The sequence below is a fragment of the Myotis daubentonii genome, chromosome 3 (assembly GCF_963259705.1).
Source record: "Myotis daubentonii chromosome 3, mMyoDau2.1, whole genome shotgun sequence".
In the NCBI taxonomy this organism is placed as follows: domain Eukaryota; kingdom Metazoa; phylum Chordata; class Mammalia; order Chiroptera; family Vespertilionidae; genus Myotis; species Myotis daubentonii.
In genome coordinates this window covers 41,457,846-41,746,203 of record NC_081842.1, presented here as the reverse complement: position 1 = coordinate 41,746,203, position 288,358 = coordinate 41,457,846, and the positions used below count along the sequence as shown (strand labels likewise).

At 40.1% G+C, this 288,358-nt stretch overlaps 1 pseudogene; it reads right to left on the bottom strand.

The window, feature by feature from the left end:
* Positions 1-173,225: 173,225 nt before the first annotated feature.
* On the bottom strand, positions 173,226-173,775 carry LOC132229588 (large ribosomal subunit protein eL18-like; annotated as a pseudogene).
* Positions 173,776-288,358: the final 114,583 nt, after the last annotated feature.

The following is a 288,358-nucleotide window of genomic DNA, read 5'->3' as shown; positions in this document are numbered from 1 at the left end:
TTCATTAGATTCTGGGATCTAGTTTATTATTGTTAATTATTATTACTACTTTGACTTAATCAGGATCCAGTTCTGTTACCTGCAACCAAATAATCTTGACAGATACACACATCTTTGTGGGTGGGCATGTGGGCTGCCAGGAGCTTATATTGTAACCATGGTAGATGATTCTGAAAATTTTTTGCATGATGACATGACAAGTTCTTTTAGAGAAGATTTCAGTCAGTAACAGGGTTTGGGGAAAATGTGTGCCCTTTTTATTAACAAAAGAGATTTTGTTGTTTTTTTGTGGGTTTTCTTTTTGAGGCACATTTAGTTTTTCTGCTGATTTTATGTATTTATAGGTATTCTCAGAGCTATTTATTTTATGTGAAAAAGATAGATTACTCATAATTTGTCATTTTCAAAAAGAGAGAACATAAGACTTTCTTTGAGGGAACTGTTTGCAGTGTTTACCACTCCGTCCCCAATGTTATCTGAGGTTGTATATCCTGTATATACAACAAAACTACCCAGCCTCTGTCTTCATAAGGGAGAAAGCCAGAGGTACTTTCAGGTTGTTTTCTTTGATGTCTTGGTATGGAGATTTGCTCACAGACAATGACAATGGCTTCAGGCCATCCAGTGTTTGAACTTGTTTGAGTTGAACTATATGACTCCTACCAGCCAGGGTGCTGTGTTTTCTCCATCTGTGAAGTGCTATTCTCATTTCCTGTGTTCGATAAATGATAATGACTGACCTTGAAATGTACTGGGCTAAAATACTAGGTAAATAGTAAATAATAGCAGTGAATCCATGAGATCACAGTCTAAATTGGGCGCCCTCTGCATTCTTCAGCACTTTACTGTTGGTTCAGTTATTGGTTTTCAAATTGCCTGACGCAATCCTTGGATCATGTGAAGTAAGCCTTTCCAAATCATAGGTTCAATAGCACCTATCATTTGTTGAGTACAATGTGCCAGGCATTGTATCAGGTGGTTTGTAAAATGCGTGTTCTATTTTCACCAATGTGCTGAATAAATATTGTTATCACCACTTGGAGACAAGGGAACTGTGTTTCAAAGTTTTGTGATTTGATAAAGGTTTCCCTGCTCTACTTTTTTGACATTTATTCAAATAAAAGATATTTTAGTCCTGGACATTTGTACAGAGATTTCACATAAGACTTGATAAATAATGGGATTAAGGAAGACCTGTGCATATATAGCCCTTGTTTCAACCATTTTCAAATCTCAAACTCTTTGCCCCCAATCTTTTATCACATCCAGCATCCAACACCTTTTCCAAGTCAGAAATCTGAAAGTCATCCTGAACTTTCCTTTTTAAAAATCTCTTTTTGTCAATCAGTTATCAAGCCTTGTCAAAAATATAATTTGAATATGACGATTTTTCTTCCTATTGCCATTGCTATAGTTCAATTCACCATTATCTCCTCCTCTCAATGATGGGGTTATGGCAAACAATATTCTAGCTGTACCTCAAAGGAAATATTTCAGTAATCTACGCTCATCTAGGCCTTTTGGAGCCATGCATTTTGGGGAATGACATATAGTTTTAGGGGAATCTAGAGCAGAGTGGGGTTGAGAGATAATGGGTGGTCACAGACCTGGATGGGGGAAAAGTACAGATGGGGGTGGTTCATTTTAGTGGCAGTCTAAAAATCATTATGGAACCCTTTGAAACAAGGGTGAGAAATTAAATTATTAATCAGGAAATGGAGCTGGCGTTGGATTCTGGGCTTCATAGATTAGTGTGTCACACTGCAAAGGCTAGGTAAGGTATTAGGAGAACAATGAGAGATCAGCAATATATGAGGAGAAAAGAAGAAAATTTGGAGAGATAAGATGATCATTTTCCTAACATTTACCAAGTTCTAAGTAAGACATGTTTGCTGGTATGTGTAAAGGCCATATTCTCCCTTATATGGTATCAAGGTCTTTCCAGGTTGAGGGTAGACTCAAAGTGACTGGGCCAATATAGACCTTTAGGAGCCAAGAGCTTGAAGCCCGAGTATCTGTGAGTTTTTAGTAATGTTATTTGGTCAGACTTTTTCCTTAGCAAGAAATTTGAAAGGGACCAATATTGTGCCTAAATAAGTTGGGTTATCCTATTTTGGATTGTCTAAAGCAGTGGTTCTCAACCTTCCTAATGCCGCGACCCTTTAATATAGTTCCTCATGTTGTGGTGACCCCCAATTTCATTGTTACAAATTGAACATAATTAAAGCATAGTGATTAATCACAAAAACAATATTATATATGTGTTTTCCGATGGTCTTAGGCGACCCCTGTGAAAGGGTCGTTCGACCCCCAAAGGGATCGAGCCCACAGGTTGAGAACAGCTGGTCTAAAGACAGAATAAAAGATAAGTAATGGAGTTATAGATAGCCAGATTAGGTTAGATTTTTAAAAAGATAAAACAAAAGAAGGCTGGTTTACATTAAAAAGATCTTAGAAGCTGAGGGATTGGTCACTGTCAGTGAAACAATGTTTAGATAGAATCCACAAGGCTCAGGCTGATGGTTTTTGCTAACTCACTATGGATTTTATTTACCCAGAGTACTAGTTTATTGTGTAGTAGATAGAGTCTTGGGGGACAAGTACAAACAGTGGATTCCCTATCAAATGGCACACTCAGCCTGGGAGAGAAACATTATGGGTCTCTCAGCCAGAATGAAACAGTATTTCATTGAAAACGTTCTCACTCTAAACTTACAGGGATCCTGATTTCTAAATTGGTTTCAATTAAATATATTTTTTTCCCTTCTAAGAAAACAATATACATCTATAATCTCTTCTAACTCTTGGCAGATCTGTGATGCTATAGCACTCCACACCTTCCCAGTGGCTGCAATTACACACATCAAATTTCAGGATGGACGACAAGGTAAGATTCTGGAGGTAAAAGGCTACCACTTATGGTCCCCATTTTGCTCTCATGTATCACAGCCTTTTATTGTCAGGAATTATTTAGAGAAACAGTCATCAGCTAACAAAACCATCTGTTAGTTAACAACAGCAAAGTATGAGGCTATTTCAAAATGGCATGGGGCATTTCAAGTTAAGGGCAGACGGGTGCCAACTATTTTTTTCCCCTCCAGTCTTTCCTTGTTGAAAAAGAATGCATTTGTTATCAAAGCCAGTTTGGCTAATGTGCTTTCACCTCATCGTATCTAGAAATCAAAGCTCCCTAGAAAGTTATTTGAGGGTATGTTCTCCCTCTGGAGCCCATCTTGCTCCAGCCATGCTAATAGGAATTTCATGTGTGTGTCAAGAAGACAATATAGCCTTTATGCCGTTCAACCACCACGTCCTACTCAGAACATGGTAAATGTTGGGAAAACGGAGACATGGACAGACTTAGGAAAATTCTTCACCTTTGTGCTTTCCTACACTACTCCATTACTTTTTCCAGCTGGGGGAGGAGGGGTGGTAGATGAGGAATCTCTGTACTCCTCCCTTCCCCTCAGCCAGATAGTTTCCCAAATCAGCTAAATATAACTCCATTTATTGTCATGCTAAAACGTTCTATTTAGCTGTGTTTAACTGGATATCATGATTCCATGGGCTGACCTTTCGCTCCTGGGAAGTCGTTTTAAATTCAATCCCGGCAAAGGAAAATCCTTCCCATTCGTTGGCTGTGAAAGGTCACAAGTGAAATGTGTTTTGATGGTATCTGCCTATGGTTTAATTCTCAGTAAACTTGAGCACTAACTGGGCCTCAATTGTGCTTTGTCTTGGGAATCTGAGTTCTAAGAAGCCTGGGAGAGCTGAGGGGGAGACGTGGGGCAGAGTTGCTGGCATCAGCCAGGGGTACACAAAGGTACCAGCTGAAAGGTGAGGTATATGGTGCTAAGTTAGGTCAATGCTGCCTCCTTTCTGAGTTGATGGGGGATTCAGACTAAAATATATAGTTTCTCTCCCTGTTTCATTCGATCTCTCTGAGAGGGACATTTCCCACTTTCTGGGAGGCAGAGAGGGCTTAGGGTGAGATAGGGAAGGAACTAGAAGTGTGTGAACCAGTCAAGAGGAAATTGGAGTATCCTGAAAATTTAGCCATTTCAGGGTCCAAAGTATAGACTCAATGTTCCAAGTTTGAATATTTCCCTTTTATGACCCCTTTCTCTTTACAGTTCAGTAGCACTTCAGTCTCTTGTGAGTTCCTCCCCATTATCGTTATGCTAATTTTTAACTGAATAAAATACTTGATTAAGTTCTATCAAAGAATACCCTCTTTTAAAAAATCCTATTTTACTAAGCAATATTTAGAATTTATGAGATTTATGAAGAGTTCAGTGGATGGGATATTGGGGTGAAGTTTCTGGATTCTTGTTTGGTTTGGTTTTTACTCTGTTTCAACTTTTTAGTGACCCTATGCCATAATCTTTCAATCAAGTGTTGTAATACCTGGCTTCTTTCTAACTGAGGAAGAAGCCCAGAGAACAGCCTGTCCTCCCCACCACCCCATTCCTCTATTCCACAACACTATACTCTCCTCATCTAGTATTCAATGTTCCCTGAACACGGCTTGCAAGTCTGCACTTCTGCGCCTCTGTCTATGTTGCTTCCTCTTCCTGGGATGTCTTCATTTTTACCATCAAAGTTCTATTCATACATAAAGACCAAAATGTCACTTCTTTCTGGAAAGCTTTGCTCTTCCCACCTATGGAGAAGGCAAGGATGGCTTCCATAACACTTTGTATTGGTTATAATTTTTTCCACTGGGGTACATCTGTGTGTCTCCCACTCAATCCAGCTCCCTGAGGGCAGAAGCCGGGTCTTTATCTTTATGCCCCAGTGCCTACCTCAGGGATTACTCCAGGAAGAGGAGCCTTTAGCCTTCCTATCACAGAATGATGTACAGTTAGGCTTTTGATATTCAGGTGAAGAAATGAAATTGTTTCTTATATCAAATGTATCTTGAGAGTTTATAGAAGCCACAGGAATAAGTAGGAAGCAAAACACACATTCTCTAAAAGCAGTAAGGGCAGTTTTCTAGTAATGAATGAGAAAAATCTACTTGCCTTCTTTTTGTTGCTCCTCCCCTTTTTTTTAAAATACCTGGTTATAGGGAAAGCCCTTAGAATGTTAGTAGAGTTCAGGTGGGAGGAAATGGGGATGCCTCTGAAAGGTAGGGTGGAGGCCGTTACACTTGGCCTCATTTCCCCAGTTTCTGATTTTCTTCTCCCTTCCTAGGTCTTTCACCCAGCAAACTGTAGGCCAGCTCTGATTCCTGAGTACTCTTGAGAGGAGAAAACAGTAGGCAATATGTAAACCCCTGAATTAAGCCATGTTTTATAGAAAGAGTATTTGGTAATCCAAGTACAGGTGTTAGAACAACTGTATTCTCTTCTCTTTTCCCATCAATGAGATCTGGCATTTAGTGACTCAGGTGTTGGTCCTGGGTGTCCATGCAACTCCCAAATCCATCCTCAGGGTTGAGATATTGGTATAACTCATTGAATCTATCAGTATTGTTGGTTTATAGAATCCAGGTTAAGTTAAGCAGAAAAACTCCCCAATTTCCTGGTGGGTCAGAAACTCTGGCTTGAATACTATACAACTAGAAACAATGGCTAACTATGCTACAAAAATCTTTGCTGGCAAAAGTATGACTCCTGTCATTTCATGCCTCAACTCCATTGCGCAACAAACACAGGGCAGCTATCAGCAGTGACAGAAGGGACTAGACACCAGAAACTTTGCCCTTCTGCTCTCTAAGACTTGGACAGATTAGCCACATGTTCTCTAGAATAGAAATTTCACAGGTCTTCTTCTTCACATTATTTACTTTTGAATACAAGTATTATATGGCGACACTTGATTGGTGGATCCTGGGTCTTATGGGTCCATCTTAGCAGCTAAGGAGTTGAGGATACTTGTTTTCTGGTTTCTAACGTGAGAACTTGACATTTATAAGGCAGAAAGTTTTTCAAACATTACATGGGCTCTCAAAAGGCTGTAAGCAACTATAAAATGTGGCAAAAATCTATGAGGAGATTTTTGCCACATTTTATAGTAATGCCTGTAAGGCATTACTATTTTTATTTTAACCAGTATAAGACAATATATTATACTAATTTCCTCAGTCTGTCTGGTAATTTACTAGTATGTGAAACTTTTCTGGGGCTTGGGGCTGAGACCACCCTTCCCATCTCTGGCATATCTCTTTCCTAGTGAAGGACACTGCTGTATATTACCTTTCTCATATCATCTCATCTCTTAAATTTATTCTCTCACATATTGTGGGAAGTGTTGATGCATGGGACATGTCTTCTACTGGTTACTTCTAGCTGGGACTCTGCATACCATCCCCCATGGTCATGGTCTAGCCTTGAGATGGGACCTTCAGTTGCCAATAATTTTCTAAATGATGTCTTAGCTTGGGACGCTCTTTGAATAATATGTCCTTGATTCTCTGGGCTGCCCTTTAAGACCAACCACTATAGCAAAGTGAGTTCATCCTAGTCCTGGGCTTAAGTCTTTATAAGAGCATCTCTGCTCTGTTATAGCTTGGATTTTCTCCATGCTGACTCTGTCTTGACAAGGGTCAAAGTACCTTGCTTGTAAGAGGTAAGTGTAAAAATAGAGAGCTGCCAATGTAGATTTTTCAAATTAAAATAAATTCATGCTGCTGAATGATTTCAGATATGCTATGAGCTCCTCAAAGGCTAGGACCGTGTCTTATCATTAACCATCTCTGTATTCCTAGTGCTTAGTATTGCATCTGACATGCAGCAAACATACAATTCATTTTTGCTGAATAAATGAATTAGTGAATGAATGAGTGAATTCAGACTGGATAAAGGCCACCAGTGTATTTCAGCATCACAGATCACTCATTCATTCATTTAGCAAACCTTTTTTGAGATGTTGCTTTTATGTACAAAGTACTATACTAGATACCATAACCCTAATGAAATAAACCTAATGTTACTAGATATCATAACCCTAGCTGAAATAACCCTTATGTTACTAATAATTACAACCATAGTACAGTAGCCAACATTTACGATATACATACTAGTTGATAAGCACTAAGCAGTTTCATAAATATTTATTTAATTCTTACAACAACCCTGTGAGGCAAAACCACTATTATTATTATTTCCAGTTACAGAGGAAAGAACTGATTCTCAGAAAGGTTAAGTAAATGAAAACAAGTTGGGGATATGGTGTTTACACAGTAACGTTGGGAAGGTACACGAGCCATCTGGAATGTCTTAAATACCACAGGGCAACACATTTGTAGTACTCAAATTCCATTCAAAAAGTCCTTGAGTGCTAAATGGATACAGCCAGGGAATCAGAACTTACCTGATGACCTTTATGCAACCTGTATTTTAGCAGTAGGGAACTCTGCCTCATTCATCCATTCATTCCTTTAACAAATGTCAATGGCACACCTACTTTATGCCAGGAACTATACTTAGCATTGGGACAGGGTGGAGGAGATGAGATAGGAGAGACAAACATGTAAATAGAATATTGTAATTCATGATAAGAGATATAATAAAGGTAGGAAGATATTTCAAAGGAATATTTTTTTCAGGTTTGAATTTAATTTATTTTTAACTTTCCTTTTTCTTCTTTTTTTAAAATTTAAATTCTTTAATGTTTAAAGTATTACATAAGTCTCTTTTCCCCCCATTGACTTCTCCCCAGCCGCTCTCCCCGCCTCCCAGCACATGCCCTTACCCCACTACTGTCTCTGTCCATTGGTTATGCTCATATGCATGCATACAAGTCCTTTGGTTGATCTCTTACCACACCCCTTCCCTGCTTTCCCTCTTGGGTTGGACAGTTTGTTTGATGCTTCTATTATTCTGGCTCTATTTTTGTTCATCAGTTTATGTTGATCATTATATTCCACAAATGAGTGAGATCATGTGATATTTATTTTTCTCCAACTGGTTTATTTCACTTAGCACAATTCTCTCCAGGTCCATCCATGCTATTGCAAATAGTAAGAGTTCCTCCTTTTTTACAGCAGTGTAGTATTCCATTGTGTAGCTGTACCACCATTTTTTAATCTACTCATCTGCTGATGGGCACTTAGGCTATTTCCAAATCTTAGCTATTGTAAATTGTACTGCTAAGAACATAGGGATGTATATGTTCTTTCTGATTGGTGTTTCTGGTTTCTTAGAATATATTCCTAGAAGTGGGATTACTGGGTCAAATGGGAGTTCCATTTTTAATTTTTTGAGGAACCTCCATACCATTCTCCATAGTGGCTGTACCAGCCTGCATTCCCACTAGCAGTGCATGAGGGTTCCTTTTTCTCCATATCCTCACTAGCACTTGTCATTTGTTGATTTGTTGATGATAGCCATTCTGACAGGTGAGATGGTACCTCATTGTCGTTTTGATCTGCAACTCTCATATGATTAGTGACTTTGAGCATGTTTTCATATGTCTCTTGGCATTCTGTATGTCCTCTTTTTAAAAGTGTCTATTTAAGTTCTTTGCCCATTTTTTATTGAATTTTTATCTTCCTTTTGTTAAGTTGTATGAGTTCCCTCCAATGTTATCAGAGGTAACATTGGCAAATATGTTTTCCCATGCAGTGGGCTCTCTTGCTGTTTTGTTGATGGTTTCTATTGCTGTACAGAAGCTTTTTATTTTGATATAGTCCCATTAGTTTATTTTCTCCTTAGTTTCCATTGTCCTAGGAGCTGTATCTGTAAAGATATTGCTATGACATATGTCTGATATTTTGCTATCTATAGCTTCTTCTAAGCTATTTATGGTTTCCCGTCTTACATTTAAGTCCTGTATCCATTTTGAGTTTATTTTTGTGTATGGTGTAAGTTGGTGGTCTAGTTTCATTTTTTGCATGTATCTGTCCAATTTTCCCAACACCATTTATTGCAGAGACTGTCTTAACTCCATTGTATGCTCTTGCCTCCTTTGTCAAATATTAATTGAGCATAATGGCTTGGGTCAATTTTGGGGTTCTCTGTTCTGTTCCATTGGTCTATATGTCTGTTCTTGTGCCAGTATCAGGCGGTTTTGAGAACAGTGGCTTTGTAATATAACTTGATATCTAGTATTGTGATCCCTCCATCTTTGTTCTTTCTCAGGATTGCTGCGGCTATTCAGGGTCTTTTGTTATTCCATATAAATGTTTGAAGAGTTTGTTGTAGGTCTGTGAAATATGCTGTTGGTATCTTAATATGCAGTTGGGATTGCATTGAATCTATAGATTGCTTTGGGTAGTATGCACATTTTAATGATGTTGATTCTACCAATCCATGAACATGGGATATTCTTCCTCAAAGGAATATTTTCAACATTTCACCATTAAGTATGACATTTGCAGTCAATGCTTATGATTACCCTCTTTTAGGAAAGAAAAAACGCTAGTTTACTAAGGTTTTAAAAAAATTCATGAATAAATTTGCATTTATTTCAAAAGTTGTTTTATACATCATTCACATGACTTTTCTACATCTACAGAGATTTTTAATTTTTTTCTAATTAATATGACCATTATTTGTAATATTTTCTAATATTAAATCAACATTGCATTTTTAGGGTAAACATACCTTTATAGTTTTATAGACCTATTCAGATTTTCTTTTATTTTTAATTTTTAAAAATTCTCCATTTACTCTTGCTATAGTGTATATTTGTAGGATTTATCATTTCATCTAAGTTTTAAAATATATTAGCACTAGGGGCCCGGTGCACGAAATTCGTGCACTGGGTGTGTGTGTGGGGGGGAGTGTCCCTCAGCCCAGCCTGCCCCCTCTCACATACTGGGAGCCCTCAGGCGTTGACCCCCATCACCCGCTAATCGCAGGATCGGCCCCTTGCCCAGGCCTGACGCCTCTGTCAGAGGCGTCAGGCCTGGGCAGGGGACCCTCATTTCCCCCCATCACTGGTTCTGCCCCCAGCCCAGGCCTGATGCCTCTGGCCCAGGCATCAGGCCTGGGCAGGGGACCCCCAGACCCCTCCGATTGCTGGCTCTGCCCCTTGCCCAGGCCTGATGCCTCGGCCAGAGACGTAGACCCCCATCACCCTCCGATCGCCTGATCGGCCCCTTGCCCAGGCCTGACGCCTCCGCCAGAGGTGTCAGGCTTGGACAGGGGACCCCCATCTCCCCCCGATCACTGGCTCTGGCCCCCGCCCAGGCCTGAGGCCTCTGGCCCAGGAATCATGCCTGGGCAGGGAACCCCCAACTCCCTCTGATCGCTTGCTCCACCCCCCGCCCAAGCCTGACGCCTCTGACCCAGGCTTCAGGCCTGGGCAAGGGGACCATCATATCCCCCCAATCCCTGGCTCAGCCCCCCACCCAGGCCTGATGCCTCGGCCAGAGGAGTTGACCCTCATCACCCTCCGATCACCAATCACCGGATCGGCCCCTTGACCAGGCCTGAGGCCTCCGGCAGAGGTGTCAGGCCTGGGCAGGGGACCCCCAGCTCCCCGCGGTTGCAGGCTCCGCCCCTGCCCAGGCCTAACGCCTCTGGCCTAGGTGTCCGGCCCGGGCAGCGGGGACCTGCAGTAGCAACAGGGGGCGCCACGATCATGCGGGCTCCGCCCCTGCCCCTGCAGGACGCGTCCGGCCCAGGCAGCGGGGACCCGCAGCTGCAGCGGCCCCGCGATCGTGGGCTTCACTTTAGGCCCAGGCAAGGGACCCCTGGCTCCCGGGACTGCCAGCTTCAACCATGCCCAGCTCCCATCGCTGGCTCCACCCCTACTTCCTGCTATCACTGGCCAGGGCGGAAAAGGTGCCTGATTCTCCGATTATGGCTGGGGGGCAGAGCAAAGGCGGCCCCAGGGCAGCCGCCTTTGCCCTGTCCCCCAGCTCTTAGCTCCCCCCTGGGTTTCCGATCACTGTCAGTGGCAGGGGGCTTCTTCCTGCTTTCCCTTTCGCCTCCCTGCATTGTGCCTACATATGCAAATTAACCGCCATCTTGTTGGCAGTTAACTGCCGATCTTAGTTGGCAGTTAATTTGCATATAGCCCTGATTAGCCAATGAAAAGGGTTAGCGTCATACGCCAATTACCATTTTTCTCTTTTATTAGTGTAGATAGAATTATTCATACTATTAATTTATTATCTTTTAAATTTCTGTAGCATCTGAAGTTATAATCTCTTCATTAATATTGTTTACTTCTAATTTTTTTTCTTGATTTAACATTAGAAGAAAACGCCCAGTTTTATTAAGTCTTTTCATTGTCTCCACTTTGGCTTTACTTCTAAATATTTTCTAATCTTATGATATGTATTTTATTCATTAATTTTGAGCCCCTGTTTCTACTTTACACATTTAAATTTATGGTTCTATAAAAAAAATGCTTTAACTGAATCCCTCAAGTTTTGATATGTTGATTTTGCATATATAATTATTTATCTTTTTTTTTTCTTTTTAATTCTCACCTGAGGATATTTTTCCATTGATTTTTAGAGAGAGTGGAAGGGAGAAAGAGACAGAGAGAGAAGCATTAATGTGAGAAAGACACATCAATTGGTTGCCTTCACACACACCCCAGCCAACGCCTGCAACCCCTGGGGTGGGGCCTGCAACTGAGGTACATGCCCTTGACTGGAATTGAACCTGGGACCCTTCAGTCCCCAGGCCAACGCTCTTTCCACTGAGTCAAACCTGATGCATATATAATTATTTTGAAATATTATATAATAATATAATTTCCATTATTATTTTTGTCATGAATTATTTAAAATGTATTTTAAAATTTCCAAATGAAATAGATTTTTATTCAGCTCTTTTTGAGAAGTTATATTTATTACATTGTGGCCTGAGGATGTGGTGTATAGAGTCTTCAAATTTATTAGACTTGCTTAAAGCCTAATTCATGGTTTATTTTTGTAAATAACCCTTGTGAGTTCAACAAGTAGTTGGATACATAATTTGTTCTTTATTTGTGTTGTTCACATCAATATCCTTACTGTTCTTTGTTGGCTTGATCTGTCAATTATTGAGAGCAGTGTGTGAACAAAAATGTTCTCTTAACAGATATCTGAATTTTGTATTCATATATTTTTCAAGCTATAACACATGCCCAAGAGTTCAAAATTGTTATATGTTCCTTGTGAATTGAAGCTTTTATTATTGTGTAATGACCATTCTTATTTCTAGTAATTCTTTTTACCTTAAAGTCAATTTTGTGTGATAATACTACTACACTGGCTTTCTTTTGGTTAGTATTTGCTTGGAAGGGAATGATCCCAATGGTTAACAGTGGCTAAATGCTAGATGATGAGATGAAAGATAATTGTATTTTCTTTATGTGTTTTAATATTTTCCAAATTTTCTTTAATTACTATACATTACTTTCATAACTAGACAAATTATATTAGACAAATTTAATTTTAAAATGACAAAGAGTCAGGCTTAATGCTTTGGGGCCAGATTCTCAACTAGCTAACTTTGCATACAACTGAGTTTGTATGTCATACAAGCAGCTTTTAGCACTGAAATTTTTATGATGGATTACTTATCAAGAAAGAAAGCTGAATAGAGTGATAGTCTATTCTGCATACTAGGCTATTTATTTTCAGGGATGACAAAACATGAAGTCATACTTAACTCTTCCTGGCAGAGTTAGTTCCCCCTCTTCTGATTTTCATAGTACTCAAATTCACCACCCACCACTCTACCTTGGGCTTTAATTTGCTGGGCAGGAACCTCTCTCTTTCTGGATGCATCTAGGCTGTGAGCAAGCAAGGTCCACATACAGGAAGGGTGACTTGCTGGAAGCAAGATCCCAACTCAGGCTTTGGGATGTGTCTGGTTATGGGGCTGGGTTCCCAGGCTGAATTCAGTATTTTTAAGACCCAATGTTAGGGCACAATGAATGCTGACCAATGGAGTCAGGGCAAACCAGTATTTACTAAGATGTGCTTACTAACCTCTTCACAAACACCAATCCGTATGCATTGTTGTCCCTTGTGGCAAATTGTGTGGCTTTGCTTGCTCCATCTGTTCCAATTCCTTCTGGTGTGTCTTCCTAATCTACATAAGCTGTACAACTAAACATGGTGTTTCCCACACCCCCTTGCAGCTATAATTTTGGATTCAATTTGGAGTTTTTTTTTTTTTTAAGATTTTTTATTGAATGAAGAGCAGGGACCGTGTCTTGTCTTTATTTTATCTTTGTATGTTAACATCCAGTTTAGAACCTGACACACCAGGGTGCTTACTCATTTTAATTGGAAAAATAAAAAAGCTTTAGTATGTACACATGACCTACATTCATGAATACAAATTTTACTTCTTCTTTTCAGTGTCTTCACAACTGGAAACTTTGGCTTGTTCATCATTCACTTGCTATTATTCAACAAATATCTGTAGAGTAAGTTGATACAAAGATAGATAATAAACCTGTCATAGCTTCCATTTTAGCACAGGATCCAGCACATTATGTATCTTTAATACATTTTGAAAATAAATAAATGAATGAAGAAATGTTAAGTTTCTGGGGCTTGATATTACCTGCAAGAAAGACACTCAGCATTTTCAGGCAATAGGGTAATTTTAGCTACACTGCATAGATTGAGTGCATTGGACATCTTTCTACACAAGACGGTATTTCCTACATGGCATTTTCTCTGGCTGTTTCTTCTTTGGCTGATTGTGGAGAACAAGAATCTGCAACACCTTTGTCTCTGAGGGTTGCTGGTGGGCCTGAGCAATGTCTTTGACACCAATCAGAGAGCATAGGGACTGGCAGGCGAGAGTAGGGAAAAGGGGAATGAAAAACAAGAAGAAAAAAGAAAGGGAAATGAGAGAGGTCAGGTGATGAGTACAAGGGAAGGAATGGAGGAGAAATAATAATGCTAATGATGCCTACCAGTTATTGCATGCCTTTCATAGAGATTCCATGCTCTGTTCAACACATATATCATCTCTAATCTTCAAAACCAGCCAGCAAGGTCAGCCACATTATTTTCATTGTGTAGATGAGTAGACAGGCTCAGAGATGTTAATAAGTAACTTGCCCAGTCACACACTGCTAAGAGGTAAAGCCAGGATTTGCTCTCAGGAGTGTTTGGCTCAAAGCCATAGTATGTTCACCTGGTGAGGAATGACAAAGATCCACTACCAGGCATGCCTCCCTCGGGCATTTGGATTATAAATTGTCAACTTCCCACTCTAGGTGGGATATCTGGATATCAACACTTTAACATTGATGTCTGTTTATCTGTTCATTAACACATACACACAGATGTGCACGCACACACACACACACACACACACACACACAAGAAAAGATTGTTAATTTTTATGTGCACTATGACCAGAGGCTTTTGGAATACTTAACAGAAAAGAGGCATAATGGTTGACAAATGGGGCAACATTTTCAAATACCATAATTCCAGAAGTACCCCAAAACCCCTGACTCCAGCTTCACCCCCCACATGTAGCGGATAGAGTAAACAAAGCCACATAGACTAAAAAAGCAACAGGCAAATAATAAACAAATTGAGGGGCCATGTAAATACTTTCTGAATGTCCATTCCCCAAAGGGTTGAGGTCAGGCATGTGGTTCTATTCATCAGATTCTAAACAAAGGACTTGGGCTATTTTATGCCTTGATCATTATTGTTGGTTAAATTAAAGAACAATAAAAAAAAGTGTAATGCAATATTAATTTCAGTTACTGTAGCTAATTGAAAACATAGCAGGAGTCGTGACTATGGAAAATGGAGTGAGAACACTCAGATGCACGTCCAAGTCCAGCTTACCCTTTTCAAGTTGGTCAGTAGCATACTTTTGGGAAATGGCCATTATCCCTAGAGTCTATACTTCAGTGTATCAGGAGAAATACTTGGCCTGGGAAAAAAGAAAAGCAACTAACTCTCAGCTATCAAGAGACCTCAAACATTCAAATTCAATTTAAAAACTATCAATTAACCATGAATAGACTGATGACTTTCAGAGGGAAGGTGGGGGTGTGAAGTGTGTGTGTGTGTGTGTGGCGGGGAGAGATGAACTGGGTAACTTATATGCATAGCCCATGGATATAGACAATAGTGTGACAAAGGATTGGGAGGAGTGGGTGCAGGAGGAGGGGGTCAATGGGGAAAATAACAACAATAACAACAACAACAAAAACAAAGTGGGCATCTGTAATAATTTCAACAATAAAGGTCAATTTAAAAAAAACCTATCAATTGTTAATCTGTTCACATAAAAGACATTACAAAAATAAATAATCCATGCTAAGCCAAGCAAGGACTGTGTGGCTTTCATCTTGCTGTCCCCTGGTTTGAAGTCTGTATCCTGACATCTAGGGCATGGTCATCAATAATTGTGAGGTGAATGGGTGTAGGATTGTCAATGACCTTTGTTTACTCTAATAAATAAGAGGGATTTCTTTCTTAGACAACTGACCCTTGTCCTAAGTAAAAGATCAGATCAACAAGATTTGGGCGCAAGAAAACAGCTCTACTTTAGCTTGATCCACAAGTCAGAAAGATGAAGGATATAAGTAGGAATTTCTGTCTGTTTTGCTCATATCTGTATTTCCAGTGCCTGGAACAGCACCTGGCACATGTGAGGTACTCAATAAATAATTTTTAAATTAATGAATAAATGCTTAGTATGGGTTTGGATGGAGAATACGAGTTTAGCAAAGGAGGGAAGTGGAGAATTCAGAACTTGACAGTGTAGTTTTATTTCTCTGCTGAGTTACCAATGCTCAAACATCAGGCGGACTCTTATTTGAAATAAGGACAAGCATCTCCTCCTCAAATCAGTATAATCTGCCTTTTGGGATTAATCAGGTTTCTCTTTTTAACATGAGGCACTGGGATAATGCCTTTAAAAGCATCAGTTCTAGTAACTTACTGAAGGTTGTTCTCGAACCTCCTCAGATGCATAGGAGATGTATTAGGGAAATGCCGGTCGGTCATTCTCATGTTACAAGAGAATGGTATGTCCTTAAGGAGAATTGTATTAGGTTTCTGGGCTTTGTACTCTTAACCTGCATTACCTACTTACACATGTTGATTTTTTTTCCTAGAAGAGGCTTATTCTACTCATTTTTCTTTAAGCAAAGATACTTTACTGATTATCAAAGGCCAATGACGCAGAGGATATATGTAAAAGGCCATGTTTAAGTAGCTCTGAGAGAAATGTTCTTATGGAGAATGCTCCTAGGATGTGTCTTTAATCTGCACTTGTCAACATAATGGAAGGAAACACAGAGAAAAAACAAGCTGGGTGCACGTTAGCAGGGGTAATTTGTATGAGGTAGGGAAAAAATGTCATCAATATTCAATAGTTACCCTATATGGCATCTGACTTTTCTTCATAAAGCGACTGTGTGTGGTATTCTGTGCATGTGGGTGGCATTTTGGGGGGCTTTTTCAAACAAGTATGTATATGTTGTTTATTGTCTTCTCCTTTTGTTATACACTTAACCATCAATTTAAAGGGTGAAAAAAAGACTGTTGAAATATTTATTTTAATTTAGACAAGTACCATATTTTCTGACTCCATTTTGAATTAAGTTCAAGTGATGGCAAGTTGGTGAAATTTTGCATAGAACCACAAGTTTCAAAAGTTGTCACAAAATTTACTGTTCCCTTATTGTCTTATGATCATATATGGGAGCCAAAGTCATATACTTTTGAGCACATCTCTTTTGAATTGAATTCCCAGAACTGTGGTGCAAAGATGCAAGAAACTATTTTCACACAGTAAGGAAATGTTCAGTGGGCTTTTGCACTTTGACAAGTTGAATATAACTCTTTACATCAGTAGATGAAGTTCTCTGGTGTTAGTATACACAATCGGGCTCTCTTTAGCAACCAAGAGGAGGGGAAAAGTCATAAGAGGGAAAGCAATAAAGGCAAGGGGAACATGGTTTATGAATGCAAAACTTACAGTAGAACTTTAGACAAGAAAAAAGTTGACGATGCAAGTTAAAGCTGGCCCCAGGCAGCAATAACTTACTGAAGTGGCATTTATTTGGCTGATAACCCAAGGTCTTGCTGAACTTGCTAGTACAACAGAGATAATTTATATGGAAGAATGAATTACAACTGCAATTTGCAGTAACATTATTTGACCTTTCCCTCATGTAGAATGACCTTGTAAGTTCCTTCCACAGCTTGAAGTTTCTGGTATAACTTAGAGACTAAAATGGCAGTCCTCCTACCTATTCCAAAAGATTTTTTCAGTAGGCTTGCAGTCCGTCCTTGAAATAAGGACAAGCATCTCCTCCTCAAATCAGTATAATCTGCCTTTTGGGATTAATCAGATTTGATTTCATGATGCAACTGAACTGAAAGTAGATTGGGTAGGATATTTATATTATGAGAAATAAAATTACTTGCTCAAGGTCACATAGCCAATTGACCTGCTTCAGGTACCATGTCTGTAGCTATTATGTGGGAGCTAATTAAATATGCTTAGATCATGAAGTCTCAAGATAAAAAAAGATTATAAAAGAGGGTTATAAAAAAAAAGATCACACTGCTTCTTTGAGAAGCATGGGTATCATGCGACAAGAAAAATATTGAATTCAGAAAGGTGAGGTTTTCTATTTTTTTTTCTTCCCAAGTTAGGAAGGATATTAATGGACATTAAATAGTTTTATAGTTGAAAATTTGAAATTTATTTATAGCATACTAAGAATCTTCAATGCATAGGTACATGTTTGTTTAGAATATAGAGGGCTTTTGGGGAGGATGAAACTTAATCATTTTAACATATATGGAGTGTTTTATCTTTCAAGTAACACATGCTTTTCCTTATACACCCTCTGAATCCCAAGCAACATTCAATCTGGGTGGAGCAAACATGTGGTACCACACCTGGAGTAATAGTTGAATCATCCATAATTGCGGTTTAGGTATTTGGAGCTGGCTTGAGGCATAATGATGAGGCAGGGATTCTAAGTTTCATATCTACCTCCTCCCCTTCTAGGTCCTTCCTCCAACCTCAAAGCTCCAGTTTGGGGATATTTGGGATGAGGTGGAGAGAGAGATAAAGCTGGAAATAACAAACCAGTATCAGTCAGGGAGACTTTGGAAGCCTTTGTCTGTCCCAATTTACCTTTTTTTCTTATCACCATACCAACACAATCAAGACTCTCTAATTATCAAAAAGAAAGGCCCTATCTCTAGTCTATATTTTCCTTTAATGTCTTTTTCTCTTTCCCCTTCACGGTTTGAAGTCTCTTTCTTTCCCTTACATTGGTTCCTATATTCTTCAGCCTTGTGTGACCTGACTTTTGCCTCCACCTTGCCTCTAAAACTGCTGTCACTGAAATTCATTAATGACATAATTGCCAAATGCAATGTCATGTTAAAGTTCTTATCTTAGGCAACATAACTGTTCTTTGATACCATTGATTTCCCTATTATTCTTGAAACTCCTACTTGTCTCCCACAATTTCCTTCTTACCTACTGTCCTCTTATATCATGATTTTCTCTTTTCTTTCATGTTGGTGTTCTCCACTGGTCTCTGGGGATCCTCTTCTGCTCTTACTCTCCATACCCCCTGTCTTCTACTCATGTAGTTTCAAAAGCGATTTTCATGAGCTTTCTCCTGTATGCCTAGTTGCTTCATGGAAATCTTTCAGTCTGTACTGTAGACAACACAACTTCAGCACATCCTAAACTGAACCCATTGTTTCTTCTCCAAATCGGTTCTTTGCCTTGTATTTTTTATTCTACTTAAGACGGCCATCATACATCTGGTTCCCATGTCAGATATCCGGGGTTAATTCATAACTCTTTTACGCTTGCTACTTGTATAATTGTCATCACATTCCCAAGCCTGTCTTTTCCTCCTGCCTGCCTATCACTGCTACTGTAGCTGAATTACTCATAATTTTAAAATCCTAGCTGATTAACATCAGTCATAAAATTTTATAGGGAAAATATGAATAGTGTAATATAATATGATTTCTGGCACAATCTCTTTGATGAAGAGACATTTTGGACAAAGAGCCATCCTGGAATGATCTGCAGGAGGGAGTAGAAAGATCTAGGAGGAAGGAAGATAATACATAAAAAAACACAAACTTGCTTGGTTTGAGAAGCAGAAACAAGGCTAATTCATGGTGAGCCACAAAAGGGTATAGACTAGAGGTATGAGATCAGAGATTACTCAAAGAGTTTTAGGCCATGGAAAGGAGTTTGAATTTCATTATAAGTGTCATGACAATTTATTGGCTATGGAGAGAGAAGAAACACTCATGGCTCTGGGCCATTAATGACTAAATCTATTGAAATGAGGATGTAGAGAAGAAGGGGTAGTTTGGGGGCAGAGGATTTTAGTTTGAGGAAGTCATCAATAGTTCTGAAAATTAGAAATGTGAGTTTAGAGATTGAGGAATTAGCTGCTTAAAGATAAGAATGGATTTGATGAGATTGCCAAAGAAGACAGAAAAGACAGACTGTCAAAGAGAGAGAACTAGGGAAGAAGACCAAGGATAAAGCTTTCAAGCAGTATCAATTGTGGAGAGAGAGGCCTCAAAGGAAATTTGTAAAGATAAGGGAGCGATGGCCATGTTCTCAGGGACAGGGATGGGGCCATTGGCAGAAGAGATAGAAAATGCTGTTAAGAATCACGATGGATTTTAGATCAAAGTTAGCTGGGACCGCACAGTGACATAGAGAACTGTCAAGTCAGGGCTGCCTGATGAAGGTAGCATAGGTGGAGAGAGCTTAAGCCAGCTCCATGTGCTAACCCAGCCAAGGCAAGCCAGGCAGGTCAAGGCCCGGATCTAGTTTGGTCAAGGACTAGTGCAAGGAACTCATGCTGGCTGACCCTCTTCAGTGAAGCAGGCCAGACAGTCATCTCCCATGAGTCAGGTTAAGGTAAAGGAAGTCAAGGGGTGGGCCCTTAAGGATACAGAGTATTTCAAACAGCCACTATGGTTCCCTACAATAATTAGTCAACAAGGGGTGTGTAAAACCATTTCTGAGGATCAGTGAGTGCTCAGCTGAGGTTAGAAAGCATCGCTTTATGGTGGCCCAGTTTCCATGGTTTCTTTTCTCATGCAGCTTGAGAGAGGGAGCTGAGAAAACCAATTATTGTCTACAGCAAGTCTAGGGCAAGAAATAGTCATTTGATGTTAGAGGCTACTGCATATTTTTACCCCGGTGCCACATATTATATGAAAAGATTCTAAGTAAAATTAAAATTTGTTATTTTTCTATATTAAAATATTATATATGGTTCAGCCCAATTTCAAATATTGGCAATATGTAGAACCAAGGTTTACACTAGGAAGCCTACAATTATTTCTATTAACTCTGATTTTATAAGAAGTTTATTGGACTACTTGCTATAGTGATTTGGACTCTTATCTACCAAAGATGTTCTTTGGAGACTAAGAATATACAAATAAATAGTAATGGTATAACACAAATTTTACATTTTTTGAGTGACACATTAACAATGTGAAGTTTTCCACTGACTGATATTTAAATGTCACACCCCCAACAAACTGATAATTAAAGTTATTTTGGCATTTTCATCTCAAATCTCTGCTTTTGGGGGGTGGGCGGGTTATAATTCCATTTTTAAAATAAGCTTCCAGATACAATTTGACATAAAATACAAAGTCTTATCCTAGCAACAATTTCTCCTCCGCCCTTCCATCATGAAACAGAGGAATATGTAGCTTGTCAGTTTTAAATTTTATAAAGAAATTTTAAAAAGGAAATTGAACCTTCTTTGTTTGTTTGGATTTGTTGACCATAGTAAACTATTATGTGTGGGAAGTAAAGTCTTGCTATATAGTACAATTCACACAAAAATCAGAGGCCATTATAACATATAACAGATAGTTGTGGGAGAAGGTAATAGTCCCATTTACTATGTTTATTTTCTTTTAATAAGAGCATTAATTAATTTATATTTTTCTGTGATTTTTCCCAGGAAAAGAGTTTGAGTCTATAGCTGCACACTTGAAACAGCAAATGAGTAAGTTAGATCAATAGCATCAAAATAGAAAACAAACAAAGAAAAGTCAAAGTAATTGAAGGGGAATCATCTCTCCTTTTGTACATTGTTTCTTTCTCTTACTTAATCTATTTAGCACAGAAATTTTATATGGAATTCTCATGGTTTTCTTTCCCACTTATTTATTATACATAATATATATGTACTTCTGAAGGTATTTATTGTATATACATGCAATGCAAAATATGCATTTATTTGATATGTATCTATAATCAATCTATATACGTATGTATATATACCACCAGGGGATAAATCTTTTGAACGATCATTTGGGCCTATTCCCTCCTTGAATATGAATTCTGACCAAGGAAGGGGGAAGCTTTAGACACTTCTGAGGCTGAAGTGAAATTCTTCACTAGAATTCTGAAAGTACAAGAAAAGTTCTTGGGAAAAAATCTTAGGCTGGGGCGGGGGTCATACACAGGCCATTAAACTCTCGCATGAAGGTCACTGGGGCAGTGGGAGGGGTCATGGACTAAGGATCATTTGAAGAATGCAATCCTTTAAGTAGGTTTTAGGCATACATATCACTGGTTGGGAAACATCAATATGGTCTTTCTTACACAAACAATTCTTAGCAATGCCTCCCAAGATATTTTATAGCTAAGAGTGAGGGTGAAAACTAAACAACCACTATTTATTCACATTAGAATAAAGTCCTGATTCACACATAGAAATTCTTTCTGAAACTCTTGGTCGTTTTATGTGGGTGAGGGCTTTACTTTTCCTTAAGAGGGACATTTTTCTTATCTCTTTCTCCCTCTTCTCCCCAAACGTATGTACAAACTAATTTCCTAAATTAGTCCAAGCCTCAAATACTTCCAGAGATGATATAGCTCCTGCTTCAAATTTTAAAATTCTCTGGTGTCACCATAGCATATACAAATATGAAAGAAAGGGGTGGAATCAGGGACCACCATTGAGGTAAAGGCTGTGTTACTTAATGCAGTTCTTGATAAACCTGTGTGGCAAATTAGAGGTTTCCCATTTCCCCAGTCGGCTGGCTATAAGATGTTGGGAAGGTTTTATTGTGTGTGTGTGTGTGTGTGTGTGTGTGTGTATTTTTTTTTTTTTTTAAACATGAGGCTCTTAAGAGTTTGTAGCTATGTATCTTTAATACTGTCAATAAACGGCTTCCTCAAGACTCAGAGGGGCAATAATGGGAGCTGTTAACAAAGTGTGAAAAGCAACGGGCTAGCAAAGGTTAATCACATGGCTGCCCACTAATGACCTCTACAGCCCTCTGTTTAAACCCAACAGCACTTGTAAAGACCAATCACGTGAACAATTTCCTGTCTGAGGTAGCCTTTATGGTTCAGAATAAAAGCAGAGCTGATGGTGAATAGAAAGCCCCCAGCAGGGGAGGTGGTTATTATTTTTAAGCTGATCTAAACACCTGCGTTTCCCACTGGACCCTATTAAACTTTCTCCATTATGTCTAAATATTTCAATCATTTCTACAGCAGTTGTGAATTAGTGCCTTACTAAGGTAGGCAAGAACTAAAAGCGGGGGGGTGCAGATTGTCAAACGGCAAAGAACGCCTTCCTCAAGGTGATGATGGTCAGGTAGGGAGAATCCCAGGCTTTGGGAAAGGATTTGGAGGGGTCATCCTTTCCTCTGTAGCTCCCTGACCCCACCACTCCTCAAGGAAGACCACACGTAAAGCCATTCAGGACAAGAAATTTTTACTATTTTAAAGGCCTGTAGATGAGGAGATTCCTTAGCTTGCCCTGGTAACCCATTTCATTGTTTAACAGCCCACACTATTAGCCAACAGTTTTCCCATGTAAAGGACTTAAGTAATTTCTGCCATGGTTTAGACCCATTTTCCCTGGCCTGTTTTTGGATGGCTGTATTTTGCCGATGCTTCTCCATTTTATTATAGACTTGGTTAAACATTACTCCTCTCCCAATAAAATTGCTAAGTCTTTGAAGATTTTATTTTCTACCTCCAGCTTACAGATCTGAACATATTTAAGTAAGGAGCTTTGATTAAGGAGTTCTTATCTAGTAACAGTGACAGGTTCATGGTAAGGACAGGATTTAAAAGCAGTCATAGTGCTTCAAGATTCCCGTTGGGTCAGTTCATACTCAGTGCTTCCTCTTTCCTTGTTTGCATCAGCTCATGCCTCATTATATTATTTGTATAAATATCTCTTTTCTGAATTGTATTATAAGACCCCATAATGAACAGCATGTAGCAGAAGAATAAGAATGGGATATGCAGTCAGATTTATTTATTTATTTATTTATTTATTTTTTTTTTTATTTTATTTTATTTTTTTTTATTGCTTAAAGTATTACAAAGGGTATTACATATGTATCCATTTTATCCCCCCGCCCTAGACAGTCCCCTAGCCTCCCCTATCACCCAGTGTCTTATGTCCATTGGTTATGCTTATATGCATGCATACAAGTCCTTTAGTTGATCTCTTACCCCCCTACCTCCTGCCCCCCAACCCTCCCCGGCCTTCCCGCTGCAGCTCGACAATCTGTTTGAGGCAGCTCTGCCTCTGTATCTATTATTGTTCAAAAGTTTATAATGGTCTCTATTGTCCGCGAATGAGTGAGATCATGTGGTATTTTTCCTTTATTGACTGGCTTATTTCACTTAGCATAATGCTCTCCAGTTCCATCCATGACGTTGCAAATGGTAAGAGTTCCTTCCTTTTTATAGCAGCATAGTATTCCATCGTGTAGATGTACCACAGTTTTCTAATCCATTCATCTACTGATGGGCACTTAGGCTGTTTCCAGATCTTAGCTATGGTGAATTGTGCTGCTATGAACATAGGGGTGCATATATCCTTTCTGATTGGTGTTTCTGGTTTCTTGGGATATATTCCTAGAAGTGGGATCACAGGGTCAAATGGGAGTTCCATTTTCAGTTTTTTAAGGAAACTCCATACTGTCTTCCATAGTGGCTGGACCAGTCTGCATTCCCACCAGCAGTGCACAAGTGTTCCTTTTTCTCCACATCCTCTCCAGCACTTGTCGTTTGTTGATTTGTTGATGATAGCCAGTCTGACAGGTGTGAGATGGTACCTCATTGCTGTTTTGATTTGCATCTCTCGGATGATTAGTGACTTTGAGCATGTTTTCATATGTCTCTTGGCTTTCTGAATGTCCTCTTTTGAAAGGTGTCTATTTAGGTCCTTTGCCCATTTTTTGATTGGATTGTTTATCTTTCTTTTGTTAAGTTGTATGAGTTCCCTATAAATTTTGGAGATTAGGCCCTTATCAGATATGTCATTGGCAAATATGTTTTCCCACACAGTGGGTTTTCTCGTTGTTTTGTTGATGGTTTCTTTTGCTGTGCAGAAGCTTTTTATTTTGATGTAGTCCCATTTGTTCATTTTTTCTTTAGTTTCAAGTGCCCTAGGAGCTGTATCAGTGAAGAAATTGCTTCGGCATATGTCTGAGATTTTCTTGCCTTTGGATTCTTCTAGAATTTTTATGGTATCCTGTCGTACATTTAAGTCCTTTATCCATTTTGAGTTTATTTTTGTGTATGGTGTAAGTTGGTGGTCTAGTTTCATTTTCTTGCATATATCTGTCCAATTTTCCCAACACCATTTATTGAAGAGACTATCTTGGCTCCATTGTATGTTCTTGCCTCCTTTGTCAAATATTAATTGAGCATATTGGTTCGGGCCGATTTCTGGGCTCTCTATTCTATTCCATTGATCTATATGCCTATTCTTGTGCCAGTACCAGGCAGTTTTGAGAACAGTGGCTTTGTAATACAACTTGATATCTGGTATTGAGATCCCACCTACTTTGTTCTTTTTCAGGATTGCTGCAGCTATTCGGGGTCTTCTTTTATTCCAGATGAATTTTTGGAAAGTTCGTTCTAGATCTCTGAAGTATGCTGTTGGTACTTTAATGGGAAGTGCATTGAATTTATAGATTGTTTTGGGTAGTATGGACATTTTGATGATGTTGATTCTACCAATCCATGAACACGGTATGTTCTTCCATCTGTTTATGTCTTCCTCTATGTCTTTTTTCAACGTCCTGTAGTTTTCTGAGTAGAGGTCTTTTACCTCTTTAGTTAAGTTTATTCCTAGGTAGCTTAGTTTTTTCGGTGCAATGGTAAACGGGATTGTTTTTATAATCTCTCTTTCTGAAAGTTCACTATTGGTGTATAGAAATGCCTCAGATTTCTTGGGGTTAATTTTGTATCCTGCTACATTGCCAAATTCATGTATTAAGTCTAGTAGCTTTTTGATGGAATCTCTAGGGTTTTGTATGTATAATATCATGTCGTCTGCAAATAAGGACAGTTTTACTTCCTCTTTTCCAATTTGGATGCCTTTTATTTCTTCTTCTTGCCGAATTGCAATGGCTAACACTTCCAGTACTATGTTGAACAGGAGTGGTGAGAGGGGGCATCCCTGTCTTGTTCCTGTTCTTAGGGGAAATGGTGTTAGTTTTTGTCCGTTGAGTATGATGTTGGCTGTGGGCCTGTCATATATGGCTTTTATTATGTTGAGGTATGATCCTTCTACTCCCACCTTGCTGAGAGTTTTTATCAAAAATGGGTGTTGAATTTTGTCAAATGCTTTTTCTGCATCAATTGATATGACCATGTGGTTTTTTTCTTTCAATTTGTTTATGTGATGTATCACGTTTATTGATTTGCGGATATTGTACCATCCTTGCATCCCTGGGATAAATCCTACTTGGTCATGGTGTATGATCTTTCTGATGTACTGCTGGATCCGATTTGCTAAGATTTTGTTGAGGATTTTGGCATCTATGTTCATGAGGGATATTGGCCTGTAATTCTCTTTCATTGTGTTGTCTTTACCTGGTTTTGGTATTAGGGTGATGCTGGCTTCATAGAATGAGCTTGGAAGTGTTCCTTCCTCTTGAATTTTTTGTAGTAGTCTGAGGAGGATAGGTTTTAGTTCTTCCTTGAATGTTTGGTAAAACTCCCCTGTGAAGCCGTCTGGTCCTGGGCTTTTGTTTGATGGAAGCTTTTTGATGACTGCTTCAATTTCTTCCATAGTTATTGGCCTGTTGAGATTTTTAGATTCTTCCTGATTGAGTTTTGGAATGCTGTATTTTTCTAGGAATTTGTCCATTTCCTCCAGGTTGTCTAGTTTGTTGGAGTAAAGCTGTTCATAGTATTTTTTAACAATCATTTGTATTTCTGTGGGGTCTGTTGTTATTTCGCCTCTATCGTTTCTGATTTTATTTATTTGGGTCCTCTCTCTCTGCTTCTTGGTGAGTCTGGCTAGAGGTTTATCAATCTTGTTTATCCTTTCAAAGAACCAGCTCTTGGTTTCATTGATTTTCTGTATTGTTTTTTTGGTCTCTATGTCATTTATTTCTGCTCTAATCTTTATTATCTCCTTCCTTCTACTCACTCTGGGGTTTTCTTGTTGCTCTCTTTCTAATTCTTTGAGTTGTAGAGTTAGATGATTTACTACCGTTTTTTCTTGTTTTTTGAGATAGGCCTGTAGAGCTATAAACTTCCCTCTCAGGACTGCTTTCAATGTGTCCCATAGGTTTTGGATTGTTGTGTTTTCATTGTCGTTAGTTTCCAGGATGTTTTTAATTTCTTCTTTGATCTCATTGGTAACCCAATCAATATTTAATAGCATGCTATTCAGCTTCCAGGTGTTTGAGTATTTTGGGTTGTTTTTATTGTAGTTTATTTATGCAGTCAGATTTAAATTCAAACTTTGCCTCTGTGACTTCTTGTGAGAGTTTGAACAAATTACTCAACACATTAAAACCCAACTTCCTACAAGCAATAACTACTTCCTAGAGTATCTGTAAGGAAGAACTTAAATAATTTGCATGTAGTCCCTGAATTGCAGTAGACACTCAGTATATGTTAGTTCTTGTCCCTTTCTTCTTTATTAGTAACCCTAAATCCAGCATGGTGTGACTTATACTTGATAAAGAGCCACTGGAGGCATGCAAGAGTAGCATATTGGGGGATAATGTGGTTCCAAGTAGCAGACACACAACTTGTACTAACTTAGACAAAAGGGGGGTTATTTTCTATCGCACCTAGACAGTCAGCAGGAAAAGCTGTTCTGGCAGCTAGGTCTCAGAGATACCTAGACACAGGGACTCTCAGAATGGTCACCAGGATACTCTTCATCCTTCTTTTCTGCTCCACTCCTACCTTCTCAGCCTTATTTTCTTAAACTAACTTCTATTTGATTTGAAACATGCCCTTCGACTTCTCCCAGGCCCCATCTCCCATCTTTACCATTACAGAGGGGCCGATTCTCTTGGGGCTCCAGTTAGAAAACCATTGGGGTAGAATTCAGATTGGTCCAAATGGGTCATGTACCTATTCCCAAACTATCAGCTGAGATTGGGAGTTGGGAAGAAGAACTGTGATTGCTACTCTCTATTAAAGTAGTGTGGTCGAAACAGTGGTAGGGTTGATTCTCTAAAAGTTGAAGGGCTGTTTCTAGAGTAAGGGAGAGTGCTGGGCATTAGGACAAAATAAATACTCACTTCACTAGGAATCCTAAGGGACCCCTCTTCACCTCTGTCTTTACTGCCACGGGTGCTGTGTAGATTTTCATAACTGGGTGATCTTAGCAAAATATTTAAAAGAGGGTATTTTAAATTTGATATTCTGATTGGACATTGATAATGATGATGATAGTGATGATGAGAGCAGCCAGATTTTTAATTTTAATTAATTAATTTGTTATTAAAGTATAGTTGACATACAACATCATGTCAGTTTCAAGTGTACAGCACAGTGACTCAACACCTATATATATGCCTTATGAAGTGATCACCATGATAAGCCTCGTAACCATCTAGCACCATAAAAACATATTATAGTATCGACAATTTCCTGTGAATGATTTGTTTTATAACTAGAGGTTTATACTCTCAATCCCTTCAGCTTTTTTACCTTTCTCTCCAACCCTTTCCCTTTGAGAACCATCAGTTTGTTCTCTGCATCTATGAGTCTACTTCTGTTTTGTTTTGTTTCTGAGATTCCACATTTAAGTGAAATCATACAGTACTTGTCTTTCTTTGTCTGACTTATTTCACTTAGCAGATTCTTTATATTTGTACAATGCTTTAAAACTCTGCCAGGTTTTAATCATTCTAGAGCTACCCTACCTTGTCCAGAACCCTTGTAGTATAACTGGAGCAATCATATTTTTCTAGTAAACATTTGGGGCACATATGGTTGTTCTTTTGTTTTTCTTTGTGCCTCTCTGATCTTTTCAGAGTTACTACAATCAACATGCATTATTTTAATAATAAAACAAGTGTTGTTAGAAATAAATGGGACTTGTGGTCTTATGTGTGAGCTCTCCAAACTCATTCCCACCTCCAGACCTTTCACATGCTCTTACCATGGCCCAAGATTTTATATTCTTGTGGATGTTTCCTTCACTTTCCTTGGGGTTCCGCTGATATGTCATCTCCACAGAGAAGCCATGACTAGGGCAGGTTTTATGGGGCCTGAGGCTTGTATAATTTAGGAGTCTCTCTAAAAGGAATAAGAAATCACAAATATAAATGTATACTAAAAATGAATATTTATTTAAAATAAGAGGAGGCATCCTAAAGACTAATACATTTAAAAATGTAACTAGTACCATAAACACTGCTTTAATAGCCCCCCCCCCCCACTACATTCTCTGGCTACATATCTTTTTTTTAAAAAAATTAAGATATAATTGACATGACTACATATCTTTTGATTGTTCCTTCATATGATAATGGTATTATAATATTTTCCAAAGTGAGAATAAAAAAGATAATTTAGTTTTCCTCTAGCATAGTAATCAAATTTGCATTTTTAAAAAACTTTTTATTGATTGAGGTATTACAAATATGCCTTTATCCCCCCTTTGTCCCCTCACCCCCCCAGTCTTGCCCTCACCCTCACCCCCTGTTGTCTGCGTCCATCGCTTATGCCTATATGCATGTATACAAGTCCTTTGGTTGATCTCTCCCCCTTACCCCCACCCTCCCCTACCTTCCCTCTGAGGTTTGAGCATCTGATTGATGCTTATCTGTCTCTAAATCTGTTTTTGTTCATCGGTTTATGTTGTTCATTATAATCCACAAATGAGTGAGAGCATGTGATATTTATCTTTCTCTGACTGACTTATTTCACTTAGCATAATGCTCTCCAGCTCCATCCATGCTGTTGCAAATGGCAGGAGTTCCTTCCTTTCCATTGCGGCATAGTATTCCATTGCATAGATGTGCCAAAGTTTTTTAATCCACTCATCTGCTGATGCGCACTTAGGCTGATTCCAAATCTTAGCTATTGTAAATTGTGCCGCTATGAACATAGGGGTGCACATATCCTTTCTGATTGGTGTTTCTGGTTTCTTTGGATATATTCCTAGAAGTGGGATCACTGGGTCATATGGGAGTCCCATTTTTAGTTTTTTGAGGAAACTCCAAACTGTTCTCCACAGTGGCTGCACCAGTCTGCATTCCCACCAGCAGTGCACGAAGGTTCCTTTTTCTCTGCATCCTCACTAGCATTTGTCATTTGTAAATTTGTTGATGATAGCCATTCTGACGGATGTGAGATGGTACCTCATTGTCTTTTTGATTTGCATCTCTCGGATGATTAGTGACTTTGAGCATGTTTTCATATGTCTCTTGGCCTTCCTTATGTCTTCTTTCGAAAAGTATCTATTTAGATCCGTTGCCCATTTTTTGATTGGGTTGTTTGTCTTCCTTTTGTTAAGTTGTATGAGTTCCCTGTAAATGTTGGAGATTAAACCCTTATTGGAGAAATCATTGGCAAATTCGTTCTCCCATGCAGTGGGTTTTTGGTTGCTTTGTTGATGGTTTCTTTTGCTGTGCAGAAGCCTTTTATTTTGACAGTTTAAAAAGTATGTTAGCTTCACAACTTTTTTTATTAATAATGCTGTGCAAATGTTTAGTAGTGTTATTTTTCCACAGGGAAAATGCTCCATTTGCCCCTTGCACTTCAAACCTGGTTTCTCCCCCACTATGTTTCTACTTCTGGTGTTGGGCAATGAAGGACACAGTCATATTAGGGGACAACTCTAGGCCTGCGCCATTGTGTCATCTGCTGTGTGAGTTGGTAAAAAGGCCGGGAGGAATGTTCATGAAAACCTTTTTTAGACTGGTGATGCCTGCGGTAACTTAACTACACTTTGTAATATGTTCCCACCAAACTCAAGTGAAATGTACTTTTATCTCAATTTCCCTCGAACTAGATCCCTAAAATGCCTATGGCCATCCAGCTCCACATAACACAAGGGCAACTATGACAAGAAAAATAGAGTGGAAAGAGACAGTGGTCTTAACTGACTGCAGTTAAAATATCTTAGATTTGCAAATTTTACAAAAACCATATAGCCGCAGGAATACATTGCAGAGCTCCCCTATCTTCAGAGCCTTGGAAGGAACCCATGCAAATGAGAGGCTTTCAAGATTAAAGTTATTAATTCAAAGTGAATCCACTTTTACACTCAATCCAAGAGGTAGGGTCCTGTGCCCCATTATTTTCTCATAATTGATTGTTTTTCCTTTCAGCTCTCTCTTACTTTTAAAATTAAATATTAATCAGTATGCTTGTTTAAATATCTGTCTCACACATTAGGATTGTATGTTCCATAAAGGGAGATACTACATCTGCATTCACTCCATTATATTCCAAACTTGGCCTATTGCTAGCACATGTGCAGGACGCTATACACCTTGCTTGAAAACAACAATAACAAAAAGAATAATGAGCAGATTCCAGGGACAACAGGAGTGAATATTGACATTTGACTTCCATCATTATGATTCCTCCCTAGCTGCCCAGGGCCCAGGGCTCTAAGTAAGTCACTTCTCCCTAGTTTACCTTCTTTAGGCTGCACATTGTTCTAATCCCAAAGTGATGTGAGGCCCAAGATTAAAATCTTTTCAATTATGCTTTCCTATGGCCAAACTACATTCTTTGGGACCCAAAGCTGATCTGATAAATTATTCTGTGTTAATAATGATAATTTGCATAACATAAAGGCACATTCCCATGGATGATGCCAATATGCTAATGAGAAAAAGGCAATATGCTAATGAGAAAAGGTAGGCATTTTTGTAAAGGTTTTCTGAAAATGCCATATCCAGGCCACCCTTACCCACTCCTCAAATATACACACATATACATAAACTTACAAATGAAGAATTTCAGGCTAGTTTGGATGAAGGGAAAGATTTGTGGAAGAAAATTATTGAGAGGGTAGGATCTTGTAATTCTCTCTGTAAATCACATTCTGTGGGAAACCATCAACTTCATCTAGATCTGGCCCCTCCTTTAATCCCCTGATTCTGGGGCAGTTTAGGTTTGTTCTCTTTGGTTTGGAGGTCAGAATTTTGTGACATTATACTAGGGACACAAAATCTAAAGAAAGGTGAAGCTAACTGAATTAAAAAAATTTACTTCCACCATTGTCTTACTTCATTTTTATTGGCCTTACAGGGTCAGTAAAATGAATGAATTATGAATGTTTGCTTGAACTGCATAGCAGAGGCACCAGAGCTGCATAAGTCCACACTATGAAGCAAGCAGGAGACAATGTCAGAGTTAAGGCTGTCCTAGAGCCTGAGCAATTTGCTCTTTCCTGGCATCCTGTTATCTTTATAAATATGTCTCCGTCACTTATTTGAGGACTGACTTGCAGCAGAACATTATATATGCATGTACTCAATTCTATAAGCATTTATTCAGTGCCCACGGTGAGGTCACACTATCTTAGGCATGGGAGATTCTGAGATAAATAGGACAGGCTCCTGCCATCAAGTTTCTGATAGCCTAGGAGAGGAAACATAAACAAGTAAATTACGAGATGGTGTTTAATAAATATGATAGAATATTGAAACAGAGGTAGTGTGGGAAAGAGACTAATGAACTTGGGGAAGGGTGGGGGGAGTAGGAAAACCTCTAATGAGGAAGTGACATATAAATTTTATACGTGATGGGGTTGCCAAACACACTTGATGAGTCTCATGCTCCCACACAGTAGCAATACGATGATCCATATGGCAGTAATTCTTCACTAGTGATATGAGCCAGCGTTCACTGAGAAACTTCTATTGCAGACACTGTCAGGGTGTGACGTTTATGATCTCATTAAACCCTCACAGCTCTTTGAGGGCTAGTACTTTCCACTTTATAGAAGATGAACATGAAGCTTAGAGAGTGAAATCGCCTAAGGTCATACAGCTGCTAGGAGGCTGAAGCCAGATTCTAATTCAGGTTGGTCTGACTCTGGGCCCCGAGCTGTTGACCAAATAGCATACATAGTGAAGAGAGGCCTTGATACTGCACTTGGCACTTTAGACTTTCCACAGTGCTTTCACCTGGTTTGACTCATTTAAACCTCTTAAGCACCAAGAGGGTGACACTGGAAGGACATTATGATTCCATGTGAAGACAAGGAAAATGTCACATAGTTAGTAAGAGGTGTAGCTGGGCCAGGACTCGGGCTATTTGACTTCTGGTTTAGTGCTCTATTCACTACAGGATGAATGAGGTCTTCCACATGCATAGAAGCTATTGCTGTTTCCCAAACACCACCCCTCCCCTCCTCTGTCCCACCCTCCCAACACCAAGTTCCCTTACTTGATTTTAAAATTACAAAGAAAATTTGTCTGCACAGCTAGGTATGAATGGGGGAGGAGGAAGGATCTCTCTCGCTCATAAATTATCCTAATGAAAGGAAGAATGTAAGCGATTATGTCATGAATCTACCATGTCACTGGAGAAAGGGAGGTGGTGTTAAATTTTTATTTTAAAGGAGCAATCAGAGGCATGTCTATGTAGGCAACCCATTATGTTTACATATGTCTGAGAAGTGATAATAGTGTATTATAGAATCTCAATAATGCCGGGGTCCAGCCCCAGAAGGTCCAGGGGTCCCCAAAGGTGTGGACGGAGTCGGCGAAGAAGGAATGACACGGAGACAGCGTTCAGTTGATCAGCAGCCTAGCCAGGATCTCTATCCAGGATCTCTAGCCAAGTTCTGGTCTGGATCTCCAGCGAAGTTCTGGTTAGGATCTCCAGCCAGGTTCTGTGTCCATGTTCTCTTGCTAGGTTCTCCAGCCAGGTTCCCCAGGTTCTCTAGCCAGGTTCTCCAGCCAGGTTCTATCCAGGTTCTCCTGCCAAGTTCTGTTGCCATGTTCCCTCGCTAGGTTTTCCAGCCAGGTTCTGTCGCCAGGTTCTGTCCAGGTTCTCCTGCCAGGTTCTGTAGCCAGGTTCTGTCCAGGTTCTGTTGCCATGTTCTCTCGCTAGGTTTTCCAGCCAGTTTCTGTCCAGGTTCTCCAGCCAGGTTCAGTCACCAGGTTCTAGTCAGGTTCTCTTGCCAATTTCTGTAGTCAGGTTCAGTCCAGGATCTTTTGCCATGTTCTCTCCAGCGAAGTTCTTCTGTCTCTAGAGAATGTTCTGTGTAGGTTCTGTGCCTAGGTTCTGTCTCTCTAAGTTCTGTGTTCTAAGTTCTGTCTCTTGCTGTCTTGTTACATCTGTATTTATACCAGTTGATTCAATCCTATCAATCTCTATTACAAAGGTTAGGGCGTTTCTTATCTCCATTCCAGGGAGTAAAGATTATGTAGCTTAAGCATGATTGTTCGTAGTTAAAGTGATTAATTACCCGCCTGGCACTTAGTTGAGAGGTTTTATTCCCTCCCTAACTTCAGGGGAAAATCCCTACCTGGGGAAACAACCTTTCTCGGAGGGGTGACCTTGGTTAAAACACAGCGCCAAGAAGGTGAGCAAACATATTAAGAACAGTATGCCATATATGCCAGGTCCCTTGAAACAGCAAGCATGAACCAGCTCCCGGCACAAGAAGCCACAGGTTATTATCAAATGGCTTTGGATGGTCTGTGGTCAAAATGTGTTCTGTGAAGTATCTTACATGTAGGTTGAAAGATTAGGAACACCCACTAGCCAACAAGGTGAGCGTTGATCCTACCTTCAGTGTCAGTGTCTTTAAGGACTTAAAAATATATATATTTTTATTGATTTCAGAGAGGAAGGGAGAGGGATAGAAACATCAATGATGAGAGAGAATCATTGATTGGCTGCCTCCTGCATGCCCCCTACTGGGGTTGGGGGGATTGAGCCTGCAACCCCATTATGTGCCTGCGGCCAGAATCGAACCTGCGGCCCTTTAGTCTGAAAGTCGACGCTCTACCCACTGAGGCAAACCAGCTAGGGCTCTTTAAGGATTTTAATTGGGCTGAACTACCTTGTCTTTGTCAGGCTAGCCTCCTTGTAGGGCCAGGGTCTCTCTGTTGGTACTCCATTGAGGAATTCCAACTCAAACCTTTATTGTGAACAAATAAAAGTTCCTTTATGTGATTTGTGCTGCTCACAAGCCTTTCACATGTTTAAATCTCACTGTTTTGGAAATATTACCATACTCTTTCCTTGAGAATTTGATAGATATTGCATAATGAATTTTGCCCTTAGGAATTTATGAAAAAATACAAATACAGCAGGTCCAAACTTAATTTGCCTTTTGCTATCATCTGAGGTTGGGATAGAAGCATTTCACAGATAGGAAAAATATATGGGGAAATTCTAAAGGAAATGTACCTTCTTAGAAAGGCAAAGTAAAGTACAAATGAAGATATCTAATATATTGCAAGTGCTCAAGGGGATATGTAAAAGTAGGTATTTTACTAGCTTATGAGAAAAATTTTATAAATTGCAAGTCACTATGTATTTTATAAATACATAGTCACTAATTTGATAGGTCCCTCCCATCCTAACAAATTTTTTTTTCTTATTAATCCTTACCTGAGGATATTTTTCCCATTGCTTTTTAGAGAGAGTGGAAGGAAAGGAGAGAGACAGAGAGAAACATTGATGTGAGAGAGACACATCAGTTGGTTGCTTCCTGCTTGCCCCAGATCAAGCCTGCAACCTAGGTGCATGCCCTTGACAGGAATCAAACCCAGGACTCTTCATCTGAGGGCTGACGCTCTCTCATCTGAGCCAAACTGGCTAGGGCCCATCCTCACTTCTGATATCACCCATGGAGAAAAGTTTCTATTTTCCTGATCACTCTTCTCCCACCAGGTAGGTATTTCTCCATTGACATTCATATTATCCTGCACATATCACTGTCACTGTACTCATCACCTTTGGTATGATTAGCTGTTATATCTTCTCCACTGCACCGAGGGCCTGGGAATTACCCAGCTGATGGTTCCACACCTAGCCTGTCATGAAGCAGGTAATGGGTAAATATTTGTGCCATTGATGATCAAATAAATAAGTGAACTTTTTAATCTTAATACTTTTTTTTATACTCAGCTGAGGGTATGTTTATTGATTTTAGAGAGAAAAGAAGGTAGGAAGAGAGGGAGAGAAACATCAGTGTGAGAGAAACATCCATTGTTTGATTCCCTTATGCACCCCCACCGGGGATTGACCTACAACCTAGGTAAGTGTCCTGACCGGGAATCGAACCTGCAACCTTTTGGTATATGGGCACTGCTACAATCAACTGAGCCACTGGGCCAGGGCTGAATCTTAATTCTTTTTTTTTTTAATGTTTTTATTTATATATATATTTCAGAGAGAGGAAGGGAGAGGGAGAGAGAGATAGAAATAGCGATGATGAGAGAGAATCATTGATCGGCTGCTTCCTGCACACCCCCTGCTGAGGATTGGGACCGGAACCTGGGGATGTGCCCTGACTGGGAATCAAACTATGACCTGTTGATTCGTGGGTCGATGTCCAACCACTGAGCAACACCGGCTGGACTGAATCTTAATTCTTTTATTTTTATTATTTTTAAAAAATATTTTATTGATTTTTTACAGAGAGGAAGAGAGAGGGATAGAGAGTTAGAAACATCTATGAGAGAGAAACATTGATCAGCTGCCTCCTGCACACCTCCTACTGGGGATGTGCCTGCAACCAAGGTACATGCCCTTGACCAGAATCGAACCTGGGACCTTTCAGTCCTCAGGCTGACACTCTATCCACTGAACCAAACCGGTTAGGACTGAATCTTAATTCTTAAGTGAAACCCTGTTATAGAGATTGGACAATATTTTCTGATACAGGTCAAGTGCTATCTCTAGACCACTTGGAATGTCACAATGCACATCTGTTTATTAATTAATTGTTCTGGGACATTTTGCTATAAAATGTGTTCAACTTTGTTGAATGCAGCCTATATAGATTCTGACCATAGAAGCATATTGAGGGACACCGAAGTAGTATCATACTTGAGGAAACGCTGCTTTAAAAGTTAAATAAAAATAGGCGCTGTCAGAAGGCATAATTAATGTCAGATGAGTGCCAAACTCTCTATGGTACCAATTTGTAAAGAAGAAAGATTAATGTGAAATGGTCTGCAAAACCTTCTTGAAGAAAAGCAGAAGCTTGAAGGACAGATGAAATCTGACTGGGTGGGAGTGAGGTAGCACTATAGTGTTTCATCTTTCCCTCGTGGCACCCAAGACACACTCCCATTAATAGCAGTGTCTCACTGTAGGATGTGGATTGAATTTGTGAGTGGGATAAACAAGTATCCTCCTCTTTCTCCACTGAGATCCTGAACCCCCACCTCACCTGGGGCTTTAAAGATGAGTGAATGATCGGAACTTCCAGGAGCTCTATAGCTGACAATTTACTTTTATTCTGTTAGACTCATGTGAGATTACTCAGCCTAATTGAAGAGCTTCCATCGAAGCTGTGGGTTATTGGGGATTCAACTTTTGGAGGGTTTTAATTATGATAGGGGGAGAGAAAGAGAAATAGGCTTGTCTATTTCTCGGTGCAAAATATATTATTTGTCTTGTCTGTTTCTACCCACAGAACCACAGGGTTTTAGAACTGGATGACATTTCTGAGACTTACTAAGGATGCAACTCCCCCATTTCACAGATGAAAACACTGAGGTCAGAGAAAGCAAGTTATTACCTCAAGGGTACACTGAGTTAGGATTAAGACTCAGGATTCCTGCCTCCCAGGTTTAAATCCCTTCCTCATTTCCATTAGGGAAGAACTTGCCTTGAATCTGGCCTCATTCTACAGTGGGACACATTGTTCAGTGGGGAACTGATTAAAGGATGCTATGGACAGTCTCTACACTTTTCCACTTTCAAAGGTTACCACAAGTCCAGGCAATTACCACTTCTGTGATTAATAAACTTGTCCATCTTTTATTTCATACTAGAGGCATGGTGCATAAAATTTGTGCACGGGTAGGGTCCGTAGGCCTCGCCAGCGATCAGGGCCGATCTGTGAAGTGACTGGTGGGGCGATCAGGGGGTCCCTACTGGCACCTGCTTTGGCTGGCCTGGCGCTGCCCGCTTGCCAGCCCTGCCCCCGCTGCCGCAGGTTGCCTCCCTTGTGGGGTGATCGGAGGGTGGGCCTGCTGTCACCCACCTTGGCTGGCCTGGGGCCTGCAGGCTGGGGGCAGCTCCTGCATTGAGTGTCTGCCCCCTGGTGCTCAGTGTGCATCATAGCAACTGGTCATTCCACCAGTTGTTCTGCTGTTCAGTTGATTTGCATATTAGGCTTTTATTACATAGGATTTTACCTGAGGCTTAGAGGCTTGTAAAGGGGGCATATTTTCACTGGGACTAATGGGCATTCCAGTGACTCTGGTTTGAGTTCCTTTTGAACTCTGTTTTTTGACCCAATGTTGTATGCTTTCTAAAAAGTATAACTGCTGCCATGCTTTGAACCTCCCCAATTGCTCAAATGATTCTTTGAAAATATAAACATGCTGAGACATTTTGTATTCATGCTTCTACTCGTGACTTCTTACCTCCCTTTCTGTGATCCATTTATATGTTTAGGCTCTAAAGAATGGTTGAGTTAATTTTTATGTCTTATTAATTTGAAAATTTGTCTTTCTTGTTCTACTAAACAGTTTTTGCATTAACCACAGAGACTCATGTTGAGAAAAATGCTTATATTCCAAATAGACTTTATTTATATTTTGTCAGATAACAAATACATTTGGAGCGCCTCTCTCTCTCTCTCTCTCTCTCTCTCTCTCTCTCTCTCTCTCTCTCTCTCTCTCTCTCTGTGGTATAGCCTAGGAATTTTCAAAAACTTGTTTTTATTTCTCCAAATTTCTGCTTAGGTTGAAGGTAGGATAAATTTTCAATAAAAGAGAGAAGTGTTTCTAAAGAGTCCCAAGAGAGAGCCTCACAAACACTTTCCCACTCTTCAATATGAATTATTTTCTTTTGATTTTTTTTTTTAAAGCAAGCACAGGCTAGGCCAAGCTTATTTGGAAGTCAGTCTGAAAATAACTGAATTGGGATCTCTCTAACAACAAAAAAAGGCTTTTTTTCTGGGCCACTCAAGCACATCATTCACAGCTCACTGTGTGCAATTCTACAGCATGGATTACAAACATATATGCTAGATCATATGCTCAAAGACCACGTAATAATTGTGTGGTGAAATAATTTATCCCTGCCATAGAAATAGAAATCCTTGTAGGTAAAAATGTTTGGCAACTGAATTGTAGGTTGCACAATGACCTGATTTGAGACACAGGCTTTTATTCTTTTTCATGTGTGTGTATGTTTGTGTGTGTGTGTGTGTGTGTGTGTGTGAGCTGTGTTTTATTTTAATAAACTGTATAGTTTCCCTGTACTACTGTAAAAGGTCTGTGTATATGCATGTATTTGTGTGTATGTATATGTGTATGCGAATGTGTATGTGTATGTGTATGCGCATGCGTATGCGTATGTGTATGTGTATGTGTATGCGCATGCGTATGCGTATGTGTATGTGTGTGAAAAAGCCCCATGCAGACTCTTCTCACCTCTCTGGTAAAGGCCTGGTTGAATCAGCTTCCTATAGCCTTCTTGGTACGGAAGGAAACAACCTCCAGGCGGTGTTAGAGAGGATTTGTGAGTGTATTTTAGCAGCACACGCTTGCCACTCACTTTAGAATAAAGTGTAGTGCAAACACCTAATTTTTACAGAACCGCTTGTATTTGGAGTTCCTAATTAAAACTCCTCACGCCCTCCCTCCTTTTCCTGTTCCAGTCTGCACGGTTATTGAATCGAAGTCCTGTTTGGTGGGTGCAGATGCATGATGTGTTTGAATCATCCAGCAGCGTTAGTGTGTTTTGATTGTTGTGCGCGCCTCATTGCTATTCCCAGAATGTCGCGCTGAGCTTATGCTCCTCGGGAAGACTTAGCCGCCTGAAACAGTAAAAGAGTCCTTTCTTCTCCTCCCGCCCGCGCCCCCCATTTTCCTTGAAACTTTGCCAATATCAGATCCCGCTCCTCCGCCTGTAGCTGCATTAAAATGAAGTCATCCCCTCCCACTTGTCGCCCTCCTCCCACCCCTGCCTTTCCCCGCCTTTCCAACCCCACGATTGTCTGCCTAAGTCTGGAGCCCCTCTTGCTGTTATGGGCGAACTTTTTTAGTCTTATTTTTTCCTGCCTTTCTCTCTTCTCTATGTTTCTCCTCCCCTTCTTAGAGGTGGTTTTCGGATTGGGGGCTCTGAAATGAAAGAGAAGGGGCCTGTTTTCCTCTCGAGGTGAAAACAGCCTGGGACCCGGCAGGTGCACGGCCCCCAAGCAGCTGCTTGCGACTCGCAAGCTGAAGCTCTTACTTCCCCCTCCAAGCCAAGAGCACTTCATCTAATCCTTTCATGCCATTCACACTGTAATTGCAGAAACCCCAACTGCTAGGGCTCATCTTATAACTACTATTAGGATTATTATTTTGGTTGTTTTTCACCGATAACATCTTCTGCGAACGCGAACCTGTCACGTTCATTAGTTTTTTGTGTAAGATGAACTGCTTCTCCAGAAGCAAGATTTCTTTTTGTCTTGCTCTTAGCCCTGCTCCCCTGCTCCCCTGCGCCCCCTCCAGCCCTTACCCCCTTGAAGGCCACTCAGGGAGTAGCACATGTGGAACTTTTATGCGGTTCTATAGGGCCTTTTATTACCCTGTGGGCCTCATCCTCTTCTTAAGAAAGAGGCCAGCGGTTAGGTGCTGGCAATGAAAATTATTTTCTTGAACACCAGCTTGTTTTCTCAAGGTTCTGCTTATTTCTTTGGTAATTATGGGACTAAAGGATCCTTTTTATTCTTTCTCTCCCCTCTCCCCGCTTTGGTTGACCCATGAGTGCTATAGTCTATGTAACAACCATTTCATGGTTTTGAGAAAGAAAGGGTCAGGAATGAAAGTATGGGAGATTCTATGTTTTAGAAAATGCCCTTAAGAAATGCTTATAAAATTAATGAAACGCTTTTATTGCTGATTTAAAGAAAACCTGGCATTTTGAGTTTCAGAAAATATCTAAGCTATTATGGAGACCTAAGTCTAATTTGTAATTTTGATCTATAACTTTGGACTATTTTTTAATTGTTTACCAAAATTTAATGATTCATGACCATTGTCATGTTTTGTTTTGTTTTATCATGGCCACATTCTTCCTGTACCTACATCATTTTAAAAATAATATATTTTACATGGACTTACCTCTTAAATGTAATCCAGTTGCAAGGGAAACTATTTGCTATGAAAATATCACACTATGACTATGAAATAAATGGTAAACAAATTTGATATGCCATACAGAGAACATAATAAAGTAAACAAATGAAAACAATTGTTATTAAATGATTTTGTGTTAGAGGTGTTGTAAAGTTACAGAAATGTGTCAAAGATTAGCTGAGTCTTTGTTCTTACTCTAATCAGAAGGAGTGACAGAAAATGGAAAATAATTATGCCCACACCCACTTTGTGGACCACTGGTATTCAATGCCATGCCAGTGTGCCACCTGCATACCTATCATCTCCAGTGGCATGCCCATGGCTGGTGCATGTCCTACACTTGGGGAAATGCTAGCCATTGTATGGCTGAGGGCTCAGGGGTTCTAAAGTTCACCATGAAGGTTTGGTTCTAGAATGGCTATTTGTTTTTAATTTTGGCGCTTGGTGAATATGGAATATCTATTTCTAGTAAAACAGAGATTAAAACAATCTATTCTTTCAGGGGAAATATGGTCTAGTGGTAGAATTAGTCCAACACTGAATTTCAGGAAATAAAGTTCTGAAAAAATATCAAGGGGAAACTTGAGAAAAGCCGCATCCCAGGACCAATAATAGGAGCCAAAAATGGACACCAAAATAGGATCAAAAGTCTGGGGAAAGTGGAATGGCAACAAAGGCAAAAGTGAAGTGAGATGGGTGTTCCAGAAACAAGTGTTTGTGATTGGAGCTGAGATGTGCCTTTACTGGCATGTGATGTGCCAGAGGGTCTGGCTAGGTCAAACGCGGTAAAGTCAGGGTAGAAGGGTATATACAGAAAAGCTCTTAAATAATTAGTATGAGTGCTAAGACATAATGAAGAAAACTGCCCATCTTACCCCCACCCCCACAACACTACAGAGATACTTGGTTTGGAAAACCTTCCTCACTTTTCTTAATCATAAACAAAACATTTTAAAAAGATGGATGTCCCAAATTCTTCTATACAACCAATGAACACCTCAATCTATAAATCTTCCCTGTTTTTCCCTAATGGTTCTGTGCTCTCCCCTCGTGTTCTTTAGCCTCTAGGATGGAAGGGACAGCCTTGAAGATGCACAAATAAACTAGCAAATTTTTATTCAATAAAAATTCAGTAGCTCTTCCAGGATCCCTCTGCAATGTTCTCCAGGACAGTTTGGCAAGAAGGTGAGTGTTGATGTGTTTCATTAGGTCTATATCAACTTCTGTGGTTGGCTAATTAATGGCAGTTTCTAACATTGATGCAATTTATTAAAAATTATATATATATATATATGTGTGTGTATGTGTGTGTGTGTGTGTGTGTGTGTGTGTGTGTGTGTGTGTGTGTGATAATTTCAGAGAGAGGAAGGGAGAGGGAGAGATAGAAACATCAGCGATGAGAGAGAATCATTGATCGGCTGACTGCTGCATGCCCCTTACTGGGGATCAAGCCCTCAACCTGGAATTGAACTGTGACCTCCTGGATCATAGGCTGATGCTCAACCACTGAGCCACATCAGCCGGGCAAAAATGACTTTTATTATTAATATACATGTTTTAGGTTGGGCATCAAAGATGACTAAATGAAGATAGATATAAACTAAATCTATGTAACAAATATTTACTAAGGACTTAATATGGGAAAGGCTCTATGCTCCGGGCTCCAGGATGGGGGCATAGTGGTAAACCCACTGTTGCTGTCAGGGAATTTATTATTTGGAGTCAGAAAAATAAGCACATAGCCTATCACAATGATATTTGATAAAACTGACAAGGTAAGACTGGACTGTCATGGAACATAGGAACAGGTCCCTAATCAAATATTCCACAGTCCGGAAAGGTTCCCATACGTATACGCTGAGAACTTAAGGCCAAACAAAAATTAGCTATGGGGAGTCTGAAGGAGGAGATTCAAGGAGAGGGAGAAAGAGTATTCCAGGAAAAAGAGAGCCCCCAAAGGGGGAGCAGATGAATAATGGTGAGTTTTGAGAACTTTCAGTAGATTAACATGGCTGGAGGTTGGGTAGTGGGGTGGAGGGCAGAGAAGGAAATGAGGCTGAGAAAGAAAGGAGGGCCTGGAAGACCACATGAAGGAGTTTAGATTTGACACTGAATGAAATAGGGAGCTAATGAAGGGGCAAAGAGTGCCAAACTGAAATCTGGGAAGAAAGAGACTCCCCTGAGGGGAATGAGGCAGGGGACTTATAAGCGAGGTGAGGGTGAACCTGGACAGACTGAGCCTGAGGGTGCTGGTGGTGGGTCAGGCATGTCAGCCAGGACAGGAAGTAACCTCGTGATGATCCATAGGGACTGATTCTGAATGTGCAGGGGCCACACCAGTGGAAAGGACTGTCTATACAGGCTGAGCACCATGATAGTGGCATGGGGGAGGGGGAGGGTGGGGTCATGCAGAGGAGAAGAGTAGGAAGATGGAGGCTTTTTGTTTTTGGTCAAAGAAGGTATTTTTGGAAGGTAATTTGGACAACATTTGGCTAAGTGGTTTGGTTAATTTCCCTGTTATAGAATCTCTGGTATGCTCCACGTATCTATCTTAACTTGACAATGGGCCTTTAATGTTAAGGGAAACATCAATTCCCACCATCTAGTAATGGTATTAATAATTAATAATCAATAACATTAGCAGGGCACTTACCTTGGGCCAAACACTGAGCACTTGACTTACCTCATTTAATGCCCCCTCAACTCTATGTGGTATTATTATTATCCTTACAGAGGAGAGTACTGAGACTTAGGAAGGATGAATAAGTCTATAACTAAATGGTGGAGGTCGGATTCTGGAATCAGAGTTGATTCCAGAGCCTGAGCTTGAAACCAAAATGCCGTAGTTAAGGATGTGTGGTATGTTGGACACTGAGTCTCATGAATAACTGTGTACATAATTTAGCTGTTTTTAAATGAAGAAAAAAAAACTTGTCATAAAGACTTGGTTTCTTTCTGCATCTTCCTCTTGGAATTATGCTCAAAGAGAAAGATTTGACTAAAAAGGGGTTATCCAGTTAAACATAGTTATATGGAACAAGCAAAAACAAGAGGTAATACAAACAAGACATTTTTTCCCCCCAGGTTTTGATTTTTAAAGATTTTTGGGATTAAATGTGCCAAAACAGTAAGTAGGTTTTGTTTTTATACTAGAGGCCTAGTGCACTGGTGGGGTCCCTTGCACCGGTCCATGATCGGAGCAGGGGAGGGACCACTGGAGGGCTCCAGGGCATGTCCAGCCTGTCTCACCCAGTCCTGATTGGCTGGACTCCAGCAGCAAGCTAACCTACCCATCAAAGCGTCTGCCCCCTGGTGGCCAGTGCACGTCACAGTGACTGGTCCAATGGTCGAACGAATGGTCAGACACTTAGCATATTAGGCTTTCATTATATAGGATTTCACACATGGAGGTCATGTACTCTTAAAATCGTCTTATTAGAAAAGATTCACATAATTAATCTACATTAATCTCTTACTAATCATTCCTCTCCATTGAAAAAAACAAAATGTGTTACCTGAATTATTATAGCATACTAATAGTGAAAAGGCCTTAAAGATCAACACATCTAGTCTACCCCCCTCATTTTACACATGAGGGAGCCGAGGACCAAAGCAGCTAAGAAACTTAGGATCTGTAGCAGGCTTCACACCAGGGTCCTTTAGCTCAAACGAAGGCTTACTGATTGCAGCACCCTTTTACTCTGGATAACATATTCCGGAGGGATTAACATGGAGTATCAGTTTTACTCTAAGACTCAAAAGCAAGCAATGGAGCAAGCTAGCAAACTAAACTCTAATTTAAATTTTATATTACAATGAAGGTGGCTATATGGTGGAGTAAATCACAGAGAATTAATAAGTAAAACAGGAGACCTCAAAGAAATATCCCTTCTTGGAAAGGAAGGCAGGGGAGCCAGAAGAGGGGCTGCCTCAGCCTTTACTCCCAGATGTCTTGTGGTTCAAATGTATTCTTTCTGCCTTTAGAGATTTTTCAGAGGGAAAGTTTCTTGAGACACTGTGGGATCCCAGGTGTGTGATGGACAATAGTGAACTACCAATTAACAACACTTCGTAATTATGCTATTAAATGACACTGTGAGATGCCAGAAACATGCTTTGCAGTTTCCATGAATATATAATTTAAAATAGTCTAAATACATGTTAACAGATCCTCTAATGCAATATATTTTCGATTTTTATCTGAGCAATTTAAAATTTTAAAGCCACTTTCAATAGATAATGTACTTGATTAGTTAGAAATGTGTTACACGAATGAATGCATTTTGCTACAAAGGTTATCTTTGAAATGATGTGAATAATCTGTTTTATGCCCACAAGTGCTATGAATGCTAACACTTCATTCTTAACTCATCTAGTTGTCATTAGGTACAGCAGCCGATACAATCTTCCATTAGGCAGTCTCAGAACTGTGGGTGGTCTTGGAAACTATACCATATGAACTGTAATACACAATAGAGTGAGTTGGGGAGCTTTAATTCTGAATCTTACAGCTCCTATTGGTTGAAATCGAGGAAAAGAAGAAAAGGGACCTGGTTTTAGCCTCAGTGTGTATTGATGGGTTAGAGCAGAGCTCCTTATGTACCCCTCATTGATTAAAGAATTTAAATTTTACCACTCATTATTCTTTCTATTTAAGTTATTATTATTATTTTACCTAGCAAAAGGGGCTGAAATAGCTAGCAAATCAGGGGGGTGGGGAGGGGCACAGTTAGCTGTTTACATTAAAAAATCCCAATGGTCATAAAATAAGATACTGAAATAAAAAAAATACATTTTAGCTACACTTTTGATTGAACAAGTTTCAGTGGGACATTTTGGAAGGCACCACACAATTCACATCATACCAAATTGGCTGTTCTCACTGAGGTGTTCTCATAAAGGGCGTTGCTTCATAATGTTTGGAAAATTTATGCCACTTTCAAAGGTCTGAAACTTAACAGTGCTCTGTATTTTCTAGAAGTTTCTTTCTAAGAATGCTTTCAAGTGTCTTACGTATAATAAGCGCTCAATAAATAGCTATTGACTCGATTTCCATGAGAAGTTTTTATGGGAAGCCCAGAATGGAAAGCAAATGATAAATAAATTAATTTTGCACTCACTAGATGGGATGCAAGTGAGTGAGTGGTTTTAGCAATTCAAGAAGGAAATCTCACAGATCTCTACAAAAGTAATCATTTGTTAATCTCAAGAGAAACATTCTTTTTTTAAAACTAATCTTTGTGTGTATGTGGTTAAAGAGAAAAAATCTTTTAAAACACAATTAGAATGAGAGGCAAACTGTCTTTCATTTGTAGTAAATGAGCTACAAATGTATGCATTTACAGAAATTAAAAAATATATTCAAATGAGAAATCTGCAACCACAAAGAAGTTAAGACTGAAAAATGCTACTTTTTGTTTCCTGGCATCGATGGTCCCCCCTGTCTTTTCCACGATAGCCTAGAGTCCTCAATAAAGAAGCCACAAGCTATTCTCTGGGTAGAAGCATTTTAGCTCCCAACTTTAATATCACTTTTAGTCCAACAGGCAGTTTAAAAAGTTTTCCATCCCCCATCCTATATTGTTTTTTTTTTTTTAACAGGATATAATTATAAGGCTGTTCAGTTTTACCTCCCATAGCTACCTGCTAAGTTAGTTTTGGTTTTGCATGGTCTGGCCCTAATAATTCAAAGTTCAACTGCTCTTGCTTCTCTTTCTTTTTCTCCTCCCCTCCCCCCACCACTTTTTTCTTCTTTTCTTCCTTCCTTCTCCACTCCCTCCGGCCCCCTCCTCATCCCCGTCCCCTTTGGAAGCCCCTGGGATGACACTGTTCATTGATGCATCTCCCTCATTAGCATTGCTGCAGCTTGGCTCAGTGGTTTCAGAGGCAATCCGTCATGAGAAAACCGAAGAATGTGCCCCATTTGCATGATTCTGTGCCAGAATGCAACTTTTTCTCAGCTGTTCTTTGTGTAACTTCCCCTTGAGCGTTCAACTTTCCCATGAAGTCCTAGAAATCATATTATGAATTTCCAGCACAATTGAAATACTCCTCAGATTAATTTTACATACTTGCTTCCTTTCCCCAACAACTTCATAGTTCTTTGTAAACAGAGCAAATTAGTACATTAAAAAAAAAAAAAAGGTTTAGCTTTTTATTGTTTGGAAATGTAGGGCACATTAAATGAATAATTTTGCTTTGAAAGTGCAGGGGTACGTATTACATGTGCAAATGTGTATTTATTACACATGTCCAAATGAAGCCACAACGCTAATAAATACTTAGGCAATCTCTGCTTCCTACTCACTTAGTGCCACTGCAAACCACATTTTGTAACCCACTACAGAGAGACTAGAGCAGAAACAGCCAAAAGCTGAAGTGCTCACTGCTTAATAAAGAGAACTTCCCACCAAAGTCGAAGAGATCTGCTTTGCTGCTCTTGGGTGAGCACATTTTAACAAATACACGAATGGATTCATAGCAGCTAACTGACTGCTAATTAAATAAGTATCCTCACAACATCTTTTCTAGATAAAATTTGCTGACGATGTCAAGAATACTTGGACATACAACCCGTTACCAAGATTTCCATTTTCTAGAAAGTAAGGTAAATACTTTACACACATAACACCCCACATTCCAGAAGAGAAAACACTCCATTGAAACATGTTTATCACATTGCATTTGAATTAACAACAACAAAAACCAATTTACACACACACACAATCTTTAGCCCTTTTTAATGACATTATTCTTCACAGTGTCATTATATACAAATCAATATAGAGTCTTTTCATTCCCTCTTGCCTTTAAGGGGCAGTTAGGAGTAACAATAAATCACTTATTTTTATTATTTCTAGTCTAAAAACTGTAGAGTTATGTTTTTCATTATCCCTTGACTGTTGGTTGGAATGTATCCATTAAAGTAAGTATGTGAAGATATTCTAAAAGTGCTTTAGCTTTAACTACTTAAAATTTTAAGTTATGTCATAATCTTTTAATGGAAAAAATGAGTTTAGAATGAGAAGGCAGAAAATATCAAACTTAAACGTACTAAGTTTCAAACAGAATTAAAAATGACTTAAAGATAAGTCCCTGCACTAACAGAAGAAAATAAAGCTCTTAATACAAAAATTTGGTTGTTGGAGGACCGCTCGCACGATGATTAGAATTAGGTTGCAGTAGATTTCATTAATTATAGGTGACTGATTTTCCCTGGCCCCTCCAACAACCCCGCCCGCCCCAGCTCATCTCAAACTGTTGTCTAACCTTTCCCTTAATCCATCTCATCTTGAGCTGATGGGAACTGCTTTCATTCCACCTCTTGTGGAGGTAATGAAACAATCTTCTTATTCACTTGGTCCCTCTGAGCCGGTGACATGCAACAACAACAAAAAAAAGCAAGCGCCCTGATTAATGGCTGCTAATTAGCAATGTTAATGACCAGGTGTCCGAGAACACGGCCAGCTCCTCTCAGCATGGAGTGATCGCTCAATGAGGGCCCTGCAAATCCATTCCCAGTGACCCTTCCCCTCAGCTGCCAGTAATGAAGCCTGCTTGCTCGTTACTCCAGGGAGAGGCACAGGAGGAGACCCGGCCTGGGACCCAAACCCTTGCCTGGGTCTAGTGGATCTTCCATTAATTAAGGTTAGCATTTCTGGTCCCCCAAAAGCTCAAAGGTAAAGGAGTGAGCAACAGGGAAATACACGCAAACTCTCTTTTCTCCAGAGGAGATTCTTTCCTAAATGGAACCAGCAGTTAATTGGAACTATCTATATGTATCTCTATAATTTTGACTCTGTATTATATATATATAATCTTCTCAGATGCTATTATCACGAGGTAATTCCCATGATCATCTCATACTAGCTCTCAAATACAACTTTCAGTCTGGGAAGTCTAGGCTCTTTTTGCCATTCAGCAAAGATGGATGGCAGCAGAGACTCAGAGCCCCTAGATTTGGGCTTTACAAAAACCTTTAAAAAGATATTTTTCTGGTTAGGAAGTGGGTTAAGTGTGCAAGTGCTCTTAGCTCTCATACAGGAGTAAGGGAATTACGTTAACTTAAAAAAAAACAAAAAACACCACAACACAAAACAAAAGCAAGCTTTGCCAAGAGCTTTATAGAGAATCAGCTTTGTAAGAACCTGAGAAATTATTTTACTAATGAGAGTTGGTTCCTTTTTTAAAATGCTGACCAGAACATGGAAGAGTGACAAGACTGAAGTCTTTGACGACAATTAGCTATTAACTCTATTTGCCAGTTTGTGATAAGCTGAGTCTTTGAGTTTACACAATTATGTATTTTCTCCCCCCTGGTGAATGGCCTTGCGCTTTCTCCCAGAGGTGGAGAGGAAGGGCTGATTAAGTTTGGAAGAGACAGACTGAAAGGAAAGAAGGTATGCCCTGTCCTTGTGTTTGTTTTGGCAGACTGTTTTCACTGTATACTTCTCAAGCAAGGATAGTACCTGGGCTGACTTAGAAATCTACCATCCCCTTTAAAAATTTACTTGTTGAAAGTCCTTGTGTTTGATACCATTGTGATAAGTTTCTTTTGATGATGTTTGTGAAAAACATCTGTAATTTATTTCAGAGAATAAGTGCTATTATAGAAATTACCAACTATTGATAAGTGATGATATACGACCCATGGGCTACACCTAATAGCAGGGTTTAAAAATTTATGGTCAGTAGATTACTGCTGGTTAATAGGTCCAAGTGAAATTTGACAAGAAAACTTCAGGGCTTTATTCCAAGTATGGCAAGGCCAAATATCGTCATCACCTCATAAGTTACAAAATACCATCACCTCAGAAGTTACCTGGACAAGGAGGTGGCCTCCTCTGTTGCAGTAATATTTGATGTAGTCTTTGGGAGCAACAACATTTTTTCTTCCACTGATTAGAGAGTTCAAGAAATACTTTTATTGTAGAAAACATTAAAAAGTACACTCACACATGCATTCACACATGCACGACACCCGCAAGCCTACCCAGGGCTATCCATTGTCAACATGTTGCTATGTATTCTAGCCATATTTGTCTATGCAACAAAACTCTTTGTCTTAAAACTGTATTATACTGCATATGTTTTGTAAACTGATTTTTAAAATTTATAATCTAACAAATCTATTGTGAGATCTTCTTCTACAGTGGCATAATAAGCCTAAGATTCATAATTGTCTCAATCACCATTACAGCTAATGAAGATTTCTAGAGTGATGCTAGAACCACATTACTATGATGGTCCCAGTGCTAAGGAGAAAGGCATAGGCACCATCTTGCCCAGTCTCACCTACATAATGGACGTTGAAGATTTGTTGAGGGATGAGTTATATCCCCCCATTAGCTCAGATCTTACTTCTGTCTGTTCTCTATACAGCCCATAGGACACTGTTAAGTAGCCAAAGAGGGAGAATGAGTGAACCAGTTGTGCACTGTATACAATTAATTACTAGCAAAGAATGGGCCAAACTATGTGAAGAGAAGCTTCTTGAGAGCAGAGAAATTGTATATCTTTTCACCTATGTATCTGCAGGGCCTAGACTCATACCTCTCAAGTAGTATGTCCTCAATACATATTTTTGAATAAACAAATGAATAAACAATTCACTTATTATTATGATGGTCCCAATGGGAGAGGGAAGGGCACAGGCATTATTGTGGCCAGTCTCACCTATATAATGAACGTTGAGGTTTTGCTGAGGATTGAATAAGTAAATGAATAAACAATTATAAAATGTTTGACTCGATCCTAGTGTATTTGCTTATGAGATTCTGATATATTTTCTTGAGTGGCAAAAAAAGAGTAATGGATTTTTAGTTAGTTAGTGTCCCGGAAATTACCACAGGATGTAGCTCCTGGGGAACTCATCCTTCTTGCATGTTAAGGGTAGCCCTGGTAAAAATAAACATAAGCAAGGTCAGGTCTCTGTACCTCTAGCCAGGATTCATGAAAACCTGGAGATCTTTTGCCTGCTTCCATGTGTCCAGTCCTCCTCACCCCTCTATCTGGTTAAAACAATCGGGAAAAAAATTCATATGCTTGAATCCAAGACCTTTAGTTTGGACTTGAAATTAGCTTGCATTCTAAATTAAATCTGGTAGTTTAAAGATTTAAAATTTTGTGTATCTCTTTTGTCCTTCTTTTAGATTTATAAAAGTCCATTTATAGGCTGAATGTATGCTAGTAAATCAATAAATAAGTTACCAATGACAGGAATTAGTTGCACTTACTGTGACTCAAAGTTAAAAAGTGTGGGGTTAAAAAAAAGTATAGTGCTTATTAGTTTTCCCCCCCTCTTTTATAATTTAAAAAATACAAGTTATCCTAAGAAAATGACTAAGAAATAATAGAAAATGACCACCTTGCCTCAAAAGATGTTTTGCAGTAATTAGTGGAAGAAGAAGCTGTATCCACCGCAAGACACCCTTCTCTATTGTGTGCGGTAGGGACGGCTGTTCCTTGACCCTCTCACTCACCTACCTCTGCTGCTTTGTTCAGGGGGCAAGGGCAGAACGGGACCCCTTTGGTAAATTTAGTCTGTTGAAATAGCAAATGGAGAATGCTGTAATGCATTCACCCTTTCCTCTATCCATCCATCAATCGTTCTATTAATCAATCAATTGAAAAGCCCGTTTAAGCATCTCTCTACAGCCCATTATCCACAGTGAGTCAAAGAAACGTGGCTCCTACACTTTGCAGCTTGTAGTTTTAGAGAAAACAACAATGGAGGTAGGCGTAGAGGATAAATAGACAACAGGTAAAACACTGAACAAGTATGTGAAATGAAAAGAATGAATAATATTAACATTGTCAATCAATTAACAGGTATTTATGGTGTGCTAATTACATGCTCAGTGCTGGGCTTGGGTGCTCTACAAGGAAAGTGGCTAAAGATCAGGAAGAAGTTTTATAAATCACAGTCTTAAGTAATGAGAAACTAAAGAGGTTTACTTTCTATTCTGGATAAGACTTTGTGGAGGCAAGTGTACGGGGATGTGTGTGCATTCTCATTTGGGTACTTGTTGAAAAGAATAGAAGGACTCCGGTGGGAGGGGGAGGAAGTGATAGTTTGGAAAGTTCGATTTGATAAGTTTAAAATCACAACATTGCAGGGTTGAATTGGACCTGAAAAATCTTTTTTCTTCTTCTCAATTCTTTTCACTCTGTTTAATTCTATCTAAAACATTGAAGCTCACTCAGAGGTGAGTTTGTATAGTGAAGGAATAAGATGATGGTCAGGCAGGTATGAGAAAAGCTAGTCGCTCTCCTTGGGTCTAATAATATTTCTTATTCAAATGCAATCATAAGTCCTAGAAGAGATCAAAATTGATGTAGTTAAAACCCACGGTGAAAAACATGTCTTTGGTAACAATGATAAAATGCTATTCAGTGAAAAAGATATTGTACTAATTTAGGCAAATGGTGCCCAACGCCTATATTATGGATGCCTTATTCCTCTAATTCAGGGGTCCTCAAACTTTTTAAACAGGGGGCCAATTCACTGTCCCTCAGACCGTTGGAGGCCCGGACTATAATTTAAAAAAAAAATCACTATGAACAAATTCCTATGCACACTGCACATATATTATTTGGAAGTAAAAAAACAAAAGGGGAACTAATACAATATTTGTATTTGCATGTGCCCCTTGGGCTGTAGTTTGAGGACCCCTGCAGTCTAATTCATGCATTAAGGAAAAATCAAATCCTTGCTACCTGAACTTTATTTGAGGCCTAGGAGTACTAAATCTCAAAACTTTGGTATTTACTAAAATTAGTATCCTAGCTTAATACATGACGTTCATTTTTTGAAATCTGGTGAAAGATTAAATAAATACTTTTGATAGGCTATGCTAACAGTAGAAGCTAAATAGAAAGCTCATAATATCATTTAAAAATATCTAAGGAATGAAGAAGACAAATCTTTGTTGACTATCAATCCCATGGTAGTTATTGTGTTAAGCACTCTATACATTGTCTAGTTAATCCTTATACTCCTCGAAATAAACTAGTATTATCCTCATATTATAGACACTGACTGAGGCTTAAAAAAACCAAGTAACTGGACCCAAATCTCACAGTCACGGAATGATGAAGAGTGAGTCTGTGGCAACAAACCGCTGGTTTTGGTGCAGCAGCATGGTGTATCACATAATTTTGGCATCTTTTCTGGTGGGCTTCTCTCCCCTTTGAGTATCTATTACCTCAGAGTAGGATGAAATCAGTATTTCTCATCTATGCATCTCTCCTCCACTCTTCCCTCCCCCAATTTATCTGGCATACACGTTATAACGGTTGAATGGATATGCGGTCTTTCCTATTTTTGGATTATAATCATGATAGCTATTCATACAAAGTTGTGGATGTCCAGAAAGTCTTTATGTTCAGAAGCTGGTAAAGGACCGATTTGGCTAAAATTTTAAACCATCAAATACAAGGTTGATAGTAAAAGGTTATCTCACGAGAGAGGATAACTTCAGAAAAGAGCTGAGGCTGCTGACAAAGTATTTTGGACCCCATCCTGCCCTTCTGAAGTCAGGTCCCAATTTTAGGAATGCTGATCCTGCAATCTATACTTCCAAAGTTCTTCACTCTGCTAAGATATGCCCTGATGTCGTGTATCCCAGACCCTTATGAACATGGCCTCGAAGGGATTGAAAGAGACTGCACTTCTGTTTCATGAGGCGTGACAATTTCTTCTATCGCCTATTAGAAACGTACCGGTGAGGAATTTTCAATATAAGGAGGTTATCCTGGGAACTCCCAGCTACTTGAGATCATTTTTTGATGAAGTTACAGATGCCAGATCACAAGATTATTGGAACATTGGCCAACAGTGATTGTTTTTTTTTTTTTTAGATATATTTTTATTGATTTCAGAGAGAGAAAGAGGGAGAGAGAGATAGAAACATCCATGATGAGAGAGAATCACCCATTGACTGCCTCCTGCATGCCCCCTACTGGGGATTGAGCTTGCAACCCAGGCATGTGCCCTGATGGGGAATTGAATAGTGACCTCCTGGCTCATGGGTCAATGCTCAACATTGAGCCACACCAGCCGGGCAACAAGTGATTGCTTTTTGATAGAGGCAACAAGAGGCAGCCTGGATTGTGGTCCACCATCTAGGCAAGTACATCCAAATGGGCTCTCTATGACCACAGCCTGCTGGGGACCACATGCAGCTCTCTGAGTGTGAAAGGGTCCTGAAAGTTCTCTTAGTTTTGTGCCTTTTGAGAGACGCTCAGGCATTTCAAGGGTTTCTGTCAAACAGAACGTCACATTTTCATTTTGTTACTGACAGGTATAGTAATGGAAGTGAGAACATTGAGGGACTGGTGTTTTTCCTTTAGAAATATAGAAAGAGCTAAAAATGTCTCTCTGCTTTGTTTCTTCTTAGAGCTGTTCTGCCCAAATAATACCAATTTAGAGGAGGGTATCAGGAAAATGATATTTATAAAGTACAACATACCAGGCCCTTTACAAATATAATTACATTTATTTTAGGTGCTAGGTATTGCTCTTACTACTTTACATATTAAGAAACTATAGAGTAAAAGTCATACAGGTAGTAAGTTTCAGAGCCCTGCATTCAAATCTAGGCATAACTCCAAAATACTCTATAATGGTGCTAGCCAATATATTAGCCCTATTAGCCATCATGGCTCTTATAATTCTAATTCAAATAAAATATAATAACTACTACTTCTTATATGGTAATGCTATTCTAAATTTGTTTTATATATTTCTGTCCTCACAACTCTTTTCATCCTCACAACAATGAAATCGATGCCATTATTATCTCCATTTTATGGGTGAGGAGACTGAGGCACAGTGAGGTTAAGCAATTTTCTAAGGTTATCAGATAAGGAAAAGTAGAACTAGGATTGCAAGCATAGCCTGGCTTCAGATATTGGGTGTGTTACCATTATTCTGTTCAAGAATATTTCATAGGCTTACTTAGGAGAAAGTTTTGAGAATTAAGTTGCTGATTAAAAAGTGGAGGCACATGGACTGTAGACTCAATCCCCAGTAGGTGGTGTATAGGTGTGTAGAGATGATTCTCTCTCATCATTGATGTTTCTATCTCTCTCTCCCTCTCCCTTCCTCTCTCTGAAATTAATAAAAACATTAAAAAAATGGAGGCACAAAAAGCAGTACATTTTTTTTAAATAGCTTAAAAACCAAGCAATACTTCCTTTTCTCTGCTGTATATGTATGTGTGTATGTAAAATACATATTGTACATATATAAAATATATATTACAGACCCATATACACATATAAATTTTCACCTTTATGAGGCCAACAAGTCAGATGTGGTGTTGTTAATGGCAAGTAAATGATACAGAAAGGAGAAGATATTATAATTGGAAATGACAAATATTATATACTTAACTTTTGGTAACATTTATTTTTTCTGGCTGCTTCAACTACAAGTAAAAGAGAAAAGCAGTAGTTAAGAGCAAACCCCAAATGGGCTGACCTTAGCCTTTCAAGTTTGCAAAGTAGGTTTAAAAGTTCTTCAAATGTTTCAGGAAAATTCTGGAATGGGGTTTCAGGTTTGACTTGAAATACCAGAAATCAAATTCCTGTTACCCTATCTGTGTATAATTTGAGCACTTGGAAGTTCTAAATTCTTTTGTAATCTGCTTACCGCATGCATTCCTGAGTGGTGTTCTTTTGCCCGTCCATCTCAGTTAACTTCACAAAGGAGGCCACAGTGGTCCAGAACAAGGCCCATGCCCATGTCGGGGCCACTGTCATTTCATGCAAGGGCAGCTCTGTTGAGAGCTTACTGGTTGGGTGTCTTAGTCTTGCGGATGTAACTTGTATCTTAAGTAAACATGGAAAGTACTCAGAAGGTGCTAGCATTTATATTTATAATTTTTAAATTTAAGAATAATAATATGGAAACCTTAATTAAATTTGCATCATTAAGTCTTTTAGTTCTCAAATGGAATCAATTAAAACTCAGAATATTTTGTGACATTTGAATTAATGGATGATTTCAAAAAAGCATTGGTATTAAAAACATAGCTTTTTTTGAAAAAATGGACATGCAACTGATATTTTCTGTTTAGTTTGGTGTGACTTTCCAAATTAAGATTTTAGCCATGAAGATAAAAATGTCATTATCTTTTTGGTGATAGCTAAGAGTCACCTTAACAAATTGGCGTGTAATATCAGAACATATTGCTATGATGACCATTTCTGAAAAATGTCCTTAGCTTTGTGATGGTTATAATCTTACTTTGTCTTTCCAACCAGGATGCCTGCTTTAAAAACATATTTGTAAACCAATAGAGTATTCTTCAGTACAGAGTAATATGGCACAGAGAATACTTGTTTCATAATTATTCAGGCCAATATTTTTTTTTCAAGAATATAGAGTAAAATTCACTGAACATTACATATAGCAATGAGGTGATTTGAATTTTTTTCTGTTTGAGTCATAATTTCAGTGTTGGAAACTCTGAAGCTTTGTTGGACTAACCCAATAAAGAGCCTGGCAGAACTAAACCTTAAACCCCAGCGCTCTCTCCAGGAGCCATCGACCAGCCAAGTCTTACCACATTTTGTTCATGTGTTGACCTGATCCTGGACACACCAGATCTTGATTTAATAGCATTTAAACCATTTGAGAAATGGATTGTTATCTTGCTTTGCTTAGCTACTGCAGCCAAATATGTACTGTCTCCTGTGCATATTACCCATATACTACCTATGAATATATGAAACCACAGACCTAGAGGGGGCCTTAGAGAGATTTAGTTCAATGTCCTTGGGTTGTAGATGGAGAAGACGAGAATTTAAGTGGCTGGTATAAGGCCACACAGCTAGTCAGCTGAAGCTTTAAGTACCTATTCCAGCTGTCCTGACCTTGAGTCTGTTCCTCTTATTACTGTTATTTCCGGTGCGTTGTACATTTCCGAGGGGATGGTCAGGTGTTCAAACAAGGACCCAAACATTGCCCAGACCTAGTGACTTTTGTTCCAGTTGCCTTATGGGTGGTTGGGATGTTGACAAGGCATAAATATTTGCCAAAGAATCATGAATCAACTCAGCCAGGATTAAACTTTGATATGCAAATGAAGAGGTGGTGATAAACATGAGAAACATTGATTTCTCTTTATTTTTTTTAATAAGTTATAAAACACACAGGGCCAGGGGAGCCATCTAAGAAAACAACCTTTTCCACGACGTTTCATTGCTTGGAGAATATTATTGGAACTGGAGCTTTGAAAATCTCTGTGAAGAATAAAGGCAAGAAGAAAGAGGGCTGCTTGTCAACAGTAACATACAGACAAGTGAAAACCTGGGCTGTGTCCTGAGAGTTTTAGGTAATCCAGGCTCATAATTCGATTTGAGAAGAGCTACTCCAGGCTACCGTGTAATTATAGAAGCATTCACTCGGCTGGCTCCTGTTCGCCTCATCACATTCTACTTCATTGCCCTTTATGCTAAAGCCCTGTTGATGAGAGGGCGGAAACAGTGAGTACAAATAAAGCAATTAGCAGGTGGGGAATGCTACCACTGTTTAAGGATAACATTCAATCTTTATTGGTACTTATTAAGTAGAAGTCTAGAGCTTAGAGACAAAGGGAAATATCACAAACCACAAATGAGAAGGGGTGTGGGAACAAAAGAGAGAATAAGGGAAAAATTAGACCAACAGATCTATTTTATGGTTTACAAATCTAATCACCAAAGCTCATTTTAGAAATAATATCACACCTGCAATTTATGTATATTATAGCGAGTTACATTCTCTTGTAGTATTCACCATCTTTTTAAGTTTTCTGTTTCTCCTGACTTACTCTTTTACTATGTGGATTCACTTGAACAATGTTTTTTAGCAGTTGCTGTGTTCAAATGAGAGGAGGGCTTTTAGTTTGGGTTGTAGTTAAACCCACCAGCAGGGGGAGTTAGGATAATTAGCAAACCTCTGGTCCTGACATCCAGAACACAGACTCACAGACACTCTTGGCAGAGCTGAAAATGCCCACTGGAAACAAGGAACATAATGGGCAAAAGGAGGAATGCAAGAGGATTTCAAGTGTCCTTGAAATTCTAGCACAAGATATTGAAGTTGGACAAGAAAATAGGGCATAGGCTTTCCACTGCCCTCCATTCACAGAGTAATTTGCTTATCTGAAAACAGGGATAATAAAAATCTATCCATCTAGAATGCTGTAATTCTCATTTCTCCATGGATAGCATTGCTCTCCTTGCTCTGGCCTTATTTTGTGTGTCTGAGCAGTAATGTAGAGTGTAAATAATTGCCATTCATCTCAGAGCAGCCCTAAGAAGGTGCCCCTGTATTTGATTTTGGCCTAGTGCTTTTGTACTTGAATGTCTTATCAATTAAACCTCTGCTGTCAACTCCAGCTACCTAAGCAGGGCATAGCTTCCCATTTGAAAAACAGATTTCCAGCGACTTAAAAGTCTGTAAGTTTCCAGGAAAATCAATATACTTTTCCTTTGCCTTAGTGTTGGGAGGGTGCTGTGGGTAGAGATGTGTGCAGATATCTAGAAAGATAACATTTTTATAGTGTCATTGCTTAACAGAACAGCAACTGATATTGTAATATTAAGCCTTTATCCCCATTGGGGATAAACTAGGAAAACTATTGTGTGTGTTTTAGGGTATAGTTTTGTCAGCAGTGGATGAGGAGGTCTCTGGCTGGAGTTCACCCTGGCCAGAGATAGTACTCTGTGCCCCCAGTTCATGTCTTGCTGGTAGGAATAGATTCAAACAAGAGACACCAAATAACAGCAAAAGCAGGTGAGGATTTATTTGTAGGAAAGCAATACACTCAGAGAGGACCTGGGCAGACAACTCAGCTGGCCGACACCTAACTGAGTGCCCCACTTGGGTGAGGTTTGGGATATTAATATCCCTCGACTGGAGTGCCCGTAGGCAAGGAGCTAGGTACCCTCTCCCTCATGTCTCAGAAAAATGTATCTTTGAGCTATAAGGCTCTTTCACCTCGGTGCTATGCCATTGGTTAGACCCCATGCTGGAGGGCTCTGAGTCTTTCCTGCTCAGATAGGGGCCTGCCACCTCCATTGTCTATTTTCAGTTTGTCACACACTTATTTCCTCCAAGCCCCAGCAGCCTCTCCCAGCCTCTCATCATCCTATCTGCTTACTCTAACGGCTTGTTCTCCCTGTTATTCACGCTTCCTCTTTTTCATTCTTCCATTATTTAGCAGTCATTTGAGGCAGACCCAGAGGATCAAAAGTAAAATCTCTTGGGTGATGATACTGAAAAGCATGTTTATTTCACCCTTTGATAGAAAAAAACAGCACCTGAATAGGGCAGGACAGTATCTCATCAGGCTAAAGGCCTAAAGATGACCATCACCAGGCCTTCCCAAGCATCACTTAAGAGTAGGGAATCCTGTAGGCCAAGCAGGGAACGATACCTTCCAGAAGTCTGCAAAATATTGAACACTTTGCCTTAATGCCTTTGCTACCTTTGATGCTAATTAATGTAAATATATGCATATTATAACTTTTCTTTTGTAATATACATTGCATATTTAAGACATGTTTCATTAGAGGATCTCCATTGTGTTCATAAGTTTTATTAGTATCTCAGTCCTGGATGGCAAAAAATATAAAAATTCCTAAATGACAAATATTAAGCCATAACTTTATAGGTATGCACAATTTCCACCTGTATCTTCTCTCATTGTTGTCATCATCATCTTCATAATTACCCCCATTCCTTGAATTTGTTGCAGTGCTTCATATCTTTGAAGGCATTTTCATGATCGTGAACTCAATTCTTCTCAGCAACCTCATGAATATGACAGGTGAAATAATATCATGATTTTACACATAAGGCAACACACACACAGATGCTCTGTGACCCCACAGGGTGGCCCAGTTTGGCACAGTATTTCAGTGTCTCGATCAGTACAAATTGGCAGTGATCTCCACCTTTTATCAGTTTAAAGATACAAATGCAAGAAACTGGAAATTGCTTTCAGTAATTATTCGGCCATTGGGAATTATTCGTACTTTATCAAATGATGAATAGAGCAAAAGACTCTGCATCCTCTTGAGATTGGGAATCTCGCATTTTAGAAATGTGGCAAGTGGTGGAGCAGAATACAAAGATGATCATCTTTTCACTCCTCCCTTCCTCACCTCCATGTTTTTCCTGTTGCCTCAGATTTAAAAAAAAAAAAAAAAAAAAAAAAAAAAGAACAACCTGGGTGGTTGCAGTTGGGTTGAAAGACGTGTGCTCTTCAATCCTTTAACTTCCAAAGCAGCCACAGAGATGCCTCTCTCTCTCTAAGACAGTGATGGCGAACCTATGACACGTGTGGCAGAGGTGACACGCGAACTCATTTTTTGGTTGATTTTTCTTTGTTAAATGGCATTTAAATATATAAAATAAATATCAAAAACATGTCTTTGTTTTACTATGGCTACAAATATCAAAAAATTTCTATATGTGACACGGCACCAGAGTTAACTTAGGGTTTTTCAAAATGCTGACACGCCGAGCTCAGAAGGTTCGCCATCACTGCTCTAAGACGACACCTTCCTCCAAAGAAGAAGAAGATCTTGGTTGACATTTCAGAAGACTGCTGAGATTTTTTTTGCTTTGGCAAACCTATACGCACACTATTTTTATTGTCCAATTCATCTCATACTGTCTTGACTCCTAATAAATTTCTTTTCCTTGACATAGTGAAATGTACTTCACAATGGATCAATTCAATGTACATTTGATGAAAAAAAAACCTTTTCCATTTATTCAGTTTAAAATACTGAACAAAATGACTTTATTTTTAAAACAATAATTTTACTGTACTGTGTGAAGATCCAGGACAGTTAAAAAGACAAGTAACAAGCAGACTTGTTCTAATGAAGGAAAACATTATTTTGACTGTGAATGTAACCAGAAATACCCACAATGTATGTCAGACATAGATTCTCCAGCTCCCAGTGTCCCACTTGGTATGCCTTTCAGGGTTCCTTCCCCTCTTGCTGGTAGCCTGAGGCCTCTTTGGGCCTGGCCTGGAGGAAGCCTAAATGAATGATCTCCTTACAGATAATCCATAGTGGACCCCAAATGATGATGGATGCTTCCATGTGGCCTGGGGCCTCTGCACTTGATGCCATTTAAAACTCCTGCAGGAAATGCCGGGCATCCCATTCCAGGGTGCCCTCAGACCCTATGGCAAATTCCTCTTGCTCACTCACAAGGCACACTTCCTGTTGTTTTGGTGGTCTGCCCGATGCCTAGCTTGGAACAGGCTCAAAGGGAGAATAGAGAGCATATTTTAAATTTACAAGTATTTTCCTTTACAATCGATGGAACTTGGTGTTGATAGCATCCCCTGGAAACAGCATGATTCTGTATTTGCTAGGAGTATTTGGTGACAAGCAGGCCTGATGGGGGATTGATAGCACCTCCTGTCTCTGAAGCAGCCAGTTCTGACCAGCTGTTTCTGACTCAGTGAGTTGTTCCTTTTAGATCCTGTTTTCCAGGCAGTGGCTGATGGTAAATGGAGGACACATTTTTCTCTGCGCGTCCATATGTCTGTACAATCACTGGCCTCTCAGAGACTCCAGATTGGAGGTCTTCATAAGCTGGCCTCAGCAGCCTCATGCAAAGTACACACCCCAACTGGCTTGTCAGAGCAGTACATCTAATCACATAATGCCTCTGTAATGTGGTTTTTTAAAGTAAGTGACCCACAGGACATTAATCTGGTGGTAACAACTCCCCCGGGATGTAGTGCTGGCAGACACTTCAAGAGCAGCTAGTAATACTATTAAATGTGATATTCATTTCATCTGAACATATGGAAATACAAACAAGTCATGGGAGAACTTCAGTGCTCTGTACATGCTATATTGTTCATAAACCTGTCATAAATAAGTGCCTCTTAAAAGAAAAATCAATTAATAAATGTGCATTGAATTACACAGTTTCAATATTCCATAATATGAGGATCTCCCTTCCTGCCCCCTCTACCCCATTCCCACCCCTGCCAGGGCCCCCTTGCTATTCCACTGTGTGGCAAATGTTGGTTCTGTTGTTGTTGATTGAGTTGTTTGGTTGGTCGGCTGCTTTAAAAAAAAAAAAAAAAAGAAAAGAAAAAAATCTGTAAGCTATAAAATGCATCTTCTTTTTTCCTTTGTCTGTGTGTTAGAGTCTTGCTTGGCACTAAGGCCCCACCCCAAACCTCCCACCAAGAGTATGTCATATTTCTATATGCTCCTGCATGTTCAGCTCTACCTCTTTTGAAAAGATGCCCAAAACCAAGCAATGTTTACATAAGGAAAAGGGAGTTTCACTTTTATGCTGTAATTTCTACATGGAGCAGAGAGTTGTCCTAGCCATACCTGGTACTTTGTTCACGGGTGGACTTCTATTTTTCTAATGTGATGGTTTTATCCAGCTTTGACAACATATTTCTTTAGGAGATTATACACCTGGAATTGGCTTTTTCTGCCAAGAATTACAGTGCACCTGGAAGTACTAAATCATTTTTTTTATCTATGTCGTAGAAACTTTTCATAATGAAATCGCCTGTCTTGAATTTGACCTGTCTCTTGAGGAAAAGCTGAAGGACCAGAGTTCGGTAGGTGTGTGGATGCTGGTGTTATAAAGTAAATGTATCCAGGGAGTGTTTACTTCTCTCCTGCCAAATACTCTCTCCCTGCACACCACTCCTGAGTCCCTCACTGGTTAGATGATTCTGCTTACCGTATAACATATGGAAATGTGAGCATGGACTTTCGGCAGAGTGTTTGCTATGTTTACACCAGTTCTAACACTAATCCCCATTAATGTTTGATATAGTTCCCAACAGGTTTAAGTAGATGTCAGACACCATATCTATTGTGGATGTGTTGGGCATGATATGCACAAGGACAATGATAAAGAACTGTTTTTTTAGGGATTTCTTTCCTAAAGACATTTTTGCTAACTAGATTAAGTATTTTGAGAATACTTTCTATGAGTATAAATGCCACCAAAACTATCGCATCCATTACTTTTAAAAATCATGCAGGGAGTTTATTATAAAGTGTAGCCACACCATGAGTTTGGAGGCCTATGACATTTTTTGTGTGCCTGTTGTAAAACTGTTGATGATGCCTTGTGAGGTATAACTGCACGACTGTCTTGAAGAAAGTTGAAATTATGAGTTGCAAAACTTCTCACAAACTCATGCTGACACATCAGAAAGATAATAAAGTGAGTGTGTTAGAAATCACTTTAATGATTTCTTTGGTGGGAGGATGGGTCTAGGAAATTTAGAGAAAAAAAAACTCCTTTAAGTATTTTTATCAGTTTTAGATCTCCCGCTTTTGCCATGAAACTCGAATATGCTCTCCTTTTTCTTGACATGGAGTTGTGTGGATTGAACAACACATGCTCTTATCCTTAGGTATCCTTGCCCTGCTATGTTTGGTTATATCTGAAGTTTGCCAAACAGGTTCTGCTTATTCTTGTCAAACGGGGATCATTTCTTGGTTGCTTGGTTGTGTCTCATATAGTGTCAGCATTTTAAAAGCCAAAAGTTGCCATGGTGACAAATTACATGAGCATAAACATTTATTCTGTTTAGACAAACACTCTACAAATTAAGAAAAGGAATAGAAAAAAAATCATAGGTAAACCAATATATTTATTTTGAGGGACTTTTTTAGACATCATAAGAATGATATTGTAAGTGATGTAAATGTTTAGTTTAAAAAAAGGAGTACGTGACAAAATGTCAACACATTAGAATATATCTGCTACCAAATTGAAATATAAATAATTGAATTTCACCAATTACTATTCTCTCTAACGGCGGTTTAATTTTATATGAATGTGACTAAATTCTACCCCGAGTATAGATAAACTCATTATGTCCTTTAAGTAGTTCGAATTTCCTGATAACCGGCAGTCAAACCGAGGGACAAGCAGAATTAGTAGCCAAGTCTAATAAATGACTGGGAAAAATTGTATCTGTCTCATCCTTCTGGTTCCCACACACTCTGGTTACATCATTACTTAGCCTGTAAACTCGGAGACCAATTGGGTTCCAGAGCTTGGGTCAGGTGACCAAAACATCAAAATGTGTCTGAAACTCTACCCTAAAGATGGGGTTTCAGCGGGGGGCCTCTGGATAGCTGACTCCTCCGCGGCTGCTGTGCAATTTTCGTATTTTATTTCACCTTTGCTTTCAGGCTTAGCTCTCGGTCCCACAGATTGACGGCCGCAGCAAACGTGTTGATGTGGGTTTTTCTGTGCAGGTGCATGAACAAAATTATTTCCTGTGCCACATACTACACTCAGTTATGTAATAGCTGAACGAAAAACAACAACAACTGGACTTTCCCCAATGACTTAGTTTTCATTAGCAGAGAGAATTCTAACCCCTGTCTTTTATCTTTTTGTTTTGCTTTTGAAGAGTGTTTTGGGTTTTAGTCTAGTTTAAAAATTTTTAATGTTTAAATCTACAGAACTCAAAAAAGCCAAGTTTATCAGGTCCACTGGAAGCAACGCCCCGACAGGCGAGATGAAATGCTGCGCTCTCCTTAGAGGAACGGAATGTGTAACTCTATCGCCTTGCTAAGGTTTCACAGGGCAAGTATAGTGATGACAACAACTGCTTGTTTTCTGCAGATGTAGAAAGGCATTTTTTTTTTTTAACTTGTGCAGGAAGCAACAAAAAACCTGGTCTTAGAGGATAGGTGGGTTGCCCTGCAAGAAATAAACCAAATAATCCTTAAAGTTGTAGTAACACATACAGAGCCAAATACTTGACACCTCCGTACACAAATGTATTTTCATGTTCAGGTTTAACCTTGCTCTTGATTGCTTCCATAGGCTCTGTGACCATTTCTGACAGAGAATTTCTTCCAAACTCTCTTGAAAGTAAAACCGATCAGCAGTGGAGACTCTATTGGAAACCATCCCTGAGACAATGTTATCAAGGTAGTCAGAGATTCCTCCACCCAGGAGGCAGGGATGAGGCAGCAAAGGAGGAGGAAACACAGGTGAAAATTAATTTTGTCAAAAACCAAGCCAAACAAAACAAATTGCCCTCTGAAGCCATTGTTCTTAGATCAAAGGATTACATGTAAAATGTTCCATGATTTATACAACAAACATTAGTGTGTGCTAATTATTATGCTAGATAGTAGGGATCCAAAGAAGGTGATGGGGAAAACGATGATGATGCCGACGATGACAACAGCTAGTATTCATGAAATGCCACTGTATACTGCACTGTACCAGGTGCTCCCCCGGTTCATCCTAACCTTTCCATTCATCCAGAAGGTAATCATTGTTATCCCCTTTAATGAGGAAAAACCGAGGATCAGAAAAATTAAACGATTTGCTCAAGATCATGCAGCTGTTATGTGGTGGTCCAGCATGATAGGATTCCATCCTCCATCTGATTTAATCCGTGGCGACCTCTGTCCTGAGCCACTGTCCCACATTGCCTCCCTGGACAATTCCTTCTTTGTTCTTATGGCACTCTAAATCTTGTGGTGAGTAAACTGAATAATTGAAATTATACATGTTAAAACATTGACGGGACTAAGGACTTGAGGGAAGTGAAAGTCTCACAGAAGAAAAGGTTGGGCAGCAGAGAAGGGAGGCAGGTGGGTGGTCAATGAGTACTCGGTTATCTTTCCCCTGCAGGTAATCCCTCCAAAATAACTGATAACTACTTTTATCCTGCAAAACCATCCCTGAAAGTGATGTGTAAGGCAGAGCGAACTCCCGTCCCCGCGGGTGCCTGCCAAAGAAAGTAACTAGGTGCTCACATATTTTCCAGTACAAGTGCTTCATTATTAATTCATGGTCCAGGTCCTCGGTACATGCTGTTACTAATATTAGGTTTCAGCAGAGAGTAATGAACAGAAGCACTGGACTGGATGTCTTAACATTTTTTAAACAATGTTTGCAGTGCTAAATTCTATTTCTAGCTTAATTGGGGTCCTTACATAAACAAGAGGAGGGCTCTGTAGTGTTGGGGAGGCCTAATTTTCCCACAGCTTAGCAACGGAAAGGGAAGGAGTCAGCATGATCGAGACCCGGTGGAAGGTTAATGCAGATAAGGTTTTCCCTGTAGGTCTCAGTTTATTTTTATGTTAGACAAGAAACGGAGAGACCTCCTGAGTTAGGATTCCAGCTAGAAAGTGGGACCAGCTCCTTGCCTTGAAACTGCATCCCGTCAGGAAGGGAAGGAGGAGAACTCTTTTGGGTGGGGTCCTGGTCCCTACATGTGGCCCCTAGAGCAGGGCCCACTTACCCATTAGGCAAGTGCCTCTGGGACCCATGGCACTTTTAGTGGCTCATATAAATGTTTTCATTTTAATTCTGTCTAAAATAAGCCATAACCGGTTTGGCTCAGTGGATAGAGCGTCGGCCTGCAGACTGAAAGGTCCCAGGTTCGGTTCCGGTCAAGGGCATGTACCTTGGTTGCGGGCACATCCCCAGTAGGGGGTGTGCAGGAGGCAGCTGATTGATATTTCTCTCTCATCAGTGTTTCTAACTATCTCTCTCCTTTCCTCTCTGTAAAAAATCAATAAAATATATTTTAAAATAAGAAGAAAAAATGAAAATAATAATAATAACAATGAATATATCATAATGAATCCAGCCTGGTTTATTGCATCTTTGTACCAGTACAGTCATAAAGTATAACTTCTAATTTTCCTCATGGAGAAATGGAGCCACGATGGCAAAATGCCTGTGCTCATGAAAATCCTCATGTGGTCCTGCTCCAAAGCATGGGGTGCTAAATAAGTTAAATTATTTCATTAGGCACCCTGTTCTTCGTTACCATTGTTTTCTCACTAAGAGCAATGTCAAAGAGTTTACTGCTTATGTTTTCTTCTAGGAGTTTTATGGTTTGAGTCTTACATTTAAGTCTTTAATCCATTTTGAGTTTATTCTTATATATGGTTTAAGAAAGTGATCTAGTTTCATTCTTTTGCATGTGCCTGTCCAATTTTCCCAACATCATTTATTTTTAAAAATATATATATTTTATTGATTTTTTACAGAGAGGAAGGAAGAGAGTAGTCAGAAACATCGATGAGAGAGAAACATTGATCAGCCGCCTCCTGCACATCACCCACTGGGGATGTGCCCGCAACCCAGGTACATGACCTTGACCGGAATCGAACCTGGGACCTTTCAGTCTGCAGGCCGATGCTCTATCCACTGAGCCAAACCAGTTTTGGCCCAACATCATTTATTGAAGAGTCTGTCTTTACCACATTGTATATTCTTGCCTTCTTTGCCATAGATTAATTGATCATATAGGCATAGGTTTGTTTCTGAGCTCTCTATTTTATTCCATTGATTTATGTGTCTGTTTTTATGCCAGTACTGTGCTGTTTTGATTATATAGTCTTGCAATATAGTCTGATATCAGGTAGTGTGATACCTCCAACTTGGTTTTTCTTTCTCAAGATTGTTTTGGTTATTTGGGTTTGGCTATTGCTTTGACTATTTTTATGGTTCATATAATTTTAGGATTATTTGTTCTATTTCTCTGAAAAGTACCATTGGTATTTCAGTAGGGATTGTATTGAATCTATAGCTTTCTTAAGGTAGTATGGACATTTTAGTGATATTAATTTTTCCTATTCATGAGCATGGTGTATGCTTCAATTTACTTGTATGTTCTTCATTTTCTTTTTTCAATGTTTTATAGTTTTCTGAGTACAGGTCTTTTGCCTCCTTGGTTGCTGGGAGCCGGTCCATCCTTGCTGTTTCAAGGGACCTGGCATATATGGCATATGGTTCTTAATATGTTTGCTCACCTTCTTGGCGCTGTGTTTTAACCAAGGTCACCTCTCCGAGAAAGGTTGTTTCCCCAGGTAGGAATTTTTCCCTGAAGTCAGGGAGGGGATGCCTCTCCGAGAAAGGTTGTTTCCCCAGGTAGGAATTTTTCCCTGAAGTCAGGGAGGGGATGAAACTCCTTAACTAAGTGCCAGGCGGGTAGTTAATCACTACAAATAATCATGCTTAAGCTACATAATCTTTACTCCCTGGAATGGAGATAAGAAACGCCCTAACCTTTGTAATAGAGATTGATAGGATTGAATCAACTGGTATAAATACAGATGTAACCAGACAGAGAGAACTTCAGACACAGAACTTAGGAGACAGGGCTTGGAAGACAGGACCAAGAGATACAGAGCCTAGGCACAGAACCTACACAGAACGTTCTCTAGGGACAGAAGAACTTCACTGGCGAGAGCATGCCGGAGGATCCTGGACAGGGACTGGCCTCGGAGTCTGGAGGCGGAGCCTGGCGAGAGAGCATGGCAGGGGATCCTGGACTGAACCTGACTATAGAACATGGCAAGAGAACCTGACTAGAACCTGGTGACTGAACCTGGCTGGAGATCTGAAGCAGAACCTCTCTGGAGATCCAGACCAGAACTTGGCTGGAGATCCTGGCTAGAGATCCTGGCTAGGCTGATGATTAACTGAATGCTGTCTCCGTGTCCTTCCTTCTTCGCCGACTCCATCCACACCTTTGGGGACCCCTGGACCCGCTGGGGCTGGACCCCGGCACTTGGTTAAATTTATTCCAAGGTATTCTATTCTTTTTGTTGCAGTTGTGAATGGGATTGTTTTCTTAATTTCTCTTTCTGATAGTTCACTATTGGTGTATAAAAATGCAACTGATTTATGAATATTAATTTTGTATCCTGCTACTTTACTAAATTCATTTATTAGTTTTAATAGCTTTTTTGGTGCAATCTTTAGAGTTCTCTATATATAATATCATGTCATCTGCAAATAATGACAGTTTTACTTTTTCCTTTCTGTGAATCACTGGGTTTTAAGTAAGCACCAAGCTCTATTTATTAGTGTCTCATAATGAGGCTTCAGACAACATGTGGATCTTGCCTGGCCCATTCATGTAACAAACATTTATTGAGCCCCTACTACATATCACATATCGGCCTCTGTGCTATCTGTTTGGTTTACAGAGAGCAACAGGCTATTTCCGTGCCCTTATGGAGTTTATACTCTAATTGGAGAGGGACAGATAATAAAAATTTAAATAATGGAAAAGGTACTTGCAGGTTTCTGTTGTGTACCATTCCAGGGGTTATCTATTATTTTGGCTTTTTGGTAACAGCAATCCAATTTTCCCTGGCATACAGTCTTGGTTGATTATCAGTCAAGGGATCCTGCCTTTTCCTAGCCACTAAACTATTAGAAGTGGGCATGTGACCCAAGTTCAAGCAATCAGAATCTCTTTCCTGGATATTTGAAGGGCTGGGTGTTAATACTGTGGATATGTAACCAATTTCTGAGAGAAGATTACCCTTGATACCATGGAGTAGTCACAAACAGCCATAATGAATTGGAACCATGAGTTACCTATGAGTAAACCTATGGATAAACTATATTGGCCCTAATTTCCTTCACCCAGTGCCCTCTTTTTGGAAGTAATAGGGATCATTAAGAAGAATGTAAGCATAGATCATAAAATGATTGGATCAGCACAGTATAATGGAAAGAGCTTGGGAGTTGCACAGATTTGGACCCCAAGTAAAGCTTTGTCCCTGGATAGTGGTGTAATGCATGTAACACCAAATCTGTGGAGTTGTTGGGAGGTTTAAATCTAGAGAGCCTTACATAGTGCACATGGCCACAAATGTTAGTTCTCTCTCCTTACCTGCTTCTTCTCCACTGCCTCCCACAGCCCTCATCCCATACTGTCTTCATAATTACTATGTTGGGAGACTGGCAGGAAATTTAAAATAGTGTGCAATTATAACTCCATGGAAAGAGAGGAAACAGAAAGGATTGGAAGGCTGTCTAGTGAATCCTTAGCCACCTCCTCCTTTCTGCAGATATTTATGCTTAGAGTTAAGTATGGACCGGAAACTCAACAGTTGGCTAGCTCTGTGGCCCCTGAACTCTGCCTGGCATGAGCACTTCTGTTTCAGCACATCTGCGATTGCCGTATCACCAGCATTGCAGAGTCGAGGATTACTTTCATTGTGCATTGGATCAGCAGATCTGGTGACATAATATTGCACTATGAAGAAGGATTACTCACCAGTTTCTGGATGCTACATTTTTAGAAACAAACTCCACTTAACGATGTGTTGGATCTAACAACTTCCCCCGTTTCCTCACTCCCACTCTCCAATCACCCAACCAACAGATAGCACTTAATGCACAAACTGGCCCTCTTAGGACCCAATGGATACAGTTTTTCTTCAGGATAAAACTCTGGATATTCTCCCAAAGTAAAGGTTTTATTTTACTTCTTCAGTTATTAAAAACAGATGTACCATGTTTATAATGATTCTGGGTTTACAGAAAGCAATCTGCATAGGGTAACATAATATAGAATTTGTGAGTCATTTCTGAGGGAAAAAAATAGGAAAAATATCTAGTCTGCAAGCCAGACTAGGCACTTGGTTGTAAGAAAATATGGCTCCATCTCAGAGCAAGCAAAGAGGATAACTTATTTCTATTGCTGTCACATACCCACTCAGGGTTTTGATGTGTCATCTTTACACCCGTGACTCCCTTTGCAGAAAAAGGAACTCAGACGCAGGCTCTGACCCAGCTCTAGCATATGGCAGAGCTCAGTCGCATGCTGCATCCTGTATTTTCCTGACCTGCCACCAAGCCAGTACCATGTCCCTTACCTGGTGTCTTTTTCCAAGCACTGTGTTTTTATCCTCCTCTAGGCTACCACAAAGCCTTGATGTTCCTCCACCTTGAATATGATTTCTTCTCTTTGTAGCCTTGTCTTTGTCTACTTGCAGATGGTTGACCAGTTGTTGGGCTCCTGTGTCACCCAGTTAGCTGTGGAGTGTGGAGTGAGTAGGGCCCTGTGGATAAATGTAAAAATGAAATGTGTGTGTGTGTGTGTGTGTGTGTGTGTGTGTGTGTGTCTGTCTGTCTGTCTTTTGGGGGTGATGATCCCTTTATTGGGTGCTTATTACATGCCAGGCACTGCTGTAAGTTAGTTGTTTGTCACATTTAATTTTCACAATAGCTAAATAAAGTAGGAGTTTGGACAGACCTGCATTTAAATCCTGTTATACCATCAATTTGTAAAAATATGTAAGCATATAGGCAGGCAGGCAGTATTCATATTTGTATGGCTAATTTTGGTATTCTATCTTTGCATGGTTCAAAAAACTGCTTTATCTCATATATCCAGAGAAGATTAAAAAATTATTTTATGAAAGTATTTCTCAATTTTCTTTGTATTTGAAGTTCTGATGACCAAACTGGATATATTCATTTTTTAAAGACCAAAGTATGAAGAAGTGCTCAAAAGTATACAAACTGTTCTCATTTAGTCTATGCAAGCAGTAGAGAGTAAAATATAATGGTCTACTTATTGTGCTGTGATTGACAGGCAAACCTTAGAGCAATTTGCACTCTGATCTGTTAGCAGGGTTTCTCCCATAACCCTGAGGTCCAAATCTCACTGCCCTTTATTGTGAAATGACTGCCCTTTGACTCTTTGGAGAGACCAAGACCCAAATCTTCTAAAAGTCTTCCCTGAGTCCTCACTAACATGTACAGTAAATGACTGATTGTCTCTATTATCGGACCATGGCAGACACAGAGCAATACCTAACTCATTTAGCAAAACTTAACCTAATTGGAACTATAATCAAAGGTTACTGGAATGTTCCAGAAAGTTACCTGGAGACCTGGATTTGGTGTCTTTTGAAGTTTTGGTGAAATAAGTGCTACTTTCTTTGTGCTTGTATTTTCTTTCCTTCCAAAAGGCGAGTTAGGAAGAAGGAAAAAATTGAAAGGAAAGCTAAAGCATCTCTTCTTGCACAACCTTCCCTCCTCTCTGTCTCTGTAGCAGCAAGTGACAGGGCTGCTGGGCTGGTTCAGGGGTTACACACATGAAGTCCTTGTCACCTGTGCTATTTAAAGTGGGATGGAAAGTGCAGTGAAGACGTCCTGGAGGAAATGTTCTCTCCTGGGGCAGCCAGGGTCCTTTTCATCTTCCCCTCAAGGCAACCCTCACCTAATTGAATGCATCATTTAGCTTGGCATCAGTGAAAGAAGCCTCCCCAGGCCCTCTCACAGCGACCCCAGGGCTCCACAAAAAGACTGAGCAGGAGGGTTACCAGGTCTCACTTCTCCATTCAGAATCCCTTCTTAAGGGAAGCTGCAAAAATGGACATGGAGCCAAATGAGGAAGTTGAAGAGTGCAAGCCTTAAATGACAGAGAAGTGCATTTTCTAAAGCTTACCAATCTTTCCACCCAGGAGATAGGAGGAGCCCTCGGTGTATTCATAGGTATGTAGGAAGGGAGGGAGGGAGGGAGGGGGGAGGGGAGGGAGGAAGAGTTATTGAGGATCCACTAGCATCCTCAACCTTCCTAATGAGACCCTTTAATACAGTTCCTCATGTTATGGTGACCCCCAATTTCATTGTTACAAATTGAACATAATTAAAGCATAGTGATTAATCACAAAACAATATGTAATTAGATATGTGTTTTCGGATGGTCTTAGGCGACCCCTGTGGAAGGGTCCTTTGACCCCCCAAAGGGGTCGCGACCCACAGGTTGAGAACCACTGCACTAGGTCAAGGCTCTGTTCTAGGCTTTTGGCATTATATCAGCTAACCTCTTCAATGCCTTTTATAGATCTACTAGAGGCCCAATGCACGAAATTTGTGCAAGGGGCTATACCCTCGCAGCCCCAGCTTCATCCGGAAGGTCGTCTGGAAGGATGTTTGGAAGGTTGTTTGGCTGTCCAGTCTAATTAGCATATTATGTTTTTACTAGAGGCCTGATGCACAAAATTTGTACAAGGGGCATGGTCCTTGCAGCTGTGGTGGCTTGCCTCAGCCCTCACAGCCCCGGCTGCATCCGGAAGGTCGTCTGGAAGGTCATTTGGCTGTCTGGTCTAATTAGCATATTACGCTTTTGTGCAAGGGTAGGCCCTCACAGCCCCAGCTGCCTCGCGGCCCTGGCTGCCACATGGCCCTGCAGCCCCACCTCTGGACCCACTGGTCATTCCAGAAGGTTGTTCTGTCATCTGGTCTAACTAGCATATTAGCTTTTTATTATATAGGATTTTTCAATCTCAAATTTGCAGATTAGCAAACAGATACTCCCAGGGTTTGGGTAATTTCTCTGAAGATGCAGAAGTAAGGAGCAGAAATAAGATTTGAACCTAGGTTATCTGTTCCATCAGTCTTCCCCCTCATCCCTTTCAGACTGTTCCGGGGTCTGGCATTAACTACAGGATCTCCAACTAAAACCAGCTCAGAGTTCAATCTGTGGGAGCCCTTGGTGCCCTCCCAGCCAGGGATAATTAAAGGCAAGGCCAGTAAACAGCTCTCCCTCAGAGATGTGTGGGAGAGAAGCCACTTGCGCTCACTAGCAGGAAGGTTCAGGTGCAGAGTGGCTTTCTGTGGGTGGGCCTGTTGCACCTACATGACTCTGTCTTGAGGACACCTGCCTGCCACAACATTGGGTCCACATGAGTCAGAAATCCATTACTAATTTCTTCATGTTTTCTAAATCTAAAAAAAAAAAGTCTTTGGATGGGAAGACTTCTATTGCTCGCTCTGCTAAGCTGTATAGTCTGCCTCTGTTTTGTGCAAATGGTGTGCTGAGATTATCTTAACTTAAACATTTAATTTGATGGTTCTGTGTACTAGTCATGTTTTATCTTGCTTAGAGTAAGTCGCTGCGGAATTTCACGCAGTCATTTGATTGGCCTACCATGATTTGAAAGAAGAGTTGTTGTTTTTTCCAGCTGATAATCCTATTTAATATCTCTGATTTACTACAAGATGCATTTTAATGTTATCTGCCAATACTGTGTGTCAGATATGTGTACCAAAATATTTCTTACCTCCTGCTATGCAGTTTTGAACACAATGTTGGAAAATTCTTTTGTGTTTTGTTATTTAAGCAAAATATTGACAGAAGAGGAGGCTATCTTCTAAGAAGAGAGGATAGTTCAGTGTGTGTGAGACTTGCAGAGAAAGTCAGTGTTCCTGGGTGTATTATAGTAACTGCATTTTAATATCATGGTAAATAAAACTCTTATTAAAGCTTTTGTGATAATTATTGAAATGATTTTGAGCTACCTGACCCTGGTTAACTGCCAACTCCATCATTTATTAGCTGCAGATTCTTGGGCAAGTGTTCTCTAAGTCTTATATTTTTCATTTCTAAGATGGGATAACAACACCCTATTTATGGAGTTTGTTTGAGGAGGTGAGGATTATATGAAGTAAGTTGACTAGTGTATGTAGATGTACATGACAGACACTCACTAGATGAAATTTATTATTTTTAGTCCTAGAAAGCAGTGCTTATTTTTTAGTGTTTTGACTAGATGGGATTGTGATATTATTCTGAATTGAAAACTCTCAAAACCACAAAAGGGCACCTATTATAATGTACAAATATTTTTTAACATGGGGATGTTTGGAAATGGAAATCAACCAACCTCTTAATCTATTAATTCTAGTAGAATTGGGAATATACAAAGATGGTTATATTAAATCTTTATGTGCAGACAAACCCCTATATACAATGCAGATGTTATGATAGACGTCAGTATTGGTATTAAAGTATGCTTCATGTTTCCACTAGTAATAAGCTATGATTAATTCAAGTAAGTAAACCAGGAATATACTGTAGTATAATTTTCTTATTCATCACCAAAAGAATGTGTGTATGTCACTTATGTTTAAAGAACTCTCCTGCTAAAACTTGTTCTAGATATAATATGGCAAATACAGTGGTTTTACCAGACAAAGCTATGCAATATGAAAAGTATTTCATAAAGGAAATTATTTTTATCTTAAAGGAAGTACTAAATAGCTACATCAAGTCAACATATTATAGACAATTAAAAGTTTGTTATACCGTTGATCCTGAACAACATGGGTTTGAACTGTGTGGGTTCACTTATATGCAGAGATTTTTTTCAATAAATACCTGTACTGTTTTTGATCCATGGTTGGGAGTCTGCAGCTAACTGGATGCATTGATCTATGCCAGTAATTTCCAACCGGTGTGCCGCAAGAATTTTTAAAACATGCCATACCTGACAACTGGTATAATTAAGTTTTGGGGAGCCAAATTATTGACTACTCTGGGGTTGGTGCCCCTAATCCCTACATTGTTCAAAGGTCAACTGTATATGAATTTTAGCTAAGCTTTTTTTGGTGCTCTTATATTTTCAGTTTCTATTATGTCTTTAGATAATGAGTTCTCATAGTAGTTACCCAGTGAATTGAACAATACAGTGCAGTTACTTGGTGAGTAACTAACACTTCTTGAGTTCACTTTTTTCTTCTCTTAATATGGATGGAAGTGCCTCCCTAGCAATACTAAGTTCACATGCAGTTTGTGAAAGTCAAATGAGACTGTGGATAACAGAATGTTCTATGGACAGAGTACTATACAGGCGTAAGAAATGTATTTAAGTTGCCATCTTCCCGGGTAAAAGAAATTTTTCTCATTTTAGTGTCCTAATTATTGTGGCCTAGATTTTTTTTTCCTTCAAAGGTTACTCACTAAAATTTGGTGAATAAACATATGCCAAAGACTTTAATGCCAGAGTTTCTTAAATGGGTAATGTGAAAATTAAAACAACTAAAGAAACTAACATCAGTAGATTAACTAGATATTGTCAGTGACTTTTAAAATATAATTTAGTATTAATTTCCTTATATGCTCACTGTCTTTTCTCCAAAACCTTTTAATTACTGCTTATATTAAGGAAACATGAAAGGACAATTTATATTCATTTCTACATATTAGGATATATTACCTGTTTTAACTTCATTTCTTCTGAGAAAATTAATTGTGATTTAATTACCTTCCACCTACCGAGAACTTAACCCTTGAGTAAATAAGAAGTGGATTTGCTTGCTTTTAAGCTTTATTTAATAACATCCTTGTGGTTGGAATGTTCTTTAAGGATGAACTAGTAAATATAGCTCCTAATATCACTTACACAATGCATGCACGTAGTTCCCAACAGTGACCTTCTCTATCCCAAAATCATAGAAACCACTAATTACTGGATTTACATACTTTTTCTAACTGGAAGTCTTTCTCTATTCCCACTTACAAGTATGATCAATTTGGCTCATAAAGCTTGCCTTAATATTGTTTGAACATCAGTAGATTCTTCTGCCAATAGAGACCAAGACAATCAAAAAAGGAAGTAATTTGAAAGTTAGGCAAGAGGGAACGCTTCTCTAGGAATAGATGCTCTCAGGAGTGGAAATTCAGTCTCAAAAGGAATTCAAAGTATCTAATTAGGTGGGAGTGCATTGTTAAATACAGACCCAAGTATTGGCTGCCCTTTCTGAAACATCTTTCTGGTTCCAGTTTTCTCTTTAATCCCCTGTACTGAATACATTATAGTTTATATTGCTGGGTTCCCAAGTAAACTGATATTTGGCACAACCCAAAAGACACAATATCTAAAAGCACTAGGATATTTTCAAGCCAATCTTCGCAAGAAAAGATGATTATGTTTTACAAGAGGAAATATTTCTACTATTAGTCTTATTTCTCCAACGATTTTCTGGCCCAGATGAAAGCAGTAAATACCTACTCATTCTCAACTAATCTTGAATAACTTTTGAACAATCCATTTGTTTTGAAGTGCGAATGCATATTCAGGATGTTGCGTCCCTGCCATTTCTTTATCACTTTTGTTGGATTTACTAGTTCAAAAGAAATATGTCTTGCAGACTTAACCTTAATCACATGGATTGAGATTAATAGTAACATAAAATATTACATGTTGTCAATTGAAACACTTCATCATATTTAATCTTACAGATCAGATGTGGGAAGTTATAAAATATGAACAATTCACACAAGAGCAATGAATAATTGTTACTGAACATTCCTATAAGATACATTTTATTGATTAATATCCATTTGTTTTTCCAAAGGATATTATTGTCTGCCATTGACTCTTCAGTATCTATGTTTATAAAAGCCTAAGTGAATGGCTGACCGGTTGACAGGCCAGCTGGCTGGTAGTTATGATGTGCACTGACCACCATGGGGCAGATGCTCAATGAAGGAGCTGCTGAGTGACAGCAACTTTGCGGAGTGCCCTCTTGCACTCTGGGACGCCTCAGGGGATGTCAGGCTACCAGTTTCAGCCTGATCCTTGCAGGCCAGGCTGAAGGATCCCATTGGTGCACAAACCCATGCACTGGGCCTCTAGTTATATAAAAGGATCAAGAAGAATATGAGTTGTTTCAAGGAAATTCGAGCTGGAAAAACTTACATGTGCCAATAATTTAAATTATAATTTTAAACAAATAGTGCTAGTGCAAGGTCATACTTGACTAGAGTTTTTACTAGCTACGATGACCAGAATCTCTCATCAGAACTTTGAATTTGATTGAGATTATTAACTTCAAGCAAATGGGTGCTTCCTACTAAGACAATCTTCTCCAACTATATTAGGGTCTTCAGAGAAAACAAAAACCAAAACCCATCCTGATATATAGAGATATTTAAGAGGGTATTTCTCATGAGAATTGATTTACCTGGAGCCTAAGAAATCCCACAATATGTCACCTGGGAGCTGGAGAACCAGAAAAGCCAGAAGTGTAGTTCCAGTCGAAGTCCAAAGGCCTGAGAACCAGGATCTCCCATGTCCCAGCTCAAGAATAGAGTATTTGCCCTTGCTTCACCTTTTTGTTCCATTTGGGGCCCTAGTGGATTGGATGAAATCTGCCCACATTGGTGAGGGCAAAACTCTTTTTTTTTTTTTAATTTAATTAAATCTTTATTGTTCAGATTATTACATTTGTTCCTCTTCCCTCCCCCCCATAACTCCCCTCCTCCCAGTTCCCGCCCCACCCTCCGCCCTCACTCCCCACCCACTGTCCTCATCCATAGGTGCACGATTTTTGTCCAGTCTCTTCCCACATCTCCCACACCCCTTTCCCCCCCAAGGATAGTCAGTCCATTCCCTTTCTATGTCCCTGATTCTAATATAATCACCAGTTCATTCTGTTCATCAGATTATTTATTCACTTGATTCTTAGATTCACTTGTTGATAGATGCATATTTGTTGTTCATAATTTGTATCTTTACCTTTTTCTTCCTCTTCCTCTTCTTAAAGGATACCTTTCAGCATTTCATATAATCCTGGTTTGGTGGTGATGAACTCCTTTAGCTTTTCCTTATCAGTGAAGCTCTTTATCTGACCTTCAATTCTGAATGATAGCTTTGCTGGATAAAGTAATCTTGGTTGTAGGTTCTTGGTATTCATCACTTTGAATATTTCTTGCCACTCCCTTCTGGCCTGCAAAGTTTCTGTTGAGAAATCAGCTGACAGTCGTATGGGTATTCCCTTGTAGGTAACTGAGTTACTTTCTCTTGCTGTTTTTAAGATTCTCTCTTTATCTTTTGCTCTTGGCATTTTAATTATGATGTGTCTTGGTGTGGTCCTCTTTGGATTCCTTTTGTTTGGGGTTCTCCGCGCTTCTTGGACCTGTAAGTCCATTTCTTTCACCAGGTGGGGGAAGTTTTCTGTCATTATTTCTTCAAATAGGTTTTCAATATCTTGCTCTCTCTCATCTTCTGGCACCCCTATAATTCTGATGTTGGTATGCTTGAAGCTGTCCCAGAGGCTCCTTACACTGTCCTCGCATTTTCGGATTCTTTTTTCATTTTGCTTTTCCGGTTGGGTGTTTTTTGCTTCCTCGCATTTCAAATCATTGACTTGATTCTTGCGCCCCTCTGGTCTGCTGTCGGGAGTCTGTATAATATTCGTTATTTCAGTCCGTGTATGCTTAATTTCTAGTTGGTTCCCCAACATAACATCGAGGGTCTCATTAGTTTTCTTGTAGATCTCATTAAGTTTATCGGCGGCATCTAAACAGTTCTTGAGAGACCTTAAAAGTGTGGTTCTGAACTCTATTTCTTCCATTGACAATTTTGTCCTGTTTCTTTGTCTCCGCATTTTGTTATGCTTCCTTGGTGCACCCCCTAGTGGTCTTTGTTCGCAGTCTTATAGGTAAACCTTGATTGTTGTAGCTAATACCAGGGTGGGTTTGACCTCCAGGCCAAGTGGCTATGAGAATCAGCTGTGTCAGCAGTGAGAGAACTTCTGTCCTCTAGGGAGGTGCTAATCTAGCCTTTGCCTGAGGCTATTCGGCAAATGCCTCTGTGCAGGGCTTGGGTAGGGCGGGTTGCACAGGATCAACAGGGTGGGCCGGAGAGAGCAGTTATGGCGGCTCTCAGTCCTGTCCCCAGGGGCTCTGCCTCTCTGAGTCCCAGCACCCGCTGCAAAGCTGGGAGAGAAAGCTGCACTCGCTCTGACCGAAGCCAGACAGTCCTGCTTCTCGAGTTTGAGTCTGGGTCCCTAAAGACTCGCCTGTATCTGGAGCTCAGAGTCTGCGACTACCTCCCGATTGAAAATGCCAACCGCGCCCTCCACCTCCAGCCCGCTCCGCGCACTCCGCACCTCAGAATTTGACTTCAGCACTGCGCCTCCTCTGAGTGTCCGTATGCGTTTCTCTTTCCTCCTAGTTGTAGGACTTCCACTCAGCCAGCGTTCCTGTGGTTCTGGGTGATGTTCCTTCCGTCTTTTAGTTTCACTTTTTTTTTTTTTTAAATATATTTGGCTACTTTATTTTTTTTTTTTAATTAAATCTTTATTGTTCAGATTATTACATTTGTTCCTTTTTTTCCCCCCCCCCATAACTCCCCTCCTCCCAATTCCCGCCCCACCCTCCGCCCTCACTCCCCACCCACTGTCCTCATCCATAGGTGCACGATTTTTGTCCAGTCTCTTCCCACATCTCCCACACCCCTTTCCCCCCCAAGAATAGTCAGTCCATTCCCTTTCTATGTCCCTGATTCTAATATAATCACCAGTTCATTCTGTTCATCAGATTATTTATTCACTTGATTCTTAGATTCACTTGTTGATAGATGCATATTTGTTGTTCATAATTTGTATCTTTACCTTTTTCTTCCTCTTCCTCTTCTTAAAGGATACCTTTCAGCATTTCATATAATCCTGGTTTGGTGGTGATGAACTCCTTTAGCTTTTCCTTATCTGTGAAGCTCTTTATCTGACCTTCAATTCTGAATGATAGCTTTGCTGGATAAAGTAATCTTGGTTGTAGGTTCTTGGTATTCATCACTTTGAATATTTCTTGCCACTCCCTTCTGGCCTGCAAAGTTTCTGTTGAGAAATCCGCTGACAGTCGTATGGGTATTCCCTTGTAGGTAACTGAGTTACTTTCTCTTGCTGTTTTTAAGATTCTCTCTTTATCTTTTGCTCTTGGCATTTTAATTATGATGTGTCTTGGTGTGGTCCTCTTTGGATTCCTTTTGTTTGGGGTTCTCCGCGCTTCTTGGACCTGTAAGTCCATTTCTTTCACCAGGTGGGGGAAGTTTTCTGTCATTATTTCTTCAAATAGGTTTTCAATATCTTGCTCTCTCTCATCTTCTGGCACCCCTATAATTCTGATGTTGGTACGCTTGAAGCTGTCCCAGAGGCTCCTTACACTATCCTCGCATTTTTGGATTCTTTTTTCATTTTGCTTTTCCCGTTGGATGTTTTTTGCTTCCTCGCATTTCAAATCATTGACTTGATTCTTGCACTCCTCTGGTCTGCTGTCGGGCGTCTGTATAATATTCGTTATTTCAGTCTGTGTGTGCTTAATTTCTAGTTGGTTCCCCAATATAAGATCGAGGGTCTTATTAGTTTTCGTGTAGATCTCATTAAGTTTATCGGCAGCTTCTAAACAGTTCTTGAGAGACCTTAAAAGTGTGGTTCTGAACTCTATTTCTTCCATTGACAATTTTGTCCTGTTTCTTTGTCTCCGCATTTTGTTATGCTTCCTTGGTGCACCCCCTAGTGGTCTTTGTTCGCAGTCTTATAGGTAAATCTTGATTGTTGTAGCTAATTCCAGGGAGGGTTTGACCTCCAGGCCAAGTGGCTATGAGAATCAGCTGTGTCAGTAGTGAGAGAACTTCTGTCCTCTAGGAAGAAAAATCTAGCCTTTGCCTGAGGCTATCTGGCAAATGCCTCTGTGCAGGGCTTGGGCGGGGTGGGTCGCACAGGATCAACAGGGTGGGCCGGAGAGAGCAGTTATGGCGGCTCTCAGTCCTGTCCCAAGGGGCTCTGCCTCTCTGAGTCCCAGCACCCGCTGCAAAGCTGGGAGAGAAAGCTGCACTCGCTCTGACCGAAGCCAGACAGTCCCGCTTCTCCCGTTTGAGTCTGGGTCCCTAAAGACTCGCCTGTATCTGGAGCTCAGAGTCTGCGACTACCTCCCGATTGAAAACGCCAACCGCGCCCTCCACCGCCAGCCCGCTCCGCGCACTCCGCACCTCAGAATTTGACTTCAGCACTGCGCCTCCTCTGAGTGTCCGTATGCGTTTCTCTTTCCTCCTAGTTGTAGGACTTCCACTCAGCCTGCGTTCCTGTGGTTCTGGGTGATGTCCCTTCCGTTTTTTGGTTTCACTTTTGAAGTAGTTGTTCAAAGCAGCAAACTCCGGCGTTAACCTTTGCCGCCATCTTGGTTCTCCTCTAGTTTCACTTTTGAAGTAGTTGTTCAAAGCAGCAAACTCCGGCGTTAACCTATGCCGCCATCTTGGTTCTTCCGAGGGCAAAACTCTTTAATGAGTCTACTGAATCAATAATGCTAATCTCTTCCAGAAGCACCCTCATAAACACACTCAGAAATAATATTTTACCAGCTATCTAGCCACCCCTTAGCCCAGTCAAATTGACCCATAAATTGTTAACCAACCCAGTTACCTCAGAGTCCAGTAACTAAGCATACATTCCATATGTAAAAATAAAATAAGTTGTCCCTTCCTTCCTTCCTTCCTTCCTTCCTTCCTTCCTTCCTTCCTTCCTTCCTTCCTTCCTTCCTTCCTTCCTCCCTCCCTCCCTCCCTCCCTTCCTTCCTTCCTTCCTTCCTTCCTTCCTTCCTTCCTTCCTTCCTTCCTTCCTTCCTTCCTTCCTTTCTTCCTTCTTCCATTCTTCCTTCCTTCTTTCCTCCCTCCCTCCCTTTCCCCCTCTTACTTTTCTTTTTGTTATTCACTTTGCTTTTCTGTTTTTCCCATTCTGTTCACCTATGAAATGAAAATGGACCCAGTGGCCTGATGCAAACAAATGTTATAAATCAATATAATTATAACCAAGAAATTAAAGTTGGATTAAATTGATTGAGAGTTTGGGTCTAAAGTAGATATGAGGGTAGAATTGAAAGAAAATTTATAAACTCATTTTTTTTTCTTTAATATTATGGTAGGCAGAATAATGCTCATCACGCCACCTCCAAAGATGTCTATGTTCTAATCCCTGGAACCTATGAATATATTACATTATACAGCAAAGGGGAATTTGCAGATAGAATTAAAATGGTTAACCTGGTGATTTTATGATAGAAAGATTATCCTGCATTATCAGAGTGGACCCAGCATAACCACAAGACTCTTTAAAAGTGAGAGAGGGAGGCTGAAGAGGAGGGCAGAGTGATATGATATAAAAAGAACTTGATATACCATTGCTTGCTTTGAAGACAGAGAATGGGGACTATGAGCTAAGAAATGTGGGAAGCCTTGACAAGCTGGAAAAAATAAGGCAACTGATTCTTAGAGCCTACAGAAGGGAATTCAGCCCTGCTCACTGAGTCTTAACCTAGTGAGACCTGTGTTGAACTTCTAATCTACAGAACTGTAAGATGATACATTTGTACTATTTTTAAGCCACTAAATTTGTGCTTTCTGGAACAATAAAAATAAATACAAATACACTCTCTTTTTAATAATGGTTTCTCTTTATTATTGATTTTTGCTGAGGAAGAATTTTCAAAAGAGTATATTTGTCCTAACTTTTGGCTTATAAGAAGAGGAAAATGTGGCTAGAATGAGTCAAAATGATATTTCCTATTGCTCTTGAAGCTGATGTGTTTGTAGAACGAAAACTTTTATAGTTGTTGTGCAGCATATTATATCTTATATGCAAGAGCTCTGTTGACTCTCATTGGTTTCTTTCTTAGTCTAGATTACCCTAGAGAGCAGAACCTGAGAAAATAACTTGCATTCAGGCAGTTTATTTGGTAAGTGATCCCAAGATTCAACAAGTGGAAGGACTTGTCCATTGCTTCCCATCTCCTTTCGGTTGAGGGTTGTGGGATGTTAACTCCCTTGTACTTGTGCTGTGCAAGCATCCATGTCCAGTAAACTGTGGGCATCCCACTCCTTTAGTATCAGAAAAATACTATGGCAAGCCAAAGGCATGCTTGAGGCAAGATGTGGTAACTTGTTGCCACATAACTGTTCACCACAGCCATAATTGAAATGAATCAGAGTTAAGATCAAGAGGAAGAGAGACAGGGTATAAGACAGATCTGATTCAGTCCACCTCCTGCTTGTACCACACATTAAGACCAATTTGTCACAAAATCTTCAAAGTGCTGGCATCTGCAGTCACTTCAAAAAAGATTAATACAAAGGATTAATATAACAAGCTACAATCTCCACTGCTGCACTGGCCCTGAGGTCAAAACTGGTATTCATCATCTAACTTCTTCAATGCCCATGCTAGATTTCCCTCTCCCTCGCCCAACACTTCAGTTCCTCTAGATTACTTGCTTGGTGGTGTGCCAATATCTTCATCCTTGATGGATCTGAGCCCTTTATTTCCTTGTCCTTGTTGAGCTGTTATTGCTATAATTGGCTATTTACCAATATCACCTTGAATAGAAGCATCTAGAGATATCCAGTGAATCCCCTGTATTCCAGACATATTCTCTCTGCCTTCATTGTGTAGAGGGAAACCCTACTCCTCAAGATAACAACATTCAATTACTTTCCTCCCATCACTAGTATAGTAACTCCTTTCTTTGGCTGCTAGGTCACTGTGTGAGGAACCCAAAGTTAACAGGCAGCAGTCAGCTTCCAGTTTGATGGAACTCTCACAGGTCCCCTTAGTGGAAATGGTACTCCCCTGGGTATCAGGACCTCTACATATTCTGTAAGTAGATCACTGTGAATGAAGGTGAGAGGGACAACTTCTACTTATACTTGTTGGTGTCTAGCCCTTTTTATTCTTGTTATTGGGAGAACAGCACATCTGTTTGTTTAGTTCTCATATACTTTATTTTGATGGGCAATGTCCCAACTATATAGGGGTCTCTTTCTTGAGTTACCACTTTAGTTGAGCCTTTAGTAATTCCATTGTTCTAGTTGGCTGGCTACTTCCAGGTGATGTACTTTGTGGTAGGAGTAATGGATCTTTTGCTCATGCATTGATTGTTGAATATCCTTCCCTATAAAATAGGTCCCTTGATTTGAAATGATATTGTGTGGGAATCCCATGACAGTAAGTTGAGCATTCTATATGTCCTTGAATGGTGATGCTGGCTGAAAGGGAAATCAAAGCCATATGGGAGTAAGTATCAGTCCTAGTAATGTTAACTCACTGCCTCCTCCAGGGTGGAAGGGGTGAGTCTGGTGTAATCAAGTGTCTGGCTGATTTCAAACTTTGGTGCTTTATCAAGGGCTTTGCATCAGGTTAGCACTTTGGCAGGTTGGGTGTTCAAGTAGCAGCAGCTAGATCAGCCTTGGTGAGTGGGGGTCCATACCATTGGACCCATGCACATCTTTCTATTTCTGCCACTGTGGTGACTCCATTCTGGGCCCCATTATGCAAGCATGGAGGTGGCTGACATCCACAGGATGCATCATCCTCATTGTTGAGTGTCTCCCCTGACTTGGATACTCTCTGGTTGGCAGTAGCATGAGATCTGTGCTCACTGTGTACACTCTCCATTGGATCCATTATACATTCTTCCCTAGACCATTTTTTCTCTTTGATCTTCCAAACGTGCTCCTTCTGTACCCTGACCCATTAGCCAAGTCATTTGCTAATACTTAGGAGTCCATGTATATCCTTCTCAAGCTACTTCTTCCTGCATAAAAAGTGAAAAATCAAATGTCCTGCTCTCAGCTCTGCTCATTGGAAGTATTATCCTTCACAAATGAAATTTAGGGCTGTCTCCAAGTAGGACTGTAATGCAGCAGCAGTCCATTTTCAATTTGTATCAACATATTGTGCTGACCCAGCTGTGAACTGGACTCAAGATTTTTCCTCCTCCATCAGCTGGCTTTAGGAACACTTCCCATCCCCTCAACAAAATGTCAGTTGTGAACTGAGGGTTAGACATTTGATGTAGTAAGTGTGTGGGGGTCAGAACCTGTTCATGTAGCTTTTTCTGTATCCTCTGACTTTGCTTGGTCCTGGCTTTGTACCATTTCCGTAGTATTGCTGCTGCACTTGTATGACCTTATAACTTGGTAGATCTAAAAATACCAATTCATGATGGGCTGCAACACTGACATGGCCATTCAGTCAGGCATTTAGTCTCTATTAGGGCATAGTTTGCAAACCCATCTAGTTTCTGCAACGAAAGAGAGTCTTACTCCGAAATCTGATTTTTTTTTTCTACTGTAGCTTTTGCACTATCATTTTCCAGAGATGTCTCACCTGTGTTCGCCAAGGATCCGTGGATCCACCATATATATCCCTAGTGCCATTGAATCTGTTGGGTTATATAGCCTGGAGGGTAGGTCAGCTCACGGTGCAGTCTGGATTTGCTGCTGAGCTTTCCTTTTGCTCTGGCTCCATTAGAAATTGTCAGATTTCTAAGTTGTCCAACAACCAACTTAGAGAATTCTTATTGCTTCATATCCTCACCAGTATTTGGTATTCCTAAGACACTGTTGCCCCAAATTCAAAATGAGTCACTGAGAACTCTATCTTTTTCTTATTGGTGGAGGATGCAAGATGCCACTTGTCTTTCCTTTTAAAGGGGATATCCCAACCTACCCCAGATTATTGAACTCTTAAACACTTCATTAAATATAATAAAGCAAGTACTGTTAGTTGTTAGTTATAGAATCTAGGTGTTGGAAATTTGGGGGTTTGCAGTTCAATTATTCCAACTTTCTGTGCATATGAAACATTTCATAATAAAACATTGGAAAAATGTTATTTATCATACAATATCTTTATGGATGTATGAGGCCCTTGAATCTTTATAGGATTTGTATTCTACCCTCTGATATGCATGTACCTAATTAGGATGTCCAGAGCACTTGCACTTCCAGTTCACCAGCCTAGTACGACCTCACTAAGAGAGTGAACTAGTGTGATACTCTGTGGCATATCAAGATGACCAGAGTTCTTCTGGACTATCATGTAACAGAGAAGAGAAAGGTTAACTTAACATAGAGCCCCATGTCAAGACCATGAATATGTACTGCTATTCTTTCCATATGAATGTGAATTGCTGGTGATCATCCTTCCTGATGGGATTGGAAAGAACACTTTGGCCAGATGAATACTGTGTTTAGCTGTTCCAGAAAAGATGCCACATCCAGCAAAGCATCTGAGATTGTAACTACCAGTTGATTAAGTTTAAACAGTCTACTGTCATCATTCACAACTCATTTGCATTTTAACCTCGGCCAAACAGATGAATTTCTTGGGGATAGGATGAAGCTCACCTCCCCTGACTTTCTTTTAAAATATCATTGTATAGAATTTATTTTCTAGAGTAGTTTCAGGTTCATAGCAAAATTAAGCAGATAGTATAGAGATTCCCTGTATACTCCCATCTCCACATATGCACAGCCTACTACTCCATTATCAACATCCCCACCAGAGTGGCACATTTGTTTCAATCTGTGAACCTATTTGGGCACATCATTAGTATACAAAGTCCACAGTTTATATTGGTGAACAGTGTATGGGTTTTGATAAATGTATAATGACATGTATTTATAAGTGTATCATCATAAAAGATAGTTTCACTGTCCAAAATCCTCTGTGCTTTGCATATTCATCCTTTCCTCTTCCTGTCCCCTAGCAACCACTAATATTTTTACTTTGTTCATAATTTTGCCTTTTCCAGAACATCATATAATTGGAAACATACAGTACATAACTTATTTCATCTTGGCTTCTTTCACTTAGTAACACACATTTAAGGTATCTTCATGTCTTTTGATAACCTTAATTTTTTTTTTAGTATCAAATAATATTCCATTGTCTGGATTTACCACAGTTTATCTGTTCACCCACTAAAGGACATCCTGATTGCTTTAAAGTTTTGGCAATTATGAATAAAGCTTCTATAAACATTCTTGGGCAGGTTTTTGTGTGAATGCAAGTTTTCAATCCATTTTGGTAATTAACCATGGAGTACTATTGCTTGCTCATATGGTAGGCATATATTTAGTTTTGTAAGAAACTGCCAAACTGTCTTTCAAAGTTGGTGCACTAATTTGCGTTCCCACTAGTAATGAATGATAATTCCTGTTGTTCCACACCCTTGTCAGCATTTGGTATTATCGGTGTTTTGAATTTTTGGCCTTCTAATAAGTATATACTAATATATTGTTGTTGTTTTAATTTTCAGTTCCCTAATGAGATATGATGTTGAGCATCTTTTCAAATATTATTTGCCATCTGTATATTTGCTTTGGTAAGGTGTCTTTTCAAGTCTTTGCCCAAGTTTTTATCGAGTTGTTGGTTTTTTAAATTGTTGAGTTTTAAAAGTTCTTTGTATGTTTTAGGTAACAATCCCTTCTCAGATGTTTTTAAAAAATGTTTGCTGAACAAACATAACAAAAAATTCAATGACACAGATAACAGTATGGTGGTTACCAGAGGGGAAGGGGGGTGTGGGGAGGATGCAGAGGGTAATGGGGGTCAAATGCATGGTGATGGACAGAGACTAGACTTTGGGTGGTAAGCACACAATGCAGTATACAGATAATGTATATAGAATTGTACACTTGAAACCTATAAAATGTTATTAACTAATGTCACACCAATAAATGTAACCTAAAAATGTTTGCTAAAGTGTTTTAGGCTTATATGTTTTGTGAGATGAATTTAAAAAGCATAAAGAAGTTTTGATTTTGGGATCATAATGAATTGAATATTAATTTTTAAACCAAAGTAAACCACTGAATAGCATTGTCTGTGTACAAAGGTTACGCTTAAGTGCATAAAAGAGCACATTTAACAATATTCATCCTTTGAGTAGAAAATTCTAGTATGTAGGATACCCACCTATCAATAGGCTGTTTTTCAGACTTTTTGAAGTTGTGAAGATATCTGAGTAGGTTCAGTCAAAAGAGCCAAATTGGCTTGTAGACATCCTCTGATTATTCTCTCCTGGTCTCTTGATTCCTTGATAACTCCCTGGATGATGACGTCTGTCCCAAGTAATGAGTAGCCATGATGAGTATGTCAACTTTTGAAAGTTAGTCTTTCTAACACTCGTGAGCTAACATTACACCTCTTGTTTTCTCTCTTCTCAGAAGCAGCTGAACAGACTGAGTTTAAAGTTTATCTGAATAAGGAACAAAGCCTGGAAAGCTTTAGGCTGAAGGGATGTTCAAAACCTTGGCAACTAGTGAAGATGGGGATTACAATAAAAGTCTGTATGTAACCTTAACTACAGTGTTAACTAAGAAAATCATTATAGCAACATAGGTTGGTATGTTTATAGCTACTTTTCTTTAACAAAAGATTAGAAAAGAAAGGAGAAAGGGAAGTGGATGAGACAGTCCTGTGACCACACAGCCTAAAACAGTAGACTTCAAAGCTCCTGAAGAAACCATTCTCTTAATCCACTGCCTAATTCCCCTTAAGTACCAACTGGCAAGGTAAATTGGAATGGCTTAAATATTTATTAGAATTCCTGGTAGGAAACTTAAATACCTGCAATGACCATTAGTATAAATGAAGGTAAATATTTTATTTTCCCATTATTCTTAGTTTAACCGCCCCCCCCCCCGTATTTTGAAGAGTTAACAAACATTCTTAGAGCCAAATTGGCATTTAGACTACCCCTTAGTTGCATGGGTTTTGCAGATTTCATCTATTCATTTAGTTATTATTATTATTATTTCACTTAGCAAATATTTGCAGACCCCACTGTGTGTAGGATTCTGCCTCGAGTTTCAGGGGCAGAATGGGATTAGTGGCATTAGAAGCCATTAGAAATGGCTGATATTCAGGTGGTCTCTCCCTTCCCCAGCTCCTCTTAGTTACATACTTGGTCTAACTTACTTCCTTAGCCTTCACGAGGATAGGGGGGATTTAGGAGCTTGCTGTCATTGACGCTGTTGTCATGTGAGATGTGAGACTGGCTCTGCAGAAATCTTCTGCTCCCATTGTCTGAACTGAGCTATACAGTTAGCATGGGTTTCTCTTCCTCGAAGTCCTTCATCAACCTGAGTCCCTATCTGGCTGTTACTCTGCTTAGCTCTTTCCAGCATCTTCCCCATGGGCCCTATTTCACTTACTTTAGCTCCAGGTTGGAAATCTAGGAGAGAAGGAAGAAGAGGGTCATAGGTCCTAGAATTATGTCTTACTCCGGTCCATCTTCAGACTGGTTCACCTCCTGTTTCAACCCACACTAGTCTAGCACTCTGTGGATACCATTGTTTGTTAAGGCTCAGGTGACTCTACCCTACTCTACTCAACTCTACCCTACCCTAGGTTATCCTACTCTCTCTACCCTCCCCTCCCTATGCTATGCTATGCTATGCTATGCTATGCTATGCTATGCTATGCTATGCTATGCTGTGCTCTGCTGTGCTGTGTTAGGCTAGGCTAGGCTAGGCTAGGCTAGGCTATCCTGTGGAACTGGATATATAAGCCAATATAAAAAGCCAAAATACATATGAAAAAATAGTCAGACATACTACTAATCAAAGAAATGTAAATTAAAGCAATAAAATACCACTTTCAAACTATTAGTTTGTCAACAATATGAAATATTGGCTAATAGTAAGGGTGTCAAATGTAAATTGCTAACATTTGTGCTGGCACATTTCAGAAGAGCAATTCGGCTACACATTGCCTTAAAATATGCATACACTTGTCAATAATTCTACTTCTAGGAATTTATTCTAAGAAATAATCAAGTTGTATAAAAAGGATGTTCGCTCTACCAGTGTTTATAACACGAAAAATAACACAAATGTCCCAAAACAGGAGCTTAATAAAAAAATGATAATGCAGTCCTTATAAAGGCTATATTGTAGAGCAGTTAATGATATGGATGGATGTTAAAATATATTTTAAGTAAAAAAATGTTTTAAAGTATTATATATCATATCACCCCACTTTAATTCTATGTGTATGACGCATGAATGTATTAAACACCAGAGGGATAGATGCCAAAATATTAATAATGGCTATCACTGAATGGTTTAATTATAGGATATTTAATCTTTCCCTTTAGTTGTTTTATACTTTAAATATTTCTATCTCCTTTGTATAAAACTATATAGAAATTTAAAACCTGAAGAATTCATGCTTGAAGTGAGCTGTTAAAATTTTCAGAGTGGTCCTCGCTGCATGGCTCAGTTGATTGCACTGTCCTCCCACACACCAAAAGGTTGCAGGTTCGATCCTGATCATGGCACATACCTAGGTTGAAGGTTCAATCCCAAGTCGAGGCAAATACAGGGGGCAACCAATAGATGTTTCTTTCTCGCATCGATGTTTCTCTCTCTGCCTCTCACCTCCCTCTCTCTCTAAAATAAATAAAAACAGATCCTTGGGTGAGAATTTTAAAAACAAATTTTCAGAATGCAATACTCACCAGAGTTGCATACCCTTCTCTTGCTAATAGTGAGCCACTTTCTAGCACAACTTCAGTGCATCAGTACACTACCTAAAAGCACAAGCCCAATGTATTCTAAAAGCAACATTTACTTGAACCTTAACAAAGTTAAAAAGATAATTCATTTTAATATTTGAAATGATTTTGGCATGCAGTTGTTTTTCTGTCACCTGTATTTCCAAGAAACTTTCCTTTTAGGCCATCCTTTTAAAAATGCAGGTATTGCTCATTTGATGACTGAGTATATGAAGAGTTGGAGATGCAGCTTCAAAACTTTGCTGTGCATATAGTAAAATGTGGTTTAGATCTCTATCCTGTTCGACTCCGCCTCTAATTTTAGTCACCTTGAAATAGCCTTCTCTATTTGTCCATATTACCAAGTAATTACCTTCTCTGCTCTCCTCTCAAGCCTGTGGAGCTACAATGTGTTTCTTTTAGGTTTTTCTGTTAGGTTATTAATTCTTGGAATTTAGGAAGTACACTTCTAATCTTTTCTACCTCCCTTGCCCACACACATGCTTAAGGAGGGCAAGGAGAGTGTTTTGTTCATTTCTGTAACACTTGTGCCTACTGGTGCCTTGCAAATAGTATCTATATATCCTATATAATAAAAGGCTAATATGCAAATCTACCTAACAGTGGAACAACCGGTTGCTATGACATGCACTGACCGTCAGGGGGCAGACACTCAATGCAGGAGCTGCCCCCTGGTGGTCAGTGCGTTCCCACTGAGGGAGCATGACTCAGCCAGAAGCCAGGCTCATGGCTGGTGAGTGCAGCGGCAGTGACGGGACCCCCTCCCACATCTGCAGCAGCGCTAAGGGTGTCCGAGGGTGCTAAGCCATCAGTCAGACATCCCCCGAAGGCTCCTGGACTTCAAGAGGGCACAGGCCAGGCTGAGGGATAACCCCCCATCCCCCCGAGTGCACAAATTTTGTTCACCGAGCCTCTAGTATAAATATAAAAGCATAAGCAGCTGAACGGCTGAACAACCAAACAACTGTTTGACGGTCGCTATGATGTGCACTGACCACCAGGGGGCAGATGCTCAATGCAGGAGCTGCCCCCTGGTGGTCAGTGCGTTCCCACAGTGGGAGCACCACTCAGCTGACTGATGGGCTTCAGACACCAGGCTCATGGCTGGCCAGTGAGCTGCGGCAGCACGAGCCTTTTCTGCCTCAGCGGCAGTGCTACTAAGCGGCGACAGCAGCGGCAGGCACAGCAGGGCCAGGATAAGTGGGAGTGGTGCGGCGCCTGGCCTGGGCTCAGGCTCCTCCCTGGCCACCTGCTGCTACATGCACTACTACATCCTTGGGGGATGTCGGACTGCTGGTTTCAGCCCTGCAGGGATTGGCCAGGGCCTGCAGAGATTGGGCCGAAACTAGCAGTCTGACATCCCCCAAGGGGTCCTGGATTGCGGGAGGTGACAGGCCAGGCTGAGGGACCCCACCAGTGCACGAATCCATGCACCGGGCCTCTAGTATATATATATAAAAGCCTAAGCAGCTGTTCAACCACCCAACTGGTAGCTATGATGCACACTGACTACCAGGGGGCAGATGCTCAACGCAGGAGCAGAAACCACAGGCATGGAAACATGCAACAGACTGATGAATCTCGGAGAGAAGGGGGGAGTGGAGAGGCGGAAAGAGATTAACCAAAAATCTTATATGCATCTTATTATTCCATAAAAGCATATTGAATTGGCCCTAATAAAAATTATTCTTAATATTCTTTTTTCCCTCTTTTCTTCTTTCCTTTCCTCACACCATAAACACTTATGGAATCCCTCTTATGAGTCAGACACCATGCTAAGCAAGTACCAACTTATATACAGGGTGTTTCCCCCAAATGTATACACACTTTGAATAGTTATAAAGCAGTGTTTATTAAACTGCATTTCATTTTCAAAATGTGGGCAATCAGCTGTCAGAGTGTGTATATATATTTTTGGAGCACCCTGAATTTATCATCCCTGATTTCAAGAAGCTCACAAACAAAGCCGTGCACTTGAAAAGGTAGGTCCTGCTCCTCTCTTTTGGGTTTTCAAAGTAATTCGGGAAGGTCAGATCAATATGGTGTCCTAAGCATGTACCTTATTGCTGCCCAAAATGCCACAGAATGACAGAAACAATATTTTAGAGGAAAAAAATTAGCCACTGTGCTGAGAATCAAGGAAGAATACTAATACCAGATCAGAAATCTTGAAGAATTCCTAAATATTAAAACCAACCAACCAACCAACCAAGGACCAAATCAATTGCATAGGATCATAATCTGCAGAAAATATGGCCCAAAACATGCACAAAAGAGTATTTCTGCCTAGGTGGGGATAATTCTGGGGAAAGCCAAGCTCAGAGTCAGTAGTTACTAGGAGAAGGATGGGTCCCTGGGCACACCTCTGAGGGTGTGATTGGCAGCACCCTTTGCTGCTGCAGGGGAGTGTCTCCCCTTTCTCTCCCACAGGTGCTGATCACAGGCAGCATGACCTGAGCCGGCCCACAGGCTCAGTAAGAGGCCTCTGCATCCAGGGCATGGAGTTACTCCTTTCCCTCCAGGAAGGCTGGGAACCTCTACCCTCAGAAAATAAGATACCAGTAAGCTCTTGGCAATCCAGCCTATCTTTCCCCCATAATTACTGACGTTGGCTTAAGCAAACATAGCAAGCAGGTGTACAGGGATATTCAGAGGTCAGCCCACATTCCTGAATAATAGAACAAACAGAAGGAGAATTTAAAATAAGGACAATTAATATCAGAGAATTCCAAGGGATTATTGCATCCATCAAACATAAACAATTAGAGATTTTGGAGATTAAATATTTGCAACAAACAACTAATATCCTCAATATATGAAAAGTTCCTGTAAATCAAGAAAACCCCAACAATAAGGAAAATGGGCGAGGATATAAATCTTTCTGAAATATTGGACAAAGAGGGGGTAGAATGGGAGGTATCTGTAATACAATCAACAATGAAAAACATTTAAAAATATTTGAAAATATGCTCTGCCCCACTCATGGTAAGAAAAATGCAAACTAAAAATACAATTAGATAACATTTTCACCTATAAAATTAGTAAAGTTTGAATGCTTTGAAAACACAATGGTTTGGTTAAAGCATGAGAAAATAAGCTCTTATACATCGCTGGTTGACAATAAGATCAGCACAATCTGTATGAAAAGCAGTTATGACAGTCAAGGTATAAAATGCCCTTGACCTAGCAGCAATTGCACTACTAGGAAGTTAGGTTACAGATGTGCATATGCACAAATGAAATTTTACTTGCATGTATATAAAGATATTGTGTTCAAAGAATTTTTTTTGGATTAGCATAGTATCAGAAACAATAAAAATATCTACCAATAGTAAACTGGTTAAATAAATTATAGTAATTCATAAAAGGGAAAACCATGCCTTAAAAAGATGGCATAATTTGTAGGATGAGAATTTGTCCTACAAATACTCTTGCATATTAGTGATGTACTTGCATAGATATGCTTGTAAAGTAAATGAAATAATATGTGACAAAAGCTATTTATTGAAGCATTTCTTATAATTGCAATAAGTTAGAAAGAACCCAAATGTCCATTAGTAGTATATTGATTAAATAAAGTATGGTATATTGAAATGATTAAGTGCCATTCCACTTTAAAATTGAATGTAGAAACTATGGGTAAGATACTAAAAGTTCTCTTCAGACACACTGTTTGAAAAGGCAAGTATACATTATGTCATCTTTTGTGAATAAGGAGGAGGAAAATATATACATGTGTGTTGTATAGAAAAACTCTGGTACATTGCAAGAAAATAAAAATAGTATTTCCCTGGTTTGGTGCTGGAAACTGCAAAGAGGAGGAAGAGTTCATGAGTTTTCATAGTATATCCTAATTTTAAAAATTGAACAATATGAATATATTGTTTTTTTCAATGAAGATATTATCTTTGAAAAAGTTTAAAAGAAAGCCCTGGCTGGTGTGGCTCAGTGATTAGAGTGCCGGCCCCCACACCGAAGGGTTGGGCTTCAATTCCCAGTCAAGGGCATATAACTTGGTTGCAGGTTCAATCTCTGGCCCTGGTCAGAGTGCATGCAGGAGGCAACCAATCTATGTGTCTCTTTCACATCAATGTTTCTCTCTCCCCGACCCCTACCTCCCTTCCACTTTCTCTTAAAACACACACAAAATCAATGGAAAAAAATATCTTTGGGTGAGGAAATTGACAAGAAAATTTAAAGAAAAACAAAAATCAGACAAAAGTGAAATGCCATGTGTATTTATATTGAACAACATGCAAAATACTTGCTAAGATAAAACAAAGCAAAATAAATAAATAAAACACAAAAAACAGGATAGTGTGTGGAGTATAATACCATTGTGCTTTTTAAAAAAAGCCAGACTTCAAGACTGCATATGAATAAACTATCTCTGGAAGGACATACAAGAAATTATACCAGCAGCTGTCGCTGGGGAGGTGGTCTGGAGGGCTAGGACACAGGGATGAAAGAGAGACTTACATTGGACCTTATCTCTCTTTGTACTGTTTGGATTTTTTCTGTGTGTGATTACCAATTCAAAAAATAACATAGATTTTCAAAATGATATGGCAATAAAAATTCAATAGATGAGTTGAATGGCATCATGCAAGTTACAGTAAGGGATCTCATTTCTAATTAAATATTATAGAAAATATGCCTTACATATGTGTTTTGGAAATAGGGTAAAAACTGGAAAAACTGATAGAGAATGCAATAACATTCAAACTTTATAGGAAGATCAATAGAACAAATCTTTCAACTCCCAGATTAGTACAATAATTCTACTTTACCCTTAATCAATAGATCAGAAGGCAGATGTGAAGAAAATATAACTAGTAACAAAGTAAACACAAAATTTAAATTTTGATGGCAAGAAAAAGTTGTAGAATATAAGTAATCACAATAAATGTATTTCTGCTACTAAGAAACTCTCACTTTGGTTAAAAATCTCCAACTATATTTTATTTATGAAATATCCAAAATAAATTATTTAAGTAAATTTAAAATCAAGGATGAGAAAAACGTGCCAGGTTAATGATAACTAAAATAAAGTTTAAGTATTGTTAAATTAACATAAGACAAAATAGAGTCCAAGAAAAAACCCCCACACATTAAAAGGGACAAAGAAGCTCAGCTGGCATGGCTCAGTGGTTGAGCAACTACCTATGAACCATGAGGTCACAGTTCAATTCCTGGTCAGAGCACATACTGGGGTTGCAGGCTGGAACCCCAGTGTGGGGTGTGTAGGAGGCAGCCGATCAGTGATTCTCTCTCATCACTGAGGTTTCTATCTCTCTCTCCCTCTCCCTTCCTCTCTGAAATCAATAATATATATATATATATATATATACATATATATATATATATATACACACACACATATACATATATATATATATACATATACATATATATATATTTAAAAAGGGACAAAGAAGGGTATTTCATACTGAGAAAAGAAAAAAAAACTACAATAATGTATAACAGTCAAGAACATCATGTATCTAACAACATAGCTTTGAAGTATATTAATCAAAAACTGTTAAAAGTACAAAAGAAAACCATCAATCTCCAATCACAGTGGGAGACAACTCCCTAGAAAATAAACAAAACAATTAGACAAAAACAAGAAAAGATCTAGAGTTTTAAATAACACTATTAACATTTAATACTTAACTTTGTACCCAAAGAACAATGAATACAGTGTCTTGTCAAACACATATAGCACAGAAAACTAACCATATAATTAGAGTATAAAGAAAATCTCAAATAATTGCAGAAAGCACAAGTCATACAAACCATATTTTCTGAGCATAAAGCAATAAAATGAGAAACTAATAAGAATAGCAAAAAAAACCCCCAAAAAACAGCAAAAACCAACAACACAAAAAACAAACAAAAACAACTCTCCCAAACACCTATCCACTTAGATCATGCAAACTATTCTTCAAAATCAATGAGAAGAAAATAGCAAAAATCTGATATTTCACTGGAATTACAGGGTTGACTTCATTGCACTGGTGGATTGTGAATACAAGGGGGTTGAAAGCTTGTTTGAGACAGCTGTGGTTTCAAGGAGTACTGCCAAACTTAAACCTCCCCTGTGACTGTACACCAAGCATGTCAAGCTCGCAGCCCGCGGGCCTCATGCGACCCACAACGAATATTTTTGTGGCCCAGCCAATATAATGGTAGGTAAGAAATGTTTTAATAAAAATTTTGTAACTTAATTTTTACAATATCCTGTTATACATAATTATTAATAATGAACTACAGCGTTCACTAATGACTGATTACTATAATCGTGTTGCATTAATTTCCCTTAACACGCCTAACTCACAGGTGCACCATTTCTCTCCACTAATACTAGCAGTGAATATTTTAGCAGCTGATTGCCACGGCCTTAGTCTTGGACTGACTTGTTTGGTGTGCGCAACAGGAAATATTTCGCTTTTGGAGAACAAGAAAAATAGGTTTATTTGTGCTATGCTTATTAATTTGTGCAGTTATTCAGTGTCTGGTAAGTTAATATTCAAGAAAAATATTAATTTTTATTAAAATGTTCTATTATTTTATGTTAACAATTACTCATTTATTTCAGCCCTTTATATTCAGCATGTCTCTATCAAAATAAACCTACGTTTCTATGAAACTTGAAGGTTTTGGTTTTTTGCAGCCCACATCAACTTAAACCTTGTTTATTTGGCCCGTGTTAGCCTTTGAGTTTGACATGCTTGCTGTACACTTTAATTCCAGAAAGATTAATTTGTGGGAAATGTCCGAGAATAGGGCGGTAAGGACTTTGTCGTATTTGGAGGAGTTGCAGCCAAATACATGTTAAAATTAAATTGTTGAAATAATGAAAGTGGTTTAAAAATAGTAACAGATATAAATGTACATTCGGAGCAATAAAACATCAAAATATTAGCCTTAGTCTTATGTGTCATCTTTCCCAAAAGTTAGGGAGAAGCACAGACCTAACTTAGGAAATCATTTGAATGAAAGAAAAATCTTTAGGTAGATAATGTCAATTTACTATGACAAATGGCACTGCCACTTAACTGGAATATTCTCCAGAAACTCTAGAACAGGGATTCAGTAAACCAGTTCAGCCTCGCTTAATGAGAAAGCCATAGATGAAAGGCACACCTGGCCACCTGAGCAGGAAGTTCCCAGCGGCTGGCATACCTTTAGCAGTCTCATTAGCTCTGGAGGAACTCGGATGGATAATTGTTCATCATCACCATCATCACCAGTTCTCCGCTGAGACAACCAGGGTTTGAGTCTACCTTTCCCAGGCAGCGTTTCTTCTACATTTCCCATTCCTGCTGAATGTGTCCTTCAATTGTTTTTCATTGGAAACTACAGTGGCTTAACGAATCAAACATCCCTTAATTAAAATAGTCTGAGAAGCTTTATTGCTTAGTGGTATACACCTTTAAAAGTAAATCGGAAAATAAAATGTCTCTCAGACAATGGGTGCTCTGTAAACCTTGGAAATCAGGAAGATGTATAATTGGCACCTTTCCCCAAGTTCAACCAGTCGGGGCCAATTAAGGGGATTCACCAGTGTTAATTTTTCAAGCAGTAAAGAACCTGGTGATGTGAAAATGCATATGGCAAGCTAGAGCAAAGAGCAGCTTTTTGCTCAGCCTGATATTGCCGCGGGGCTGGGACATGACACTTGTGATCTCACTTACTTATCTGATTACAAAGGATGATAAAGAAGACAGGAACATCTTTTAACTGCAGGGGAAATTTCAGCTCTTCAAGGAAGGAGCTCCTATCCTATCAGTTGTGAATGGACACATCCAAGGGTGTTGTTTTTTTTTTCTTTTTCTTTCACTATCTTCTCCCTGAGGCAACCCTACCCCATCAGAGTGAATGAAGATGCACATAGCAGAAGGTGAATTTTAACCTTACATTATATTTTAGTCTTGCAAGGGTATTAATTGTAGGAAATTTGCTCATTAAGTAAGATCTACCTCCATTATTAATTTTAATGGAGTACTTGCTTTTCCTCTGAAACCTTCCTAACCACATCCTCTGTGGGACAGCACAGAATCTTAGGAAAGAGTTATTGACTATGTTTCTTGACATTTAAAAATAGTTCTTAGGGACTTTAAAAAAATGAATGGGAAAATGGGATTCTGCTAGTTTTTTTTTTTTTTTTAACATTTTAAAAGAGATTGCTCTGTATCCAATAAAAATGGCTAAATAGACTTTCCACCTTTTTTCTTATATCCCAACCCAAGTGGACTTCTCTGAAACAAATGGGTACTTTTGAATGTAACATAGGGACTTTGTGGTTTTACAATATCATACTGTAAATACTTAAGACCTTATAGACACTATGAAACACATTCTAGCTTTAGTTTTCCATCTTCTATACAAAGCAGCCTGTTAGTTATAAAACTGAATAGGCTTAAATCAGTTTCTACAAAGGTAAGGCCAAGAGAAAATATGATATTTTAAAATAGGCAGCATTTTTCAGGTAAAAAATTTAGACATAAAAAATTGGGGATTACATTCTGGCTTGTTCACCATGTATGTGATTTAGAGCACATTGCTTACATCAGTTTCTTTGACTTAATTTGTTAGGTTTTGGTGAGGGTTAAAGAAATCTACTGGACTATGAGTTTCCTTAAAGTTGGCATTACATTTAATTCATCTTTTTCTTTTGATTTTTATTAATCAGTGTTCCTCAGTCACACATTCTATGTGGTATGGCTAGATTGTAAACTTTTCCTGTGAAACTTTTAAATTATATTCTCTGTGATTTTTATCAACCGCTGTTTTACTATTAGACGTAATAGAGATTCATATAAGTACTAGAGGCCCGGTGCACAAAATTTGTGCACTCAAGGGGGGGGGGGTCTCCCAGCCTGGCCCGTGCCCTCTCACATTCTGGGAGCTCTCGGGGGATGTCTGACTGACGGCTTAGGCCTGATCCCTGTGGGAGCACACTGACCACCCGGAGGCAGCTCCTGCGTTGAGCGTCTGACCCCTCGTGGTCAGTGTGTGTCATAGCGACCGGTCATTCTGCCTTTCGGTCCATTTGCATATTAGCCTTTTATTACATAGAATATGGCCTAATATTAAGGTGGTGATTGTTGCTAGTGAAGATGTTCTAAACCTGCATCTATTTTTTCAGTTACTTCTTTAACCTCATCTTCTACCACTCTGCTCTCTGTTCACTCTGTTCCAGCCACATGGGCCTCCCTAGTGTGTCTCTGGGCCTTTGCACTTGCTGTTTGGAACACTGTTTCTCTAGTTACCCACATGTCTCACTCAATACCGTCTCTCTCGCTCAGGTCTCACCAGCAAAGTTTACTCTTACATCCTTTCTTTATATAAAAATTCTCAACTCTTCTTTTGACTTGAGCCCCTTTACAAACCCTAGCCGATTTCCTATTTACCCTATTAGCTTGTTTCCATGGTATTATCACCAGTTGGAAAAAAACACATATATTTGTTGGTTGTTTTTGTTGTTGTTTTGTTTTTTGCTTCTTGTCTGTTTCCTATCACTAGGATAAAGCTTTGTTGGGCCAGGATTTTGTTCTGTTCTTGCAGTTGATCCTCAATAAGTAATTGCTGAATGAATGATTAACTACTAAACATATGAATTAATGCTCATAGAGAGGGTTTAAAAATACTTCCTCCTTTACTCCAGACCGAGGTAGGACTCACTAACACAATTCCAGGCCAGAATGTAAATACTTTCCTTCAAATATTCAGCATCCCTTTCTATTATTTGTTTTTATGTCTGTCTTTGGCAGTTGGTGACTCTGTAGTATTTATTATCATTTCCTTTAACACTGGGTAGCACATTGTAGGCTCTTATACTATCATTAAACAGAGAAAACTGACATAATCCAGCATAGCTTCTGTAGTTGTCCAACTTAATTAAGGAGTGTCACTGTGATATTCAACTTGATATGGTTAGGCTATATATTCCATACATATTTTCAAGGATTAAAAAAAAAAAAAACCTGTTGAGTACTTCAGGGTGTTTCTCTTCTTGCTCAGAGGGATGTCTGAATAACACTTCGTTTCCAAGCTCCTGCTCTTCAGGGCGCTGCAGAGACAGCGTCTCAGTCTCCTGCAGAAGGAAAGCTTCTGAATTATGTCAGCATTAAACATTGATGGGATCTGTGTTTAGCTTTCTTTAGAAAGCAATTCCTGGAGGGAAAAATTTTTGATTAGCCATTATGAGCTACCCTTTCTCAAGGGAGATTCTGTGAGAAGTGTTTAAATGTTAGCTTCATTTTTGTAAATGTATGCACACTTGCTCTGTCACAGAACCGGAATGATTTTCCTGCATCAAAGATTTGCTTGAATATCATTCTTTCCTTAATGGCGAAGTGTCTGTTTTGTTACAGTGGAATTCTAAGAATTCACTGCAGGAATTAATAGATACATTCTAGAAAATATCTAATGCATTATGCTTCTTATATAAAGATAGTAGATGATGCTTTGACCTTGAATCAGTGATTTTGGTACGTTGAGCTGTTTTCTCAACAATGCTCTTAGGGCTGCGTGTGAAAGATGACTGCCTGGGGCTGGGGCATAGGCTCTGGTCTTCCTAAAGAGTAGATATATGTTTGAATTTAATGGCCAAAAGCTGGATGTGTGCCTGGGAGACATTCCGGAGAACTGCTTCTCGTTAGCGTGGAATGAATTAGACATCAGCATGTCTGTGTTTTCTTCCCCACTCTTGCTACTTTCTACTTATGCCTGTCATTTATTCTTCCTGGATCTTACCTCTACTGAAAAAGTGTTTTAAAAAGTCCAAGGTCCTAACATTTAAACAGCATTAGTGTTTTTGGGTTTCTGACTCTCCAATCTACTCAATCAATCATATCCATAAATCTGCAACTTACAATACGCTTTACCTAGAAGATTAAATGATGGTTTTGTAATGATGAAAGTAATTACCTTAAGAGTATGCAAAGGTGTCCCATAATTTATATGCCAGTTTGCTGAAGCAAGTATGTGTTTGACTTGTTTGCTTTCACTCTGAAGGATGCCTTAGTTAATAACCTGTTGGATCACGCAGCAAAGAGTGGCTGTAACAGGATCCTCTTCCTGTTAACAGAAGGTCAACGTAGCTGTTCTCACTGTGCTGACTCATAATTAGGTATCATTATACTTTTGCTTGCTTCATCAGGAACATCCATTATTGACCGAGGCAGCACCAGTGGAGGCCACACCTGAAGGATGGGGACATGCTTCCAGTGACATTATCTGGAGTATCAACAATTTTTTCTTCTGTTCCTCATCATTTGCAATGTATTTTTGTTTGTTTGTTTTTAAAGAGGAATGAGCAACTCAAGGACTGCATTATTTCTTTAGAGACTTGGATTTTTATTTTCTTTTAGCCAGTCAAGTGAGCTTAGACTTGAGCCTGGAGACTATCAGAGATTGCCTCTGTATAAAGTCTTTGAGTGCATTTAATTTTTCAGAAAGCCAAAATGCAGTTTTGGGTCTACTTCATGTCTTAAGTCAGTTGGTTCAATTTGTCTTCCTACCCCAACAAGCCAATATCCATACAGTTATTTTGTTGAACTTACCCTTATAATAGTGCAGAGTGAAACTAATACCATAATATCTCATCAGTAAATCTCTTAGGTGGAGATAAGGACCTTTAATGATCCACTAAACATTCCAGGTACCAGGTGAATCCAGGAATGTGATACCTTACTGCACTCAGTCACCCAGGACAGAGACCTGGCGGTCGTCCTTGACACCTTCCTCCCTTTTACTCCCCACAACCAAATAATGCCCCAGCCCTGTTGACTTGACCTCCTGTACATATGTTGAAGTGATTCTCTCCATCTCTAGGTCGAGAGTTACTGTCATCATTTGGGTCCTAATCCCTATTCTCATAGTCTCAATACCTGTTCAGTTAATCTTCCAAACCAAATTGACAACTAAATTTTCTGAAGAGCAAAACTGTTTCTGTTGTTTTACTATTTAGAATCCCTAAATAGATTGTTATCGCCATCAGAGAATAGTGCCTGGCACATAATAGGCACTTAATATATATCCTTATTGGCCAGGATCCTTATCATGACCAATAAACTACTACTTCTATACTATGCATTTCAACAATGATTTGCAAGAGAGTTTTTAGGTAGTTCACCAACAATTATACTTGCTTTCATGGATATATATATATGTTAATTGCTGTCTGTCATTGACATGTGTTACTGATTTTCCACATATAGACATGATATAAGATGTACTTTTGACATAAAAATCTTAGGTTATAATAGTAAGTTTATTTAAAAAAGAATATTAAGTAAAGGACAATATAGCTGAAATGGGTCTAAGGCCAACATTGAGAAGGCAGAATAAAAATCACAGTCCATCCCATTGAATTGTAGTTACTTGCCTACTTATTTGTTTCCCCTATTAGACTGTGAGTTTCTTTCACAATCTGGCCACATGGGAAAAGTAAACTTTTTATTTTTTAAGTGAATGAAGTCAGGCGAATTTAGTTTGGATAGTGTCCGGACAAGGGCCCGGGTTAATGGTAATTGCTAGGATAATGTTTAGACAAAATGGCAATGTCAATAAAGATAGCATCTTCAATATCCATCCTTTGAAATACTTCAGTGGCTGTTTAGACATGTGTTTTGGAAACTGGTTGAAACAAGTATTTTAGGCAGTGTCTATGTAACACCAAAAGACTTCAGTAAAAAGTGAAAAATTCAGTTGATTTTTTGGATGGTTACCAAACACCCAAACCATAGAAATCATTTAGAAGATTGACTCTTTAGCTTATACCATAGCCTTCTTTCTTTTGATCTGTAAAAAGTTTCCCTCTGAAATAATAGCTCTAAATCCTACAAATTATATTAAAATGAAAGTACAAGAAGCAGACAAGATGCTTTTTTAAGTGCTTTTATTTATGGATGGATGGCCTTGGATTTCATTAGCTTCCACTACTATCTTTTTTTTCCAAATTCATGATGGACATGTAGAGTGAGTCCAAGAGCTTAAAGGATTTGGGGACTGTCTGACCTCCTCATTCGGTCACTAAAAACACTGGAGCAGCCCTAGCTGGTTTGGTTCAGTGGATAGAGCGTCAGCCTGCAGACTGGAGGGTCCTGGGTTGGTTCCATTCTAGTCAAGGGCACATGTCCGGGTTGTGGGCTCGATCCCAATAGGGGGCATGCGGGAGGCAGCCAATCAAGGATCCTCTCTCATTATTGATGTTTCTCTCTCTCCCTCTCCTTTCCTCTCTGAAGTCAATAAAAATATGTTTAAAGCAAAAACAAAAACCAACCAAACAAAAAAACACTGGCGTGGAGACAGATGGTCTTAAGGCCAGATTAAAGCAGAGTTGAAACTAGAAGCCGGATCTCCCAGCATCCAGGCTAGTGCTTCACTCTCGGGAATGGTGCCGCTCTCCCCTTGAGCATCCTTCCTCCCTGTCCAGGGAATTCCTGTGCCTGAATGGACCTCCTCCCTAAAGTGGGTGGTCTGTAATTTGTTTGCATTCCAGTATGAACTGAACTAAGGCAGGTATGTATAGAGCTCTGAACAATTTTTTCCCTCCCGCTTAATGGTTCATTTCTGTAAGCAGGTTACTTCCCAGAATTTATATATAATGGCCTGCCACTATAATACTCTTCTAGTGTAGAAGTTACCAAAAAGTAGATCTTTCTGGCATACTTTACCTATAGAGGTTGAGTCAGTGAATCATTGAACTAAGAGACAGACCTTTGCTGGTGAAAGGCAACTCCATCAGTTTATGGAAGATACTGTATGTATATAGTTCTTATTGCATAGAATGTATGATCACTGTTTGAAAAAGCCCCAAGTAATTTGGAAATGCAGTTCACACTCTGATCGTAGGAAAGAATGACCGCAGGAATATTTTGCTGTTTACATTAAGACATGTGTTTTCATGAAGAATTTTAGGTGACATACTTTAAATACATTATCTCTGAAGTGAGTACAAGATCCCAAAAGTGTTTTGGAGAAATGGACAACAGGATATGTACCTAGAACTCTTCCTAACGGGGTGACTTGGACCATGAAGTAGAACTGGGTGTTTCACTGGGGGCCTGTTGAGCAGCTGCCCATGGCTTTCTTGGTTTACTCTGCTTTTCCATCTGTTTTACCTGTCTCTATTTCTGAATAATTTATTTTGCCATCTGCATAAACAGAACACCTGGCTGAAGGCTAACTCTGACACTTAAATAATTTAGAGAAAATAACCTCTGTAGTCTTTATTGGAATAATGTAATGAATTTCAAGAACAAAGCCCTTAAATAAATAACTCTTGGGGACATTTCTAGAGTTTTAACTATTACACTAACAGTTTAAAATGCTAATATTAATCTATTTTTTAAATTGAAATTGCCTTCAAATTTATGTTTTTATATTTTTCCTTAAAATATTTGGTCAAGCAATTGTTTTGGATTTTAAGTTCATTGCTGGTGTGTTTGTATGTCTTCATTTCGCAGAACCATTGTTGTTTGTAGACAATTATGACTATTAGATCCTAACTAAAAATCTGCTCAGTCTTTGACTGTCTGTGAGAAATAGCAGTAACTTCATGTACTTTTCCCTAACATTTACTTCATAAATTCTTAGGCCTTCATTAGCAAAAGTGCGAGGCAGTGTATGAGAAACATTTCATTCTGGATGATTTCTGCTTTTGCTGAGGTTATCTTGGTGAAGCAATTATTTTAAATGTTTCTTCACTGTGACAGGAAACCCAATTGTGGTACAGTTTTGTGAATTGAAGGCAGGTACTCAAGCTGAACTCCTACAGATCAATTTATTAATAAATAATCTTATGAATTCTCAGTCATTCAATTTTCAATGATAACATGAATGAAAGTATCACATATCATATTTGAGCTAAGCTGCTTACTAGCTATGTACCTTTCTGGGCCTTGGTGTTCTCACCTGTAAAATGGGGCTAATAATTGTTAGCCTAGTCCTATCTGGTTTGGCTCAGTGGATAGAGTGTCAGCCCTCAGACTGAAGGGTCCCAGGTTCGATTCCAGTCAAGGGCATGTGTCTCTCCCCTTCCTTTCCACTGTCTCTAAAAATCAATGGAAAAATATCCTCAGGTGAGGGTTAAAAAGATAAAAAAAATAATAATTCTTATCCTATAGGGCTCTAGTGTAGAGTGTGGCTTATATGGCATTTAGTTATCAAATGAGTGGTTCCTTTAACTAGTATTTATTCAAATGGAAAAAAGACTTAAGAGTGGGTTACTCTGGATATCTTGGATAAATAAGATTTCAACAGTTTTTGAAATTATTAATTGTGAAAAAATTCTAAAATGTTTTACACCATTCCTTTTATTTTTCTCAGAATGTAATAAACATAAGTTTAATTAAAAAGTGTTCATTAATGGTCCTGAACCATATGGTTCAGTGGTTAGAGCACTGGCCCACACACTACAAGGTCTCAGGTTTGATCACTGGCTCCAGTCAGAGCACACGTGGGAGGCAACCAATCGATGTGTCTCTCTCACTTAGATGCTTCTCACTCTCTCTTCATCCTTCCTCTCTCTAAAAAGTCAAAGGGAAAAAATATCCGTAGGTGAGGGTTAACAAACAACAACAACAAAAGTGTTCATTAGCCCTGACCAGTTTGGCTCAGTGGATAGAGCGTCGGCCTGCGGACTGAAGGGTCCTGGGTTCGATTCCGGTCAAGGGCATGTACCTTGGTTGCGTGCACATCCCCAGTGGGGGGTGTGCAGGAGGCAGCTGATCGATGTTTCTCTCTCATCGATGTTTCTAACTCTCTATCCCTCTCTCTTCCTCTCTGTAAAAAATCAATAAAATATATATTTTTTAAAAAAGTGTTCATTAATGTAAACATTAACTGTACTTTATATGCTACATACTACTATATAGAATAATTCAGCAATGTTCACAGACTCTTGAAGGTACAGATTACTGTTTTTTTTTTTCTGTACCTTTACTGGCCCTGAATAATTTTTCTGTTTGAGGTCTTAGATCTGCTCTTCTTAATTTTATGTCTTCTCCCTGGCCAACAGCTGTCATTTCTTGCTATAGCTGATAGGCTTGCCCTTAGCCCTTTCTCTCTCTCATTTTAATTTTCTGTTTATAATCTGTTGTTGGTTTAGAACATGGAGTTCTAAAGGATGGCTTTTCCTATGTGTCTGTTTTAGTGCAAGAATTTTGAGACATGTTGTTGTTCATTGGCTAGCGGTTCTCACTTTGTACCAGATAGCTGGTTTCTGAATACCTTAAGTGTATTTGACTTGCAAATCTACTATTCCACAGAAGCACTAAACTGTTTATTATATAAATATTTGGTTGGTATATCAGCTAGGAAAGAGATATAACTCATTCATCCAAATTTAAAACAGTTTTTTTTTTCTTCTAGAATGAGGAGAAAGCCAAGGATGCCCTTTCTCAGCACTTGTTTTTTTTTTTTTTTTTAATCCTCACCTGAGGATATTTTCCCATTGGTTTTTAGAGAGAGTGGAAGAGAGAGGGAAAGACAGACAGAAATATTGGTGAGAGAAATACATGGATTGTTTGCCTCCTGCACATGCCCGGACCAGGGCCCGAGCAGGGAAGAGCCTGCAACCGAGGTACATGTCCTTGACCGGAATCAAACCTGGACCCTTTGATCCGCAGGCCGATGCTCTATCCACTGAGCCAAACCAGTTAGGGCTAAAACACTTTTATAATTCAAATAACTAGAATAAGTCTAGCAAAATCACAAGTCAAGACAGTAAGTTTATTATGCTTGATGCAGTTTTTTATTATATCTTAACTTATAGTGTTTAAATTATTTGAAAACTATTCATCTTTGTTATGGAGTTCCTTCTATGAACCAGGCAATGTGTGGTGTGATGGAAATATCAAAGGAATAAGATATGTTTTATATTTATAACAATGTTAGCCTGGCGAGGGCAGAATTGGGGGAATGAGGAAGGGCAGAAACATAAAGAAGTAGAATAAAATATAGTACAAACTATATATATGAGTATGTTTAGAATATAATTGGGGGAATAAAGATAAGAGTGGTCCATTCTACATGATGGGGCTGAAGGACCAGGGAGCACAGTTGTGGAGATAGGCTTCCAGAAGAAGTGAGGTGTGCCTTAATGAGTTGCTGTTCTTGAGTCATATCAGCCTACAAATGGTACTTAGAGGCTGAAGTGATAGTGTGAACCATTGTTAAGGTAGCAAAGGGAAGTACAAATAATTGCTAAGGCTAGAAGGTAGGGTGTGTATGTTGGAGATGGGGAAGTAAGGAAAGGAGACCTAAGGTAGATGTATTAAGGACCTTAAATGCTATGCCTAGAAGTTTGCATTTTATTCTGAAGCAGAAGGACCATGGAAAGGCTTTAACCAAAGAACTAATATGATGAGATTTTCACTTTTCTAAAGATGCCTCTGATGGTAGTGTGGCCGATGGAATGAGGGAAAAGCAAGACTAGAAGCAGAATGACAGGTAATGGAGCTACGGCAGTGGTTCAAGAGAGCATCGAGAATTTTGAACTCAAGAAGTAGAGTGGATTTGAGAGGTATTTAGAAGGTAGAAATTAATAGGACTTGATAATGGATTAGATTTCAGGAACTTCAGAGGAGTAAAGAGTTAAGAATGACTTCCAGGTTCATGGCTGGAGTGACTGGGTGCCTAGTGGTGCTCTTCGTTGTTATGGAAAATAGAGGAGAACAAGCTTTAGGGAACCATAGCTTCAGTTTGGGACATGTTGAGTTTTAGATACTCATGGCCTCATTGGGTGCCTATTGCCATATGCAGCTCGTGTATGAAGTAGATAAACAGATATATATTATATTACGAGAAAATAGTGTTAAGTTTGATAGCTAACCAATAGCAAGATTCACCCAGTAAGTATTAGAAACTAATCGTATAATGCTCGAAAATGTTGGAAAGGCAAGGGAAGAGAGAGTGCAGATACCAAGTAGAGGAACTTCAGGTGATTTCTTGTTCAAATAGTTCAGTTCCAAGTCCTTATGGCAGAAGATGGCCCTTGGCAGAGATAAGTGTAGTTCTAAACTCCTCACTGCTGCCACTTTGAACTTGGTAACTACCGTCTGATAGTTTTTCTTCACAATTTTCCCTACCCGCACTTCTCTTTTCACTCCTTTCTTTGTGTTCCTGGAATAGTCTACCAAATCTTTCATATGGCAGTGTAATTCAGGTGTACCACATCTGACTAGAGAATGAGACTTCTGATGCTGTGAACATAATATTGTTTATCTTGTACCTCAGTGCTGAAGGTTGGGATTGATTTTTTTTATGTGTGTGTGTGTGATTACATATGTTATATATTATATTTCTAGCATATGTTAATTATGTAAAAAAATATTTATATATACAGATGGTCCTCTGTGTCTGCGGATTCCACATGCGCAGATTCAATCAACTGTGGATGGAAAATATTCGAGAGAAAAAAATGTTAGGTTGTTGCTGACATGTCCTGTGTAGTTGCATCTGTACTGAATATGTTCAGACTTTTCTTGTCGCTATTTTCTAAACAACACAATATAATAAGCATTTACAAGGTATTAAGTATTATAAGTAATCTAGAGCTGATTTAAAGTATACAGGAGAATAAGGGTAGATTATGCACAAATACTGCGCCATTTTATAGAAGTGACTTGAACATTTGCTGACTTTGGTATCCGAAGGCGGTCCTGGAATCAATCCCTACAGATACTGAGGGACGATTGTATACCCAGAAGAGATCAAGATTTATTGAAATATATGTATCAAAAATAGCAAATGAATGTGGATGAGTGGGCCTGTTGGCCTGTTTGGCATACATATTTTTAATCCTGTGTTTGAGCACTTATTGTGAGTAGGGTAATACTAGGTACATTGGAGGTGGCATCAGTTATCTATTACTCAGTATCAGACCACCAGGAACTTTATTACTTAACCCAATGGCAGCTTATTTTTTTCTCACTATTCCATGGGTTTGACTGGGCTGTTCTGCTGGTTTCAGCTGGTCTCATTATTGTGGCTGCACACAGCTTGAGGTTCAGGTGGGGTTGGTGGTCTAAGAGGGTCTTGCTCACACATCTGGTGTGTCACCTGGGATAGCAGGAATGACCGGGATGGCTGGCTTCTTGCTCCCTGTGGTCTTCACAGCATGGTGGTGCAGGGCTCCGGGGCACAGGGATAGGATTTGTAAGGCCTCTATACTGTATATATATATGCATGTAGATGATATAGATATAGATATAGATATAGATATAGATATAGATATAGATATAGATATAGTTATAGATGATATAGATATAGATATAGATATAGACATAGACATAGATATAGATATAGATATAGTTATAGATATACATATGTGAAAAAAGCACTATAACATAAGCACGATTTAAAAGGTATTCACACTGAAAATCTCCAGATAATGTCAGAAAGGGGAGAAAAAGTATAAAGCCCTCATTAAAGGTTAAAAATGAAAAAGGTTAAGGAATCCAAGTGCAGTCACAGGGATGAACAAGTCAAGACAGGAAGTAGATTTCCTACCTGAATCCTATCATGGCAACCTGAAGTATTAAAAAGGATAAGAAAAAAGGAGAAAGAATGGACACATCTGGATATAATTGGTATAAATGCTAGAGTGACAATGTGGGTCTCTTCTGCTGGTCTTGTTATTTTAAGTATTAAACACCTCCTCTGAAGCAAACAGAAGTACTGAGCAGGTGTCCAGCACACACTGCAGCACGTCTCACTGGCTTATTGAGTTAAATACAAAAGCCATCAGTTGGAGTTTGTGCATTCTACCCATTTGTGTGTTTTACACACACTCCCGCTGAATGCCTGCCAATAGTTCTTATTAATAACAACTTTTTTTTTTTTTTTTTTTTTTTTTTAGCCTTGGAGGACTCAAAGGAAAGCACCTTCCTTGGGAGAAAGGACACATATGTCCTCTCCTTCCCTCATCATGCCTCTGGCTAGTTTGAGGAGCCTTTGCTTCAGGTGCCCTTTGTAACACAGACTTCCCTCAAGTGCTATGTGCTCTCAGATGAGCCAGGGAGGTTGCCCAAGAATGGAGGGCGGCTTGAAGAAGACTGGAGAGCACTGGTTTTGCCCTCTTGTCTCAGCTGTCTTTACTGCAGCCAATGCCATACTTCACATCTGAAGAAAAGGGTTGGAAGGAGAGAGGAGAGATACGAGAGGCAGGCAAATTGCCTTCCTTTGCTTTCATAAATCTGTGGAGGGGTGAGAGCCTCTCTCTGTGGGTTGAGAGCAGCCTATTTTCCCCTTGGTGACAGGGGAGGAGATTGGCTAAATACCCAGCCATCCTAAAGTCAGCTTTTAATTAAAATAGCAGTTGGAGCCAACACTCCATGTGGCTCTGGTGGTCATTGAGAGATCTGTTAAGTCCTCAAGTTCATGTCTCTATGACATTTATCCTTTCCTACCAGGTACAGTCTTAATGCTCCATTAGATATATGGACTGTCATTTATATCTTTATTCCCTACAATGCCTTGCACATATTAAGTGCTCAATAAATATTGAATAAAGGATAAATTAAGTCTTATCTAATCATGAATGGCAGGATCATTCTGTGATAGCTGGAGATCTGATATTCACCTTTTCAAATAAATTATCATTACATTTTTAAAATGTCTTTGTAACTTTAGTGATTCCCTTGATGTCCCATACCATAAATACAACAACAACAACAACAAAAAATCAACAATAGCAAAGACATAATTTTACCTCACAGCCTCAATATTTAAAGTCATCTCTTACATTGTAAAGGGGTTACTTTAAATTTTCACAAATTCTCCTCATTCTAAAAGAAAAATGGCTTTCTACAAAGTAATTTAGTCTTGTATTCTCCTATGCCTACTCTATTAACTCTATGATACATTTATTTTCTTCTAAGGTATTAATCATACATATTTACCTTTGCTTTTGTATTGAAAAGCCAGGGGTCAGGAATTTCAAAGGAAACACTTTGTTACAACTCCCGAGTAGTGAGAAAACACAACGGTAGAGACTAAAATCTATCATGGTATTTTGGCTTCCTGCCTTCCTTTAATTTGACAATGGGGGGAAAATCAAGGTGAGACTTGATTCCCTTTAGGAGTCCCTTTCCTGTGAGCTCTGTGTCTAGCCAGGAGAAAGACTGACAGAACGATAACACTCGATGCCAGGCTCCCTTGCCCACTCAAAGACCCTCCCTCAGGTATCAGTTGCTTGGCTGAGCTTTGAGGTCAACTAGACACCTCCCCAGAGACCTACCTGGCCTGAGGGATAGAGACCAGAAAACCCTCCCATGGAGGGCAGCTGTTATCTGAGCTCGGATCAAAGTCCCCCTCTGTACTCCAGAAAAACATCTTCCAAACTGGGGCTCTTTCTCCACGATTCGAATGAATGTTGAATGAGTCCCCAGGGACACCAGTTGCTTTGCTCAGGAGCAAGCTGTCAGAAATACTATGCAATGAAAGTCCACCTCCTTTTAAAGTCCTTTTTGTTTGAGCATTCTACTTCACTGCCCCAGAGGTCCATCAGAAGTTAGTCAGAAAATTGGGCAACAGGAAAATGTGCTGATTAATTTGTTGACATTTTTTATTTGTGCTTTGGGTTTTGCTTTTCCTGAAGTACAGCATTGCTTCGCCCTGGTGGTGTTCACAGTATCCATGAAAGGCACTATCTGAGTAGAGAAAGCCATCACTCAAACATTCATTTTTATACATGAAAACATTGAAAATGATAAATAACTTTCTTATTGATCAGATTTGGGTGGCAAAGAGGTAAAGTTTCTTTTGCCTTATTCCAAATCTTTCAGACCAGTCAGTCATGGCAACCTTAAATCAGGTGGCCTTCATGGAAGCTAGAAAGTTCTGACCATAACTTTTCATCAAATGAATCAATACACTCCATTAATTTAGCAATTCCAGATTTAACAGAGGCTTAAATATATGCAAGGCGATGTTTCGGGTTACTGCTAAGTAGACAAACAGCACTGGAGTATAAACTTCAAGACCTGGGACAATGTCGCATTCATCTCAGTACTTCCAGCAACTACCACAGGGCTTGGAACACAGTAGAGGTAACATCAATATCTTCTGAGGTGAACTAGATTGAGCATAGCTTTGATGATCTTATTTGAATTGCAGGACTGATTAACTGAACAGAGGTAAAACTCTCACAAGGACAGAATGTGTACCTGGGCCAAGCAGAGAGAATATAGCATTCGGAAGTACACTTTTTTAGATGGTGCCTTTTGAGTATTTCCATTCTTTTCAGCATGGATATATTTTGCTGACATTGTAGTTACAGCAGTTTTATTCTGTACGTTCCAGGTTGCCCAGTTTAAAGCGCTGTTTTTGGTAGCACTACCAGTGGGTAGGTGGGTGGGTCAGATATTTTAGTCATGGCACACACTATTGTATAGCCATCTGTTATATTGAATGGATTATTTTGTTTATCAAGTTTCTTTGAATAGCAATTTCAGTTTTGTATCTTATTTCCTCCTTTGATGAGGGGTATTGCCAGCAGATGCAAGCTACATATTGGCTTGAGTTTCTTGCTGTTCCCTTGCTAGGTTTTTTTTTTTTGTCCCCTTAGTACTTTTTTTTCCTCAACAAATGTGTCATTCTAAAGAAATTCAGCATTTTGAACACAAGCTGCTAAAATTAACAGCCTTTCTAATTCTTCCTTTAAGAAACATTTATCTTTCAAGGTTATTACTAATAATACCACAATTTTCTTTCTTTTCCCTCTTTATTTCTTGGTGCTCCCCTCCCCCCATAAGAAGCTAGATCTTTGAAAGTACAGATGCTTTGAGAGAAGAGTTTGTGGTTTTTGTCCAGGATGCTGCTGATTATTTGTTCTATTTACTTAAATCACCGGAACCCCTTCTGAGTTAGAGTTTGTGCCAGTAGACAAAGGTCAGTATTAACAATTTAATCTAAATAAGCTGGAGATCAGATAAATCCAAAGAAGTATCACAGGAATCCTGAAAGAGGCCTGTAGGGCACCATGCACCTACTGTCAGGACTGCAAATCTGATGATGATGATGATGATGATGATGATGATGATGATGATGGCAATGATGACGATGATGATGACAACGATGGTAGTTACTACTTAACCAGCACTTATAAGATGTCACGTAGTAATCAAAATATCTATCTATGATCTATCTAGTCAGTCAAATCTCACAACAACCTATAAGGTAAACATTATTCCCATTTCACATCTGAGAAAACTGAGAGACAGTAACATTAAGCACAACCCCCAAATTTAGAGTGACTAGTCAATAGCGGTCAGGATTCAAACCCAAGCAGTGTAGCTCCATTTTTTTTTTTTTTTTACTTTTGACATATGCTACATTGCATATATTTACACAATAAGGAGGGAGACAGTGGTACAAGCATATTGTTGCTTACAAATTTCCGGACACTGTAATTCCCCTAACATTAAGTTTCTAAGTCTAATGGAGGGTCGTAATTGGAAACAGGCTAATTCAGTACAAAGAGAGTCTAGAGGAAGGATGCCTGGGAATGGAGATTGCTTGAGGAAAGATCTCTGGAGAGAGGAGCCTGGCAGGTGAAGACTGGGTACACATTGAGGCAGATTATTTTAGGAGAGAGGAACAGCATGAGTTAAGGCAGAAAGTCAGGTTACCATAGTGTGGTTGTGAGGAGCGTCCCCTCACATGGTCTCACCGGAATGCAAAGTGGGAATGTGGATGGTAGCAGGAGGTGAAGGTAGAGAGGTAGGCAGGGGTTTAGTGGTGGGTACTTGGTGGTTGGTTGTCTCCAAGGTCAAGACAAGAATGTTTAATGCCCTGCCCTTGGCAGAATGGAAAACAGCACCTGATTCTCCCTCTTGTCTACTGCCAGAGGGGAAGACCTGGCATGGGGGCTGTGACCAGATGCTGACTGTTCAAAGCTCTCCCCCATCCTCATTCTGCTTCATACAGGGAGCTTGGACCCTGATGCAGGGCTGCGCAGAAAGTATAGAGGACTCCCATGTACTCCCTCTCTCCCCTTCACAGTCCCCTACTATTAATGTCTTGTGAATGAGTGTGGTACTTTGCTACAACTTGTACACTATTATAAACTAACATGCATAGTTTACATTGTGATTCACTCTTAGTGTTGTATAGTTTTATAGGTTTTACCAAAAGCATAATATCGTGTATCCATCATTACAGTATCTCATGGAATAGTCTCACTGCCTTGAAAGTCCCTGTGCTCCACCTTATAGCTCCTTCCCAACCTTCCCAAATGCTGGAAACCACTGATTGTTTTTTATAAACTATCCCTATCATTTCCTTTTTCCAAAATGTTATATAGTTGGAATCATTCAATATGTCGCCTTTTTTTATTGGCTTCCTCTGCTTAGCAATGTGCATTTAAGGTTCTCCAGGTCTTTTCATTGCTGTGACAGAGCATTTCTTCTTACTGCTGAATAATATTTTAATACTAGGGGCCCAGTGCACGAATTTGTGCACCTTGAAAGGAACTGTGGGCCGCGAGGCTGCGGTAGGCACAGTGGTGGGTCTCGGTCCATCCTCCATGCTCCCGCCCGGCCCCTCATGCCGTGGCCACTGGTCCCCTGTCCGCCGGCAGCCCCGCTCCTGCCACGGTGGCTCCCATGCGCTGATGGTGCTGGCCCCGCTTGCACCTGCTGATGGCATGGAGCGATTAGGGCCCGGACCAGCACCGGGTATGAGCGGTGGCTGCTGCCCTGATTGCCCCTCAGGAACAGGGGGAGGTGGAGAAGCCCTCAGGGGCAGCTGGGGCCAGCAGTCGCCACTTGCACACGCTGATGGCACCGAGTGGTGTTGGGCACCAGCAGTGAATGTGAGCGCTGGGCGGGAACACGGCATGTGGGAGCAAAGAATTTTCAGTAACCACCAGAGGCTCGCCCTGATGACAGCAACCGGCGCCCCACTTTGGTCTGGCACCCCCGCTCACCTGTTCCACCATCCTGCCGCAGCCAATGCCCACCATGTTCTGCACACACGCCCTGGTGGTCAGCACGTGTCATAGCGACCGGTTGTTCGTTCAGTTGTTCCGCCGGTAGGTCTATTTGCATATTAGCCTTTTATTTTATAAGATATAGAAATACCATAGTTTTTTTATCCAGTCACCTATTAAAAGACACTTATGTTGCTTCCAAGTTTTGGCAATTATGAATAAAACTGCTAAAATATCCATGTACAGGGTTTTATGTGAGTGTATGTTTTTAACTAATTTGCTAAATACCTAGGGGTGCGATTGCTCGATCATGTAAGACTAGGTTTAGCTTTGATAAGAAACTGCTAAGCTGCCGTCCAAAGTGGCTGTGCTGTTGCTCCACATCCTAACCAGCATTAGATGATGTCCCTCCTTGGATTGTGATCATTCTAACAGGGATGTAGTGGTATCTTGCTGTGTTTTAATTTGCATTTCCCTAAAGGCCTATGACACTGAGTGTCTTCACATGCTTACTTGCCATCTGTATGTCTTCTTTGATGAGGTGTTTGTTCAGGTCTTTTGCCCATGTTTAATTGGGTTGTTTGTTTTCTTACTGTCAAATTTTAAGAGTCCTGTGTATGTTTTGGATACAAAACCTTTATCAGCTATTTGTTTTGCAAATATTGTCTCCTAGTCTTTGGCTTGTCCTTTGATTATCTTAGTGTCTTTTTGCTGAGCAGAAGTTTTAAATTTTAATAAAATCCAACTTACCAAATTTTTCTTTCATTTATTGGGCTTTTTTGTTGTTGTTGATGTTGTACCTAAAACTCATTGCCATACCCAAAGTCACGTAGATTTGTTTCTTATGTTTTCTTCTGGAAGTTTTATACTTTCACATTTTACATTTAGATCTATGATTCATTTTATATTAATTTTTGTGTAAGATATATATGGTCAATGTCTAGATTCATTTTAAACTAATGAATATTTAGTTTAAACTAATGAATATTTAGTTTAGGAGAGAGAGATAGAAACATCAATGATAAGAATCATTGATTGACTGCCTCCTGCATGCCTCCTACTGGGATCAAGCCCACAACCCAGGCATGTGCCCTTGACTGGGATTGAACCTGGGATCCTTCAGTCCTTAGGCTGACGCTCTATCCACTGAGCCAAACCAGCTAGGCCTACCACGATCTTCAACAGGGTAATGTATTTTATTGGCCTCACCATTTTACTTCCCAAAGGCTTATCATGAAACATGTCCGTTTGAACAATTTACTTAATCTCTTTTTTCTTGCATTTTCTAATCTGTAAAAATGGGGGCAGTCCTTAATATTGGAGAGACAGTGAAATGATTAAATATTTTTATTGGTTATATTTATTGAGTACCTACTATGTTTCAGGGACTATAGTAGGAAGTCAAACATATCTCATTTAGCCCCCAGAATGATGTCCTGGAAGTTCTTATTTCCATTTTGTCACAAAAAATGGCAAAGCTCAGGGAAGTTCCAAAAAGTGGAGCTAGGATTTGAACCCAGTTTTGAGCAACATCAAAGTGTCTGCTCATTGCACTAATTTGCACCACCCTCCTCTCTGGGAATCAGAGGGGAGCGTAGAAAGAGCTCATCTTTTCTTGAACGGAAGCTTAGAAGCTTTTGGAGGTTGTGTTAGATTTTTGTCAAAAGAAGGGAGAGGAAAAAGAGACAGGATTACTGTAATGCACCTCATGCTTATTCCTTTACACATCTAAACAGCATTTATTGAACACCACTAGGAGTCAGTCATGAGCAGACACTGGGAGCATTTGAGGAAAGCAGCTGTGGTCCAGGGCATTGGGCATGGAGCAGTGGACTTGGGACCCTCTATCTTCATCGGCCTCCAGCAGGGTCTGTGCTTCATCCTGCAGAAGGGCTACTGCTTAGCTCGAGTCGAAGGACACCGGACTGGAACGTGCCTGAGCCTTTGCCACCACAGAGGCAGATAGCCAATAGGTAGGGAAGATGAGCACAGACCTCTGTGCCCAGGGCAGGGGGCCACAGGAAGCCTCAATTCACCCCTTTTAAAGGTGGCCTTTATCTCAAAACTTACCTTGTTGCTGCCTCCTTGACCTCCAGCACTCCAGTGAATGGCCATGTCCCAGCCCATCAGACTCTCTGTGGTCTCTTCCTGACCAGTGGTGCTGATGTCAGGTCCTCACCTGCACACCTGCCCCTGTTCACCTATAACTGCTTTTGGTTAGGTTTTGTTCTATACTTTCATGGCTGGTTACCACCTCTGCCTGCCTAAATCTTCTCTCAGCCTTCTCGCCGCCCACCTCTCTCCCTCCGATACAAACACACAGTTGAATTGGCCCCGACTGGCTGCTTCTTTCTACATGTTTGAGATTTCTGATCACTTAACCCAATCCTCCCTGTGCCTACGATTGACTTGAAGCCCTCTCTTTCCAGATGAGCCCCAGACAGTCATAATAAAACCTGGATCGGAAGAGATGAACTTGAGAATTGGAGGAGCAGAACTCCAAAGAATAATGATAATTCTTGAGAGCTGACTGCTGCACGAGCACTGCACTGCAGGCTGTTCCTAGTTATCTAGTGTCGTCCCCACGACAGCCCTGTGCTAGATCATCTGTCGCTCCTGATGCTGGGAACTTGGGTAAATTTAAAATCTGAAAGTCATTTGGGGAAACAAATGAAAGAGAGAAAGAGGAAGAAACAGAAAGAGACTGAGAGGTAGAGCAATGGAATAAAGTCAAAGAATTGGAAAGACGAAGCTGCCTTCTTTTTTCAACAGAAAGTAATTTAGACATTGTGTTACAGTAAGTCACAACGAACAACAAAATCAAACTGATTGTAACAGAAAGTGCCTCCACGTGTTCATTTTCATTCTTTAAAGGTAATTTGCTGAAAAGGGAGAAAAGACTCCTATTTAACGGGTTAGGATTAATTCTGTGGCGGGAAAGGGTTAAATTCTTTTTGCTTCTTTGCAGTTCAGTAGTGGACAAAATTTAAATAGGAGGCATCGTCATTTTCTTGCTGGCCTAAATAAATATATAGAAAGTCGATGGTGTAAATGTGTTGAACATTGAAGCTAACTTGTTTTCCTGACCCTCAAACACCAAATTACATCTGGAGGTATAGTAAAAAAAGGCTGTAAACTACTTTACTGTTATGAAATGAAACAGATGTTTCAGTGTATTTCTCACCTCTCATCACTTCCTTCTTTTTATGAGACGTAAAATCTCTTTTTCTTCCAAGCTTGCCATTTTTTACTACTCTGGTGCATATATAACTGGTCCTCTATGCCCTTCAACTCCACACATTATAAATAAAGAGCATGGTGTTATTACGTTTTAATTGTTGCTCTTTGCATGTTGATCTGATTATATAGTTTTCTTCTTTTTACTAGGTTGCTTAAAGTCTACCACAGTAGTGCTTTCGCCTTGTGTTGCCATAGATAAGGAGCTTTGCACATTGGTTATTTCACTGGTGAAATTTGTGAAAGCTTACCATACACCCTCTTTTGTTTTTAAGTCTATAACTCAATCTCCTGCTTTCTTGTTGCTTTCCCCTTCCCCCCAGTCAACTTTTCCTGAAACCCTATGTCTGCAGTTTGATGCAGAGAGATCGCAGTCTGAGCTTGGTGGTTGAGATCGTATCAGCTCTTGGCCAAGTGTTGTACCATAACAGACACCTTTGGGTAGAAAGTAGAAGCCATGGTGAGACAACATTAGAGACAGACTTGGCAAGGCCAACAACAATTTCAGAGAAATTTGATTCCTGTGGAGCTACCCTGGAAAGCTCCAATGGTTTCTTTCACTGTTTGCTGAAATGAAATGTTTGCCATGAGAAGCTGGTTCCCACAGTGAGTGTATGCAATTAATTCTCTTTTACACCCCTTTCCTGAATGTTAAACAACAACTTGTTTTATTTTATTTTTTATATGAGACTCTTGCTACCAGTATCTCAGAACACTGCATTGGGTGGTATTTCTGGGCAGTGATCAGCCTCTAGAACAGGTAGGTATACCTTATAAGAGTTATGGTTTTTGATTATATCCTATCTAATAAAAGAGAAACATGGTAATTGGCATACGACCGATACCCTTTTCATTGGCTAATCAGCGAGATATGCAAATTAACTGTCAGCCAAGATGGCGGCCGGCAGCCAGGCAGCTTGAAACTAACATGAGGCTTGGTTGCCTCAGTGACGGAGGAAACCAACGTTCCCCGCCTGCCGCTGCCTCTGAGCAGGCAGTTTAAGAAACATTGTAACAAACACGCCCAACTTCAGCCAGCAGATTCGCAACATTGTAAGCAAAGGCCAGAAACCTACTTTCAGCCGGAGGCCTAAGAGCTGGAGCCAAGCCTCAAGCTAAAGCTGGCCCAGAATTTAAAAAAAAAAAAAAAAAAAGGAAAAAAGGAGCGTTTGGGAGTTCAGTCACCCCCAGCCTGAAAACAGCCCTCAGCCCCTCACCCAGACTGGCCAGGCACCCCAGTGGGTACCCCCACCCTGATCCAGGACACCCTTCAGGGCAAACCAGCCAGCACCCACCCGTGCACCAGGCCTCAATCCTATGTAGTAAAAGGGTAATATGCCTCCCGGCACCGGGATCAGCGTGACGGGGGCAGCACCCAAACCCCCTGATCGCCCTGCGGCTCTGTGTGTGACAGGGGGCGGGGCCACAACCTCCCTATCCACCCTGCTCTGTGCCTGATAGGGGGGAGCTCCCCCCCCCCCCACGGGCCCTGCTCTGTGTGTGACGGGGTAGAGCCATAACCTCCCCATCAGCCCTGCCCTGAGTGTGAGAGTGGGGGCGCCCCAACCCCCTGATCCGCCCTGCTCTGTGGGTGATAGAGGGCAGCACCCCAACCCCCTGATGGGCCCTGCTCTGTGCGTGACAGGGTACAGAGCCCCAACCCCCCTGATGGGCCCTGCTCTGTGTGTGACAGGGGGTTGCTCCACAACCTCCCCATCGACCCTGCCTTGAGTGTGACAGGGGGTGGCGCCCCAACTCCCCAATCAGCCCTGCTCTGAGCCCGACCAGGGGCTGCACCTAGGGATTGGGCCTGCCCTCTGCCACCCGGGAGCAGGCCTAAGCCAGCAGGTCGTTATCTCCCGAGGGGTCCCAGACTGCGAGAGGGCACAGGCCAGGCTGAGGGACCCCCCCTCCCCCCCCAAGTGCACAAATTTTTGTGCACCCGGCCTCTAGTCTAGATAATAATTGCCTTGCTCATTTCCAGGATTACAGTATCAAAATGAACCAGGAATACTAATTTTGTTTTACTCTATTAGGCAAGACAACTACAGACAGAGGCAAAAACATTAATAGGAAGAGTTTGTCTTTGGAGAAACTAAATTTTGGCCGTGTTCTTCTTCTGATGACTCTTAAACTCAATGTGTGAGTCTCCCAGGGCTCCTGTTAGCAAAGTACCATAAACCGGGTGGGTTAACCCACAGGAAGTTATTGGGTCACACTTTAGGAGGCTAGATGTCCATAATCAAGGTGTTTCTTCTGAGGGCTGTGAGAGAAGGATCTGTCCCAGGCCTCTCTCTGGGGTTTGTAGATGGCCTTCTTGCCATGTCTTCACATCATCCTTCCTCTGTAGGGGTCTTCCCCTTTGCATGAGAACAACAGTGATATTGGATTAGGGTCCACCCTAATGAGGTCGCCTTAAGGAATTACATCTGCAGTAACCCTATTTCCATATAATGCAGCGCTCTGAGGGACCAGGGTTAGGACCTCAAAGTGTGAATGGGGTGGGGGCACACAATTCAACCCATAACATCAGGTATCCAGTTTTCTTATTTTTTTCCTCTTTCTCTTTCATCTCACCAAAAGCACTGATGCTCTATTAGGCAAGACAACTTTGAGAGAGGGGGTAAATCCTTGCTTGAGGTGTTACAACTTCTAAGAGTACTTATATTCTCTTAAAGCCTTAAATTTTAATAAAACTGATGGAAGAGGACATCAAGTGGAGTACATTTTGGGAAAATTAGTTTATAATCATTCATTCATTCATTCATTCATTCATTCATTTTGCAGGGAAGAGGTCAAGTTTAAGGCCTAGGCTGTGGTCGGCAAACTGGCTCGCAAGCCACATGCGGCTCTTTGGCCCCTTGAGTGTGGCTCTTCCTAAGCCTTAGGAGTACCCTAATTAAGTTAATAACAATGTACCTACCTATATAGTTTAAGTTTAAAAAATTTGGCTCTCAAAAGAAATTTCAATCGTTGTACTGTTGATATTTGGCTCTGTTGACTAATGAGTTTGCCGACCACTGGCCTAGGGGGATGCACAGGACTGTCCATAATGGGAGCCCTTGCCGTTTTAGGGAGGAATGCAGTATTTGGAAAGTACATACAAAGCAGTATTTCTGAATATGTGGACCTCGGCTTACCTGACTTAGAGTCTTCATTTAAATTGCAAATTCTCGGGCCCTAACCCAGGCCTAAGGAACCCAAATCTCTGAGCCTCTTGCCCAGGACCTTTCTAACAAGTGCCCTATTGAAGATTGAGAGCTATTAACATAAAATAGGGCAGACTAATACAAAAGAACCTGTCTGGGTAGTTTACAGGTATACCATGTCCATATGTGAGCACGCAGATCAGTTTTCTTCATCTTTCAAAAGTCCAAACGCTGGGGTTTGGATTTGCTCATGACATGAGTCAGGAAAAATTGTGCGAAGTTCCAATGACATTATTTTCTTTCTTAATTGTTCCTGCCTTTCAACCTAACTTCAACTGTGACGTTAGCCTTTTGCCAAAAAAGAGAAGGCCTTGGAGAACAAATGGTTTGGTGCTGCATCAGTTGGGAGTGGAGATGGTCTTTTCCGAATTAGCTCAGCCTTAAGAACCAGTACCATCGCAGTACCTATGAGAGGTGGCAATACAAAGTAACATATTCACCAAGGATGCCCTTTCCTTTCAGCACACACAGACAATATGTATTTGTTTTCTCCCTACATAAAATTCTTTTATTTTTGCTCTGGAGTGAAAAAAAAAATATCTCTGAAAACCCCAAGTATTTAGCAGGGGAAAAAAATACTAAGAAGCAATTTAGGAAAGATTAAAAGCAATTGTTCTGTTACCCTTGGCAACAGAATCTAGATGCAGCCAATCAGCAGAGTTGATATATTGTTTTGACACACGTGCACATATTTCTAACATAAATAGCAACAGAGACCTAATAACAGTAGGTTTTAAAGCTGGGAACTGATGTCATTTCAAATGTGTCAATCAAAGAGAACCTCTGAAAGTGTTTTTTTTTTTTTTTCTTTCAAGCTGACATTAAGTATATGCTGTAATGGCTTCTTAAGTGATGGTAGACTTCTGTCAGGCCATACAGGAGATGCTCAGTCTATAATTACCCTCTTGCTTCTTGGAATGTGTCCTCTGGCACATCTTTTAAAAAAAAAGAAACTTTAATGAAAAAAGAAATTGAGTTCTACAGTAAAATTTATCTGTTCACATTACTAAAAAAAAGTGTGTTTATTAGATTGAACAGAATTAGACTAGAATTAGCTTGTTTATCCCTAAAATAGATGCATTTCTTTAGTTCCTATGTCTGTTGAATTTATGATAAACTTGTGCTAGTAAATTCTATGTCATTTTTTTTTAAGTCTTTTCAAAAATTAGCATTTGGAGAGAACAATGAGCAATAGGAGAGAACAATAGTATTAGGCTGCCCAGAGGAGACGAACTGGGATGGTTGGGGTTCCAGGACTGGGGACATTTACTGGCCAATACAAAAAGGGATGGCTAGTGGGTCAGAATTCATTCTTCCCTAGTAGCAGTATGAGGAGCAGTATTAGTAAAAATAAATAAAAACAAAATGAAGAACAGGTGGGATTTATTGAGTGCTTACTTGGGGTGTGCACTATGCCAAAACACTTTGCAGACATTATCTCATGTAAGCCTTACAGTAAATACAGGAGGTAGGCATTACTACCTTGTGCAGAGGAGAAAACCTGGGTTACGTAGCCTCGTCCTGCCGTACAGAGATAAAGTGGCAGAGCTGGGGTTTGACTCCAGGTCCTTCCTGATCCAGAGCTTCTGCCCTCACCCATAGTTCCTGTGGGTTTGCCCAGCTCCCCGTGGGGTTGATCCTCCTTTATAGCAGGAATCTCAGGATTCCAGTTACACACTGAAGAACTGAACATGATCCCTGCTTTGCCACTCAACAGATGGTTCACTCTAGTCAAATTATGTAACTTCTTTGAGCCTCCTTTTCCTGATGGGTTTAGAGAGTCCAATGTCTACCCCCAGAGCACCTGTGGGAGTCATTGAGATAATGTCTGATAAAGCTCATGTGCTTGATAAAGGCTCTCATGAAAATGAGCCTCCTGCCCTGGCTGGGTGTCTCAGTTGATTGGAGCATCGTTCCGTACACCGAAATGTCAAAATGTTGTGGGTTTGACCCCAGGTATGAGAGGCAACCGATTGATGTTTCTGTAAAAAAAACACCCCCCCCCCAAACAAACAAACAAACAAAAAAACACACAAAAAACACACCGAACAAACAAACACAAAACACTCTGGAAACATATCCTTGGGTGAGGATTAAAAAAAAAAAAAAAAAAAAGAGCTTCCTTGCCTTTCTTTTTAAATATCTGTGCAAAGTACCAGATAGTGCAGTGCACATTGTAGATGCTCTGCTAATTTTCAGAATAAATAACCAAAAATAGTAACTTTCAAAGTCCAAATTATTGAGATTTTTTTGCTATCAAGCTAGTCATCGTAATAAAGATACAACTACAGGTCCAAGTTCAACACTTGCTGCACAATAAAATCATCTGGGGGAGCTTTAAAAACTACTGAATCCTGGGTTCCAAGATATTTTTGACTTACTCAATCCAGGGAAGCAATCATATATATGCCTTTAAAAAAATTAAGGTGAAATTCACATAACATAAAATTAAGCATTCAAGTGAATAATTTAGTGCACTTAGTATATTCACAATGTTGTGAAATCACCACCTCCATCTAGTTGCAAAGCATTGCATCACCGCCAAAGAAAACCCCATTGCAATTAAATAGGTACTTCCCATTCCCTTCCTCTTCCTAGCCCCTGGCAACCATCAATATATGTTCTGTTCCTAAGGATTTACCGATTTTGTATAAATGAAATCATACAATATGTGGCCTTTTGTGTCTGGCTACTTTGGCTTAGCATAAAGTTTTTGAGGTTCATCTATGTTGCGGCATGTATTAGTACTTCATCCTTTTTTATGGATATGTAATGTTCCGTTGTATGGATATCCATTCTTCTGTTAATTTTCCACCTTTTGGTTATCATGAACAGTGCTTTTATGAACATGTGTGTACATACCTGTTTTTAATTCTTTTGCATATATTCCTAACAGTGGAATTGCTGAATCATATGGTACCTCTATGCTTAACTTTTTGAGGAACCTGAAAACTGTTTCCTTTAGTATTGAACCATTTTGCAATTTACCAGCAATGTGCCAGGATTCCAGTTTCCCCACATCTTTACCACATCTTGTTATTTTACTTTTTAAAAGAAATGACAGATATTCTATGAGTATAAAGTTGTACAATGATACTTCACTGTGGTTTTGATTAGCATTTCTCTAGTGACTAATGAATATCTGCTCATGTACATATTGGCCATTTGTATATCTTTTTTGGAGAAATGTCTATTCAAGTGTTTGTAAGGCACCTATATATCTTCGCCTCCCCTTTCCTGAAGGTGCTTTTAATGTGCAAAACTTAAGAAAAATCACTGATGTATGAGAAAGTGAAGAGCAAAAAGGAAAGAGATGTCAGTTATTTATTGTTTTTAGCATTTGCATGTGGATAAGGGAGTATTGTGCATGATACTATCAACCCAATGGTCTTTCAGTCTTTTTTTAACTGCTACTATACCTGAAGAATTCAAAAAGTACAAAATTACATATGTGATTAGTCTCTGATCCATGACTTCAAGATGGCATTAAAGGATGATTTTAAAAGGCCTAATCTCATGTTTAATATTTCAAGAAATCTTACATATATAAAATACCTGTTCTAGGAAGGCCAAAAGGTTGAACCCTTCTGTTACATTTTATAATTAGGGTGCAGATTTTTTTCACTTTTAAGAAATTATGACAATAAAAGAAAAATAATTGATTTGAGTGCCATAGTTGGTGGTTGGATTAAGAAGAAAAATACGGTTTGTTTATATCCGTGGCCACCTGTGTGTTCCCTCCCTCCCTCCTCAACTCCTCCCTTCTCTTCCCCTCTTTCTTCTGTGAACCATAATATGTGGAAAATAATACAGAGGTTTATCTGATTCTTATGCTCTATTAAGATGCCCATGTGGTCATTGTTGTCGGGTTATTCTGATGTTGAATTTTTGGAATGCCTGTCCTGAAATTTCCATGTCAGGGAAATTAAAATGAAAGAAACCCGTCAAACAGGTGGCAGATGTCTAGATATCTATTGTTCATTTTCCAACATAGAAAAATAGTACTTACCATGTAGGGAATGACATTTCCTTCAATGAAGACTTTCAATAGGATTTTGACCTGAACCATCAATCCCTTTGTTGTCAGGAAGTGCTTGCCGGTTGAGTTCTTCAGGAGGCCGACCCTGACTTACATCTGGGAGAAGAAAGGGCAGAGGCAGCAATGGGTGAGGGGACCCAGCAGACGGTGCTGCAGGCCTGACAAGGTCTCTGCCCACCCAACAGAGAACTCTGGTGCGGAGATTTCTCATCAGAGGAGTCCTGCCTTGGCCTGTGCCTCACTGACTCAGGCCCTTGTATCACTGCCTTGCTCAGGTGTTGGCCAAGGGACATGGGAATCAAATGTGACCTTGCCTCCAACACTGAGGCTGGTCCCAGAGGACCCGGTAGCTGAGGGCTGTCAGCTGCCCACACTACCCACAGCTGGGTATGGGCCATTTCTTTCTCTTCCTATTTTTTAAAGATATTTTTATTGATTTTAGAGGAAGGGAGAGGGTGAGTGAGATAGAAACATCAGTGATGAGAGAGAATCATCGATTGGCTGCCTCCTGCATGCCCCCAACTGGAGATCGAGCCCACAACTCAGGCACGTGCCCTTGACTGGAATCAAACCCAGGACCCTTCAGCCTGCAGGATGACGTTCTATCCACTGAGCCAAACTGACTAGGACCATTTCTTGAAGGGGGTTGAATAGTGCATTTTTGTGTTTACCACAGAAGGTTATCTGTGTGTTTGTCATAGCTCACATGAATAATTATAGCAAGGGTGGGGAACCGTTTTTCTGCCAAAGGCCATTTGGATATTTATAACATTGTTCATGAGCCATACCAAGTTATCAACTTAAAAATTAGCCTGCTATATTTGGTGAAATACTTTATTAATTCACCCCTAATGCCTTGGCAGGACCGGACCAAATGATTTCTTGGGCCTTATATGGCCCACGTGTCAGAGGTTCCCCACCCCTGAATTACAGTTAGGATGCAAGAAAATGCATGTTAGCTATTTCCGTACCTCTAACCTGGCAGAGTTTCACTAAATGTGCTAAAAGTTTCTCAAAACAATACAACCTCGACCACTATGAAATTTAGTATAGCATTTAATGAACATCTTTTGGACTTATTCTTTTCAGAGCTAATTCCAATATTAAACCACTGTTAGAATACGATGTCATCTAATACATCTGGAAAGAAAAAGCTTAGTATATAGTACCTGGCCCATAGAAGGGGATCAGTAAACGTAAAAATAAATGAACGAATTCCATTACATAATGAATTATAGCAAGTCTCTTGAATAACATTTTAATGCCATGGTGTAAAGAATGATAGCAGAATTATAAATACCAGGATGCCGGAGCCAAGTCCAGCTTTGAATTTCTTAAAAGTTTTAAACTATGTTTTGAGATCTTTGCTCTTTTGCAAATATTTGGACCATGGCAAAAATCAACAACATCAAAAAACACCCCAAATTCAAAATGCATTTTGCAGAAAAATTTAATTGTAAAACCCCTGCGTGTTTTGAGGAAAATTCAACCCATATGTTCTATTATTTAATTTACACTTAACCATGAGACAGTTGTTTTGTAAGAGTCCATTGTGTCTTTGGTATTTTTCATCCATTTTTTCTTCTTGGAAGTAGGAAGTCTTGGTTAAGGCAAGATTATAAGAAGCCATCCTGAAGAGCTTGGATGAGGTTGGAATGCACAGTTCTGGGCATTCTAGCTGGGGCTATCAATGGTGATGTAGCCTTTCTTCAGCCTCCATTCTTTCCCTTTGCCCCGCCCCCCCGGGCTGTGGGTCTCTGCTAGCCTGAGCGGAAACTCATGTGAGGCTGTGGTGTCTGTTCCCTCACTCTGTTCAGTGGGACAAACCCTGTGGCGGTCACAGTAGCTGCCCATGGCCTGATGCTCTGGTATGGGAGGAGGGGGTCCTTGTCGAGATCACAGGGTGAGGCTGAGGTCCCTAGGCAGTCAGTGGCAGCGTGAAAACCCCAGGGGCCCAAAGACCAGCCCTATTCTGAGGGAACTTGAAAAGGACAAGGAGTGCAATGCTGGCCCCTGGGTTATGGCTTTGCCAGAAGCCTCTTCTGAGGTCCAGCCACTTCCTTCAAGGACATCCTGGGGCAGGAGGAGAGTCATGGTTGTGCCTTTATGAATATGAAAGCTCAGCAAAGTATGTGGGAGGAGGGGGAGACCAAGGAAGGGGAATTTCCAGATCTTTCTCTAAGTTATCTGAACAGCACCACAGATCTTTACCTGCTCATGGGAAATTTTCTCCACCAGCATCAAAGGAATTGGGCCAAAAATATTATAAAAAATGTTCACAGTTGAACTTAACATAAAAATGAGCACTTGTCTGGGCATTTCCTTAAACTCACAATTTTCCCATGAGCGCTATGGCTTCCAAACACCCATTTAAACCGAATCCGTGACATGAGCTGCAGGTAGAAGGAGGTGGTTCTCCATTACTCACCTTCACTTGGATTTTGAAGAAGTTTTGAACAACCCCTTTACTTGGCTTGGGGTACTGCCTGATACCCCTTTTCTCTTCAGTTGACTCCGTCTTGTAATGAGCTGGGGTGGGGAGGTCAGAGCAATGCAATGTCATTATGGGGATCACCTGTCCCCTTGCACCCACATGATCCAAAAAGCCGAGGCCGGAGCTGTGCTCAGTGGTTGTTCAACTGCAGCAATTGCAAAGTTAAAACCATGAAAATAACTTGGGGATTCAGTACAATGCAGCTTACCTTGCATTTAGAATTAAATGCTGATAAATGGGTCATCGCTTTTCTTGTTGTATACTTGTATTTCTTCAAAAATTTTCTATTAGACTTTCTGTTTTCAAAATGATCAAAGGTGGTGCCTGGGGGTTAGGCAGGTAGAGAGCCAGGAGTGATGAGGCTAAAGGTAGAAATCCTCAGCCTCCACCCCACCAGCCAGGGGATGCTGTACCCAGGTGATGTACCTGTGTGCAGCTGGGATGAAGGGGCTTCAAATGCAGTTCACTGTGGTGCCATTTGAGAAGCTGATGGTGGGGCCGGAGTTGGGGGGGGGGGTTATTATATACATAAATAGTGGAGTGAGCCCTGCATTAGGTTCTGCCTTCTGCAACAAAGAGAATGGGCACAATGGGACATATTAGAGAGAAGAGCAGAGTTACAGAATCAAACACATTTTTAAAATCATTAATAAACATTTCATATATTCCTCCACCTTCTAAAAGTAACTGAAAATACCAATGAAAGTCTGGTTGGGTGGCACTGAAGCCTTTGTGAAGAATCAATCTATGCAGATTTGACTTTTTATACAGTGGAGATGGCCTTCTAAAAACCAACTGGAAACACAATTGTCCACATATTTTTTAGAATGAATAATCCATCAATCTGGGTTTCTGTTTAAGACTATTAAAGCCAAAACCTGAGTCAGGAATATATTCTCTTGTATTTGATACAACAGATGTTTATATCCTTGGGGTAAGGAGATCACATGTACTCTTCAATGAACCTTTGCTTTGAGTACCTCAAAGCAATGGATCAGAATAAATGCAGAAGAGTTTAAGATGGTCATGCCATCGTGCTAATGTTGTTGTGGTCACCAGAAAGGTGACATGGTGAGAGGCCACCACCAGAAAAGTGGGACTTCACATCTTGAGCTCAGCAGCGCGGGGTCCCTGGAATATGCATGAGCACCAAGTACTGTCTGAGTAGTGAATAATAAAAGAATAACTACTGTTTGGGGGATGTTGTTTTTAGTATTAAAGTATTTGCATATTGGAAACACTGGAATCATTGGCGCTTTTTCAAACACCTGCTTACTTATCCATAATCCCCAGGGCCAGTGGGCCACCTGCAATAAAGCACAGTTAGCTCTGGAGGTACCTTTGACAGACCAGAGTCTTTAAAGTGTCCCCCTACTTAATTGGTGACATTACTCCTAAATATATTTTATCAAAACAACCTTTGTATTTGCCTCACAGCAAATGTATTTCACATCTTAAACATTTGTATTGCACATTACAACTTTTTCAACTGAATAACTGAGATAAATAATGAAAAGACAAGTTCTAATTGCCAGAGAAGACAACAAAGATTTATTAACTCTTTTATAAAGTATTTTTGACTTTTTGAGATTATATCTTAATCTATGGATTTATCCATGGCTGCTCTTTTGGAAAGCACACTTCTTTCTTGAAAGTCATTGTATAATATGCCATTATATTTGTGTAATATTATGTGTCATTATAAAAAAGTCATCCTATATAGGTCATCTCATAATGTGCCAATATATGATATATTATATCATATCATATTGTTATTATTAATTCTTCTATAAAGGGAATGGGCAGGATAACTAAAATCCCACAGGATATTTTTAAATTTTGGCCTTATTGGTAAATAGTTTCCTTTGTCTCTTGAAATCATGTGCTCTTTCTATTCTGTGTGCCCTGCCTCTTGCTTATTCCACCCAGGACATTTTCCCCCTTCCCCTCACGTTTAATGCCATCTCTTCTTTAAAGCAAGTTTAAGGCCCACTAAACCCAGTGGCTTTTCCTGATTAATCTTAGGCAGCTCTTAGCACTCCCAGTTTATTCTTGTTCTTATAAACATGCTCACGTAAATGTTTTGTTTTAGTTTCAAGTGTGTTGGTTTTATCTTCCAGTGGAGGAGAACCAAAACAACAGTGAAGCATTTAATGGAGACAAAATGAACCAAGAAATATATGGACATTATTCCTGAAAACCACTAGAATGTAGGCTCTATGAAGACCAGGATCTTCGTTTTGCTCACTGATTATCTGGAGCTTCTGGAACATGGTAGGTGCTCAATAAATATTGTTTGAGTAAATGAATAGCCAGGAGTCCAACCATGTTGCCAGTTGTAATTGTTCTTAGAGCTAATCCTCCAGCAGAATTCCTTTGGGACTGTGAGACTCACGTGTAGCCTCTTGACCCTGCATTTCACCATTTGCGCAATAGTGATTATGATCAAGTAAGCAGAAATTATTTGCTCTTTGTTCAAAACGTTAATGACAAAATCCTCCAAGCTAATGCTCTGTGTGCAGAATTCCCTTTCTAAAATCAAGACCCTCTGGATGGAGAGTAGCTACATTTGGTTTTGACCAGCACTGCGGTGCATTTTAAGTCACAGTTTTGAAATGAAGTCACTGACTGGCACCACCAGCCCTTTATTATCAGAACAGTTATTGAATGAAAGTTGTTTTTCATTCTAGTGTAGTGCTTTTGAAAGGAGGACAAGTGAAGATTAATCCTTAGGGTTAAAAGAAATTGAAAAAAATAAAAAGAAATGGCAAAATTATAGCTTGTAAAATACTTCTTTTTCCATGAAGAGAGGCAGAGGCCTTGAGAATTGGGAGATGGTATTTGCTCAGCAAGGCTTCCTTTGGAAATATTTGGATCAGAAATGGCTATGAATTCACACCTGTAAAATTCCTCCTTCCTTCTATCCCCATAACTAATGTCTCAGCTTATAATTGTGTTTGAATGAACTCAAATCAACCACAAGGCCACCGCTTGTCAGGAGTTGCTCTATCCATCAGAGGAGGCAAGTATTCAATTAGCCAGGTGACAGGAAAGAATGGGAGCTACGCACTGTAGACCTGGTTGCCTGAAATCTATGAAATGTGTCAGTTATCCAGGAGATTCTCAGCAAAGACAAGAGAGGGGCAAATCAGGAAGTATTCAGGTTGCACTTCTGGGAGGAGTCTCTTCTACCCTAAACCCAACACTCTGAGAACTGAAACCTGGCCCCTTTGCAAGATTAGGCTTCCCAAATTAGCTGTCTTTGGTGACAGCAAAAATACCTGCCTGTCCCCTTAAGCAAGACTCTCCACCTGAGTGAGAAACCAGAAGCATGGCCCCAGCCCAGAACAGGTGTTTAACGGGGAAGCTGAGAGGCAGCAGGCTTCCACATGCAGAACCTTTGAGAGCATTGCTGTAGGGATTTGGCTGTGTGATAAGCTTTTATTACTGGCAAGCAAAATTACAGGCAGATTTTTATAATACTGGCACAGGAGCTAACAGGGCATATCTGCTGCTCCACTTGGAAATCCTAAGTTTTGTTACATTTTTAGAAAGTTGGCATCTTTTATTACCATCAAAGCCTGTGGTGAGAAATGATGTTAAAGTTCCAGTTTGTCAAAGTATTTCCAAAAGCATTACTGTTATTCTTACCTTTTTTGAGAACCGTGTTTAACTATAAACTCTACGGATGTTGTTCTCAGTAATATGTGGGATGTTGGAGGCAACCTCTCATTAATAGTCTTATTTTATTCTCAAAGTGCCTGCATGAAGTAAGTAGGGTGAGGGTCGTTAAGATCACTTATGTTATAGAGCAGCGATTTTCAATAAGAATTCTTAAAACATGCACTACCCGTTTAGTCAGGACCATTGACCACCTTCCCCTTAGATTGTCAAATTAAAAAAAAATGACAACAGTCAACACAACAATAGCTATCTGATATGATTGTTCAACATTATACCTATTCTTTTGTCAGATCAGCAAAAAATATATTTTTTGGTGTGTCACAGAATTTTAGTGATTAGTTGATGTGCGCCATGAGATGAAAATGGTTGAAAGTGCTGCCATAGAGGATGAAGTTGAGGCAATAGAGAGAAATAATTTTGTTTCTTTTGCTGAAAGCTCTGTTCCTAGAAAACAAATATCATCCTTCTATAAAAGTCTAGATTTTTTTCCCAAAAGACAAATTAGAAGACCACGGGAAGGAAGCAGTAATTTTTCTCCCCCTCCAATCTAAATCGGATCTTCACAATATTCACTCTCACAGCCCCCAATGTTTTCCTTGGTCGCTTAGTACCAGGTAGACATAGGCATTGATGTGATTTGTTTAGTTCCTTCAGATTGCCAGCAAGTGTGGTGTGACCACAGTATCTTCGGTACCCAGCCTCTCTGCTTGGCACATAATAAGTGCTCGATAAATTTCTCTCCAAGGAACAAAAGCTTAATGACTAAGAGTTAGCAATCTGTTTACATTTGAAAGTATCAAAAAGCAAGATTGTGGAGAAGTTGGGGGTGAACTTATCCAGCTGGGAAAGAAATAAAACCTTCCCCATGTGCTTCAGATAATTAGAGTTGTATGAACAAATATTATTAGACCTACCTTTTTATTTTCTTTTTCTCTTTGCTCCTATCTCAGAAATAAGGACAAAGAGCAGGGAGCACATGTAGGCAACTGGGGTGGTTCTGAAGCAATAATAAGTAGGAGGATTAGAGCAGTCTTTTCAGCGAGTTAAAACCTGGGGTCTTTGTGCAAGGGCTTGGAGCTGAAAAGTCCCAAAGTTGTGTGCAGACTTGCAGTGAAGAGATTCAAGGTGAACTTAAGGAAGCGCCCTCACATATAAAGAGAACCCTGGGGAGATTAGTAAGAGTTAAGTGCGGAATGTGTTCAGTGGAGGGAGACCTCATAGGAGAGTGCAAGTTAGGCATCACTCCCAGCTCTCCCCAGGATGGGCTGTGCAGCCTTGGTGAAGTCACTCAGCCACTCTGGGCCATCATTTCTGAGCTTGAATTGGAGGAGATTTTCCAGCTCTAAAAAGCTATGGCGCTATTGTTCTTCCAGTTCTTCCTCTGTCATGTGTCCTTTCTGGGAATAGAGTTCCTATGTTTTTTAACATTTTCATTTAACTGTTGTAATAAAAATTTTGTTTTCATGGGGCAAAAAAATAAAAGTTGATTTCTTTGTGAATTATACCTGTAGGATGCCTAGTTGAACCATGAGGCTATAACAAAGGCTCAGCAATCTACCTCGTGGTTTCTTATCCTAAAGGCAGCATACCTGCAAGGGAAGGAAGAGCCTTGTCAACCCAGGTAAGTGCAGTGGTGATAAGAATCTCAGGTAGATTTTCTTGAAAAGGCTTGCCTGTACTCACCATGGGCTGGTCTTCTAATCTAAGCCCAGGGCTCTTATAATTGTCTAATAAAAAGATTGCACCGCTTTCCAACATATAGAAAAGAGTTGATGTGATTTCTGAAATATTTCATTGCTTCTAGGGGCAGCTTTGGTTCAGCTCTCCTCAGGGGAGATAATCCTGGATACTCTGATACAATGGAGTGTTAGTGGCTAGAATAGGTTAGGCCTGGGAGACCCACCAAAAGTCTGGCCAGGACCCCAGGTCAAATAGGCTATAAGTTGAGTCCAATCAAGAGAGGACGAGAATGCTGGAGTGGTGTGCGTGTTGCAGGTTGGCAAGCAGAAGGCCTCCTCACTTCATTTACTCAGTAAACATGCAACAGACACGTCCTGTATGACAGTATTCCTGGTCACCCTGTGCCTTTATGACTATGTACCCAATTGAATCATAATAATTTATGTCTATGTTCAGCACCCCCTCCGCCACGAATCTAGAATCTGTGAGGGCAGGGACTAGTTCCTCTCTGTAATACCCCGGTCCAGGCTCCCAAAGTACAATCAATGGCTCAAGTACAGTGCCTGACACACCATAGGTGACTATCCACATCATTACACAAACACTCATGATGATTATTATAACCAGATGGCTTTTGCCTTTGCCATTATTATCCGAAGGAACAGCTGTCTAACTTACTGGTCAGTCATGAATTTTGATGGCCCGTAACAACCAATTTAGATAAAATATGCAGGGGAAAAGGGATATCATTAGTTAACGACATACTGTTTGATCTTACTAAAAAACGCACTTGTCTTTATTATGAAACGATAAAACTTGGATTCTATCACCTATATAAATATTGATAAAAGATTCTCCTTTTCATTAAAGTGTCTGTGGGAGGATTAAGGAAGATATGCACTGAGGCTGACTTGTGTGTTTAAAAACTCCAGCTCTTTACAATGTAGTTTCCTAAAAGCCAAGATTCAGGATACTCTGTTTTCCTGCCTAGTGGATAATGCCAAGGACCCTTCCAGGTGATCTTACAATCCTACTGGCTATCTTGCAACCTCACAGTTGATCTGTCTCTTCCTGTTATGATTTTTTATGTAGCTTTGTCACATGCATCAAAATCATTTCCAGCGCAATGCTAACCTTCTCAGTGATTCATATGTTTAAAATAAAAAGGATTGGGAACAAGCTGGATGTCCTTCTCTTGGAACTAATATAAAAACAAGTCCGTGTACGATCCATTGACTATACAAGAATAGCGCTGTAGGGCCTTTTTCTTTCCCCATTTGTAAAATAATTTATACACATACGTTCATAATAAACATTTCATAGATGCCTTTAGTTTATTTTTTCCCCCTCACAAAATTTTATTTATAAGGACACTGCTGTTGAAGGTAAATAATGATACAATTTTGTCCTTTATGATCCCAAACACCAGTAATGTCCTTTCCAGGGCCTTTTCGCGATTTGTCTAATCCTCTGTCGCCCTCACCATCTTAGACTAGTTGCTTGCTGTTCGTGTCCACAACAGAGGAGCAGCAATACCATTATGGGATTCCCTAACAAAAGACTTCGACAATCATTTTCTAGCATCTTGGAGATTGACAAGTTTCTCTCCTGTTTCCCAAGCCTATTTGCCCCCCTGCACCCCCCTCTCCCTTATTTCTAGTGATTTATTTTCTTGTACACCAGAAAGAGAGCACCTTGCTGAGTGGTGACCTCTCTGGCTACATGGATACCTGCCAGGAACAACAAGCCTTGTGTGCGAAAACTGCTCCTTGATGTGTGGAGATTGGTGTGATGGTTCATGTTTGATACACTGGGCAGCTGGGTGCTGCCTTTACGAAAATCAATCCTTATTAAAAATAAAAGTTCTTTTTGAAAATTACTCTTCATATTTCTTCGGGGAAGGTTGTGCCACAGACCAGCGAAAAGTGCTGAAAAGTGTCCTATAATGAAACCACCAGTGCACTAACAGGCCAGCCAGCGAAGGAGAACATGTCTTGAGACATTACAACGCTTTTCAGTTTTCAATCGATGATTCAGTTTTTCAGTAATTTCTGGTTTGTTTTCTTGTTGAGAAGACTGAAAAGTTTCAAAAGATTTCAAGATGCCAATTTTAATTTTCCCTGCAGTTCCTTTCAAATGGATAAGCATATATTTTTTTTTTTCTGAAAAGTATGGGAAATAATTGCCTATGCACTTATCGCAGGGAATAATAATTTATTCTCAATGTTAATGACACTTTCCCTAAAACTTCATTATCTGTCCTTTTACTGGTCATTTTTGCTAGTAAAGTTTCCATTTCATTTTGTGTATGGAGTACATAATATATGCCAAAGGAAATAATTTGAGAAAAAGATTACCATTTTTTAGAAAAGAGAGTACTGTCTTTGGAAAAACAAAATAATTAGGGGAATTTTTGTGTAAAAATTTGTTTTTATTTTTAAAAAAATCCTTAACTGAGGACATGCTTAGAGAGAGGGAGAGAGAGAGAGAGAGAGAGAGAGAATGATAGAGAAACATTTATTAGTTGCCTTCCATATATGCTCTGACCAGGGATTGAACCCAAAACCCATGCCTGTGCCCTGACTGGGAATCTAACCGGCAACCTTTTGGTGTACAAGACTAAGTTCAGCCAACTGAGCCACTCCCACCAGGCTGTTGCTTCCATTTTTAATTGGGGGAAAATCCCTAGTTGCATGTGCTTCTTGAACACATATGTTAATCATATGCATATATGAACATGTATGTTTATGTTCAGATTATAATACATATGCATATTTTTTATGCTTTTCTTTTATTTATTTTTATATTGATTGATTTTTTTTTAGAGAGAGTGGAAAGGAGAGAGAGAGAGAGAGAGAGAGAGAGAGAGAGAGAGAGAGAGAGAGAGAGAAGCATCAGTGTGAGAGAAACACATCGATTGGTGTCTCCTGCATGCACCCTGACTACAGTTGAGGAACAAACCTGCCACCCAGGTATGTGCCCTTGACTGGGACTCAAACTGGCAACCCTTCAGTGCGCAGGCCCCTGCTCTACCACTGAGTGGCCAGGGCTACTTTATTCATTTAAAAAAATGGTTTTTGATAACATTCTTCACATGACCTGGTTCAAGCATGAGCATGGCAGGTGTGGTGGCTCATAGCTCACGGATGAGGTGGTTCAGGCAAACAGCCAAATGAGAGGGGGTAACTAATGGTGAGCAGCTGTGTTGGTTTAATGGGCCTCCTGGAGGATCTAACTTGAGTAAAGTTGTTGCAATGCTCTAACCACAGATAAGAGTTTGGTTGGTTTTTCTTTCACAACCCAGGGAACGTGAATGCCACTCCTCACGTAGATTCAAAGGATTAAGACAAATTTAAGGTAGGATTTGAGGAGTGTAGAAAAGCATATGTTCAGCCTTTACTTGAGTAAAGGAATGTTCCTATCAGCCTTAAAGAATTAAGTTTAAAAAGAAGAGCTTCATAATTGCACGAAGACTGATCAACTGTTTCACAGATTTATGACGGGATTTAGGCAGTAATCAAGTCTCAACTCCTCCAGCAGGCTCAAGGCCTCCCGTAAGCCAAATTCCCTGTATTGACTCAACTTTAGCTACTCCAGTTTTGTATTCTGATCTGCTCTGGTTAAGTGAGATGCCTTTCTCCTCAAAAGGTGTTCATCTGTAGCCTTTGCCATGTGGGTACTCTTGCAGAATGGGGACACCGAGTTCAGATAGGATGATCACAGTGATTGCTCCTATTTTAATTGAGCCTTACCATTATAATCCTGGGTGTCATTTATTGAGAGTTCATGTGTCAATTAATCTAATCATCACAATAATCAAGGGTAGTTACTTTAATGCCCATTTTACAGATGAGAAAACTGAGCCTAGACAGAGATAAGAAACTTACCTTAGATCCCAGAGCTAGAAATGGACAGAGACAGGACTTAAAGCTAAAGAGTTTTTGTTTGTTTTAATGATTCCACAGCTAATATCTTCTTCTTTGAGTCATTATTTCCCCACCTTGTCTTAAGAAGTGTTAGTGAAGATGATAAATATGTATGTAAAGCATTTAGCTATAGCAGGCACTTAATAAAGTTTTTATTACTATGCGTTTCTCTCAGTCCTACTATCTTTTTACATTTATTTGTCTAGTATGATATACATTTTGGCATTAGCTTTAGTTCTGGATTTTGTTAATTCATGAAGGTATCTTATATTTCTGAGTGGCTGGCTTTGCCCCTAGACAAAATAGGGGGCTTCTTGTGAGGTGTGATACTTTTCAGGAGATGCTTTCCAAAATCCCTGTGTTCTTTCTTTGGGAGTGGTGCAATGTCTTTTTATCCTGTGGTTCATATGGCACTTAAAAATGCCAAGTTACCCAAGAATACTTTGAATTAAACGCATTCATTCAAACATTTATTAAATACTCAATTGCTATCAGAAATTATTTTAGGCAATGGGCATATAAGCCATATACTAAGTAAGGTAAGTTTCCTTGCAGTGTGATCATTCTAATTCAGTGTGAGGAGGGGAACTAACTGCTTCGAGCTGGACTGTCTGATGTTGTAGCCATGAGTCGCTTGGCTACTGAGCACTTGAAATGCCGCTAGTCCATCTTAAAATGTACTGTAGCTGTAACATACATGCTGGATTTCGAAGACTTCATACAAAAATAATGTATGAATAATAAGTTTTGTAATGATTACACGTGGAAATGAGGGTACTTTGTTTAGATTGGATTAAATAAAATACATCAAAACAAATTTCATCGATTTCTCTTAATGTGGCTACTAGAAAATTTAATATTCTATATATGGCTGACATTGTGGCTCATATTATATTCCTTGTGGACAGTGCTGGCCTAGAGTAATGGGAGGGTTTTAGAGGCGAGTTAGAAGTTACCATTATGTATATATTTATATGTATGTATTTCATTGAAAAAATGGAATCACACGGTTATTCATTGGTTTGTAACTATGTTTTTCCCCACTCAGTAATATCTATGGATGCCATTCCATGGCTGGATGGTAGTTCATGATATGGATGGAGGATAGGTGAACAGTTGTGTGCTTGAATAGCCTAGAAGGAATAGAAGGACTAGAATTTTGGTGTAGAATGTAGGATGCTGTAATTGGAGGGAATGTAGAAGTTTCTGAGGTCAAATGGCTCGCTTGAGAGATGAGAAAACTGAGGGTCCCTAATAAGTAGCCTTTCTGATGACACTAAGCTAACACTTGAGTGCTACCTTATATCACGCTCTGTGCTGAGCCTCTGCTGCATTATCTTCATAATCTTCATGATAACCTATTAGGTAGGCAGTGCTGTTATTTCTATTCCACAAATGGGGAAACTGAGGCTTACTGGAGGTCACATAGCCAGTTAGTAGTAAAGCTGGGATCCAGTCCACTTTATTTCAGCCATAATTTTTGAACTATTGCACCAGAAGTCCCAGATTTTTAGATTTAACAAAGTAACAATTTTTTAAATGAAAATAAAAACCACACAGGATTTCCCACATTTTATTTTATCAATTAAAGATTGCTACTTCTCCAGTATCTCTTATAACCATCATTTTATAGGGCAAGAGTATTAAACATTTAAAAATGAATAAATGGAGTTTTATTTTTATTTTTTTAAAAAAGCACCTCACCTCATTGCTCATATTTTTCAGACTTTACCACAGAACAGCATAAACAGGGACACAGACGAGCAGTGAGCAGGGGCTGGTATTCGGTGTTAAGTTGGGGCTGGAAATGCATGAGATTCGGCAGGAGGAACTCGGTGCATGCCATCTGCTGCTGAGCCATGATCAGGCTCAGATTGCCGGACTCCTCAGCGAGTTTTTAACACGCTGCAAGGAAGTGCCAGCCCTTGACATCGTTGTCCTGGTTAGTGTAACGTCCTCCACTCCATAGCTCCTTTCTCATACCTGATCTGTTTGGGGCAGCCTTGTTCATTATCCTTCACTCCTGGAGATGTTCAGTTGTTTTTACCATCATAGTTCCTCTACAACAGTGATGGCGAACCTATGACACTCATTTTTTTGGTTGATTTTTCTTTGTTAAATGGCATTTAAATATATAAAATAAACATCAAAAATATAAGTCTTTATTTTACTATGGTTCCAAATATCAAAACATTCCTATATGTGACCCGGCACCAGATAAGTTAGGGTTTTTCAAAATGCTGACACGCCGAGTTCAAAAGGTTCGCCATCACTACTCTACAACAATGTAAAGCACAAGGTAGAGTCCTTTGGCCTCCAAGAAGCTGGCTCCATGGCACTGCCTTTGTATTTTGGAGCAGGCTGATGAGTTGGGCATGCTGCTCTGCCGTCACTACGTCAACTCTGCTTTTATATACGCTTGGCATCTCCTTGCTCTGCTCTCCTTTGCCAGCCAAATCATTCAGAGCTCCCAATGCAAATGCAACCTCTCTATGGCTTGATGCTTCAACAACTTGAAGGTTTCCTAGAGACTGTAGGTTTAAGTTGGAGTGATACAGATTTCGTTGTTCTCTTTCTAATACATGTATCACGTCAGCACATCATTCATATTTAATTATTATTAAACCACAAGTACCTTTAAAGAGTTTTTTAGTTTCTCCGGAGAAAAGTAAACTACAAATGTTATGATCAATAAGCTTAGTGTTGCTTGTTGTTTGATGTTGACTTTGTTCAGATAGGACCAATACCTAGTGACTTTGAGTTAGGTAAAAAGCATAAACAACCCAGGTGAAGTATCAGAAGATGCCTCTACACTATTTAAAATAAAGCTCAAGTGGAAAATTAAGGCACGGTGAGAAAAGAGGAGGAACAGCCTTAGAACGTGACACCGAATCAGTGCTTCTTAGGGTATTGGCCAAAAAGCATGCACCGGAATGGAAATAAAATATTTGTTACTCTCATTAAGTAATTATAAAATAAAAGTTTGTTTTATATTTTATGTTTTTGTTTATAGAATTTTAAATTAATTTTAAATGATTTCTTAAAGGAGGTCTTCATTCAGTTGCACATTGAATATAATAACTTGAGTGATGCCAATATTTCAGTCTTCCTCCATTTGGGAAATTGGGGCTCTAGTCTCCATTTTTCCATAACTGCTTTTTAATTGATGAAGGAAATTTTTCTTTTATCCCAGGGTTACTAACCTTCCTCAGCCTTTTGTGTATTCCCCAATCAAAAGGTTTTTGATTATCTAAAGAAACGACACCCACTGGCTCGCCTTTATAGATCATTTTGTTACCTCTTTCAAAGCGTCTTAACAGGTTGGGGAGCCCAGATTTAACCTAACAAAAGCTAGGCTGGTCGCTCCCTTTTGTAACCTCCTTCTCTAAGCAATTTATAATGTTCCTGTCAGTGCACAGCTGAATTGGTTATACTGGGATGCAAGAGCAGCTGTGGGGGGTCCTAGATTGTTTTCAGAGGTCATCAGAGGATCTTTCTAGAAAATGATGGCAGCACTGAAAATTCTCAGCTCCCAGAAGAGTAAAGAGGAAAACTTTTTTTTTTTCTAACCCTGTTGATTTCTGCTTGTTACTTAACTTTAATGATTTTCAACCGCTAGGAGTTTAGATTGTGTCTGGAGTTATCTTAGGTTTAGGGTAGCTGCATAATGAGAACTAGAGGAAAGATTAAGTGAAGGAGGTTGTTGGAGTGTGTGGGGGAAGTGACCTTAGGGAGAGGTGAAACATTTTTAGAATTTTAAATTATTAAAAGATTTTTTTGAGCTTTATTTTTTTAAAGAAATTTTGAATTTAAAATGGTAGGAATTGTTAGACTGAATGAAGGCAAATTGCATGTTATTGATGAATGAAAAAAAAGATGTGAAAATAGCATTCAGTTCTCTTTTTTCCCCCTATTGCACAAGTGACACACAAACACTTTCTCTTTGAAAATATCTGAAACAGAACAGGAGCAGGAGGAGTGGAAGTTGCTCTTCATCTTCCATCCCTTTCCTAAAGGAAGTCATTGTCATCAGTTTGCGACGTGGCCTCTCAGTGCTTTCTCTATTAATTCACATACACATATACAGACACTAGAGAATGTGCTTTTGTTTTTATGTAATAGGGTCCATACTACATAATCTATTTTTTTACTTGCTTTTTTTCACTTTACAAGACATCTTGGTCATCTTTATATATAGATGTACTATTAATATAGTCTTTTTAATGGCCACTATATCATAGCACGATATATCAAAAACTATACAACTAGTTTCCAGTTGGTGGACATCACCTGTGTGTATAAGGTTTGTTCATTAAAAGCAATGGTGAGCCCTAGCCAGTTTTGTGGAGTGGTTAGAGCATTGGCCCGTGGACTGAAGGGTCCTAGGTTTGATTCTGGTCAAGGTCACATACCTCAGTTTCAGGCTGCAGAACCTGGCCCTGGTCGGGGTGCCTATGGGAGGCAACCAATTGATGTGTCTCTCTGTCTCTCCCCCTTCCTTCTACTCCCTCTAAATCAATGGAAAAATACCCTTGGGTGAGGATTAACAAACAAATAAAAAAAAAACGCTGAACCAGTTTGGCTCAGTGGATAGAGCGTCGGCCTGCGGACTCAAGGGTCCCAGGTTTGATTCCGGTCAAGGGCATGTACCTTGGTTGCGGGCACATCCCCACTGGGGGGCATGCAGGAGGCAGCTGATCGATCTCTCTCATCGATGTTTCTAACTCTCTATCCCTCTCCCTTCTTCTCTGTAAAAAATCAATAAAATATATTTAAAAAAGAAAAAGCAATAGTGCCATGAACATACTTGCCCAAATATCTGTGTACACAAATAAGTTTCTGTAGAAGAGCTTCCTAGAAGTGGAAAAGATGGCCTCATTCACTCTCAACTGTTAGTAGCAGATAGAAACACCCCTCTAACAGATATGCCTCCATCCACTGACCCATTGCCCACATAGCACATAGAAAGTTATTTCTATGTGAAAATGTAAATCATGTTTCTTTTTCTGCTTATAATGCTTTGAAGACTTTCTCTTGCTTTAGGATAATGACGAACTGCTGGACAGGGTTTATGAAGTCCTAGTGCTGGCCACTGCTTAATCCCCAGCTCATTCCTCATGTTTTTTATACTTTAGCCAGATGAAGCTACTTTTAGTCCCCTGGTTTCCTCAGCCTCTCTTTCACACACCTATGTAGGTATTTACACACAGCTCTCTCTGTCTGGACATCCCTCTCAACTCCCAAATCTTACTCATCTTTAGAGCTCAGCTTGAAAGTAATTTTTTTTTTTCTGGGAAGCTTCCCTAAACCACTCCAAACTCTAACCTGCACCCCTAGCCCAGGCACACACATGCACACACATTCCTGAGTGAGATGTCCCCGTACACATCCCCTCATAGCACTCAATTCTCCACATTGCGGCAGGATTCCTACCTCATGTGACTCCCCCACAAGCTCCCTGTCATTTTTATAGCTATCATACCATTCGGTGATAATTAATGTCCATGGTGTTGCATCAGACACTATAAGATTCTGAAGTACCGCCTAACTTCCAAAGACCATTATTTCACAGAGCCCAGCACAGCGCATGGCATTATAAAAGAAATTTCGCTCGAAGACGTGTGTTCTTAGGTGGGAAATTGTCGGGCGATTCTGTGGAAATTGAAAGTTAACACAGACTCACAGAATCGCAGCGCCGGGAAGGCGCTCAGAAATCATTAGTTTCTTACCTCTCAAAGTGTGCTCTGTGGGCCGGCAGCACCACATCACCAGGGAACTTGTCAGAAATACCTCATCCTTGACCTACTGAATCCGAATCGTCATTTTAATAAGCTCTCCAATGACTTGCTTGCCCATTAAAGTATGAGAAACACTACTCTAGTTCTCAGTCTGGCTTTATATTAAAATCATCTTGGGAGATTTTTACCAATATCAGCGCAAGGCACCACCTTCCAGAGCTTCTGATTCTGTTGATCCAGGGAAGGGCCAGGCAGGACGTTGTTGTTGTTACTGTTTTTGAACTTCCCAAGTGATTCCCAACAGGAATAGCTGGTCCATGACTTAGGCCCTTCTTCTTCTGATGACATTGATAGGGATGCTGTAGATGGCCATTTAGTGGCTGAATTGTGATTAGAATCCATGTCTCCTTATAGTCTCTGCACAATCACTCAGAAACCTTAGGAAGGATCTTCTAATAGCCCTTCTCTATTTTTTTTCAAAGGGAAGACTGAATTGTTTAAAGGGAGTTCATGTCCACAGGAGGACAAATCAGATCCAAAAAAAAAAAATGTCATTTTCTTTGTCTCTCTCCCTATACTCCTCACCATCAAGCATTCTGTCAGATAAGACCCTTGACCCTACTCAGGCTGTAGCAGTGGTTCTCAGCCTTCTGGCCCTTTAAATACAGCTCCTCATGTTGTGATCCAACCATAAAATTATTTTCGTTGCTACTTCATAACTGTCATGTTGCTACTGTTATGAATCGTAATGTAAATGTCTGATATGCAGGATGGTCGTAGGCGACCCCTGTGAAAGGGTCGTTCGACCGCCAAAGGGGTCGTGACCCACAGGTTGAGAACCACTGCTGGAGTCTAATCATCAATAGAGGAATCTCCACATTTATCCTCTGACAAGGAAGATGGACCATCCCCTCTTCATTACCGAACCGAAATGTACCTCTCAAACACAGGCTTCTAAAAATATGCCTCTTCAGAGAAGACCACCTTTTAATCCTCACCCGAGGATATTTTTCCTTTGATTTTTACAGGGAGTGGAAGAGAGAGGCAAAGACACAGAGAAACATCGATGTGAGAGAAACACACCGATTGGTTGCCTCCTGCAGGAGCCCAGGCCGGGGAGGAGCCTGCAACAGAGGTATGTGCCCTTGACCTGAATCGAACACGAGACCCTTTGGTCCATAGGCTGACGCTCTATTCACTGAGCTAAATCAGCTAGGGCAGCGAAGACCACCTTTTACATCCCAAATCCCAAAGAAAGGCCACTGCTCCGGAAGCATAAATGAAACCCCAGATCATTTAGCACCTGCGCCTGAAACCAGCAGGTTTGCTGCTGGGCTTTGCTTTCTAAAGTTTTGCCTGAGCTCTTATTTACTACTCAAATGCTGTCTTCCTCAGCAGTTGGAGACCAGCCCCCACCTCTGATGCAGGTGAGAATGTTTGCTGGTAATCCTAGGTGAAGAGGTACTTGCTTAGAGCACTGGCTGGGAGGGTCTGGTGTCTTTTCCTTTGGAATGTGATATTATCACTAGATTAAGAGGCTAGACACCTGGTAAGGAAATACTAGCCTTATTCTGTCTGGGTGTTTTTGATGTCTTCCTAGATTATTGCTGGTTGGAGAATTTTCAGTTCTGTTAAAAATTACAGGACCCTGAACTCAGAAGTAAAAATAAGAGACTAGAGCAGCGGTTCTCAACCTGTGGGTCGCAACCCCTTTGGCGGTTGAAAGACCCTTTCACAGGGGTCGCCTGAGACCATCCTGCATATCAGATATTTACATTACGATTCATAACAGTAGCAACATTACAATTATGAAGTATCAACGAAAATAATTTATGGTTGGGTCACAACATGAGGAACTGTATTTAAAGGGCCAGAAGGTTGAGAACCACTGGACTAGAGGGATATAGCCAAGGAACATGTGTATTGAAGAGGAATCTCTAGACTGATGGTTTGTTTTGATTATTTCTAAAGGTCATATTGATTAGGTAGAAAGCATGTATCTACAAATGAAAATTTCATGGTTGGGGTCGGGGGAGGCTTCAGACTAGCCATTTGTAAGAAGCTTTACCTGGATCCTGTTTATCCTACAGGTAAATAAGAATGACAGGCTTTACCATGTAGCCCCAAGAACAATTATTGAATGTTCTCAGGAGTGCATGCAGATAATGAACAGTATATGTGTGACCACAGAATATGTATGTGGATCCAGAGGGACACTGATGGGAGATGCGTTTAGCCAAGCTCAGAAGGTTAAAGAAAGCACGTAGAAATGACTGAGGAGCAAATAAATACTCATTCTGAAATGCTTAGACCAGTCTCATAGGATTCTGGGCTCTGATATTCTGGGCAGACTGAAACACAACTCCAACATGTATGATTTGTGACCTCTCATTTAAAAAATTCAGTGCAGAGAAAAAGAATTTCACTAGAAATAGAGAAGTTCCTTTGGTTTTGCTTCACTACTTAACAATTTCTTTGAAGAATTGTTACGGAATCTTTTCCTAAAACTCCCACATATCCTTGTGGAGAAGTCAAAACCCAAATAGAAGAGAAAAAAGAAAGTAATGCGGCACATAAAATTCCTCAAAATCTTTAAAAATTCTATGAAAGCAAGTAGACTTGTGTTGTTTTTGTTCCATTTTCTTTTAAGATGAAATATTATAACCCTGTAGAAAAGTGCAATGTTACTAATGTCCAAGCACACACTGTTGGTCTTTCCAAACATTTTATGACATTTGCTTTGAATTATTTTGTTAAGAAATGCACTTTTACAGAGGCAGGAGGCCGTTGTGTATCCTTCTGCTACTGCATGTACTACAGCAGTGGTTTCACCTGGTGTGCTGCGAGAACGTGGAAAACATGCAGCACCTGAGGGGCACTGACCTCTTTCCCCTTAGGCCAGTGGTTCTCAACCTTGGCTGCACGTTAGAATCACCTGGGAATCCTTTTAAAATCCTGATTTCTGGGCCTCATCCTCTGGAAATTCTGTTTCTTTGTTATGGGGCGGGGCCATAACATTAGTAACAAAGAAACAGAATTTCCGGAGGATGGGGCCCAGAAATCAGGATTTTAAAAAGATTCCCAGGTGATTCTAATGTGCAGCCAAGGTTGAGAACCACTGCCTTAGATTGTTAAGTAAAAAAATGACCACAGCTGTTTGGTGTGAATGAATCAAAATTATACTTTTTTTTGCCAGATCAGCAAAAATATATAATTTTTGGCATGCCACAGAATTTTAGTAATTAGTTTATGTGTGCCATGAGATGAAAAGGGTTGAAAATTGTGGTGCTACCCTATAGTGATTTCCTGCTTTTACTACATGTTTGTACCAATAATCATTGGGTAGTATTGTTTCGCATGATTTTAAAGCTTATATACACACATGGTAATATATTGAATATATCCTTGTACAAAAGTTATTTCTCTTGATGCAAATTGTGTCAGTGGGACTTTTTCCTATGTTGATTCACATAACTCTACTTAATTTATTTTACTTCATCAATTGTATAAATGTGAAAAATATATCTATTCTTCTGTTAGCAATGAGAATTTATGTTGTTTCTAATTGCTCATCACAGCACTGCTTATACTAGTTTAAAATCGTTCACAAGTTTATTTGTGCATAGGTATGAACATTTCTCTGGAAATATACCAAGTTCTGGAATTGCTCGGTTGAAGGTAAGCAATCTTCAGTATTATTATTTATTGTCAATGTGGCAGCACTTTTTAATCCAAAAGAGGTATGTCATAATTTTGAATTCCAGTAATAAAATTTAAAGCCCTTTAATAAGTCATAATATAACATGGACCTGAACTCTATGGCCTGCATCTGGGACATATGCTCAGCTCTCTGATCTAGGTACCCAATATGGAAATTATATGTGACATGTTTTTTTTCTTTGTACTACGGTACATGTGCTCTTCGTCCATCCTCATCCCCCTTCCCCTCAAATCTATTGACAGTAGCAATAACGAAATGGCAGAACCCACCTGGCTAAAACATTTTCATCTTTACAGTGATAGTCCCAAAAAATGATCTCAAACAAATTGGAATTAGAGGCAAGGAGCCTGTAAGATTACATTAAAGAATATCATTGAAGGACTTGTTCAAAGCCAGCAAAACCAGTTAGGGGGCACAGGTGGGCAAAAACTATATTCCATTTAAAAGCTAAATTCTGGATTTCAGTTATAGAAAGATACCTAATACTAGTATATTACCTAGCTAAAAATATTGTTTCTTTGGTTCTATCTCTTGATACTTTTAGGTAGCGAGGTTGGAGAAAAAGACCTAGAGGAGTCTTCAAAGTACAATAAAATTTTACAAACAGATAAATCAAGGCTTTCTTTTACATATACTATTCCAGTAATATTTAGCTTAAGTATTCCAGGATAGATGGATTTATTAGAATCCACTTCTTAAGTCAAATTGAGCCTAAACCACATTATATTAGTGACAATATCAATAAAGTTAAGTGCTGAAATTAGACACTGAAAGGGAAAGAGTTGTATTATTTACATTAAGAATTTTTATTTTTCTATATATTCTCTATTTCTATATCTCTGGTATTTCTAGATCATTGAGGTGGGGTAGTTAGAAAAGACTTGTACATTTGCTCTCACTCTAGAACAGCAGTTCTCAACCTGTGGGTCGTGACCCCTTTGGCGGTCGAACGACCCTTTCACAGGGGTCGCCTAAGACCATCCTGCATATCAGATATTTACATTATAATTCATAACAGTAGCAACATTACAGTTATGAAGTAGCAACGAAAATAATTTTAATTCTATGCATTCTTCAAAGTTAAGCTGAAACCCACCTTCTCCTTCAATCATTTCTTGAAGAGAGCAACTCACAGTTCCTATAAAGTCATAATAGAACTTCTGCCTGGACATCTCAGTTGATTCAGTTGACATACAATTTTGTATAGCAAACATGTCTCTAGGTGTTCTTCCCCTAATAGTGTAACTATCTTGGAGTCAGGGGCCATTTCGTAGTTCTCCCTTCTCTAGAAGTCTGAGCAGGATTCGGAGGCTATAGTTGATATCTTCTGAGTTTAATTAATTACTTCTTTGTCTTGGCTTTAACTTGCCATAGGTTGATATCTTCTCTCACTATGAGATTATAAACATTTTAGCAAAAACTAAAAGACTTTTGTGTTCCACATAGAACAGTTGGTCAATTAAGATTTCTTAAGCAAATTAGAATATTATGCTTCTGTAAAAGGGAGTGAATGATTAGTTTGAACAGCAGGGTTTTTTGTTTGTTTGTTTGTTTTCTCAAGGATTTTGCCATGGAAAAGGTGAACAGCATTGCTTCTAATCTCTAATCTCAAGGCAAACCAGTTATTTAGGCTCCATTGGCCATGTTGGATCATTTCTAATCAAAGTGTACCAACAGAGTAGGGGTAAGTCTTTTCCATCATTTAATCTATATCACCTTATGCAATGTGTGATACTTGGTAAGCCATCCATAAATGATTATTGCATTGAAATTGAGTAAATTCAACAGGTAGTTCAAGCATGTATCAAGGTCTTAACATTTTATTCCCATTATCGCATTTAATCCTTATGAAAATTATTTGAAGAAGGTATTAGTATCATGATTTTACATATAATAGAACTATATCCCAGAGATATTAAAAGCAGGGTCCAGCTTCACAGCTAGAAAGGGACAGAGATAGATACAAAGTTCATTTTGCTTGGGTTCTCTAAATCCAAATCCTATGTCCTTTTCATTATATCATACTACCTTGTTTTCAGGAATTTTATTCTGTTGTATGGGCCTTAGATCAATTAATATATCTCCAAGTCCATAGATAAATCTCATACTGGATACTGAACTGAAATCTAACTAAACTTGGTAGAGGAGCCATTGCAAGGAATGGCTCTCAAAAAAGCCTATTATATATTGTTGTAGAACTTAAGACTTGTAGGTAGGGAAGAGATTTTTTTTTTTTTCATAAAAAAGACAAATAAGTGAAGATCTATAGACATTAGTCTAATGGGAAATATTGCTCTTCATCAATGGTTCTCAACCTGTGGGTCGTGACCCCTTTGGTGGTTGAACGACCCTTTCACAGGGGTCGCCTAAGACCATCCTGCATATCACATATTTACATTACGGCTCATAACAGTAGCAACATTACAGTTATGAAGTAGCAACAAAAATAATTTTATGGTTGGGCCACAACTTGAGGAACTGTATTTAAAGGGCCAGAAGGTTGAGAACCACTGCCAACTATCACATTCTTTGATTCATTATCTTAACTTTAAAATCTTAAGTACTTTTTACTTAAGTACTTTTTTTTTTTTTGGTTTGTTATTGGCCCTTCGGATTGGCCAATAGAATTGACTCTTAGGACAAAAATTTACTCCCTACTCTTTGCCTCCCCCCTCAATCTCAGATGGTGTAAAGAATACTAATCTTATTTTAAAATGATCCGTTAAGGGAAAATATAATCCACAAAATTATGTAGGAATCTCTAGACTTATTTTAGAACTAGAAGGAACCTCACACATAGTGAAGCTGAGTGACTTAGTCAAGGTTACAGGGTTAGCTAACCTCTTAGATAAATTGTAGACCTAGCCCTAGCCTCATTGGCCCAGTGCATAGAGTGTTGGCCCGAAGACTGAAGGGTCCCAGGTTTGATTTCTGTCAAGGGCACATACCTCGGTTGCAGGCTCAATTCCCAGCCCTGGTCAAGGCATGCAGCAGGCAACCAATTGATGTGTCTCTCTCACACCAATGTTTCTCTCTCTGTGTGCTTTCTAGTCTCTCTAAAATTCAATGGAAAAAATATCCTCAGGTGAGGATTAATAAAGTGTAGACCTAAAATGGACCCAAGAGATCCTCTAATTTAACTGATTCATTTTCCAGACAAGTTAACTTCACAGGTGCACACAGTCCCAGTACCTTTCAAACTAAATACCCACAATGTCTTTCTACAATGTCCTGGCTCTTAGTTGCAGAAATGACAGATGTTTTGTGTACCTTTGTGCTAAGTTAAGGTCACATTATTAAATATATGCATACCCATAACTCTAGTGGACAGAATTGAATGCTCAGTAGCTTTTTGGAAGCCTCACCATGGAAACAAAGGTTTGGATTTCCTCAGATTGGATTTCAATGTTCTTCCTCTAGAGTAGATAAATGGGGGCTCCTGCTGGCATGGGTTCTGTCAGGTGAAACTTTAAATTTCAAAGTAAAAGACTCTTCTCAGCAGGATATTAGAGGGCCCTGGTGCGCCATGAGGAAGGAATGCAGTCTGTCCCAATTCTCTTGGCTGACCCTTTGAAAACTTTGAGGGAAAATCTCATTCTTGGCCTCCTGTACTCATGGATATTCTAAATACTAGTAAATGCCTTTTTTTTTTTTTGCACCTAATAAACACTTACAGGTGGTCTCCAAAGAAAATGTATCTAATTGCTGATGATTAATCTATACTAATAAAAGGGTAATATGCTAATTAGACCAGACAGACCAGACGTCTTTCGGATGTCATTCCGGATGTCCTTCCAGACAAAGCCATGGTGGCGGGGCTGAGGCAGAGGCAGTTAGGGGCGATCAGGCAGGCAGGCAGAGCAGTTAGGGGTGATCAGGCTGGCAAGGGAGAGTGGTTAGGGGCAATCAGGCTGGCAGGGGAGAGCAGTTAGGGGCAATCAGGCCAGCAGGGGAGCAGTTTGGGGCATCAGGCAGGCAGGCAGAGGTGGTTAGGGGCGATCAGGCAGGCAGGCAGAGGGGTTAGGAGAGATCAGGCAGGCAGGCAGGCAGGCGAGTGGTTAGGGGCGATCAGGCAGGCAGACAGGTGAACAGTTAGGAGCCAGCACTCCCAGATTGTGAGAGGGATGTGTGACTGCTGGTTTAGGCCTGATCTGTGGAGGATTGGGCTAAACTGGCAGTTGGACATCCCCCAAAGGGTCCTGGATTGGAGACGGTGCAGGCCGGGTTCAAGGACTCCTCCTTCCCCCATGCACAAATTTCATGCACCTGGCCTCTAGTATAGAATAATACAGAAGTGAAAAGTTAAAATACATGTTTCTGAGCATAACAAACAATATTCCCATGCTCAAACCACAAGCGCTCTAGAGAGTCAGCTCTGCCTCTGGGAAGTAATGTTTGTTGTGTAGCGTGGGGATCTCTTTGTAATTTAGAAAATGTAACAGTTGTTAGGTGGTCAGCTATAAGGATGGAAGTAGAAAGTAAGGGGCTTATCCTTCCTTATTTCCAAGCTGACACAACATGTTTTAAGTGGATGGTGTTTGGTTTCATTACCTTAACAGCATCTCCCTGGGCTCTTTGAGGCATCGTTCCAGTGCTTAGTAATTTAGTAACAGGTTGGAAATGGGCTAGGGGTAAAATGAGCCTCTGTTGCCATAGGGACAACTATCCACCTCTTATTTTTGAATTAGTATAGTAACAGAAGGTGACATTTTGCCCCAGGGTTCAGGGGGAAAATAGAGTTATAAATTATAACATGCATACAAACTTGTTGAATGTACAAGTCCTCTAGAATCTGCTCCTAAAGCACTAGCTGATCAGAGATGGATATGTCCTAATCAACTCGACATGAGACATGATAATTTTACTTTTGTGCAAAAAGGAAATATATGAATGTTTTCATGATGAAAATTACCTGTTCATACTTTGTACTTCTGTAAGACGTGGCTTATTTGAGATGCAGACGAGCTGTTTTTCTAATCTTTTGAGGCATGCCATTAATTATTATTATCAATCTAAGGAGCTGAATGAAATCCTAGGCATAAAACAGATCAACTCCAGATTTAATATTGGGTGTATGATTTAACTTTTGTTCTATTTTGCCTGCTTTATGTTAGTCTTAAAGAACTTCAATGATTATGCCTCACTGAATCACTTAAAGAAAAGGTTGCCCTTAAAAAATATCTGGAAAAGCTACCAGATGAATAGATACCATATTTATTAAGACTTTTAGTATATCTTTAAGACCTTTAGTATATCTATTTCCAAATATGCCCTGGCTAAAAAAAATGTAATTTAACCAATAAAATTCACACTGGACACTGGAAGAGTTACTGTGGTCTTTTCAGCCCATGCTACAACTAGAAAGACCTCTGTAATGTCATTTGGATCTCAAAAGTGCAATGTTCCTTTTGTGTGTGTTAGCTTTTGCATGTGTATGTGTTGCAGTTAAAGACTAACCTCTGGTTAAGATCTATAGTGAATGCAGAATAGTTAAAAATCTCACATAGCAAGTTGCTATTTAATGCCCCTCCCCCACCCACAGCAGTAATGATTTGTTGAAGGTTAGCGTTTCTTGGGTAAAATATTTAATATAAGCATTCTAAATGTTTCCAGGTATTCTTGAATACCAGAATTCTAGAAATTACAGTAACTTTAAAAGTTCTAGAAAAGAACTTGGCTTCAACTTATGAAATGCTGGCAAATACCATGGATTTTCTAATGGATTTAGGTGGGGGAAGTAAGGGCTAATAATCTATCTGATAAGTAGCTTTAAAATTAGAGTTTCATTTGCACTGACAAGTCTTTCTTTTGGATTCAAATGGTTTCTGAAAGTGCTAGTGATTCTTTAGTGTAAATATTTTTAATTAGCTCAATTAGATTGAGTATTTTGAATGGGAAGGAGAAGTGGAGATTTTGACTGTATGGAGATATGGTAAGATGATTGAATGGCCAAGAACAGTGGTGATAAGATCTGGGCCACCAGGGATCAGAATTCTGCCCCTTCTCCAGACTCTTCTATTCCTGGCCCCTCCCTAACTCATCTCTCTTTTTATTTATTGTGAGAATTTTCAGACTGCCTTATTCTTGGAGAGCTCTATAAACTCTTCTTTAAAATGCAGTCTCCTTTTGCCAGAGATTTGAGAGTTTACTCCTAAATATGAAATGCTTTTCTTAAGAAATAAAACACAAAAGAAATTCTTTCTTCCCCTTTTACTAACAGCTGTGATCTGAGTGAATAGTGGGCCACAACAGTAGAAGACTACCTAGAATACAGTTCATTAACTTCCTAGCTATTTTTACTAATTTATGAATCAGTTAAGTGTTCAGTCTTTTTTACACATGAGTTTGTGGGCCCTTTTGTATGTGGCTGGTTCAATTATCCTATTGATGAAAGTGTTCAAGAAGAAGCTGAGTGGCACCATCCAGTATGGCTCAGCTGATAGAGCATTGGCCTTCAGGCTAAAGGGTCACAGGTTCGATTCTGGTCAAGGCTCAGTTGCAGGCTTGATCCCTGGCCCCATTTGGGTGCAGGAGGCAGCCAATCAATGTGTCTCTCTCACATCGATGTTTCTCTCTCTGTCTCTCTCATTCTCTTCCACTCTCTCTAAAATGATCAATGGAAAAAATATTCTCAGGTGAGGATTAAAAAACAACAACAACAATAAAAAAAGAGAAGAAGCTGAATGGTCACTTGATGGAGATATTTAAAGATGGATTAAGCACCAGATGTTGGGTTGAGTTGTATTACCTTCAAGGTCTCTGCTCTGCTAATCTGAAGTCCTAGGAGAGGGATGACAAACAAGTTTCAACAAAGTACCCCTTTGATCAATTAATAAGGTCTACATAATGTCATTGGATGAAAGGAATTCTGAGGCCATGTCCATGTCCTTCAGGAGAAATATTCATAATTAGTTACTCAACGTTCACCTTTCTATAAAGGAGCATGAGTGCATTTGGCTGTTTGCTATTCCTGTTCTAGAAAATTCAATAAGTTTATTCCAACTTGAATATTCACATGAAACTGTATCCATAGTTTTCTGTTCATGTTCACTGACTAAGTCTTGAACCCATCCAGCTATTGTGCATGACAAGCTGTTAGTCTGAAGAGAGAGAGAATAAGAGAGCATGGTTCAGTGTAAAACAAGTATTAGGAAATAATCTACACTAATAAAAGACAAAGATGCTAATTGACCGTACCTTCACTATGCCCAAGCCACACCCACCAGCCAATCAGAGCGACTATATGCAAATTAACCCAACCAAGATGGCGGCCAGCAGCCACGGAGCTGGAGCGAGCAGGAGGCTTGGTTGCCCTGGCGATGGAGGGAGCCAAGCTTCCCGCCTGCTCTGGCCGGCTGTGGCCTCCGCAAAAGGCAACAAAGTTTCAATTATAGAAGCTAAATAAATCCCAGATACCTGCTTCCAGCCAGCCTCCACTGGGAGCTTGGGTGGCTGGGGGCTGTGGCCAGCCTGTAAAGAGCCATCAGCCCCTCACCCAGGCTGGCCAGGCACCCCAGCGGGACCCTCACCCTGATCTGAGACACCCTTCAGGGCAAACCAGTCGGCCCCCACCCATGCACCAGGCCTCTATCCTATATAATAAAAGGGTAATATGCAAATTGACCCTAACAGCAGAGTGATTGGGAATCACTGGTCACTATGACACACACTGACCACCAGGGGGCAGACGCTCAATGCAGGAGCTGTCCCCTGGTGGTCAGTGTGCTCCCACAGGGGGAGCTCTGCTCAGCCACAAGCCAGGCCAATGGCTGCTAGTACAGCGGTGGTGGCAGGAGCCTCTCCCGCCTCCTCAACAGTGCTAAGGATGTCCGACTGCAGCTAGACCTGCTCCCTGCTGGCAAGTGGACATCCCCCAAGGGCTCCTGGGCTGCCAGAGGAAAGTCTGACTGCCAGCTTAGGCCCAATCCTCTGGGGAGCGGGCCTAAGCCAGCAGGTGGTCATTCCCTGTGGGGTCCCAGACTGCAAGAGGGCACAGGCCAGGCTGAGGGGCCCTCCCGAGTGCACAAATTTTTGTGCACCAGGCCTCTAGTTCAGTTATATTTGTCATCAGCATCTCTCAAATCAAGGGCAATGCTTTAAAAATGTAGACATTTAGATTGGTATGAGATAATTTGCTGCTATAGCTATAATTAACAGTGACAAAGGAATTGATATGTAATCTTGCAAGGAAATGCAAAATAGACCTAAATGTACAACCCTCCATTTAAAACATGGCCTGTTGACTGTAACGTATTTTTGAGTTAGACTGGCTTTACCTGTCTCAAGAAATTATGGCCCAGGTTCACATCCTAGATTAGTCAACCACAGGATCCCCCCATCAAGATACATAAAGTGAGACACTAGATGCTTGTGATTTATTATGAACTGCTGTTTGCCGGTATCTGTGTGAAAGGCTGTCAAAGGGATGTTGCCTTTCATCTAAAAGTACTCAGCTGTTGGCGTTTTGGCATTGTCCCTACTCAGAAATGAAGATATGAGATTTAAGGTATTCCTGAGGAATTTTAAATAATTGCTAGAATCAATTTGAGTTCTGTAAAAACCTGTACATATCTTGGGAGTGGAAACAAAAGACTATTTATATAGATGATCCCTTGCCAAATTGGGCATGTGAAAGCTTATAAGAATTTGCTTATATACCTTAATATAGTGACTTAATGCCTTAAGAATATAACTCCTTCAAATGCCTTAAATTTTAAGAGGGTTTTACTACCCATGTTTTCTTTTAAGAATGTGATGCATTTGGAACAATATAGGTGGGCAAATGATTCTCTAAGCATTACACTTGGCACCAAAGAGGAATTAAAATATAAGGTTTACAGATTGCATATGCTAATACATCAACAAAACTCAAAAGCGGAAAGATCATGCAGGTATTTTCTCTGGTGTTGAGCGATTAGAGAGAGAATGTGTTTCTCTAAGTAGAATGGGCACATCAATTCCGTCTGACTAATCTTAGCAAACAGAGGTGAATTAAAAATGGGTAGGAAGACCTTAGTCCCAGAGTGAGTTGAAGTCAGCAAAATTCTCCAAGTATTCCAGGACAAAGTTGTGAATAAGTAAGTGAGTTAAAGGTATTTCTTGCTATATTATTCAACATGCTTTTCATATGGAATATATTTCTCCCAGGCATTAGCAATAGGTAGTAATTGCCTTTTCAAATAAACTACATACTTTCTTTTATCAGACAATAAAACTTCACATTTCCCTTGTTGCATTGACTACCAGGAATCTCAGGGCTGTATTTAATACTGAATTCAGAAACAATGTCATGTTGTTGTTGTTGTTGCTGTTTCTTTTTTCTCTAGGTGATTTCTCTTCTGTCTTAGAGAACTTGCTAGCTTACAAGTGCTATAAAATTGTAAGTCATATCAAATCCTTTGTGGGATTATGAAGGGTCTAATTTCTACATAAAATAAAAAAATATTTATGAGTTGTTAAAGTAAGTATGTGTTTTGACCTTAATGTCTAAAGATAACTTTAGAAATTTTGGCTGTTAGGGTTGTGCAAATTGTTGTAAAAACCAAAGTCAAATGGGGAGGTTTGTTGTGTTGAAAAGTAAGTTTATGAACAAAAAAAAGAAAGAAAAGAAAAAATCCAGGTGCATTCTTATTCTCTACGCATACAAAATACCACATGCATCTCTCTCTTTCACATGATATATTGCCATCCTTCCATATGGACCTTATGCCTGTCTATTCCTCCTGTGTGAATGATCTTGGAATATTTTGCTAAAATACTTTGAGAATTTTACTCAAATATTGCCTCCTCTCAAACTTCTGTATACATATCTCTACTGCTAGATGCTTTCCAATTCCCACTACATTCATTTCCCCCCACTAATATTTCTTTATTACTGTCATATTGTTTTTAAGTATTTATATTCATATTGTCTCCCCACTGATTGCCTAGCCTGTGGTCGGCAAACTGAGGCTGGCGAGCCACATGCGGCTCTTTGGCCCCTTGAGTGTGGCTCTTCCTAAGCCTTAGGAGTACCCTAATTAAGTTAATAACAATGTACCTACCTATATAGTTTAAGTTTAAAAAATTTGGCTCTCAAAAGAAATTTCAATCGTTGTACTGTTGATATTTGTCTCTGTTGACTAATGAGTTTGCCAACCACTGGCAGAGCATTGCTTCTTAATGTTGGCTTTGCATTGGAATCACCAGGGGGATATAAACATGCTGGTGTGTTAATCCCACCCCAGGAGATTCTGATTTGATTGGTAGGAGATGCAGCCTGGATACAAGGTTTTTGAAATCTTCCTAGGAGCTGCTATCTGCAGCCACAATTGAGAAGGTTAAGCCACTGTCTTTAGAAGGTTAAGATCATCCTTATTTATCCTTCTCTGATTTAAGAACAGTATCTTGCGCCTAGTAGATGTTAAAAAATATTTACAATTACGTCTGGCATGGCAGCTTTTGGGAAATCTTTCATTCTGTCAGGTAATGCTTAGAGAATATGATTCTTGGTCACATTTATTTATTCCTTTATAGAACACACATGCACTGAGCAGCTTTGGTTAAGAAGAAAGTTTGTTGAGTTAAAGCCCTGCCCTTGGCTTTCTGGCCAAGGAGAGCTGTATACAGAAGTTCAAGTTACTCACTTCTGTTGCACCACTACTGTTGTTACTTATTATGTGCCTACTATGTGCAGACACTATTCCTAATACTTTGTATATATTAGCACACATAATCACTCACAGTATGACACCATTCTTATCTTATAATGAACAGAAGTGGAAAACAAGACTAAGGTCACAGCACTGAGGCTGGGATTCACACCCACATGTGTCTGACTCAAATCTAATGTTCTTTGCACACACCAGGCTACTACTAAAAGGCCTTTGGTTTCTGTTGCTGTTTTGGATGTATATGCTTAATATACATAACAATTAAAACCTTAATATTAGACTTGTCTTTTTAAGCTCTTTCCAATGATTTAAAGACATAGTGGCCATCAAATGTCATTCTGTGGGATTGGTGCACTAATCCTGCAAATGTGCTGTTTGATTGCAATTGGTCAGAATCCTTTTAGAGATCCTCTTTCCTTCCAAAACCTGTACAAGACCTGTACAGCAAGGGTGGGTAGATGCATATGGCCAGGTTACAGTCGGTGGAATTGGAAAACTAGCTTTGACTCTTTAGTTACAAATGTAGGTACCACATCAAACCAAGTGTGAATAGCAGTGGTTCAGGCTGCCCCTTACCCCCCGCCAGCCTCCTACACACATGCATACACTCTGGGCACTCTTACTAAGTTTGTCTTCATTACCAATATGTTTTCTTCTACCTCTCTGCAGTGTTAAATTAGAAGCTTGCCCACAGGCAAGATGTTTGAAAATATAACATCTATGAACACAACTGTTTTCAGAGACAGGAAGACAATGGTTATTATACATGATCTTTCTGTGTATGATGCATTTTCTCTCTCTTACTTTTAATTCCTCAAATCAATGACTTTAGCAATCCAGGAGCACAGCCCATATCTTTATGATACCTGAATATTTAAATTTTTAAAAAATGCTTTATTTTGGTGTATATTTCTAATATAAAGAACATTTCTCATAGACTATATTAATACAGAAAGTGTATGCCCTAGCAATAAGGGGTATAATACTTTTAATGCTGCTTCCTAAGAATTACCACATGCTGAAACTTTGCCTGGAGAATTCAAACAAAACCACAAGTAAGTTACTTTACGTTAATCTCACTGAATAAAAATGAAAGCTAATGTTCCCTATTCCTCTTTGATGTAGTTGCTTGCCATATTAATGTTTACACAATGATGTCTCTTGTCCTGTTATTATTTTTAGACATAATTGTAGAATGAAAACAGTATAATAATGAGTACAGTGAGTGGTTTTATCAGATATTTCTTCAATTTAAACTCATTTTTTAAACAACTTTTTTCAATGCTTGAACTTTACAGCAGGGTTCTATTTCACAGTGCCATTACTTTCTTCTACTAAAGGCCTGCTTCATGTGCCCAATGAACCAATATACTCATAAAAGTAAGACCAGGTTTCTCTTCCTTTTAAAAAACAACAACAATATCATCTTTTATTTATTTCAGAGAGGAAGGGATAGGGAGTGAGAGATAGAAACATCAGTGATAAGAGAGAATTCATTGATCGGCTGTCCCCTGCACTTCCCCCACTGGGGATTGAGCCTGCAACCTCAGGCATGTGCCCTGACTGGGAACCAAACCCTGACCTCCTAGTTCATAGATCGACACTCAACCACTGAGCCACACTGACTGGGCTCTCTCTCTTTTTTAATAAATGGAAAGTCCAAGACATTTAGTTTCCAAAGAAGCTAATTATTCAGTATTTTATAGCGATAGAGTTAAACTTAACTAAGGAAGTCAGAGTACTTCCTCATACTTAATCATCACCAGAAAGAGATTAGAAAAGTAACAGTTCTGAATGGCAGATCTTGAAGGTTTGGTTCTATTGGAGAAACAAATAGGGCTTTTGCTCTACAAAGCGATTGATTATATTTTAGAAAGTTTACGCACAATGGATTATAGGCATAGCCTAGAGTGGTGATCTCAAAGTTTTTCCCCAACCAGCACCCACAAGTTGTAAATGCAAGTTCTCAGGCCCCTCCTCACCACCTGAATCAGAACCTGAGGAAGTAGTCCAGAAACCATCCCTCTAGGTGATCCTGTTTTTCTAACATTTGAGAACCAGTAGACTGGATGCAGGAAGTCTAGACTTGACATATCTCAAGTTGAGGAGTTGTATCTAAATGCCTCTGCACCTGGGGTATAGTAGATACTCAATACATATTTGCTGAGTAAATTAATAATGTCAGAGATGTTGAGAGCCTAAACTATGAAAGAAAAAAAATGAGAGCCAAGAAATACTTTAGTTCCATTTGCAATTCAGTCAAGAGCAGAATTCATTCTTAATGAATGGATTTTTATAAATAATTTATGAAATTCTCCCTTATTTGACAATTTTCTCTCTGTCTTTCCTTGTAGTTGCTCATTCTAAACTCACAAGACGTGTTGTGCTTTCTTATAGGACATGAATAAAGGGGGAGAGTTTGGAAGCTCACACCTGCTTTTTTAGAGGGCCTGGGTACACCACCTCCACATGAGAGAGAAGCCAAGTGGTCAGTGAGGTGGCCGCAGTATGCCGGGGAATGGTGGCCCAAGTTCTGGGTCTATCAGGAAATGACAGTGGGAACTAGGCAGACAGTCCATGATGAGAAAGACTTGGATGGCCAGGAGAAGGGGCCATGTTTTCATGAAGCTGCATGGGGCTTACATTTGAGGAGATCCCAATCTTGCTGCAGAAAGACCAATAATGCAATCACTAATGTCTTTGATTGCTAATGGGAATCAGTTACTGAAAGTAGGGAGGATTTACCAGTGAGAGGGAGGATCTAAACATCTATTCTTCATCAGTCATTCTGTTGGACATTGACAATGTATATTATGTAATCCTTACCACCTCACAATGTGGTACTAATATCACCATTTTATGAGCTGGGCCAAAGAGGATAATTTGTTCCAAGGTTATATACAGTCACAAAACTGCAATGCTAGATTACAAACTTTGGCAGTCTGACTCCACAGCCTGCCTTTAATCTTGTTCTATCTAATAAAGAGGGACTATGCTAATTGACCCTCACACCATCGCAAAGATGGTGGTGCCCACAGCCAATAAGGAAGGAGTATGCTAATTGACTGTCCCGCCCTCAAAGATGGCGGCGCCCACAGCCACAAGATGGCCGGCAGGGGAGGGCAGTTGTGGGCAATCAGGCCAGCAAGAGAGGGCAGTTAGGGGCGATCGGGCAGGCAGGGGAGTGGTTAGGGGGTGATCAGGCTGGCAAGCAGAAGCAGTTAGGGGCAATCAGGCAGGCAGGCAGGTGAGCGGTTGGGAGCCAGCAGTCCTGGATTGTGAGAGGGACTCTATATAAAGTAATTGACTGTCCTGCCCTCAAAGATGGCGGCGCCCACAGCCACAAGATGGCCGGCAGGGGAGGGCAGTTAGGGGCGACCAGGCCAGCAGGGGAGGGCAGTTGGGCGGGACAGTCAAAATTACTTTATATATAGTGGTACTGCTGGTTTAGGATCAGAATGGAGAGGGTGCAGGCTGGGCTGAGGGACAAACCCCCACCCCAGTGTATGAATTTTGTGCACTGGGCCTCTAGTTATTAAATAAAATGCATGAGGTTGTTACAATTTCAGCCCTTTTGAATCTTTGTTAAGCATGTATTTGTTTGCATAAACATTATCGAGTTTATAATTGTATATCGCATATAAATTCATAGTTTAAATAAAATATTTTGCACTTGAGTTTTGAGATTTTGGTCAGAAATCTGATCTCCAGCTACAGTGCATGTTGCCTGGGAAAATCAGATGTAATGGCCACATTCTGGCTCCCAGCAACTTTGGAAGGAATGTAACATTTCATCCCTCTCTTTGGTTTTTCTATGCTCTCTTTCTCATCAAAAGCTTGTAATTATATTTGTATGCATATAAGTAGAAAATTTTTTATCCATACTTTTCTTATAAAAGCTATACATTCCTCTTTTTCTCCCTTATATTTGATGTGTATTTCAAGCTCTGAAGTAAGCTACACTAGGGATATCCAATTATGCATCTGTAAAGAATGAGGTCTCAGAATTGTCACATACTTGTTGCTTGTTGTCAGACAACTTGGCAGCTTCATCAAAGCAGTTTTAGATGCAAGAGACTTGACTTAAATGGTCATTGATTGGTTTGAGCCTTGGGGTCCTGAAAATTACTTTATATATAGTGGTACCCACCTGCAAAATGGGTATCACAGTATACTTAATCCTCACCTGAGGATATGATTTTATTGATTTTTTTAGAGAGAGAGGAAGGGGAGAGAGAAAGAGAGAGAGGTGAGAAAAAAACATTGATCAGTTGTCTCCCATGCCCACCCTCTCTGGGGATCAAACCCACAACTTTTTGCTGTACAGGATGATACTCCAGCTAACTGAGCCGCCAGCCAGGGCATGGGTATTATAGCATTTGCCTTGAATTTACCTTTTGTGGGATTAATGGTGGTGATGAATGATTGAAAGGTTAATTTATGTCAAATTATTTTAGCTTTGTAAAGAAAACCTGACAAAAGTTAAATATATATTTTACATATTTTATTCTGCACATGAGCTACAAGTCTATAAGTCTTTGGGTAAAATGGGATGAAGACTAAGACATTATTCTTATATTAAAATATTTTTTATAATATCATAATCATGATTTCACCATTTTCTTATGGTTTATTCCTCATCCCTCACTTTCCAACCTTTTATTCCCATGGAGCAGCTTGAACAGCCCTTGGTGACTTACCAGGTGCTTGGTTGATTTGTGTTGCACAGAAAGAAGTGGTAGACTATAGAGTGATGCCAAAACATAATGGGAATATTCTTGCTCCCCCTTCTCCCCCCTTAATCCAAGGAATCTATGCAATGAGGAACAAGAGATGGTAAAAACAGTACTGGAATTCAACCAATGTATACTGGTAGAGCAGTGCATTGAAATATTGAAATACTGCTCTCCTGGTGTATAAATAGCAACTATCCTCAGTTTCCATCTAACCCCCCCCCCCCCCCCCCCCCGCCACACACACACACACACTAATTACTGCCTCAGCCTCCTTGATGTCAACACTGGGACTCTCTGAATCTCCTGCATTCAGCAACCTAAGGGTTAACACTTGCCCTAGCAAGGGCCTTCCAGGACCCTGCTCTGGTGATTGTTCTGATTGGCTGTGCCCAGGACTTGCAGGTGTTAAAAATTTTGAATATCCCTCTGTTACCACATGTAAAACTCAAAAAAATCAACTGTACTAGTTGTATTGAAACTCTGGACAAATTACTTTCGTCTTCATTGATATGTACCTAAGGTCTTCTTGGACCTTAATTCCTGCAATTTGCACTTCTATTATTGCTTTAGGAATGTAATATTAGTGAGAAGAGAGAGAGAGAGAGAGAGAGAGAGAGAGAGAGAGAGAGAGAGAGAGAGAGAGAGAGAGAGAGAGAGAGAGATTGAGAGATTGGGAAGCAAGTTGAAGGCCCACAGGTTCACACTGGGGATGAGTATGGCTACATTCAATTTTATTGAACATCTTGAAGCATTTTAAACAAACAATATCCTATGGAACCCAGATGCATATGGGCATATAACCAGGTGCTTTCCTCCTAATATTTGAACCCATTTTATGGAAGATTTAATCCATATGTTAAATCATTGACTTCAAAAGGTATTTCTTGAGAGTTTAATTGAAATGATGAAAAATGGGTCTAAAGATTATGCTCAAAGATGTCATTTATGGGTTGAGGGTCAGGGACTGAGGAGAGACAGAGAAACTTGGGGAAGTTTCAGAAAGTCATTTAAGAATGTGAAATGTTCTAGAGCACAAGGGAACTGTTCAAATTTCATCATCATCATAGAATCTTTCTTATTTCCAAAAGATCATGTTTTTGAGACAGTGTGTATAATATAGCCATTTGTTCACTTGAACACATCTCAGGGGGAAAAAAAGAAGTTAGGAAAATGAGCCCATTGTTTTTCAAAATTAGTGACAAACTTCAAAATAATTCCAAACAAACCTCAAATAAAACATTTTCCCCCTACTGTGAATCCTATTTAAACTGTTTGGATCAGTCTGTTTTAATGAGTCGCATTCACGCTGACACATCCACACACTCCAGACAAAGACGACTGTACCTCTAAACCCATTTAAAAATGATAGATGACTGGCAGCTTTGTGAAAGCAGCACATGCAGTGGCTTGATAGTGCAGAATGAAAGCAATCTACAAGTGCAAGTCTGTTTCTTTTGGCAACGGAAGGAGTTGCTAATGGATTCATCATTTTCTGTTAAGCATGAATGTCAAACAAAAAAACATTTAGGGCTCTATTCAACTGAATTTCCGGCTTGACGCTTGCCAGCCATGGAAGCCCTGTGACTTGGAACCTGTGCAGCCCAAGCCTGATTCTTGTTTCCAAAGTTCCGTGGGGCCAGTGCCACGGAACTTGGAATTCTGCCGAGGGCTCCTCCTCCTCTCTTTGGCTCCCTCCCCCCCTTTTCTCCAATGTATGAAACCACCAGTCATGCTTCCTAAATAAATGCCATCTATGGAGGGGAGCTGGTTGCCAACTCTTACGACTTCAGCTGACTCCACGTCAGAATCACACAGGAAGTCCACTAATACCACTTGAGGAGGGAGGGGAGGGTGCGGATTTGTTGTATCCAGGGTCTCTGGGGCCTCTGTGCCTTGAGTTGCTATGGACACTGCATGACTTCTATGTTGGTGTCATAAATATACAAAAAATAAATGCAAAAATAGTAAAAGTTAGAAAACCCGGGCTTTATAAATTCTATGTTCTTGGGGCGGAACTTAAGAGGATTTGGGGGAAATTCTGGTCTCAGAACACAGGTGTTTTATGTCCTTGACCACAGAAGAGCTACCTCTGCATGGAAGACTGGTTTTATCAATTGGCCACACAGTGGGCAGTGGTAGGATTGTGCCAAGGTCAACAGATCAGCAGCTTCCACCCTGTCAAAGGAGAGGTGACAGTGACAGACCCCGGGCCCTCACATATCAGACCAGTTCCAACTCTACCACCAGCTATGTGATCTAGGGCAAGCCTCTCAACCCCTCGCAACCTCAGTTTTCTCACCTGGTTGTTTAGGGATTCGATAATATACATGAGAACAAGAGTCCAAATTACAAATCACCACACAGTGAATATCATTATTAATTGAACCATTTAAATTAATAAAATTAACAAATAATAGCCTGAGTCTGTTTGGCTCAGTGGATAGAGTGTTGGCCTACAGACTGAAGGATCCTGGGTTTGATTCTGGTCAAGGGCATGTACCTGGATGGCAGGCTCCTCCCTGGCCCGGGCCCTGATTGAGGCTTGTGCAGGAGGCAACCAAATGATGGGCTTCTCTCACATCAATATTTCTCCGTGTCTTTTCCTCTTTCTTCCTCTCTCTCTAAAAATCAATGGAAATATCTTTGGTTGAGAATTTAAAATAATAATAATAATAATAATAATAATAAAGTAATGTAGGATTGTCTAATAGAACTAGAAACAGAGAAATTAAGAGACTTTGATTCCTGCCAACTGCATTTTTTTGTTCTGTGACCTTGAGGAAAATCAATGTACCCATTAAATCAATCTAATAGAGATGTTTATCCCATCACTAATTTTATGAGTACACTGTGCCTTGGCTCCTACATTATTTAATCTGTAGAAGTGGCCCCAGTGGCACTCTGCTCTCCAAACATCAACCCTACTGCCAATCACTCCATCATTATAGCTTTACTGCTCTGCAGTTCCCAGGCATTTGGTTTTTCTATTGCTCAGTTAAAATGCAAACATATGGAAGAACGAAAGTTAGACCTTTACTTAGCAATTCATACTTTAATGGGGTCTAGCCAGATTAAGACACAGGGTTGATGCCAATAGACTCGGGGGAGAAATAGGATACCAGGAGGAAGGAAAAAAAGTTTTCAAATCAACTTTACTTTTTTTTTGCGTACGTGCCTTGTACCCCTCTTATCCCAAATACTGGGAGGACAATTGGAATAAGTTGTGAAATGTTGCTAGCATCTTCTAAATGACAAGACTATAAGTAATTTAATGTGACAATAATAATGATGATGACTTCAGCCTAAGGGATAAAAGCAGAACTTGTAAAGGAATAAATTAATAGTCTCCCTCAAAGAGATTTCAATCTAATATATCAAATGTCACCTCCCTCAGGAAACCTTCTCTGACTCCCCAAACTCAACCCTAGTATATATACTTCAAATATATGTTTGTTATGATGTCATTCATTTGTTTGCCTATTTGTAATATATCCATATTTACAGTGACTTGACATTCTCTTAAATTCTATATGCAATACCTCACAGAATTCCTAGCACATCATAGGAACTCAGATAATTTATAGACACAACATCTGGAATATAAAATAGATTAAGCTATCATTGTCCTAGTGCATCCAGAACTTGGTCTATCTAACAATCAAAACTAAAGGTAGTTTTCAGCAGAGTATTAAACTTTATAAAGGTTTAATCACCACATGATTAAAAAAAAGATTTCCACTTAGATCAGTGGTTCTCAACCTTGGCTGCACATTAGAATCACCTGAGAATCTCTTTAAAATCCTGATTTCCGGGCCTCATCCTCCGGAAATTCTGTTTCTTTGTTACTAATGTTGTGGCCCCACCCCATAACAAAGAAACAGAATTTTTGGAGGATGAGGCCCGGAAATCAGGATTTTAAAAAGATTCCCAGGTGATTCTAATGTGCAGCCAAGGTTGAGAACCACCGACTTAGATGATGCTTTAATCAAGTTAAATGGTGTTTTGTTAAAGCAGTTAGCTAGATGTCATATGCCTTGTATCTCTTAGAAATATTATCAAATCCACCCAGGAATTATCTATGCTTATATGATAGTGTATTAGCAAAGCTACAGCCCAAATGTCACATTAACCTGCATAAATGATCAGATTCGTATTCTACAGGGCTGGTTTCAATGAGGAATTTTCAGAACGATGAAACTAGATTTAGCTGGTAACAATTATTGGGACATTTCAGATGAGCTCAGCATGAAGAATAAAACTGAGGAAAGATTACGTCTCAAATACTAAGGGATAGAAGAAAAAAAATGAACAGAGAGACTGAAAGGGCTCGAAATGCAGGAAAGGACCAGTTATCTGCAGGAAGCTGGCATTCTTATGTGAGATGCATGTGACCCAGTCTGGGTGAAGAATGTTATCTCTATGTGATCTTCAGAATTTCTCTCTTGACTGTAGCAACCTCAGAAGAGTGAATAAAGTCTTAAGGAGAAAAATCAATGAAGAAAAAAAAGATAAAAGCAGTATGGCTGGAGAGCATTTCAAAAACCATATAAAAGTCTCTTAAATGGCCATGGAAGACTAAACACTGTTTATAAGGATTTAACAGGAATACCAATAAGAATAGATTTGTTGGTCTCCTCAAAGGAGCGAAGAGACTTCTGGGTGGTTTATGGCATTTGGCTGGTACTTGTTTTATTTTAGTGTGACATACAGAAGCATGAGTTGCATAAAAAACTGCCTATGATGATAAGGAATTCAATGGAAAGATATTATGAGAAAGTTGGGGTTAGAGTAGCACTAAGTAGATGAAGTACAACGCTCAGGACCTTGTCCTGTGACTACTCTATTTTATTCCCAAGCTGGGCCTTTCTCTGAATTCTATGCCAGAATCAGGCAATATAGTCCTTTGATCCCAATAATAGTAATGCTTTCTCTAATATATCTTTAAAAATATCTATAAAATTATTTTTTTCCTTATAATTATAAGAAGTGGAATTTATTCCCAACTTTCTCCAGGCCAACTATCTTAATTGAAATTCAGATGAAAGAAGCCAAAGGAGAAGAATTGGATGAAAAGGAAGTGGCAAGAACATTGGGAGGATAGGTGGAGTGTATTCCTACCAGTTAAGAAAAGGAATACCAAAGAAAATCTAGAGTTTAGAGAGCCAGACTTCAGTAAGTCAAAAGATGACATAGCTATGACCCCCACCTCTCCACCCCTGGTCTCAGATCCATATATGGAGAGTGTTTGAGGCTAAATTCATCTAATAATGCATTGATTGATTTATTGATTTCAGTACATTCTTTCTTGAGTTCCCATCACACCACAGGTACTGTTTTACTAATGAGAAGCTTTCAAAAGTGAACTTCTAGCAATACAACTATAAATATTTTTAATTAGGAAGAAAAAATGTGCATGTTCTGATGAAAGCCCAATGTGAAAGTTTACAGAATCCTATAAATCCTGGGCTCAGAATAAGTTAAATAATTTGTGAGAGTCCAAAAGCTAGTAAAGAAAGAGCTAGAGCCCTAGCTGGTTTGGCACAATGGATAGAGTGTCACCCTGTGGACTGAAGGGTCCCGGGTTTGACTCTGGCCAAGGGCACATGCCCAGGTTGCCAGCTCGATCCCCAGAGGGGGGCATGCAGGAGGCAGCCGATCAATGATTCTCTCTCATCATTGATGTTTCTCTCTCTCTCTCTCCCTCTTCCTTCCTCTCTGAAATTAATGAAAAAGAAAGAGCTAGAGTTCACATTTGCCTCTGTCTGATTCCAAAGGATATTCTCTTGGTCCCAGTGATGATCCTGGGATTGGTTAATCAATGAGCTCCTACAGCTAAATGTGCCCCAATCAGGAAACACACACACACACACACACACACACACACACACACACACACACACACTCAGACACTGAGCTGTAGGCCATCTAAGGAGTGACCTTAAGCAGTCCTATTCCAATCATTTAGTGACACTGTGACAGGCCACTCTTATAGCCAGTCTAGTTTTACTCTTGACCCCTGTCTTTTTCCCTGTATGAAATCCTAGTGCCAACAATCTGTCTGTCCATGTTTTTCCCAGAATGAGAGTCTGCATTGTCTTGGTTCTCCTTGACTTACAGAAGCTCCTTATGGCTCTTTGTGGAACTCACACCCCAGGCTGCAAGGACTACCATCTTTCATCTGCTGTCAAGCACTTTGGGTACCACGGGTTCCCTATGACCTGAGCTACCTCTCAAGACCCACACTCAGTACCTTCCCTTCCAATGGCTGGGTCTAAATCTATCCCTGATCTTCCATAGTTGACCTCATTCCACATAGAGCACACTTATGTTTTGAAATATGATCCTGTTCTTTGAAAATCTCTTAGGAGTTTAATGTTCTCTTTTTGAATCATTTAGATGGGGTTCCAAGTCAGGGTTTGCACTTTGTTCTGATACTATGTTATGAACCTAAGTCTGTGCCTTCATTTCCTCATCTGATAAGTGGGAATAATAACATCTCTCTGGGTTGCAGTAAAGATTAAATGAGTTAACTTTTCAATTCCCTTTTCAGAATGCTTAGCATGAAAGTGCTCAATAAATACTAGCGCCTATTGTAATTTTCATCTACATTCTCATTATTGTAATTGTCACTTCAGGGCAAGCAACATCTTGGGGGTGGATTGATGAGAAATCCTTATTGACATAAACTGGAGGCAGGAACTGGCACCCACATTACACAGAGGAGAGGGTGGGTGCAGTTGCTTGGAAAGAGCCCTCAGGAGGCCTCTGTTTTACTGCCTGCTCAGCCATTAATTAGGGATGATACCTTTTCCCCTCTATTCTTATTATCCAGTGAAAGCTGTTAGTGGTCTTTTTAACGGGAAGGTTCTAGAAATATGGGCCAGACTTGTGTGCAATACAAATGTGGGCCCCATTCTCAGAGAATGATTCAGAAGTCTGGGTGCAATTTCAGCATTTTTAGTAAAAATCTCTGTGCTCCATCCCAGGGAGAACGGCTTGTTGTCAGTGTTCATCGATGGAACTTCAAGTCCTCCCTAAATTTTCAGTCTGCAATTTCATAGTAACAATACAAGGAGACAATGCTATGGAAAATGAAAAGTGATTTGCCCAAATCTAGAGTATATATTTGCATTCATTTCCTAGGGCTGCCATAACAGATGAATGACCACAGGCTGAGTGACTGAAACAACAGGAATTTATTTTTCACAGTTTTGAAGGCTGGCAGTCTGAGATCAGCATGTCAGCAGGTTTGGTGTGGTTTCTCCTGAGGCCTCCAAAGGCTTGTATACTCTTCTTTGTGTGTGTGTTTCCCAATTTCCTCCTCTTGTAAGGACACCCGTATGACTAGATTAGAACCTGCCCTAACGGTCTGATTTTAACTTAATCACCTCTTTAATGGCCCAATCTCCCAATATGCATACCAAGTTGCAGGGGGTTAGGACTTCAACACATACATTTGGTAAAGATGAAATTCAGCCTATAACAACATTAAAGGCCTTTAAAATGTACATAGGAATTCACTTCTGGGTGAAGAGGTGCCCGAAGTGCTCCTCAAAGCCGGAGTCCTGCCTGTGCTGAAAAGGGTGTTCACAGCTTTGTCGGGGTTAGCGTGAGGAAGCAGGGCATCTCTAGGGCCACATCGTGTCTGCCCCGACAATCCAGACATTCGTGTCTGAGATGTCAGAAAGAGCACTGCAGGCAGAAGCTGAAGGGACTGTTTTTATGGGGGGGCAGGGGAGGGCCTTGTGCATTAAGCAGCAATGGGTGGTCTGAATCCCTCTCACACAAAATAACACAAATGGTCATGGGAGTTAGGCTTCCTCCAAATATTAAATGGAATGTGGACTACTTAAAGCTTATTGGCGACACCAGTGGTTTCCAGAGGACACCAATGTGCTCCGAGAATGTTCACAAGAAGAGCCATTACCCCAACGGGAGTCAAATTGTTAGTGAACTCATGTGAAGGTTCTATCCCCAGGGACTTCTGTAAATGTTCAGGCTGAGAGTCTGCATGGATGGGGGTGGAGGACAAGAAATGGTGACAGGTATGCTGCTACTGTTAAGTAGACCCCGGCTGTACCCACTGGCTGAAGATACCTGAGGAAATTCAAGTATTGCTTACAATAGAGCAAAATTTGAAAGAAAAACAACAATGAGAGAATTGATTAAGTAAATTATTCTGTACTTATACAAATACAGGGGTGAGCAAAAGTAGGTTTATAGTTGTTCGTATGGAAAATAATATGATAATTAATAAGTAATAATACAAGAATAAACTCTGCATTTCATGTACTCAAAACTATAAACCTACTTTTGACCACCTCTGTATAATATTGTGCAGTTATTAAAAATCATGTTGTAGAAGAATATATATTTCCTTGAAAAATATTTGTGATACAGTGCTAAGTAAAAAATATAAGAAAAGTATATATAGAGAAATAGCTTTTGGGTAATGAAAATTATCAACTACCTATTGAAAATACCAAGTGCATGCATACCAAGATGTGGTTACCTTTGGATGGGGAGATTCAAACTTTCTTTCTTCGTGATTTTCCATGTTCTTTCAAGTTTTCTATATTGTGACTATAACTTATTTATATAATTTGAGTTTTAAAATAATTTAATAAAAGTTTAGCTCTGCTAAAATGGTATCCAGACTGATACCTGTCATTAATCTGTAATTTAAAAGGGACTATTTTCCTTTTCTTTTCAAAGTTATGTCTTTCCTACTTTTTTCATTAAAATATCATTTTTCAATAAAGTGACAAAGATAGTAGATGGTAATTTAAAATACATTTATTTTAAAAAAGAGAAAGTTGATAGCCCTATGCCAACACCATTGTTTAAAACATTTTCTTTTAAAATATATTTTTACTTATTTCAGCGGAAAAGGGAGAGAGAGATAGAAACATCAATGATGAGAGAGAATCATTGATTGGCTACCTCCTACACACCTACTACTGGGAATTGAACCCACAACCCTGGCATGTGGTCTGACAAAAAAATCAAACCATGATCTCCTGGTTCGTAAGTCGACGTTAAACCACTGAGCCATGCCAGCCAGGCTAAAAGATTCTCTTAAGTGTGTCTGAGACCCAAAAGTCTGAGAAAAAGCATAATAAATATTTCATTATTTATCATCAAATCCTCACTCATACATATGCTGAGACTTTATCACTACTTTTCACATACAGGCTTCTTATTTGTGTCTCAACTGGATTGCCTTGTCACTCCTGCTCCACGCTGGCTCAAGGACCACCCAATGGATTTGGGTCATGTGCTTACTTACCTACCTCTCCAGCCCCCAGTACTAAATAATCAAAGAAATTCCTTTAAAACATTCTCCGTGTTCTATTTATACAATCTATATGTAGATCTATTAATCTGTATATCTATATATACATTTATATATCAATGTATATATATATATACAATATGCATAATTGCTTTCTTGCTAACTTAATTAGTTCTGCATGTGACACATTTCACATATGGTGCCCAATGTTCTGCAGACTGTTTGTACCATGCAAAGCAGACCAGAGCCACCTTACCTGGCTGTATATTTTGATTTTTTTTTTATTCTGAAAATATTATCCAGTCCCTTTCATTATGAAATTTGACTTAAGTTTCATCATGTTCTCATCTTCATCTAAGATATGCCTAAAAAGTCCATTTTAGATTGAAGTCTTCTTTATTATGTATCTTGCTTTCCTGAATGGGTGTTTAGTTTTTTTAAAAAAGCATAATAATAACAAAAAAGTGAGATGATTTATAAGTGACCAAATCAAGCTGGGTTCTTTGGAGAGAAGTAATATTCTTTTAGAATATATTATGAAAGATAAATCATAAGTAGGATTAATTAAAATGTTGGTCAGAATGTCTATAATTATATCAGATACTCCAGAAAGCATTTTAATTTAAAAACTATAATAACTGAGATTTTGCATAGAAATCACATAGCTATTAGAGCAACATTCACTAATCTAATATTAACTTTCTTCTGTAAATATTTTAATATGTATCTCAGTTAAATATTTCCTGACTGTTTTGGACATATATTGTTTGTTTAAATTAGGATCCAAATAAGGTACATAAATTGCAATTGATTAATATATCTCTTAAGCCTCATTTAATCTATATGTTCTCTTTCATCTTTTTTCTTTTTAAAGTTTGTCTAGTTTTTTGTTTGTACATTTTGCTATTCATAGTCTTTTAGTATTGCTGAGAATGTTTTCTTGCAATAGAGGCTTGATCAGATTGAGGTCTGACTTTTTTTAAGCAAGAATATTTTATTTTGTGTACATCCATCAGGAGGCATAAAATGTCTGGTTGTCTCTCTTTTTGACATGTTAACAGCCATTAATGATCATTGCCTAGATCCTTTAATTCATTAAGAGCTGCAAAATGCACTCTTATTATCCCTTTTGCATTTACTAGCTGGAACACTTCTCCAAAGAAGTATTTTTTTTTTAACAACTATTTGTTTACCTTGAGGCAGAATAAATATTTCTTTCCCTGTGTTAACCAGTTTTTAAATAATGAATTAAATCTCTAAAATTTTCCCAATGTAATCAAAACATTTTTAAAGTGTCACAAACTCACAAATTAAAACATACTTGTTATGTTTCAATCCATTTTTAGATATTATTGTTATTGCTGCTCCAATTATTCTATCGTTAACCAGTGGAGACCTTTACAAGTTGGCGAGTGAGTTTATTGGGCAAAATTCTAATAGTCCTAATTTTTCTTGCGTTCTGGTATGACAAGCTGTAGATTGCCTGCCCCACACCCAGAGTCAGCCATTTTCCCAAGGATCCTTGGTTCCTTTTAATGGGAAGTTGTATCTAAAGATCACCATTTGCATGATAAGGGTGTCTATTGCTTCTGGATTGGGCATTGCTTCTAGGTCCTTTCAGCGGACAAAGCTAAGAAACAAGTAATTCTCTTCATGCAAATGTTTTAATAACAAGTTAGGATCTGGCGTTAATTTTTGCAGCGGTGGCTGGCCCACGGCCCTCTTGCGTGCTTGAGCTTCCAGCCCTTGGACCACAGGTCGGATTTGGTGTGGCTGGGAGGGGTTCCTGGAGCCTTGCCACAATGCCTGTCCACTTCTTGGCCCTTGTGAGGACCAGAAAGCAGGAGGGTGGCACAGCCTCCGGGGGAGTCCAAGGCCAGCTGGCCAAAGGTGAGCATCTTGCTCCTGGACTTGAGGAGCTGGCTCTGGTGGCTGCCCACATGAAGTGCACACACTGTCAGGTTGGACACCTCCTGCATGCACACATCTCTGGTCATAGTTTCTACAACCACTGTGGGTTTGGCTTCCTGCCAGAAAGCTTCACTTTCTCAATATCCTGGAAGGGGACAGAGGTGGCAGGTTGGTATGACTCATGAGCAACCTCTTCAGCGCCATGTGATTGAAGGTGGCGTTGGCTCTTCTGGCCAGAAACCTGTACAGCTTGGCCAACAGCCTGAGGTAGATGTCCTGGCTCTTGGGTGCCTTTCAGTCTTTGTTGTGGTGAATGTCCACTCTCATGATGGTGCCTCCTGTCCCACCAGGTCAGGAAGGGGCAGAAAAAATTATTATTTTTTAAAATATATTTTATTGATTTTTTACAGAGAGGAAGGGAGAGAGATAGAGAGTTAGAAACATCGATGAGAGAGAGAAACATCGATCAGCTGCCTCCTGCACATCTCCTACTGGGGATGTGCCCGCAACCAAGGTACATGCCCTTGACTGGAATCGAACCTGGGACCTTTCAGTCTGCAGGCTGACGCTCTATCCACTGAGCCAAACCGGTTTCGGCAGAAAAAATCATTTTTAAGACAAAATACATCATAATTTCACACCGATGCTTCCAATTCAAATTCAGGACTATAGGACTTTTACTTAAACTCTTCTTATAGCTGCATTTTTGTTCCATACCAACATTCCTGATTCTGGAAGTAAAATAATTACTTATTTGCTTTATCTTACAATGGCATATAACAATCAGAATTATATTCAGACTACCACCAACAAGATGATTACTGAAAACAGTGTAAGTTGTGTTTGCATTTCTTTGATCCTTAGAATATTCATTCCACTAGGGATGAATATTCAAAATACTGCATTTTAAAGTTACCTGGGATATTTCCCTTTTGTGTGGTTATGCTGCCAAACTAGTACAGAGGTAGTATAATACAGACATAAACATTTATATTGCCACCCACCCTCTTTTCCACTTTCCCGTTTTCTCCTAACACAGAACAGTAGTGAATAGAGATATTCCACATTCTTTTTTACAGTGGCATAGTACTCCATTGGATGTGCCAAAATTGGTTTAGCTCTTTGGAGAGAAGTAACATGCCTGTTCAAGTCCTTGGCTATGTTTCTATTAGATTGTCTCACTTTTTATTTAAAGAGGTTCTTTAAATATTCTGGATATATCTGAGAATTGCTCTGCATCTTAACATTTTAAACCTCAAAATGAGTTTTGCAATAAGCAGAAGTTCTTAATTTTTATGCACTCAACCATCATTTTTTTCTTTTATCGTTAGTACTTTTTAAATTCCTATTTGAGAGGTTCTTGCTTATGACAAGATCATAAGGGTATTTTCCTATACCATGTTCTAAAAACTTACTTGCTTCTACCTTACCTATTTACATCTACAGTCCATCTAGAATTGAATTTTTATATGATATAATGTGAGATCAAGATTAAGTTTTCTCTTTGGATATCCAGTTGACTTGCCACGGTTTGCTACAGTTCTGCTCTGTTCATGATTCTGTAATGCGGCCTCACCATGAATCACATGTGTATGTCAGGGTCTGTTTCTGGCTTCGCTCTTGCATTTCATTGGTCCATTTGCCTAAGCTTGAATTGGTGTCATACTGTCTTAATGTAGCTTGATATCCAATGACATAAGTTCTCCAAATATATTCTTCAAATCTACCTTGTATGTTCCTGGATCTTTGCATTTTAAAAAATAAATTTTAGAAACTTATCATTTTCTCCATCCGAAAATCCTTGCTGGAATTTTGACTGTTATTTTGAGTCTATCAATTGATTTTGGAAGAATTGACATGCCTACAACATGGACTCTTCTAATTTATGAACAAGGTGTATCTCTTTATTTAGGGATTTTACAATTTTTTTCAATACTATTTTAAAGTTATCTATGTTGAAGTTTTGTGCATCTTTTATTATATTTATGGCAAGGTATTTAAACTCAATGTTATTGTTAATGTTAGGTTTCTAATAGTATTGTTTATAAAAATACAATTGAATTTTATAAATTGATCAGGTATTGAGACCTTGCTAAATTCACTTATTAAATATAATAACTTATCTTTAAGTTATTTTGGATTTTCCACATTCAATTATGCCATTTATAAATGATGACAGTGCTTCATTGCCCTGCCTAGGACCTCCAGTACCTTATTGAATAAGGGTGGTAATAACGTGTATCTTTGCTTCATTTCTGATCTCAGAGAAAATTTCAGCACTTTAATATTAAGTTTTCTATTTCAGTAGGATTTTTTTACACTTTTTATCAGATTAAGGAAATTTCCTACTATTCCTAGTTTTCTATTTTTAGTTTCTTATTTTCTTTTTAAAAACAGGTGATGAATTTTATCAAATTCTTTTTCTCTAACTATGGAGTGATAATAAACTTTATTCTAATTTTTAATGTGATGAATTGCATTAATTGATTTTTGAATGGAAGAATAATTTACATACATTAAAACACACAAATTTTAAGTGCACAGTTTGACAAATTTTCATACATGTATATACCCAAGGAACTACCATTTAGATCGAGACTTAGACTATCTTCATCCACCAGAAAGTTCCTTGTGCCCATGCTCAGGCAAAACTCAGAGGTAATCATTATTCTAATCTTTATCATCATGGATAAGTTTTTCTTGTTGGTTTCATATACATAAGTCACACAGTATGTACTTTTAGTGTCTGGCTTCTTCCGCTTACAATTTTTTATGTTATTTAACAACATGTTTTTAATTTCTGGTTGGAAGTTCCTTTTTAGTTTTTATTTTGTTGTTAATTTTATTGCATTTAGTCAGAGAATGTTGTTTCTATTATTTCTTCTTAGAAGGCATTGAGAGTTTCCTTGTGGTCCAGGTATAGGAATATATATATATATATATGACTGAAATAGAGATTTATTCTAATAGTTGCATCTTAAGAAAAAGCCAAGGTTTTTGGAGAAGCTCTTTAATCATCACACTATCCCTTTGAGGTTGGTGGGTAGAGCAGGTAAATATATTCTAATCACCTCTTTCAATGTCATAATTATATTCTATTGCTACTTTGAAAACCTGATTTAAATGTTTTCATTTTAAAACTATATTGTATAGTGGAGAGGTCAAGGGTTTTCAAAGCCCAGCTCTGCCTTTCACTAGCTCTAACATTTAGAATTTCTTCAGTTTGTTTCGTTCTCTGTAAAATAGAAACAACAGTATGCATTTAATATTGTTTTTTCTGATGACTGAATGTGATAACCTATGTAAAGCATCTGGTAAGTGGAATAGGTAGGTACTTAACAGCAGCTGTAGCTCTGAGTTACTAGCTTTAAATAAGCTTAGTCCGCATGCTGTTCTCACCAACCCATGAAAAATGACATCTAGTTCTAGACTGACTAAGCAGCAAAGGAGCCTGGATTGAGAGGAGCAAACATTCACTAATCAAGCTGTATTTCTCTGAATTGACTTACTATCCCCCATTCATATTCAAATGTTCTAGAACAGCGGTTCTCAACCTGTGGGTCGTGACCCCTTTGGGGGTGGAATGACCCTTTCACAGGGTTCACCTAAGACCATCGGAAAACACATATATAATTACATATTGCTTTTGTGATTAATCACTATGCTTTAATTATGTTCAATTTGTAACAATGAAATTGGGGGGTCACCACAACATGAGGAACTGTATTAAAGGGTCGCAGCATTAGGAAGGTTGAGAACCACTGCTCTAGAAGAAGCATCAGCAAGGTATAGCAGTCCTTAATCATTTGCATGAATTAAAACATGGGCGATTCCAACATCAACCAGAATCAAGGGCCAGTTTGACCACCGGGAGAGAACAGGTCCTTATTAGTAGATAGGGAAGAAGGACAGGAAATGGAAATGGTAAACAAAGATGATAAACTTTACTGTCTTTATTGTTTTCTCAGAAACAGGTCCTGCTAAGGATCCCCGGTTGAAGCTAGTGATCAGTTTTCATTCACAAAGAACTGTCAAGTGCTCCCAGAGACTCTGCCTCTGGATTTGGCATTCTCTTCCGCAGCAGCCCAAAATTATACCTTTGCTTCACCTCTGTGGTACTTTTAGTTTGTCCTTTTGGCTTATAGCCAAATCCTTGTGCTCAGACAGTCTCATTCATAACTATCTTCCAGTTTGAGAAGAATGAAGACTTGGGAGAGAGAGGGGGCAGGGCCGGGAGGAAAGAATCTATAGATGAGCCACAAGGCAACTCCTACCTTTGACATTCCGTACTTCTCAAGGTTACAGGGATCAAGCTGCCTGCAGTCAGATGTGAAGAGAAGGCTTTCCTCTCTCCTGCTGTGATGGAGTGGGAATGACTGGTTCTGATAATAACAGTGTGCTCCAGGCCTGATGGATGTGGTGACAGCACCAGGCTTGCATGACACCCAGTGCCAAGGCTTAGGACCTCACTGGGACTGTTGACAACCTCTTTTTCTACTTGACTCAGATTGCAATCACCTGAGAAGCATGTTGTCCAAAATTTCAAAGAGAGCCAAGCAGAATTAATGGACCAGAAGCAGCCCTAAGTTGGTATTATTTGTTGACAGTTAAAAAAAAAAAAAAGATTAAAAAAAAAGGTCAACTAAAGGGGGTGTGAGGTGTGGTTGTTGAGAAACAAGCTTATCATATGCAAGTCCTAACAGGTTCAGCTGGTTTTGTATGGCTATTTATGTTGCCGCTTATTGTCTCGAACAAAATCATCACTAGGTAAATCTACATGTAGTCAGCTTACTCACTGGTCATTGCTCAGTTGTCATATGCTTATCTTCATTAGATTTTAAACTTTCCCCTCCCCCGCCCCCAAACCATAACTTTCTCATAAAACTGACTTCAAAACACAATTTTATATGTACACATACTTTTGTTTGGGTTCCGCAATTTTTCATATCAAAATTTGAATATGCTTATAAAATAGAATGAGTTAGTTGTCTTTCCAAGAATTTGTGGAGTTTCAGGAATGACTTTATATATTATAGTTTTGTAACTTTAGTTTTCATTGCTGGTTGAACACCGATGTAATTTGAGCAGGAATCGACCAAAAGGGTTGGAATAGGGAGGTGAGACAGCAATGTCACCTCATGTGAGAATAGCTAGATGTGGACTCTGTTCATGACCTGGATATCATGCTTCAGGATGATCAGCCCCCGAGGGAGGAACGCACACTAACTCAAGGGCACACAGAGTCGTGCCTACTTTATAAATTCAATAAGAAATATAACCTGACCATTCAGGTTGGCATAAAGTTCTTTTTCCATAATCAAAGTGTATGAGAAGCCAAATCATAATCAGAGGTCAGGTTTTTGTTTGTTTGTTTTGTTTTTTAATTTACCCACAAATTATCCTCAGGCATCAGAAATAGTTTAAACCTAGGTAGATGGTGCAAGTCCTTCCTTGAGGAACAGGAGATTGCTTGATGAACATAGAATCAGAACAAGGAGTTTTATATTAAGGAAATGTTTAAAAGAACCAGGCAAAACCAACTTGAGGAATCTATCCAATACAAGCAATAATCTTGCTAATTGCTTTGACCTTTGACTTATCTCTAAACCAGGCACTAGATATATTCCCCAACACTAGTTAAGACTTCCTCTTTCAGTGGTCCGAGGACAGCACATGGGTAGACATTACCAATGTCTGTCTCTAGAGGTCTCTCTTTTCCCCATGGCTGAAACACACCCACTTCTAATGGTCACATGTGTTCTTTCATTTCTTGGTATATACTTAGGAATGGAATTCCTGGATCAGAGGATTAGCCCATTTCTATAGGTAAGGTCAAATTGTTTTCCAAAATGAATGCATCAATTTAGACTCTGTCATCAGTATAAACCTTCCCTTTGCTCCATATTCTAATGAACCCTTGGCATTTTTTAAGTTTTGGTAAATCAAGTCTTGTAAGTGGTATCCTATTATGGTTTTAACTTATATTTACCTGTTTTTAGTAAAATTGAACATCTTTCAGTCATTCCTTGGTCATGCTTCTTATTTGTATTTATGGAAATTATTTGATGATTTTTCTTTAACCAGTTAATACAGAGTATTATAATAAGAGATTTTTTTTCCTTTGAACTTACATTGCATTCCACATGTTATGAGATAGTATCTTTTAAAAATTTTTTTAGACACGGCTTAATAATATTTTATTTAAGGTTTTTACATTTAAGTTCACTGGTAAACTTGTCCTATACTTTAACTTTTTCTTATTGTTCTATCTGATCTGTCCTTGTCCCACTGTCACTAATCTCACTAAATTGTTTTTGAGAAGATTTTGGACTGCTAATTTATTTTTCCCAATATTTTAGAACAATTCAAGTTTTAGTAACTATTGGGTCAGTTTTGATCATTTACTTTTTCCTAGGAATTTTTCACACCTGATTTTTAAGTTTTTAATTTTCTTAGAACTTATATGTGGTAAATGCACAGACAGTTGGAAGAACATCCATAAATATATAGAATATTTTCATGACTCAGAAAGTTCTTTCATGCCACATTCAGGAATCCTGCCCTTTACCTCTAAGAAACATTTTTGGTTCTGATTTCTGTTATAAATTCAACTTGTTTGTTCTTGAATTTTTATAGAAATGAAAGTATATAGTTGCACTATTTTGAGTATTGCTTTATGGGCTAGATTAGAACATAACATATCTACAAAAGAAAATACATATTCCCTAGTTTGAGGTGTATTACTCTATAGCAGTGGTTCCCAACCTTTTTTATGGTCATGCCCCACCTAAACATCTCTAAAATCCTGATCCCCCTCCCCCGACATATAATTCTTATTATTCAAAAAGTGAACTCCTCTTCATGTGGAGGAAGCCCAAAAGGCCATTAACTTGGTCTAAACAAGCTTCCAAACAACATGGCATCCATGAAAAAAGAAAAAGAAAAAGCACAAAAGGACAGTGGAAGCATTGAGGAAGAAATCACTAAAAAAATTGTTTAAAAAATAGTAATATAGCCGAAACCGGTTTGGCTCAGTGGATGGAGTATTGGCCTGAGGACTGAAGGGTCCCGGGTTCGATTCTGGTCAGGGGCATGTACCTGGGTTGCGGGCATATCCCCAGTAGGAGATGTGCAGGAGGCAGCTGATCGATGTTTCTCTCTCATCGATGTTTCTAACTCTCTATCTCTCTTCCTTCCTCTCTGTAAAAAATCAATAAAATATATTTAAAAAAGTAATATAAAGTGATATGAAAAAATAGCAAATAAAATTTCAAAACATAATAGAGAATTGAAATGCATAAATATGTCACAATATATATTTATATACTGTATATGAGGCCCCTAGAACCATAAAAAATGCAAAAAAATAATCACTGTTAATAACTCATTCTCGAATTGCCCCCCCTAAAAATCAAATTGCCCCCCATGTGGGGCATGTGCCCCATGTTGGGAAGCACTGCTCTATAGTCTCATCTTGATAATTCAAGTATCTGATGACTCTCACTCATGCAAGCTTATTTCTTCATGCATTTGTGCTTTTCACTTTACCTGATAGAATTCTTTAAGACTTGGTTTTATACTTGACCCCTTCAGAAAGGATTTCCTTTTGTTTCTGTCAGGTGTTTGAGGTAACTACCAACTCAAGAATCCTTTAACTGAATTTTCAGACCAGAAGTTTTATGTGGCTGCACAGGTTCCAGCCCCAACCTTACAGGAGAGCAGTCAGATGTGGATGGGACTCCTCAGAGTGCCCTATTTTCTCTTTGTTTTCTACTCCTTCCAGGGCCAAGGCCATGACCAATATGTATTCTCAACATCTTTTCCTCTGGGGCACATGTGCTTCAGTTCACTGGCTGAAGGTGTCACTTTCATGCAGTGCCATCTTTGTGTAGAGGCCATTCGTTTGTATTCTTACCTTGCAGCGGTCCTAGGCCTCTATTTGTCCAAGTTTTTAGACCTTGTCCCCTTTCTATCTTAATAGAGTTAGGTTACAAAATCTCATTTGTGGTGGATACTTTCAGTCAGATTAGGTGAAATTATATGATAATAATAAATTAATTCTGAATGCTTTACATGCTATTTTTGCCCGTGTTACCTGTCTTGATGAGGTTGGTGGAGAGTTTTGTTCTGCGGAATCACCTAGAGACCCAGGCTGATGTAGGCTTCACCATCTCAGCTCATGACTTGGCCATTTGCTAAAGCAAAGGGACAGAAGAAAGACCACATGGGGCATTTACTGCTGCATCTCTGAAGTGACTCACATCACATCTGCATGCATTTCATAGGCCATCGGGAGGCACACTCACCTCCTTATTTTCAAGTGGACTGAGAGGTATAGTTTTCTGGGCACCAAGAAAAAAGGAAGGTAAAATAAGATTTGGTGATCATATCCCATTTCCCTGTGATAGCCACTACATGTTACCTAATGTTCTGAGCAGTCCTAAGTCCTTGAGTTACTGGCTTCACTTCATGAACAATAATTAACTTCCTCTTCATAAGTCCTTCAAGGTGTTATACATGATTTAACATTTACATAATGATAAATCAGGATTTTAAAAATAATTTGAAACCTTCAAATTCATAATGTGTACTGCAAAGCTGACTGGACCCAATTTGATTTTAAGACCAACCAACAACAAAACCATGTATATTGTGGTAGTCTGAGGAAGGCTGACATCGAAAGTATATCTCCAGGCAACTCATTTATCAGGAGTCTGGTGCTTCTGTATAAGATTTGGCAGTCTGGCTCCAGAGCCCAGATGCTTCAGTATACCACTGTATCATCTAAGAAAGTTTTTAAGCATGCAAATCTTATGCAAATTTGGGTTATCACCATTTCTTATCATAAATAGACCTTTCTTACAAGTGGAAACATCCATTTCTCCTTTAAAAGTCATTTAAGGATGAACGCAAGGTACTGGTCTACACAGGGAAATGCCTGATAAAGCTTTGCACACAACTATGTGACAGTCAACATTCACCCACGTCTATTCTGTGGGTTCACTCCTGCCTGCTGCCTGTTTCAGACAGTTATCTGACTTCTTTAACAATGCAGTTGTGTTCTTTTGTTTTCCTAGCAGAGTTGTGGGGAAGCCCATTGTCTCTTTTCTTCAGCTGCAGGTGAGTGCAGGAGGGACTAAAATGGAACAGCCAATCCCTCTTTAACACTCTGATTTTAATAAGCACCTTCTGAAATCAGGCTCCAGCTGTCAGGTAGAAACAATAACAGCAGGCAAGAGAATAATACTAAAGGCAGATCCTTCCCTGGAGAGATCCTCCTAATCAATGCTTACTCCTCTTTCCTTCCAGGGGTAACTGGTGTCTTTCTTCCTTCTCAGGTTGGAGAGCCATACTTTTGCTGACTCAGTGGCTGTGGTGAGTCAGAGGGGACCGTTATCCAGGGGGAAGCCCTTGCAGGTAGAGACGTGGTTAAGGATGTTTTGTCTGAACTTCTTCCCAGACTTAAATTCATGATACAAACATTTTATCATACTTTGAAAATGGGGTGAGATGACTCTTCCCCTTCTCATTTTGGCACTTAGGTTTACAAAATGGCGGGGGTTGGGGGCTGAGCTTTAGAGGCAGATGGAACCTGATTTTACTTACAGGCTGTGTGACTCTCGGCACATTACTTATTTCTTTACTTTGTAAAATGGGCTTCACGATACATCCTGGATTGTTGGGAAGAGTGATACATGACATATAAAAGACACTCAGTAAACGGTAGCTATTATTATTAACTGTCATGCTTAATAGGTATTAGGAGCCCTACATTATATTCACTTTATGTAGAAATGCCTTAATTTATCCTTGTGCTTGGGCCCATATTTCCAAAATGCTTACAGACTTCCTGGGAAATAGCTTTCCCTTAGATAGACGAGACTATCTTCATGGTTGTAGAGCATGTAGGAATTATCACAGCAGTACCAAACCTTCAAATATAGGGTAATGCAAACTTCTTATCCCCAATCGACTGTGTTTCTATCCCATGAGCATCCTGTGTGCCAATGTGTCTTTGAAATCACTTTACTTTTCTATCTGTCCTTTTCTTAATCTGTAAAATAAGGATGTTACCTAATCTCTCCAAATTCTCTTCTAACTCACACCTCCTATTAGTTTACTGAGGAGGTGAAAGATGGCATGATTCAGGGATTCTAGGTTTAGAAACTATGGGTTTCAGTTATGAAATTGTTCTCTGAGAACTTACTTTTGAGTACGTGTTCTAGGAAGTAGAAGGCTGTAGAAATCTCAAGAACAAAGTATTACTATCTTAACCACATAGCTTTGTTGTACAGCAAACGTACATATTACCTGCAAATTAGAGGAATTAATTGGACTGCAAGATACCGCTGGATTAAAAACATCTGAAGTTAGGAAAACAGGCTGGCTTCTGAAATGCAGGATATGACCATTTGCTATGGCTCCTCTATTTCTGTAATAAGACACAACCACTGAACACACACATTTATTCCTTGAAAAATGTTTTTCAGACTGCTTGGGCATAACCCGGATACCAAGTGCCAATATGCATTCTCCACCCACACAAGTTGGACAGTGTGACATCATTCATGCTATGACAAGTCTTGCATTCATAAAGCCAAAGAAATATGAGTAATCTACCCTAAAACATTTCAAATATGGTATTATTATAAATATAATGTTTAATACTGTATTAAGCAGGAAATTAGAATAATAATAATAATGGCCTCTGAGCTTCCTAAAGGTGGGGGCTGTCTTATTTATTTTTATCTTTGTTTCCTTAGAACTTTTCACAGGCAAGAGGATATTTATATATTGACCATTTAATATTCGTGCCAGAGATCTTTTAATTGAATTAACTTTTGAATTAGCAAAGCACTTTCTCAAGTGTTTTACTAATTTTTTTCTCAAGTCAATTTTTTTTCATGCTGATTATCTCATTTAATCTTTAAAAAATACAATTCCATGAGTTATTTTGAAAACTAAGAGTAATTTTTCACCTGGGATTTAATAGTGAATTAAAAGACCATCTACCCTTTGAGACCAGTCACCTCTGTCCAGTTCCAACTATAAAATAACTCGGAAAGAACATGTGCTTTGGAACAAGGCAGGTTGTTGCTCTCTAGCTGTAAGAGTTTGGAAACGTAGCCATTACGCACCCACTCAAGCCTCTGCTTTCTTACCTGTAAAACGCCTTTGTTTTTGTTTTAGCCGGTATTAGACAGAATTTATATAAAAGCTGTAGCACAATGCCTGGCACGCGGGGGAGCTCTTATTACTGTCATGAAGCTATTTTCCCCTTCGGTCCATTGTGACATTTTCTGCTGGAAAATCAAGACCAGCTGCTTGTCACTTTATTAAATCTAGGCAACATCCCTCTTTGGTCGAGAAGAAGATGTGGGACTTCAGAATTATCACATGAAGTTAAAAATGCTAACCCCTCTGCCCACGGGCAAACCCTGAGTTTCTGAGCATCTGCTCAGCCTGACCCATGGAATAAAGAAAAGGCAGGACAAGGTCCCCACGCAGAGCTGGATGATTCATGTGCAAACGCCCTCTCTGATTCATAACAAGGGAGGAAATCATCCTGTCATTCCCAGGAGCCTGCAGAGCAGCCTCATTTGGCAGAGACTGGGGGGAGGTGGAGGGGGGAGCGAGGGGAGAGGGGGTGAGCTTCCAGCTTCCAGGCGCAGAGTTTGGCTACATCCTGAATGCTTGGAGATGACCAAATTGGTGAGGAATATAGCTGAGCAGCAGGGCTGAGGACTCATGAAGGTACTGTGGGTAATTAGAGATTCATTACAATCCCATAGTTTGTATCATGGCCCGGGGTCAACACAGGGTCACTGAACATGGCAAACTTAGGGAGCTGTGTCTGGAAGGATGACGCCAGCTAAGAGAGGCTGGGAGAGTGAAGCGGACAGGGATGAGGAGCCAGGGGGTCTGGGGCGCAGATACACAGCCAGGGACTGGCGGCAGCCCGGATGTGGGGCAGTGGGCCCCGGGGACTCTGGGGAAGGGAGCAAAACACAGGCAGCTGAGCTGGCTTCCCTACCGCCATCCCTGCCATCTCCAATTAACCTTCTAAGCCAAGGGTTCCCAAAGGCTGGCATGTCAGGGGCCAGTCCAATCGCACAAAGTAATTGGGACCTGACATGGGGTAGCCAACTTTTTATTTTGCAGAGTAAGGACATTGAGGACAAACAAAACAGTTGCCACCCACCATCACCATCATTGCAGAAGAGAAAGGGGATTTCTACCCGAAATAATGCAGGAAGGACATCATCTCAGGATAAATGACAGTCACGTAAATTTAATTAATTTAGCTCACCAACTTGTGGTTATTTTTCTCATTACCATGAAGACTTAGGAAAAACTCTCTTGCAGACTAGCTTTAGGTTTTCCCTCCAGATTTCTCATAAACACTTTTGTAAAGAATACTTAGGAAGAGAAAAATAACACTATTGATGTCATAAACCTTATGAACTTTGGGAGGAAAAACTTTTGGAATATTTCTTTATGAAGAACTACCATCCATTCTTTATACATTCTTTTCACTCTACAATTAAAAAGAAAAGGAGAAGGAAAAAAACAAAAAGGAAAAGCTTATTTATTAAATCATTTCATTAGGCTGGCATTTTAAAATGTCCCGACGGATTTAAATAGGATTTTTGATCATGTATTTCTTTGATTATGTGTTTCTGACGTAGTAATAACTTATACCCACAGACCTCTCTCATTTGTAAGGACTTTCACATTTATAATATTATTTTATTCTTATTTGTTATAAACAAGCCCTGTAGGTAGTTATTATTATTGTTATTTTTGTTGTTGTCATATCACCCATTTTATGGATGAGAAATCTGAGAGTATGATTTGCTCAAGTTTACACATTTGATAAATCGTGGGGCTAGGACTCAAACCCATGTCCTCTGGTTCAAAATTCTGTGTTCCTTTACTCCATACAAAAGAAGGCGGTGCTTTGACATTTGCCATGCTCAGTTTTGTTCTCTGGAATAAGATGATCACACTTTGGGAAAGTCTTGTAGAGAACCACAAATTCAACCAGGATAGACCTGAAATGAAAAGCCATGTTCTCGGTCCCAGGACACTCTAATTTATGAAGAGTGAGTCATCTCAAACCTGGTGTATTTAAAGCTACATTTTATTATCCCAAATGGACCACCCTGTGGGGGTAGGATTACAAAAAAGAGAAAAGCAGAAAGCATTTAGTTAACAACATGACAAAAAGCACCAGTGTCTCACCTGTAGCTAATTTTGTATTTGTACTTCTAGATAAATTTTTTCCCCTTTAAAGAACATTTTTGTACCTCTTTCTGCTCCATCAAATGAACTAATTTAACTTGATGCTAATTTGTACACATTCAGAGCTGAGAGATACCTCTTTGCCTAAAGTGGTCTTTCCAAAAGTAGTGGGAGGGGAGGCTGTAAGGCAAAGCGAATGTGGTTTGGGTGAGGGACAGCTGGGATGTGCTCCCCAGTGTGTGACCAGCTGGACTGCAGGTGGCTTCTGCACCTGCACAGACACGGGGAGCACATGTGAGGATGCCTCCTGAACACAAGCCTGCTGTAGGCACCAGTGATTGGATTTCCTCTACATCTCTGCCCTAATACTCATCTAACAGGAGTTAAAATGCTTCTTCAATTTTGGGCCTGCTCTCAACTTTATTTCTCCTCCACTACTGATGTACAACAATATCCACAACTAATAAAAAAAGAGGAATTAGTTTTTCAGGGAAAGAAAGGCTTTGACCACAGAGATTAAAATCAGGGAGTCTTGCCTGATTGTCCCTAACCACTCGCCTATCTGCCTGATCGCCCCTAACCATGCTGCCTGCCTGCCTGATCTCCCCTAACCACCTCTGTCTGTCTGCCTGATGTCCCTAACCACTCTGCATGCCTGCCTGATTGCCCCTAACTGCTCGCCTGTGTGATTGCCCTTAACAGCCTCTGCCTCGGCACTTTTATTATTATAGATTGCCTGACTAATGGAGTCAAGATATGATCCTAATTAGTTTCTAACCCTAAGATTTAAAAAAATCCTTCATCTACATTTAAATAAGGTATATGTCTGAGTTCACATAATTTCACCAATGTTAATTTCTTGATTTTGACTATACTACGGTTATATCTGATGTGATCCTTGGTGGAAGCTGGGTGAAGGCTATATGGAAACTGTACTATTTTTGCAACTTTTTCAGCATCTTAAACTATTTCAAAATTAAAGTCATTAAAAAATATAAACAACTCTTCATATAGCTTTTTCCCAGAAAGCTAAGAAGTCAAAAACATTAGTGGAAAGGTGATGTATCACATATTCATAGCCTAAGAATTCTGAGGTTACTTTGTCTAGACAGTTCAGAACAACAATCTAAAAATTTTCTTTGCTTGGTACTCACCATATGTTTCATGAGTATCTGATTATCTTTCTCATTTATTAGCAGGGCAAAAGACCTCCACTTAGAATTAATAAAAGGTACCTTTCTATTTAAGAAAATTCTATAAAAGAGGCTTTTGGGAATTAATAATAGCTACCATCCTTTGTGGAAGGCACTTGTCCCACGGACTTTATATCCATTATCTCATTTAATCCTCAGAATAACCCTGCGAGGTAGATATTATTGTTCTCTTTTTACAGATAAGAGGCTGAGGCACATAGAATGTGAGTAGCTTATTCAAGGCCTCCAGCTATGTGACAGATTCTCTCCAGAACAACTTCTTCACATTCCTGTGCTACCACCAAAGTTATTACCTGCTGGATTTTGATGAGAAAATGTATATTTTCTAATTCATTCAGCTATTCTTTGACATAGAAACTGTTTTGCTGTACAGGTTTATTCTACTGTAAATTTATCATTCAATTATTCATTGATTGACTCATGCATTCAACAAACATTTATGGAGTGCCTAAAATGTACTAGGCAGATAGATTGGCAAAAGCAGAAATACAGAATCATGCCTCTGGCTTCAGAGAGGTAAACAAGTAGATATGTAAATATGTTTTAAAAGAGCAATAAGCCTATTGAAGAAAAGTAAGGAGGGCAAGGGGAATGGAGGATGCAGTGCGAGTGAGGTGGGGGATAAGGCTGCTATTTTAGATGAGGGGTCTGGGGAAAGCTTCTCTGAGGAGATAGCAGATGAGCAAGGACCTGAAGAAGTGGGGGGAAAGGAACAGCAAGTTCACAGGCCGTGAGGCCCAGTGGGATAGAGCTCAGAGTGGAGTGGTAAGAAGCACAGTGGGAGAGGTAGCCCAGCTAGATCACCACAGGATTTTTGTAGCCTGTGGTACAGAATTTGGGTTTTAGTCTAAGGGTGATAGGAAGCCACTGTGAAAAGACCCAGTCAAATTTACCTTTGGAAAGCATCACTCTGGCTGTTGCCAGGGGAACTGTGAATAAGGGGGCCAGGTTAGAAGCAAGGGTACTACTGGGGGCCCTCAAGGGATTCTGGTAGCTTAGATGAGGGTGAAAGTTTCTTTCCACCCTGGTTCTAAGATCTATGACTTCCTGACAATACACTCTAATGTTGAATGTTTTTTCGCTTAACAATGTAGGGATCTCAAACTGCCAAAGCTGTGGGCACAGAACAAATAATACATTTGGTATTCAGAGTGTCTCTGGGGGAAAAAAGAAACTGACAGGCAGAAGGGAACAAAGGGCGGGCATGTTTTGCCATTGTCTCTAAAAGTAGATAAAGGTTATTCGCTTGCCCTCCCCCTTTCAACTCCTGTAGCACTTATTTCTGCCCCACTAATTTTTACACAATTACATGTGGCCTTTCTGTGCAACTTCCTCTAAGGAGATATGTCTTTTCTTTCCAAGAATACTAGAAGCTCCTAAGGGTAGATACTGTATTGATATAGCTCCTATACCCAATGACTAGAACCATAGTGTAACCTAGTGAATGTTATGAATGTGTATTTTAAAAATGAATTATAAAAATAAATAAATAACTGGCTGATGTGGCACAGTTGGTTGGAGCGTCATCCCATGCACCAAAAGTGGCAGGTTTGATTCTTGGTCAGAGCACATACACTAATGAGGGAGGTAACTGATCAATGCTTTTCTCTCACATCGCTATTTCTCTCTCTCCCTCTTCCTCTCTCTAAAATAAATTAAGAATAAATAAATAAAATTAAAAAATAAAATAAAATGAATTATAATTTAGGCACTTGAATAGGCGCAACTGGAGTGTGGCACTTACCTATAATAATAAAAGGGTAATATGCTAATTAGACTGAATATCCTTCCGGATGAAGCCAGGGCTGTGAGGGAAGCCCAGGTCCCAGGTGCCTTCCAGCAACTGGAGGGAAGCCTGGGTCCTGGGTGCTGGAGGGAAGCCAGTGCTGGCAGCCAGGGGAAGGAAGGCCTACTCTTGCACAAATTTTGTGCATCGGGTCTCTAGTTTAAGTAATAAAAGGGTAATATGCAAATTGACCCTAACCCTACGGGAGAATGACCAGAACGACTGGTCACTATGATGTGCACTGAACACCAGGGGGCAGATGCTCAAAGCAGGAGCTGCCCCCTGGTGGTCAGTGTGCTTCCACGGGGGAGTGCTGCTCAGCCAGAAGCCGGTTCATGGCTGGCCAGCGCAGCGGCAGTGGCGGGCTCCCCAGCTGCCAGAGGGATGTCTGACTGCCAGCTTAGGCCTGACCCCCTGGGGAGCGGGCCTAAGCTGGCAGGTGGGCATTCCCCAAGGGGTCCCAGATTGCGAGAGGGCACAGACCGGGCTGAGGGACCCCCGCATCCCCCGACTGCACAAATTTTTGTGCACCGGACCTCTAGTTTATTTATAAATTTGAGGCTCAGAAAATACCTTTGATGTTTCCTTACTCTGATGCATCCTTTCCCAAGGACTTCTATGGCTCACTGTTTGACAGGATGTTAAGTGGTATTTGAAAACAGAGTTTTGTGGTCAGGTAGTTTGGGGTGTCTAAGGGTGAAATGAAATCACATAAGTTTCTCAGTGTAGAACTCCTCAGTAGTTTTAGTATGCTAACGTCTATTGTGAATATGCAAGGAGTGACATAATTTGTAGTCTTTCCCTAACTTATTTGACCCTGGAACTCTTTTTTCATTAAAGTATTTTTCAGAGAGTATCTCCTAAGACTAGAGTTATGAAAGTGCATACTTTGCAAAAGATTTCAGTGGAAATCATAGATAATAAAGTGGGTAGGCTTTTCTTCTGGCTCTGTTACAAAGACCAAAGACGGTAGCGAGGAAGAATAATTAGCTAAGGCTTGATTGTCTTTTTCAAAATGATCATCAGAAAGACAGTATTTAAACACACTTCCTGCTCTAATCTTAGCAAAATGCTGACTGTGCTTATCCTGATGTGAAATACAGAATTCACTCAATTCACAGTTTTATATCAGAATCTATTGTTAAGTAGTCAATTAATTTGTTGGAGTAGAGAAAAAGTATTCATTTACCAATCATTTTGTTCAACTTTGAAATTTAGCAAAAACCTGTACCACTTTGTTGCTGAAAATGATTGCTGCAGACCCATAGTTGTGGTCACTGTGGTACTTTATTTTCACAATTTCACCTGGGCCTGGAAATACTGAATGTGATCCAGTTCTGTTTGTCTTCATGATCATGTGACCAGGAAGCAGCTGTGAGCACACTATACTATTAAGAAATGGCTACAGTGGTCTGGGCAGGGTCTCTTGAAATTAACCCATGAGTGTTATTCTGGGCATACTGAGGCATTGAGGCTTACGGCAGTTACGAGAATGATCTGGTTAAGGAGTTAAAAGCAACACAAAGAGAGCATTTAGAGACCATGTGTTAAACAGAGTGGCACTAACTATATATTATAAACGAAAGGTCCTAGTGGTTATAATTGAGAGAGCTAGTGCCCACTTTTCTTCCATTTATACCCATCAGAACCTGGTTGATAACGGCAACAGAATAACAGTTATGTTGAAAATGACTATAGATTCAGAGAACTCAAGAAACCCTCTGAAGGATGGCTGTTAGACTCCATGGAGCCAAGAGGCAGACAAATGTTACATCAAGTGAATCTTCTATGGCATGTCCAATCTTACTCCCTATGCAACCCTCCACGAAGAGATAAGATCTTAAGAATTGTGGCTCATTGTTTGGCTTTTATTCAGTTAATTTTAATGTATATTATCTGGGAGAATATTAACTGAGCTAAATTGCTCTTTAACTTTACATCAATAGCTTCTAACTCATAATATATTAGTAATGTATTCTGATAAAGTTTTTTTTTCTTTCAGTTTAAGCAGTTTTATAGCTCACAGGCAATGAAACTTACATGTGGCACACAGTGCTCTTTTACGAAGGAACAAGCAGTTGATACTTGCTCCATTTTATTTTAAAATATATTTTAATTGATTTCAGAGAGGAAGGGAGAGATAAAAACATCAACGATGAGAGAGAATCATCAATCGGTTGCCTCCTTCACACCCGTTACTGGGAATTGAGCCCACAACTAGGCATGTGCCCTGACCAGGAATAAAACCATGACCACCTGATTCATAGGTTGATGCTCAACCACTGAGCAACACAGGCTTGGCTGCGCCATTTTAGAGAGAAAGAAACCAAGATGCCAGGGGACAGAGATTGTGAAAGCTTTTCTAGGATAGAGCCCAGACTTGGTGAGCTTTGGTCCAGTTCATTATGTTATGCCACCATTTTGCAAGACCCAGTGTGTCAATGGTACCACCTGCTCTGAGGTGCCTTTCTGAGTCCTCACTGCCCCACTGTGATAATTCCCACATTCCTGTATGCCAGGGTGAAGTCCAACATTCTTAGTGTGCCTTATCACTTCTGCCTACTGCTTCACACACACTCTTACCTTAACCTTGAGAAATCTCCAACTCCTCATTCTCTACCCCCTCCTTATGACTTTTTCCCTTTTCTCTGTGCCTTCCCTGGGATCCTTCCTTGACACCACATGTACCACTTAATTTCCCCCGATCCCTGTTCTTCAGCTAACCGATGCACATGCACGTGTGTGCCAGCACATGAAGGTAATATTTCTGCCAGCAATATAGTCTTTAAGTTTATCTTCCCCGCCAGTCCCTAAGCTCCTTAAAGCAGATGTCACAACTCTCTAATTCACTGGTGCATCCTTCCTGCCCATCAAAGTGCCAGGAAAATAGCTGCTTAATTAAAGAATAAATGAATGAATGAATAAAGAATGCCTCTGTGACATTTACAGTGTCATAACTTAGTGACTTTCCTAATAGCTATATTATGGGGCTTGTTTCTACCTTAGATAAAAGTTAGTATACTAAAAAAAAAAAGTTTATAAGCATCAGTTAGGATTCCCATTCAATGTAGGTTCTAGAAGAATTGTTATAAAAGTTTATTGTAGATTTTTAGTTGCCCTACCTGGTTTGGCTCCATGGATAGAGCATTGGCCTGTGGACTGAAGAGTCCCAGGTTCAATTCCAATCAAGAGCACATGACTGGGTTGTGGGCTCAATCCCCAGTAGGGGGCATGCAGGAGGCAGCCGATCAATGATTCTCTCTCATCACTGATGTTTCTATCTCTCTCTCCCTCTCTTTTCCTCTCTGAAATCAATAAAAATATATTTTCAAAATAAATTAAAGATTACTGTAATAACTATGTATGGTATCAGATGAGTACTAGACTTATTGGGGTGATCACCTTGTAAGCCATATAAATGTCTCATCATTATGTTGTACACATGAAACTAATATAACACTGTATGTCAACTATAATTGAAAATCTGGATTTTAAAAAGCCTAAAAGTCCTAGCAGTAGCAAACTCCTTAGGAAGAGTGAGGGTACAGTTTAGGTGTGGTGTACATAGACATATAGAGAGCATGTCCTGGATAGCTGAAGACTTAACCTTTGTCATTTCAGTAAGTCAGCCTAGCCTATGTAGTGTTTTGCAATTTTTCTAAGGCACAAAATTTAATCACATGAGCTGTACATCTGAGTTGTGAAAGAGAATCATTTTTTGTGTTTTTCCTATTCATTATTTAATATAGTAACTCTTAAGAATTAAAAATAAACTTTATTTGTGCAACAATACCTCCAAAAATGAGGAATTATATTTAGTGACAATTGAAAAGGCAATAAATTTGTGGTGTGAAAATATGCACAGAAAATAATTCCTGGGACATCCAGGGCCATGTAAAAACATTTCCATTTTCTCTAGTCAGAGATTATTAGGGACATGGGGCTTATCCCTCATAAAGGTTGAGGGTCACATATACATTTGGCATTTTAGGAAATATAACTATCAGCCCCAGGATAGTAGAGAACACAGAACATTTATAACACAGAACATTTCCCTGTGCTTGAAAACAATGTCCTATCTAATAAAAGAGAAACATGGTAATTAGTGTACGACCGCTACCCTTCCCATTGGCTAATCAGGGTGATATGCAAATTAACTGCCAGCCAAGATGGCGGCCGGCAGCCAGGTAGCTTGAAACTAACATGAGGCTTGCTTGCTTCAGTGACGGAGGACTCCAACGTTCTCCGCCTGCCTTGCCGGCCTCTGAGCCTGCAGTTTGAAACATTGTAACAAATATAGAAGCTAAACAAAACCCCAAAAACCTGCTTTCAGCCAGCCGGGATCTCAGAGCTAGAGTTATACATTGTTTCGATTATAGAACCCAAACAAACCAGATACCTGCTTTCAGCAGCAGAGGCCTCAGAGCTGGAGCCAGAGCTAAAGCTGGCCCAGAATGAAAAAAAAAAAAGAAGAAAAGGAGCACTTGGGAGCTTCAGCCCTCAGCCCCTCACCCAGACTGGCCAGGCACCCCAGTGGGGACCCCCACCCTGATCCAGGACACCCTTCAGGGCAAACCAGCCAGCCTCACCCATGCACCAGGCCTCTATCCTATATAGTAAAAGGGTAATATGCCTCCCAGCACCGGCATCAGTGGAGCCAAGAGGCCTCCCGGCACCGGGATCAGCGTGACAGGGGTGCAGTGCCCAAACCCCCTGATCGCCATGCGGCTCTGTGTGCGACAGGGGGCGGGGCCACAACCTCCCTATCTGCCCTGTTCTGTTCGTGACAGGGGAAGGTGCCCCAACCTCCTGATCAGCACTGCTCTGTGCCTGATACAGGGGAGCTCCACACCCCCCTGATCGCCCTGCGGCTCTGTGTGTGACAGGGTGTGGCGCCCCAACCCCCTGATTGGCCCTGCTCTGTGTGTGACAGGGTGTAGCGCCCCAACACCCCCCCACCATGGGCCCTGCTCTGTGTGTGACAGGGTAGAGCCATAACCTCCCCATTGGCCCTGCCCTGAGTGTGAGAGTGGCAGTGCCCCAACCCCCTGATCGGCCCTGCTCTGTGGGTGACAGGGTGTGGTGCCCAAACTCCCCTATCAGCCCTACTCTGTGAGTGACAGGGGGGAGCTCCTCAACCCCCTGATGGGCCCTGCTCTGTGTGTGACGGGGGGAGCTCCCCAACCCCCTGATCGATCCTGCTCTGTGTGTGACAGGGGGGAGCTCCCCAACCCTCCTGATGGGCCCTGCTCTGTGCATGACAGGGGGGAGCTCCCCAACCTCCTGATCGACCCTGCTCTGTGCGTGACAGGGTAAGGAGCCCCAACCCCCCCTGATGGGCCCTGCTCTTTGCATGACAGGGGGCAGCGCCCCAACCCCTGGATTGGCCCTGCTCTGTGCGTGACAGGGGGTGGCGCCACAACCTCCCCATCAACCCTGCCTTGAGTGTGACAAGGGGCAGTGCCCCAACCCCCCAATCGGCCCTACCCTGAGCGTGACTGAGGGTGGCATCGCAACCTCCCAATCCGCCCTGCTCTGAGCCCGACTAGGGGCTGCACCTAGGGATTGGGCCTGCCCTCTGCCACCCGGGAGCAGGCCTAAGCCAGCAGGGCGTTATCTCCCGAGGGGTCCCAGGCTGTGAGAGGGCACAGGCCAGGCTGAGGGACCCTCCTCCCCCCTGAGTGCACAAATTTTTGTGCACCCGGCCTCTAGTTTATATATAAAAGCCTAAGTGACCGTTATGATGGAACAACCGGCATGACTGGTTGCTATGACGTTCACTGACCACCAGGGGGCAGACGTTCAATGCAGGAGCTGCCCCAGCCTGTAGGCCCCGATCACCGATGGGGCCTGCCGGCCAAACTCCTGGTCCCTCCTCCTGGCCAGCAGGCCCCGATTGCCTGATCGGGGCAAGCCCCCGGGCTGGGATGGGGAACTAGGGGTGGGTGGCGGCAGATGTGGGCAGTGAGGGAAGGAAGAGGAAGTGAGGAGAGGAGGGGAACTGCATGGTGGTGGCACGCAGGGGGTGAGGGAAGGAGGAGGTGGGGAGGCAGGGAGGCAGGGAAACTGATTGACCCTGATCTCCAGCCAGGCCTAGGGACCCCACCCATGCATGAATTTCATGCACCAGGCCTCTAGTTTAAGTGTATCTATTTAAATAGCATTGACAACAAACCATCATTTTGTGAAGGACCAGAAAGCATTTGAACGTTCTGGTAAACTACTGGCCAACTTTATTTGTCTAGGCTAGGATTGGACTAGAGTGTGTGTGTGTGTGTGTGTGTGTGTGTGTTTATATAGTTCTTCCTGAATGGGCAGGGGGGTAGCTTTTCATTTGGCACCGAGTCCTGCAAACATGCAGCAGCCTTCGTCACTGGTCTCTCTGCTGACAGCCACTGGGACTGCTAGAGCCTCTGATCCCAGTCCCCTCCCAGGCCCACTTCCCTAGAAAGAAACCAGTGTGAAGGGCCCGGGGCTGCTCGTGTTTGCAGAACCTGTGGGGATGAGGGAGGGGGAGTTCAGTTCAAGCAGGGAGTTCAGGTGTATTCAGTGCAGTGTTTTAAAAATGTCCAAGCACACTTGCTGTTAAGTACTGCTAATAGTCATTATACATATGCTTTGCATGAAATTGCTGACACCTTGGGAACTGCTTAATGACACATAAAATTCTATTTTTTCTGTGTGGAATGCCACTGGGCAAGTGGGTATTACTTATAGATGTATAAATATTGTGCATATTAGCATGAAGAGTCACTTACAAGTCAATAAGCTTTCTGAACAGTAGAAGAACAAAAGAGAAAAAAAATCAAAGTGAAATGAATAATTTCATAGGATTTTATTTGATTATTTCTTAACCTTGGTAAGGCAAACCATTTCTATAAAAGACTGACTTTAGTTTTAATTGGAAGGTGATACAAAGGCAACATCAAATTAGTTTTCCATTCTATCATTTAGCCTTGAAAGAAAAAGAATATTTGCTTTTACTTTCGAACCCTGAGTGGAACAGCAGAAGGTATTTGAAACACGGTGAGGCGTGCTCCTTGTTGCCTCTCTAATCCTTCTTTCCCACATGTTGTTCTTTGGAGCCACTGCATTCTGATTTGCCTTTAATTTTTTTTTCAGTGCAACAACCCCAGAAACTTATCTGCAAAGCAATTAATAAGGACAAGGCACCACTGCAATTATTACTTGCCATGGTATAGGTCAAGGTGTGGCCTGCCAGAACTATAAGCTAACCCTGTGGACAAGTCTTAGATTTCCAATTCCAATTCCACAAGTTAGGATATTTTTGCCTTTGCTTGTCGTTCTTCGCATTACCTTTATACACAATCTTACCAGTATGGCCTATGGAAATGCATACATGGGGATTTGGGTGCCTCGGAAAATTGGATTGAGTCTATTCATGTAGCTTGTGAAGGTAATGAGTCAGCCTCTTGAGGCCTCTACTTTTCACTCACAAAATGAAAAAAAGTCCTAACTCAAGGAGTTGTCATAAAGAGCCAATGCGATAACATGTGCAGAGTTGGGTGTGTGGCAGATGTAAGCACTCTGTGACCATTTTCCCTCCTCTCTTTTTCTTTCCTTTCATAGAAAACTTTACATACACTTAAATGTTGACTTCTTTTTCATTTTTTTAAAAAGCGTAAAGTTTCTACCATATGTAAACATTTCAAACGGGTACTGGTATGTTCATAATGGGAAGTATAACTCCATCCTCCCACTCTGCTTCCAATTTCTAGGCCTATTGTCTAGGTAACCATAAAGCATCTTCCCGAAAATTCTCCTGGTATATCTAAGGCTCTATTTAGGTAGCTAGCTCCTCAGTTTTATAATCACAAATAAGTTAATATTTTACGTGCTGTTAGGCACTTTGTTCTTAACATTGTTACATGGTAGCCTACAGTTCACAGTTTCTATTCTTTTTCACTGTCTCATACTACCCCATTTTGTGGATGCTTTGCAATTATTTTTAATAAACTCTTGGTTTGTTTCCAGTTTTTTTTGAGATGCCAAACACTGCGGCAGTGAGCACTGTTATATGCATATCCTTATCCATCTGGGTGATGGACTCATGTGGATGTACAAGTACTTGCATAGGATACACTCCCAGAAGTATAGTTATAGTTGCTCCTTGCTTTAAAGGACATATTTACTTTTATTTTGAATCTTTTCTATGTGTTCCCCTTCAACTCCAGTCCCACATTGATCTCTCTATCCCCCTATCAAAAGAGCTAATCTAAATAACCTCCAGTAATAACTTGGTATAATAATCATATAGTAATGATATCTTTGTATCTATCACTTCTTAGGGTTATGGTGAAGAACAAATGCTGTTGGTGAGAGCCCATGTTCACTTTAAAGTACTATGTATGGTTTAAATTGTAAAAACTCGGGACGTGGTAATAAACTTGACCACTTTTAATCAAATGAAAGTCATTGACCCTCTTAGGAATTTGGAGGAACTAAACCAGGAGGGGTGGCTTTGAGGGAAGACTAGAGGGTTGTCCTGAAATCATTCCACAGGTGTAGACATCTAGTCTGTGGGTGCTAATCCTATAAACTAACAACCTTCTCTAGGGTCCTTTGCACCGAAACCATGCTGGGGTTTAGACATAAGGACCAAGCATGAAGTAACACGAATGAGGCAGGCGCTCCCCTCCATGGGCCTTCCATGGCATTATGCAACCTGGTCACAAAGGGAGACACTCATGCTGTTCTCCTACTTCCTGAACTTCCTAAGTGGTTTCAGAAGCTCAGATTACAAACAGCTTCCTAATTGTCTCTGAAAACCACCCTTCCTTTGAGTGTTGAGTTATTGCTGATTGAGTCTTATCCTTGGGTTTTACTGTGTCCTCGCTGACAAGTCCTGGATCCAAGGAAAATACAGAGAAATGCTCTGAAAGCAAACCTGCTCCAGTCCATAAGAAAACGCCATTATTCAGCTGCTGCCATAGACTCGCAGAAACAATGCGTGCCTTTCATCCCTCTATTGCCCTAACAGTCCTCATTGTATCTGCCTGGCCCATGAATGGGTTCCCCATGCAGGAAGTGACATGGCACAGTGACTTTAAGAATATTCCTTATTTTTGTTCAGTTGGGTAACACCAGTGTCTAACTCCATAACAAGGGGAAGGTTATGGTGACTTACGTCACAATGAAGATGGCTTGCTAATCCTCTGATTAGTTCATCTGAACAAACTTTTGCAATTAGAGCAATGTCATAAATTTAAATTGTGTGCCTTCAAGTGAAAACTTTCTAGAAGGATCTTCTTTTGGGTGATGGTAACATAAATAGATAGACAATGTCACAAGGTCTTCCGCCAGAATATTTCGGTCCCCTTGATAGATACTAAAAATATTTCCAAGATCACATAGCTAGGTCAAACTCAAATTTGTCAGACTTCAAAATCCAAGTTTTTTTCTATCACACAAGGTCATCTCTCAAATAAAAGTGTTTCCTGGCTTCTATGTAAAGTTTTAATTTTTTAATACTTATACTCTTCATCCAAAGCAAAACTTTTCTTTATAAATCAGTGATCTCAGAAAGAATATTTTTTTACTTCCCAATAATCTCTATAAATCATATTAAGTTGCAGTCTTTTTTATTGCTTATCACATCAGATAAAAATGGCTAGGAAGATTTTTACCGGACTTGAAGAATGTGTTTGGGATACTTTGACTTGAATTTACAGGCTAATGGTATACGTGAAATTCCCCAAGGGTGGGGGTGAGCAAAAGGTATAGGCAGTGATTATGTGGATTAAGTGAAACTGGGGAACCAGGAAAAGCTTCTGTGTCTGCCAGCTGGCAGAGACCAAGGACAGAGGAAACCCAGAGGACAGAGAAAACAGAGCAGGTAGCCTGCAGGGGCCCCGTCCAGTCACAAAGGAGCAAGTGTGACTGTGGCTGAACTGCTTCTCACATGGGCAGCTCTGGGTGTTGTGGTCTGGGGCGAATGGCAGCTGGGTTTTGTTTACTTAAAAATAGTGAGTGATTCTGTACTATCTTGGATTATTTTAGCAATAGCACTTCGTTTGGATTCCTTTCTAGCTGCAAAACCTGGCTTTCCGACCTCAGGGTTTCCTGATCATTCCCTTAAGAGCTTTGATTTTTCTTCTTATTAAAGGATGTTGAACAAAAATATGCTAAAACAGCAACAGACATAATGCACTGCCATATGTTAGGTGTCCAAGGTTAATAGCTGGGGTGACTTTGTGTCCCATGCTGGGAAAATCCCTGTTGAAATCAACAAATTATAGGGTCATCCCAACCAGAGCGAATATGACTTTGCAGAACTTGAGCTGAATTGTGAGAGGTCCCCGGGGCCTGGAGACCAGGCCTCAAACTAGGAGGAGCTTTAAGAGCCAACCTCAGCTCCCTGGTCCAGGCTGCAGCCTCCCCTGAGGATCTGACCACTGAGAGTTGAGCCTGAAGCTTGTCCCCTCAGAGGCAGAAGTCCTCAGAGAGCCATTGAGTCCTGCCAGAGCAGGAAGAATTTCTTCATCCTTGATTATGGCTGGATCCTGAAAGACCTTGGGTTTTACACTATAGCCAACAGGGTGGGTGGGGCTCCTTCTCTGGGAGACACAGTACCCTCTTCATCACACTACATCTCTCAGGCCTGCTGTCCTGCTCACTGTTCCAAATGCAAACCCTCTAGTAGGTTAGCCTTCTCACACCTCCAGCTCTGCTTCCTCTTCGCTCCACCTCCAGGCTCTTGCCCTCAGGCTTACCTGTCTTCCAGAGAGAGGGCAGCCTGCTGAAGACACAGCACTTACCAGATTCCTTTGCACATGGAAGATGTTCAGAAGTTATTTATTGAGGATGCCAACTTTTATGAACAAACCAACAAACCATGTCCCTGATTTTGTGATGCCAATGCCACTCTCCCCCTCCAGCTGGTGTTAAGTGCCTGCAGAACGGCACTCTTCATTTTGCCAATAGCTTACATAGTTTGTATATCTCTCTTTATCGTGCCTTAAGTTAAAAATAAACCCATCTGAAAATTTTTTAAAGTATTAAAACACTCTGAAAGCTTCTAAAGAAAGAAGCTTCTATCCGAACACATTTCTAGATAATTCAAAAATTGCCTTTCTCTCTAGTGGAGTGACGATGGGGCAGTGTCTTTAGGAAGGCCGCTGGCATAATGTATACTCGGAAAGGGACAGAGGACTGAGAAAACAGTCTTCTCCCCTTAACACTGCCTGACTTTGTTTGGCATCTTGGCTAATTGCCACCTCAGAGTCCTGAGGAGATGGGGCCTAGGATAGATACTTGTTTGTGAGTTCCTTGAGGCCACGGTCTGATTGTCTATCATGCACCTCTTCAGTCACTGAAAAGTGGCAGGTGTGCAGTCATCTTTTCTTAAACAGGATGGTGGCGAGAAAGACTCATAGTTTGAGGCACAGTCTGTGGATGTTACATGTGAGGTGGAATAGGACGCTGAGTGCTAGAGGAGCCATTACAAAGGGGTTCTCAAGGAACACTCAGGAGCTCAGCTTGGGGTTGGCCCCGTGGCTGCAACATCCTGAAAGGCCAGGGCCTGGACAGAGACAGCTTCTTAGTTGGAGCAAAGCAAGATTCTTATATGACGGAGGTACACAGAAACCTTGGGACCTGACACCTGCTTGTCTTACTCCCTACTCTGGCCCAGTCTAGGAGATGTTGCAGAAACATCAGGCTGTTCCCTGCACCACTGGACTGGCTGTCTTTGTGGCTCCTTTTGTCCGTCACTGTTCCCACCTGGGAAACATTTACTTCTCCAAGGCTCAGCCCAGGCACTGTGTATGGCAGAAGCCTCCTCCACGCCCCCCACCCCCAAGAACTCCATCAGCACCCCTGCCTCTTCTGTGTTCCCATAACAACTTGGGCATAACTTATGTCATTATATTGAAACTGCATATTTGCTTTTTGTCTCCCCCAAATAGTAAGCTATCTTCCCCCTGATGCCCCCAAACTCAGCAGTGTTTTTGTTGTAATTTAGGGGGTTCCATAAAAGTTTGTTGAACTGAACTGAGCCTTGTTTATATACCCTCAAACATCACTATGTTTTAAAACTTCATGGGTGGAGTGCTAAATGTTGCTAGGATTTCAGTGCTTTCCATCTGATCTTTAAAAAGCTAGAGGCTAAATTTAGACTAGTCCTTGCTAGTGTATTTATTTGCAATTAGACTGAGGATTTTCAGGGGAGGAAGAAGAAAAGTTGACCTCTGAGTTTGTCCCTCCTACCCGTCTCCTCCCCTCCCCCCGCCAAAATAATTTTCTGGAAGGATGATACCTTATAGCTGAGATCAAATGTAGTTGTACCTGTCTTAGGAACTCCCAGGTTATTTTTAAGTAAAACAAAATAGGATGATTAGAAAAGATTATGTTTGGAAATATTATTTCCTAACTTCTGAGCACATGCCTGAGAGTACTTCTTAGAATACATGTACCGACAAATATTCCATTAAAAGATAGACTTGTTTACAGCAAAAACATTTCAGTGCAACAAGGTCATCCACTAGACCGCTTCTTATAACACTGTAATTACATAGTGCAATTTAAAGCATTCTGGTTACAAAAAGAAGCCATGTGTGAATTCTAATTCTTTCTAAAAGCTTATATATTAAAAATGTCCAGTGTCATATAAAGTGAACCGAAGTTCGGTTGTCGAAACTAAAGAATCTTATTGGTATCTTCTTGAGAAAGGAACCGATAGGATATAATCAATAACAAGTTTGAAAATAAATACTGCCTTTTATTGCCTCACTGAAATGTAGCCAAATATATTTTATGTGTCTGCACAGTTGACCAGCCAGTGGCTAACTACTGTTACATGAGACATCTCGGGCCATATTTCAGAAATTTAAGAAAGGCAATTCACCTTTCATGGGAATAATTAGGGCAGATGCCAATTATGCAGAGACATTGCAAGGGTGATTGGTTGTCATTTACCCATTATGCCAAAGGGTTATCTTTCTAGCAATTAGGAAACCACCCAAGCTCTATTACTGTGAGGAGGTCAAGATCTCAAAGTAAAAACATTCCAATACGATAGCAGAGCTCCAAAGAAATGTCCAGTGTATTTATTCGTCTGGAACCACGTTTGCTACACTTAAGGGTCCTGGAATAAAGAGCATAGACTGGATTTGTTCTCCCATAGTTTTGCTCTTTGGTTGTCTTATGTGAGATAATAGAATTGAAAAGATGTGAAAAGATCTAAGTTATTCAATAAGTATTTTCTGAGGATACATGACCATTGTGCAGGGCATAGAAAAACATGGTATGTTTCTGCCCTAAAGTAACTTGGGGTCTAATTTGGAAAATGCAATTTAAGTGTGAATAATTAAAGTACAGCAACTGCAATCCATTTTCAAGACATGTCATGGGAGATTAGGAAGTTACCGAGCAGAGGGTTTTGGAGCAGTGGAAAGAGTCAGTCTTCCTGCCTACCTGGGGCTGGTTTCTAGATCATAAATGTTACAAATGCAGATTGCAGGATTCACTTGTGCTCTGTGGTCTTGATGAAAGCCCTGATTTTAGAGAAAAACATCCCTGGCCTCCGCTGATAAGGTGGGTTGAGTAATGCCAAATGGAACTTGTGGTTCCATTTTGATCCAGGGATCCCTTGCCTTTGGAATAGCAACAACCTAGGTCTTCAAAAAAAAAATTGTTCTGGCAAATAGACCATGCAGTGTTCTGCCAAAAATGGACAAATAGAAGGGCCACCAAGCATTTAGCATGGGAGAATTAAGTTGAGAAAATGCATTTGAAGATGAGATTTTTAATTTGCCAAGTTTGAGAGAGAACTATGGAGCAGCTCTGATTTCAGATGTTCCAATAACATCCACAGATGAACATAAGTCTGAAATTCAGAGGGATAAACTCCCGAGTCTACTTAATTTCTGATGAGGTAAACAAAATTCGGGAGAAATTCCCATTTTGACACTTCTATTTGAGGTGTTCTAAAACAAAGGCATGGATTCAAGTGTGCAATCTTCAAAAGCAAAAGCAACAGTGAAAAAGGTTTTTTAACGCTTAAGCCTTTTTCTTATTTTTATTTATATGTTACTTGGTAAATACTTAAATGCTTATCTTTTAAACATGAAATGCCATCGCCACATTTGAAGTGTGTTAAGTTGCAGCTTACATGCGTGAAGAAACTCCAGGGTATGGTAGAAATCTGTTCTTTTACCTTCTCAGCATTGCTTCCCCCTTTATAAAAATATATCATTGCTCTCTGAGTAAGTTGTCTTGCCCTCTTTGCATACGTTTCTGTGGGACTATTTATCAAAGGCCACTACTCCTTCCTCCCCAGGCTAAACACTCTGAGAAAATGTTCCAGGTCTGGCCCCTCCGAGTATCCCATTGTGCTGGTCATATTGGATAGTGAATTAGAATCCTTCACTGGGTTTTTTATAGATAAATCCTAGGAAAAGAAGCTCACTCTTTTATCCTGAGGTCATTAAAGTGCAATGATACAATTCCAAGGCTGCCCAGCCTCTCTGGTTCCAGTGGTAGAAGGATGCTTAGCAGGTACAAGAGAAAATGAGGCCAATAATCAAGAGAAAGAGGGCGGGGAAACATAGACAAGAGATGAACAGACAAGAGAGTGAGTGTGTGCATGGCGGTATGTGAGGAAAAAGAGCTATGGCACCTTCTGAGTCCACTGCAGTCTCTGAGCCCAGCTCCACTCCTGAATTTCTCAACCATATGAACCAGATATTTGCTTAAGCTAGCTTGAGTTAGATCTCTTTTCATCTGCAGCAGAAAGAATCCAGCCATATACATAAGGTTAAAATTTTATACTTTAATTCCTTCCCTACCAGAGGCAATAGAAACCATTAATTCATTACTTTACAATTCATTCATTCATTTATGCATTCATTCATTTATTTGTCCATCCATCCATCTACCCACCCATTTATGCAGCAAGCATCTAATAAGAACTTGCTATATTCCAAGCTCTATGCACAGCATTTTGGGTACAAAGGTGACTAAGAGGTGATCCCAACCTTCAAGGACTTGCCATCCTAGAGGGATAGATATAGATAGATATGTGAATGGATCATTCATAATAAAATGAGAGAGTTAAAAATATTGACATGAGCATGTACACATAGAAGTGCCTAGGACAGCCGTGGGCAAACTACGGCCCGCCGGCCGGATCCCGATAAAACTTAAAAAAAAAAAGACCGTACCCTTTTATGTAATGATGTTTATTTTGAATTTATATTAGTTCACACAAACACTCCATCCATGCTTTTGTTCCGGCCCTCCGGTCCAGTTTAAGAACCCATTGTGGCCCTCGAGTCAAAAAGTTTGCCCACCCCTGGCCTAGGAAGTCAGAACAAGTTGGTGGTAAAGTAATAGGCAGGGGAATATAGGCAAAGAAGATTTGAAGAAGAAGCTGGAATGTGTGAACAAATGTGTAATGACCTGCAAGTTCCTGGTACTTCTCAGAACCGGTGAGGAAATGACCACTGTGGCATAAGGGGGGCATAGTGGAGGTGGTGATAAATGAGGCTGGAGAGGTGAACTATGGTGGAAGTGTGAAGGGCTCAATATGTCAGGCCAAGAACTTTGGATAATCTTAAAAGCAGTGAAAAATGAATAAGAGGGTTGTGTGTTTTGTTTTCTGTTTTACCTTTACATGTTGTTTTGTATGGGGCAAAGGAGAGCATGGTAAGCTTATATGTTTTAGGCACCTTTTTAATTTTGAATAAATGAATGAATGAATGAATAAGAAATTAGTACTGTAGACATTAAGAGAGGAAAGAATGTTGGAAGTAGGGAGTGGATTGTCCCTCTCTGAAATTTAAAAAATGCAATGGTAAGTAAAACAGGAGAAAAAATTAAAAATGATCAAAACTGATCTGCTTTTATTTCAACGTTTTTTCATTTTTTAATGTCTGAAGTCTAATGGCTCTATAGCCTGTAGAATTAGACCTATTATGTGTCCAAGTGGAAAGAATCAGAATATGCCCAGGACATTGAAGGGAAAAGCTCATGGCTAAGAACATGAAGCCTTTGCATTGAGGACCAGCCTCACTGTGTTCCTGGGGGCTCCCAGCACTAGCTATTTCCTCATGGACATTCATGCCAGGGCCCCCCACTGAGGCAATGTATGGGGCAGGGCACTAAGGTAAACCTCAAGGCTGCCATAGCACACTTCCACCACCTTTTAAAGGAGGGAGTGCTTGCTTATCAGATGTCAGGCTTCTCGATTCTAAGAATCTTCTTCTCTGTTCCTTGGAGGAATAGCTGACATTTGCTTCAGGCTCGTGGAGACAACTGGAAAAAAAACCCCAACAGGTTCATACAAAAAGGAAAAATAATCGTTTTACAGCATCTTCTACAATCGCATCTTGATAATGACTCATTTCGTTTCAGAGGCTTCAGGAGTTCAAACAGAGGGAGCATGATTCATAAACTTTAAATAGTCGCAGGTAGAGTCAGATCTGTGACAGGGAGCAGGAGGCTGCCACGGTGCAATTAGAGATTTCTGGATCATGGGGCCGAGAACGTGAAACTAATTAAAACGGCTGGAACTTCAGGCCATGGCCTTGTTCAGAAGACTTTAAAATGTTCTCGAAATGTTGATTAGAACATTTAAATGATTACCTCAGCGGGTGCTCCAACTTGCTCAAGTAAAAGTGGCCAATAGGTGGATGTTAGGCACGGACACTTAGAAGACCATGCACATTATGACCCATTTAGGCAGAAGAGAAAATGACCTGAGAGGTCTTTTCCAAATAGTAGTTAACACCTAGAATCCACCAAGTGCCCTGCAATGTTATAAGTACTTTAGTTATTCATTTAATTCTTACAACTCTGTGAGGTGGTATCATTACCACCTTTGTTTGTGAGGAAAGAACATTAAAGTACAGAGAATAGAACTTGCCTTAGACCAGGCAGCTGGAAAATGGCATAACCAGGGACTCAAACCCTCCAGGTTTTCTAGCTCCCGAGTCTGAATTCTGAGAAGTCTGAGAATGGTATGAGCTGTCTACTTATTAGAAAGCATCATGTAGGGAGAAGTGCTTTGCAAACCGTAAACACCAATATGATAGAAAGAGGAAACATAAAAAAGAAGGCAAGGAGATGAGCAAGAAAAATACCAAGATAGAGAAGAAGTAGAAAGAAGAGGTAGGAGAGAAAGAAAAGGAGGGAGAGAAAATGGATAAAAATTAAAAAAAAGAGAGAGAGATGAGGGTGAAGCCTACCATGAACTAGTAACATCAAGGCTAACTAGCTCAGCCTTGTGTCTGGCTCCACACTGACTGATCAGCTGGATTTCCTGTGGTGATTGTCCAGCACGTTCCCTCTCTCCAGCTAGGATGACACGCATGGCCCCGGAATCACTGCTTATTCCTTCTAATTCCTGCTGCCCTGAATGTGCGTCCCCTCGCCCAGATTCCATCCACAGAGTCCCATCAAAACTACCTCCAGTCTAGTTCATCTTGGCCAACCTTTGCTGACCATTCCAGCTCTCAGTGATCTTCTGGACCACTTTGATAACCACAGAATTTTAGAATCTGACCCCCTTTAAGCATTGCCTGGCTAAAGTCACTCATTTTACAAAGGAAGGAAACAGAGACCCCAAGAAGATAGGTTGTTTGCTCAAGGCCACCAACTAGCTGTGACAGTTCCAGAAGCCATTTCAGTTCTCCTGCCGCTCCATGCTGCTGTTCTGCATTGTTCAAGCCGATTGCATGTGTCTTCTCTGTCCAGCTGGACTGTCACACTCAAGAGCCAGGCCCAGGTCTCCCTGACTTCTGTGTCCTCCGCTTCATGTAGCACGCTGGAGCACATAGTGGGCTTTCAGTAAATGGCTGGCTGATAAAGAGCCGTTTGGAAATCACATGAAAACTTAAGAAAAAGATCAGCAGCTCTGCTTTAATGCAAAATAAATATTTTCTGTAGCATTTACCTAAGAGCCGTTACAACTCATGCATATTAGAGATTACCTTTGATTTTTAAAAAAAGAAATGTTTCTCTTAATAATGATTGAAACCAAAGCATCCTCATTAGCCCTTTTTGTGTTCTGTTATGCAAACAGAATACTTGTCTCTTTCTCAAGGCAGCAGAAGAACTTCTCCAGTGACAAAATATATGAATTTTCCTTTCTTCAGTTTCTCCACAAAGAGTAAATAGAGCAAGGGGGCAACGTAAACCATGCAACAAAGGCCTCATTAAACACTTTCTGGCAGTTGATCAAATTAATGTGTGGGTATATTTACTGGACAAAGTGCATGAAGACTCTTATTAAACGTAACAAATTACAAGGAAATAAATTGGTTCATTACCTTTAATTGTAACATCCCCGATTGACCACATTATCAGGGTCAAATATGACAACATATATGAACTTTGAGTCAACATCATTTTATACTATACATTTATTAATTGCTCCAATAGTAGTATTAATGACAAGTAATAATCACATTCTTAAAAGCATTGTTAATAATGTTGTGGAACCAGAAATCACTAGAAGAGGCAGGAGAACTTGCTGCAGACATGAAGAGAGCAAGAGAGAAAGTGCTCTAGTTCTAATGGGAACACATACGCTGAAAGCTATCCAAAAGGGAAGCAAAAGGGAAACGGGAAAAACCAACAGGCATTAAGTAACTATTATGTGCCACGCACTGTGTTACACCTTTCACAAAGATGCCTTGTTTAACCCTCACCAATCACCTTTGCAGTAGATATCCTTAACCCTATTTTCCAAGTGAGGATACTAAAATTTCAAGAGGTAAAATTGTCTAGGTTTGTAAATGGTGAGCCTGGTTGTAAACCCAGCTCTGTATGACTTCGAATATCACAAGGACATTGTTGGTGTGCTAGTCAACATCCGTTGCCACTCTGGCCTGCTTACCAGCCCCAGGCAGTCAACCTTGACTCGTGTAGGGACTTCTTGCCAGTGATGGGTTTAAGAGTAGACCATGATCCAGCCTGGCCAATGAAACATGAAGGGCAGTGTCTGCTCTGGAGGCTTCTGGAAAGATTCTTCTTGTTCTTAAAAGTAGGTCCATGGAAAAAAAGGCACTCTTTGGCTTTTGGATACTGTTGCCACCTGTAATCAAGAGAGATATAACTGACCTGCTGACATTTAGAGGGAGAAAAGACGAAAAGTCCCTGGGTCCCTGATGGTATCTTTGAATTGGTGAATTCTCTGGCCTAGGGCAGCCCTAGCCCCAGTCTCTTGTGATGTGAAAGCATACATTTTTCCTTTTTGCTTAGGCTACTTTTTCTTTTGCAGCCCCAAACATCTTCTCAGATACAAATTTTATGCCCTTTCAACAAAACCAAGGTTGAATTAGAAACAAAACAAAACATTGATGCCTGAGAGAGTTCCCGGGTGAGCTGAAATTGTCCAAGGCACATGAGTAAATAGTGTCTTAGAACAAAACAGCAAAGGACAGTTGAGCAGGAAAGTGATGAGCGTGTTTGCAGTGATTGTGCTGGGCCCAAGGCTTAATACCAGCTGTTTCACCTCTAATGACACCTTTCCTCTGAGAAGCTTAAGGGACTTAAGGCAGAGGCAGCCCTTTGTTTTGGGTGATTCTGATGAATGTGTTCTCTCTGGTCCTTAGCTCTCCTCACAGAAGGTAACAGCCTTTGGAGTGGGGCCGACTTTGCAGAAAGGAGTAAAAGTTGGCCAAGCCGGAAACATGCCTTGCCATCCCTTCCTGTCTGCACATTCCATGGTCTGTGTGCACTGCCCAGATCGTAGAGTAAATAACAGTACCCTTATTTAGGATTGGTTCCTTGAAAACCAGTTTTGTGGGTCCCTGACCCTTGCCAAGACTGATCCAGGTTATTGCAGCTCTTTTAAGTAAAGTGGGCACATACTCCCAGGGGCTGCTACGGAGGTGCTCTGGGCATGTTCACAGGAAAAAATGAGAAACGTTAGAGTTGCCTCACATTACAGATCCTTAAGGTTGTAGACCAAAGCAGAATTTCTGGGAAATAAGAGTATACATAAATATAAACATATTTATGTATATACAAAGCAAGAGGACCAACTAGAGAAAAAAAACCAGTGCGTGTAGCGAGAGATTAATAGAAGAGAATAGATACAGCATAGTAATTTACCTGGGTGCAAATTCTGACTCTGCCATTGGCTAGCTCTGTGACCTCTTGATAATTTATCCAGACCCCTCACTCTTGGCTTCCTCATCTGCTTGTCAGAGGTCACAGTGCCGATGTCGCAGGAGGGCTCTAAGGTTTGGCAATATTATTAGCTTCCTTCTTGGGCACTTAACACAATACTTGCAGCCCCAGCACATGGAGTGGATTATCTCACAATGGCATGAGGTAGATACTTTCTTCCTTTGCCCATTTTGCAGATGTGGAAATTGAGGCCCAGAAAAGAACAAATAGTTTTCTTTTTTTAAAAAAATTATTTTTTATTGATTTCAGAGAGGAAGGGGGAGAGAGATAGAAACATCCACGATGAGAGAGAGTCATTGATCAGCTGCCTCCCGCATGCCCCCCACTGGGGATTGAGCCCACAACCTGGGCATGTGCCCTGACCGGGAATTGGGACCATCACCTCCTGGTTCATAGGTCAATGCTTAACCACTGAGCCATGCCGGCCGGGTGTGAACAAATAATTTTCTGAAAGTCATGCAGGCAGTGAGATGGAAAAAGGAGTGGAATGCAGGGTTGCTGACTCCATCCATCCAGGCTCCCATCAGGCACTGGGACACAGAGCTGGACGTGCTGCCCCACTCAGGCTCTCCCCCATGAGCCACCCAGGGGAACTCCTCTTTCTGAGGCTTGCTCGCTGCCTCACTTGCGGGATTTCTGAGCACTGGCCCATCCTAGTCATAACCCACTCCCTTGTTCCCACCAGAACTTTTTCCTTTTCATAATCCAGCCCCAAACTAAGGTTACTAGCATTGGGTAAACTTTTGCATCCAAATGTAAGCTTCCTTTCATTTTCAAAGGGTTTATTCTTTCTAGTGAGATCCTTAGTCATTGTAAGAGCTAATACTGAAGCGTCTAGAAAAGAAACCATTGAGACAAAGGCCTCTGCCAAGAGCGAAATTGTCCAATTACAGGTCCTCAGTGTGCTGAAACGGGTGTGCCCTGTCTACTTTCTGGGTGGCCCACAGGCCCACCCCTCCACTTCACAGACAGCCTGCCTGTTCCTCTGCCTCCTGCCTCCATCTCCAGTAAGTGGTTGTCAGGTTTAAGAGGATTGGCCCCAGGGAATTCCTTCCCTCCAGCTTACCTTATGAGCTGTCCCAGTCAGCCACAAATCCGCTGGGGTGAAGATTCCCACACTGCAGGCTAATCAGGCCTGCATCAGAATTTATATGATTTGCTGTTGCTGCAAAATCCTCTTTCTAACCCACCACACATTTACAATGTGCTGCTCCTGGGCTCTGTCTGCATGCCCTGAGCTGTGTCAAGCGTTATTAACATGTACAAGCTCCGCTCAAAATTGATGTTTGAGGTCACCTGGGTGGTGCAGCCCATGAGTCCCTTTTCACTTCACTCCTTTCAGAGTGACAGTTTTTACTCCTTCCTCCCCCCCTCCCTCCCCCCTCCCTCCCTCCCTCCCTCCCTTCCTCCCTCCCTTCCTTCCTTCCTTCCCTCCTTTCCTTCCTTCCTTCCTTCCTTCCTTCCTTCCTTCCTTCCTTCCTTCCTTCCTTCCCTCCTTTCCTTCCTTCCTTCCTTCCTTCCTTCCTTCCTTCCTTCCTTCCTTCCTTCCCTCCTTTCCTTCCTTCCTTCCTTCCTTCCTTCCTTCCTTCCTTCCTTCCTTCCCTCCTTTCCTTCCTTCCTTCCTTCCTTCCTTCCTTCCTTCCTTCCTTCCTTCCTTCCTTCCTTCCTTCCTTCCCTCCTTTCCTTCCTTCCCTCCTTTCCTTCCTTCCTTCCTTCCCTCCTTTCCTTCCTTCCTTCCTTCCCTCCTTTCCTTCCTTCCTTCCTTCCCTCCCTTCCTTCCTTCCTTCCTTCCTTCCTTCCTTCCTTCCTTCCTTCCTTCCTTCCTTCCTTCCTTCCTTCCCTTCCTTCCTTCCTTCCTTCCTTCCTTCCTTCCTTCCTTCCTTCCTTCCTTCCTTCCTTCCTCCCTCCCTCCCTCCCATCTTTATCTCTTACATTTTGTTTATCCTGTTCATTCAACTATTTCCACTGGTGTCACACTTCGAATTTGAGGATAATCTAACATCAGAATCATGTTACTTTGGGTCCTGGGCATCACTGTGGGTCCTGGTTTCCTCTGACAACCCATCCCTGTGTCAGCTACAGAGCAGAGGCCTCCAGGTAAGACTGCGTCCCAGGGAAATGAGTGCAGCCCATGAGTCCCTGAAATCCAGGGCTGGGCCACACTGTACAACCCAGCTTAGTATCGGTTTCTCTGGAAAGCCTTCTTCAAACCCATAGTCCCCATTCCAGGCTGGCTTAAAAAATCCCCCCCTCCCCAGCATCCTCTGTATTGCAGTACCCAGACTTCTGTCTCTCTAAATAGACAGTGCAATACTTGTGGACAAAGGCTGTGTATCAGCATCTCTGTATCCCTAGTGCCTACTACATTGTCTGGAACATAATAAGGGTCCCCAGAATGTTTATTGAAACAATAATTGGATGAGGTGGACCTGTGAATCCTTTTTAGAAAACACTAGTTCTGATCTCACTTCACTTTCTTCTCTTTGGAAGGAGATGCCCAGGCTGTATCAATAGATAACTGATGAAAATGATGGATAAAGCATCAAAATAAGTGGTGTGAAATAATTAAAATACCTCAAGGCACTTTGTTTGGAAACAAACAGCTTCTAAACTATTAGGGATACATGCCAAGTAGACCATCAACTAAGAAATAACAGGATCTTGTTTGTTGGTTTTAGCAAATGTTGCTGGATAGGTGTGTCTGTGTCACTTGCGAAGGATCTCAAGGTGTGGGCTGCTTGGGTGATCAGGTATGTCATAAGTAAGGCCCTAAATGCCATAAAGTTATACAGGTGAAGAAGAGGACATTTAAGGCAAAGCCAAAGAAATCTCTGAAAAATGTGTATAAAGATATAGTTTAACTGTGTTCCCAGATTGTGTTATCTTCTTACAAATCCTGCTTCCTTGTCCTGTGTAATTTCCTCTCTTGAAGTCAATGGTCATCTTCACTTTTGTGGTCCTCTGCATGCATTTTCAGTCTCAGCCTCCTTTTAGCTTCCAGCTCTGTCTGGCCTCTTCCATAATCTCTTTTGTAAGCTATGTCTCTGGAGGAGCTAGCAGTAGGGATGCCTCTTACAGATCAAACAGCAAATGCCCTGAGCATCTTTATACACCTACCTGTCTCTAACAAGGTATCGGACATAAGTGGTTTCCTCAACTTAATGGATGATATGTTGCCCTTTCTCTAAGAACAATCCTAGAATTTGCTGCAGAAAAATTCACAGGCTACTTTTAGGAGCTTTGTGATGAGTTGATACCAGCTGACAACCTTTTATCTTGGTTTCCTTGAGAGGAAACAATTGTGCACTTATTGGACATACAAGCAAAATTTGCTTTCTGATGCCAAGCTGGCAAAAATTCCTGGTTCCTGGTATTGGCCTGTGAAAGGGTAGAGGATAAGGGCGAGAGTTTCTTAGGTGTTACATCTCTCCAAAATAATCGACAGGCTAATGTTTTGTTTGTTTGTTTGTTTTAGAGTACAAGCAACAGATTGCAGGATTACTTACTTGAGCTCAACTCACCTTGCCAGTCACTCAGCTATCTGGCAGTTAACAAAAAGGTTTTAAGATAGAACCTGGACTATTTAACCTTCATTAATCATTCATACTGTTCAAACACATCATCCAGTAACTGAAGAGGGGGGTTAATGGTAGCTAAGCTTGAGTCTGTTGTCAAAAGTAGGTTTAACTTTCTATGAACTCACTGGACACAAAGAATTCTGCCTGCTTACTATTCCAAATGTCACCAGCTAGGAGCAAACGGATGACTACTAATGGTAATTAAATACCTCTGAAGCCATTTGTACCAATAACAAAGAGTTACTGTCAGAACTTGAATGAAGTCCATCTGCCCATTTTAAAAGAATGTTAACATTATATAAGTGATAAAGCAGACAGCAACAACTAAATAAATAGACAGACAAATAAGTTTGGTGATAACATTTCTCCAAATGAACACTTGATTTCTTTGGTCGTTCCTTAGGAAACAGGAGATTAATGCAAATATTCTGTAGTCTTTAGTGGTTCCATCCCTCTTTGGCCCATGAAGTAATTAGAAGGAGGTTTTCAGCAAAGTTTCTCCTATCTTTATTTCCAAAGCTGGAGGGGCGGAGGAGGGGGATATGCGTTAAATTTCTATTTGACTTTTTTTCTTTCTACCTTGCAAACTTCCTGGATTCTGTTTCTACTATTGATTTTTTTAAAAAATTTCATATACTCTCATCTCCTTAAGTGAAGGGGGGAAAAGGAGGGTGGATTTTTCTACTTTCTGCCTTCAGAGCAGAGAACCCCACAGTTGCTACTTCTTGCACAGATGGATTGGCAGCCTGGGGTTTTTCTTTGGTGGGCTCTTCTATTCAACTGCCTGTGGCCCCTGCAAGGGGCCGTCTGACTTCTGTTGGACGTCCACTGTGGTTTCCTCTGCATCTTCATCTTTTTCTACTGTGACGAGACAAAATATGAAAAGATATTGCATGAAAGAACTAAAGGGTGAAGAATTCCTAAATGCTTTTGAAATGCACCTAAAATCCTAGAGCAGCCAGAATAAAAGCGCACAGAGGGTTCTGAGAGGGAGCCAATGCATTCATCAAGCTTTTGGAAAGGTGGTTTCTTGTAAAGATGTGGACTTCATTAAATCAGCCAAAGGTTTTTAATAGTTCTCTTTTGCCAGGCGGTAGAGTACTTGTATATCTGATGGCTCAGTTCTAGTGAGATGAGAAGGTGGCAGGGAAAGAAGAGGAATAGCAAGAGTATTAGTGACAAGGGTACAGTGTGGGTGAATGAGTACTGAGAACTTCATCATTCAGCCATGCCCTTACATAATGTTCACAGCAGTATTGGAGAAGGAATACAAAACATCTTGGAGATACAGAGAACAAAGCCAAGAAAGAAAAATGGGGGTTAAAATAAAAAATGGCAGCCTGTATCAATTAGGTCTTTTAATGTTTCAAATAAAAAACTTAAACTGTTTAAAACAATGGGAGAATTTATTGACTTACAAAACTGAGCAGTCTAGAGGTAGTGCAGGCTTCAAGATTGGTTTGATCTAGCTCAGCAATGCTTCTAAAGGCTCTATCCCTTTGCTCTGCCTTTTGTTCATGGTGCCAGTTTTATCCTGAGTCTGATTTCACACATGGTTGCAAGATGGCTCCAACAGTTCATTTTTTCTCCTATATATCCAGAGAGAGCATGAGAGAGGTAGACTGTCTTTCTCCCAACCAAACAAAAATCTTGGATTTCATTCTGATAGGACTAATTTAAATCACATTTGTAATGGCAATGGGCTCAAAATTGATTAGCAACTCAGTGCTCACATCTGTAATTGGGGGTAAGGGATCAATGATCCTCAAACTGCAAAATGATGGTGGTGGGAGAAGAGTAATAGAACAGATGTGGCAAGTCAGTCCACAAAGCATGCCATTCACCAAGCATACCAGTTCTGCATGGTTCCTGAGAAAGAAGACATTCCATCAAGTGAATGTTTTCCCTGCTTCCTTAACAGAATTATCTGAGAAGCGTGTATAGTGTAGTTCATGGACCAAAGTGTAGTTCACAGACCAAATTGATAAGAGGTGCTTAAATGCAGATTCCTGGGCCCCTTCCAAGGCCTTCTCTGTGAGTGGCAACTGGGAATTTGCTTTATTAGCAAATTTCCTAGGTGGTTTTTATGCCCATTAAAGTAGAGAAATTTCATAGAAACTTGCTCAAAGGTAAAGGTATCAGGATTCTTTCTTGCCTTTGAAAGATTTACAAAGTTTCTTCCAGTACCTTTGCAAGCTGTCTTGAACAAAAGTAGCTACCAATAGTTGCCATCCTAGTTATATCTGATGTTAAATTGGACTGTATTTAATCTTAGTGAAATGTGAAAATCTTTTAATAAAGTTATCTATAAAATTATATATATTACTTTGTGGGGGGAATAAGTCTAGCTCTTTGGCATCAGGCAGACAAAATACTTATGCATCGAATTTTTCTCTTTTTAAGGGATGCTTTTGGAATTATCCACATATGCTTAAACTTCATCTTCACTTCTTTTGGATCCAGTGATGAATATTGCCAGACTTATAAACATTTACTAAGAGAGATGGTTCTCTATTATATTTGGGGAAACAAGGGTAAGCAATGTCTGATTTTACTTGACTTCTTTATATCAATTAAAAATTCATTTTTTTTTTCTGTTGAGAAACATGAAAAGAGGAATGAGGTTTTGTCCTCTGGCTGACTGATGATTTACAGGCAAAACTCTACCAAATTGGTTTATTTTGAATAATTTTTCCTTATACACTGAAATAGGTAAATATAAACATCTTTATTATCATCCTATATTATTCTGGTGGTGAGGGTGAGTGTCATCAGAAACCTGAGTGAGTGTCCCAATGTGTTGGCATCTTAAGGGCATAATTTCTGCATGAATTTTGTGCACAGTTTTTAAACTTAATTTTCATTTTAAAAATATGATTGTGTATCTAATATACACTAGAGAACTGTGCTAAATGTTGAGGATATGGCAATCAGTAAAATATATGTGGTACCTGCCACATGCAGTTCATAGTCTAGTACTGTGCTATCCAATATGGTATCCACTAACCACATGTGGCTCTTTATATTTAAATTAAATAAAATTAAAATTTAGTTATTCAGTTGGATTAGACACATTTCAAGTGTTTAACAGCCACGCGTGGCTAGTGGCTTTGTATTGGAAAACACAGATATAGAATGTCTCCATCATCACAGAAAATTCCACTTGGCGACACTGGTAGTGGAATCAGAGAGACTTTAATTCATCGTTCCAACACCTAATAGTTGAATGATCTTGGAAAAGTTATTTAATTTCTCTGAACCTCAATTTCCTGATTTGTAAAATGGGGATACGATAGCTTTGCATAGAGCCATAATGAAGGTTGCATGAGATAATGTTGGGAAGGCTTATAGCTGAATATCTAGCACATGGTAAACACTCAGTAATTCTGGACTATCAACAATACCTTCAGCAGTGAGCATTCTGTTGATCAGGGGGTCACTATGCCTTTTTAATTTTCATTCAGCAGACACTGGAAGGACACTGGAGAAGATGTGTCTTGGCTGTGATCCCTTTGTCCCTTAGATTCCATTCTAGAGTTCTCTGAGGTGTTTTCAGATCTCCTGTGCTTATTTACTTGAATTATGAATTATGTGGGTGTTGCAAATCACTATTTTAATATATTAGACGGCTTCTAAATATGAGAGGGTTTTGAGAACTAACCAACTCTTTCTTCTAGTGCTAAACAATAAACCAGATGGTTATAAAGATTTTGTGACTTTAAACTAATTGTATTGTAGTAAGTGGACACAGTTAATTGGGCGATTTCATCAACACTATCTTAGGCAGAATTACCTGCTAATATAGGGTAGCAAACAGTTTTTCTTTTTAGGGCCAGCTATAGCCACCTGATACTAGCTTTCTATAGAGCTTTTGAGAAGTATTGCAAGGCCTATCAGAACACAGTAAGAAAAACTCTATTGATTGATTAGTGATGCCTGCCACAGGCATGAGAGTTAGAGAGGCACATCTATAATAATAAAAGCGTAATGTGCTAATTAGACCAGACGTCCTTCCAGATGACCTTCCAGATGAAGCCAGGGCTGTGAGGGAAGCCCAGATCCGATCCTGGGGGCCTGCCAGTGGCTGGAGGGAAGCTCAGGTCCCAGGTGCCAGAGGGAAGTTGGTTCCAGCAGCCGGGAGAAGGAAGGCCTATTCTTGTGTGAATTTCGTGCATCAGGCCTCTAGTATTTACATGTTTATTAACCTTTTCTTTAGAGGATAAGTTGATTTCAGAAACAAACAGGTTTCTTGTTTTTGGCTACTATTATTAATTGCAGCTAGCTTCAGTAGATTAAAGTTTATCTGTCTGTGGTCTAAAGTCATCTCAGGCCTTTTGATTTAGACTTTAAACCCATGAGCCATTGGCTTCGCCATCTGTAAGTGAGAATAAGGTTTAAAATCCTGCACTATGCACTACTTGATGACAGGGAGCAGATGGTAACTTTTGAAATATATACTTTATACTACTCCTTAGCTCCCAAATGAGTGAGAGGTGGGAGAAAATAAATACAGACCTAAAAGTCTCCCTAAAGTGCCATTTTACTATGTCACTCCCTTCTCAGGAACCTACAGTGGCTCCCTACTGCTAATAAGCTTCTCTTTATCACTTTCTAGGTAATCTATAATCCAGCTCCACATCTTCTGTCTCTAGCCCTATTTATTTATTTATTTATTTATTTATTTATTTATTTACAATTCACCAACAGCAATGGTCCACTCCAGAGCATACCAAAGCCACACAGTGCCCACCTTATTTTTCCTGATAATAGTTCCATGTGTGTTGATATGATTCTTTCCACCAGATTATTTGCATTCTAAAAATAGGGCTACATCTTATGTGCCTTCTAAACTTCCCAATTCATTGATTCCAGCGTTAAGTAGGTACCAAACAAGTAAGATCCTTGGGGATATGGACCTTCTTAACAGTTACCGGGCTTAATAAATATTTGTAGTTCAATGAATGTTTGATTGACTCCCTGAATGAAGAAAAACCAAAGTGATCTATTACAATTATTTTCTGTTAGGAATTCATTGCAGTGGGGATTCTGTCTGATTTGTATAAAAGAAGTAAAGTGATGTCTGCAGCAGGGGTTGATTGACAGTGAAATGAAAGTGCATCATGCTTCTAATAGCTTCCCTGAGGCAGCTGTTTGGGAGAGACCTGACTATCTGACTTTAATTTCTGAAGGGTGATTTATGGTATATTATGTATACCTAATGAGAAGAGGGTAACTCTAGACAGATATGTATAGCCATAAACTATGATTAATAATTCCAAACGTAAAATTCCAAATCCTTAATATGTAAAATAAGTTGCCTCATAAATACTTTTACTCTAATATTAAAAATTTATATTACCTCAATATGTTGTAAAATAATTCTAATAAAATTAGATTCTCTTGCAATTTTTTTGGACTATTGATTTAAAGTATATTCGAGTTATTTCCAACTGAATCATGTACTTATTTCCTTTTATTCCAAATAACATGGATGATTTAAAGGGGAAAAACTGAGAAAAGGTAGAAAGGGATGAAACTAAAGTGATATTGTTTTATTAATAAAACAAGTTTACATAGGAATTGTTAAACACAAAAGAAAACAACTTTGCTTAGTGACAACTAATAGGCTGGTATAAAAACATAATTTTACAATATTATTGATAATTGTGAGGAAAATTTACTCTCAGTACTACATTTAAGTCACAGAAGTAGTAAAATGATTTGAATTCTGGAAGTATAAAAGTATATGATACTTCTCCTCTCCCTCATACCTGTCCTCCCCTCACTCATGTATTTGTCTGGTTATATATTAGGTCTACCTTCTTATCCCAAACAACAGCTTTACAACAAAATTCCAACATCGAATTAAATCCTGGCATACAAGTGTCCAGATAACTTTTTTTATGAACTACAGTTTGGTTTGGTTTGGGGCTGTTCCTAGTAGGCTAATATCTGAATACTAAAATGAGAGTGCATGCTAGTATGCCTAAGTAGGAAGAATACTCTGCCTCTGGTCTTTCTCACCTACTTGACACCACCCAATGCACAGGTCTCTTATGGCTCTACTCATGTCATGCCTTATTGCTAGAAGCACCCTTCCCTGCCTGTCTTAACCTCTGTAACATATTTATCCACTAGGCCCTGCTTGGCCCCAGCTCCCCCATCACACACACACACACACACACACACACCGTTGGCTAGGTCAGGGACCCTTTCTGTTCTCACAGCACTCTGGACTTGCCACTATCACAGCAGGTAAAGTCTGTACTGTCACTTGTCACCTTACTTGACTTTCTCCACACTTGATCTTTGAGGACTGGAGATGTATTAGTTTCCACACAACATCAGCACCTAGCCCAATGCCAGGCATTGAGTAGAAACTCTCAGTATAAATGGTTTAATGAACAGATAAGTCAGTAAAATTTTATTCAGGGTTCCAGAATTACTAAATTAAAAAACGCACTTTAGCATTAGATTATGAACTCTTCAAGGACAAGAACTATATCTGGCAGATTTGTTAGTCCTTAACACCTAGGGCAATTTTTTGCACACTAAGGTTTTGACAGAAATGCTTGCTGTGGGGGTTGAATTGTTACTGTCAGGTATAATGAGTAACTAGAATAAGGTTGGGATAGAGGGAAGTTGGTTTTCTCAACAGAGGCTACTGGTTTGTAATTTTTATAGAAATTATTAGTCAATGCCTCTAGAACAGTGTTTTCAAAATTTGTCTGAGTGAGAATCATGTAAGGGGCATTTGCTAAAATCCCAGCTCTCCTGTTCCCAGGCCAGACCTACTGTATTAGAATCTCCAGGAATGGAGATTTTTACATTTTCCTCCTGTGACTCAGGAGGCGTGGGATACTATTCATGGGACTTGAAAGGATTTTCACCTAAGCACTTTGATAGCCTAATTTTATATTCAAAATTATCAATTTGCTTTTTTTCTCTGATTATACAAAGTACATTCCAGCTTTGTGCGTCAGAATGATTCCAAATATTGAAAAATTACAAATTAGGGGCAGTCCATAATAATGAGGAGTCTTTTGTGAGCCAAACTTTCTGATTTGCTCAGCCTGGGTCTGGCCGAAATAAATTTAAACACAAGCTCAAAGAGTGGCAGTGAGAATTAAAAAGCATCTCATTCTACTTTTGTCCCAATATTTTGTAAATAATCACAAATTAAATGGTGGTTCCTACCAGTGACAAATAATTCTATGTCAGCTGGGACCATAAAAATCTTTCTCACTCCTTTTGCAGTTGGTTACAGGAACAGCTATTCAGAGAGTAGTTTGGTATGCCACTCTGTTGTCAGTGTGCCTTTCTAAACATCACAGGTATATATTTTTACCCGGTAAAGCGAGTGTTGCATTAACAATTAAAAACAAAAACAAAGCATAACATACCAAGCTAGCATTTGAGAGAGTCAACCTCCCATCCCCAAGATTTCTCCTTAGACATCACTTTGAAGACGTAGGGTCAAGGAGGAAGGATTTGACCATTTCTACAAACTGACTGTGCTCACAGGTGAGTCTATAACCTCCCTTGTACACCAACATGCAGACATATGTCTAACCACTCCCTGCCACCACTGTAAAGCAAATTATGAGGAACAAAGGACGTTAGCCTTCCGGTGCTGAGGAGCGAGGTAACCTGCAGAAACACACAAGAGACACAGAACAAACAAGGAAGAACTAACTGACTAATGAACAGAACAGGAAACCAAACCAGAAAAACAAACAGGCAGAGAAAGCAATTGGTGATCAAACAAAGGAGCAGAGTGTCTCTGATGAACCCAGGAGTCTGGAGCTCATCTGGGGCCCACCTGCTGCACACCTGGGGCTGAAACCTTTTGTGGGTTCCAGCTCCCTCTCCTCCACACCCTGGGTGGTGGAGCAACCAGGAGAGCTGCATCTGTGGCTCCACGCTCTTTTCCCTGATGGAAGACCCATAAATGCTTTATTACCAAGAGCCCATAGTCAGGGCAATGGTCACAGCAAACAAGTAGTAGGCAGGATGGACTGAAGCTTATCAAAGTTATAACTCACCCAGATTAAAAAAAAGTTTTTGCTTGCTGTGTAATTAGGTTCAGTAATAGCCATACTTGAGGTGAGGATGACATTGAGAGTGCTTGTAAGTAAATATTTAAAATTTGTTTCCAATATAAAAATCCTTTCTTAGGTGGGGGCGGGCTCCAGTATAATGGACCTTCACATATTAAATACAACTAACAAATATTTATTGAGCACCTCCTCTGAACAGGTATTGTTTTGGCCTTCAATAGAGCCCATGCTATAAAACATACATATCCACTACATTTTATTAAGGACAGTCAACCTGACTGTGGTGCTGTATGTGTAAAGGTGCCCGAAAAGATTGGTTTTTATTATTAACACTTGTTTCCCAAATGCTTGTTTGAAGAGATTCGGGGTGGAGTAGAGGTGTGGGTGGGGAATTGTTGGAGAATATTCAAAGAGATTGATCCTTTTTATAATGGGACACAATGGATTTGCCATTTTCTGACTCATGTATAGCTTTTCATAGTGAAAATACCCAACTTCTATTTTCTTAGTGAAATTATATTTGTCCTGCTTCAAAACACTCTTGCAAATTTTCTTAAGAAAAAAACCTTCAAAGGTAAGTCAGAAACATAGAATTTCTATGATTCTTCACTTTAGATTGATCAGAGGGTGGAATGTTTTTCATGGCTATAAACGTGAGGTTGATGCACAAAATTCAAGCCATGAAATCTTATGTATTTCCCAAAAGGTGAGGCACTAATTTGGCTCTGTGGTTTCTAAGAGGCAATGAAAAGAGGGAAACATGGCCAGTGACAAGACCCAGTATATGAATGCAGACAAAGAACCAAAATATGGGTATCAAGACTAGAGAGAGATGTCTCCCATGGCTGCTCTTAGAAAATACGCTGAGCTTTAGAAGAAAAAATATTTGTACACTGTCCTTATGATAAATATCCTTTGCTTCATTTTCTTATTTTTAATTTAAACTATCTTGCTGAAGTGTATGCATTATTGTAAAAACCTCAGATTTGTTTGGAATGAGGTTGAGTTAGGTGGGGAGATAGAAAATATTCCTGTTTGGAGTAGAAAATAGAGACCCAGCCGTCTGCAGTCCCTTTTTACTTAGTTTTTTGAGTGTCAATTCGGGCTCACTGTACTACTTTTCTAAGAACAACTTTGAGTATACTTTCTTCACTCTACAAATAAAAGTTCTTTTGGATTATTGTGCTAGAGAAAATACAGAGCTGTGGCTTTCTTAGTCTTGGCAGTTCTGGGCCCGTCCTGTGGATGTTCAAGAAAAGGAACTAAGTTCATCTCTCTCCATTCGTGTTGACCTTTAAGCAGAATACACCACAGAGAATAGCTTGGCACTTAGCTTATTAAAAAGTACCCTTTTCTCCCCCTTGGATATTTGCTATTATCTCAGACCTGCCTATACTTTCCCATCTCTGCATCTTTGACCAAGTTCGTGTCTGCCTCCAGAATACTTTTCCTTCCCACCTCTGTGTCTCATCCACTGTAGAAATCATATTATCTTTTCTATGTGAATCCAAATGACACTTCTCCCAAGAAGCCTTGCAAATATGATGGCTTCTACTGAAATCTCCCAGAGTCCCTCCATTAACACATTCTTCATTGCACTGTAGACACCTATCGATAAACTCTATTTTCTCTTTAGATTCAAAGTTCCCTGAGCTTATTTTTTGCAACTTAATGTGAATCTGTAATTCCTTCCAAATAAACAGTTAAGTTCAAAGGGATTACCTGAGGAGGGTATTCTTCTTTACACAACCCCACCTCCTCTCCCTCCCCAGCCAGCCACCACCGCCACTTCCAAGGGTCCAGAACAGTGACTGGCACTAAACTGTGTACTCTTCATAAGGATTGTGGAGTGAATGTCCATGAATGAACATTGAAGCAGTACATGTGATGAATGGGATTTAAACTTAGAAAACCTGGGTTTGGGTCTTAGCTTTCCTTCCTACTTGGAAAAATCTGGGACAAATTGCTTAGTCTTTCTAAGCTTCAATTTTACCTGTCAGCTGGAAATAACACTAAGTCACTATACTGGGTTATTGTGAGGATTAAATAAGATAATGAATGTGCTAGTAATTCATTAGCTGTATGGCAATACCAGTTACTATGATTGGTGCTAAAGTAATTGTATGTACACAATAATTGGAGTTGCTCTTGGTGTCAGTTGTAGGTGGCATGATCATAAAGCAGTTTTAGCTTGGTACCACTTTCTATGTCCTTGTCACACTGTATGACATTCTAGAAGCACTATTTATCACTCTACCCTCCTTAACAATACTCCAAATAACCTATTCTGTTCTCTCCAGTAAGAATTAGAGTTGGAAGAATAGAAAAACTGGAACCCCTTTATAAAGTTGTATTCCAGAGCTTCTAAAATATGACTCTATATTTAATAGGTTGAAAACATTTCTAACTCAAATTATGTTCTGAACATTGTTATTCTTCTATGAAATATCTGTATGAAGGAAGTCCCTAACGTATAAAGACCAACTCTGAACAGTCCATTCTCAACAAGGGTCTTAGAACAAGGACTTCAGCTGTGTACCACCACAAACAGCCAGGGTCTAGAAGTCTGGCAGGAGAGGCCACTTGTTAATAGGAGAGAGTGAGGAACCTCCTGGGAAGAAACTTCACTATCCAGTGGAATGGAATTCACTGACTAGACTCAATAATTATACATCATTCTGTGTCTTATTCAGATATTCTGCCTAAAGCCACTTTAGCAGGGAGAATGTATTAAAATAGCTGAATTACTACAGAAAAATGCTTAAGAAAAGCAAATCAGAACTGCTTTGCGAGCCCACTGACAGTGAACTGGAGAGAAGAGGAAGCTTAGTATCTTTTTCTCTAAAGTTCAGAGACTACTAAAAACCAAATTAAAGCAACAATTAGAAGTTTTGCTACAACCAAAAGGAAGTGGTGTGACTTGGGACCCATGTGGCTAGTACTGGAAGCAGAAGAAGAACACAGTGGCGGAGGAGTTGATATAGTGTCCTGGGACCTGCCCAGTCATCTCTGAGCTCACATGGGGCAGACCCCTTGTGGTGACTGAGGAGTCTGTATTCAAGGAGACGTAGTCTAAAAATACCTTGAATTTGAGAAAGATTGGAGTTGCCACTGTTCTGTGGAAAAGGACCAAGCCAGAAAAATGCTTTTTGTTTTCATTAATGTAAACCTATCATACCACTCTCCAGGGCTTGGGAAACCACGGGTTATACCTACACAATCAATCCCCCTGATCGACTGCTCTCTCTGATCCGACCTCACTTGCTTACCTTTGCCATCAGGATCACCATGAATGCATGCTGGCCCAAAGCCACCTCGTTTCCTCCCTCCTCTTTGGCTCTAGTTTCAACTACTGTTCTTCCATCTTCATACCTGTGCCAGGAAAGGAGGTGGAATGACCCCAAGAGGAAGTGTCCTTTTGTCCTGAATTGAAACAAGGAAACCCCTTTTTCATGGAAACAAAGTTTTTCATAGTGTGTGGCTTCCAAAGAACTCTCAGAATTCTAGATGAGCTGCAATATAGGCTAAGTGGTTTTGTTGCTATCTAACCTTTATTACATTGATTATATCATTCTCATGGGACTATGAAATTTGTATTCCAGCCAACCACTTTCTTCAGCACTATCTGCCAGACTGAAAGGTCTATATGGAGAAGGACTTGACTCATTTATTTTATGCTCCATAAGACAGTCTCACTTCATGTTGGTTGAATTAAGTCATATAATTTGTAGGGATCATCTGTTTTAGCCAACAAGGCCTTGAGTTAGGAAAAACTTTCTTAGTCTCATCACTTCAGTAACCTGCTTTCTCCTAATTCAAATGATATGTTTCATTTAATTAAGTACATGGTCCATACCACAAAATTCAATCATATATTGTCTTATCATTCATCAATATAATAATGTGTGAAGATAATATGTCTTCCCTTCATTTGGTTAAGTGGAATACTTGGTGGCATTTTCCCTCTATTTCCTCTGAGCTCAGTAGTTAGATATGATTTCTTTTGTGCTAAGAGTAACAAAGATAGTATTTGGAAGAAAACAGAATGGATGCACTGATAAATTATTTATAGCAATTTCCAGTAACCTGCCAATCTGTTTTGTAATGTAGTTGAATCTTAATTTTTAATGAAGGAACCTATGAAAGTCTGCTGGCGTGAAAACCGTGACCTCGAAATGATACCACAAGAGAGCCCGGTCACGTAGGCAGGTAGCGCCCTTCCTTTCCCATGGCCTCATTGGAGCTTCACCTCCGGCTGACCTTACCTGGTCCAAGATGAGGGGAGTTGGTTGGTACAAAACCTGACTAAGACAGGAAAGGTGGAGTGAGGGAGAAGCCAGCTCTGAAAGGGGATAAAACAAACCACTACAGGGGACTATTGTGTGGCATTTCAAAAGTCTGTTTTGACTAATGCTCTGTGCTATTCAACTTTACATCCTTAATCTGTTGTGTCTGTTCTAGTTAAAAATAATAATAATTGGGGGGAAATTAAGGACAATGAGAGAGTATTAATGGATACAAATAGAGGAGAGATGAAAGCAGCCCCATGGAGGGAATGCCCAGCTCTGATGATGCACCTGAACGGGAATTCGGTCCATCCCATTTTACCACTTGTGCTGCTGCAAAAATGCATTTGAGTTGATATGGTCTTGCTCACTGATCAGATTCTTCAAATTGTTAATGGACCTTTTGCTGTTCAGAGAAATCCAACAGACCTCTAATTTTTGAGTCATTAAATATTAAGTATTAGAACTTAAATGATCTTGGAGATCATTTTCTCTGAGCTCCTCACTGAGCAGTTGAGGAAACTGAGGCTCAGAAATGTTAAATGGCTTGCCCAAGGTCACACAGCAGCTAACGTAAAAGCTCATATCTTTTAATATGATATAGCTTTCTTTTCTGTTCCATACCTTGCTGTTCCCATTAGCGACCTATGCACAAGGTCTGAGCCTTAACAAATGCTTCCTTAAACCATGTCTTCCTCTGTATACCTATTGTTTTAATTACTAGTAAGTGCCTTTCTGCAACATCAAGAAGACACTCTATGGAGAAGAGCCACACTGTCTTTGACCAGGGGGCTCTCTGAATTTCAAACAGCAGAATGCAGTGAAATGGTGATAGTACATTGGAAGAAAAGAGGGCAGACCAGCTGATGAAGGAAACGGAAGGGCAGAGCTGCATTCATACCACTCTGAGAGGAGCAAAGGAGACTTCCTTTATGAGCGGGGAAGAAAGAAGTTGTGATCTGTTTGTGCAAAATTTCAAATCATTTCACCAGACAAAACAGCGTTTAGCTTAGACAAGAATGCTCTGAATCACGAGGTGGTGGAAGGTGAAACTCTGTTTGATACTCATAATTAGAAAAGTGTGAACAGAAACTGCTTGTGTAAAATAAACTTTCTGTCGTGTTGCAACATATTGGAGAGACAGGTAGAGATGAGTTGAAAATTCTTAATGGTTGAAATCCTTGCAGCTTTTGTAAAGGGCTGTATACGCTGAGATCTAAATCTATTATTTTGTCTTTGCTTCAGACTAGCTATAGCTCACTGGATAATAATTTAGGCTAAGGAATTACAAATTATATTTATATTATAAATTGTGTGTTCGTTAAATGCAAAATGATTTTAAGATGTTTCTGCAGCCTCACTGACTCTCTATTTTGCCATCCACCAATTTAAACCTGGGGGGATACAGTGAAGAAGTAACAGGGCCTATTTTCTATGAATTAAAACAAGATGGAAATAAAAATTTAAATTACTATTGCTCATCAAAAATAATTTTTGTCCTTTTGTTATAAAGATTTTCAAATAAAATAAGAGAATCCTATAAAAAACACCCATGTACCCATCACTTAGATCTAATAATTTTTAGCACTTGCCATATTTGTTTCATATATTTTGTTTCTAGGGAAGTCTTTCAAAGTAAATTTCAGATATCATGACATTTCTCTTCTAAACATTTTAATATTCATTTATAAAAATATGAATATGTTTGGTATAACTACAGTACCAGTATCACAACTAATATAATTAACAAATATTTTCTAATATTGCCTAAAACCCAATTCACACTCAATTTACCCAATATATATTTTATAGCTGGATTTATTTAAACCAGGATCAATTGAGACTACACATTACATTGGCTGTTATGACTCTTAAATTTCTTATCATCCAAATCAATGCCGTCCACCCATCCCCTGCTCAATCCCACCAACAATTATCTTTGCACATGACAATGACTCTTTTACAAGACTGTAGGCCAGTTGTCTGGTAGAATGTCATATTGTTTTCTGGTGGTGGCCTAACCTTTTCTTCTATTTCTCATGTTTTCTATAAACTGGCAGTTGCGTCTATAGGTCTGATTAGATTCAAGTTAAACATTTTTTGGAAGGAAGATTTCATAGAACTAACAGTTCCACTCCTACATATATAACCAAGAAAAATGAAAGCACATGGTCACAAAAAGGGATTATTACAAGAATGTTCATAATGTCTTTATTTATCATCACTACAAATTGGAAACAACCCTTATATCCATCAATAGGAAAGTCAACAAACAAAATGCCAAATATTCATACAGTGGAATATTACTTAAAAACAAATTAACTAATAATATACCTATCAATATGGATAAATCTTGAAAGCATTATACTGAATGAAAGATCATACTACATGATCTCATTTATCTGACATTCAATATCCTGCAACATTAATCCATGATATTAGAAATCAAAATAGAGGTGGGCTTTGAGCACAGGAGAAACAAATTGACAATAAAGGGCCATGAGAGAATTTTCTGGAGTGATGGAAAAGTTCTATGTCTTGATCATGATGGTAACATGGGTGCACAGATTTTTCAAAATAACGCCCTGGTAAAGGGGAAAAAAAATAGGTAACTACATGCTTCATATTGCATTTCTCAGGAGACACATAGTCATCCTATTATTAGAGATGCTGAGATTGACCTCTAGAAAACAAACATGTTCAAGTTAAACTTTTCAATTTTAAGAAAAATCTGAGTTAGAACCTGATGAGAATTCCAAGATCAGACACCTTTTGGAGACTGTCTTAATTTGTTTCCTCAAAATTAAACTGAGCTCTCTGAAAAGGAAAAGATTGTGTTAATCTTTGTGAGAAAGAAGGGGGATGTGGTGGGAACGGATGGACCTGAAAGAACGTTCCATAGAAAAGTGCGGAGTGAGGAGGAGCTGATCCAAAAAGATGAGAATTCAGGAGAGAAAGAGAAAAAAGTTCCCAGGAACCCTTCCATTCATAAATCCTAAGACAGGAAAGTATATTCTTCAGAGAGAGGCGGGATCAGGAGGCAGGCTGGTGGAATGTGATAAACAGCGCCTCCCCTGTTTGCCCCGGCAGGGAGATTTCACAGTCCCAGCACTCTGCAGAGCCCTGCTCGGTGCCCAACCACATCTGTCACACCCTGAACCCCTGGGCAGGGAACTGAAGCTGAAGAGGGGCCAATGCTGCCGGGGTCTAACAGTTGTATAGCACTCAACACTTCTTAGGCTAGGGGCCTGCATGGCTCCCGCTTAGATCTGAGAATGAAATACTCACTAAAAGGTTTTGTCCTGTCATTCCCAGAGGGATTCTTGCTCTATTGGCCGTGATTTCATCATACCATGTAATGAAACAACATCCATCTGGAAGGAAATGTGGGCCTCACTTAGAGTGCCGAGGCTTCTGAATCTGAGTTATTTATAATGGTGGATCTTACTTTGAGAAAATCCAATGTACAGCTTCCTACACTTTTCAACTGCTTTCAATGGCAGGTGGGGGTGTCATGGCGTGGGGGAAGGTTCCCATTCAACTTGCAGAAGGATGTTTCACTTTATAAAATGGTTACCACAGGTGTCCTTATATCGTACCCTAGAGCAATGGAAATTCACATTGGTCACAGGACTGACAATCCTCCCGCTGTCCCCCAGCCAGTGGGAGCACAGGCTTTGTATCACCAACGGGCACACGTATTTCTAGTTTGTATGGGATTCATATTTTCTTTGTGTTGTGTGTGCTATTTTATGAAGTTCTTTTTTTTTTTCTGTTAAGTATTCCAGAGCCTTCAACCTATAACCTTCCAAAAGTTCTCCTTAAGGATTGCTGTGGAAGAATGATTATTAAAACATGTACTGAATGAAAACATGCTCTATCCTAATCTTAAATTATAAATCAAGTTGAAAGGATATTGTCTTATCAGGAACTATATTATTGAAATATGACCATTCTCTATCATCTCCTATGATGGTAATTATTTTATTTACTTATTTATTCATTTATACCCCAACTCTTCAAGGCTTACAAAATACATGCAACCCTAAAAGATAAAATAAAAAGATGGACACATCAAGAAAGAAGGCATAATATGGAAATGAAACCAGGGCAAAGATTAACTCGTGTCATTATGTCCTTTCCAGCACTAGCTAGAGGCAAGCACAGATTTAGCCCTGACCTTGCTGGGCTCAGGAATCACAAGAAAGCCTTGCTCAGGAGAAATTCCTCCCAGTGGATACTTGTAAAGAGAGCAAGGTGCAGTTAAAAAGGCACTTTCCATCTATACATCAGTGAATTTCATTCAATTATTTGTCATGATGCCCCTCAGTACATGGCTAAGACCAGAGTTATATTTAGTGAAAGCAATTTTCCAAACAACCCCCAACCTCTTGCCCTCCAAACAAAGTGTAGTCTAAGCAGGTAGCCTTGGTAAAAATGGCTTGATTTAGAAAAATGTATGGACAGCATATCCTTCAGATTGTCCTCTTTGAATATTGTATTCCATACTTGTGTATTTGGTCCAGAGATGGAACGTAGAGAGTTTTGGATTATATTCTCTGTCAAGAAGTGAAATAACAGCTCAGCTTTCTTTTTTTCTTTATTGATTAAGGTATTACATATGTGTCCTTATGCCCCATTGCCCCCCTCAGACCCCCAGTCATGCCCTCACCCCCCTGATGTCTATGTCCATTGGTTAGGCTTATATGCATGTATAAAAGTCCTTTGGTTGATCTCTCCCTCTTACCCCCACCCTCCCCTACCTTCCCTCGGAGGTTTGACAGTCTGATCGATGCTTCTCCTATCTCTGGATCTGTTTTTGTTCATCAGTTTATGTTGTTCATTATATTCCATAAATGAGTGAGATCATGTGATATTTATCTTTCTCTGACTGGCTTATTTCGCTTAGCATAACGTTCTCCAGTTCCATCCATACTGTTGCAAATGGTAAGAATTCCTTCTTTTTTACCGCAGCATAGTATTCCATTGTGTAGATGTAACACAGTTTTTTAATCCACTCATCTGCTGATGGGCACTTAGGCTGTTTCCAAATCTTAGCTATGGTGGATTTTGCTGCTATGAACATAGGGGTGCATATATCCTATCTGATTGGTGTTTCTAGTTTCTTGGGATATATTCCTAGAAGTGGGATTACTGGGTCAAATGGGAGTTCCATTTTTAGTTTTTGGAGGAAACTCCATACTGTTCTCCACAGTGGCTGCACCAGTCTGCATTCTCACCAGCAGTGCATGAGGGTTCTTTTTTCTCTGCATCCTTGCCAGCACTCATCATTTGTTGATTTGTTGATGATAGCCATTCTGACAGGTGTGAAATGGTACCGCTTTGTTGTTTTGATTTGCATCTCTCGGGTGATTAGTGACTTGGAACATGTTTTCATATGTCTCTTGGCCTTCCTTATATCTTCTTTAGAAAAGTATCTATGTAGGTCCATTGCCCATTTTTTGATTGGATTGTTTATCTTCCTTTTGTTAAGTTGTATGAGTTCCCTGTAAATGTTGGAGATTAAACCCTTATCGGTGATAACATTGGCAAATATGTTCTCCCATGCAGTGGGCTTTCTTGTTGTTTTGTTGTTGGTTTCTCTTGCTGTGCAAAAGCTTTTTATTTTGATGTAGTTCCATTTGTTTATTTTCTCTTTAATTTCCGTTGCTCTAGGGGCGGTATTGGTAAAGAAATTGCTTCGGCATATGTCTGAGATTTTGAACATCTCAGCTTTTATTGAGCACTTACTATGTGCCAGACATTCTAAACACCCTACATGTATTATCTCATTTAATCTTCATGGCTATGAGGCTATCATTCTCATTTTTACAGTGATAAACTGACATGAGAAACTAAAGGCTGAGCAGCTGCTAAGTATTAAGGAAGAGAAATTAGGCAGTCTGACTCCACTTCAGGAATGTGGCTCTGATAGGTTTTGGTGAGGACCAGAACCTAGAAAAGGAAATATTTGGCTTATGTCTTCCCAAACTCAGCCCAATCAGGTCAATTGCCTGAACATGTCCATGCCACCTCTGCACAAATGTGATAATGTCCATGTTTATCAGTCTCAAAAATATCTGGTGGGATATGTCCCAAAGATATGAACCAAAAAGAGATAGCCACCACCTTATACAGGATACCTTTCTAGGGTAAAGGAACAAGTTTCTACCCAATCAAAGGAGTCTCCCCCAGCTTTGTCATTTAGTCTGATATGTTTTGGAACACTTCTATGTTAACCGAAAGTGAATTGACCTGCAGAGGTGTTTATATTCATCCACAGTCCACTGAAAAGCCTTGAAGTTTTAAACAAATGATCCTCAAAGTGTGGTCCCTGGACTAGTAGCACCAGTATCACCTGAGAACTTAGAAGTGTAAATTCAGGGGTCCCACCCCAAACTATTGTTTCAGAAACTGGGAGGGTAGGGCTCTGCAGGTGACTCTGGTGTACACTTAAGTTTGAGAACTTCTGCCCTAAAACATTGTGTCCTAAAGAGTTGAGGCAGGACTTGGCTTTTCCTTCTCAGGAGGGATTCTGAAAGTGGAGGGGCCCAGACATTGTTGTTTAGTGGTTGAACATCACCCTATGAACCAGGAGGTCATGGTTCAATTCTTGGTCGGGGCATATGCCCGGTTTCGAGCTCAATCCCCAGTGTGCAGGAGGCAGCTAATCAATGATTCTCATCATTGATGCTTCTATCTCTCTCTTCCTCTCCCTTCCTCTCTGAAGTCAATCAAAATTAATTTTTTTTTTAAAAAAGTGGAGGGGACCTTGGCAGTAACTTTTCAGGACCCAATTCCCTTTTTCATAAATGAGAAAACTGAGGCTCAGGAAAGTGGAGTGATTTGCCTGAGATCACACAGCAACTAAATGGGCTTAACCCCCATTTTCCTCACTCCAGGTCTGAGGTACTTCCCTCTGGCTTCAGTTCTTACTTGTCCTCTGACAGTTACACTTCCTTCGTGGTGATTTTGCCCTCCTCGCTCTCTTCTGTAGTGTCTCTATGGGTGGGACCTTATTAAGAGTGGTTGCTGCCCTGACTGGTTTGGCTCAGTGGATAGAGCATCGGCCTGTGGACTGAAAGGTCCCAGGTTCGATTCCAGTCAAGGGCATGTACCTTGGTTGTGGGCACATCCCCAGTGTGGGGTGTGCAGGAGGCAGCTGATCGATGTTTCTCTCTCATCGATGTTCCTAACTCTCTATCCCTTTCCCTTCCTCCTCTCTGTAAAAATCAATAAAATATATTTTTAAAAAAAGAGTGGTTGCTGCATTCATTCCCCTGAATCTTCCTGTTTTTGACATAGGATTCATCTAAGAACATGAATGAGCAGGTACTACTGAGTGTGATTCACTCCCCCATGGAACCCTGCTCTGCGTACCTTGAAAATGTTCCAAAATGGTCAACCCTTTTTAGATCTCTCGACACTCCGCATTTTGAGAGTTTGTAGAAGGACTTACATTCCATTCCCTGAAAAACCACAGGATGACCTTTCAAATCATTGCTTGTAAGGATCATCAGGGAATGCAAAACTCCTAAATGATGCCTTCTAGCTAGTGTTTCTAGCTTTCAGAATTTTCCAAAAGTTCTAAACATGTGGAAGACAAATTACCTAACCTTTCTGTGCCTCAGTTTCCTTGTCTAAAACAATGCCTCATTTAAATGTTGTGCAAATTAAGTGAAACGGTACATGCAAAGCCCAGGGCCTCACATACATGAGATGCCTAATAACTGTTAGTTTATTCTTCCTCTTTTTTTTTCTTGTTGGTGTTAATATCTGATAGGAGATCAGAGGTACCATGTAATTACTAATGACTTTTCCAAAATGAACATAGGAGCAGCTCATCTTGTTCCATAAGAAGTTGTTCCAGAAGATGTCTCCTTTCTTGTTTTTCTTTTTTCTGTTACTAAGTATTCATTCGACTCATTAATTTCCTAACCTTCCTTTCACTGTGGGCAGGGAAGACCTGAGACAGCACCTCCCAGAGAGGAACAGGTCATCTGTTTGGCTAAGGGGACTGGGCATAAGGACTCGCTCTATGGTATGCTCTTGGGGTACATCAGTGGTTTTTAGGACAGTAATTTAGGTTCACATTGAATAAAAGGAACTTTATCACAGAAGATTTTCCAATGGCATGTTTTAGGTAAGCACTAATGAAATATAGGATAAAAATAGCCCCTTGAGTTATAGTATGGTGGCTCAAATTCTGTAAAGTTTAAACATGGATTTCATATTTTTAAAAAGAATACCTATTTTAAAACTAGAAATAGGGCTTTATCCCACTTTGGCGAGTTGAGCTTGCCTTTCTTAAAAGCCTGCTCCTGAATCCTCAGCTACCATTTCACTTACCTTCTAACTTTTTGTTTTATTGCTATCACAGACATCATTTTTCTATATAATGACATTGTCCAGCGTATGTTTTCTAAACACTAGGGCAGGTTGCCTGACCTGCAGACCCAATTCGTTAGCCATCATTAGTATTTCCTGATAGTCACCGTTACAATTGGTGAAATTAGGAGATAATAATAGTGTTCACACAAAAACTACAGTGGTTTGTGGTAACAGATTTCTCCGATTCCCCACTGGGTGTCCTAGAACGCTGTTGGAGAATTGAATCAATATTCCAACTGTCTCAGAAGTAGCTGGGTGGTGCTGTTTTTTTTTGTTTGTTTGTTTTTGGTGGTGTTGTTTTTTTACTTTGTTTTGTTTTGTTTTGCTTTGCTTTCAAGAAAAGATTCTAAAAGTGTTTTGAACTATATATTCCACTTGCACTTTACTGTGCACTAATTTGGTTAATTAAAAGTTGGCACTCCCAGTCTGAACACTCTGAAAGTTATTTTGGTCACTTTCCTATGAAAATATGCCCCTTCAATAAAAATCTAATTGACAAAAAGGTAATAGAAATGGATGGTTATTCAACTCCAAGAGAATGAGGGAAAAGAAAATCACCTTTGCGAGGGTTAACTTTCTCAGAATCAGATATTGGTCCAAGCTACAGTTTCATGTCCCCCACCCGACTGCCAGAAGGGCAGTGAGAGAGGTGAGGGCGATGCTGGAGATAATTGGTGGTTTCTCATGCAGTTCTGTTTACCTCAGAGAATGGCTCAGATTCATGGGGTGGCTCATCTGTTTGTTTCCCAGGAGTGTCCTCCTCATCGGGTACAAATGACTTGTTGTTCCCCCTGTCCCGTCTGCCTCCTTGGTGACGGATAGACGAGAACTGTTCCCTGTGCTCTGGGACTCTAATGTGATCTGGGTCGTGCTGGTGGCAGGAGGGGAGGGTGGTGGGGGAGGCATCGAGGGGAACAACGGGAAGTTAACACTAGGGGAACTACAGTCTTTCTTGGAAAAGAAAGTGTGTTTGTGTTTTAGGGCTAGTGCCCTTCTCTCGCAGCTGCTATAATATTGATTTAGCCGCGATTCAGGATTCGATGTTAACATCACCCTCGTCAGTGGGAAAGTGAGCCAAGGAAATGGAGAACTCAGTATTTCTTCTGATGAAGCAACTCAAAGAAACTAAATATTACAAGAAGGGTGGGGGAAGGAACTCCACTTCTTTGAGTCTCACGGCAGATACAGGAGCCTTGAAATGAATAGTAATACCTCTGGCTTTTATAGGTCCCCTATAACCAAGGAGCTCCAAGCTCAATTGTACATTAGTCAAAACCACCCTGTCAGGGGAGGCGATCTCAGGATACATATTAAGCAGGAGGAAATTGAGGCAAGAAGATTAGCAACTTACCCAGATTCCCATGCTAATACCATTGGCAGAGCTGGGAACTCACAACACCCCATTTATCCCATGACCTGTGGGTTGGATGGATGGCCACATCACAGGTGCTGGCAGGACACTCTGAGAACTCATGGCTTTCAGCCCTCAAACTTTCCACTATTTGCCTGTTAGCATGCCTTGCATTTCCAGCACTAGCCAGACAAGTGTTTGAACAAGTATTATATCTCTGCAACTATTAATAACCACCATGCTTTGAGTGTCTACTATGTGTTGCCTAAGCACTTTTATACAGCATTTCTAATCCTTAAAATAGCCCTACCAGGTAGGTATTAATATCTGAATTTTACAAAAGAAGCAACTGAGGGCTTTTAGAGTTCAAGGAACTTGCCCAAGGAGGAAAATGAAGCTCAGAGAATTGAAATAATGGTTGCAGGTCATGTAGATAAGAAATGCTAAAGCTGGAAATTGAGGGTTGCCAGATTCCAAAGCCTGTTACTCTTTTTGTGAAATCATGCTTCATCTTTTAACCTTTTCCAGAGGAAACTTAAGCCAGTTTCATCTTTACTTGATAAGTTTATCAAAGATTAACAGATTAATCACCTTGAAAACTGGAGCAAAAGAGTGTGAGGAAGAGAAGGGAGAGGGAGAGGTAAGGGAACTGGATGGAGAAGAGGAGAGGTGGCCTCATATGGAAGGCACCCTGCCTCACTCATAATCGCGTCTGAGTTCTGACAAGTTGACTTCTAGGTGAGCATGCTGCTGCCTGATGCTGCAACTCAGCTGCTTAGGCACTTGCCCATTTAGCAGAGAACCACCCAGATGTCACATGCCCCTCATCACAGCCTTTCTATGCAGATGGACACAATTATAACAATTTTTATCACACACAGTGATGCTCCTTAACACTTAGCCATCACTCCATTGCCATCTAGACCGTGAGCTGCTCCTGGGCAAGGAGTGTGTCGTACCCACATCTGCGTTGCCATTGCTGTATCCTGACACATGTGAGGTATTCCATAGATGCTCATATGGAAGAACAATTAGAGGAGTGTTGGTAATTACTTGCTATCTTCATCATCATGCACTACAGAGGATGAAAAAAAATGGTATTGAGGCAGGAAGCAAGAGTGGGACCTTCTCCTAACTTTTACTCCTCTAACAGATATTTATTAATATCCAGTATGAACAAAGTGTGTTGGTAAATACCAAGGTTTGAAGAACTTGTTGGTGGCACTTACAATGTAATTGAGGAAACAGAAAGATAAAGGACAAAATGTAGTAGAAATGTAAGTACCTAAGAGCAGAATTCAATGAATTCTACAATGCAGGTTCAAAGAGAGAATGGCAGAGTAACTGGTTAAGTCAGTATGAGAAATGTTTAATAGAGAAGATGACATATACAACCTTGACTTTGAAGGATAAGTAGATAGAGGAGAGGGATCACTGAGAGGGAGCTATTCTGGGTGTGTGAGTAAGGTCAATGAGGGGTGACTTCATTTAGAGGAATGGCAAATAAATTAAAAAAAAAACACTTGAAAAATATAATACATGGAGAGTAGCAGATGAGAGAGAAAGATAATTTGTGGAGAGCCACAAACATTGTTTTAGAGGAAGAAGGGAACAGTGAAGATTTTTGAGAAGGAAAGCGACATGATCAGACCTGTGTTTCAGAGCCACCCTGTAGATGATATGGAAAGGAAATTGCTCTGTGAAAGCAAGCAGGCTGAGTGATTTCTGGACTCTTTTCTTTGATCTTAGGGTAAGAGCCCTTTGCAGCATTTACTTTGCAGAGGCCATAAAACCACATCAGGCACTATCATCCCCTGTGTTTCTGGTTCCAGTGGGCCTGATGCAATGCTAAGGTTTACTGAAATTTCAGGTAATCAGAGCAGGAGGGAAATCATTTTAGCAAACACAGGCCATTTGTGTGGAACACCAGATCAACTCACAATCAAAGTCTGTGTGGAGGAGAGCGAGAAGCATCGCCTGGCAGGTTGTGGAGAGCCCTTCTATTTCCAGTGCACTATGTCAAGCCGCATGGGGGTCCATTTTGTCTCACCCAGGACAGTTAGGACTTGAGGCACCTTCTGCCGTGAATCTTGGTATCTTGGCCCCAGGAGCACTTCCCCTGGTTTGGGTAGTTTGTGTTTTTGTCCCATCAGGCATAATGCTGCCGAGCACTTAGAGGCACATTTTCTGCACAGTGTGTAGGGATTTAGTGGTACAACTCCCATTCATGTTAATGGAAATCCCGCCAGGAAATCTCCACACTGGGCCACATGGAAAATTCACCCCTGATTGTTCTGTTTGATTTGTTTCACCTGTGTCTTCCTCCGTTCTGCTCTGAGGATGTTTGTGGGCTCATTAGTGCCAGCCTGAACTCAGCGCTGAGTCTTAATCCCATGCAGGAGTGAGCAAGCTCAGAGGCGTCTTTAGGAAAGAGAGTACCTGGCTGGATTTAGTGTGCTTTTATCTGAAGCTATATTGGTTCTAAGAAAGCCAAGGATCCTCTGGATGTTGCTCTCAGGAGATAAATATGCTCATATTTAGAGGTGAATTTTGTTGTGTTCAGTACCTGAGTGAGAGAAAGGAGGAACCCTTTTTCTATGACTGGGAAAACCCTTAAGCTACCCACCTGAGAAGACACAAACTGGTCAAGTGCCAATGCATGGAGAGGACCCAGTGAAGGGATATGAATTATCTCACTCCAACAGATGGCTCAAAAGAGTGATCACCCCTTTCATATCACATATTGGACTTTTGAGGGTAGCAAAGATTATTGCTAAAGGTCATGGGCTGATATATATATATTTTATTTTTTTTCTTTAATTTAAGTTTATTTCAGAGTGACTTGATTTGCTCTTGCCCGGTTAGGTGCTATGACTAGCTGCTTACTGGATTTTTCTCTTCGGAATGTTGAAACATGATTGGCAGGTCTGACACCAGGACTTAGCTGACAAGTTCTTCCTGTCCTTGGCCACTGTCACACGTCCTCTCTGATGTTCATGCTGGCCTGAGCACCTCCTGGCTTTCGGCCCTTTCCATTGCTCTTAGGTGCTGACAATCAAATGAGATCTAAAGATGTGAATTCCGACTCTTCCCTTAGGCTCTCGATGCTGTACGTTTAGCCAAGAGCTGAGAAACTCCACTTCAGATTCAGGATAGAACTTTGCCTTATGGCCTCTTCACCACCTACAAATGTTTAAGATGATGGACTCCAGAGTCAGACTGCCAGGCACTCATCCACTGTGTTTCCATAAACAAAGCAACCAACCTCTCCAAGTCATGATTTTCACCTCTGTGAAATATAAAGAATAATAATGCTGTGATGTCAGCACTGGGGTAAAACTTGAATGAGATCATTCATGCAAAGAACTGGGTACTATGTCTTCCTCAAAAAGTGATTACAATGGTCAATTACCATTCAGCAACTCCAAGTAATGCTGTGGGTATTTTATATGTAGAAGCAGAAACATTGAAAAGGGGCCTTTGAGTATGCTACTCTTCACTCTGTGCAGAGTAGCCCACCCCCCCTTCCCGCTACCTGTGGTTTCACTTTTCTCAGTTTCAGTAACCCATGGTCAAAAATATTAAATGGAAACTTCCATAGGTAAACAACTGTGTGCCATTCTGAGTAGTGTGATTAAATCTGTTCCATCCTACCTGATTTACATCTCTGGGGCGTGAATCATCCCTTTGTCTAGTATATTCATGCTATAAATGTTCCCTGCCCATTAGCAGTGTGGTGTTCAAGTAATTATTTTACTCAATAATGGCCTCAAAGTGTAAGAGTAGTTATGTTAGCAATTCAAATATGCTAGAGAGAAGCCTTAAAGTGCTTCCTTTAAGTGAAAAGGTATTTACATCTAAGAAACAAACATAGTGTATATAGGGTTCAGTATATCTGAAGTTTCAGGCATCCACTGGGGGTCTTGGGACATATCCCCCTGGATAAGGGGTGGACTAAGGTATTGTCTGCATCTTTACATAATGTCTTCCTTAAAAAAGTATCTTTGAAGATTAGCTCCAAAGAGAATAAGAGAGAGATGAAGATGAAGAAGAAAAAGAAGATGACATTGTACATGTATTACATTCTATGGCTCCCAGCAGCCATGGGGGTTAGGCAGCAATGATACACTCTCCTCATTTCACTGGTTAGGGATCTGAGTCACAGAACAGTAACTATCTTCCTAAATGTATATACCTCGTATGTGATGTGACTGAGACTTAATCCCAACTTTTCTTTCTCTAAATCCAGTATGTTTTATATTTGCAAGAAACATAAAATGGAAAGGAAAAAAATAAGATTTTTCTGGGCAAAGGAAATGAGAAGAAAAAAACCTGGGAAAGCTGATGTCATTCACTATCAGAAGAAGCCAAACAGCTTATTTCTGATGCCTTGTAAAACCAATGACCTTGGACCTGTCAATGTTTCATTGGAAATGATTTGGAGAAACACAGTTTTCATTCTGCAGTAGCAACTTGTTCCCTTAAGGGTAATTTCACCCTTAAGTGATCTCAAATTCTACCAAAAAGATATACGCAAGAATATTGTACCACAGCCTTCCCAAAGAGCAGCATCTCATTTGCATTTTTATCATCATCATGAATTATTTTATTAAGAAACAAATTGCCTGTAGAGCCAGCCTAAAAATCTGTCCAAATAGACTTCAGAAATTTCCTAGAACTCATCTTCGTCTCTGCAAATTAATAATCTAATGTAATCCCACAAAAGTTGATACATATACAAACAGAATATCATTAAGCCAAATGGATCAACAATAAACCAGTTATACTATACTAGAGGCCGGGTGCACAAAAATTTGTGCACTCGGGGGGGGGGGGGGAGAGGGGGTCCCTCAGCCTGGCCTTTGCCCTCTCGCAGTCTGGGACCCCTCGGGAGATAACGACCTGCTGGCTTAGGCCTGTTCCCGGGTGGCAGAGGGCAGGCCCAATCCCTAGGTGCAGCCCCTGATCGGGCTCAGAGCAGGGCCGATTGGGGAGTTGGGGTGCAGCCCCCTGTCATGCACAGAGCAGGGCGGATCTGGAGGTTGCGATGCCACCCCTAGTCACGCTCAGTGTATGGCCGATTGGGGGGTTGGGGCACTGCCCCTGTCACACTCAAGGCAGGGTCGATGGGGAGGTTGCGGCGCCACCCCCTGTCACGCACAGAGCAGGGCGGATCAGGGGGTTGGGGCGCTGGCCCCTGTCATACACAGAGCAGGGCCCATCAGGGTGGTTGGGGCTCCGTACCCTGTCACACATAGAGCAGGGCCGATCAGGGGGTTGAGGAGCTCCCCACTGTCACTCACAGAGCAGGGCGGATCAGGGAGTTGGGGCGCTGGCCCCTGTCATGCACAGAGCAGGGCCCATAAGGGTGGTTGGGGCTCCGTACCCTGTCACACATAGAGCAGGGCTGATCAGGGGGTTGAGGAGCTCCCCACTGTCACTCACAGAGCAGGGCAGATCAGGGGGTTGGGGCGCCGCCACTGTCACACTCAGGGCAGGGCCGATGGGGAGGTTATGGCTCTACCCCTTTCACACACAGAGCAGGGCCCGTGGGGGGGGAGGGGTGTTTGGGCGCCACCCTCTATTACCCACAGAGCAGGGCCAATCAGGGGGTTGGGGCGCTGCACCCTGTCACACAAAGAGCTGCAGGGTGATCAGGGGGTTTGGGCGCTGCCCCCTGTCACGCTGATCCCGGTGCCGGGAGGCCTCGCGGCTCCACTGATCCCGGTGCTGGTGCCGGGAGGCATATTACCCTTTTACTATATAGAATAGAGGCCTGATGCATGGGTGGGGGCTCGCTGGTTTGCCCTGAAGGGTGTCCTGGATCAGGGTGGGGGTCCCGCTTGGGTGCCTGGCCAGCCTGGGTGAGGGGATGATGGCTGTTTGCATCTGGTCACACACCCTTTAGGGTGGGAGTCCCCACTGGGGTGCCTGGCCAGTCTGGCTGAGGGGCTGAGGGCCGTTTTCAGGCTGGGACTGAAGCTCCCAACCGCTCCTTTTTTCCTTTTTTTCTTTTTTATTCTGGTCCAGCTTTAGCTCTGAGGACTCGGCTGCTGAAAACAGGTTTCTGGCCTTTGTTTACCGTCTGTATTTGACACAATGTTGTGGTCCGGCTGGCTGAAGCACGGCTGAGTAAAGCAGGTTTCTGGGGTTTTGTTTATCTTCTATATTTGCAACATAGTTGCTTAGAGTTGCAGCTGAGAGGCCGGCAAGTCAGGCGGGGAACGTTGGAGTCCTCCGTCACTGAAGCAAGCAAGCCTCCCTTTTCGCATCAGCTGCCTGGCTGCCGGCCGCCCTCTTGGCTGACAGTTAATTAGCATATCACCCTGATTAGCCAATGGGAAGGGTAGCAGTCGTATGCCAATTACCATGTTTCTCTTTTATTAGTGTAGATAAGTGAGACCCTCTGGATCTCTGTTAGGGATTTTATTTTTCATGCCAAGTTTGAGTCTGAATGACTTTTGGAACTGGGAGGAAAAGCAGAAAATGGTGTGGAGACTGCTTATTTTTCCAGGTTCTTGAGGACTGGTTTGAACTCTTACCTTGCCTTGCAGCTCAAACACTTGTCATAGAGTTGACACATACTAGATGGTGAGTAAATGAAATTGGGTTAATCAAGTGAGATAACAGGATAGGTACACAGTTGGAGCTCTATGGGCGAAGGGAAATTTTCTAAAATATCCTGAAAGGCTTCACAGAAGAGGTAACTATGTTAAACAGAGGAGCTTGACCATTGTGTCCCTCTTGGTGAGCTTCCGTGGACAGAAGGAGGGCCCGCTCACCCACCACAGCACCGCCGCCGGCCCCAAAGAGATAGGCCCAGGATACCGGAAGGGGCTTCGTGAGGGATCGCACCCCCCTCCCACCCCCACCCCCCGTCCCCCTGCCCAGGGAGGCCCCGACCACCCGCCGCAGATGGCAGGTCGGTGGCCTGGGCCTCCCTTTTTGGGCCAATCGTGGAGAGGCCCCTCCCCATTGATCACCCTGCCAGCTGGTGGCTTGGGCCTCACTCTGCAGGATGATCATGGGGCAATGGCCGGGCCCAACCAATTGCATCTCACACACCTTGGCTGGCCTGGAGCCAGTGGGTGTCATAGCGTGGTTGTCTGGACGGGTCAGCTGTTCTGATGTTTGGCGTTGGGTCGATTTGCATATTATGCTTTTATTATTATAGATAGGATTAATACCTAGTGAAATGAGATGTGAAAAACTCACTTTATTTTGTTCTATGTAGTCAAAAATGTGGTAAGAAGTTCGGTTTGTAGATTAATTTACCAACAAATAAATTCTCTAGCCTCGGTCAATCAGTTAATGTGAGAGGAAAAAGGGTACCCTAGACTGATCCCCAAAGAAAAAAAGTCAGAAAAAATTTCTTTCATAAGGATTGTTCACCTCACTTAACTCCTGGTTTAGAAAGCCATTTGCATGAAAACTTTAATTAAAATAAGCAAAAAACAGTCTCCTCAAAAATTTCTATAATCTAGAGTTTGAGGGCTCCTCAATGGTCCCAAATGCCATGACCCCTTTTTCCTTATCTGCCCCCAAAGAGTTTTATCTCCCCCTTAGGAAACAATGTCTCCTCTCCCTCAATGAAGGTCTCTATCTCACACTTTTGCTTTGAATTCTGTGTCTTAACTGTATCTACACTCAGAACCAGTTGGCTGACTTACCAGGCTGAAGAGTCCCATTAGCTTACCTGCCAGCTCATACACTACAGGGAGGTGTCCATGGGGGCCTGGTGACTCCAAATGAGAGGTGGAGTTGTCTAAGCATCAATTGGAGTAGAACTAGGTTCCTGGGAATGCTCATCAGAACTAGATGGTCTTTCCTTAGACCTTGATCTTGTTTTTAAAGCTCTCTGTAACAAGGGGAAATGTACTTGATAACAAATGTGTATATTATGCCTTTCCTACAACAGTGCTCCACTTGAAATGAGGAGACTTTGGCCAAGTTCATCATGCACTACAAGCATTCCAGTCCTTGTCCTCTGTGCCAGAGATCTTTCAGTGCTTTCCACCTGATCACCAAGCAGGAGAAATAGTCTCCAAGGAAATTTTGCTATTGACTCCACTGTTTTAATTTGGTTTGTTTACTAAATATTGAATTTACACGATAGGGGAATGAGGTTCAGCACAGATAAACAACCAAACTTCAAGGCAGAAAGTGACAAAAACACAAAGGCTATGGGGTAACATGCACGCCTGTCATCCAGTTAAAATTATAGGTTTTAATGTTTGTATTACTTTGTGGGGTTATTGGGGCTGTTTGTTTTGAAGCAACAATCTTGCAGTTGCGAAAGTGCTTTGCATATCCAACTGCTAATGGTTTGGGAATCCAGTGCCTCCATCCAGCTTTGGAATTGCATTGGATGTTTTTGTTTTCTAAATGTTGCATCAGAAATCAGAAACAATTTCGAAAAATAAGGCTAATATAACTTTCTCTGACATGTCTGGTATTTCTTATTTCTCTAGTTATGATGGTGCTATTCCTTTATCTCTCTGAATAACATGGAAAGCAAGTCTTAATCTCAGCCAAAGAATGTGACACTAAAAGACTGAAAACTTATTCACCAACTAATAATGTTGCTTCCCACAATCACTAATATTTGAGCACTTAATCTCTACTAAATAACTCCTTTTTACATGTTATTTTATTTAATCCCTGTAAGAATCCTAATAGGCAATACCATTATTTTGCATTTAGCGGATAATCTAAAAAAAATAAGTAATTTACCCAAGGCCACACAGATCATAAGTGACAGGTCCAGGATTCAAACCCATACAGTCTGCATACAGACCCCCCATACTTTGCTATGTCACTGCTTTATGTTGGTCCTTCTTTCTCCATTTAGCCACTCATACTAGTCTCCACCATACTTAGATATTTTTAGATCTGTGCCTGCTACTAGATTTTAAGTATTTTTAGTCTAAGAGTTATTTTCTTAATCAAATGTGAAATCCCCACTGGAATTCAAATATAGTAGGTGCTCAGTAAATTCCTATTAAATTGAATTCAGTCCTTAATATTCTTGATAATCTACATGTTCTCAATATACTGACGAATTAGCTCCAAGTTCTCTTTTAGTCCCTAACCAACTCTTTGTTGGGGACTCTGAATGTCCTGCAGCTGGTGCCTCCAATGCAAATTGTCCCATATCCAGTTTAGCATCATCACCTTTCCCTTTCCCCAGATTAGTCTTCTTCTGTGTTCTCCATCTCTGTTATGGCATTCCTATCGACCATGTACCCAGCTGAAAACTTAGAAGTCATTTTTTACATCTCAATTTTTAATACTCTTTCTCCATCACTCAGGAAATATAAAGCCTTTTAGAAAATCTGTTACACATTTTGTCACATTTTAGTATTCATTCTTTCCTTTAAAATACAGGTATTGAGCACCTGCTCTGTTCCAGGTTGGGCTTTTCTAGGGACACAAGGTACAAAGATGAATAAAATGAGACCATCCTCTGAGAAGACTATAATATGGTGATAAGAGAATAGGTTGGATAATAAAGATAAATTATTGTTATTTATTTCTGTTACCCTAGAGAGAATATAGCTCCATGAAGATAGGGATTCTGACACATAGTAAGTGGCATATATGAAGGCTTAAATAATAAGTTAATTAAACTATTACCTAGATGATATATTGTGGGTTCTTTCCCTATGATATAATACCGATGCTTGCTCCACCTAATTCTTATTCAAATTTGATTTACTTTATGGTGGGTTATTGGATATTATCTCTCAATCTTAATTATAAGCTCTCTGAGTCAAGGTATTGGATCCATAAACCCACACAGCTCAGCCCAGCGTTTTAGGTCAACAGATACTCAATATTGATTGAACTGAGTGGGCACATTTGGTAGAAAGTATGGGAATCCTGGTCTGCTCTAAACATTTTTACTTTAACTTCTAGTTTGTATTATGTTTTAGTAATAAATCATTAACATTTCAGGTTCCCACCTGGATTATTTTATTGTAGGATTGAGGCTAGGAAACAACTTTAGGACAGGATCACTCACTGAGTTGAAAAAAAAAGGCAACACACTTTTGAGTCAGGATTGGAGCCCCATTTAGTTCAATGGAAAGTAAACAGTAAGTAGAACATAAGGAAATGCTTGATGGTGTCTCCCAAGCCTGTCCCTTCTCTTTGCAACTCAGATTTGCTGCAACCTCACACTTGCATGAGACAGTGACGAGGGAACCAATAAAGTATTTATTTATTTATTAATTTATTTACTTACTTATTACCAGAGTCAGAAAGACCTTTTTCCCTCTCAAACAGTTAAAACAAATAGCACATTAAAGAATTGCAAACACTTGTTCCCATAAAAAACTCTGTGAACTGGTTCTGATAACACCAACAGTTACCTGACATATATTCCTCCTACAGTGTTTTAACAAGCGGGACTATTTTTAGGGAAATTCTTTGCCTTGAACTAAATTTATGGCCTTAAAGTCTTCTCACCAATTTTTCGTGTGTGCGTGCTCCAACAGCCCAATTTATAACTGACACCTTTACTCCCTACCAGCATATCGGTTTCATCTCCCAGAGGCAGAGAAAACCAGACCCTGTGGCTAGTGAACTGGATTGAAAATCTAGTCTAATGCTGACAGATAAATGCACTAATTTTCTTCTGCATTGCAGGGTGAGCCTGCTTCTAACAACTCCCTCAAAAGGCTCTGTAACCCGTCCAAAAGATGATGTCAAGTGCTACAAGGACCCAGGTCAGCCCTGCATCAGAGGTAACAGTTACCCCAGTGATAAAGTTACCATCCAGGTTTTGAATGAGATTGTGTTTTTAAATGAAAGACTGGCTGGAAACGTAGACTTGGACCAAGCATTAATAGGGGAAAATTTGAGACAAACAGAGGTTAGCATTTGGTTTCTTTGTGGTGTTCAGCAAAGGTCAGGGAAGGTTCTAAAACAGAAGGAACCCAAAGTTTCAATGAGGAGTCATGGTGTTCCACTAATGCTTGAGCATGTAGCCTCGGCAAAGTAAGCTCTAGGTCTAGCGAAGAGCTGTTTTGTGACGTGGAAACCCCAGTCATTTAACTGAAACTGGTCACTTAATTTGGATAAATCCCTGAGCAGTTGAAGGCCCGCCAAGTGTGTCTTGTTTAATTTTATTCTAAGGAAAAAGTACCACCCCTCCACCCTCATGCCAACTGCTTAGGTCAGATGGGAGGGAAGACCAAACACCAGGCATGGAACCCATCAGATAACCTTAGAGATTAACCTTATGGTTTTCCTCCTTTACCCCCAGAGTCATGGCTGCAGAGGCAGCTCCTGAACCCACTGGAGCCCAAATGGCAACCATGGTCCCATTATCCATCTGTTGTGTTTCCTCACAAAGGTTTAAGTACAAGATTGATTGTGCATATCTGACAATGTGAAGGACCTCTGAGTAAAGAAACTCGAAACAGTTTCTCACTCTGGACAAAAGAAAGAAGACATACATCCAGAAGATAAATGGGAAAATGCAGGCAGTAAGGACATAGAAGATACTTGTGTTGTTAAAAAGAAGAAATATTGAGAGATATCTAGAATTTGATATATATGGGTGTTGAGTACCTATATAAGTTGATTTTTTTTTTAAAAAATAGCTCTTTTTAAAGCAAACAGAATGAGTGAGAAACCACATCCTGCTAAAAACAAGCTTTATAGAAAGAAGGGTAAAAAAATTGTAAAGTACAAACCTAAAATTAAGCTACCTACAACTCAAAGGAGGAACCAGATTGTTTATTCAAGTGAAGAGTCTATTACTGTTGGCATAAACAGATCCAGAATATTTTAGAAAGGCCACAAAAACTGGGCAGTGTGTTGTGTAGATGGTAATCAACACAGAGACCGAAAACACAGAAGCACAGAGCATCCGTGCTGTCGGGCTCCTTTCTGTGCAAGGTGGAGATTAGACTGACTTCCTGCTGCAGAACCATGAAGACATGTTTCCTGTTGTTCCACCAGCTGCTGCTCCAACACAGGCTGCCCATCGGGCTCAGCCTGGCCCAGGAGAGCCAGTGGGTACACGGTAGTCAAGTCTAACGCTGCATCCTTCCTTGGTGCCATGCCACTTGCTTCTTTCTCTGTGACCCTCTGGAGTGGGAAGAAAGCTGTCTTGTTGATTATTCCTGACTCCATGGGATTTTAGGAGGGTCCTCTATCTCTCCTCTCCCTTTTCATCCTGGAAGGTGATGTTGCTTGAAATCTCCCCTGCAGGAAGACAGAAAAATCAGAAAAGTATACCCTTACAATATAGTACTTTACCTCCAGAGCCCTTTCCAACACGTGGGCTCCTCCCGTGCTCCCCTATGAGATGGGAGGACAGGTGTTCTTAAGCCCCTTTTGCAGATGATGACCCTGAGGCTCAGAGAGGTTAAGTGTTTTACCCAAGCTGGCTCAGCTAGTATGTGAAGTCCGTCACAAGAATATAGACTTCCAGTCTTGTACCTTTTTCCAGAACACATTGGATTTCATCATAAATGTATGCTGCATTCTGCAAAGAGCTTTGGAATAATACAGATGACAAAATGTGTTTTTCACTTCTTGTTTACTTGTGTGTACTGCTACGAATACTTTACTTTCACATTTCAAAGTGATTTGTTTACTATCCATCTTCTTGAGGGGCATATAATTATGTTTTTACATAAGTTTTTAATTCTAGTTATATGCTACTTACGTGTCCTTGGGATGGGTGGATGGATAGAGAGATACATAGACACCAAAAAAAGATATAGAGGTATAAACTTTGGGGTATTTCTAGTAATATATTCATTTCCTAAGAAGTAGTATTACTTCATAGTATTTTGTGTTTTTCTCTAAGTCTCATTCAAAACTATGCAAATTTTTAATGTCCACAATCTTCTGAAACAAGAGTTTAGGAGGAAATCTTAACCACGTTATACCCTCCAATGATTTTAAAGTTTCACTAGAGGGCACTCCCACTTCATGGCCAGGAGGCAGCAAGGACAAAGGACCATAGTGGTCTGGATGCTTAACTAGTACCTATTTTGTTTTCTTTCTCACTCTCTCTCCTTTTTCTTACCCATTGTATAAAAAAAAACCAAAGTGAAATTAGACAGGTCTTCCTTTAAATATACGAATAGAAATAAGCTACATGGAAGAACTAGCAAACATCTACGCCTGCGAATTATGGTTCAACTTGTCACATAGAGCGCATTACTAGAAATTTTCTGCATTGAATTTTTGGTTGTCAACATAAATAAGAGCACAAAATATAGCATGAAATTGTAGCTTAGAACATCAAAATATTTGTCTTTGTTGGACAACAGGGAAAGAAAAGCCAGTGGTTGCTCAGCACTTATTTCCAACTTGTGAGATCTTCAGAATCACCTTTTCAGATAAATATATGGGTAAGCCGAAATCACAAAGGTCTGTGGGTCAGGAAAGAGAGGACTTAAAGAAGCATCCAAATGGATAACCAGCCCTAGACGGTTTGGCTCAGTGGAAAGGGCATAGGTTTGCAGACTGAAGGGTCCCAGGTGTGATTCCAGGCAAGGGCATGAACCTCAGTTGCAGACCCAACCCCTGGCCTTGGTCGGGGTGAGTGCGAAGGCAACCAATTGATGTGTGTCTATCACATTGATGTTTCTCTTTCTCTGTCTCTCCCTTCCACTCTCTCTAGAAATCAATGGAAAAATATCCTCAGGTGAGGATTAAAAACACAACAAATGGGTAATCAGATGACATTGCTTAAGAGTAAGTTAGACATTAGGCCGTGCTTTCTAGTGCAGACACTTTTATTTATCAAAGAATATGAAGATAGTTTTAAACATATATTTTAGCAAAACAGTAAATAGAGCATTTCTTGTGGGAAGAAAATTAGGTATTTCAAAGTCAGAAGGAAAGTAGCCCATTTGCCAAGTGCAGAACCTCTCGGAGCCTTCAGGCTTGAAGTTTTAAACTGATCTCAACCCTTTGGGGATTTGAATTTCTTTACTATTGGCAAAACACAACTTCCTGCTTCAAAGAGAATGGCATTAAGAAGGACTGTTACAGAGAGATTCAAAGACTTCGTGGACACCAAGTCACTCTTACAAAATACCATTTTGATGAGTTTAATAGCAATTAATCAGAGACATATGGATTAAGCTTTTCTTTAAAATTACATTGGTTTATAAAATAAGGGAAAGGGGCAGGGTAAAATATGTTTCAGGCTTTGCAAAGCCCCAAAACATTTGAAAAACAAGTTAAGATGCTGATGGACCCAAGGATGTCACCAGATTTTCCTTTTGTCAACTCTAACCATCCTTATTTGATTTAAATTTATATCAAAGGCAAATTAACGTTATGACTTTCCACCATTATTAGCCACAGAGGGAAACACGTATTTGCTATATTTGCTTCTCAACCATGGACTCAATAAACTTCAATGAAAATGTAGGCTTATGTGTTTATTTCGCAATGACACAAACTTAATTATTCATGTGACCTAAAAGGTTTCATATTGTTTGAATAGAAGGAAGTACTTCCAAAGTCAAAGCTGAAGAGTCCTTGGGAAATTTCTCTCAAATAATTAATTACTGGAATTAAATTCTTCTCTGACAGCTCTGGAAGTAAAATATACCTGATATAAAAGACCTACAGTGATTATCACAGGGAGAGATTCTTACTGCAATGGGGTAAAACATAACTTCACTACCAGTTACCAAACCATGAGTGAATGAGCCTTAAACAAATTGTGTTTTCAAGGAACCTAAGATGAACAGCAAAGAAAACACAGGTAATTAGGAATCGGTGACAGAAATCACTAGAAATTGACAGGACCTACTGAATTCCCCCCCCCCCCAGTGCAAATAATCATTTAGCAATGTAGCACAATAAAAATAAAAGGAAATGAACTTCTATTAGGATGTAATTAATAGACTTTATAAGCCAACCCATGAAATATCAAGTTCCTCCCTCCTGAAAATAAATCAAGGGATAGTGTAAGAAGTTGTCTTTATTTTTCAGAAAATAAACATAACATATATGTACATTTATTACCCCATTGAGTACTTAATAACCATTTGTAGCAGGATTGAGCAAATTTAGGAAGTCCTGTCTTTAGAACTATTTCTAGGAAATGTTATCCTTTCAGACAACCAAATAAAAATGTTTCCCCCGGGGAGTGTGGTGATGAACAGTTGGTCTGTAATCAAAAGGTTCTTGCTAGAAAGCGTGTTCAGCGTTCCTTTTAAACATGTACCTAGAAAATAATGCCAACTTTGATCACGCATTGGATTTAGTCCATTATCATGTGCAAATGTACCTTCCTATTAACTTGCAGATTGGGCAGGTATTTTACTAAGGTGCAGTATTTCTGTCCCAGGTCATAGCTTGAGTTATTCTCCCTTTTAAGGTCCCCAAAAGCTTCATCTGTCACTCTTATTGTCAAATGTTCTATTTTTCTTGTCCCTGCCAGCAGTGATTTCAATTTGGGCTTGACTTCAAGACAGGCCACATTGTATCTGTGATGTCAATGGAAAGGGGATAAAAGTCATTAAAGATAGTTGTTATTTTGAAAGGTTAAAAGAATTTTTCTTGGTGGGTAACACTTTCTCTGGAAAGAACCTCAACTAATTGTCTGACCAGGGGATGGGCACCTACGTGAGAAAAAATATACTTAATAAAGCATTGGCGTCTATTATTTTCCCCTTTTATTGTCCAGTGCCTCTGGGCCTGGTGGGCTTTCTGGAGGCATCTGAGCTTAATATTCCTTCAAACAGGAGAGCGATGATTACACAGCTGGGCTGATTCTCTTTCTGTCTGCCCTAGGTAAGGGATTCTTGCTTCAAACACCATTTATTGTAGAAATCATTGCTAGGGTTCTAGAAATTGTATGTGTGTATCCTTTAAAAAGCCCCTAAAAGACAGAATTGGAAGTTCACTTAAAATACTACTTTGTTGTTTTTAATACCCACCTCACTTAATACCCATTGCTCCATAACAATAGAGTAAGAAATTAAGAATGGAACACTTTCTAAAGGGCCAGTGGTACCCAAATTATTTGAGTTATTCTCTAAGAAAGCTGTCTGTTATAAAAAGTGATGAACTCAAGAAAAGACCAAACTCACACCAACACACATCCATCTGTGTGATTCTTTGAAATGAAGGAAAAAAGAACTGATCTGCATCATTTACTTTTGTCAGGTTATAGAGAAAAGCACACACCACAAAAACCAAAAGACAACTGTTTTAATTGTTCTAGGTTTTGACTGATTTTAAACACTTGTGGATTAAAAACAATCGAAGATAAGATATTTCCCCTCGATATCGTTCACATGTGCATGGCAATGATTCTCTGACAGTCACCACTTTCTAAATTGTGGTTACCCGAACACATCTGAATAACACAAAAGAGAAAGGAACAGTTTGATGTATCGAGGAGAGTTGTTTTGACAAGTGTCAACGCCTGGGTCTTGCTAGCTGAGGCCCGTTGTTAACTTCCCAACACTGCATGCGAACTACAGCTGATGGCACTCTGTCAGGGGAAATTGGACATACCCAACACAATTTCATTTCCATTTCTCTACAACATTACAAGCTTCCTTGGCAGCAAAATCACATATTCTTATCACAAAAATAAATGAGAGAAAAGAAGACATACATTCCTGTCAAGTTATGTCAAGACATATTTGGTATGTATTTCACTTCACTGTCATTGACAGCGAAGATGTCACGTATTCTTAATACAAAGTAAAGAAGTATTTTCCTTTTTTCCCCCTGGTAGGCATCAACTTCATTTTATTCACTTATAAGCATCAGTGACAGGAAGGTGTCTTTTTAAAACAAAGCTTTAAAAAGGGCCAAAAAAATAGCTTGTGTGTTTTGCTGGATTTCTGAATGGACATATTGTACATGAATTTAACTTGACAATATCATAACAACCACAAATAGTCATCTATCGCTACTTTATTATCCATTTTTGCAACACACATTCATTGTTCTGACTTACTTCTTTCCAGGCATGGGATGGGATCTGGGTTAAAATAAGTCATGGAGATGCTCATGTTTTTGTTAATGGTGCCAATGGAATAAAAAAAGAAGAAAGGAAGTATGGAAGAAAGTAGGAAGGAAAGAAGAAAAAAGTGAAAAGATTCTTAACACTCCATAAAAAAAATTTTTTTAAAGACCTAAATGTAATATACTAGTAGAGTTAACATTGAATTATCATATTAAATGATGAATTGCTTCATTATGTTCTATTAAATTATGATCCTATCAAATAAAAATGGAATATGCAAATTGACCATCACTTCCTAACAAAGATGGCGGCGCCCACAACCAACAAGGAGGGACTATGCAAATTAATGTAACAAAGATGGCGGAGGCTGGCCCGGAGTGAAAACGGGAGGCAACTCCTAGCCCTGGAGTGAAGGTGGGAGGCGGTGGCTAGATCAAAGGCCCAGATCCGGGATGCCAGAGGGAAACCAGTGCCAGCAGCCAGGAGAAGGAAGGTCTATTCTTGCACGAATCTTCGTGCATCAGGCCTCTAGTATTTAGATAAACATGCATGAGGGTTGAATTCGTGGAAGAGTGCCTTATCTAGCAACCCTGCAGGAAATGGGTGGAGCTCTTGCTTCTGCAAGTTAACACCCAAACCACACTCATTGGAACTATAGCGCTCAGGGCTGTGGGTTCCCCCAGCCAGCCTTGCTCTGTCCTCCAGAAGAGCCTTCCCTGAGACTGCTTTGGTTATTGCTCTTTGAATGCCATGTGACTCATATCAGTGATACTTATAAATCCATAGAATTTAAAGACTGAGACTCATTTCAGAGGCTGTTTAATCAAGCAACCCACTTTACAGCTTAAAAATGAAAACCTAGAGCAGTTGAGATCAAACAGTTTGTAATTAAGTTAGACTTAGGAATTATACTTATTCTGATAGTAATGAAGGACCATTACAGAGATTTCTATGTAGGGAAGTAATGCAATAAATGTAATGGGTGTACATCACTGTTTTCTAGACTTGCAAATTTCACCATCCAAAAAAGTTCTGTGAAATTAATTCATAGGCCTCCAGATATGCACGCACACACACACACACACACACGCACACACACACACAAATAAAAATGGGGGTGGGGGAAGGACCAAATAGAGTGGTTGCAACTTTTTCTTATGTCAACTAGAGAAATGAAAGCAAATGAACATATAGTCACTGAATAAATATGTATTATAATTTTACATGAGAGATTTTTAATACAAAAATGTTATGAAATTCTAAAATTTTTTCATAACTGAAATTGAAGTCCTTCCCTGGAGACCCTGATTCCCCAGCCCTGGGTTGAGGCCAGGTTTGGGGGAACCACTGATTTATTCCACCCTGTCCTCCAAAGCAGGAAGCTTTCCCCTAATCTCTGAGAGACAATGGCATTGACTCTGCTGGGTGCCTGTTCCATTTGGGGCCCTTCTTCCTTGAAAGAGATTTTTAAAAATCTCTGTCTGAAAAGAGCTGGAGATTTGGGGCTCAAAGATGGGCATCACAAGCTCATTTTCCTCACATAGAGAAAGAGGATTATAATAAGAAATTCCCATACCACAGGACTGTCATGAGTATTCAATTGGAATATAAATGTGAAAATGTCTGAGTGAACTATAAAACACTACAAATATCAGTTACTGTTAATAGTATTTAGGAGCTGGCATTGGATTTACCGATTTTCTCAAGGGTTAAATTGGAAGTAAAACATTGTCTCCCCCAACACACACATACCATACATGAGCACAAAAAGCTCTAAAAGCAGAACATACTAAATCAGGGCTACTTTTTCTTAAATGGATCTGAGATGATCCTTTGAATTTTCCTCATTTTAACACTAAAATAATGGACATCCTGGAATCACAGTTATTTCCTGAAATCCTCTCAAGAAGAAACAATTGCCCCCTTCTTGTAGCTGATGTTTGTGTTGTAGAATTAACGGGCATGTCTTTTCTATGGACACCAACAGCTCCAAGGAATTCCAGGCAATGCTTATTGGCACCACACTAACTTGTACCTATAGTATTAGAAGGAGTGAATTCAACCTGGGTGAGACCTGAAAGGTACTTTAGACTTCACAATTCAGCACCCTTATTTTATAGATGACAAAGACCCTTTCCCTGAGCAGTAACTTAACACAAGACATATCTCCCAGACCAGCCTTCTTTTTGAAACACCACAGCCAAAAACGGACTTATTCTGATGTTCCTATCCCGCCTGTGAATGCTCCTCAAAATACACGAAAAACACATACACCATAACGTATGTCAAACATACAAAAACAGCAAGGTGGCACATGGTGATTTTGCCTCCCTTCCTCCCCCCTCTCTAGGGATCAGGTACATTCGTTCATTTGTTCCTTCCTTTGTTAATTCTTCTAGCAGTTCATTCATGAAACACTCAAGTGATCCTTAAATATTTGGTGAACATCCACTATGTGCAAAGCACTGGGCTCAGCAAAGCAGAAACAGGAAAACTAAAGGCAGTATGGAAGAGAAGACTTACACATGGAAAATGAACCATCACAGGAAGGGTACATATCTAGTGTAAGATGCAAGAGTTAGAGCAAGACAGCCCATTTCAGTAACCCAACAAATTATATAGTTGAGCAGAGAGCCAACTTATAGCAGCTTGAAAAGAAAAGCTTGGTGAGAAATAAACATCCATTAAAAGCAAACAAAATGCTCTAGCCGGTTTGGCTCAGTGGATAGAGCTTTGACCTGCGGACTGAAGAGTCCCGGGTTGGATTCCTGTCAAGGGCACATACCTCGGTTGCAGGCTCCTGGCCCTGGTATGGGGCATACTGGAGGCAACCAATCGATGTGTCTCTCTCACATTGGTGTTTCTCTCTGTCTCTCCCTTTCCCTTCCACTCTCTCTACAAATCAATGGAAAAAATATAGCCTTGGGTGAGGATTAAAAAAATTAAAAAATAAAAATAAATAAAAGCAAACAAATAAGCAAGCAAAAACAGTTAATTAAGGGCTCAGTAAAATGCGAATCCTATGACATTAGGCTCTGGTCTATCTGAGGCACCTGTGTAGCATCAGTGCCTAGAAAATGAGTCACATACAGGGGCTGCTCAGTGAGTATCTGTGACTGAATGTTTAAGTGTAGGATGTCCACTCCTAGAACCTAAGCCCTCAGTGCCTACCCTGGAATAGAAACTTAACCCATAATTAAGAGGACCTGAGACCAGTATTTGTTCAAAGTTTGACCCAGAGCTTTGGGCCTTTTTATCATGTCTGGCTTTGAGGAAATGACAGGATTTGAGGACTGATTCTTATGTGATTTCATTCCTTCAGGAATGATCATATACCAATTTTTCAATGTTTCAATACTTTTAAACAATGTTAATGTTCAGGATAACATTACATAAGAACCTATTTATAGGGGCGCACATTTTTCCCTTTCACTTCAGGCTCCCATGTGGTACCAGTCTTTTCATAATTTTGACATTTTCTTTATCATGGACTTTTTTGGCATTAATTTTGATTTTAAAAAACATTGCAGTAAAATAGTATTTATTTTGATTATGAGATTGTTTTGTCTTGTGCCTGAAGCTAGTGCCTCACTTGCCTTAGGCTAATCCTAGCCTATGGAATAGCCTCTTACATGCTGCTTCCCTGCAGCCTTGCCTGGGCCTCTTTATACCACAGGGTCAGTCTAAGGTGCCTCCGGAGAACCTGGAGACTGAAGGAACATAGAGAGAACAATAGAGAGGTCCCAAGAAGATGGGAACACTCACACCTCTAACAGCCATGTTGTATTTCGAACGCATTAGGGCAGATTCTAAAGGTAAATTTATCATATCACATTTTTTATCATATATTTGGTTTTACAGAGTGTGGGTTGTTTTGTTTTGTTTTTCAAAACAAGGCACACATGCCTTCTTGCTCAGTGTGACTGTTTATTATTTTCATTTTCCCCTCATTAATAAAAGAAAGACTAAGGTGTGTATGAGGTAGAAACTCACCAATGGATGAAAGGGAGAAAAATTGGTGGGGGAAGGGACAATATTGTGAATAGCCTTCCCAATGAGAAACTCTGACTTAAAAAGGTTTGGGTCTGGGAGGTCTGGAGGTGGGAATGGAAAGTGTTTAAAAGTCATGATTCAGAATTAGTTTTAAGTCTTCCCATGATAGAGTTAAGTGGTATTTGTTATGAACAGAAATAATTCACTCCTTTTGTAAGGTCTAAAACAACTATAACTGTGCAGGATAATTTTATTGTGTTTTTAAAACTAATTATAAAATACAATATGCACATCTTTTATACAATTAGAAAATATTATAATAGAGAAAAAAGAAAAATCAACCATAATTTCACACCCAAAGATAACCATTGTTAACATTTTAGCACATTTCCTTTTAGTCTTAATACTATATATTTGATATCAAACTTCATTTGCACTTTTGTATCCCTTTTTATTGAATAGTATATCTTGAGCATTTTCCCCATATCTTTAAAATGTTCACCTATATCATTTATAATAATGGCATAATATACCATCATGTGGATTTAACAGGTCCCGTGTTGTTAGACATGCAATTTATTTTCATTTCTTGCCATTGTAATAATTGTGTAATAAATGTCTTTGTACATAAATCATTGGCTTAATTTTTGTCCATTGGCTTATGCTCAATTCCTAACTGGAATTTTGTTTTTTTATTTTTGAAGAGCATGAACTTTAGCTCTGTTTTAATTTTTTTAGGTAATCAGTACTATTTCACACTTTATTATATATGCTTTCTACTGGTCTCTCTGCTGATTTAATACCTATGAAAATACTAAGATTATTATAATAATTGGGGAAGTATATTAGTGAAAATGCTTATGGTAAATATTTCAGTCAGAAATGTTTCTGGTGAAATCAAATGCTATAGTTTTTTCTCTTGAATAAATATTCTTTGGTTTATTAAGAGTTATTAACATTTGCTTGTTTCTCCTAATGCTTTTCTAATGCTTTACTTACTTCTTTATATTATGCTCATGAAAAATAAATAGAGGTTAAAAGCAATGCAGCCTCTTTTGTTTTTCAACTTCTCAGACATTCCTGGGTCAGAATTAGGTTCAGTGCTCTTGGTAGGCTGTATTTAAAGAAATGACCATATTTCTTTTCCTTCTCACTTTTAGCTAGACTGTTGTTGTTGTTTTTTCAAAAATGATTATGCAGACAAATTTCTAAGTACTCCTTTAAGCTGCTTGTTCTTGCTTTCATGGGTGACAACCCTAGGGCTCCCTCAGTAGCCCCATGTTGGTCCCACACACTCTCTTTTCATCAGGGTCTTCCCTCGTGCACTGTCCCAAGTGTTTTTACAAGTCACAGTGGGGCCAGAGACCTCAGGCCTGTGAGGAGCAGAGATGGCTAGAAGGGAGTTTTCTCAAGAGCCATCCAGTGGCCATTAGTTTAAATTAGTTGATGAGAGTTAGGTGTATCTTTAGGATAACTAATTACTAGTGTGACATTCCCATCTCCCTAGCTACTAAAAATAAACAGGGCTAATCTTTTTTTTTCCTGTGCTTACCTTGTGTCAGACACTGTGCTAAACTCTTTACAAACATCATCTATTGAATTCTCAAAACAACTTTATGAAGTTTCCATTTCACAGATGAGGAAACTGAAGCCAAGAGGTCCCAGACCTCAGACCTCAGAGCCCAAGCAGCTACTGAGCTGTCCAAGCCCCCTCTCCTCGATTCTCACCTCACTTTTACTTTCTTAGTGGGCAAGACCTGTTAGGTGCCTAGTGGCGAAGTCAACTGATCCAACAAAGGACAAGATGTCAAAATCTCCTCACTTAATCTTCAGGTGGAAGCGTAGAGAAGAGGCAGAACAGCAACCAGTGTCAAAGCCCCCTTCATCTTCTTCCTGAGTCTCTCCTACCTCTTAGAAACTTCTCTCCCTCTCTTTTCTCCCCCACCCTAGGAGCTTAGGGACCTCTTTCTGACTTGGGATTGCCCAAAGTCCCCCGCTCCAGTAATTGAATGACTGCGGTTCCTTTCAGAGTGCTCCACACTCTAACAGCCTCCTGGAGACTGAAGGGATGCTTGCTCTTTCACCTCTTCAGAGCTCCTTCTGCCCAGACTGGCCTGCTCAGCTCAGTATTCACCAAGTGCCTGGTAGTGCCCCGGTATACGGTAGTCCCCCCTCATCCTCATCCTCAACCTCATCTGTTTTTGCTTTCTGTGGTTTCAGTTATCCAGCATCAACACTTTATCATAAGAAGGGCAAGTATAGTTCAATAATATTTTGAGAGAGAGAAACCACATTCACATGACTTTTTTTTTTACAGTATATTGTTATAATTGCTCTACTTTATTATTAACCTTTTCCTGTGCCTAATTTATAAGTTAAACTTTATTGTAGCTATGTATGTATAGGGGAAAAAAGCATAATACATGTAGGGTTCAGTACTATCCATGGTTTTAGGCATCCACTGTGGGTCTTGGAAGTATCCCCTGTGGATAACTTCCAAGGGGATATAATGCTACCCCAGCCTTTAGTCATTCCCAAAATTAAACTCTCTCAGAGAACCAGTGTGTGGTTCCAGAAAAAAACTCAGATTCAGGGCACTCAAAACCCAGTACCTTGAACTAAATTGGCCATGGATTTAGTCAATTGCAAAGGAAAGCACCCCAAAATAAGAAACATGGGTCCTGGTCCTCAAGAAACTCCAAATGGAAAGCTGGGAAAATTTGATCAAGTAAAGTAACTGGAGTCTCAATTTCATCATGCATAGAAGGGTAACTAATACTATTTTCATTGTCTGCCAAACAGATCAGTAGTATCTTCCTGCCCTATCCCCACCTCAGAAGGTGTTCTGCTCATCTGCTGGAAGATTGCTAAAAAACACTATCCTGATTGTGCCATTCCTTGCTTAAAACCTTCAGCAATCTTCTGTCTAACCTTTATGGTAAAATCTTGAACTGTTAGCCTGCTCAGCAAAACCCTTCATGGCCTGACACCTGCCTGCCCATCCTACATCAGCTATCTCTGTCTTCACATGTCCCTACATACAACTAGGTCAACTATGCCAGATTGTCTTTCATCTCCTCTCCTTAAAACCCTTTCCAATCTCCAAACCCACTCCTTCAGGCCCCCTCAGTGTCTTGTGCTTATGTCTAGGAGCACTTGTCCGTCTATTAGTCTCCTCCACTTGACCATGGGCTTTTGAGGATAGAAACTGTGCCTAGCTCATGATAGGTGCTTAATAAATGTTTGTTGAATGAAAGAAGGAGGAAAAACCCAAACAACTCTTAGGCTGTAATAAAGTGGTTTTATTTCAACAATTTGATCTTCCCAGTGCCTTTTAAATATTAACACAGCAGAACTACTGTTTGCTTATGTCCAGTCTCTATGATGGCAGCAAGTAAATGCCTCTAGGCCTCTTGCTGCTAAGGAAAGAAGTCTTGATTACCCATACTTCTCCTCAAAGGAACATTTTTTCTAGCACTGGAGATCTTCTGGGCTACCATGGTTCAGAGATTATCATCAATAAATATAGATAATTTCATGAGATATGGCCTTGTATGACCCACCTAAGAATGACTTAGACCCTCAATACCTTTTCTTTCTTGGCCCCAGTGTACAGGGGAGATAGTCAAACCAGTAGGGAACAGCCAAGGCTACAGGTGACTCAAGACAAGGAAACAGGAAGGACCTCCTGGGAACTGGATAGGGATATAGAGGTCTTCAGAGTCTCAAAGTTGTGTATAGTTCTAGTTCGTTTCTCAGCCAACTCCAGAAATACTGTGTGTCCTGATTCCCGTAGTTCCTTTACTCTTACCTCAACCCCAGAGCCTGGTCAGTTGATTCTCCTGAAGAACTTTGGGCCCAGATCTCTGCTTTCCTGGCTAATTTCCAAGAGAAGGCCTTGATCCGAAAACGAACTCACTAAACCACCATTGGCTCCAGTCCCACTCTAGTTGATCCCACCAGCCTTTGAAGCTTTTCTACAGCAAATAGAAGGGGGTTCAAATGTGAATTAATGTACAGCTGACCTCCATCCTATCAGCTCACTTTCTAAGGCCATACCCTAGAATCCTTGGCTCTTACTAGTATATCCTTCTAGTTATGGACCATGCTACCATCCTAGAGTGATCATATACCACTTTTATAAAAAGAAACAGATAATTTAGAATAAGTTCTTCTTTAAATCTTCTGTGTAATACTAGAAGTTCTATCTTTCTTCCACTATTATGTCCTATTCCTCTCCTGCAATCACTCCTCCCCCCAACACACACACCAAAAACCCCCCACAAATATGCGTGCACACACACACACACACACACACACACACACACACACCACTGATGATTGTTCCCCTTTGTTATATCTTTATTCATAGTGATCCACCTGCCTAGGATTTACCTAACCAAATTTCTCCTCCAAAGCTAACTTAAGCTGTTCTTCTTCCATGCTCTTGCAGCACTTTCCTCCCCAAAACCCATTCTTGCCACTCACTGCACCAATTTGAGTGGTATGTTAATGTGTCTTTCTCCACTCTAGACCTTATTTGGCTCTGTTCAGTATTGGCTCATGGTAGATACTCAGTCAATATTGACCAACCCCAACAATTTTGTGGATTTTTCCCTGACCATGGCAGCCCATGCTAAGTCATCCTTCTTTCAACTCCCATTGAACACACCACTCGGGACTGTATACTTTGATGCCTAAACTGTTCTTGAGTTGGTTCATGCTCTATCAGTGCTGTTCTGGCAGTCAGAGCCTCAAGGCTGGAGATTATGTCATATACTCCTTCTGTCACCTTCATGGTGACCAGAAGTGCTAGGTGGACAGTGACACAAAAAGTAGTTGTGAATTGCTTGCTTTCTTATAAATTAAAGACTAGTCATAAACTGACAATGAACCACAGACAACAGAGGGGTTTAAAGAATTATGTGGCCCCTGATTTTCTCAGCAGTGTAATTGTCCTCGTCAAACAAGGTGAGTTTCAATTTTCACAATTAAGTCCCATTTACTGACAACTTCCTATAAGCCAGGCATTTTATTGGACAGGGTACACACATCAAAACATTGGATTTTCATGAAAACACTGCAGGACCGATGTCATTGTTTTCATCTTACACAAGAAAAAAATTTAAGTTTGGTAGGGTTTGGTGACTTGCCAAAGGCCACCAGGTAGGTAGAGAAGATCCAAGAGCCAAACCCAGTTGTGTGAGACGCTACAGCCCTGTACTCTTTCCATGCACTACCTAGTTTCACTGGCCAAGCACTCTCTGCACCTCTTTTTCTGTTGTTCCTCAGTTACTGCAAATATCCCACCTATGTGCCTCCTGGATCAGAGAACCTGAAGGCCATGTTTGGGCTTTCTAGGGTGACTACATTTCTGTTGGGGAGCCTAGCTGTCCAGTTCATCTTGGGGTTGTGGAAAGCTAGAGGCTCCTAAAGCAATCTGGTTGACCCAGAGTCTAGGAGGTTGAGAGTGACCTAGGGCCAGCAAGGAGGCCCCCAAGGGTCAGTGCTAATTGGGGCAGATGCCCCAGGGGTACATAGCCCAGACTGTTCCCAAGGAGTTCAGCTGGAACCAGATTGCCTCAGGAATGTGAGTGAGGCAAACAACTGCTTGATTGTTTGAGCCCCTACACTTGGTACCAGGGGCTGCTTCCCAGCTAAATGTAGGCCAACAGGATTTCTGAAAACTGTTTGCAAAGCTGAATACAACACTTTCTTCATTTGCATTTAAAAAATAAACTCAGCCTGGAAATGGGCATTAGCCAAGCCCTTCCTGAAAACTGAGAAAGAGTGAAATGGGAGAGATCTCTGCTCCCCAAATGTTCCTCTCCCCAATTCACATGCAAGCAGAGGTTGCTTTGTTTTGTAAGCCACTCTTTCCATTAAATTCTAGCTCAGGAACTTGAACAATGAGCTGCAGCCTCTCTTCTAGGGTGAAACTGTCTGTATCTAGGGACTTGCAGGTAGTATTAGAACTTTTCCTTAGGACAGGGGTGGGCAACCCCTGGCACGCGTGCCAAACATGGCACGCCAGTAACTATTGCTGGCATGCGAAACTCTCTCTTATAATCTTCCATTTACAATTTTTTTCTTACTATCGACTTTTTTATTTTTCAGATAAATTCAGTGTAGGTGCATCTTAGATAAATAAATAATTTTACATAACATGTATACATTAAAAAATAAATGTTTTTCATCAACATATACTGTGTTTTTGTCGCTCGAATGAATTTTATTATTTCTTCAAGGTTTTTCACATACATACACCTTAAGAGATATCAAGTAGGAGTAACATGTTCTCAAAAAATTAGGGTTGGCACGCAGAAGAATTTTGAGTCAGAGATTTTGCTGGTTTTCGCATGCACTCACAAAAAGGTGGCCCACCCCTGCCTGCCCTACGATTACTGTTTTAGACATGGTATCTTACATGTCCCACATTTTAAGTGCATTTTGACAGTCAACACCAATCCATAGTGTCCATCATTCACAAATTAAGATGAGGTAGCACCTTGATTTCCCTCTTGCTATCATAGTGAAAGGCTTAGCGACAGTCAGAAATGGCTGGCACTTGCTCCTGGCCAGCCCACTGCTATTGCCCTCTCATTCCCTGACCACCTTCACCACAAGGGTCAAATGAGAGTTTCGTGCAACATTTATTGGCTTTCAAGAAAGTGGCTGCCTCTCTATTACTAATCTTCTGTAACTCTTGCATTAGATCTAGTCTAAAAACAATAATGATGTGAAAAAAATAAAATGTTAATGCAAATTTCATCCCATCATAATATTCCCTTTTCCAAAGTCAAACTCATTATAAAAGTACCAGGACATAACATTCTGGGTCTCATTGAAAAATATAATCACATACAGAGTGAAAAAAATATATATCTACATACAGAGTGAGTTAATACATGAATTAAGGTTTCTAGAGGAGTTCTGGAGATAACCTCTATCTTTCTTTTTCACCTTTTGGACATTATCCACGTATCCATTTCCTTAATCTTCAAAGAAGACACCACTGACTTGATTGTACACTGTGGGCACATGTGGCTGAAACAGACAATCCATAATCAACTTGTGGCTAATGTACTTATAAATTTAATGATCGGGACAATTTTCAGCAATGTTTCTTCCCTCCAAACTTAAAACATTTTCCTTCCTTTTAAAGCTTACATTTATCATCTCTTAAGTATAGATTTTTTAATGAAAGTAGTAGTTAAATCGATATCTTAGATATTCTTGCCTTCGACAACTAAACAAAATGATTATATTTTACTGATTTGAATACAATTTGGGCCTGTGTTTGCATGTCTGTTTGGTGGTATTATTTATAAAAACTATGATTCTGTTGGAATAACTGTGGGCGGGGACAGATACCTCTCTGGAGAAGTTTGTTTTCTGTGCCCATAATGAAATCCCTTATGAATGATATGTGTATAATGTTTGAATTTTTGCTGTCAGAAACACATACATAGGCTTTGTGGTTGAATTCACCGAGACTTCATTTTAAATCTTGTAAGTCTCTGAACCATTTCCACCAAAATGTGGTAAAATGCAGAAGTTGGCAATTCAATTTTTATTTGGCCTTTCAAGAAGGAAGGCCCAGTAAGTTTTGCTTGTTCATGTCACTGATGATCTTCATCAGTGAGGCCTAAATCTAATTTTGTGGGCTTGCTACTGCTTTGTTGTACTGTCATTTCTGAGCCTCAATCTCCTCTCTCTCTCTCTCTCTCTCTCTCTCTCTCTCTCTCTCTCTCTCCCACTCTTCCTCTCCCTCTCTTTTTTAATCACAGCAAAAAGTTTCTTAAGAGCTTAACTTCCAGCCAAGTGCCAGCTCTCCCATTTAATTTGTCCTGCTTCCCCACAGCACTTGTACTTTATGTGCAGGCAGAGGTGAGGTCAGTTCTCAGGGCCCGGCTCTCCGGACACCCTCAATGATGACCTCATTAGAGTCACAGATGTTTGCTGCACTTTGGGAGATCTGGAAAAAACAGAGCAGTAAACTAGGCCAGCTTGCAGTGAGGCTGTTACCCACAATTCAAGATAAAATGCTGGATAGTTCCCACTAGGTTCTGGTCGGCTAGGAAACGGCAACTTATTAATCTTGTGTCAGAGAGCCAGCTGCAGCCGTGGCAGTTACCATATTTCACCACCAACTCCATGTCTGGACAGCCATTGTCTTTTTTTTTTTTTTTAATGAAAAAAACTCTACAAATCAGCTGCGTTCTCCCTCTCCCTCTCCGTTCCCCCCTTTAACTTAGCAAAACCCCCGCGTGTCCTCCCTGGAGAAGTGGCACTCCGGCACCGACAGAGTTCGGGTGCATGGGCGAGCCTGTAGTTGGTTTACTAATTCAGAGAGATTGCTTACTTTCCAACTTTAATGATATTCCCTCAGCATATCACTTTGGTTGCCTGGCGACAGGATTTGAGCTAGGCCTCTCATTTGATTCCCACACATCAGACCCTGAAAAGCACTTTTTTCCCCCGTCCCTCGGCTTTTGATTCTTTCTCCTCTGAAACCCTTCCCCCTGCGGTGTCGGTATGGGTGGGCAGAGCGGTGGTAGAAGGAGGGCAAGGGTGAAGGGCGGCCTGTAGCGTACTGGTCACACATCAAGGCCTCCAAACAAAACCTCCAGGAACCCTTCCTGACAAACACAAATTCCCCTCAGAAAAAGCAAATTTGGCTTTCCCTTCAGAGCGTGGGTGTCATTTTTAAGACTTTTCCGAGATACTTTATTAAATCTGATGCTTTGCATTGTTTTTCGTGCCGTTTCTCACAAAAGATGTTCCATCATCAACAAGTTGCTGTCGGAGAAAGCAGCTTGGGAAGAGCTGGAATAACCTAATACACATGCCAGCCTTTTGCCCGTGGCCATCATAATTTTATTACAGCGCACGGCTTTTCCCACAATGAAGAAATGTTTTATGCTTAAATCTACATGCTAAAACCCAAGGTGTCACTGCAAAAGAAAACGGAAAATTTGCATCTTTTTAAAGAAAAATAGAGATGCTTATATCTATTGTCTGGAAAGGCTCAACTGAAAAAAATTGCAGTGAGCACATATATGTGCATTTTATGGTTGAAGCGACTAAAAAAAAAAAGGGAAAAGAAGAAAGTAAAAGAAAAATGTATATGAAATGCATTTGAGTTTTCCCACAGTGGTATATCGGTTATTTAAACGAAATTTTATATGCTGTGCTCATGTCCTCCAAAGAGCATAATAGCATATAACAGTTGGAGCACTTAATGAGCTAGTTAGCTTTACTGACTAGAGTTAGTGCACAATCACACTGACATGGATTTCAAATACATACTAGTATGCATATGGTTTATATTCCTGAATGCATGTCTGTACCCTCAGACACGTATTTGTAGATTGCTCTCGAAACATTAAAGTTTCCATATGCATGTCTTTTTTGATGACCAGTCTATTGTAAAATGTAGTTCAACTATTCTCGTTAGAGTTTATTTTCTCACAGATCCCTGACGGATTTGCTCATGTAACTCCCATTCTCGTGTGCAAATCCCCTGTGTATTGGTGGGAGAATGGACTTCTAATTCCACACTGGGCTGGAAGTAGGATTCTTAACCTTTACTCTCCTGTTGTTGAACTTATATAAAGCTAACAAAAGTGCTTTACCCTTTCTACAGCAATGATTAAAAAAGTGTACAAAGTTAGTGTTTTTCCACTAACACGTTTTTAATTCCTCCCCATATGCTCACCCTCACACCTCCTTCCATTTTCTGTACTTACAAGATGTACTTCCTGCTCTTACTACTCACTTAGTTATTAGGTAGTTGAGGGAGCCAGTTTCATACTGTACATTTCTACATGTGAAAAAAGAATGGTTTCAGATCAGTGTTTAAGAGTCATTTTTATTCTGTTCAAAGTTGTAATTAATATGTTATTTGCATTTTAGCTGTCCAGATGGGCAAAGCAGATATCTATTTATAAATTCTATTGATTTTGTTATTCTAATATTTGGTAGTTTTGTATTTCATGTATGCCAAGAACATTCTGGTTTTTGAAAATTCCAAGTAGATATTGAATAAGTACAATATAAAATATTTCTATTGTCAGAGTATTAATAAAACTTGATAAGCATGATCCCTTCAATTTTATTTTTCCTTCTGAATTTAATGATTGATAGATCCAAGAACATAAAATTCAATATAAAATATATTCAATATGAAAATTCACTATAACCACACTAATGCCAGCTTCTCATATTTGTGCTGTGTTTAAGGAGGCAGAAGGTCAAGTGGAAAAAAAAATCTAATTGTTTTCAGGGAGCAAGAAGGGAGGTACTTGGATACTTAAGGCAGAGTAAATGGAATGACTTAAATAACTAGGAAGAATATCTCAAATGTCCTTATTTTAAAAGAGTTTGAAACCCCCAATAAAGAGTTGACCTGAGTTGCTGTGGCTTTTCATTAATAAAATATTAAAAATTAATACCAGAAAGTCAGTGTTGTGGTTCTCTTTAATACAAAGTACAATTGTTACTCTAATTGTTTTCCCCTCTACTTCCTCACTGTAATTGGATCTGAACTAGAAATTTAAAAAAATAAAATATTTTTTATCTTGCAAATATCAAGTTTCTAAAAACCCTGTGATAGAAACTTAATTATTTCTAGTTTCTTTTCAGAGTGTAGACCACTGGATAGGCATGTGCTTCTGGATGCATGCCTGCATTGTTTTACCTGCAATTTCTGTCACTCATAGCAACTCACCTGGGCTGTAGTACTGTCCTCCGAGTCTAGAGACCCATGTATGTACTAAAGGAACAGAGAACATGAGTAGGATGATGTTTCATTCTTTTTCTCTGTAGAAGACAAAAGAGAATCAAGTCTGAGTTTGGAAAAGTGAAGGCTTATTGATCTCATTAATAAATGGATGGCCATCAGAAACTTAGAATTAGTTTGCTGTTATTTTCATGGTGGTACGCATTTATGTCAGATAAAAGAACATGAAGAAATAAAATATCTTGAATTCATAATTGTTGACCCAAATGAGTGTTTCATTTGGTAAGAGCTAATCACGTTCTATATTATATGTTATCACCGATATGTATGCATAGCATAGTTGCATTAAACATAGTAAATATAACACGTGCAAGTGGCACCTAGGTCTTGTTTATACGCTACTCTTATAAACAATATCTATGAGGATGAGCTGTGTGATAAAGAAGGGAACAGGGAAATGAAGAAGTCTGGATATGTGCCCTTAATCTTGTCATGGATCCCTGAGCCTCAGTTTCCTTAGCTGTAAAGCCAGGGAACTGTGTTCCATAGAAAACTTCAATTAATCCTAACAATTTGGTTCTTACTGAATGGTTCTGTGGTCCCTATGAGGAATGGATTTAATAATTTCCTATTTATATGTCAAGAAGAGGAAAAGAAGGTTTGTGTGTGAGTGTGTTTAAGAACTACATGGCCATCCTGGGCTATCTAACATAATACCTCCCAGATGGGTCTACATGGTGTGTATCTGCACCATCACAGTTTTCAAAACAAAGGCTGATGAAGGAGGGAAGAGTAGTAGGAAAAAAAGAAACCACCAGTCAATGTAGACTCCATAAGAAATCGGAAACCCCTCAATTTACTTCTCTTTGTGAGTAAAAAGCTTTTAAAAACCAAAACAGACTTCTTTTTGAACATTTCTAGCAGATCTCACTGTTCCTGTTGTTGCATGCACTGAGTTTAAATTCTCAGCGCAGATGAACACAGCCCAGCGGAAGTTCTAATCCTCAAAAAGTAGACAAATAACAGGGAAACTCCAACGGCCCCTTAATACAGCTGAACTCTCAGGCCTCCCCGGGATGCAGGATTCTGAGTGGTGCTGGAGTTGGGGTTGCTATTTTGTTTGTCCCCATGAGCCCCACCTCGGCATGCCGATGCACTGATGTAAGAATTCCAAATGAGCTTGCTCAGAAGGGCCCAGATTAGCTGGGTTGCTAGGATCTCGCCATTCCAACCCCCTTTTCCACTTCAGTGGACTGAGCTTTTGACACTATGAAAAGCACCATTTAAAATTAATTAAAGCTTCTTATTTGGTACCAAATCTCATCACTGCTGACTACATTTAATATGTTTTATGTGTGGCTTTAAGTCCCTGTCCCATCATGTGTTGTATGATTCTGCAATGAAGCAGCTGCAAGTTAGAAAACACAGAAGCAACCTGAATTTAGCTCTTTGGTATTTTATCTGGTGTATTAAACTGCAAAGCTCATCTCCTAGTCTCCTGGGTCATGTAAATGTCTTTAAGTGATAGAATAGTGCACAATCTGGAATTGAAAACACGAGACCTGAGTTCTAGTCCTTCTTAGGCACTAAGGAGGGTCAGGGTTAAGATGATAGGCAAAACACAGTTACTTTTTAAAACTTCAGTTTCCTCATCTGTAAAAGAAAGAGGCTGATCACTGCATTCAGATAGAAAGTTTTAGGATGCTGAGTGTCAGAGGCAGGGTTGCATTTTAGGTTAGACCTACAAGTTTTGGGGTCAAACTGTTCTGGGTTTAATCTCAGTTTAACAACTCCCTGTGTAACACTTAGCAATTTGCATGACCTCCAGTACCCTCAGTTTCATCATCTGTTTAATGGGGTCAATAATCATATCTTCCTCAAAGGGATTATTGTGAAGATTAAATGAGGAAATGTGTGTAAGTGCTTAGAAGAGCACCTCCTGTATGACATATGTCTGATAAGCCCTAAATAAAAATGAACTGGTATCATAATCAGAATTGTGTCAGGAGTTATTTGTTGTCATTGCATTTGGATTCAATATCATTGGCAACCAAGCATGTGAGTTCTCAGTTCCCAAACATCCTATCTAATAAAAGAGAAACATGGTAATTGGCGTACAACCGCTACCCTTCCCATTGGCTAATCAATGAGATATGCAAATTAACTGCCAGCCAAGATGGCGGCCTGCAGTCAGGCAGCTTGAAACTAACATGAGGCTTGCTTGCTTCAGTGACGGAGGACTCCAACGTTCCCCGCCTGCCTTGCCGGCCTCTGAGCCTGCAGTTTAAGAAACATTGTAACGAATATAGAAGCTAAACAAAACTCCAGAAACCTGCTTTCAGCTAGCCGGGATCTCAGAGCTGGAGTTGATAAGAGTTTCGATTATAGAACACAAACAAACCAGATACCTGCTTTCAGGAGCGGAGGCCTAAGAGCTGGAGCCTCAGAGCTAAAGCTGGCCCAGAATTTAAAAAAGAAAAGAAAAAAGGAGCAGTTGGGAGCTTCAGTCCCAGCCTGAAAACAGCCCTCAGCCCCTCACCCAGACTGGCCAGGCACCCCAGTGGGGACCCCCACCCTGAAGGGTGTGTGACCAGCTGCAAACAGCCATCATCCCCTCATCCAGGCTGGCCAGGCACCCCAGTGGGGACCCCCACCCTGATCCAGGACACCCTTCAGGGCAAACCAGCCAGCCCCCACCCATGCACCAGGCCTCTATTCTATATAGTAAAAGGGTAATATGCCTCCCAGCACTGGGATCAGTGGAGCCGCGAGGCCTCCTGGCACTGGGATCAGCGTGACAGGGGGCAGCGCCCAAACCCCCTGATCGCCCTGTGGCTCTGTGTGTGACAGGGGGTGGGGCCACAACCTTTCTATCGGCCCTGCTCTGTTCCTGACAGGGGAAGGTGCCCCAACCCCCTGATGGGCCTGCTCTGTGCCTGATAGGGGGAGCTCCCCAACCCCCTGATCACCCTGTGGCTCTGTGTGTGACAGGGTGCGGCGCCCCAACCCCCTCCACCCCACGGGCCCTGCTCTGTGACGGGGTAGAGCCATAACCTCCCCATCAGCCCTGCCCTGGGTGTGACAGTGGCAGCGCCCCAACCCCCTGATCCTCCCTGCTCTGTGTGCGACAGGGGGAGGTGCCCAAACTCCCCTATTGGCCCTACTCTGTGAGTGACAGGGGGGAGCTCCTCAACCCCCTGATGGGCCCTGCTCTGTGCGTGACAGGGGGGAGCTCCCCAACCCCCTGATCCGCCTGCTCTGTGCGTGACAGGGTACGGAGCCCCAACCACCCTGATGAGCCCTTCTCTGTGCATGACAGGGGGCAGCGCCCCAATCCTCTGATTGACCCTGCTCTGTGTATGACAGGGGGTGGTGCCGCAACCTTCCTATCGACCCTGCCTTGAGTGTGACAGGAGGTGGTGCCCCAACCCCCCAATCGGCCCTACCCTGAGCGTAACTGAGGGTGGCATCGCAACCTCCCAATCTGCCCTGCTCTGTGCATGACAGGGGGCGGCGCCCCAACTCCCCAATCGGCCCTGCTCTGAGCCCGACCAGGGGCTGCACCTAGGGATTAGGCCTGCCCTCTGCCACTCAGGATCAGGCCTAAGCCAGCAGGTGGTTATCTCCCGAGGGGTCCCAGACTTCGAGAGGGCACAGGCCGGGCTGAGAGGCCCCCCCTCCCCCCCCCGAGTGCACAAATTTTTGTGCACCAGGCCTCTAGTCTACATATATAAAAGTCTAAGTGACCATCGCAACCGAACAGATGACCAAACAGGCTGCATGGGATGACTAGGCCGGCAGGGGCGTTAGTGAGGGGCAACCAAATGACTGAGCAACAGGCTGTGTGGGGTGACCAGGCCCACAGGGGGGACAGTTGGGGGTGACCAGGCTGGCGGGAGGGGGGGCAGTGAGGGATGACCAGGCCGGTGGGGTGGGGGGGCAGTTGGGGGTGACTAGGCCAGTGGGGAGGAGGGGGCAGTAAGGGGCAACCAGGTTGGCGGGGGTGGGAGCAGTTAGGGGCGATCAGGTCAGCAGGGTGGGCAATTAAGGGCAATCAGGCAGGCAGGCAGGTGAGCAGTTAGGAATTAGTAGTCCTGGATTGTGAGAGGGATGTCCGACTGCCCCAGGATTGGGCCTAAACCGGCAGTTCGACATCCCTTAAGGGGTCCCAGATTGGAGAGGGTGCAGGCTGGGCTGAGGGGAACCTCCCTCCCATGCACAAATTTCATGCACCAGGCCTCTAGCCCCATATAATAAAGAGGTAATATGCAAATTGAGCATCACAACCTCACGCAGATGGCCGCCTCCATGTGGCCCCACAAGATGGCCAGCAGGGGAGGGCAGTTGTGGGCGATTAGGCCAGCAGGGGAGGGCAGTTAGGGGCAACCTGGCTGGCAGGGGATGGCAGTTAGGGGTAACCAGGCCTGCAGGGGAGGGAGGGCAGTTGGGGGGGGACCAGGCCTGCAGGGGAGGGCAGTTGGGGGGGACTTGGCCAGCAGGAGAAGGCAATTGGGGACAATTGGGCTGGGAGGGGAGCAGTTATGCATCGATCAGGCTGGCAGGAAAGTGGTTAGGGGGTGATCAGGCTGGCAGGCAGAAGCCATTAGGGGCTATCAGGCAGGCAGGCAGGTGACCAGTTGGGAGCCAGCAGTCCCTGATTGTGAGAGGGATGTACGACAGCCGGTTTAGGCCCTATCCCAAGGGGTCCCAGATTGGAGAGGGTACAGGCTGGGCTGAGGGTCACCACCCCCCCCCACCACCAGTGCACAAATTTCATACACTAGGCCTCTAGTCTGCTATAAATAATGTCTTCAAATTGAGACAACATTTTGTCATTTATATGGGCTACAAATTATTTTCTAGTTTATTAGTTTCAGATGACTTACTAATAACTTTATCCAAAAGTCAGGGGTCAACTTATCCAACTCATCAATGTTTTTTCAAAAATCAACCAGTGTTGATTAGATCATGATGATGGCAATATAACAAAGACTCTTTAAAGTGCAGGAAAATCTTGCAAACTCAAAAAGGAAAAAAATACTTTTTTTAAAAAAAGCTGTGACAAAAATAACACAAATAATTTGCTTGACTAAACCTAGTCTGAGTTCTATATGCTTCCAGGAGTCTTGATTTTTGTGTGTGTGTGTGATTTTTAATACAGTTTGTTTGTATTGCTAAATTATATTCTGTATTTGGACTATGACAGTCCCTGTCAACATTTTGTCCACCTTGGTTGAACAGGAGGAAAAAAATAAAATGTGAGAATAGAATAATGATTATCCTGAATTGCATACCAGAAGACTTCTGTATGTGGGAGACAAAGGTTTTTCTTCATTGATGGGTCAATCAAATGAAAAATATATGCTTGCAGAGAACTGACCTCCCCTGCCTTCCCTCTGAGGTTTGATAGTTGGTCTAATGGTTCTCTGTTTCTGGATCTATTTTTGTTCATCAGCATCAGTTTATGTTGTTCATTGTATTCCACAAATGAGTGAGATCATGTAATATTTATCGTTCTCCCACTGGCTTATTTTGCTTAGCACAATGCTAAGCAAAATCCAGTTCCATCCATGCTTTGTGAGTGGTAAGAGTTCTTTCTTTTTAACAGCAGCATAGTATTCCATTGTGTAGATGTACCACAGTTTTTTAATCCACTCATCTGCTGAGGGGCACTTAGGCTGATGCTATGAACATAGGGGTGTATATATCCTATCTGATTGGTGTTTCTAGTTTCTTGGGCTATATTCCTAGAAGTGGGATCACTGAGTCAAATGGGAGTTCCATTTTTAGTTTTTTGAGGAAACTCCATACTGTCTTCCATAGTGGCTGCATCAGTCTGCATTTCCACCAGCAGTGTACGAGGGTTCCTTTTTCTCCACATCCTCACCAGCACTTGTCTTTTGTTGATTTGTTGAGGATAGCCATTCTGACAGGTGTGAGATGGTATCTCATTGTTGTTTTGATTTGCATCTCTCTGATGATTAATGTCTTTGAGCATGTTTTCATGTCTCTTGGGCTTCTGTATGTCCACTTTCAAAAAGTGTCTAAGTCCCTTGCCCACTTTTTTAATTGGATTATTTATCATCTTTTTGTTAAGATGTATGAGTTCCTTATAAATTTTGGAGATTAGGCCCTTATCAGATATAACATTGGCAAATATGTTCTCTTATGCAGTGGGCTTTCTTGTTGTTTTGTTGATGGTTTCTTTTGTTATGCAGAAGCTTTTATTTTGATGTAGTCCCAATTGTTTATTTTCTCCTTAGTTTCCATTGTCCTAGGAGCTGTATCAGTAAAGATATTGCTATGACATATGTCTGATATTTTGCTGTCTAGGGATTCTTCTAAGATTTTTATGGTTTCCCATATGTTTAAGTCCTTTATCCAATTTGGGTTTATTTTTGTGTATGGTGTAAGTTGATGGTTTATTTTCATTTTTTTTTTCATTTTTTTTACATGTATCTATCCAATTTTCCCAGCACCATTTATTGAAGAGACTGTCTTTATTCCATTGTGTGCTCTTTCCTCTTTTGTCAAATATTAATTGAGCATAATGGCTTGGGTCAATTTCTTGGTTTTCTGTTCTGTTCCATTGGTCTATATGTCTGTTCTTGTGCCAGTACCAGGCAGTTTTAAGAGCCATGGCTTTGTAATATGCTAGTAGCTTGATATCTGGTATTGTGATCCCTCCAACTTTGTTCTGCTTTTACAAGATTGCTGCGGCTATTCAGGGTCTTTTTTGATTCCATATACATTTTTGGAGAGTTTGTTCTAGGTCTGTGAAATATGCTGTTGGTATCTTAATGGGGATTGTATTGAATTTATAGATTGCCTTGGGTAGCATCGACATTTTAATAATGTTGATTCTACCAATCCATGAACACGGTATATTCTTCCATTTGTTTATGTCTTCCTCTATCTCTTTTTTCAATGTCCTGTAGTTTTCCAAGTACAGGTATTTTACCTCCTTAGTTAAGTTTATTCCTAGATATCTTAATATTTTGTTGCAATGGTAAATGTGATCTTTTTGTTTGTTTGTTTGTTTCTCTTTCTGTGAGTTCATTGTTGGTATGTAAAAAAGCCATAGATTTTTGGGTGTTAATTTTGTATCCTGCTACATTGCCAAATTCAGTTATTAAATCTAATAGTTTTTTATGGAGTCTTTAGGGTTTTCTATGTACAATAAGAAGTCATCTGCGAATAAATGACAGTTTTACTTCTTTTCCAATTTGGATGTCTTTTATTTCTTCTTCTTGTCTGATCACTGTGGCTAGCACTTACTATACTATGTTGAACAGGAGTGGTGAGAGTGGGCATCCCTGTGTTATTCCTGTTCTTGGGGAAAATGATTTTAGTTTTTGCCCATTGAGTATGATGTTGGCTGTAGGTTTGTCATATAAGGCTTTTATTACGTTGAGTTATGATCCCTCTATTCCCACTTTACTGAGAGTTTTTATCAAGAAAGGGTGTTCAATTTTGTCAAATGCTTTTTCTTCGTCAATTGGTATGATTGTGTGATTTTTATCTCTCACAATTTTTTATGTGATGCATCATGTTTATTGATTTGCACATATTGTACTGCTTCAATTTCCTCCATAGTTATCAGCCTATTCAGATTTTTTTATTCTTCCTGATTGAGTTCTAGTAATATGTCCATTTCCTCTAGGTTAACCAGTTTGTTGGAATAGAGTTGTTCATAGTATTTTTTTACAATCCTTTGTATTTCTGTGGGGTCTGTTGTTATTTCGCCTCTTTTATTTCTGATTGTGTTTACTTGGGTCCTCTCTTTTGCTTCTTGGTGAACCTGACTAGAAGTTCTTCAATCTTATTTATTCTTTCAAAGAACCAGCTCTTGGTTTCATTGATATTTTGTATTTTTTTTTGTCTCTATGTAATTTATGTCTGCTCTGATCTTTATTATTTCCTTCCTTCTGATCATTCTGGGCTTTTCTTGTTTCTCTCTTTCTAATTCTTTAGTTGTAGATTTAAACAATTTATTACTAGTTTTTCTTGTGTTTTTTTTGTTTGTTTGTTTGTTTTTTGAGGTAGGCCTGTAATGCTATGAACTTCCTTCTCAGGACTGTTTTCACTGTGTCCCATAGTTTTTAGATTGCTGTGTTTTCATTGTCATTTGTTTCCAGGATGTTTTTATTTCTTCTTTGATCTCTTTGGCAACCCAATCATCGTTTAATAACATGCTATTTAGCCGCCAAGTGTGTTTGAATTTTTTGGTTGTTTTTATTGCAGTTTTATTTCAGTCTACTGCTGAAACCTTCCATTGTGTTTTTTATTATAGCTATATCATTCTTGATTTCCTCTTGATTCTTTCATAAGTTGTTGATTTTTCTCAGCCATCCTGTTTATGAACTGTATGCCCATTGCTCTCAATTCTTTTTCTAACATATTGCATGCCTCTGTTCCTTTTCTGTTGATTCCTCCTTCTCTTGGGGTTTTTTTCTTTTTCTCTCCATTTTTGCTATCACTATAGGGTCCAGGTGTCAAGTTGCATGGGGCCTGTGGCTGAAACAGAGAGCTTGGCAGGAGGGTCACATACCCCAAGTCAAGGGAGAGCCCAGGGACTGGGACATGTGGGGCCCAGGTCCAAAGTGGCAGGTCAGTGAGGGAGGGGAGCATGCTCCAGAACTCACAGGAGCCTGCGGCTGGAGAGGCTGGAGTCCCAGTGTCTGTGGGTCTGCAGCTGCAGCTGCAGTGGCAGGTCTTTGGCTGGATTGGCTGTAGGGTCCTGCATGGTGTCTGAGGCCAATCTGGGTGGTGGTGAGGCTGGGCTGCTCCTAGTCAGAGCAGCTCTCCCCTTCAAAATGGCATAGTTTCTGTCCTGAATCTACTTTTGACCCAGCAGACCTCTGACTTCCACCCCCTTACATGCCCCCTCCCTTGCCTGCAGTAGATTCCAAAAACCCAGACCCTCCAAACGAGCAACCATCTTTTCTCCCAGCCCCTGAAAGCCCAAATCCTGAGAATGTGACCTTCAATACAGAGTTTTCCCACCTAACACTCACTGTCAGGCCACCCAAAGACCAACTTCCTCAACAGCCTCTCCAAGAAACTCTTGACATTTCAAAAAAACAGGGTGTTTCTTAAAACACCATTGTATCTTTATATTTATTTTTTGCTTACACTCTGGGATATGATTTTAATGAAGCATCAAAATAAAAACTCCACAGTGGGAGAAAAGTAGACTGATGTACAGGGCAAGTGGCGAATAGCCTTCCGTTTGCCTAATGTAGCAACTGGCACTCTACTAATGCTTTAAGTGAGGTCATGAAACATCCCATTTTTAAACAAGTGACTAAGTCAAACTGGGTGATTCTCCAGTTACAGTAGCTTGTTGAACTGTCCTGAATGAAAATGCTCTGTCAAGCTTTTCTACCCAGCTGGAGCTTTCACTCTGAGGTCTCCACTGGAAAGTTTACCAGATGTATGTAATGTCTTAATTCTAAAAGTTTTGGCAAGTTATTACTTCTTAGTCTCAGTTTCCTCATTTATAAAATGGGAATAATAATCTGTACCTCATGAGGTTGTTGTGGTGGGATAATTCATGTAATGTATTTGCAGTTTCTGCTGTACTTACAGTGCCTACCATATGCAGGCCTTCAGTATATGGTATTTATATCCTTGCTCTTGTAGCGGGGCATTAAAATGGGCTCTGATGTTATTGTGCATTACCACAAGGTTGATTCCTTCGGGGCCATTCCCACCAACATTATGTGTAGTTTGGCTTAATAGAAAATCATAACAAAACCCTGAGAAGCATGTGATTATCGTAAAAAGCACCAGAATGCTTTTCTCGGTGTAAGAGTGCTACAAATACAAGGGGTTTTCTCGGAGGAGCAAATAAAACTATCTCCTTGCATAGAACCAGCCTTAACATTTAATAGCCAGCATACAGCTACTTTCAAAAGAAAGCCCTACTGTTCTGGACCTTTTGTCTCCTGGGCATGACTGAGAATCTCTGTGTATGACTGAGATCAACAGCTAGATATCCAGGAACCGGCAGATCAATTACTGTTTCTCTCTAATGTTGCTGTTTGCAACTTAGTAAAATATTAGTATATTTGTGTGGTCCTCTACCTGGGTAAGACTGTTAATTAATTAATTGGTAAAAAATAACTGAATAGAAGAGAGGAGAGGAAAGTTATTCAGTTACTATGTATACTTAAAAAGAGGAAAGAGTATGAAAATGTTTTTATCCTCTGGCAGGCAAGAACAGAATATTTATTCAATTTAAATTTTATTTGTGTATTTCTGTGAGCTCTCCCCCCTGCAACTTTTATTATAAAAACATCTTACAAGGTTCAACTTGACTGTTAAATATTTTCAGTAGCAAAAATATATCTTGTGTTTCTTATTACTCTAATAATACCATTTACTTGGTAGCAGTGGGGGACAACTGTAGACATAAGGTTCAGGAAAAAATTGTCTCCAAACAGAACATTTTGATGTAAAATATTCTTTGAACCAAAAGTACTACAAAATGAGTGTTTCTAAATGCATGTATGCATGTACATATATATATATATATATATATATATATATATATATATATATGCATGTATACACACACATATGTGTATATGTCTTCACATATCACTCATCTAGTATTGCATAATGCAAAAAATAATGTAAATATTAATTGCCTTATTCTCCTATTTGGTGGTTAAAAATTTGTTTGAAGTCAGAAAGACATAATTAAATTACTTAAGCTCTGATATCAAGCAAATTGTGAATAAAATTTTTCACCTTGAGAATTTGTAATATCATAAAAAAGATAATTAACAACTATAGACCAATCTTTTTGACCTGTCTACTAGTTAATTAGGCAATTAGTATAAATAGCTGGTATGTTTAGCAGGAAACTGGTTTTATTTCTCTTAAGTGTGATAATAACAATGTAAACTCAACCATACCTGCTCAGGTTGTAAAAAGTGATCTTTCAAATAATCTGAATGTAGAGTCAAGATGTCATCAACAAGGGATACACACCATAAAATCTACATTGAATAAAATACAAATAAATAGAGATTTTATTTGTCAAAATACAATAAAGTAGTCCATTTGCCCATCACTTTCCAAATTAATGTTGCTACTAAAGTCTACATTAATAGTAATAATTCTATTACTATTATATATAGTCAATCACTGATACTAAGATTAAGAATTATGTGCTATAATTATAGCCAAGTAATTATCCACAGAGAGTTCAAAATTAAGTGCTAAGTTAGTTTGATATAAAATTGATCAATTTAATATTCCTCAGGTAATGTTTCTGTGTTTGCCACTTGCATGACCAATATGTTCCCCTTTTGTTAAGCTCCATTTTGAATGAAGATTTACCTCAAATCTTTAAAGAGAAAAACAAATAAGAACACATTCTCTTTTCCTGTTAGAATAGAATCAACAAGAGAATAATCCCTTGATGCAGGTTTTGGTGTGTGTGTGTGTGTGTGTGTGTGTGTGTGTGTGTGTGTGTGTTTTAATTCTCCCTACTCTTTCCTTCTACCCCAAAGAGTAGGAATTTCTGCTTCTCTTGTTTTCCTAAACACTTCTTTGAGAAACATCAATCCCTCCATAGGTTTTGAGACATTTACTGATCTTATCAGTTTAGAAGCTGCTACATCCCCAGGAAGGCCTGGAACCCAGGATCATTGTCCGCTTTCTGAAAGCCAAGTGTAGACCTCAGACATTCTGCTTGTCATTGTTCTATCACTGAGATTAAATAACTGGATATTGGGAGCTGCCAGGTCCATTAGTATTTCAACCTCAAGTGGCTAAAAAACAATTTCTATCTTGTGCCAAGTGCCTCTCTTTCTTTTTTAAAAATATATTTTTATTGATTTCAGAGAGGAAGAGAGAGGGAGAGAGAGATAGAAACATCAACAATGAGAGAAGATCATTGATTGGCTGCCTCCTGCATATCCCCTCCCAGGGATCAAACCTGAAACCTGGGCATGTGCCCTTGACCAGAATTGAAACCAGGACCCTTCAGTCCATAGGACGACGATGTTCTATCCACTGAGCAAAACCAGCTGGGGCCAATTGCCTCTCTTTCAATGGCTAAAATTGACATGAAGAATATCAGTGATTTCACATTTAGAAATTGCTGGAATACTTCAGATTTGAAAAGAGACTGGTTTCCTGTGATATTGGGTGAAATCTTCATCAGCCATCAAGAAAAAGATGATCCCAGGCTTCATCACTTGGCAAGAGAGGAAGGAGAGGAATACCATTGCAATGACAATATCAGATTTAAAGCTATGGGAGCTTTCCACCTGCACCAGGTGAGGATGAGAGAAGGAAATTTGGCTGGGGGGACCCTTAAAGCCAGAATAAGCAGAGTGGCTTTCCTCGACTTCATGAAGTTTCTAGAGGAGGACTGAAAAAGAAAAATTGAGTCTTCATAATGTTGCATACTTAGTCTCAAGCAGTATGAACAATAACTTTGTTTTCTGATAAATAAACAAGCTAGCATCTTTTAATCCATTAAGATAATGTAAGAAAGGACAAAGAGGAGCACATCTGTAAAGAAAAGCAGACAAGCTTTCTTCTGAAGTGATCCATGCACTACTGAGCTTTAAGCTCCCTGTGCCCATTCATCCTCTTAACCTAACCTCTCTGACCTCTTAGAAACCTAATACATTTCCTATTTCACTCATGCTCATACCCCGGCAGGCTCTTTTTATATATGGTACATAGCATTTCCTTATTTTACCACCAATCAGAAAGTCACTATATTAAAATACACACAGGATGAGTTGTTTCTCTTGTTTCGGTATGGATGGAACTTGATATCAAAATCAAAACACAAAAGAGAGATGAATTTTCATAAGCCAGGTAAATGTCAAGTGAATGTAGGGAAAAAACAGTTTGCAAAATGTAAAGTGTGATGCCAATTAAGGGATTATTGCAAGTGTTTATTTTCATTAAAAAATAAAATAGGACCTTCAAGAAGAAATTCTTATGCTATGCTCATTCATAAATAATGTTTTACTTTAGAAGTGGAACACTGTAAGAACTAAATACTTAAATAAAAATGATAAACCCCTATTTTTTTATCCATGTCATTTGGATTCTAAATTTTTTTGCAGGAATCCTAAATTGCATGACAGACACTTTTCTTTTTGTGACCTCTGCTTGACATCTAAGTCACAATAAATGGTTTGAAGTATCAATTGCCTAAATAAACTTGATTTGCTAAGAAATAAATCATTAAACCAAACATTAGCCAACTTATGTAATGTTACATTTTTTTCAGAGTTATAATTTCAGTTCCCTTCCTTTCCCCCTCAGTAAAGGGAAGAAAAAAAAGAGGGTCTACTTAGCTCAAGTTAATTCTGTTTAATTCCACATATTTTATCAAAATGTTTAAGTTAGAGGTAATCATTTAGTTTAAAGATAGCTGTTGAGATGAACTAGATATGTTAAAAAAAAAAAGTTGATACCAAAAATGTTGAGTGTCAGTGAAACTTAGATGAAATCCAGTAGAATTGGCCATCTAATGGCGATTAAATATGCTATAAATTTAAATCTTTGAAATACTTGTTGAGATTTATTCAAGCAGACAAACAAAGATAACAAAAGTCTTTTGTGTGTTTGTCAGTCATTTCCACTTCTCTGTTGTTGTAGTGTCAAATAATGTCAGTTATTTAAGGGCAATTACTATAATTTTAAATTCTCAACAAATTAAACTATAAAGACTAGAAGTCCAAGAAGGACCATACTCATTTTTTTCCATTACATTTTCCATGTTCCATTTTTAAAGGTAAGTTTTAATTGCTTGAATATTTAGAGGGGGGGGGGGAAATACTTTTGTCTGTTGGTGCTTTTTAAAAAAAAACTACCCATGTTTGGCCTTTTTTTTTTTTTTAATTGAGCTGTGTTTTATAAAAATTTCCCCATGACACTATGCTTTCTTAGATGCATAAATGAAATAATTTTCAATTAGACTTCATTCATTTTTTTAGAAATTGGAATGCCTATATTTTTAGTTCTCTCTTATATTCTGTATATACAATTTAATGAACTTAGGTTAGGGTCTAGAAAGAAAATGTCCAGGGAAACAAAATAGATATTGAGATGAGTGAGAAAAATGTGCATTTTAATTGTGTTTGATAATAGAATGCTCTACCGATAAAAATCTTGAAAATGAAATGTTAAGCATAATTAATTTGAGTGGGATCATTAAGGTAGTTTCATAAAATAATTTAAGGTGAAGCAGGAAAATAATTATCTCCCATCATCCTTAAGCTATGTTGACAAAGTTTAAATGTTACATAATTTAAGAGGAAGGATTCAATACATTTTATATTTCATGATATCTTTTTTTAAGATTTAGAGCAGCATCTAGGATTTCTTTGCAGTAATAAAGACAATGATCCATTATGTTCTTCTATTACTAATTATTCTGTAAAGATTGTCTGTTCCAGAAGATAATTAGAAAGGGTGAAATTTAATTCCATTAAACAGAACTCAGCTGGGACATAATGAAATTTTACTGTGAAGTTGAAGACTTTGAAGCCAAATAAAAAGCTTTTACTTAGATAGAGCAAATGAGATTATAAAACTCACACCTTATTCATTCAGGGCATATTTAAGACATACTAGGATAGGATTATGTTTACTCCTGATGGGTTTTAAGTGTTTAGTTAGCACAAACATTCATAAAGTATGTTTCTTCTCTTTGCTTTAAAGGAGAATTTTAGTGGTGGACTTTTAGAGTCTAAGTTTGTTCATTCATTTATTTAACAATAATGTTTTGCATAAGTACACTGCACCAGATACTAAGATGCTAAGGTTACCAAGATTAACAGGGAGGCAATGCTGCTCTGAGGACCCCATGATCTAGTCCTGCGATGACCAACTGAGTCTATTTCATGTTCACCATGAAGACTTGAGCTTAACAGAATTTTAAGCTCTAGCCGAAACCGGTTTGGCTCAGTGGATAGAGCGTCGGCCTGCGGACTGGAAGGTCCCAGGTTCAATTCCGGTCAAGGGCATGTACCTGGGTTGCGGGCACATCCCCAGTGGGGGGTGTGCAGGAGGCAGCTGATCGATGTTTCTCTCTCATCGATGTTTCTAACTCTCTATCCCTCTCCCTTCCTCTCTGTAAAAAATCAATAAAATATATTAAAAAAAAAAAGAATTTTAAGCTCTTGCTTTGAATGGCTGAGAAGTTTGTACAGCTGGAAAAGACTCGGTCCTTGCTCTCACAGAGCTTATATCATCCAGCAGAGCAGACATTTGCACTTATAATGCAACAAAATTCTAACCTATATATATAAAAGCCTAAGCAACCATCCTACTGTTCGACCGTTCAACTGGTAGCTATGATGCATAATGACCACCATGGGGCAGACACTCTGACCAGTAGAGGAGGGAGACTGATTCCCCGTGGAATTGACTGTGGGTTAGGTTGCTGCTGGGGCACTATCGGCCCTGAATCTGCTTTACCCGCACCCTGGACCCATTAGGGGATGTTAGAGGCCAGGTGTAGGGATTCATGCACTGGTTGGGTCCCTCGGCCTGGCCTACACCTTCTCACAATCCAGGACCCCTCAGCAAATAAAGGAGAGCTGGTTTTGGCCTGATCCCCACAGGCCAGGCTGAGGGACTCACCAGTGCATGAATCTGTGCACGGGGCCTCTAGTACAGTTATAAAGATCTCTGATTTCCAAACTCTAAAAGGGTTGTGCCACAGAAGGTGGCTCCAGGCAATAGAGAAGGTAAAGCCAGTTTTTGTTTTGTTTTGTTTTGTGTGTATGTTTAATAATAGAACATTTCCTTTAGTTCTGCATGGAGCAGAGTGGAGAAAAAACCCCTAATAAGATGGTATTTACAGAAAAAGATGGACCTAAGAGAATATAAACTCACAATTAAAAACAAACAGATTAACATATCCATTGTTACTTCATTGCTCACTAAACCTAGCAGTGAGGGAGGAATCCCTAGTCCAAAGAGAGTAAGCATTTATACATCCTAATAAGGTCAAAACAACTAATATGAGAGGAAACCAGTATCTGAAGCCTTGCCTTTAGGTTCAAGAGATGTTTGGAATGGCTTATAGTCAATCCAGAGTGGGTGTGTGAATTGGTAAAGTCTCCTCTCAAAATTTGGAATGTCACTTTATTTTTTTGTTTCCTAAATTAATTAAAGTTTGTGGGCCTTACATATAAGGACAGATGATATTGTAGCAACTTAAATTTTGGCTCAGGGTTACTTGTACCTGAAGAGTTATTGAGGATGCCTGATCATTCATTTTCAATAATGTTTCATTAGCCATTTGAAGACCATACTTACTTAGTCCCCCAAATAAAGAGGGCCCAATGCTATATATCTAGGACCCATGTAAAAGTCAATTCTGTTGTGTTGCACCTGTTGAAGCTGGTAGAATGGCTCTCTCTCTTTTTTTCTCTCTCCCCTTGTAGATGACTAAACCTATGGGCCTGTGTAGTAGACAGATAATGGCCCTCAAAGATGTCTACATCTCACTCCCTGAAACTGTATATACGTTACATTACATCGCAAAGGTGATTTAAGGTTGCAGATGTCATTAGGGTTGCTATTCAGCTGATCTTGAGATAGAGAGATTATCCTAGATTATTCACATGGACCCCTTATAAGTGAAAGAGGAATATAGAAGAGAGAGAACCAGATAGATTGCAGGATGGGAAGGTCTTGGCCTAATATTGCTGACTTTAAAGATGAAGAAGGAGGCAATGAGCTAAGGGATGTGGGTGGTCTCTAGAAGCTAGAAAAAGCAAGTAGACAGATTAAAAAAAAACAGCCTTGTTAACAACTTGCTTTTAGTTCAACATAACCTAGTTCAAACTTCTGCCCTTCAAAAAGATAAATTTATATTTTTTAAGCCATCGGGTTTGTAGTAATTTGTTATAGCAGCAAGAGGAAACTAAAACACCCTGAGAGCAATGGACAATCTTCTTGTCATTGCAGTAAAACCAACAGCACAGAAAGCAGAGCAGAGATAAAGAAATTAGGCCCTCGGTGACATTGTTTAACCATGGAAGCCTATTATCTCTGGGGAAGAAGGAACAAATGTTCCTTACAGAAGGATTCCAAATAATAAATGTAGAAACGATGAGAAAAATAGAAAATCACTTTCAGAACATCATAGTAATAATTGTTCCAAACAAGATCTGGTGAGCTAAACTTAGTGGATGAAACTTTAATGAGAAATAAGTATTTGCATAGCTTTAAAGTATCTCTACCTCAAAATATTTATTAATTTGATAGTTTTAGCATATGTCCCAAATTCTCTGATATTCCTCCCTCTAGGAAGTTGGAATTAGCCCAGCTTCCCTGAAACTGTGGGATGGGCTTAGTGATTCCTGTTTAAAAATTGAATATGGAAGGGGAAAATGGCAACTTTAGAGTAGGGAGACCCAAACTTAGCAATGTTCTACAAAACACCTGACCAATACTCTTCAAAAATGTCGAAGTCATGAAAATCATGGAAAGACTGAGATTGTCACAGATAGGAGGAGACTAAGGAGACATGACAACTAAATGCGATTCGGGATTATAGATTAGATCATGGAACAGGAAAACAATAGTGGAAAAACAAAGAAAATCTGAATAGTCTTTAGATTAGTTAATAGTATTATACCAATGTCAATTTTGTCACTTTCTCAATTGTAGTGTGTTTATGCAAGTTAATAAGAGAAGCTGAATGAAGGGTATATAGGAATTCTCTGTACTATTATAACTCTTCTATTATAATTCTAGTTATTTAAAAAATAAAAAGTTGCCTGGTTGGCATGGCTCACTGGTTGAGCATCCACCTATGAACCAGGAGGCCATGGTTTGATTCCTGGTCAGGGCATATGCCCAGGGTGTGGGCTCAATCCCCAGCATGGGGCATGCAGGAGACAGCCGATCAATGATGCTCTCTCATCACTGATGTTTCTATCTCTCTCCCCCTTCTCTTAATCGATAAAAATATATTTTAAAAAAAGAACTTCCTCTTTAAAAGAAAAGTTAAAAACAAATAACTATTCAAAAGCATAGAACAAACTGAGGAAAATATTTAATATAGTTGGCAAAAAAATGATTGGCAGCCTTACTATGAAGGGGATTTTATGAGCCCATTGAAGAGCAGGCAAAAATGATAAACTATTTATATGAAAAATGCTTATTATATAAAAACTAGAGGCCTGATGCATAAATATTAATGCAAGAATGGGCCTTCCTTCCCCTGGCTGCCAGCACCTCCTTTGCTCCAGCCTGGAGCCACCTTTCTGCATTCCCATGCTGCCCTTAGACCCAGAGCGGCTGGAGGGGGGGGGGGGTGCGGAATGCCTGCGTTGTCGCCATGGCGACAATGCAAGCGTCCTGCCCCGCCCCCGTCCGCTTGGAGCCTGCATATGCAAATTAACACGCCAGCTTTGTTGGATTGATTTGCATACTCATTCCTGATTGGCTGGTGGGTGTCACGAAGGTATGGTCAATTTGCATCTTTCTCTTTTATTGGTGTAGATAATCAACCTTACTGAGAACCAAAGATGTAAAAAATAAAATCATGACCCTCTTTTTTCTGCCTACTCTTTATAATAAAGAGCCAGAGTCATAACGACAGAAGGCTCAACCAGACCGGAAGTCAGTGCTGGGTTGCCTTGGTGACCCGGTACTGACTGCAGCCACTTCGAGAGCCCCGACCCAGCACTGACTGCTTCGGGGTCTGCGGATCAGGCCCAGAAAGAGGCCTCCAGAGAGAGGCAGAGTCTGATCTGTAGCCTCTGTGGCAGCCGTTGATCAGAACTTGCCTCTCTTTCTTTCCTGGGTTGGCCAACAGCCCTGCCTGCATTTCTCTCCAGGCTCCATAAGGGCTGCGGACCAGCTCCGCCTCTCTGATCAGCTCCCCTTGATAGGCCCAGAGATGCTGACTGGCATAGAAAATGACCAATCAGAACCAAATCTGGGTCAACTGAGAGGAGCCAATGGCTGCCTAGGAGGCAGAGCTTTTGGTACTGACTGGCATAGAAACTGACCAATCAGAACCAAATTGGCCAGCAGAAGAGGGCAGTTGGGGGCAAGATCAGGCCAGAAGGGGAGGGCAGTTAGGGGCAATCAGGCAGGCAGAGGCAGTTAGGGGCAATCAGGCCAGAGGGGAGAGCAGTTAGGGGCAAGATCAGACTGGCAGGGGAGGGCAGTTGGGGGCAACCAGGCTGGCAGGGGAGGGCAGTTGGGGGCAAGATCAGGACTACAGGTGAGGGCAATTGGGGGTGAGATCAGGCCAGCAAGGGAGGGCAGTTAGGGGTGATTAGGCAGGCAGAAGCAATTAGGGGTGTCAGGCAGGCAGGCAGAGAGGTTAGGGGCAATCAGGCAGGCAGGAGAGTAGTTAGGGACAACCAGGCAGGCAGGCAGGTGAGTGGTTAGGAGCCAGTGGTCCAAGATTGTGAGAGGAGTGTCTGACTGCCAGTTTAGGCCTGATCCCTGCCAGTGGTTGAACATCCCCGGAGGGGTCCCTGATTGGAGTGGGTGCAGGCTGGGCTGAGGGAACTGCCCCCCTCCATGCATGAATTTCATGCACTGGGCCTCTAGTTAATTAATAAAGATTAAAAAATATAATAGTCAAAGATACCTCTTTGAGGTTATAAAAAGAGTAAATACGCTCATATTCTTATTAGTGTGTAAGTTGATATAACCTTTTGTGCATAATTTATCAACACAAAATGAAACTTTAAAAGTACATAAATCTCTGAGGCAGAAATTCCACCTTGTATTATCAGATTGACTACAGATTTTAAAAATTTCTTCTTCATGTGTGTCTGATTTATTTGTTACACAGTGAGCATGGTACTTTAATGTTAGGTTTTTAAAAGCTATTTAGTTGAAAATAGGTAATTATACTCAATGGAATATTATAAAGACAGAAAAATGATGTTGGAATAAAAGGTTTAATGGTATAGAAAGATCCGCATATTTTTCTAAATAATAAAAAACAAACTAGATTTAAAATATCACCTATAATATAACATGATCTGTTTTTATATAAAACATATACTGTACATTTTTTTAAAAAGACTGGAAGTTTATATAGCAAAATTTTAACTGTGGTTATTTTTGGTATACAAGGATAATATGTGATTTTCATGTTTTTCTTCATCCGTATTTTCTAAATTTTCTATAGGACACGTACATTGCATTTTGTATTAAGATTCTTCCACAAATAAATGGAAAGTGGTCTAAGAAAATTGCAGTCAATATATCTCAATCAGTCTTAGTTCTTCCTCATCAAACCTGTTTATACTGCCCTGCTTATCTCCAAGTTTATGGCACTGTCAACCTATATGCATCATATGCTTCTGTGATCTGTTTTTGAAAAGAGCACTTTTGATCCAGCCCCACAGCCATAGGCAGTAGACTTTGAGTTGATGTCGGTTATGGTTAGGAACAAAAATAAATCTTTTGTTGGAAACACCACTATTTTTATTGACATAAAGAGGACTTTAAGCAGATAATGTGCAAAAGATTCATATCAGGCTTCATGGGGGAGGGGAACCCCTCTTTCATTTATTAGAAACAGTTTGAGAGTCAATGCTCCGTCACTGACTTATAAAAACTCAGACCTGGGCTGATGAAATTCAAGGCCAGATCAATTCATTTGGACACAGGGAAACATTCCCCACAAAAAGCTCACTTGCTAATGCAGGTGTGAGTACCTGTCTCAGAATCATGGTGGCATCTATGACTTGTACCCTGTCCTCAGAATCTCTCTAAACACAATTCAGAGAAGCAGGGATAGGCAGAGGGATATTTTAAGACTGTCTGGCACATATTTACCTAATTAATTCCTGATTGGATCTTATTAAATCCCCATTTCCTTCTGAATTACATTCAGCCTTTTCCTCTACCCCCTAATATTTTAAATTACTGTATAAAACACAAAAATTGTAGCCGAGTGTCTTAATTACACCTTATGTCTGCAGTGGTGTTTGAAAACAGTGTGTTTATGTTTTCTCTTACACGGTCACTTAAGTTGCTCTTGCAATGATCACCCGGGCAAGTCATGTTCAAATCTAGGCCCAAACCCACAGCGTCAAACAACAAAAAGATTTCCATGGGGAAAGATTATGTTTACATTACATAAGTGATACTAAAGCAA